At 49.2% G+C, this 274,506-nt stretch overlaps 17 protein-coding genes and 2 long non-coding RNA genes across 28 annotated transcripts; 11 read left to right on the forward strand and 8 right to left on the reverse strand.

Moving 5' to 3' along the window:
• Positions 1-15,315: 15,315 nt before the first annotated feature.
• On the forward strand, positions 15,316-21,023 carry rho (rhomboid). Its single transcript, XM_001354203.4, has 4 exons — positions 15,316-15,868; positions 18,188-18,571; positions 19,168-19,585; positions 19,696-21,023. The coding sequence occupies exons 2-4, from the start codon at positions 18,215-18,217 to the stop codon at positions 20,034-20,036; spliced, it is 1,116 nt and encodes a 371-aa protein (XP_001354239.4). The 5' UTR covers positions 15,316-15,868; positions 18,188-18,214; the 3' UTR covers positions 20,037-21,023.
• A 3,059-nt stretch (positions 21,024-24,082) lies between these two features.
• Positions 24,083-24,879, reverse strand: Naa30B (N(alpha)-acetyltransferase 30 B). Its single transcript, XM_033384341.1, has one exon. It carries the CDS (start codon positions 24,833-24,835, stop codon positions 24,155-24,157), a length of 681 nt encoding a protein of 226 aa, XP_033240232.1. The 5' UTR covers positions 24,836-24,879; the 3' UTR covers positions 24,083-24,154.
• A 4,169-nt stretch (positions 24,880-29,048) lies between these two features.
• Positions 29,049-40,993, reverse strand: stet (stem cell tumor). 2 transcript variants are annotated; one of them, XM_001354200.4, is made up of 7 exons: positions 40,729-40,993; positions 40,579-40,671; positions 40,482-40,505; positions 40,236-40,412; positions 30,598-30,828; positions 30,126-30,537; positions 29,049-30,059 (listed from the first exon to the last, which is right to left on the reverse strand). In XM_001354200.4, the coding sequence occupies exons 1-7, from the start codon at positions 40,906-40,908 to the stop codon at positions 29,707-29,709; spliced, it is 1,470 nt and encodes a 489-aa protein (XP_001354236.2). In that variant the 5' UTR covers positions 40,909-40,993; the 3' UTR covers positions 29,049-29,706. The 2 variants fall into 2 exon arrangements, with proteins under 2 accessions (XP_001354236.2, XP_015042432.1); XM_015186946.2 differs by lacking the exons at positions 40,236-40,412; positions 40,482-40,505; positions 40,579-40,671; positions 40,729-40,993 and adding an exon at positions 32,432-32,636 and having other exon boundaries at positions 29,162-30,059.
• On the forward strand, positions 30,890-31,804 carry robl62A. The gene has a single exon (XM_033383007.1). It carries the CDS (start codon positions 30,938-30,940, stop codon positions 31,250-31,252), a length of 315 nt encoding a protein of 104 aa, XP_033238898.1. The 5' UTR covers positions 30,890-30,937; the 3' UTR covers positions 31,253-31,804.
• LOC26533216 (uncharacterized) lies at positions 32,721-39,168 on the forward strand. 2 transcript variants are annotated; one of them, XR_004470019.1, is made up of 7 exons: positions 32,721-32,901; positions 33,002-33,188; positions 33,246-33,649; positions 33,726-33,850; positions 33,989-34,441; positions 34,569-38,472; positions 38,531-39,168. It is a non-coding gene; the product is annotated as an uncharacterized lncRNA (long non-coding RNA). The 2 variants fall into 2 exon arrangements; XR_001453033.2 differs by having other exon boundaries at positions 32,722-33,188; positions 33,989-34,338.
• A 2,519-nt stretch (positions 40,994-43,512) lies between the features above and the next one.
• On the reverse strand, positions 43,513-48,558 carry LOC4814071 (protein zer-1 homolog). 2 transcript variants are annotated; one of them, XM_015186944.2, is made up of 10 exons: positions 48,276-48,555; positions 47,121-47,472; positions 46,245-47,053; positions 46,046-46,170; positions 45,791-45,962; positions 45,550-45,711; positions 45,320-45,481; positions 45,101-45,250; positions 44,777-45,022; positions 44,533-44,700 (listed from the first exon to the last, which is right to left on the reverse strand). In XM_015186944.2, exons 2-10 carry the CDS (start codon positions 47,422-47,424, stop codon positions 44,533-44,535), a joined length of 2,298 nt encoding a protein of 765 aa, XP_015042430.1. In that variant the 5' UTR covers positions 47,425-47,472; positions 48,276-48,555. The 2 variants fall into 2 exon arrangements, with proteins under 2 accessions (XP_001354235.2, XP_015042430.1); XM_001354199.4 differs by having other exon boundaries at positions 43,513-44,700; positions 44,777-45,250; positions 48,276-48,558.
• A 572-nt stretch (positions 48,559-49,130) lies between these two features.
• Positions 49,131-55,736, reverse strand: hfp (Poly(U)-binding-splicing factor hfp). Of its 2 annotated transcripts, XM_001354198.4 has the most exons (5): positions 55,586-55,736; positions 55,034-55,127; positions 51,449-51,743; positions 50,684-51,187; positions 49,131-50,615 (listed from the first exon to the last, which is right to left on the reverse strand). In XM_001354198.4, exons 1-5 carry the CDS (start codon positions 55,586-55,588, stop codon positions 49,550-49,552), a joined length of 1,962 nt encoding a protein of 653 aa, XP_001354234.2. In that variant the 5' UTR covers positions 55,589-55,736; the 3' UTR covers positions 49,131-49,549. The 2 variants fall into 2 exon arrangements, with proteins under 2 accessions (XP_001354234.2, XP_033238482.1); XM_033382591.1 differs by lacking the exons at positions 55,034-55,127; positions 55,586-55,736 and adding an exon at positions 53,110-53,242.
• A 450-nt stretch (positions 55,737-56,186) lies between these two features.
• On the forward strand, positions 56,187-59,275 carry Cdc5 (cell division cycle protein 21). Of its 2 annotated transcripts, XM_001354197.4 has the most exons (5): positions 56,187-56,320; positions 56,397-56,624; positions 56,681-56,946; positions 57,010-58,448; positions 58,515-59,275. In XM_001354197.4, the coding sequence occupies exons 2-5, from the start codon at positions 56,580-56,582 to the stop codon at positions 59,219-59,221; spliced, it is 2,457 nt and encodes an 818-aa protein (XP_001354233.2). In that variant the 5' UTR covers positions 56,187-56,320; positions 56,397-56,579; the 3' UTR covers positions 59,222-59,275. The 2 variants fall into 2 exon arrangements, with proteins under 2 accessions (XP_001354233.2, XP_033238481.1); XM_033382590.1 differs by lacking the exon at positions 56,187-56,320 and having other exon boundaries at positions 56,395-56,624.
• Positions 59,214-59,861, reverse strand: Roc1b (Regulator of cullins 1b). The gene has a single exon (XM_001354196.4). It carries the CDS (start codon positions 59,727-59,729, stop codon positions 59,358-59,360), a length of 372 nt encoding a protein of 123 aa, XP_001354232.2. The 5' UTR covers positions 59,730-59,861; the 3' UTR covers positions 59,214-59,357.
• A 54-nt stretch (positions 59,862-59,915) lies between these two features.
• On the forward strand, positions 59,916-60,359 carry LOC117184516 (uncharacterized). The gene is made up of 2 exons (XR_004469918.1): positions 59,916-60,073; positions 60,130-60,359. It is a non-coding gene; the product is annotated as an uncharacterized lncRNA (long non-coding RNA).
• Positions 60,360-62,563: 2,204 nt separating this feature from the next.
• Positions 62,564-63,320, forward strand: LOC4814081 (uncharacterized). The gene has a single exon (XM_001354195.4). It carries the CDS (start codon positions 62,773-62,775, stop codon positions 63,193-63,195), a length of 423 nt encoding a protein of 140 aa, XP_001354231.2. The 5' UTR covers positions 62,564-62,772; the 3' UTR covers positions 63,196-63,320.
• A 1,783-nt stretch (positions 63,321-65,103) lies between these two features.
• Positions 65,104-129,597, reverse strand: sfl (N-deacetylase and N-sulfotransferase sfl). The gene is made up of 6 exons (XM_033382589.1): positions 128,673-129,597; positions 90,561-91,895; positions 81,447-81,656; positions 67,393-69,298; positions 66,563-66,915; positions 65,104-65,530 (listed from the first exon to the last, which is right to left on the reverse strand). The coding sequence occupies exons 2-6, from the start codon at positions 91,142-91,144 to the stop codon at positions 65,428-65,430; spliced, it is 3,156 nt and encodes a 1,051-aa protein (XP_033238480.1). The 5' UTR covers positions 91,145-91,895; positions 128,673-129,597; the 3' UTR covers positions 65,104-65,427.
• Positions 129,598-130,504: 907 nt separating this feature from the next.
• Vps8 (vacuolar protein sorting 8) lies at positions 130,505-134,626 on the forward strand. Its single transcript, XM_001354193.4, has 3 exons — positions 130,505-130,747; positions 130,821-132,989; positions 133,064-134,626. The coding sequence occupies exons 1-3, from the start codon at positions 130,646-130,648 to the stop codon at positions 134,510-134,512; spliced, it is 3,720 nt and encodes a 1,239-aa protein (XP_001354229.3). The 5' UTR covers positions 130,505-130,645; the 3' UTR covers positions 134,513-134,626.
• A 116-nt stretch (positions 134,627-134,742) lies between these two features.
• LOC117184515 (BTB/POZ domain-containing protein 9-like) lies at positions 134,743-143,637 on the forward strand. Its single transcript, XM_033382592.1, has 2 exons — positions 134,743-136,353; positions 143,603-143,637. The coding sequence occupies exon 1, from the start codon at positions 135,246-135,248 to the stop codon at positions 136,308-136,310; it is 1,065 nt and encodes a 354-aa protein (XP_033238483.1). The 5' UTR covers positions 134,743-135,245; the 3' UTR covers positions 136,311-136,353; positions 143,603-143,637.
• On the reverse strand, positions 136,852-139,478 carry Bulli (regulator of MON1-CCZ1 complex protein bulli). 2 transcript variants are annotated; one of them, XM_015186943.2, is made up of 7 exons: positions 139,180-139,478; positions 138,640-139,123; positions 138,189-138,578; positions 137,874-138,132; positions 137,416-137,815; positions 137,154-137,358; positions 136,852-137,088 (listed from the first exon to the last, which is right to left on the reverse strand). In XM_015186943.2, the coding sequence occupies exons 1-7, from the start codon at positions 139,285-139,287 to the stop codon at positions 137,009-137,011; spliced, it is 1,926 nt and encodes a 641-aa protein (XP_015042429.2). In that variant the 5' UTR covers positions 139,288-139,478; the 3' UTR covers positions 136,852-137,008. The 2 variants fall into 2 exon arrangements, with proteins under 2 accessions (XP_015042429.2, XP_001354228.3); XM_001354192.4 differs by having other exon boundaries at positions 138,189-138,581.
• Positions 139,594-142,240, forward strand: LOC6900963 (zinc finger protein 595). 3 transcript variants are annotated; one of them, XR_004469917.1, is made up of 4 exons: positions 139,594-140,211; positions 140,272-141,183; positions 141,728-141,878; positions 142,000-142,240. XR_004469917.1 is itself a non-coding variant. In XM_002134628.3 (2 exons), the coding sequence occupies exons 1-2, from the start codon at positions 139,717-139,719 to the stop codon at positions 141,130-141,132; spliced, it is 1,356 nt and encodes a 451-aa protein (XP_002134664.2). In that variant the 5' UTR covers positions 139,594-139,716; the 3' UTR covers positions 141,133-141,267. The 3 variants fall into 3 exon arrangements, 1 of the variants encoding a protein (XP_002134664.2); XR_001453031.2 differs by having other exon boundaries at positions 141,753-141,878; positions 142,000-142,238; XM_002134628.3 differs by lacking the exons at positions 141,728-141,878; positions 142,000-142,240 and having other exon boundaries at positions 140,272-141,267.
• Positions 143,638-144,267: 630 nt separating the features above from the next.
• Positions 144,268-146,085, forward strand: LOC6900961 (zinc finger protein 358-like). 2 transcript variants are annotated; one of them, XM_002134626.3, is made up of 2 exons: positions 144,268-144,903; positions 144,971-146,085. In XM_002134626.3, the coding sequence occupies exons 1-2, from the start codon at positions 144,331-144,333 to the stop codon at positions 145,967-145,969; spliced, it is 1,572 nt and encodes a 523-aa protein (XP_002134662.2). In that variant the 5' UTR covers positions 144,268-144,330; the 3' UTR covers positions 145,970-146,085. The 2 variants fall into 2 exon arrangements, with proteins under 2 accessions (XP_002134662.2, XP_015042428.1); XM_015186942.2 differs by having other exon boundaries at positions 144,270-144,903; positions 144,959-146,085.
• A 142-nt stretch (positions 146,086-146,227) lies between these two features.
• On the reverse strand, positions 146,228-217,380 carry LOC6900960 (uncharacterized). The gene is made up of 7 exons (XM_015186940.2): positions 216,521-217,380; positions 191,048-191,069; positions 174,367-174,925; positions 157,111-157,213; positions 152,257-152,279; positions 148,012-148,343; positions 146,228-147,719 (listed from the first exon to the last, which is right to left on the reverse strand). Exons 3-7 carry the CDS (start codon positions 174,845-174,847, stop codon positions 147,348-147,350), a joined length of 1,311 nt encoding a protein of 436 aa, XP_015042426.2. The 5' UTR covers positions 174,848-174,925; positions 191,048-191,069; positions 216,521-217,380; the 3' UTR covers positions 146,228-147,347.
• Positions 217,381-237,619: 20,239 nt separating this feature from the next.
• Positions 237,620-238,608, forward strand: LOC6900958 (ubiquitin-conjugating enzyme E2 D4-like). The gene has a single exon (XM_002134623.3). It carries the CDS (start codon positions 237,777-237,779, stop codon positions 238,446-238,448), a length of 672 nt encoding a protein of 223 aa, XP_002134659.3. The 5' UTR covers positions 237,620-237,776; the 3' UTR covers positions 238,449-238,608.
• The last annotated feature ends 35,898 nt before the right edge of the window (positions 238,609-274,506 follow it).

The raw sequence follows: 274,506 nt of genomic DNA on the forward strand, positions 1-274,506 counted from the left end.
CATTCCAAGTAGCGCATATGCTGCTGCAAATTGACTCTCCACCGGGAGGAGCAGGGGCTGGGGGCCGAGGGCCGGGGCTGAGGCCTCAGCGAGAGGAGCCTTCAAACCAAAACTAATTAAAATCGCCCCAAAACAAAACCCAAAACCGAGAGTCCAGAATCCAGAGCCAAAGATCACAGAGATCAGGGCTAGGAACGCGGAGCGATAGCCAGAAGCTGGGGATACTCTTTGAAAGATCGAGTCATGGCGAGGGGTCTCTGCTAAGCCACACTGGCAAAGAGGGAGCACTCTCCTTGACTGCTGCTAATCCACACTGGAAGAGAGGCAGCCCTCTCCATGCCATAGCCCATATGCCCCCCTTTTAGGCCCGCTAAAGAGTATGGCCAAAAGACCTAAACCAAACAGAAACCAAACAGAAAGCAAAACCTTTTCGAGTAGACGACGACTCGAGCCAAAAACCCGAGACAATTCTGAGACACATATTGTGGCAGTGGCAGCGGCAGCAACCTTTTGCCCATCTGCATGCCTTTTGGGCCCTCCGGGCGCTGCCGATCGGCAAGAGATCGGTGCAGAGGTGGCTCCCATTTTCTTAACCACTAAAATTAATAATAAGTGATCTGGATCTGGTTTCCCCACAGAGCGACGGAGGGGAAGAGGGGGAGAGGGGGAGAGAGAGCACACAAAAACAAAACGGAGTCTTCTAGAACGATGCGTCCGTCTCGGGCATAAATAAATGTTATGTGTTTTTTGCCACAGCCACCGAAGGAGCAGCAGCAGAAGGAACCAAGAGGCAAATCCATAATGCTCCCTCCACAGATCCCACTGCCAGTGCTCCCGATGCTCCTTCGGCTCCTTCTGCTCCACCACGCTCCTCCTTTGGCACCTTTGTGGCCTGCGGCGAGACAACAAAATCATTTTGCCGCCGCCAAAGATCTGCGGGGGAATGAATGGCGATGGCAATGGCCATAGCCATGGGGATGGGGATGAAACCAAAGCACAGCAAAGCCACAACTGGAGCAGCATAAGGGATCCTTGGTGTGCTCTCCGGCAGGGGTTGGGGCGCCCCATTATTGATTGGCTAATCAAATCATTTGGCCGGGGCTGGGGTGGGGCTCAGGACCAACGACAGCCGCAATTATCATTCCACAAAGTCGCGACGCAGCGCGAAGCGACACGGCTCTGACTAATTAATAATCCCAGCGATTAGCAGGGACCCCGCCACAGAAACAGAAACAGAAATCAAAGGCCAAGAGCCAACAGCCAACAGCCAACAGCCAAGAGCCCAGGCCCTGTGTGGCACTCTCTTCGAGTCTGGAGTCTGGACTCTGGAGTCCCTTCGTTCCCTGGAATCCCCGCCCTGCCCACAGCCCGCACTCCCTGGCATTCCTGGCTCTCCCTTTCGGTTATTTTATTAATTAAAAAGTCTCTCTCGTGGCTTTTCGCAGGAGGCTGTAACTTGGGGGCAAGGCTGCTCCACTCAACACCCAGCCAGAGAGCGCAAGCGTCCCAGAGACGATGCCCTATTCGAGTGCTTGGGGAGCCTTTCCTCAGAGAAGGAATATGTTTCTGCCCAGGAAAATGGGCACTTTTCCATCAAATCCTTGCAAAATCTCCAAATGTAACCAATGGTTCTATTGTAACTCAGCTTCCAGCGGAGTTTTTCCTATGAATCTTGGCTTGGTTATGCCTTAAGCGTATAGAATCCCATATGTCCTTCTATCGATAGGATATCCCAGTCGATAAGAAAGTTATGACATAATAACAATGATCTTTCTCATAGGAAACCAATTTTGTCATTGATTTTCCATCTATTCGGGGGTGTATGCCCTATAGTCGTGTAAATGCTCCAAGGGTTCTGTGGTAACTCGGTTTATAGTCGTGGAATATCTGTGAGACTCTCCACAAAGCAATTCCAGGCTTTGGTAATGGACACAATTCGAAATCAGCTGGATTCCACTGCAAGACATGAGTATTTATCGCTTGGGAAGTATCCCTCGTGCCATTGGATGGGATATCCTTGGTTGGTAGAGCATCCCCGGTGCCACAGCCTCCGCTGAGGATTTCCACATCTTGTTTTCATTTGTTTATTTCGCGCTTTTCGGTGTTTCGGCATTAATTAGTTCCCTTTCGCGTGCCCACTGGCACGGACAGTGCGGTAGGTGTTCCCTTAATGAGTCGCCGCAGACGCCTCCGTCCCGGAGTCCCGGAGTCCTGGAGGATGGAGGATGGAGGAGGTGCACTCGATGGGCTGTTCCCTCAAATGTTTGCTCAACTTAGTTCCCCGCAAATAAGTTTATTAGTAGTGCCAGCGATCGAGGGCGGGCATCGGAGAGAGAGAGAGGGACGCCCCCTTTATGCATTGTGCCATGCGGTGCGATGCGATGTGGCATGCCACTCCACGCTCCACGCTCCACAATAAACACATAAATATGTACGCCACTCGGGCGGCGACTGGGATGCGGGGGGGGCTCCTCCATTAGCGCCAAAAAGTGGAAAAGAATTTCAGTTTTTAATAAGCGAAGGCCGGGCCAGGGATTCGTTTCATTAAGCCCATTTAAATGCTGCGTGGCATGCCCCTGGCGGCGCGTAAGCGAGGCCTGACAGGACCCCAGGATTGCAGGCTGTAATGCCGGATTTATGTGCATACACGAGGGGTGGAGAGGGGGGGGGGGATGCATAATGGAGTCTCTTACATGTTGCAGATTGGAGCGATGCTTCATTGGCGATTCAAAAATGAATGCAAATCAAATATTAAAGAGAAGGACGATTAAAGGCCCTGCTTTGCCCGCATTTTTCGCTGTGTTTTTCCCCACCGTTGAATCCGCTTTCTGTGCCACAGCACAGCGGCATGCCACATGCGGCAGAAAGGGGGGCCACACGCTTTGGCGCCTCTGCTAATGAAATTAGTTTTTCATGAAAATCGCGCGGCGAGAAATTCAATTTTAGCTTTGGCCAAAAATTCCACCGAAAATTTCACGGGAGATTCTAGGGGGGGGCACGGGGACACGGGGACACCGGGGGGGGATTACATTACCATAATCGAAAGGGAATCGAAATCCCCAACGAATGAGCGAGCAATGGACATGTGGCATGCGGCATGCGGCATGCTGTGTGGCATTTAATGCCAATTAAATGGCCAAAAGGCGGAAATAGCAGCCAACGAGCTAATTGATGGATGCATCCGCACTGGCACTGCCACTCGCCATCGCCTCGCCATCGCATTCGCATTCGCATCCGATAGATGCATTCGTATCTCCGTTTGTCGGATTATGGGAGCCGCACACAGCCACGGACAGCCACACGGAACAGAGACACAAATCGCGTGCCATTATGATGGATAGATTGTGGGGCCACACAGCGGATTAGATGGCCAGGTCTCCCAGGGGGGGAGGGGGGGGCGTGGGGTGTTTCGCCAATTGAAAAGCCAATTGATTTTGCCATCAGTTATGTGCTCTGCTTTCGGTTGACAGATAATAGATACGCAGATACTCGTACGTGGACACATCTATGGATACGCCAGATAATTATGTGATTGATGCTGTCACTAATCTGCGGCTCAAAGCGAGGCATAATAATGAGGAAAGGATACAATAAAGCAACCAAATATCACTGAGAATCCTCCCTGACGATGGGCTGGCACCTTGAGAGGCCACTCTTTCCCCTCTTTCCCCTCCATGCAGCATTGAATGGTCTCTTCAGGGCCCAAAGATGCCTCCATCTCAGTCCTTTCAGCCCCGACAGGGTGTCGGCTAGGGTATCCGTCCAGCCCATGCGCTGCCTTAGGCCTCACCTGCGAGTCCATCCAGCCACTGGATCCTCTCCTGAGCCACTGGGCAGTCACTTCTGTGACTCCAAGTCCATCGAAGTCCGGGACGGCGGCACAGGAGCAGTCCTGCGCCAGTCGGATCACGGGTCACCTTTGTGGTCGCTGAGATCCCACTTCCCAAGACCCCAAGTTTTGCTCAACGATGAATTTTCCGAAGAAGAACGAGTTCTAGGCATGATTTGGCCCAAAAACAGCCATGGCTAAACGATCTCTGACGATATCTCTCATTATGATACGAAAACCTTCCAAAATGACGCTTTAAAAGGTTTCTTTAAGCGGGAAATTCCATAGAATTGGAGTTAAACGTAGAAAATACAAATTATTAATCAACGAAATTCGGATGGACTATATTTGTGGGCTGCTCTAATCTCAAATTCTCTGATAAATGATTCCCGAAAGGAAGGAAGGAAGGAAATCTCCTCTCATCTCTAAAGAACACAAAGAAATCAACTTCGATCGAAGGCCGAATCTCATGGCAGAAGATCACTCTGCTGTAAGGCCAGACTGTGGTATAAAATACTCTCCTTTCTATAAAGAACCTACAAGAGATCTCAAAAGGGAACCTCTCTCTGTCTCTCTCTGTCTCTGTCGATCATCGCTCCATATGTCGATTGATCCTCGAATGAGTTGCCGTTTTCCATTCCATTCGACTTTGCCTTCAACGAATAAACATAAACATTCGTGTTTATTGCAAATTATGGAATCAAATGAGGATCCGGGATGCAGCAGGATACAGCAGGGTACAACAGGACTTGTGTCACATGCTGTGGCAGGGCAACATATGGCAGGGCTCTCCTCTCCTCGGCTCGGCCGTGGTCTATGGTCTAGTCGTTGCGGTCCACAGCTGTTGCTGCAAGTCGCGTGGCACACACAAGAAAGTGGATGCCACAGAGAGACAGCAGGGAAAGTGTATTGAAAGGACGCCCCAAGGAGCAGCAGCGGCAGCACTAGGATTGCTTATCACGATGTCTGTTGTGATGGTGCAACACCACCTGAGACTCGGAGAGGAGAGACGAGAGACTCGTGTCAGTTGTCAGTCAGCGAAGAGTCGAGGAGGCAGGAGGCAGGAGGCAGCTCCTTTGCCGTAATGATGATGCTGTCAGATTTGGTGATGCTGCGGCTGCTGCTGCTGCTGCTGCCCCCGAGGCCGAGGCCGAGGCCGAGGCCGAGGAGACAACAGTTGGTTGAGTTGCCACAACAGGAGTGGCAAGAAGCAGTTTTCACTTTTCGAAAACGAAAACGAAAATGAAAAGTGTTTCTTCAATAATTTGTAAATTTAATTTGCTTGCCGCAGCAACAGATGCGCTCCTCCTGCCTCATGCCGCCTGCCTCCTGCCACCTTTGGGTCGATCCTCCATTCGATTTACCTTTCCTTTTCCTTTTTTCGGTTTCTTCCTTTCCCTTGTTTTGCTTTTCAAAAATGAAAATTAGTTTTGACGCGCTGTTATGACGTCTCGTCCTGCCGCTCCTGCCGCTCCTGCTGCTGCTGCATCCATTACGGGGCCTTGATTGAGGATCGGATCGGCTCCGCTTTTGACCAGCAACTGGACCCGCCATATGGTCGAGGATCCTTCGCTCCTTCGCGGATCCCTCGCTCCTGCACAGCGCGTGCCCAGCGCATGCCTTCCTGGAACCGCTGGACACCCACAACTAATCAGCATATATTTAGGCAGGACGACAGATCCGATCCGATCCGATCCGATGCCCAGGCGTGCCTCATTAGGAGTCTCTTTGGGTCGGTCTTGGCGGCGGAGGCGGGAAGGTCTTTTCTGCTTAATTTCCCATTTATCTCTCAGTTTCCCAGATATACGAGTACATGGGTACCATATCTTGTGGGTATGCTCAATAGTAGAGGTCGATGCTTCATTTGCTGTTTTCCAAATCGAAATATCTGCTTCATTCGATCCAATCTTCGCCTTCTGTTGTAGAATCCTTAAAGGACATTGATTGAATGGTTAGAGTCTGCCTTTGATCGTGGTTTAGCAGAGATTTCCACGTTGATTTCCCTGAAGATCTTCGTTGAGTAATGTTCCCCTTTAGAGACCCCCTTTAGTGGACTCTTTCATTCGATATCGTCTCTGAGTCTCTCGCTTTGGAGTCCGTGGAAGAGTGATCTTCCACGATCGTATCTAAACCTCGTCTTGAGCTCTCTTTGCGGAAAAGATCGGTGATATTTGCAGTCTTCCAGGTCTGTCCACATCTCCCTCCAAGTGTGGGTTATCTTTCGCTTGCAAAGATCCTCTTTAGTGGATTATTTTATTCGATTTCATCTCTGAATCTTTTACTTTGGGGTCCGCGGACGGGTGATCTTCCACGATCGTTCTGTCTGCTTTCCCTACCAAAATTGGTCCACATCGCCCTTCGATTGTGGGTGATCTTTCGGCTGATCGTATTCCTGGTAACTCTTCCCCTCTGCGATCCCCGTTCTTGCCCCGTGTGGTAGTCTTCGTGGGAGCTCCCTGCAGGACATCATTCGGTGTGCATCACGTACATCGTTTGCTGATGAATGAGTCTCCCTGTGCATACGCTTGAACGTGTCCTTTGGGCGGCACTGCTAATCCGTCGCTTGTTCGTGGGAATGGGAAGGGGGATAGGGGAGGGTGAGGGTTAAATGGAACCCAAATTCAATGCGAATAAACTCTCCTTCCCATTCCCATTTCCATTTTCCGCATTTCCCTAAAACGTGACTGACAAAATGTGTGTCACGGTCACGGGCCCGTGACGGATTGCAGGGCGCGTGAGGCAGCACGCAGCACACGGCAGTGGCAGTGGCAGACATCAGACCTTGCCACAAACTAAAACGAGAGTGTGTGTGTGTGTGTGTGTGTGTGTGTGTGTGCCGTAACGGACTGTGGCACTGATTCCTGATTCCTCTGATCTCCTGCCACACAAAACAAAACAATGACACAGCGTGAGGTCTCTCTGGTTTTTGTTTTTTCTGCGTCGGGGCATAAACCGATTGAAGGAAATTATTACGCAAAATAGAGTTTCGACAATTGCTGGCTCTGGGATTACGAGTCTGAGGCTTAAGGCCCGGGGATCGCCTGGCAGTGGATTCGATTCGATGGCCAGACAGACAGACAGACAGACAGACAGCCAGGAGCGGGGCCTCTGCAACCCCTTTGGATCCGTAGTGGCCCGTCCTCTCCGCGGATTCTCCGCAGGGAATTCAGGGGAAGCGTTGAAATGGAAATGGAAAATTATCAGCACGCGATTGAGGCAACGATCTGTCACTAATTACTGCCACTGGCAGGCTGCCACTTCGAGGCAGGTGCAACAACTTCAATTGCAACTGCAGCAACAACCGAAGGCAACTGCAGTTGATTGAGTCGCAGCAGATCGGAACGGAGAACAGGAGAAAGGCCCCCCCCCCACACCCAGGGGGAGGGGGAGGAGCGGTGCAGGGGGATCCGCGGCGCGGTTCGATGGTCGCGACTCGCGACACGGCGCGTGCTTTGCTCGACATCGCCATCGCCATCGCCATCTGAATCCGAGCCTACATTTGTATCTGTATCTGGCGCTGGCGCTGGCTCTTCGTGGTTTTTGGGTTTGTTTTTGGTTTGGTTTTTGGTTGATTTTTCCCTTGGTTTTTTCGGGATCCGTGAGCAGAGCAGAGCAGAGCGGAGCGGAGCGTCCGCCGCTTCCGTGCGCCAGCTGCAATTTGTGGCTCATTGCAGTTGGCCCACAAAAAGAAATAAGGGCCAGGCGGAACGACCAGAAGAGCGAGAGAGGGAGAGGGGTCGAGGGGGGAGGGGTAGAGAGATTAAAGAACGAATGTCCAATGCTCTATTTGCACCCAAAACAAGAGAAGGCGATATGCGGGGAATCAAAATAGGAATGGAAAATACACAATTTTCTTTTAATTTAATTTTGTTCGTATTTTTTTTAATTTTTTCCTTTTTTTTACAAGGAATCATCAAAGTCCCTGAAGATACAAAATATATCTTGTATCTTGAGTTCATGAATTCCATTCAATTTGTAGTCGGAATTCTTCAGATACCCTTTGAAAGGACACTAGATAATATCAAATTATGTTTGAAATTGATTTTCCTGCATAAAATTCATGGAATTAAAATTTAACGTACAATTTGAATGGAAATAAAAGTAATTTAATGAAATATTTGTATTTTCTTCGCTTTTCGATGGGTTTCAAGGATCCTTTCAGGGGATAACATTCGACTTCCATAAGAAATAAAGTCTATCGATGGATTCTTGATTTTGAAAGCTCTTGCACTGATCCCAGAGCAGATCCTGCCCAGATCTAGCCGTTTCCGAAGTTCAAAAACCTCCAAAAAGTCTCTATACCCTCCTTTAGCCAGGCACGAATTTCAACCAATTTCCATGAAACAAAAACAACAAAAGAAAAAGGGAAAAAATGGGAAAAAAAAACTGGGGAACGCGACAGAGACCGAGACACGGCATTTAAAAGGCCAAGCGAGGCGTTTTACCGGCAATTATCGCACTGGTCCGTGGCTATCGTATCGTATCGTATCGTATAGTATCGTATCGGTTCATGCAACACTCTGCAGGCAGCACACAGCCGTGCAACCAGCAGCCAACGAACGATTCAACGATTCAACGATTTGGAGGCTCATCATTAACCGCAAAAAAAACGAAAAAAAAACGAAAACCGAAAACCGAAAGCGCAAAAACCACGTTCGAAAAACGATTGCTCCGAATGCCAGGAAGGGGGATGGGGGGATGGGGGGATGGGGAGGATCCCTCCAATGGATGTCTCTTTTTCTTTCGGTTTTTTCGTTTCTTTGGATGGGTTTCAGTTTCGGTTTCAGCGGGGCAGAAGACTCCGTTCTCCTCCTCTTGGAGGCCCAAGAGGGAGCCCTGCCGTGCCCTGCCGTGCGGCCAACCTGTTGTCTGCCCCTGCCCCTTGCCCCTTGCCCCGTGCCCCTTGCCCCTTGCAACGCTCGCATTCGCATTCGCGTGTTGTAATTGCCGTCTGCCACAGCCAGCATCTGTTTTTCGGCCGGCGGTAGTTTATCGATGGTTCGATGCCCCATCCGCATGCCCCATGCCCCGTCGCTCCTGCCTCCTTGCGGCTCTCATAACCACCGCAGTGTCAATAATCGACAGCTGCCTCGCTTTTAATATACATCTCTCTTTTGTTGGTTGCTGTTCTTGTTTTTGGGGCAGTGGCAGTGGCAGGGGGGCAGGCGACCCCCCCGTCCCCATTTTACATAACTTTTCCAACGTGTGGCGGCAACAGCTGCCCCAAAAAACCCGCCACATTGCGTGGAGCGGCCCTGTGTCCAGGGGTTAAGTGCAGCTTTCAATTAGCCGCCTGCCTCCGTGTAATAAATGCCCCAGACTCTGCCGCAGCTTCAGCTTCAGCTTCTCAGCCCCCTCAGGCCCCAGGCCCGTCCTGCTCGATTCCCTTTTTCCTCTCTCGAGTGACGACTTGTCGAAGGGGAGGCACGTGCCAGCCATCGGCTGAGGGGCTTAAACTCCAGCTCCAGCGGTAATTTACTCAAGAGATTGACAGCATAATCCGTCAATGTGCCACACAGACCCCATCCCCCCCTCCCCCTCTGCAACAACAGGTGTGCGCCGTGCCGTGCCTCTCTCTGCGGTGGGGGGGTGGGGGGTTGAAAACCCCACTACCCCTCACTAGAGCAGGATGTTGAGCCCCTATTCGGACTATCGTTAACCCTCTATTTTCGGTGGAGAAACACAGTCATTAACCCTTTGTTTTCGGGCGTGTAATCATAATTATGGAAACCCCCCACCCCCACCCCTCACCCCCGGGGGGAACTCCATTCGAGCGAAGAGAGGGATTTCCTCCGCGTTGGCTCTCTTTTTGTCGATCAAATATTTGGGTGGAATGTTTGCTTCAATCCTTGATTAAAAATTCCGAGAACGCATGGATTTTCCGGGCTGCAGTTCATTAGCAAACAAGGTCAGAGGTCTCCCCCCCCCCCACTGGGGCAGGGGAGGGCTTCTCGGATAACACCCTCCATCAGAGTGCAGGGCGGCGCGGGGGGGGATATCCATTTCCCACTGACCAACACCGAGGAGGAGGAGGAGGAGGAGGGGCAGCGTGTGGCAGAGTTCACGCTGAAAGTGCAGCAAATTACAGAGCTCACTGGACGGGGCAGCGACGGGGCTACAGGGCTGTCCTGTCCGCAAAAAGGGGTTTTCTTGGGTTTCGATTACAGCGAGTGTCACGCGGTTCAGACGGGGAGGCAGGAGGGGCGACACAAGGGGAGACGGCGTGTCTGCCGATTCGCAGACATTCGCCAGACACCTTTTCCTCCTGTGGGGGGGGCGGAGGCAGGGGGGGGCGTTGCAGTGGAAGCCGCAAAAGTGCAAGTACTTTCAGGAGATCATTCCCTCGGGGGCTGCGCAACGGGGAGGCCTACGCGCCCCCTGCGCCCCCTCAAAAGCCATGCCCCTCGGAGCAATCGAAGCAAAGGGCTGTCCTCCCCCCCCACCCCTGTGGGGGGGGGAAAGCCTGCTCCTCCGACGCCAAGTTGCACGCTTAATGAAATGCAATAAAAAACAGCGAGAAAAAAACGCGAATCAAAGTCGTAGAGAACTTTTCTCCTCGTTCGGTAAGAGCAAACTTTTGTAATAAAATGTTCATTAGTGTTTGGGGCACCCGCAGAGTCCATGCAGCAGCAGCAGCCCTGGCCCTGCCCCTTCCACATGTGTCTGTGTGGCGCGCGGCTCTGCGGCTCGCGGCCCGCGGCTCTGCGGATGAATTGCACTTTTAATGTGTTGCAAGCACTTTAACTGACTGAGGAATCCAGAGCAGGAGCAGGAGCAGCAGCAGGGGCAGGGGCAGGGGCAGCGGCAGAAAAAACTCCATCCAGATTGCGGACACCACAGCGAGCGAGACAGAGGGGGGGGGCTTGGGGGGAGGTGCGGCCCTGCCCTGCCCCGACATGGGATCAAACTTTTGCCGCGTAATTAAAACCGTAAAGCATCGGGGCCCCCAAAGTGGGGACAAGCGCCCTTTAAACTGATTAGCGCCACGAGTTTCACGAGTGTTCCACGAGACTTTCGCGAGCTTCGAGTTGGAGCCGCAGTTCGAGGAGTTTCGCGAGTGTCCGGCGAGTGGCCCCCCCGTCCGTCCGTCCATCCGTCCATCCGTCGATGAATGCCATAAAAAACTAAACTAAATTTTCGTATTTCCAACAAAATTCGATTTTTGCTCTTCAACATTCGTTTTTCCAGGCATTTTCCAGCCAAGAATCAAAGGAAAATTTCGTTATTTGATGCCCATTTTTGGTGGAATATTTTATGTGGAAAAAGCATTCCGTTTCGAGTTGAAGAATCCACAGAAAATTTCCTATGCTTTTGATTGTACTTTTTAAGGAATTTCCACAAAGAAAAGCCTTCCATTTAGAGGGAAATTCCATCGAAGAATCGTTGAAAAATGTGTATGAAACATTTAGTATATTTCTAAACAAAAAGTATCTTTTTAATACTCCCATGTCGAATCTTTTAAGATATTTCTTTAGGTCTTCTTTAATTTGTGTTCATGAATCGTAGGAAAGCGTCCAAGGATGCAACATTTAGTACCTGTTTTTTTTTGTGGAATTTTTCATCGAATTTCGAGTCAAAGAATCCAAAGGATGGGAATGTTCATGGAATGCTTATGGTTTGCAGTCTTTTTCAAGGATTCTCATGGACTTTTTTAAATTTTATTTTGACTAATTTATCATTATTATTTTTTATTTTTTTTTTTATTTCTATTATTTTGTATCATTATTTCTTACAAATTATTATTTTCTGTTATATTTTATATTCATATTTTTTATAATTATTTTACATTATTATTTTTTATTTTACTTTATTAATATTTATAATTTATTTTTAATTTTTGTATATTTTTCTATGGTATTTTATTATTTTGAAAGAGTTTCCAGAACAAAAGCTCCATTTAGGGGAAAATTCCATCAAATTCCATCAAAGAATCGATGAAAAAGTTGTAATTTTTTCCTGCAGAATTTCTCTGTTGTATGCCTCAAAGAATCAAAGGGAAATGCTCTGAATACTTGATGGCCTTTAAACCTTTCCATATCCCCCCCGTACCCCCCGTACTGATTCCCTTCCTTCTGTCTTTGATTCCGATCCATGTTGATTCAGGATTCTGTTTCGGGACTCCTTCAGGCGGAGAGGAGATCTATCAATCTATCTGTTTATTTATTCATTCATTTCTGATGACTTACTTCTCTGCCACAAAAGTCAGAGCCAATTTGGATTTGTGGCCATTTCTGGCCATTTATCCATTTGGGATTCCTTCTGGCTTTTGTGTTGTTGCTTTTGCTTTTGCTTTTGCTCCTTTAATTGTCCTTTTGCTGCCTTGAAACAATGGTCCAGTCTCTCAGTCGAAAAGTGGTACATGGCCATGGGAACCAGGTCCAAGCCGAAGAATGTCCTTTTCGAGCGGAGTTTTTGTGTGGCAGCCACAGAATCGAATCCCACAGAATGCCGAATGTCCAATGTCCGAGATGGTTTTTCCGGGTTTTTCCGGGTTTTCCGGGTTTGTTGGGGGATTAGGATGCACAATAATTTCCACAATTTCAACAATTTCAACAATTACTACTTGAATGCAATGTTTATGTTCAATTATCGTCCCAGAAATGAATCCCCAGCCACAGAGTCCTGTCCTGTCCTGTCCTGTCCTGTACATCCAGGACTCCCTCCCCCTCCCTACCCCTCCCCTCCCGACGGTTCTCGTTGCAGTTCATTGATTGACATTTTTATTATGCATATTCGCTGGACTGTTATCCTTCCTTCAAGCACTACCACGCTGCCTTCCATCCTTCCTTCCTTCCTTCCGTCCTTCCCTCTCCCTTCCTTTTCCCTTTCAAATAACAATAAATTTCCAATTTGTCTTTGGCATTGGCCATAATGACCTCCGTCCACACACACACACACACACACACACACACACACACACTTACAGAGGGAGAGCGAAAAAAAGGACCCTAATCCAATAGATAAATTTCGACAAAATTCCTTGGCTTCTGCGGCGCAATGCCTCCCCACAATGTGGCCTCCTCCTCCCCCTGCCCCTCTGCGGCTTCTGTGGCGGACACTCTCATTACTTGTCCATTATTATTGGCCTTCCATCCAGTGGCATTCGGATTCGCCCTCGCCTTTGGTTGATTCCATTCTTCAATCAATTTTTCAATTTTCAATTTCCATCCACGCGACTCACAATTGGCCGTCAAAGTCCTGTCCTTGTCCCCTCTGTCCTGCCCTCCGCTGGCCTCTCAGCCATAAGGAAAATTTGCATTTTCACTTGAGCAGGGTGGAAGGGGGGGGCCAGGGGATCTCCCTTCCAGTGTGGCTTGGATTTCCTTCAAGTTTCATCTCAAGTTTCGGTCTTCGGGCGGTCTTTCCACCGAAGAAACTCTCGGGAGACCTTCCATCCAGGGGTTTCCTCCGTTCCAGGAAGCTGCTCTAGAGACGCGCCCCTAACGAAACAGATCCCAGATCGCGCAGATCCCTGGACTGGGAAAACACACCACACACACACTACGAGGCTTGGCGTAGCTTGCGGACAAGTGCAGGACACTTTTGGACAGGGCAGAGCAGGGCAGAGCAGAGCCGAGCCGAGCGGACAAAAAGTCACACAAATGAAACTCTGGGAAAAGCGGAAAAGACGCGGACGCGGCTGAGGATGTGGCAGTGAGGCAGTGGCAGGGGCACCTTGCTGTGTGGGAAACACAAGTGGCGGAAATTCCTGGCCAGAAACGACCGTGTCCGTCCCGACCCGACCCGTCGCGGCCCACATGTGTTTCGCACATGTTGATGGAGGAATTTCCCGCGAGTGCGCGCGGTTTTAAGGCAAAGGAATCATCGAGTGTCCTCCCACGCCCACAGCGGCCCACAGCGGCCCACGAAGGCCCACAAAGGCAGGCAGTACCTGTGATTGACCTTGACAGGGAGATGGCAATAGAAGGAGGGACAGTGACGCAGGGAGAGCCCTGCCTTGGGTCCACTGTTTTTTGTGTGATGCGTGCTTGCCACAATGAACGGGGCACAAGAAGACCAGAAGAACGTGTGAGGAAACGTGGGAAAAAAGGATTTACGATGGGGAGGGAGCAAGGGAGAGAGCGAGAGCGAGAGCGGGAGAGAGGAACGGAATCTAGAGTCTGATGTCTGATGTCTGATGATGTGCCTGGTCATGGTAGCAGCGTGTATCTGTGTATCTCTGTATCTGTGTCTTACCTGTTGCATGTTGCACATGTTAAAAAGTCATCATAAATCTCAGTGCTTCGCTGTGTGTGTGCGCGGGAGAGAACTATCCATCCCAAAGGAGGTCGTGGGTCGTAGGTCGTAGGTCGTAGGTCGTGGGTCGTGGGTCGAAGGATGATGACTGGCATCCTAGATGTGTGCGTGGCCGTGTGTTTGTATTATCTATCAAAATCTGTGTAAATTCCCCGATTAACATGCAAAACACGTAACCACGTAGCCCGGCTAGAGATCCTGCCCCGCAGGGCACCGCAGAGCCCCGTACTCCTTTTGTGCAACATTCCGTGACCTTTCCCGCGAATGGACTTAGTCTCTCTCTCCCTTTCTCTCCCTCTCGCTCTGCCCCAGGGATCATGCCACAGAGAGAGGTGCCTAATAATTTGTATAAATATTTATTTTTGCTACCGATTTTTATCTCTCTCTCCCTCTCTCTCCCTCTCTCTTTCTCTCTCAAAAAAAGGTGTGAAATTTCAAACCCCTTGGAAGGCAATGATCTGTTACCGGGAATCACAAGAGAACGAATCGAGGATCGAGAATCGAGGATTTGGTTTCGGATTCGGGGACATGTTCTGCATTGCTAAAGATTATTCTGGTTTTGCATTTCGAACCCTCCATGCGCCCCCTTCCCCTCCCTCCGCCTATTGCTGCTGTGGCACGTTCCAGGGGTAGAGGGTCATGATTCGACTGGGAATTATTCGCTTACTCGATTCTACAGTAGATTTCTTAGACCATTTCCACCCGTAGAACGGACACAAAAACAATCCCCCCCGAAATCAGTTTTAATGAGCATTCATCAGCGTTCCCCCTAGGGAGGGGGTATTCCTCATCGGCCTCTCCCAAATCAGCCCAGTTTCGATCATCATCACTCCACTCGCCCAACGGCCTTGGACTCGTGCTTTCGCAAGCGATCGCCCAAGAAGTGGGGCTCCGGTCTGGATACAAAGCACAAAGAGAGAATCAGGCATTGGCAATACGGGAATGAGTCAATCATTGATTGTCAATTCGGATTGACTAATCCATCCATTCGCTGCGGGCCATTCCTGCCTGCAGGCCATCGGTAGAACCGTCGTTCGAGCCCCCTCCCCCGCGGAGAGAGAGCGTGTTTGAGCTGCATCGAACGTGTTCGGGCCGGCAACTTATACGAAATGTTCGAAGGCCCGCCGAGCGAGCGACAAAGAGCGACAAAGAGAGAGCCCACTCTTATACGGCCAAACAAAAACACAACATGTTCGAGGGCTCGAGCGGCCGACGGGTCGGGCACTATATAAGGCCGGTGGCAGGCACTGAGGCCGTCATTCCGCCGCAAAAATCCAAACCCAAAAATAATAAACTAAAGAGTAAACGTGTGAGAGAAACGTAGCAAAGCGAAGGCTGCGTTGGCGTGAGATTTCGAGAAACCGAGCACCGAGCACCGAGCACCGAGCACCGATAGCCCCGAAAGCAGCAGCAAAATATTCAAATTGTCGACCGTTTGGATTCATATTTTTTTGTCGTTCGTTCTCTGTGTGTGTGGGTGTGTTCGAGTCACAACAAATTATTTGATATTCGCTCAATGCTCCGAAAATGAATTTTGTGAGCATTAAAACAAAGTTCAAGATATCAAAAATCGAACATCAAGTGAAAGACAACAACAATCAGCAGCATCGAGTAGTTGCAGCCGCAGCCGCAGCAGCAGCCAGCAAAAGTGCAAGAAACTAAAAAAAAACAGCAAGAACTAAGAACTAACATTTGGATTAAAAACGCATTTTGGATAAAAAAAAAAGAAGAGATCCAGAGCAGCAGCAGCAGCAGCAGCGGAAAAAAAAAACAAAACATAAGGTAAGCAAAAGGCCACGACCTTAATGACTGCAACAAAACAACAACAGGGGCAAAAACCCCCCAATAGAAATTGTCGCAAAAAGGGAATAACAGAGAGAGAGGGGGAGGGGGAGAGGGGGACAGGGCATGCCGCGTAATGAGTTTGTTCAACCCGGTTGCAAGTACCATTACTACGATGGTTTCCCAGTTGTTGTTGTTTTTTAGGGGTGCCAGTGGAATGCAAAATGCAAATTGCACTCGGCGACAGGCGGGCAAAAACTATGTGAAGTTCTTGGATGGACATTCCATTCGAGAGTTGGAATTAATTGTATCTTTCGAAATCCATAGACAGGCAGATAGACCGACAGACGGGCGGACGGACAGACAGATATCTTGTGCATTTCGGCTGCAGCACTCATGCATGCGGTTCATGTTCATTCATGCTCTCCTGGGCATTCAGTGCAGACAGCAGACAGCAGCAAGCAGCATGCCATCTTGCGCAAAATTGTAAAAATGCCATAATTAAAATTAATAAATAAATTAATTAATAAACAAGAGGCGCAGAGCGAAAGACTGCTGCGATTTCGTGTTTTATTGAAATTGCTAGGCAACGAAAACAAACGAACGAAGTCCGAAGCCGCGAAGCCCGAAGCCCAAGTCAAACCAAAAAGAACAAAACGAAACGAACCTCGGACTTGGCCGAAGGGGAGGGAAGCAGTAGCAGCGGTAGTAGGGGTTTTTTCGGTCAGTTGTTGGTGCTCCCACACACACACCACACCACACCACACACCACATGCCGTACTCCTCACTCCTTTCCGCCTGTGCAGGTGTGGGTCGAACTCAGACATAATTACAATAATACCAGACAACAGACAGCAGACAGCAGCCAAAGGCCATACCAATGCGTTCGACTGCAGGCAGGCGGCGTCACAGCAGACAGACCTCAGACGCAACTTCGAAGCGGAGAAAGAGAAAGAGAGCGAGAGCGTAGTAGTTGTACTTGGGATACCCTTCCACTCGACAGAAATATGACAATTATGAAAGGGAATAAGTGCGGATAAAGGAATTTGCGGCAAAACCCACGTTCCCCGATCCACGATCCACGATCCACATGGAGTCAGACCCCAGCAAAAGCCAGTCTTGAGTCCCATTTTTTGTTGGCGTAGGCGCCGCTGCCGCTGCCGCTGCAGAGGAAGTGCCAGCGCCAAAGACGCGTTGGCGCGACTGCGACTGCGACTGCGGCTTTTCATTGAGTGTTGTGCAAGGCAGAGGCAGAGGCAGCGGCAGCGGCAGAGGCAAAACCCAATGGAAATTGTTTAATATGACTTTTGATTCGCTTTCGATTCGAGTGTCTGTCTGCACAGCACAATTGTTGCTCACAAAAACAGAATTAAAGAAGCTTTTTTTTCCTTTTGTTGGTCGATCATTAGCGACACTGAATGTCGAATGTCGGCTCTGTCGCTGGCTCTGTCGCTGTCTCTGTCGCTGGCTCTGTCGCTGTCTCTGTCGCTGGCTCTGTCGCTGGCTCCGTGTGTAATTGAATCGAATGCGATTAACATAATTTTGTTTGAAAAATGTTGTCTTTTCGTTTCGTTGTCATTGCAAATTACTCCGTACAATAATGCGCCTAATGCCCCGACCATTAGCTGATTAGTTGGCCATTAGGCAACGGCGGAGCGATGCTGCAGAGGCCGAAGGCATCGCAGCAGAAAATGCAGTTAAAAACAACAGCAACAAAAACGTTACATAAATAGCGAAACGAAGGCCATGCCACACTCCCCAACAATCAGGCTGGGAAAAACTTTGACTATGCTTCATGGCTAATTTTAGAGGGAGACAGAGACAGAGAGAGTGAGGGAGAGCGAGAGAGGGAGAGACAAGCCCCCCAAAAGAAGAAAAAACCCCCCAAGAGACAAGAAAAGAAAAGAAAAACTTTTTTCTTTTCCAAAAGGCCCATCAAATTTTATGAGCAAGAAAGACAGAGAGGGGTAGAGAGAGGGAGGGGGAGAGAGAGGGAGAGAGATGTTACTGGTGACCCAGTTTTTCCGAGGGAAAACCAGGAAGTGGATAAAGTCTCAAAACCATAAAAAAAAAGCACAACGAAAATCTCCCCAAGGAAATTCTTGGGCCTCCCCCCCCCCCCCCCCCCCCCCCCCCCCCCCCCCCCCCCCCCAAAAGAGTGTTGCAACGCGAGAGAGAGACAGAGAGAGAGAGCGAGAGGGAGAGAATGAATAATTTATGCACTTAATTGATTTGTTTATTGTTTATTGTTTTCTGTGTGTTTCTGTGGTTCACGTTAATTAATTATAAACTTTATGTCGTGTTTTTTTCTTGTTGCAGAAGTGAAAAATCTTGGACTCCAGAAAAATGGAAAGCACAACAAAAACCAAAATGCAAGTGGCAGATGCCACAGCCACAGCCACTGCCACTGCCACAGGCACTGCCGCAAAGGTGGAGACCATCATTGACATTCCCAGTGGCGCTGCCTCGTCGACGTCGACGTCCTCCTCCTACGACACGGACTGCAGCACGGCCAGCAGCACCTGCTGCACGCGACAGGGCGAGCACATCTACATGCAGCGCGAGGCCCTCGCCATGTCCCTGCCCATGTCCTGCCCCGCCGCGGCCACGCCCCTGGAGGCGTCCGCGGACGAGATGGGGCTGCTGAAGTACGAGCACCGCAAGCACTGGCCCTGGTTCATCCTCATAATCTCCATCATTGAGGTGAGTACTCCACCCCCTTGGGTGTCCCCCCCGCCCCCTTGGGCATCCCCCCTTGGGTATTTATGATTATTACGAATCAATGCCCGACGAATAAAACTTTCGAAATAGCCCCAAACTTGCAACGAAATGGCAATAGGAAATGTTTCAAAAAGAGCCAGCCAAAAGAGAGAGCGGAAGTTTTCCCCCACCCCCGCCGCCGCGCCCCCTCCGGCCTGTCTGTGTGTCTGACTTTGTGGCGCCTCCCCCGAAAATCGATTGTAAACAACTCGAACAACAAACAACAGAGAGAGAGAGACAGAGAGAAGGGAAATTGTGGAAATTATTTGGCTAGAAACTAAAGCCAAAGAGGGAGAAGGAGAGGGAGAGGGAGAGTCCTGCCCCATGGGGCGTATGATATGTTGTTGCTTGAACAAATGCCAAAAAGTACGAGGCATTCGTTGGGTTTTCGGTTTTCGGCTTTCGGGGGACACCATCGCGTGCCAGACAGCGCCAAGAACCAATACATAAATCAGACCTCCCCACCGCACCCCCCCCTACTCTGTTGAAACCTACTTAACCCCCCCTTTTCGATTCCGTATCCTTTTTGCGTCCTGCAGATTGCCATCTTCGCCTACGATCGCTACACGATGCCCGCCCAGAACTTCGGGCTGCCCGTGCCGATACCGAGCGACTCGGTGCTGGTGTACCGGCCCGACCGGCGGCTCCAGGTGTGGCGCTTCTTCAGCTACATGTTCCTGCACGCCAACTGGTTCCACCTGGGCTTCAACATCATCATCCAGCTGTTCTTCGGCATTCCCCTGGAGGTGATGCACGGCACCGGGCGCATCGGCGTCATCTACCTGGCCGGCGTCTTCGCGGGCTCCCTCGGGACGAGCGTCGTCGACTCGGAGGTGTTCCTGGTGGGCGCCAGCGGCGGCGTCTACGCCCTCCTGGCCGCCCACTTGGCCAACATCACCCTCAACTACGCGCACATGAAGTCCGCGTCCACGCAGCTCGGCTCGGTGGTTATTTTCGGTAAGTTGAGAGAGCCCAAGCCCCCCTCAGCACCCCCCTGCAGCCCCCTCTGCACCGGCCTTGACTAACCGAGAAACCCTCTCTGTTCTCTCCTTGTGTGCCTCCTTTAGTGTCCTGCGACCTGGGCTACGCTCTCTACACGCAGTACTTCGACGGCGGCAGCGGCAGCGGGGAGGCCGCCTCCTCGGCCTTCGCCAAGGGGCCGCAGGTGTCGTACATCGCCCACCTGACGGGCGCCCTGGCGGGCCTCACCATCGGCTTCCTGGTGCTCAAGAACTTCGGGCACCGCGAGTACGAGCAGCTCATCTGGTGGCTGGCCCTCGGCGTCTACTGCGCCTTCACCGTCTTCGCGATCGTCTTCAACCTGATCAACACCGTCACCGCCCAGCTGATGGAGGAGCAGGGGGAGGTCATCACACAGCATCTGCTGCACGACTTGGGTGTGTCCTAAGCGCTCCTCACCGGCTCATTGGACTCCAGTTGGGGCCCATCGGCGGGTCCTTAGCAGAGAGATCTATAGACGAAACGAAAGAAAAGTAGGAGGTGGAGGAGAAGGAGAAGGAGAAGGAGAAGAGAGAGCAAAGAGAGAGCAAACGATTTTTTAGTTCAAAACTAAATCCGAAATTCGTTTGAATTTTGCAATTTTGCCGCGTTTCGTATTTGTTTTATTTCGTTTCGATTTGCTATCGATTCGCAGTTATCGTTAATCGTTATCGTTATCGTTTTCTAGTTACCGTTTTGCGCGTTTCATTTTCATACAAAAAGCAACAGAAAAACAGACAAAAAATGAACAACAAAAGAGAAATAAAAATCAAAAATCAAAAATAAAAATACAAGAAGTAAAAAGCCGAAAACCGAAAAACCGAAAGCCGAAAAACGTGTAAACAAAATGTTGTGATAGAACCAAAGACTGAATTTTTTTTTTTCGCGTGTAAAAAAATAACAAAAAACTAAAACAAAAGAAGGAGAAGGCGAAGAAGAAGGAGAAGCAGAAGAAAACCAGGAAAAACAAGAGGAAAATCCCAGCAGCGCGCTATAAAGCAATTATCAAAAAATAAATGGAATGAAATTGAATGGAATGGAAAATGTATTTCCATTTATATTTCCATTTGTTTTCGCTCTTGTTTTGTTCTTGTTTTGCTTTGTTTCTTCGCTTAAATGGTTGTTCTAAATTATGTATTTATTGGCCCTAACCTCCCCTCCCGCCCCCCAGCCACCCCCCAGGGCATACATTTAATTCTACTATAATTTAGGATTTTTTTTTCAATTAATGAAGCAGCAGCGAGGGGCCGTAGGGAGCTCTAGGAATATATAGAAAAGAAATCACGTAACAAATTGTAAATACTATTAAGTCCGCACACTAGTCAAAGCAGAAGATAGAAGATACAAGATACAAGATACCAGATACAAGATACAAGATAAAAGATAAACGATAAAAGATAAACGATAAAAGATAGATAGATACAAGATATGGTAGGGGAAAATTCAAGAAAATTCACAAAATATTTATCCCTAAGTAATCCCCCCTCCCCCCAGAGAGAGAGAGAGAGAGAGAGATACATACAATACACACACACACACACACACACAAAAAAGTATTACTAATTTATATATATATATATATTTATTTCCTTCATTTTTTTTGTCAATTTATTTATTTAATTATTTAATAATTTAGTGGAAAAAAGCACGAAAAAACACACACAACAAAAACAAAAACAAAAACAACAACAAAATGTAAAGAGAAAAACACACACAGACACAGACGACACGATGAAAAGCCAAAGAAAATACAACAATTATCAACAACAAAAACAACAACAAAATATATATGCAAATATATTGTTTTATTTTATTTAAATTTTTTGCATTTTGATTTCAGTTTGAAAAGGGTTTTGATCGAAGGATAAACACATAAAGATAGATAGATACACCTAAGGACACTCGCAAGATACTCGACATCGTACTCCATCGTACTCCCCGTGTATCCCGAATAGATATCCCGAATACAAGGATACACAGATAATCCCTGGCCTGGAAAAGTCAGCCAGCAGAAGCGTAAGCCAAAAACTATAGAAAGGGCGACCCCCCATAGACCCCCCTCCCCCCTAGCCATAGCCATAGCCATAGCCGTAGCATACTCTATATTCAATTTTCAATGTAATGGAAAACCCACAAAAATACACCCCTACCCCACGCCCCCCCTACCACCCCCCTTATAACCGATACGCCCCCAAAGGACACACGGACACGGAGAGAAATCAAATAGCAAATAGCGAATAGCGAATAGCAAATAGCAAATATGCAAAAATCCAAAAGAAAACATAAAGAGAACGTAACGAAACGAAAAATCATAAATAAATAAACGACTAAAATTGAACAAAAATAAATGTCTAAATTAGAAATGAAATTCCTCGATGGTCTCTCGCATTTTTCTCGCATTCCGGCAAGCAGACACATCTCCAGGGCGGAGACGAGCCCGGAGTCGGAGAGGGGGAGAGGGGGGAGTGCCAGGGGGAGTGGCACTCCACAGCAATCGATATTTGTTCCATTTTTGTTCTTGCTTTTGCCTTTGCCTTTGTTTTATATCAACAAAAATTGCATAAATGTGGGCACTTCTCCGGAGAACTTCTCTCGTGTCATTCGGCGAGTGAATAATTGCAACTAAAGCCCCCAAGAAAATCCTTAATTAAGACCCGTTGCCCCCCACCCGCCACCCCCCACCCACTGCGCACAGCTTTCCAGATACCCTGTAGGCGGTGCCAAAGGAGGTCGTATGGTGGCCCCCAAGAAGCCGTAGATACACCCCAGATCCATCCATCCATCCCGCGAAATGCATCCCAGTTTTCAGGCATCCAAAAATATTCCTCAGCCGAAGTATCTTTCAGTCTCAACAGCTTTTTCCATCGAAGCAGAAGGGTGGCTCTGGCTCTGGCTCTGATGAGGGGAGCCCTCCCCCTAAATCAATACTTGCCCCATATTACGGCTATTACTAATGGAATTCCGAAGAACAGAGGGGCACAGGGGGGGGGGGCACAGGGCGGGCAACAGTGGGGCGACAGCAGTCGATAAATATCACCTTAGAAAATATTAAGCACCAAAAAGAACGCATAATTCCAACTTCCCCGAGGATTGTGGCCCCTCCGCCCCCTCGGCATTCCACTTGAGGGAATCCTTGGACGGAAGGAAGCAAAAGGAAGTCCACAAACAACAAGCAACAAGCAAATAAATGCATAATTAATAATTGTGAATAATCAAAGAAGCGTATAACAAGGCACTCCCCTCCTCCCTGCCCCGAGATCCGAGAAGGAGACGCCGATGCCGCTCCCGCTGCCCCTGCCCCTGCCCCTGCCGCTGTGCTGCCTGATTGCATCTGCCAATTAATTTCACATTAAATTATACAATTATCAGAGGCACTCCCCCCCCCCTCCACCCCTCCACCCCTCGCCACGCCGAGTCAAGTGGCAGTGCCATTTTCGGGGGCGGAGTGCACTCCGACGATCTATGCCGCAAAGAGAGCAGCATCTGGGCGGCTGGGCTGCTGGCGAGATTTATGGTAGACACTCGCGGCCATCAAATTGAAATTCAGACGCTGTGGCAGCGAGCCACAATGTCAACCGATGCGATGTGCAACAGCCGATGGAGCGACGAGGTCAGACAGGCACCAGGCAGCCCCCTCGCTCCCTCCCTCCTGCTCCTCGTCTCCGCTGCGAAAGCTCCGAAAAATCCACATAAATAACGCGGCCATCGGGACAGCCTCCTCTGTATGTGTGTGCCCCGTGTGTGTGTGTGTGTGCTGCTTGCCACCGCAGACTCCTGCTTTTGCTGCTGCTGTGGCTGCTGCTTCTCGTTCGTTGAGCTTGTTTCTGCGAATGGCAGGTGCAACTCAATCAACGCCGCCAACAGGCCGGTGCTGCCGCCGCTTGTTGTGCCACAAACGTTGCATGTCATCTGGACACAAGCTGCAGTTGCAGCTCAGAGGAGAGGCTGGAGCTCTGCTGGCGTGCCACCTGCCCCAAAAGTTGTCTTTGGATCGTTTTTTGTTTACATTTGGCGCAAGAAGGCGAAGCGGCAGTGGCTGTGGCAGAGCCAGTGGCAGTGGCAGAGCCAGTGGCAACTGAGGAAGCTATAAGCATGCCTCGAGTGGGGATATCGCCAGAGATCAACGATCTTGGGGTTCAATGGTCCTTCAAGCAGGGTTTTTGTTGCAATCAAAGAACCTGAAAGTACAGAGAGTTCTCTTTGAGAGCCACGAGAGATCGAGAGCAGAGCAGAGACCACCGCCTAAGGGACCTTAACCCACCTTATCGCAGGGAGTACTCCTTCCTCCTTCCTTTTTTCGCTCCGATTCTGATGACCCTGAAAGGCACTTATCCCTGGCTATTGGTCGCTCCGCAGGACTCCTGTTGGGACTCCTGCCTCGATAAGGAAACTACCTGGGATTCGGGCTGCCCAAGAGGCGGAGGACCTCTCCCGAGTAAAGCGGGAGTTTTCCCATTCAGAAAACATTAATTTACAATATATATGTACATGGGGGGACATGGGAGGAGGGGGGCAGGAGGAGGATATTCAGCATTCCTCAGTGTGGTAGTCCGGCGACGGCGGCTCCATGACGTCGGCCTTGAGGCCCAGCTTGAGGCGAAAGGCGTCGCCCCCGTTCAGGTAGTACTTGAAGAGGCGCTGCTCCCGGATGAAGCCGAGGCTCTCGTAGAGGGCCAGGGCCGCCGCGTTCGAGCACTCCGTCTCGAGGATCACCACGTCGACGTCCTCGTCGACCATCGCCGCGACCGCCTTGCACACCAGCGTCCGGCCGATGTGCTGGTGGCGGTACTCCGGGTCCACCGCCAGCATGGCTATGTAGCCCTGGAACATCCCCATGTCGTAGGCCTCCACCTTGCCCACGACCACGCCCACGTAGCGCTCCTTGTGGCGTGCGAAGAAGCACAGCTCCGGCCAGTTGTAGACGAAGTAGCGGTACGTGTAGAGGGTGTACGGCTCGGAGAGGGTCCCGTCGATGAGGCGCTGCAGGTGCGCCAGCTCCGCTTCGTCGCGGAAGCGCGAGTACCTGATCACCGGCCGCGGGGCAGGCGTGGCAGGCGGGGCGGGAGGGGCCGCGACTCGTTTCCCCTTCGGGGCAGGCACTGAAGGCGAAGGATCCATCTTTGGGCCGTGCCGCGGAGCAGTCGCTGCCTTCTGTTCGGACAGCGGACTCCCGCCCGGTCCTTCAACGCCGATCGGAGCTGGAATCATTTTTTTTTTTTTTTTTTTTGAGTGATGAGACTTTCCAAAAATTTTGTAAAACAAAATCGGACGTCTCTGAGTTTTTGCCCCGAGAGAAATGTGAGAATCGTTCCCACAGAAGCGACCTTGAATCCCCGCAGCCCCTTCCCCTCCCGCGCCACAACAAAATCCCAGCAGGTGACAGACGGACGGAGGGACGGAGGGAGGGACAGCGCACTCGTCGACAGCGTCGTCTTCGTCATCGTTTGGCTGGCTTCTCCTTTAATAGCATTACCCCTGCCTCTGCCCCTGCCCGTGCCCCCGCCCCTGGTAGTCGTCGGGGCAATTAAGAGGCACGCCTTGCGGCAAGGACAGGGACTGGCTTTCCACACTCCTTTTTCCTTGAGGGATTTTCGAGCATGTGAAAATTATGGAAAACGTCTGAACGTCTGAATGTCTGAATGTCTGAATCCTTTGTTGTCTGTGACGGAAGCGAGGAGCGAGGAAACTGCCGGCAAGCACGCACAGGTGTCCTCCGGCCGATCCTTTTGGGGTCCTTTGCATACATGGGGATACGGGGGTGGGTGGGGCTAATTTCGTGTTTCGTGTCCGTCCATCCGGGAAGAGTGGCCTGCTCCCAGGCGCAGGGGGGCAGCGCCGCCACGAAGCCATGACCTCATGTGCCCACCAGATTAATGGCGAAGGGGCAGGCGAGTAGTTGAAGGGGGGAAAGGGGGAATGCATGGCAGGCAATTAACCTAAAAGGCCCATAAAGGACACGTAGGTAACCCAATATAGGACTAGGACTAGGACTAGGACTCAGGCTTTGGTTAGAATCTGATTATCCCTCGGAATATCCGCCGCTTTATTCCCTGCCTCCCTCCCCCCCTCTCTCTTGGCCCGCTTTTTGGTTTGTTTGTTGTCCTGTTTTGACTTTTGTCCTGGTTTCAGCATTAATTTGTTTGTCCAGAGTACACTCCTGCCCCTCCTGCCCCTCCTCCTCCTCCTGCTCCTCCTTTTAGTCCTTCTTTCCTTCTTTATAATTAGTCCTGCGACAGTTTCATATTCCGCTGCTTTTCTAAGCATTTGCCGCAGCCGCAGAAGCGGAATTGTAGCGCCAGGACATAAGGAGCACTTGGAGGAGCCCAGGAGCCGAGGAGCCCACACAGTGGGGCCCAGGCCAGGCCGCCAAGTGTTTAATGAAGCGGTTCAAGCGCGCAGCACAAAGGGCCGCCGAGAGCCGCCAAGAGCCTCCCACTCTGGGCCAACAAATTTCCATATTTGCCGTCGAGTGAGATAAATGGTCTGGCAGGACAGACGGCCCAGGTCCTGGGGCGCGCCACTCCTCTTCTCTGCCTCTCGCCGCCCTCCTTGGCCCTCCTTGGCCCTCTCTTTGTTCTCGTTTTTTGTTGGTCTGGAGTCCACCTGGAGTGGACTTTTGTGCAGTTTATTAAAAAAGAATTAACTGCAAAAGGCACCCAGAGAGGGGGGGGGGGGGGGGGCGAGGACTCGCACTTGTCCCCCGGTCTCTCTGTTTCGCTGCTTCTCGGATTCTCTGGTTTTTTCGGGGTCTCCTTTCTGTCGGCCACGCCAATATTTCAGTTGCTTTTATGACAGGTACAAGTGCGCCTTTTTGATAAGCATTCATTCCTGTGGCAGAGAGTCCGAGTCCGAGTCAGAGTCCAAGTCCAAGTCCGACTGCGAATCCCCATGTCCATGTTGCAGATAGAGCGACGACAACTGTGAGATGCGAGATTCCTCCGACCTCCTCCTCCAGCCTCCAGCCTCCTCCTCCTCCTCCTCCTCCTCCAGGCTCCTCCTCACCTTCTCAAAACAAAAGGCCCCGTCCTCTTGCAGGTTGATTTCTGCGTCGCGTGGGACGCACTGTCTGTCCGTCCCTCTCTCTGCTCTCTCATCCCGCTTGCTCTGCGGTACATGGTCGCGTGCTCCCTCCTCCCATCCTCATTGTTTCTGTGGAATGCCTCACGGATGGACCATCCGCGCGTGTGCGCGCGTGTGTGTGCCTGAATATGTCAATGTAATGATCTCCTTGTCTCGTTCGTTCATTCGCATCTGTTTGAATTACATAAATATTAACTTGTACTTTTTATAAACATGTTTGTTTGCTCACCGCATCGGATGGGGCAGCAGCAGCAGCAGCAGCAGCCCCAGCACCGGAGAGAGTGGGGAGTGGGGAGCGGGGAGCGGGGCCAGGAGGGGACTCAGAAGCGGACACAGGAATTTCCAGCAATGTTGAATTCCAAACTGCACTCGAAGCCGAAGCCGAAGCCTCGATTGGACGGGACCGGCTATTGATATGATTTATGTACTCCAGAGCCTGGTATTCGTTCCCCCCCAACCCCCATCCCGATCCCCATCCCCATTCCCATCCCCACTTTAGAAGACGCAGCTTAGTGGAGTCTTGGCGGTTAATCCAAGTATTAGCCACAGGCCAGAGAAAACTTAGTGGGACTTGAGGCGAAAGAAAAGACACGCTTCTTGATCCATTTATTGGATCTTTCTTCACTCGAACTTCCACGTGGAATAGATTCCACTCACTCTCTTCCATTCCATTCCACCTTTCCACCCACTCTTTTCCCGCTAAACATCGCTCTCTTCACCCCTGCCTTCTCTTAGTCTCCAGTCTCTCCACACCCACTCGCTTCCCCCCGAAGCAGCATTTGGTGGTTTGGAGAATTGAGACGCAGCCCACTCTCTCAGCCCTACCCCTCATTTCAAATGCATTCCACTCCTGGAATACATTCCAGCCACTGCCACAGCGCAGTGGACACTTCTCCACCTCCCACTTAGCACTGCTAATCCTCCTCCACCTACCTTTCGTTCTGTTCTGGCGTTGGCAGCATCAAATTATCACATTTCCAACATTAATCAGCGTCAGAGCAGAGCAGAGCAGCGGCAGCAGCGGCATCTTTTGTCCGAAAGGAAATCGGCGCGTGGACACAGTTGTTGCTTATTTTATTCCATCTTTTGCATTTGTTTTCTCATCACTTTTCCTTCCGCCTCCCTATCCGCTTCCTTTCCTTTGCCGTTGCTTATTTCCGTTAGGTGTGACAACGCTGACGAATGACTTAACGGTGAAATGTGTACGTATCCACAAATAAAACATAAATTCCATGTCCCTCCGCTGGGATTGGGATTTGTTAACTGCACTGCCGCTGAGGATGCGGGCGAGGGCGAGCGGTGGGGGGTGGGGGGTGATGTGAAGGAATCACCCTGGACGTAAATGTAGATGTCACAAACACGCAACACAGCAAAACGGAGCCTCGCAAAAAAGCCAAAGTTGTTTTGGAGAAGGGCGGAAGGGCGCTGTGTGGGTGCGGGCTCCTGTTGGCGACATTGTCGTGGCCCAGGTGCGCGTGTCAAGAGAAATTGTAGTTTTTTCACTGCTCCCCGTCAGGATATGTCATAACTCGTGAAATGATAAGGATGGATTGCCATTCTTTATCGTTAAATGCGCGAAAACCCGAAAGAAACGACCACGCGATACGCACTGCGACTTTTCCATTTGCTGGCAGAACACGAACTCTCCAACAATGTCGCCTGATCGTGGAGACGTTTGGACAACAGGAATTGTTGTTTTGTCACTGTTCCCCCGAAGGAATGTGCTTTCTTTTGCCATTCCTTATCTTTAAATACGCAAAAAAACAAAATCAAATGCCGCGACGCGATGTGCACTGCGATTTTCTCACTCCACCGATCGTGGAGACTTGTAGACAATATTCAATATTGTAGGCGGCTGCTCCTGGAGGCACACAGGGGACGTGTCGGGAGATATTGTTGTTTTTTCACTGCTGCCCGACAGGCTGTCACATCCCGTTAAATTATATGACTAAATTGCCGTTCTTTACCGGTTAATACGCGAAAACACAACAAAAAAACTGCGACGCGAAACGCACTGCGACTTTTCCGACGAACACGAACTCTCCAAAAATGGCCGCTGATCGTGGAGACTAGTGACAAGTGTCACCACACCTCGAACTTAGGTGTAACCACACCTTAAGCTCCTGTGCGAAGGCGCGCCATTCAAATTCAAATTCAAATTGAATTGATCAAACCAAATAATTCTCGACTTTATTCAATTTATTTACAAAGTACAACAAACATTGTAAATACAAAATGTGGTGTATATTTGATGCAAAATCGATTGATCCATAAAAGCTGGCTGGCAGTGACGATATTAAATGCACGGCGGCTATATGAAATTGAAACCGATCCAATCCAATCATAATATATTTTCTCTTTTATTTTGAGGTAGGAATTGTCATCATCTCAATGTGTGTGGTGTGTGTGTTTTAAGGCCCGTTCGAATTTCGATTAATTAGTGCATTGCCAATATCGGTTTCCATATAGCGCATAAAGCAATATATATATTTATTTTTTGTATTTTTTTTCTTTCAGCTTAAATTGTTTATCCCTAGAAAGTCTTGCATTTATATATATGTGTGTATATATATCGAATTCCTTGAGCATTATGTTACACCTAATCAGTTCGATTTGTTGTAAATATCTCTAATTCAATGATCTCTGATGATACTCTTTGCATCGGTGCTTTGTACTTAACTACCGAAAACAGAACAAAATATATAATGGATTAAACGACACACGATTTGTCCCCTAGATATATGTCGATATAGAATAGTGCTCGATATACCTGCCTGATTGTACAGATACGCACATTACAAAACAATGAAATTGGAAAACTAGAAACTAGAAACTAGAAAACTGCAAACTTAATCGTCTTCCGAAAAAACAATAAAAACTTCAACGGAACGGAACGAAAATGAACATAAACGATCCGAAAATGTAACCGAATACAAAAAAAAACAAAGCAGGATACTGCAGGATACAGCAGGAGGGTGTCCAGGATGTCTCTCCTCCTCTCACACCCGAAAGTCGTTGAAGTACGTCTCCGTGACGCGTACCTTCTCCATGCGCATATTGAACAACGTGAAGCCGTGCAGGATGTTGAAGGCAATGGCGAAGACCACCAGGGCCGAGTAGGTGCCGAGGGCGATCCACCAGAGGAGGTTCTCGTGCAGCTTCTGCTCGAAGCTCTTCAGCACCAGCAGTCCGATGGTGAGGCCCGCCACGGCGCCCGCCAGATGGGCCACAAACGAGACGGCGGCCTCCGTGGCGGCATGGTGCTGCTGCACATCCTCGGCGGCGCCACTCGACAGCAGCACATCCTCGCCAGCATAACGCGCGTAGATGGCGAAACCAAAATCAAACGAAACTGCAAGACGAGACAAGAGATTGTGGTGATTCGCCTTGTGGCTGCTTGGCGCTCTTCGTTTCTTACCGAAAACTAATATATGCAGCAGCCGTACGACGCCGTAGCGCATCTGGTGATAGTTGAGCAGGACATTCGCCAGGTGGGCGGCCAGCAGAGCGTAGACACCGCCACTGGCGCCCACCAGCAACACCTCCGGGTCGAAGATGCTGGTGCCCAGCGAGCCGGCCAGCACGCCCGAGAAGTAGATGCAGGCGATCCTCGTCGAGCCGTGGACCATCTCCAGCGGCAGCCCGAACAGCAGCTGCACGGCCACGTTGAAGCCCAAGTGCAGCCATCCGGCGTGCACCACCATGTAGCAGAGGAACCGCCAGATCTCGTGCCGCTTGTCCGGTCGGTAGATGAACATCGAGTCGGTGGGTATGGGCCCTCGCGGCGCGGCCTCTCCCGTGACCATCGTGTGATACACAAAGAAGCCCAGCTACGGAGAGAATCATTAGAGACGGAGCTTCGGCTCGGCGAGCAGGGGATTAGAGCGTACCTCAACGACTGTCACGAGGATAATGAAGAAGGGCGGCGGACAGCAGGTGTACCGATCCGCGTAGTACTTGCGATCCCGCTCCTCGGGGAGTATTTCCATCGCGACGGCATGGACCATCTTTCTGAAGAGCGGCGGCTCGTTCAGCACCAGCTGAAAGTCGTTCTCAGAGCAGACCTCGCGATCCCGATGATGGACTGCGCATTTGAAGCTGCGCGTACGCTTGCCGCTCATCTGGAAGAGATCCGGAAAGGTGGAAAGGATGAGAAGAGCGATCCCAGAAAGCTGTGCTCCCCAATTCAACATCAGCCCCGACAGTATATAGATATGTATATTTTCTACAATGAATAAGTCTAACTTCAAGAAACTGGTGGCTGTCGTCCAAAGCAATTCGGAGAATACGGCGCGCATCTCGGAGCAGACGAGTGGCTATGTGGTGTCTGAGAATGGTTCGGACACTGTGATGCAGACCTCCTTCGACAACAGCACGGCGGTTGGGATCGTTAAGCATTTGAATTCGAGTTTTGTGAAGTTGGCCCAGAGCTCCGTCCGGGACCTTGATCCCACCGACAAGCTGTGCTTCCTCCGGGTGGTAACCCGCAAGTTCGAGTACATGGTGGCCCCCGAGGACAGTTTTGTCGTAACAGTGGTATTGTAACTGTGAATGCATTGCATTGGAGTGGGACGGCCATAGTCACACACACGCACACACACACACACACGCGCTCAGGGGAGCCACCTTTGATGCAATGAAATGGGATGGAATGGGATGGACATAGCAGCACGCAGGGGAGAGACTTGCCGATCTTCGGAGGGGACGTAGCACTGTTGTTCCTATTCTCCACACTTGATGGAATGCGCTGCGTTGGAGTGAGATAAACACAGTCACACAAGGAAGCACAGCACCACGCACTCTCTCCGCTCGTTCCGTTGTTGTTGGTTTCTTTTTTGTTTTTGGAGAGCCTGAGGGTCTGGTCTGGGAATCTGCGAGTCTGCGAATCTACGAATCTGCGAGCATAAATCTTTAACCCCAAAACTAAACGAGCCATAAAATTATGAACACACAACTCTTTGGATTCGCATTTGGCTTACGCGCAGTGTGTGTGACTAGCGCAAAACTAAATAATTTTTATTATGTAATTAAGATGTTAACAAAGATGCGAAACGGGCCACGCAATTAAGGCGGCTCATAAAACAACAACAGAAACAAGACGAAAATCTGCAAAAGGCGGAAAATGTGTATTGTGTTTAATTAAAAGCGAGTGGAACTGCCACGGCGGAGGAGGGGAGGGGCTGAAGAGGAATCCAAATGAAGCCTACACGCAATTAAAATGCACGATTACGAAAGGAAAACAAGAAAAAACCGCCACAAATTAAGTTTTCAGAGCCGCAGGGCAAAAAAAAAGTCCGAAGAAAAAAAAAAGAGAACGCTCACAAAATAGTTACTTCCGCTATGCGGGGTGGGGGCGAGAGAGTGGGTGTGAGAGCGGGCCAGGCCAGTGTCACTACTACTTGTGGTTAATCAGCGCTAGTCTGCCGGCTTAATGCTAGTAATTATCAAATTTTATTTAATTGATAAATCACCAGCCAAAAAGCAGGAGGGGACGGGGACGGCCGGCATGCGGCTACCATTTACTCTCCACGTCTGTTTGTCCCGCTTCTACACACGCACACACACACACACGAACACACACAATATTTGCATAGTAAACAGCTAAAGGTGGCAGCACAGTACACATGTATCGATGTGTGGGTGTGCTTCCAATTACTGGAAATGCATGCTAAACTCTACACGAGCTTCCAGTACCGCACCGCAGCGCAGCGCAGATCCACTTACGCGGTGAAATCCTAGACCGGCTGGATTTTCTCTGCTTTCTGCTTTCCAATCAATTGGCCATGATGCTTGGCAAATTCAACACAATTTATAATTTAATCACAATTAACACTCAACACTTAACTAATAAATTATTGTGTTGAATGAAGGCGTCCCGTCAGACACGACATCGTTCCCGCCGGCGTGCGTAAGTTTCTTTTGCTCTCCCTCTCTCTCTTTCTCTTTCTCCCACCATTCTGCCACGTCCACTTGCTGGCTAGTGTTGAGTAACGTTCAATTATTTATAATTTTTCGCAACAACAAGAAAACAAGCCAAAAAGATCAAATGCTCCGATTTACTTCCGATAAAAATTCTTCGTATTGAATTGTTACAATTGCACAAACAATATGCCTTACGAATTTGTGTTGTCAACAATGGGAACACCCAGATGCATTGTGGCCAAGTGACAAATGGGGTTTGGTGTTTTTTTTCGGTAAGATCAAGCGATCAAAACACACACAACATGGGAAAAAGGGCCAAATGGAGGAGGGTTGGGCTGCCGAAAGAATTGCATTACATTATCGTTTGTTTAGTGACTCCTCTCCTCCGTGTGCACACTGCGCGCCATGGGTTGCCTATGCCGATGCCGATGCCGACTCCGACTCCGACGTGGCACCGAACAGTGTCCTTGCTGCGGCTGATAATGTCATTACCTGGGCAGACGCAGACGCAGACCAAGAGCAAATGGAAGCCTGCCTGGTCACCGCATGACGTCACCAGGTACGTGGACGGTGGACTGTGGACGCTGCTCCATTCACGTTCTGCTCCTTTCCGCAGGGCCTGTGTGTGTTTTCTTTTTTTTTTGGGTCGCGTCGCAAACATAAAGCGACAAATTGACGCAAAACATTTAACACACGGGCAGGACAGGACAGGACCAGAACCAGAACCAGGATCCCGGACATGGTCAAACATGGCCCATTGCCTTTTGGTGGAGGAGGAGGAGGGGAGCAACGACTACAACGTTGGCGGCGCTCCTCTATGAGGCATGGAAAAATTCTTTTGAATTACGTCCGTTGCAGCAGCAGCAGCACCACCACCACCACCACTACCACACACATGTGTGTGTGTGTGTCAGCCCATGGCTATGCGGAAAAAAGGACATCTCCGCCGTCGGCGGTGGTGCCGTGTTGGTGGCCAGGCAGCAGTGGCAGCGGCAGCGGCAGCAGCGTCGTCGGCCAGCGGTGAGCATTGTATACCACTCTATTATGCATTTCGTACCTCGTTCTGGCTCCGTGTTGACATTTTTATTCCAAGCAGTTGAGCAATATTTATAAACTGAAGTCGGGCAGGAGCAGGAGCAGCAGCAGCAGCAGCAGCAGCAGGAGGAGGAGGACAAGAGAGGTGTCCCCGCAAGGACACTGGACAAGTGGCAGTAGAAGTGGGTGGGTGGGATGTCCGCCTGCAGATGCAGCAGCAGATGCAGATGCTGCATACCCATCCATCTGGCTCTTGAGGGACATTCCTTTGGCAGCTCATAAAATCTTCCATTTGATTAGCATTTGTTTTTCTTGTGCTTTCAGGCCATGGCCAAGAGAGGAGACTGGAGGCTGGAGGAGCACAAGACTAAGCTCATTTAATGGGAATGGATTTGTTTGTTGTTTGTGGCACAGCACGAGCAAGCAGCCCCGCGCAACCACTGGCCAACGGATCATCTAATTGAATGACAATATTATGCCAAGGCCTAATTCAATTTGCATTCCGCTGGAGGGCAGGCAGGCCGCAACGCAACGCAACGCGTCACATCGCATCGCAGTCCCCCCTTCGAAAGCAGTTGTTTAAATCTTAAACAAACACAGCAATCAGCAATTACAGCAGAACGGATGCACTTGCTGCTGCTGCTGCTTCTGCTAAGGTGCCTGTGCCTCTGCTGGTGGGTTTTCGTCTAGCCAAATGACTCGGACTGGTACTGGGACTCCTCCCTGGCCCTGTAATTAGTCCTGGGATAAAACGAGATGAGAAACGAGAGGATGAGGGTGAGGGTGAGGATGAGGACGATACGCCTCGGCTCTGACCTTTGTCGGCCTCGTCGGGGGTCCGGTTATGTCCGCTAATTATCACATTTTTACTCATTAAATTCACATTTGCCTTTTTTTTTGGCAGGTTGCTGCCTAATTACAGGGTAATCAGGCTTTCAGCCGCTTTGGCTTTGGCGCTACCGTTTTTTTGGGGCAGCTAGATGATGATTGATTAGTGGCCATCGCCATCGCCATTGCCATCGCCATCCTTAAACCCTAAGCCCGAAGACGAATCTACCTTGCATCTGTGGATTGATGACATCTGCCTCCAAAGTGCAGGACGCGCGCGTGCCAGCGGCAGCAACAAAGGCAACAAAACGAATGGCAAAAAGGAAAAAGTGCAAACAAGCAGCTGAAAGCCAAAAAGAGCTCTGAAATGGATATGGAAAACAGCGACAGGCGACAAGCGGCAAGCGGCAAGAGGCAGCGGCAGCGGCAAGCGAGAGGGAAAAAGCAAATCGAAAACTGATTTGGAGCGGAAGTTCGTTTGCACCTTTCCCAGCAACAGCAGTTTCCTGTATTTGCGATGTCAAGAACAATAAGAACACGAGGAGACTCCGATCCAAATAAGAGCGAGAGCGAGGGAGAGGGAGTACGAGTACGAGTACGCACTGTCAAGACATTAAGAAATCCATGAATCAGTGGAAAATGTTCTACTACCTTGACGTTTTGGCCTTTGACGCCGTCTATTGTCTTGAGAATTGGAATGCACAACAGAGGAGAGCAGCGAAAAACAGCAGCACCGCCCGTTGGCTTTTGTATTGCAAATCAAAAGCTATATGCGACTCCATTCCATACCATACCATATATAGATTAAGGATATGCTTGCCCTGCGTATGTGTGTATGCAAAGGAGCAGGCACGGCACGGCACGGCACAGTCCCAAGGAGCAGCTGTCGTCGTCGCTTGCTCGCTCCATCTCCATCGCCGTCTCTGTATTTGATTTGCGATTTCTGAGGCAAGCGGAAATGGAATGACACGCGAGGCACTCCAGCAGCAGCAGCAGCAGCACAGCCACTCCTCACATTGTTTGGCAGCAGCAGATTGGCAAAAATGGAGGCAAAAACCAAACCTAAAAGAGTCCCAAACAGCGGCTTCCTTCCACTTGAGCCATACGCATTGTTTGACTGCTGTTCGAAACTAGGGCCAGTGCTTGCCTTTGAAGGGGCGTGCCGCCAATGGAGGAAGCATATGCCTGGAAATCGGATATCGCTCTAAACAATCCAAAAAAACCAACGAAAAAACAAAACACAAACATTTCTAGTCCCGAAAGCAGAGTTTTCCAACCCACTGAGCAGCCGCAATCTGACGATTCAGCTGCCGCTGCCACTGCCACTGCCACTGCCGTTGAGGGGAGAGTAGTAGGTGTAAACCTGAGCAACGCGTGTCCTAGGCCTAGACCCAGACCCAGGCCTAGGCCTAGGCCTAGAGGATGGCCACTGATGTCTAATTAGCGTATGGGTCGGGTCACAGGTTAATGATGTGCGCATTGCGCACCCCGTGCCTGCGCTTCCGCCTTGGACTGGATGGACACGACACTGCAGCAATTATACGAGGCACTTGAGCTTGAACGAGGAATGCAGCAGCAGCAGCAAAAGCAGAAGCAGCAGAAACAGAAGCAATGTAGCTTCTTCCCAATCATTGACCCCTCTGGAGTGGACGGGACTCGACTGGAATGGACTCTCTGTTTCGGGTTTTATGATGTTGTCGTAAATGTCAGGTGCTCTGTGCCCCATTTAAATTTATTTCAACATAATTAGTTCGTTTCGTTTCTATGTTTCTGTGTTTGTTGCAGGCAGGCGGGAAGGGTGGCAGGGCAGGGAACAAATGAAATTTAATTTGATTTCCAAACCCCAAACGCCCCCCTTCCCCCCACGAAAGAGTGTTCAAATAGAGCCGGATTACACACCCCCCGCCCCACCAAAAATGAAAGCAAAAATTCGATTTCCTGAAATGTTGCGATGATAAATATTCCGGTGGTGGTGTGGCCGGGGATTACATAAACTGGACTCGTATTCGGGACAAACACCTGCAGACGCAGCTTTGCTGAACGGAAGAACCACTGGGAGCCAGGACTGGACACTGGACACGGGACACGGGACACGGGACGTGCACAAATAAAATGCAAAAATGATCATTTCGAGATATGCGAAAAACGGGACCTGGACCTAGAGGACGACGCTGCAGGATACCAGACGGAGGAGGAGTAGGATATGGCACCATCTATGTGCATGGTCCTTCATCCTCCTCGCGTTCCGTGACGATAGCGCAGAGGCGGGAATGGGGCTCTGGTCCATGTCGTTTGCACGCCATTATCCTTGCCCCCGGATGCACAACAATCAAAATAAACGGCTGCCAAATTGACCATTGACCAAACATCGTCAGCAGGAGGAGGAGGAGCAGAGCACGAATGCTGCTCGATGGATGACCAGGAAGGAGGAGAACCAACCCCACCCCCACCCCGAAGGAGGACAAGCAATGCCCCCTATGTAGTAGCACAGAGAACCTCGATGCCGATTGGTGGTGGAGGTGGAGAGAGGAGAACTCAATGCCGAATGGTGAAGGATGTGTGGGAGTGGGAGTCAGAGTGGATGTTCGCGGGCGAATTGGACAAGCGACATCATCTTTTGGCACTGTCACGTCCACTCCATCCAGAACTCAAGGTTCAAGCATCCAGCCATCAGCAGAGAAAAAGGCGGAACAAACAGGGGACCCACTTGTTTTTGGCGTCCGTCAAAGAACAGAACAGAATCGAATCGAATCAAATTGGGGGAAACGTCAAAGCGATTAAATGGGAGGACAGTCGTATCCTCTGGATTATTTCGTTTGTTCAAGGACTTAAATGGAAGAGAACATTAAAGCCTGCAGGAATATGCGGATTGGAAAGTGAGCCGAGCATCTGTGTCCTCCAATCTAGATCCCATCCCCGCTCCCCGTTCTTTGGGTAACAGCTCTCTTTCATAATTAACCAGAAATGTTTGCCACTCGCGCGAGTGCCTCCAACCCCAGCATCGATTTGCGCGATATTATTGCAGAATAATGAAATCGCCAAGAGATTCCAATTCAATCTACGCGCCGCGTAGGCCATTTATGGATTGGCATTGATTTAATACCGCGTCGTCGTCGTCGTCGTCGCCGTCGCCATCTCTTGGCGATCGATCGCCTCCAGGTTTTCTGCCAGGCGTCCCCTGAGCCCAAGGCGCAAGGCATTTTGCACCTACCAGAAACAGAAACAAAATCAGAAGATGCAAGAGGAAGGAGAAGGAGCCAGGCACTCCAAGCAGCGGACTCCAAAGTCCGAATCTGATCTGATTCCCGCCGCCTATCGGAGCTGGAGATCAACAGAAGGAGCAGCAGCAGACGCCACCGCGGCGGAGGATGGAGCTGAAGCTGGAGCTCTACTCGCGAATGTTTATTCAATAAACTCGATCTTCGATGTAGAAGCAGCAGCTGGCTGGCTGACTGGCTGGCTGGCAGGCTGTGCATTCCAGCACAGAGGAGACCCACTCTCCACACGACAGTGGCCCCCATTCAAGACAAGCCGCTGGAATTTCTTGGTGCGTGCTCGGCACAGGTTCGGTCTCGGGTTCAGGTTCAGGTTCAGCTGGTTAGCGCTGTAGCTGTAGCTGGAGCTGGGAGCTGAAGCTGAGAGCTTTGGCGTCTGCCAGCTGCGTCTCCTGATTATGATAATGGGGAGAGACCAGGCCGTGCCACTGGTACGGGGCCGGGGCCCGGTTGCTATATGATCGAATGATCGAATGCTTGGCAGCTCCGTTGACTTTCTGATTAATGCAAGAATGCTCCTTGGCGGCGTTCTTGCTTTTTGCTGCCCTGCCCGATTCTTCTTTCCGACTGCAATTAAAAGTGCTTACCCTTTTCGCCAGGGACGGGGAGCCTCAAAGAAGGTCAAAGCGGGACTTAAGAAAGGAATTACCAACACCCGGATACCGGGATAGCCAGATAGCCGATGCCCGATGCCCGACACCCACGGTTTGTGGCCCTTTCAAGTCTTTGATAATAATATTCTACTAAATTCTACTCGTCCTAGGGCATCCCGTGTTCGTTGTGGTGGCCAGCGCACGCATCAGATTGATTCTTGACCGGCTGCCGGTAGTCTCCTGCTGTGTGCCTGATGCCAGATGCGGCCTCTTCTTCGCCGTTGCCGTCGCCGTCGCCGTCGTCGGAAGACAAACGACAGACCAGTCGCGGCAGCAGCCGCCTCGTGCCTACCAGTTGTCATAACGTTCAACACATATCTGCCCCTCGGTGGCGTCGTCGTCGTCGTCGCTACCATCACTGTGGTCATCATCGGTGGTGCCCCCACCATGTTCCATGTCCCATGTCCCATGTCCCAGGGCTCTCTGCGCTGCCATAAAAGGATTTGTCACGTGCGAGCTTTTGTTAAAAATTCAACAATCATCATCATCGGAGGGCAATCTCCATTGCAGCAGCAGCAGCAGCAGCGGCGGCAGCAGCGGCTCTCTGCATTATGCATGTCGCATTGCCAGAGCAGACATCGTTCGGAGCATTCCTTCGTTCGAAGGCAGGTCCTGCTCCTCACTGGCCCATATGGTATCCCCTCCATTCACCATTCACCATCCAGCATCCACACTGCCAGTTGCAGATCATTGAAATTTATAATTAAGTGGAAATATGTTGTCTACGAACGAAAGATTGCAACAAGGATCTCCAGATTGATGCTAAAGATATGAATGCCACAGACAAAAGGCAGCAACAGCAGCAGCAGCAACGGCAGCAGGGGCGGAGGCAGGACCCACAATTGGAATAACAAATGCATTAGGCAGTGACCAAACAAGGACCTAATAATGTCCTCACAGGGGATGTGCATTGTGCAAAGAAAAGGGCACCGCACCTCTGTAGGAGCGCTCATCCACAATTACCGTTAGACTAAAACACACATACAGAGAGAAGGAGAGAGGGAGAGCGATAGAGAGAGAGAGCGAGCGAGCAAAGGACACAAAGATAGAAGGCAAATAGAGACATTGTCCTGCTGCTGATGGCCATGGCTAATTCATGACTTTGAGGACACTTTGGGCAAACAATTGAAGTCGAAGTCGAAGAAAGAGGGTGGGGGTGGGGCACACACTCAGGAATTGATTATGCATAGAGTGTGTGTGTGTGTGTCTGTCTGTCTGTCCTCATGTGTGCATGCCAATCAACTGGGGAGAATCAATCAAAATGCAATAGTACGTAGTACGATTGCCAATCAAAGCTAAATCCAAAAGAAGTCAGTGCAGAGGTGGCAACAGCTGCAGCCGAGCTTAAAAGGGAAAGCCACGCCGACCTGGGCCCGGCCCTGCCCTGTACTGAGCTGGACACTCTTTTCGATCAATGTAAGTAAGCACCACATCAGGACAAACAGCAGCAGCACGACGACCAGGCAAACAATCAAATGTCCAGCCGGGCGTAACGCTCACTCGGCCCCAAAGGAGTCAGAGGGAAAGGACGGCGGTAGGAGGCAGGAGCCAGCGACAGCGTCTATTTGCCGAGCGTACTTTTTGCATTTGCCAAACAAGAGTGTGTGGTGTGGTGTGGTGTGGTGTGGTGCGGTGCGGTGTGTGGTGTCCTTCCTTTTGCACTCTGTTTGAACACGAGCCCAACCGGAGGATTGCGAGGATTCCGACGATTCCGAGGAATCCGAGGCGCACATACCTTGCACCTGTGTTTGCACTTAAATCGAGTTTGATGTTGTATTCGGTGCACATGGGCCGTAGCTGGAGCACAGCACTCACCACATTCACAAAGTCCTGGAACGTCACATAGCCGGGGCCAGTGGGCGTTTGGGCCTTCTTGGCCCGCTCCAGCAGCAGCTCTCGCTTATTCATAGGCACTTGGGAGAGGAACTCCGGCGATGTGAGGGCCAATAAGAATTCCGTGACGCATATTTCACCAAAACCTTCAGGATCGAACTGAAAACGAAAGAAAGACGGGTTCAGTCTTGGCTAGATCTTGGAGAGGGGAATCCCTGCCGTAATTACCATATCAAAGAGGAGTTTCCATTTCTGTGGAGGTAGAAACAAAACAAAGTACATGATTAGTGGGGTGCCTGCTGCATCAGAACTCATCAGAACTCACATCTCTCAGCAGTTCCCTGCGCAGTTCAGCCTCGTCGAAGTCCGAGTTTAGGGAGGTATGTTCCGTATCGTAGCCGGCATCGTTTGTACATTGCTGGGAAGTGCAAAGTATTAACAGATCTCCTTTCAGTTATCACATTGGAGGACTTACATATCTCATTTGCGTGTGCGATATGGACCCAATGGAGGCCAGCGATCCAGCTATGGTGGATATATGCTCGATATCGGCCAGCGTCTCCTGCTGACTACTACCTCCTGCATTCTGCTGACTCGTGGGGATGATCTCCAGGGCCCGCGAGCTGCCTCGCTCGGAGCCAGGCCACATGCTCATGCACTACGTTGCTATCCAGGTTTGATCTTTTTCCTTTTTTTCCTCTTTTTTTTGGGGTGGTCTTAGAGTAGTGATTGTAAAACAGTCTTGTTTCTGCGAATAAAAGAATACAATAAATGTACAATAAATAAAATGTTTACGAAAAGCTTCGCCGGCAAGCTTTTGGCTTAAAAGCTTTCGGGCTTCATGTGGCATTAAGAGCCCAAAAGAATTGCCATCGGTTTGGTCGAGTCCGCTGAGGCGCCGCGCGAGATTTTGTTCTTGTTCTGCTCTGTGCTCTACGCCGTGGTTCGAATCCCACCTAGAGACCGAGTCGAGAGAGAAATCTTTTTCTGTAGTTTGTTGTTGTGTGGCCTGTGAAATTATTTGTTACAATTTGTCGCTCGTTGGAATTGTTGCACTACTTTGCGGGCCCAGAAAGAACTTAGATTCCATTTTAATCATAGGCTAAAATTGGTAATCAATACCTTAGTCTATTTCATGCATGGAACACAGTTTTCTTTTTATACCCGATACTCAAAATGAGTATTGGGGTATATTAGATTTGTGGTGAAAGTGGATGTGTGTAACGTCCAGAAGGAATCGTATCCGACCCCATAAAGTATATATATTCTTGATCAGCATCAATAGCCGAGTCGATTGAGCCATGTCTGTCTGTCCGTCTGTCCGTCTGTCCGTCCGTCCGTCTGTCCGTCCCCTTCAGCGCCTAATGCTCAAAGACTATAAGAGCTAGAGCATCGATGTTTTGGATCCAGACTTCTGTGATATGTCACTGCTCCAAAAATATTTCAAAACTTTGCCCCGCCCACTTCCGCCCCCACAAAGGGCGAAAATCTGTGGCATCCACAATTTCGACGATACGAGAAAACTAAAAACGCAGAATCGTAGAAGATGACTATATCTTCTAGAGTGCAAAATCTGAACCAGATCGTATAATTATTACAGCCAGAATCACGAAAACAATTTCACTCTTTCTCGCTCTGTCTCACTCTAACACACAGGTTTCATGGTCGGTTTTGCCAATTGCAAAATATGAGTTCAAGGATCTCAGAACCTATAAAAGCCAGAGCAACCAAATTTGGTATCCACACTCCTGTGATATCGGACCTTGACCGTTTCATGTCCAAATTTCGCCACACCCCCTTCCGCCCCCGCAAAGGACGAAAATCTGAGGCAACCACAAATCTCAGAGACTATTAAGGCTAGAGTAACCAAATTTGGTACACACACTCCTTTAAGATGTCACTATAAAACGTATATCTCAGAATTTCGCCCCACCCCCATCCGCCCCCACAAAGGACGAAAATCTGTTGCCGGAGGAGAGCCATACTGACTTAGTATCGGGTATAACCGTAGAGTTGCGGTGTCCGCAGCAACTCACAACGTTCCCCCTCGTTTCTTTTTCCTTTTGTTGTTTGTCTCTCTTTTGTTTTGCTCTATTCTCCTCGCTCTATTTTCCTTGTGTATGTGTGTGTGTGTTTTTTCATTGCCATGGCAACCTTTTGCACTCTTCCTTCCCTCCCCTTCGCACTGCTGATAAGAGGAGAGGTTATTGATCTCACAAAAGGCAGCGGCGATTCCGACAAGGGTCCGGTTCCGGTTGCAGTTTCCTTGTTGATGTTATGCCTGCGACCCGCAACCCGCGACCCGCGACTGCGCAGAATCCAGCAAACAATTGTTTTGCATTTCGCTTGCTGCTTTCCGCTGCCGACTGCCAGCAATTGCCGGATTAATTATTGTTTACGATTTATTGAATAAAACGATTCGATTTCCATTGATTGAAAGATTGCTTGCTTGCTCTCGTATTGTGAATGAAATTCGCGCTGCGATTGTGAATGAAAACTTGTTTTTCTCTCTCTCCTCTCCTCTCTGCTCCCGAATGCCGTTGAATGGGTGCAACCATGGGAATAGGGGAACACGGAACACAGGGCCGGGCCGGGCCGGGCCTTTGCTTTGTTATTATTCGAACTTAATGCAGTTTTGACCGCTTCAGTGTTGCTCTCTACTTTAGTTCACTAATTGTCGACTTATTAATTATGTTTACCGTTGTTTTTCCCCGATTAAAGCACATTTACATGGACTCAACAATAAACAAACGAACGTCCTGTCCTCACCGGGCGGCAAAATGTGACAGAGAGCGTGCCGTCAACTTCATTGCGAAAAGAGAGAGTGGAAACTGGCGGGAGTGTGTGTGTGTGTGTGTGGCGAGAGCAGGTGAATGAGAGCGCTTAAGGGTTGGGTTATTTTTGGGGATGGACCGCGTTCGTGCCACTGCACATGCGCTTTGGCTGACATTTCCAACCCGTTGGCATTTCGTCATCGATGCCACCCACCCCCGCCATGACGCAACCCACCTCCCCTCCTTCGCTATCGCAGACTTCTTCGACTACCGCAATTTATGTGCACACACACAGTCACAGCAGCAGAGACACATGTGTGTGTGTATCTTTATTGAAATACAGGAAGAAGGTCTCGCCTCCACTTCACAGACGCAGACGTGGTCTCCGCTTCCCACGCGAAGGTGTAGAGTCTCCAGGTCCTCGTCTCTCCGCTTTGCACTCTGCTAGACGTCCGGTGCTCTGGCCCCAGAAGAAACGATTACAGTTTAAGGTGTAACTAATGATAACATACAATGTTATAAATATTATTTATGCCAAGGAGGGGGGGAAAAAAAAACTATAAAAAAAATTGTTACACGCAATTATTTACAGTCATTACTTATAGACTTATGTTCTAGGGATCTACTTAATATAGAAAACATATCAAATATCGTATTCCATGCAGAACGGATGCAATAACGAAATCAGGAAGGAAGCATCGGAATAAACGAAAATCTAGGAACAGAATCGAACAGATATACATATGTACCTATATAAGTATGTATGTTTTTGTTTTTGTTTTCCTTTAAATACAGCTTAAAGACAAAGAAAGACTCGGATTACAGTTTAAGGATTTTGTTTCTTTAATCTGGAGCTGCCTCATGCTTTTGCCTTTTCTTTTGCTACGTTTCGTACGTTCCTCCTACGATCCTCTTACGTTTTCTCGGTTTTTAACAATATGTACATTCCTCACGATGGGGCCTAAAATAATCTTGCTTGCCTTACAACAATTTATATATCAGATATATATATATATATATATGTTATGTTATGTGTATAGTAGTCTATGAATTGTATATGTATCGGGGGATATTATGCTTATTTGCTGTCGTCTTCCGGCTGCCCTTCATCGGGGCATCATTATCTTCTCTTCGCACTCGAATTATACATTAAAAGTCGGGGTAAGAATCTCTTGAACAATATAACACGTTTTCACTTAACTACGAAATACGAAGTACGAAACAGAGAGGGATAAGGAGAAAGGACAAAAGAGAAAGCCTATTCAAATTGTACAAAAATTGTACAACAAAAACTCAAAGTCCTACAGTTACAGTTACAGTTACAGACACAGATATAGATATAGATCAATCAATTAATCATATCATATCATATCGCGATGTATTCTTCTAATATTTAATTATTTAGATGGAGTTGCAGTTGTTGTTGCTGTTCTTGTTGTTGTTGTTGTTGTTGTTGTTGCTGTTGTTGTTGTTGGTGTTGTTGGTGTTGATGTTGGAGCGCTGGCTCAGCCCTCGACCATACGCTCTGATCCCGACCCCGAATCGCACTGTTCGATGACCAAACGGGCAATGCGCTTGATCTCACAGTAGGGGCTCTCATGCTCGATCAGCTCGTTCAGGATCTGTATGCCATTCTCCTGCTCCACCAGCTGGCAATATTTCTCGGGATAAACCTAAGGCAGGCAGAAGGCAGAAGGTAGAAGGCAGAAGTCAGGGGTGGTATAATCATCCTGTTTTCCAAACACTCACCTGTGTCAGATTTGCCAATGCCCAGACGGCCCAGTGCTGGCATTGCGGCGTCTCATAGCAGCGCACCAGACTGAGTATGGGCTCAAAGCTGCGATAGTTGATATTCCGTTCACTCTTGATATTCCATCGTTCAATGGCTGCCACCATGCGTTGCAGCACATGCTCCCGGCTGGGCGATTTGATGGTCCAGGCATTGGCCCCATCGGATGCAATGTGCGCGAGCACACCAGCCGCATTGTAGCTGACCTGGAAGCGCAGGTTAGCACGGTTAACATTACCATTCTCTAGTCGCCCTCGTCTCGCAATCGCATTCGCTCGACCCACCTCGATGCCATCACTCAAGGAGTCCAGCAGACGGGCGAACACCTCTATGAATTCCTGTGTCATCAGCTTGGGGCGCAGCCATTTGACCTCTGCCACATTGCCCAGCAGCCCCATCATGTTACGCAGCAGCTCATCGCGATCGGGAAAGGTCTGAGAGCGCAGAAGATGCAGGATTTAGGATTTCTCAATGCTTTGTGGATGGTGGATGGCTTTGCTCACGTGTAAACATTTAAGGAAATACTCCATGCCGCGTCCATCGAGGAATCTCTTACAATTAATAGCAGTCTCATCGGTTACATTCCACATGGTGGACCAGGCCACCTCCATGACATCATCGAATACGGAGCGAGTGAGGCGATCCTTGATCAGCGTCAGCATGGTCTATATGCAATATCAATGATTAATACAGTCTCTGCCTCCCTCCATCCATTGCGACTTCAAGAACTCACATTAACTACACCCAATTCGCCCAGGAAGAGCTTCTGTCGTCCATCCACCTGGCAGGCCAGAGTGTTCAGCAAATAGATGGCAATACGCTGAACGAATCCCTCCTGCTCTGTCTCCGACACCCCGTGCAGCAGTATCTTAATCAGACGTTCGTACTCAAACAGCTATTCAAACGAAAAAGCAGAGAACAATCAATCAATTGGCAGGGAAAGCAGCAAGATGTCTTTCGATTTCGGTTCTTACCACATCGGCTGGCATGTGGAACTGTGTAAGAGTCAGATATCCATTCCGCAGCATTGTATCGTCCGTGTGATGCATTTCCATGCCATTGAGCAGCGTGCGTATGATGTGGTTGCGCAGCAAAGTGCCAAACTTTGAGCGCTCCCTGCCCTTAACGATGTAGAATAGTGTGGCACTGCAATAGGAACAAGCAAAAAGAAAACGTTTCAATAGCCTCCCAATTGTGAAAGGCAAGGGCAAGGGCAAAGGCAATCTTACCTCCCAGAGATTTGCATGTGCTTGAACTTTAGATGCCGATCCATGGCTGAGAGCACAGCATCCAGTGCTGTGTGTATGTCCTTGCAGTTCTCAAATCGAAACAGATGGTACAGATCGTTGAGTACCTAAACAGAAAAGGAAACAAATCAATGAGGGATTCATGAGCTTCACAGAAACATGTCTCTTCGTCTGTTCGTACCCTTGTCAGGAGGACGGGTCTGTCGTGGTAGTAACGAGCTGCTGTTAGTATTTGCTGCTCATTGGTATCGCCAGCCACCTCGAGTGCGGGTATATCGTGGCGCTTGCATGCCCAGTGGGCCGTATGGTAGAGCCCGAGGAACTGCAGCGGTCGTTGGGTGCGGGACGCCAGGCCTGGTATGTCCGTGAGGGCAAAGTGCTGCTGTTCCATTTTCGTATTGGCATTGGCATTCGTGGACTCCTTGGTGGCCACCCCGTTGCCGGCTAAATTCGTGCCTGAGATATCCAGGTGTGTCAGATGGCGCAGATTATCCATTAGCATTTCCAGCGTCTGATCGGGCAGATCGTAAGTGCCGTGGCCATTACCCGAGCTGGATATGGAGATGTCGAGCGTGCACAGGCGCCGCAGGCAGCAGATGGCATGCAGTTGATTGGCGATCGGCCACACATTGAACAGGATCAGGGTGTGGAGGTTCGGTAGCATCACCAACGCCTCCAAGCTGAAGTTTGCCAGCACACAGGAGGTGAGGTCCAGATGCCCCAGGTCATGCAGATGGGCGAACTGCAGACGATGGTGCATCACCACGCCGTTGAGGACGAGACGCCGCAGATGCGGACATGTCAGCTGAAAGTCCACCGGCTCCTTCTCATTCGGCTCGGCATACTGCAGCAGATGGGAGCTAATGCCCAGCTCCAAGGAGCGCAAGCTGTCGCCATAGTGGGCCAGCAGGTGATGCGAGTTCACGGTGATCATGTCGCAATACCACATGGACAGGGCAAACAGTTTGTGGCGCATCAGAGTCTCCAATCCTACAATAAAAAACAAAACAAACAAATCATTTACGGAAAGGCGATGATCACCATTTAAAGTCTTTACCCCTGCTGCTGAGTGTGCTGTTGCGTAGATTAACAATCTTCAGCGATGTGCGCTGTGTGTCTTCGAATAGTTTTATGACATTATCGTCCAGGGGCCTGTTGAACCTCTGATAGTTCTCCAGAAAGCCATCGCATATCTCATTGGGCAGCACAATGCCGGCATTCAGCAGACGTTGATTGTTGTCCGGCCGACAGCTGCTGATGATGTCCAGATTGTTGCACAGCTTCTGGTAGGCAATCTCCTTCAGTGTCAGCGGCTCCTCGTCCAGTGAGCCGTCCTCCATCAATCGCACCTTACAGCTCATTTTGGGCACGATTTGTTTGCTATCCGCCAGTGACTCAATGGTGTGTGTCTAATGGTAAATGAAAGTATCTATGATTCATCAAAGAACGTTCTATTCTGTTCTTCCAAGGGGTAGATTGGGTTCGGTTGGGTTTCGCCATCGATGGAAATCGAGAATAGCATTCAATTCAAGTCAAGGCTTTCCCCCCGCTCCCAAATGGCACGACACGTGCGTGGGGGCGTGCGGGGTGTCCCCTAATCTGTGCTCAAATGTTCGGATGTCCGATAGCAACAACAATTACATAACAAACAATTAAAAGTCCACAAGTGTGAGTGCGGTGTGGTGCTGTCTTAGAGTGTGTTCTAATGCAGGACAAAGTCGGGACTCAATCCATTGATTATCTCGCCTTGTCTGGGGGCCTATGCCTCAACGGGGCTAAGCTTTGGGTTAAAGTCTGCTGCCGCAGCAGCCACAGAACCCGCGCCAAGTCAAGCGGAAGCAGGCGGAAAATCTGTATATATTTATGAGGCGAGCATTCGCTGATTCGAGCTTTACGGATCACCTCAAATGCCAACAAACTATTACTTGCGAGCGTCGTGTTGTGTCGTTTGTCGTGTGTCGTGGTGTCTCTGTGTAGGTGCGTAGTAGTTATTGAAAAAACGCTTGCAAGCGCCAGCGAGCGACAGACACTCTGTCTGGCCTTATCGCGTTTTTGTACAGGGACAGGGGGCGACAGTCCTCCTAGTAGCAGCAACAGCAGCAGTCACTAGTCAATCACTAGTCCCGTCCCCACAACAGCTGAGAGGGTCCGAGAATGTGCAGCATCGCAGCTTTTTGGGGGGGGATCAGATCATCATCACAACTTTATGTACCTTTTTCTTGTCAGCCAGCAAAATACCTCGCTCCTATTGCGATGCGCTCGAGTTTGTCTTTCGTTTTAATATTGGTTCCAACTGTCCTGCGTTGCATGCGTAGCACTAATTGCCTAGGCACAGCACTTAAGTTGCGCCAACAATTGTATTTGCTGCGTTTTTCGACGTCAAATCACTTCATTATTATTTTTTTGATTTCTATTTTCTTTGTACGAGTTCTAGGCAGTGTGACCGCGGGCTCCTCGATCAAATATACTTTCTGACCCTCAGAAATATACCGAAATATACTTTCACCTTTTCAAAATATTCCGAAAATATACTGACGAATTTGAGTTCTTTTAAACGTGTTCCTCGTTTTTCATATTCCGTCGAATATTACTAGCTAGATAGAAATCTGATAAATACATTTTCTACCAGATTAGCTACGTTTAAGAACCAATTTTTATTGTATTGTGGAATGTCACGTCATTGCTTACTTGTATCTTGTCAACCGTTTTCGGAAGTCCCGCCAAACTTGAGCGCCAAAGTCGAATCTTTTGAAAGTGAATGAGGGACTAGGGTTTATATGCTATCAAGTGGTGCTCGGAAACCCGATTTGTGATAGCGAAAATTCCACAAACCTGCGTATGGAAGTTTCTATACCATTTTTTCTTAAATATACCTTTTAAAATTAAGTTTAATAGATGAAATGGATCGAATATATCATTATATCGTAAAGATACCGTCGTCTCAAGTTTGACCTCGAAAAATACCGAAAAGTATTAAAAATAACGTAAGCTCAATCCGGTTCTGGGCAAGGTCACAAGGACTCCGTCGCGCCAACTTTACAACCATTGACATTTAAAAAAGCCATCGTTTAATGGGTAACTAGACTTTATTTTATTGTAAGTTAAGCGCTGAAATAATCAAATGTACACGCAAAAATTTGTTAGTTTTCCGCTTCAGTGTCTGTGTCAGTTTGTGTGTGTGTGTGTGTCTGTGTGCTGGAGGGGAAAGCATGCGCCTCGATAACACACAAAAAACGACTATTCCTATTGCTTTCTCTCGGGGGACTACTAATTCTTTAAATCTAAATCACTGCGTTGCAGAAACATCTCATTATATTCATAATCTGGGTGGTCCTGGCGCTAGGACAACGGCAACCAATTAACAACTCTCGTGCCGGGGCTCACATAATAAATAAACTTGCATTTAAGTTCTAAGTAAAAAAATGACAGAATTAAGGTCAGAAGAATGCTATAACCTAAATTAGAATCGAAGCGTCCCACTCAATCTCAGCCAGACAAATCGCCCTGGTCGAAGACACCCTGATCGTACAGCTCGGCGACAACCCGCCGTCCGCCAAAGAATCGTCCGTGCAGGGCCTCCTTGCCGCGTTGCGCCTCGGCTCCGGCAGAGAACTCGACGAAGATTTTCACTATGATCTCGGCCTCGTCGTCGTCCTCGTTCTCCGTCTGCTTCTCGTTGAAGATGATGACGCGGCTGACGGTGCCGAATTTGCTGCACTCCTCTTGGATCTCCTCCTGCAGGGTCTCGTCCACGTCCTCGGGGCCCACCATGTTGCGCAGGATTATGACACGCGAGTCCGTTGGCCTCATCAGCCGCTGCATGACCAGCTGGCGGGCACTCTGGCCCTTGATGGACATGTTCTCCTGCTGCTGCAGCGTCTGCACATCGCCCTCGTCCATCAGCTTCTTCTGCAGCTCCTCCTGCTGCTTCTCGTGGGCCTTCTTGATGTTCTCTGAGAGATTGGCGGCGGTGGCCGCTGCATTATTGGCAGCCGCCGACACGGCAATGGCCACCGATGCTCCGTTGGTGGCCTCGACGCTGGCCAAGGACGGGGCGGCCACCGTGGGAAGCACACCCACGCCCATGCCAACGCCCACTCCTCCCACACCCAGTCCGGTTCCCGGCAGAGGCAGTGTGGGCGTGGCCAGCAGAGCAGGCGGCGGCAGTGACGGAACGACGGCCTGCAGAGGCTGGAGTCCCGCGGGCACGCCCAGGAGACTGGGCGTCACTGGTGTCGGAGCCTGGAAGATTCCAGGAGGAAGCAGAGCCGCCACGGGAGCGGCTGGCATGGCCAAGCCCGGATTGAGGGCAGCCGCCGATGTGGCAGCATTCACCAAAGGCATGTTGCCCACCTTCGTGACCACTGCCCCGGCAGCCATTCCGAGGTTTGTTGGGTGCTGCGAGAGACCCAGCACGGCATTGCTGGCCACCGCATCCAAGGCCTGGATCTTGGCCGTTGCAGCGGCTGCCGCCACCGCCGCAGCCGTGGGCATGGTCGAATTTGTTGTGGGACAGGCCAGGGCATTGGGCGGTGTAATGGAGCGACCCACTCTGCAAGACGAAGATTGGAGATTAGAGATACATTTAAAACGGAGGCGCAACTGCAAGTGCGAACTCACCGGAGCAACTGTCCGCCCAAATCGAAAAGATTCATGCTGGCAATGGCCTCGTCCATGGCCTGTTTGTTGGCATACTCGATGAAGCCGTAGCCCTTGTGCGTGTGCAGCGACGTGCCCTGTGCCAGTTTGCAGTAGAGTATGGGTCCGAAGGCCTCGAACACGCTCTTGATATCCTCCTCGGACAGATCCGGATGGATGGAGGCCACGTAGATGCGGTTAAAGCTCTTTGCCTCCTCCTGCACCTCATCGATGACCTGTTGGGCCTGTGGCATGTTGCTCGGGCGCCCCACCTTGATGTTGCGGCCACCCATTAGGGCGCCATTCATCTGTTCGAGGGCCAGCTGTGCTCCCTCGGGTATTTCGTACTCTACGAACGCGAATCCCTTGTGCTTCTGTGTGATGGGATCCCAGGACATGTTGATCGACTTGATGGGACCGAAGGGGGTGAATGCCACGCGAATAGTGTCCTCTTTGAGCTCAAACGATATGCTGCCGACGTATACTCTGGAATAGAAAGGCATTTCGAGTTAATAGGTTTCTTGGCGGTGTCAAAGGGCAGGCACATCGGACTGCAATCAGATCTTATCAGCTAAGAGAGCGCACACTTAACGACTGCCGCCCGGGCGACTGCCTTCAGTAACTCGAAGCCACAGCCATGGGAAGAGACACCATTTCACAACTCATTTTCAAACGTTTTACATCACATTACAATTTGTATTTGGCGAGTAAGTGCCGTGGGATGCACGGATCTACTGAACTACTAACCTGCACATCAATGCCAGTGCCTGTTGCCGTTGGACCTGGGTGCGTTGCGTGGCCAATTGCTGCTGCTGGTGGGCCAGTGTCTGCTTCATGAGCACCATCTTGATGCTCTGCTCCATGGCATATTTCTTGGCCTTGCTGACCAGGTCATGCTGCTCCGACGTGAGCTTCGGCAGGGCCCCGCCCAGCAGACCCAGCAGGGCGGAGCGTGTCCCGGGCCCAAACTTCACATCGCCCGTCTGCTTCAGGTCATACAGAGGCTGCGAAAGGTAGGGAATTTTCGAATCCGTGGACTTGCCTAGAATTGGACAGACCGATTAGTGCATCTCATACAGAGAGGGGGGATGGGGTATGGGGGGGATTTTCAGTTCAGTTTTCAGTTTCATCATCATGGATCACATCATCTGCTATGCAATTTGTTCTTTTTAGTTTTAGTTTTAGCTTTAGTTTTCTTTTCTTTTTTGATTCTGTTCGGGGTTTTTGTCTGTTTTTTTTTTGTTTTTGTGTTTTTATTATTGTTTTTTGTTTTCCAAAGGCACAACTCGGTGGCAAACAACAGTTGGAACAACGAAAGTGCATTTTGTCAAGAGTTTGCGTTTGAAATTGTTTGGAAATAAAGACAAAAACTGCCTGCTGCCTGCAAGAAAGATGAAGACAAAAAAAGAAGAAAAAAAAATAAGAAAGAAAATTGTTAATAATTATAGAGAGAGAGAGACAGAGTGGATGTGGGCATGGCATGGCATGGCTGCTGGAGAGGATTTTTGTTTTGTTTTTTTTTTCTGATTTCTGAGGAGGCTGGAGATTCATTCAGCTTGAGCGGATTTTGAAGCCATATATGGGGCCATGCTTTCGATTCGATTGAACGACTGTAATCGGTGTGTGCTATCGTTATCGTTATCGTTGCTGAGTACAGTTACTTAGGGTACATTAAATGACATTTCGTGTGCACGGATCGATTCGATCCAGTGAGCGCAGCGTCACTTTTGCCTCACTTTCTCGCTTGGTTTGGAGATGTATGGAGTTTCGGTTCGATTTCATATCTTATCTATTTCATATCGATTTCGATTCTATCGCTTATCGCTTATCGGTTACCGGTAATCGTTTATCGGGCAGATGGGGGGCATGTGTTTTTGTCATTTATTTGTGTTAGGGCTGGAAAATGCAAGAATAAAAAAGAGAGAAAGCACCCGATCAAATAAAACATATTCGCTAGGCTTATCGATAGGCAGATAGGTAGGTATTCAGATTGATATACGTAATAGAAGTACAAGTAGTAGTAGTAGTGCTGGAGGGATAGATAGATTGTACGTGTGTGTGTGTGGGGGCGTGTGTACATTTACATCAAATAGATATACAATATGCATGTAGATATATCGATTATCAAGTCCACACACATCCGATTTTGCAATATATCCGATAGTTGTTCGATTGATTTCGATTGCTGTCAATCGATACAAATCGATACAAATATACCATAACAAGAGCTGGGCATACGGAACCAGCGAAAATCCCCATCCTCCCGCGATGATTAGAGCAAGGAAAATCACACACAAAACGGTAGGGAGCCGGCGCCAGGGGTATAGGGATTTTCGGCCCAAATTCACGTGTGCTCAGCTCTGGGTGGGAGGAAATATTTTTTATAAAAATTAGAAATTATAAGCGACCTTATGTGCGTTTTTTGCGATACGGTTTCCATGAGTTGGGGGGCGTGGTAATTGACTTGAAGAAGAGGGTCACACATTTATACATTGCTCATTTGTGATAAAAAAGAGAAAAATAAAAAAAGAAAACAAGACGCTGAAACGATAATAAGAGCAACAATATGTTTTTAAGTTGGTTAAGTTTTCTGCTCCGCCCTACCTCAAATAATCATCATTATAATCATCATCATTATCATCATCATCACCATCATCATCCTTATCATACTGTGTGCTTTGATTAATTCTTTAGTCTGATCTTTAGTTAATTGTTGTTCTAGGGATATGCTTTTATCTAGGGATAGGCTGCTGTGTGGCCCAAAAAAGGAGTCACTTTGTTTCAGGCGAATAAAGGACTTGTTATCGTGGATCGTGCGGATCATCGGGTGATGGATGAGGGGGGGTGTATGGAATCCAAACTGATTCCCATTCCCCCGAAGATACATATGATATGCATGTATAAAAGGATAACGACGGACAATGCTATGGTGTACTCCTCTTGCTCTAGCGTTCTATAAACAACTATCTATCTATCTCTATCGATATATATGACGAAACACACACAAAATACTTGGTACTTAATGTAAAATGTATATGGCACAGAGGACCAGGAGCAGTCAGAGTCCCTCGGCTGGCTGGCTGGCTGTCTAGCAGGGCAGCTGCTAACCACGACGACGGCTGGCTTGGCTTGTTGTTTTGTTAGAAGAAGCGGAGGATTCTTGGTTGAATACTTGAATTAATGCGTGGATCAATTGCGTATTGGTTCGCGCGTGATGATGTTTCTGGCTTGGGCTGTTTGTGGCTGATTTTTGGTGGTGGTGGTTGGTGGTAGTAGTAGTAGTAGTAGTAGTAGTAGTAGTAGTGGAGTTATCTAATTGGACATCTCTCTCTCGATCTCGTATACCCGGTTATATGGAACTTTTATATGTCTTATATATGGCGGAACACAAACTTAAAAAGAGATAAAAACGCTTACAGAAAATAAAAAAGAGAGATATAGAAGAAAGAGAAAGAGAGAGATATAGTTATATATGGTATGCTGCATATTTTGGAGTTTGATTTTATTTTTATTTTTTTTTTATTAGTTCTGGAGTTTCATTCTGCATTCACGGCGATGATATTCCCTATTCTGATATTCAGTTTCAGTTTCAGATTGCATATATCTACTGATCGATAGATATATATATACATAGTATATTTAGCATATACTCTTGGGTCGCTTGCAATTTGCTTTGGGGATCGGTTCGGTTCGGTTCGGATCGGATCGGATCGCATTGTCTGACACACACACTTGATTGATACGTTTTCGCTATAGTTTTTCGACTCTCACCTCACCTCACACCTCACTTGAGTGTTCGAGTTCATCGTGCGTTTATGAAGTCTGCAATTACTTAAGCAGAACAAAAGAAAAACCGATTATTTAGTGGCGTCAGGTGCTGCCCGTAAAGATGCGACGGAGTAGAAGTACAAGTAGTAGAGAAATATATATAGAGATGTGTGTTTTACAAAATATGTTTTTTGTTTTGTTTTATGCTTAGGAGAAACCAAAATACAATTACAATTTAGCCGCCTCTTCAGTTTCAGTCTTCTTTAACCCACGATTTACCAAATGAACTTATAGATTATTATCCATACACAAACATATGTAAATATATGTATATATAAGAGTACATACACACGCACAGAGAGAGAGCATATGCCTATATGCCTTAGGGGGAGGGGGGCGCTTTCTTTGCTTTGCTTTGATTTGATTTGATTTGTTTCCATTTCTAACATAGTACATGCTGAATATAATACATACGTGTACGTATACATATACATAGGAGAAGGCATACATATATATATCTCTGTTGTGGATCTGTTGTAGATCCATGCCGGACAAGACACTTACCCGAGTCGGAGCGCGTTCGCTTTGTGGCTGGCATCTCCGTAATTTCGCGCTGATCATCCGAACGTGGGGATCTGGAGGCTCTGTCGTTGCTGCCCTGTAATGTGAAAAATGGGATTGATGATGGGTTTAATAATGGTTAAATTGCTATATTGCTATATGCTCCTGCTACTCCCCGTGCCCATGCATGAGACGGGCCTTGCGGCCCATGAGGCGGTGCGGCGGCGGGTATGCGCGTGGCCTATGGATACACACACTGCCTGCCGTACGGTACTATGACGTCGGCGTCCCCTGTGCACCATACATGCCATTATTGGCAAGGTCATGCAGCTGCACATTCCACATATGATATGCCCCAACACACAAGATGTCCACCGGGTACATTATTTCATGCATACACCATTTCCATTTCACCCTACAACGCAAAAAAAAAAAATCGAGTCGGACCGAAAAAAAAATGCGCAAAATCTACAGCCTGCAAGGCACGCGACGCCAATAATTGCCCCAAAAAGTATTCCCTCACGTTTACTGCACTCGAAATTTTCCGGAGCTTACCATGCTTTCGATTTTTCGCTAATAATATTCGCAAGTTACGGTTTATTTGTTGATTTTTGTCGAAATAAAAATTGACTGCGAAAAAATTGTCAAGATGGATACGATCAGTGTGACCGCAGACTTATCGATAACGTATATGACCCTCTGGAATATACCAAGATATACCGTCTCATTTGAAAAATATACCATAAATATACTGACGAGCTAAAGTTATATTAGGCATATTCTTCGTTTTTGATATTCCGTGGAATATTACTAGATATATACAACATTTAGCTATGCCCACATAATCAATTTTCTACCTGACTGATTTCCGTTGGATATCCCGTTGAAAATGAAATTTATTAGAATGATGAAATTGACAAAATATACCTTTATATTCCGTAAATATACCATCAGTTCAATTTTGTCCTCAAAAAATACCACCTGGCGCCTGAAACGACCTGAAATGCTAATTTTGCCTGAAGCAACTGCGTTGTTACTGTGTGTTGCCATGTAACAAACATTTAATTTGCCAATCTTGTAGAAAATCGATTCATCAATCAATTTTATTTATGTCTTTCATTATCAGAATTGGGTTAGGTTAGGTTCGTTGTTTTCATCGGTATATTTACGGTATATTTCGCTCATAGTGCAACGAAAAAATTAGTCGTCATTTTGATTGGGCTATAAAAAAGGGTGTGGAAAACTGGCAAAAACAGCCAATGAATTGCAATGACAATATCCTTGCCCAAGGTATATTGAGCAAATATATACAGTCTTTTTTCCTTCCATTAGTAACGAGTAAAGTGTGGCCAATGTGTATTTGTAGATGTACATTTTGGATGGGAACTCGCTGGTGTTGCGGTGCGAAATGTCAATAACAAGTTTCTGGTAAATCATCTCGCTTCTCGCTGTGAATTCGACCGATTTTAGCCGCCGAAAAAGCCACCAGCCGCTAAAATTGGAGTAAAAATTAAACTTTTTTGTGCTAAGAATAACTTAAAACTGCAAGATGCCGCGTATTATGATCAAGGGCGGCGTGTGGCGCAACACGGAGGTAAGTTGGACGTGTTTCTTGGAATTCTTTTCACTGTTTTCCATGTGTTCTGGCAGGATGAGATTCTCAAGGCGGCTGTCATGAAATATGGCAAGAACCAATGGAGTCGTATTGCCTCGCTGCTGCATCGCAAGTCGGCCAAACAGTGCAAGGCCAGGTGGTATGAGTGGCTGGATCCCAGCATCAAGAAAACCGAATGGTCACGCGAGGAAGACGAAAAGCTGCTGCATCTGGCCAAGCTGATGCCCACACAGTGGCGCACCATTGCGCCCATTATTGGACGCACTGCGGCCCAGTGTCTGGAGCGCTACGAGTTTTTGCTGTAAGTCTACTTGTTGCTAAGTAAGTTCTGCTCCAGATTTATCTCATTATTTGGTTGATTTAGCGACCAAGCACAGCGAAAGGAGGATGGCGAGGACACCATGGACGATCCGCGCAAACTAAAGCCGGGCGAAATAGATCCCAATCCAGAGACAAAGCCGGCGCGGCCCGATCCCAAAGACATGGACGAGGACGAGCTGGAAATGCTGTCCGAAGCTCGGGCCCGTCTGGCTAACACCCAGGGCAAGAAGGCCAAGCGCAAGGCTCGCGAGAAGCAGCTGGAGGAGGCCCGCCGCCTCGCCACGCTCCAGAAGAGGCGCGAGCTGCGCGCCGCTGGCATCGGAAGTGGCAACCGAAAACGCATCAAGGGCATCGACTACAACGCAGAGATTCCCTTCGAGAAGCGACCGGCGCTTGGATTTTACGATACGGCAGAGGAGCATCTTCAGAAGAACGAGCCGGACTTCAACAAGATGCGGCAGCAGGACCTCGACGGAGAGCTGCGCTCGGAGAAGGAGGAGCGCGAGCGGAAGAAGGACAAATCGAAGCTAAAGCAGCGCAAGGAAAACGAGGTGCCCACCGCGATGCTGCAGAACATGGAGCCGGAGCGCAAGCGTTCCAAACTGGTGCTGCCCACTCCCCAGATCTCCGACATGGAGCTGCAGCAGGTGGTCAAGCTGGGCCGAGCCAGTGAGATGGCCAAGGAGATAGCGGGCGAGAGTGGCATCGAGACGACAGATGCCCTCCTGGCGGACTACTCCATCACACCACAGGTGGCGGCCACGCCCAGGACTCCGGCTCCCTACACCGACCGCATCATGCAGGAAGCCCAGAACATGATGGCTCTGACCCACACAGAAACCCCGCTCAAGGGTGGCCTAAACACGCCACTCCACGAATCGGACTTTTCCGGGGTCCTGCCCAAGGCTGCCTCCATAGCCACGCCCAACACGGTCATCGCCACGCCGTTTCGCACTCAACGCGAGGGCGGAGGAGCTGCCACACCAGGTAGCTTCCTCACCCCATCTTCGGGGGCCCTGGTGCCGGTGAAACCCGGTGTCCCGGGAGTCCCCACACCGGCCTATGTCCGGGACAAGCTGAGCATCAACCCCGAGGAGAGCATGGGCGTGACCGAGACGCCGGCTCTCTTCAAGAACTACCAGAAGCAACTGAAGTCCACCCTGCGGGAGGGACTCTCCACCCTGCCGACCCCGCGCAACGACTACGAGATTGTCGTCCCCGAGCAGGAGGACAGCGAGGCGATGGACACAAGCACAGAGCCCGCCATCGAGGACCAGGCCGATGTCGACGCCCGCCTCCTGGCCGAACAGGAGGCGAAGCGGAAGCGCGAGCTCGAGAAGCGCTCCCAGGTAATCCAGCGCAACCTGCCCCGACCAACGGAGGTCAACACCAAGATCCTGCGACCGCAGTCGGAGAAGCAGAACCTCACCGAGCAGCAGCAGGCCGAGGAACTGATCAAGCACGAGATGATCACCATGCAGCGTACGTGAAGAGCCTGCTGAGATTTATCCACAGACATTCTAATTCTCATCTTGTCTCTTTTTGCAGTGTACGACTCTGTCAAGGATCCTGTGCCGGGTCAGTCGCAGCACAAGCTGGAGCAGCTGCAGAGCTACTTCAAGGCGAACCCGTACGAGGAGATCTCCCAGCAGGAACTGGCAAGGGCCAAGAAAATGCTCTGCGACGAGATGGAGGTGGTCAAGGAGCGCATGTCACACGGCGAGCTGCCCCTGAATGTGTACGCCCAGGTGTGGCAGGAGTGCCTGGGACAGGTCCTCTACTTGCCCTCCCAGCACCGCTACACGCGTGCGAGTCTGGCGAGCAAGAAGGATCGCCTCGAGTCGGCGGAGAAGCGACTCGAACAGAACCGTCGCCACATGGGCAAGGAGGCCAAGCGCTGCGGCAAGATTGAGAAGAAGCTGAAGATCCTAACCGGCGGCTACCAGGCCCGCGCCCAGGTGCTCATCAAGCAGCTGCACGACACCTACTCCCAGATTGACCTAAACTCGATTTCACTGTCCACATTCCGCTTCCTCGGCGAGCAAGAGGCCATTGCCGTTCCGCGGCGCCTGGAATCGCTGCAGGACGATGTGCGACGACAAATGGACCGCGAGAAGGAGCTGCAGCAGAAGTACGCCAGCCTAATCGAGGAGCGGGACTCGCTCTACAACGAAATCGAGCAGATCACAGGAGTGAGGCCAACCGCACAACAGCTCCTGGGCCCCGAACATGAATTAGAGGGAGAAGCCCATTGAAAATCTTATTTAATTTTGTTTACAACTCTCAAATATACAACGTGTTTGACCCAACGCGAAAGAGTTCCAGTTCTTTTGCAGTGTGCAGTTTGCAGTTTGCAGTGCGCAGCTTGCAGCTTGCAGTTTGCAGCTTGGTTTAGTGGCCGTATTTCTGGTAGACCCACTTCTTGTTGTCCAGGGGGCAAACCAGACGCGTCTTCAGCCAGCGAGCGATGCAATGGTAGTGGAAGGCGTGGTTGCACTCGCCCCAGGCCACGGTGCACTCGTCCTTGTTGGCATTGGGATCCGCCTGACACTCGATGCACAGGTTCATGATGTGGTTGCGGCAGATCGCGCAGTTGTCCACGGTCACGTCCCAGGACCAGAGAGCATGAGCCACCCACTTGTTCACCACGAATCGGTCCTTCCTGTGCTGCTGCGTGCCGCTGCATGAGGGCACGTCGTCATTTAACTCTTCTAAGTCACGGAAGTCCGTAGATTCTTCTACGTCTTCCAGCTGATCGGTCATGTTTCAAATTTAATTTCGATTTAACTATTTTCAAAAAAGACAAATTTCAAATGTGTTTCGGTTTTTTTTTATTCCAGAAAATATGTGTTCAGTGTCGACAAAGACTCGGAAGTGAATGAGAATTGTGGACCGTATCGATTCAAGGGAAATGTTATGGAAAACATGGCCTACTTTTCAAGGCTTTTCAAGGCTTTTCAAGGCTGTCAGTCGCTTGCCAGCCTATCTGCTCTTTGTCGCAGCCTCCTAGGCCATACGGCGAAAAATTCTTTGGAGTCTTGGAAGGGCCCCACTTGTCGATGCTGTCCACATTCCACATAGCCTGCGCCTTCAGGATCTGCACGGATGTAAGCAATAATAATAATCGAACTGAAATAAGTAATCCATTAGTTTGTTCTTACAGGTCTCAGCATTTTCTCTGCCGGATGTTTTGGATGGTAAGCAAGGACCTATAAAAAGGATTCTCGGCGAGACAATCGTCCATCTGCTTGCGCAATTGTGACTGGAGAAAACGTTAAGAGGATCAGGCGGATCAGGTCCGGCCTCATACAGGATGTCATTGCATGTAATCTTATCCGTAATTCTGCTGGTGTCAAAAAGTCCTTTTGATCAAAATAAAAACTTTATCAACAATTTTTGCTTTGTTTCTTTCCTGGGAAATCTGGGAAAAAATATCCTTGATCCTTGAAAAAGGACTTCATGAAAGATCACAAGGGGGCCCCCAAATAGCCAATAAACCGAAATATTTGTGACTGGGAAAAATATCCTTGATCCTTGAAAAGGACTCCATCAAATCAAGGATGTTCCCCCGATCACAGTAAGACTTAGCACCCCCAGATCGGTCCACAAATAGCCGAGAAAACTAAATAAGTATAGCTGGGGATGACGAAGTCCTTATGCAAGGATCAAGGATATTTTTCCGATTGAAGGAAGCCATCGCACGTCCCGTTCTGGCCCCAAATAACGGAGAAAACAAGATATATATGACTGGAGGAGATATCCTTGATCCCTGATCCTTGATAAGGACTCCAGAAAATCAAGGATTTTGTTCCGGTCACAGGAAGCCATCGCTCGCCGGGATCGGTCCACAAATAAAGGAGCTGCGAGTACAACAACAACCCTCAAATTGCGTCCGCGGAAATGGCCAAAAACGAGAATTTCAGACCTGGGATACCAGGCGAACAGAAATCAGCAGAAGGTAGCTGGATTTTTTTGGAAAAATTTGCATGCCCCCAAAAGTATGCACCAGTTTTTTCCCATTCGCTAAAGTTGCTTTCTGCTGATTTATGTTCGCCTGGTACTTCGATTGAAATTTCTTTGTTTTCGCTCTTCACGTCGGCCTTAATTGTCATTTTTTCATTGGCTATATCTCGACTATTTATGGGCCGATCGGGGCGTGGCATGCCTTTTTGTGATCGGGAGAGTCCTGCCAATCGATTGGCATCAGAAAAAAGGACATCCATGTCCTCACGATTTTTGGCAAAAATCATTAAAATTGCCAAAAATCGGCCTCATTTTCGAGGCCGAGATTTTGATGCCGATCGACAGTCTGGATCCCCGCGATCCTGGAAGACTAGGTCCTTCGCCGATCTGGCCCTATTTGCCCGAGATATAGCCTTCCAAAGATTGGAATTTGCACATCGTGGAAATACTGGTTTCATCTGTGAGCTATATCTCGACTGTTTATGGGCCGATCGGGGCATGGCATGCCTTTTTGTGATCGGGAGAGTCCTGCCAATCGATTGGCATCAGAAAATAGGACATTCGTGTCCTCACGATTTTCGGCAAAAATCATGATGTAACCATCATTAAAATTGCCAAAAATCGGCCTCATTTTCGAGGTCGAGATTTTGATGCCGATCGACAGTCTGGATCCCCACGATACTGGGAGACTAGGTCCTTCGCCGATCTGGCCATATTTGCCCGAGATATAGCCTTCCAAAGATTGGGATTTGCACATCGTGGAAATACTGGTTTCATCTGTGAGCTATATCTCGACTGTTTATGGGACGATCTGGGCGTGGCATGCCTTTTTGTGATCGGAAGAGTCCTGCCAATCGATTGGCATTAGAAAGAAGGACATTCGTGTCCTCACGATTTTCGGCAAAAATCATGATGTAACCATCATTAAAATTGCCAAAAATCGGCCTCATTTTCGAGGTCGAGATTTTGATGCCGATCGACAGTCTGGATCCCCGCGATCCTGGAAGACTAGGTCCTTCACCGATCTGGCCCTATTTGCCCGAGATATAGCCTTCCAAAGATTGGAATTTGCACATCGTGGAAATACTGGTTTTTTCTGTGAGCAATATCTCGACTGTTTATGGGACGATCTGGGCGTGGCATGCCTTTATGTGATCGGGAGAGTCCTACCAATCGATTGGCAATTTTGGTATCGGAAAGATCTCCTTGATCGATCGTTGGTTGTACATGATCTCTGCAGAGCAGGTGACGGTGATGAAAAGCTAGAAAAGCACCCCAGATAAGTTCCCAAGTAAAGGCATGCAGTATATTTCCAGCATTTATTCGCACTAATTTACACATCTTTTTGGTTCTAAAACACTAGCGGATTTAACTTAAGATACTGTCTTAGCTTAGATATACATTCATCAGATGGTAGATTTTCCTCAGGCATTTGCACACAAAGAACAGTAGCTCTGAAATGGAATTGCTAGGATTAGGATTGCGAAGAGACGCTGTCTATGAACACACTTACCAGATTCTCGTTCTGGAGCATGCAGCGCTTGCAGGGGATCGCCAGGTGGCAGGGGACCTTCCTCCGTAAAAGCAAATGAATAAAAGGTAAAAAAATGTGAAAGATATACATTTATGTCTATGTCATGGCCTTTAACTTCAGTTCGATAAACATCCGTATTTGATTTCGTAGCCATTTGTGGCTCCACACAATGGCCTAAATATTTCGGAAAGCACCTTTCAAAATTCTTTGGTTTTTTTGTAATCTTGGGTGCATTCCTTGACTTTTCCCATCTTTAAGATGGACTAGGGGCTTTTGAAATTTAAGACCTCATTTTCTGAAGCTCAAAACATGGCCTTGAAACCCCAGAGATCCGCGACGTCTGTCAGCTTCGCCCAGCCGAAACAGGGACGACGAGCCTCTGCCGGTCCGGATGAGATCAACAACACTTACATCAAGCAGATCGTGAACGACTGGCGGAACTCCGTGCGGGAACGACGTTTTACTACGGACTTGGACGATTCGGCGACGTCCTCCGCGACGGAACTGCCCAGGGCCAACTCGAAGAAATCCATTACGACTACCAGTATCATTCGCCCGAGCATCCAGAGACCGCATCTGCTGCGCAATTACAGCAAACCTGTGGATATCGAGCACGGAAAGGGTTCCGCCGAGGCAGATCGTATAGTCGTCGCAGAGGGCATTGACCTATACATCCACCAACCCATCAAGGTCGGGTTCTCCAAGCCATTACAAGCCCCCAAAATTATTTGAAATGATTAAGGAATCACCTGCCATCCTCTGGATGCCAGAACTGAATAAAGATCTTCCAAAGGTGCCACCGAGTCCTCTTTCTGTAACTGTCTTCAAATATACGACTACTTTATAATTTGTCACTAGACAACCATCTTTTGGGCTCACATTTCTATATCTGTAACCTTTGTTATTAATCGAATTTAGTATATCCGTTTGATGTACTCGAGAAACTAGCGAAAGTTATACTGGCAGACTGTTCAATCGTCGGGAAAACACATGTGGGAGTAATTTTCTACTGGTGGACTGCTTATTCGAGAAGAGAAGCTTTTTGGATTCAATAAATCCAATCCCTTCCTCGATTTTGGTTTATTTTTAAATTCAAGATTATTACTTTAATGACAGTTGACTGACCATTGCCACCGATAGATGGCTCTGTAAAGTGTGACGACTGTGAGATGGCGCTACATATGTAGAATATCCGACTAAGTGATGGCGCCACACAGTGTAAATATCGATATCGATTGCAAGCCAAAACCAGCTGATTGAAGCCAGGGGTGCAGTGCACGATAGCCGCCGTTGAAAATTTAAAATGATAATTTCTTGCCAATAAAACTAGTTAAAAACATTAGTTAATATTCAGTTGCGGTGTGAATTCAAATGCCTCGTTTGAATTGGAGGTGGCTGAGTGCTCATCAGCATGTTGGCCGTGAGCAGGTAAGACCAACGGAAGCGATTCAGATAGTTCTCAACGCCATTACTGATGAATAGATCGGTGGAGATCGCAGAAAGAAGAACATCGGCACTCGTCGTAGTACTCCATTTTACACTTGCAATAATGTTCGCGTTTTATTATTGTCGCATTACCAATCTAAACTTGAACTAGTTAGTCATATACACTAAATACGCATATATCCAACTATACAATAGAGCTTTGCTTAGTGCTTAGGGACTTAGGGACTTAGGGTCTACAACTAGAGCTTTACAATTTAACTCGCACATTCATGCTGCATGCTGCATGCTGCAAGCGTTGGCATGACGATGCATGGCGTTACATGGCGCTGCAGGGTGGAGCTTAGGCTTAAAACATTTACAGATACACTTATGGGATAGAGCAGCCTTATCCTTATACTCGCACTATGTCCTAAACGTAGATAAGTATGTGTTTGCTTGTTGGTTGCTGTGTGTAGCACTCGTTGGCTCCTTTTGGGGGGGGGGGGGGGGGGGGGGGGGGGGGGTTAAGGATCCGTCACAGTTTTGGCATGGCTTTTACAGATACAGATACGGTTACAGTTACAGATACAGATACGGATACGGATACGCGTACGGATAGAGTAGAGTGTACATATGTTAGATAGAAGTAGAGAAGTGCTTTTGATTTGAGTCTTTAGGATGCATTGAAATGCGTAAAAATTGTGTGTGTGTGTGTGTGTGTGTGTGTGTGTGTGTGTCTCTGAGGTAACAACAAAGTACAAAAGTCATCAAAATATACACGATATTCATGGGTAAAAAACTAAATTAGGCGCTTAATTGGCGATTACCAACTAATAATAATTATAATCATAATAGTAGTAATAGTAATATTGAAATACATTCATACAGTAAACAACTAACAAAGAGCACTTGTGCACATTTATATTCATGATGATGCCACTCTCGCCTCTTGTTATGGATGTTATTTATGATAATTTATAATGCGCACACATTCGCTCACCACCACACACCCACGGGGGTCATATTTACATAACAGACACACGCGCACACATGCATGCGCTGGATAACTGTATTCATATATCGTATATCGTACAACTTCCAACTTCCAACTGACAACTGCAGTTGTGACATTAATTAGCTGCAATTGCAATTGCAATAGCAATGCAAAAAAAGCAAAAAACAAAAAAAAAAAAAAAAAAATAAAAGATTTATGCATTTCAAAAGCGCGACTAATTATGTTACTTTTTTTGTCATCTTATATTTAATGGTTGTTTTTGTTTGCCGTCAGTTGTGGCGTCGACGGCGCTGCCAGCTGGCGCCGCTGTCCTCGTGGCTGTGGCTGTTGCTGCTGCTGCTGCTGCTCTCTTGTGGTGCCGCCACCGCCGCTGCCGCAGCCGCCGCCGCCAGGTGCAGCCAATGCAACTGTTTCCTGAGTTTTGCCCGCATTTTGCGATACTTTATGCCTCCTGCGCCGCTGCCGACTCCATCAGCGCCTCCTCCGGCTCCGGCTCCGGCTCCTCCTCCGCCAAACAGCTGCTATCACGTGCCCGTCGACAAGTCCTCTTTGAGCCACTGAGGAATGGGCCTAGAGCCGAGCTTCTTCAGCAGCTTCACCAGCGCCGTATTGTGATTCAGATAGTATCTGCAAAAGGGAAAACGGAAAACGGGAAAACCATTGGCTGGATGAGTGGGGGGTAGCGTGCCAGGCGGAGAGAAGCTTTCAAACGAATTAGAATTTCAAATGGCGCGGCTTGTCTCTTACGCGAATATGCAGATCAGATCGGGCTCCCATCTCTTGTCAGAAGGGTTTTCTCGTATATTTTATTGGAGTTTCTTTTGCGGCAGATTGTGGCCGGAAACCATATTTGTCTGCATCAGAAGACTCCAGGGACAGGTCGTGGGAATCTCCCAACTTGAGGCATATCCTCTATTCATGGTCGTCGACTCGAACAGCTACTCCTGCGTCATGCAGCTGCGCCCCCCGGTCGCTCTCCCCACTGATACACCCTCCATAAGCCTTCCTAAGACTCTTCGCCCAGCTCCCATACAAATCGACCTCACATTTCATCCGCTTACGCGTTGAACTATTATTCCACTTCGACCAGCACCTCCTGCTGCTGCCGGGATGTACATATATATTCCCCCATTTAGTGGCGTTGAATGCCTCACAAAGTAGTTCATCTGTCCATCGCTTCCTCTGGCTGGCTGGCGGGCGGGCTGGCTGGCTGGCTGGCTGGCATGTTGTCGCCCCAGAAGTGTCCTTCTCCGTGTGCCTTCAGCAAATCGTTTCCCTTGTCAGCTGACAGCTGGCACACCGAAATCGCAGTACAGCAAAGTGCACTTTTAGCGGCCGCAAAGTGCCACATTTCACATCACCCAAAACCATCCTCACACGAACAGGATAAAAAAAGGACGGAGCCAGAGCCAGGGCCAGATCCAGAGCCCGAGCCACCCATATATGTTCATTAATCCTTCACTCAAAGCAGCAGCATCGCAGCAGCATCCTTCGCCATTCTGCTGTCTGCCCCAAATCACTCCTCACACCAACTACCTAAAGGAAAAAGGACGCCCACAGCCCAAAGCCCACAGCCCACACCTTTTGTGCCGTGACTTTTTTCTTCTCCTGTCGAATGGGGCGGAGGGAGGTGGGGGTTTTTTTTGCCATTTTACTCACCGCTGCAACAGCTTGCCGCTGCGCTCATCCATCGTCGGGTACTGGCGTCCCTTCGATTTGCCGAGGCATTTATTGCGCTTCTCGTTGAGCGCCTGGCAGTAGAAGCCCTTCTTCACGTCGTAGCGCAGGTGATTTGAATAATCGAGCAGCGGCTGGACTTTGAGGAACCGCTGCAGCTCGTTCATCACGTCGATGGGGTTGAGCCGGAGCTGGTCCCCGTCGATGATGTGCACCTGCTGGGCGGGGTAGTAGGCCAGCCAGTGCTCCAAGTGCTGGGCGTACTTCCCGGGATTGAGGCAGCGATTCCGCAGATCCTTGAGGGCCCTCGGTGCCGAGTCGCTTGCCGTTATGACCTATCGAATCGGAACGAAACGAGACGAAAGTGGGAGAAAGAAGAATCAGAATCAGTTAGAGCTAGGAGAACACAACACATGTGGAATGTGGCATGTGGCATGTGCCTCCAATGTGTCAGTGTTTTTGTGGGTGCAAATAGAAATGCAATCCGCAATCCGCAATTGGAATTCAAATGAAATGTACTCGAACTTGCAGCACCCCACCAGGGGCATGCAGCACCAGAACACCATCACTCCAGCAGGGGCATGCAGCTTGTTGTTTGCCTTCGAAGCTCGAAATTAAAACCGAAAATTTCATTCATTTTCCTTGTGTCGATTTGTTGTGTTTTCCTTTTTGAGGTCAACCCGGAATGCATGTCTGGGTGGGTGTTTGCTCTGGGGATTTGCTGATGGATTTCCAATCACTTCATGAGGCTGGTGGGGGCGGTGTCCCAGGGTCCCAGGAGGGACAAGGACAAGGACAAGGACTTGGCTTACCTGATAGAAACTATAATTATTGGCTATCACATCGCCATGCGCCCGCTGGTGCTGGTACCAGGAGTAGGCCCGCTTGGCCGGCGATATCAGGATCGTCACGATCTTCGCGTGCGGCAGGAGGGCGTGCGTCCGCTTGGGCACCGCCTCGCCGTCGAAGTACGTGGCGCTCTTCTCGAACATGTAGCGCGGGCTGCCCGCCTGCGTGGGCATCGGGGAGGGGGAGCTGCTGTTGCCGGGCGGCAGCGAAAGGGCCTCGCCGGAGGGGAAGAAGTCCATGTACCAGTCGAGGCCGCGGTAGTAGTTGTTGCCGTTGAAGAACTGCACCTCCTCGAAGGTGTCCGGGGAGGCGATGTTGCTCGCGATGCTGCCGTGCATCGAGAGGAATGTGTAGAGGGCGGTGGTGCCCGTCTTCTGGGGCCCGATCACCAGGAACTTCGGCAGCGAGTCGCAGTTCTTGGTCTTCGACCAGATCTTCTTGTGGCGCGCGTCGTCGCAGGGATTGCCCCAGACGGGGTCCACCTCCTCGGGGTGCAGCTGGAAGTACATCTCCGCCAGCTGGATGGGCGGCGCGGAGGCCAGCTTGAGGTTCGTCCAGCACTGCAGGAACTTGATCACCGATTGGAATGTGTAGAGGGCCAGCCGATCCGAGCCGTAGTTCGACATGTGCGTCATGAAGATGTTGATCGGGTTGTAGACGATCGTCTGGAAGAGCTCTCCGCCCTGGATCGACTCGTCCAGCTTGTCCCTGCCGCCCGGGTACCGGTCGATGTACATCGTGTGGGTGAACAGGCCGCACGTCTGCCGCGGCAGCACCATTATGTTCCTGTGGATGAAGCCGCGCCGCAGTCGCGCCGGCCGCAGGTGGGGGTACTCCTCGGTGGAGGTGACCTTCACGTTCCACACCTTCTTCCAGGCCACGTAGAGCAGCTCGTGGGCGGGGTACACGCCCGAGTGGTGCGGCGAGATCGAGTACCCCGAGCTGGTGGGTATGTTGTGGTCCACCGCGAAGGCGTAGTTCAGGTGCATCTCGGCCATCAGCAGCGTGAGGTTGTCGTACAGGTGCGGCTGCTGGTGCTTCCACATGTGCGAGAACCAGTTGAACTCCTGGACGTTCTGCAGCAGGAAGTCGTCGCCGAGGTTCTCCTCGCGCGTCCCGTGGTGGTAGTACTTCCCGGAGAAGCCCAGGTTGAACTTGAAGCCCGGCACCATGGCCGCGATGTTCTTCTGCGTGGCCACCAGGGCGCGCACGTCGTCGGGCCGCAGGCGCGTGCCCTTCTCCCCCACGAAGATGTCGTCGATGTCCACGAGGATCATCCGCTCCAGGTTGAGGCTCAGCTGGCCGTGGCTCAGGTAGCTGAGCGAGTCGAGGAACACCAGGCGGTGCAGCCAGAAGCGCAGGCTGCTGCCGAAGAGCACCCTCTGGATGCCGTCCAGGTGGCCGCGGTCCTGCAGCACCGTCGTGAGTGGCAGCTGCACCTGCCCCACACTGTCCGCCGGGTACTCGTTCGTGTTGCGCTGGGCCCACTCGACGGGCTCGTAGGTACTGTGGTTGTGCTGGAACACCGCCCAGTCGTCGCCGGGCAGGGCTCCCCAGGCGGTCTCGCCCGCGCGCGTCAGCCGCAGGACCGAGGATCCCGGGTTCAGGCTCGCGTCCCGCAGCCGCAGGTTCGTGTTCACGAACAGCGGGAAGTCCCGCAGCTGGGCCCCCACCAAGGTCTCCTCGCTGGGACTGAGGAAGCCCACTATCCCCACGTCGTACTCGCGGCAGTACTTGTCCAGCAGCTCCCGATTCCACTTGTCCATGTTGAGGTACTTGTCCAGGTTCTCGAACACAATCACGCCGTAGCGTCCTTTGTCGAGGTTCGTGAGCACCGGCAGGCTCTTGCCGGCCACCTCGATTTTGTATCTGCAGAAGAGAGAGAGGAAGGATGCGAGTTTAGCAATCGTTCGATGGGTGTATCTATCTGTGGGAGCCCAAGCCCAATTCCCAAGGCTCGCAAGAAGCGCAAAGTCCCTCCTTACAAGCTTCTCATTTTGCATTCATTCACGTCTTCTCTTTCTCCTTTCCCCTCCCACGCTTTGACTGCCGAACGACAGCCTCCTCTTCAAAGGGTCTTTGCAAGAGAGAGCTGTGCTCGTGTGTTCGCTCGCCGATCAGCAAGAAACAGAGAGCACGAGAGCAAGATGAACGACGTCGTCCCCACATCGTCTCTCTTGCGAGGACCATCCGAACGTTTGCTGTCTCTTTCCAGCGCTTGTACGAGAGAGCGTGGATGGTCCTCAGCACCGCGGACTACGTCACCTCATTACTTATTCACCTTTCGGTGAGCAGATAGCAAGGAGAAATTGGTTGAGCATATTTTTCGAGCCCTGCTAAGGCCCTCATTGCTTCCAATGACATCCAATTGCTCTCACATGCATTCCCAACGGTAACAAATCTACGCTCAATAACTGTCAAAACCGCACAAAACAGAAAGAGAGAAGGTGAAAGGAGAGAGAGTGAGATGGCAAGAGAATGAAGCTGTCAAACGTGTGACATTCATTGAGAGTGCGGGCAAATGAGACGCCGCATATCCTCTCTCCCACTCCCTTTCGCTTTGAGAACATTGCACAGAGCTGCATCTGACATCTGGCTGTCAGAAGCTGTTTGCCATGACACACACGCACATCGCACGTCCCCCCCCAGGGGGGTAGGGTGGAGTGGGGAGTGGGGGGGTGCTTTGTCGTGTTTGTTTTTCTTTCAAGAATAGATTGTTCTGTCACAAACGGAGAATGAATGGGAGCATCCGATACGCTCATTCATTCGTCCATTCATGCACTCATTCATGCATTCATTCATTCATTCATTCAATATAGTTTAAATCCCAGTGCCGTGGCTGACTTTAACAGCTGCCATGATTTACAGCGAAACGAACCATTTCGGGCATTCATTAATATTCATATTTCACTCACCTATGCCGCCACACACACACACACACACACAGACACACAGGTAGCATGCCACGCTTTGTGGCATATTCATTTGCAATTTGCAAGTGGCCCTCAGCGGAAAAAACCTCGGCAATAATTACATTGAGCGAGAGAGAATGCTGCATAAATTTTCGATGGAATGGAATGGCCTTATAAATAAAATCAATTTCAATTTCAATATTATTATTATTATTTTCTGTTTCTGTTTCTCTTTCTCCAGCGAGTGCTTCCCGTGCCCCTAAAATGTAGCCTCCCCCCCCTTGTTGCCCCTGAATGCTTTGGCTCGTGCGTAAATATTTTGCATAAATATTAAAATATTTCCACTGATATGGAATTTCCAATTGATTGAATTTCATGTCTGACCCCAGCCCACTCCCCCCCTGCCCCTGTCCCTGTCCCTGTCCAGCCTGTTGTGTCTATGGATACATTGCACACACACACACACACACACACACACACACACACACAGGATGCTGTGTAGACCATGTTGTGCACACGAGTGTGTGTGTGCCAAATGTCGGTTTCTGGCTTTGGGTTTTTGCCCACCGCCAACATCCTGCCATGCAGCCTGCATCCTGCATCCTGCATCCTCTGCATCCTGTATACCCGCCATTTAGCGGACTTTAAAGCTAAACAAAAACCGAAACCCAAAACCCAAAACTGATGCCAAAAACCAAAATTCAGCAATCAGAATCGGGACCCCCCCCCCACCACCCTCTCCTCCCCATCCAACCAAACAACAAAAAACAGCATTCAATATGCCAAACGGCGATTCATCCGCGTGCCCCCCCCCCCTGTGGCCCCCCCTCTCCACCGCGCTTAACCGAATCGAAGCGGAATGCTAAAAAATAAATAGCGGAAGGGGAGGTTACCTATACGCTTACGATACGCAACGCAACGTAAGCGTAACGTAACGTAGTATAGCCGCTGGCATTGTAAGCATTTTTTGCCGCTGCCGCGCGAAGCATATTAAAAATATTTGCAGCATGCCCCCCCCCACACCCTCACACCCACACACACCCGCACTCCATCGGATCCTGCAGCTGCAGCTGCATATAAAAGTCATAAAGCAAAACAGTTTATATGTGTCCGACTGCAGCAGCGGCAGCAACAGCTCCTGGGTGCCCCCTGGATGCCCCCTGGACGGGTTACGGGATGTGGCGGGTGGGGGGGTGGCATATTATTGATAGTTTTGTGCGATGGGCCTGACAAAAAACGAAATGACTTTTGGCCTTCCACCAAAGCCCCTCCCCTCCCCGTCTTTTCCCGAGTTATGAGAGCTGACTGGCAGGACTGGAGGAGGCAGGGGGCGGGAGGCAGGCAGGGAGGCAGAGAGGCAACGAAAAAGGTGAGGCTGCTGGGTGGTTGGGGGGGGCATTGGGGGTAAAACGCTGACATACTGCATGCATTGCATATTTTATGGCGCGTCAACACGAGACCATGTGTCACCCCTTGGCGTGGAGGCAGGCAGGGGGGAATGTGGGCGGAGGGGCGGGGGTCATGCCAGAAAGCCCCATCAAAAATGGTCATTTATGTTGCGCGCCAGGATATTGAAAAATCGCACGCTCAACGACAGCTTCTGGACAATGTATAAGAACAACAAAAGGCAGGCAGCAGCCAGCAGCCAGCAGCAGGAGGCAAATACTATAAAGGACATGGACAGGCATGTTCATGCATGGCAAAGAGACGGACGGAGAGCGAGAGAGAGTCGACGGGGGCGATACCCTGGGCAGAGGAGATCCATGGGGCCAGCTATAGGGATTGGGGGTGATTGAGGGGACTAGGGGGGGATATATTTGGGTACCTTTCACTTCCATTGAAGGCTGAAATATTCGGAATGGCATTAATGGTGTTTTATACCTTGGAAGCCCCTCCCAAAACCGTTTCCTTTCTCAATTGTCCCTCTTTGACGTAGGATCCCCAGCACCAGTTATTTCCACAAATGGTTATTCGTCTTCATTTGTGCAAATATGATATGAAAATACGTATTTTTTTAAAAGAAATATTTATATCCCTGAAATGTGCTGCATTTTCGTGAATTGCTTTCATCCTTTCGATTGAATATTGCATCCAAACACACAGTTCCATGGCAACGGCAAAGCCACTGCCCAGTCCATCAAGCCCAACCACCCACTCCCTGCCCTCCACCCGCTCCACCCCCTCCACCCACACCCTTCCATGCAAATGATCCGCAGAGCAGCGTGACGAATTTTCATTGCATACTTTTCAGGTGTTCAAGAAGGACAGCCCTGTGGGAGGAGGGCAGGGGAGGGGGAAAGGGAGGGCTGAGCTGCGAAAGAGCTTTAAAGTGAAGTCTCGACTAAGAGCATTAATTAAAGCGTTTTATCTGCACAAAATGTTTGTTTAATTAACTATATAATGACACTCTTTGCCTTTGCCTTCCCTTCCCTTCCCGTTTCTTCACTCTCCGATTACACTTACACATGTGCGTGTGTGCGTGTGTGTGTTGTTATTTGAAATTTAATTGCCAGAGAAAGACCCAGAGAAAGGCGGCGACACAGCGGGCGGCGCGACGTAGGTCGGAAGTTCATTTACAGGCCCGCAGAGGATTTGTTTTAAAAACCCATTACCGGGTATTACTTGCAAGTAAATAAATGTTTGGTTTTTTCTCACACGTCGTACAGCCGTACAGCCGTACACGCCGTACATTCGTACACCCCGTACACTCGTACGTAGACTTATGCCAGTGAGTGTCGGAGTGTCGGAGTCTCGGAGTCCCGGAGTGTCGGGCGCTCATTTGTTTGCATTTGTATGGGGTGTTAAATTATCCCCGGGATAAACGTAAAACGCAAAACTGCAAATGCCGGCGTTAGCGACTGAGCCAGCGACTGGGCTTGTTGCTCCTTTCTCCATTCTCCTTTCCCCAGTCCCCTTCCCCATCTCTTGGTTTGCTGTTCGGAATACCCTTTTCCGGCGGGTTTGAGGAGCTGTCGGTTAGGCAGGGAGCAACGGACTTCCGACACTCAAGAGCAATGAAAACGCTCAGAGAATATCGCGTGTCCGATTCCCCCATATTTCCCATTCAAATACCGCTTTACATGTCCATCCATCCATCCATCTAAAATGGGAACAAAGTCTTCGTTTACAGCTACAAATATTAATTACAGCAGCATAATATGCCTTAGGGAGAATAGGCGTATAGCTAGTTTCGGTTTGCCAGGCTCCGGTTTCCACTTTCGCACTTCTCCGCTTTGCGATTTCCTTTTGTAAACGCCAGAACTGGTGCTCCCGATATCGCAAAACGCAGAAGTTAAGAGCAAAACGACCATCAAGTGGCTGGCATGCGCGAATCCCAGCCAGGAACGTAGAAACGACCGAGGGGCGCTGCCGCATGACGTGCGGTGTTGCAGTAACACCAAAAAGAAACTTAATTGCAATAATAACAAAGAAACAGATGACTCTTGGATGCACTAACGTGGAATAGTTCTTTGTTTAAGCCCACCTCAAACTCTGCTTTGAAATAATTGGTTCAATGCAGCAGCACTTTGCGTTTTCGTGCCAACAGCTGACGCAGCCCGCTTCGGTTATCTGTACATCGCAAGTTGCTCATTGCAGGGGATTTTGTGCGCCTAACAGCACCGAATCGTGCGCCTAACAGGAGCGAAAACGGGAGCACCTAGCGGCGAAAACGGAACGTTTGATTGCTTGATTGAAACTCCGAAGGGGATATTTTTTTGGGAAGAACTTCTTTCGGAATTGTCTTGGCTGAATATGATCCAAAGTTAAGCCGAATTGGATGACTGCACCACATAGATGCCGTTATAATAATCGTGCTTAATACTACACACGTCCTTCAGGGTATCCTCCAGGGTCTCCTGGGACTATGGACCACATCTCACAGGATCTATGTTTTTCCTTGCTAGTTCCTGCTGTAGTTGTAGCATGTTTCCTGCTACTTTCTCTCTGTCTGTCTGTCTGTCTGTCTGCCTGTCCGTCTGTCTGTTTGTTTGTTTGCTTGCAGGATTCCCCGTGTCGTCGTGGGAGGGGGGGGGGGAGGAGGTGCAGAGTGCGGAGGGCAAAGGTGCTACTCCGCTTGTCGCTTATGCAACGCATTAAATGAGCTTAGTTTTAGTTGACTTTCCACTGGCACTTTGGCTTACACGGGGTCTCGTGTCTCCACTGCGCTCCCGCAGGCTCCGCTCCGCTCCGCTCCCACCCCGCCCTCCACTCCGCCGGAACACACAACCAGCCCGGCCCCGTGTGTTGTAATTTCATTAGAGCGCTTTGGGGGCGACTCCACCCTGTGTTGCGGCATCTAGCCCTCGTTCCCTGTTGATATTTGCGCCAGGAAATTAAGCTGTAGGGCGCTGTGTGTTTGCCACAAAGAGAGCGACAGCCAGACAGCCAGACAGCCAGACAGACGCACAGACGCACAGATACGATGCTGAGTCCCTGCAGGGCAGAGACACCTCTGCCTAATCGAAGAGCTCCCCCCACAAGGTACTCATTTTTGGCCATGTCTTGGCTCCGGATAATGTGTCTTTGCGCCTTTTCGGAGGCCCCTTTCGAGGGGCCGGGTCTTCTATCTTTGTGGGTCCTGTCTGAGGCCCTGTCCTGCTCCTCCGTTCGGCTCCTGCCCGGCGGCGCTGTGATCCCTGGCCATAAAGAGCATCAAGCCAGGCATCTCCTTGTCCTGTCTGCCTTTTTCCTTACTTTTCCACTTGTTCGCTGTGTGTGTGTGTGTGTCTGTGTGTGTGAATAATGATGCAATTAGCAGGGGAGGCCCAAGGGGCAAGCGCCAAGCGCCAAGAGCCGGGCTCTGATTAGTTGATTAGATGCGCATGCAGCAGCCAACACACACGTGCCCCAATTAGTCCTTCCTTGACCAAGCGATTGATTTCCATCAGAGAGAGAGAGAGAGGGAGAGAGAGCACCTCCTGCAATCAGCTCTCGCCGCAAGGCAGCTCTCCCGCGCACGCAATCTCCGATTAAACAGCCGCCACGAATGAAGCCATCATTTTCGCCCCGTGGCCTATAATTTTCAAGTGTAATTAACACACGCCCCCCCGTCTACCGCCCCCTGCAGATACTCGAGTGCCCCCCCTCCCACACACGACACATATATCAGAAATAAGAGACCCTCGAAGGAGGCTCCCTCCTCCCACGCCTCGGCACTAAACACAATGTGAAAATTATACAACAAATGGCCATTATAGAGGGTATCGTCTCGTATCGTATCCCTCTTATCCCCTGCCCGTTCCCCTACCCTTTCCCCTTCCATTTCCTGCTGGCAATTCGTTCTTTCATCCTTAGTCGCCCGGGCAATAAATGAGTTTAAACTAGAAAATTTATTATACGCGGCGAAACTACTTAAGTCACTGCGAAAAATATACTCGCTCCACGGGAGGAGGCACCAGAGAGAGGGGGGTGGGGGGCAGGGAACACGCAACGGCAATGTCCTTAAAGTCGCTGAACGCGACTTGCACCAGCCACCAGCCACCAGGCAGCAGGCAGCAGCCACCAGCCATCGCCTGTTTAGGCCAATATAATCACGCAACCCCAGACGATAGACGACAGACGACAAATGGGGGGCAGGGGGCAGAGGCAGGGGGCACACACACACACACCACTAGAGGCAGAGGCAGAGGCAGAGGCGTAGGTGGCATTGGCTGCCTCCTGCTGCTTGAGTAATTCAATAAAATAACCAATTTGTTGGCAACAAAACAAAAAAAAAGGAACGAAAGAAAGGAGCAAAATATTCGTCTAACAACAAGCGACACACAACATCGCGGGAGGGCACGGGGGGCGGGAGGGCGCGAGAGGCAGGCAAAAAGCCAACTTGTCACAAGAAAACATGAGAGGGGGAGGAGGAGCAGCCAGGAGGTTGCAAGGTGGCAGCAGTAGCAATCTCTGTGTGGCAGCAACGGCAACGACAACCAGCCAGCCAGCCAGCCAGCCAACTGCTGCGTCACGTGCCACAAGCGCTAGAGCACAAATATTTTGCTCCTTCTTTCCTTCCTTTTTTTTTTTGCCTTCATATTTACACACAAAACAGCGTTCACTGGGGGCCAGGGGGGGCCCAGGGGCAGGGGGAGAGGGGTTAATATAAAGACTATACACATATGTGGGGGGGGGGGGGGGCATAGTGGTATTTATATACATATATTCAGGGACTATATCGTATGGCCATTGTGTCGCAGAACAGTGGAGAGAATGGAGAGAATGGAGAGAGTGGAGAATGTAGGAAAATGGAGATTTCAATGAACAATTTTTGCATTTTTTTGTACCCGAATTGCATTCTGATTGCGAGGAATTTCTAATTGTTGAAAGGAATCGAAGATGGCTGTGGAATGGCTGGCGGCGTATCTAAGGGTTGTATTCGATACCTTTTCGGGGGTGAGCGGGGGGTGCAAAAAGGCACGCAAATTGCTGAGACTTCTGTGTGGAAATTCAATAAATGCTCGAGAAAATGTACACAAAAATACTCTCTGCGGTGCATGTAAAATATCAGCAGAATTTGGACAAGAAATTCGAGTGTTTTCCTTGCCCTTTTGTTTGGCCAAGCAAGGCTTTTGTTGTTGATTGGAAAACAAGGGGTTTTCAGGGGCTTCAAAGCGTGTTTCCTTGCACCTGAAATGTATCGAAAAGCCTCTCCAGAGTCTCCCTTTTGTTGCTGTTTCCTTTTGGTTCAAGCAGCAAATCTGTGATCAGTGATCTGTGGAATTTTCGAGGGCATTCTGGCATCTTTGGCCCCACAGTGCCAGTGTGGATCTCCTCTGGCAGCCCGGCCTCGTGGCTCCATTGACTTGTGCGACGAAATTGAAAATGGGAATTTTCCGCGACATTATTAAAGTAAACATTGGGGCGAATAAGGGCCAAAAAGGGTGTGATTATGATGAGAAAAGCGATGGCAGCACAGGGACAGACAGGAGTCCCATCCCCACCCCCACTCCCCACCCCACTTCCATTCGATGGCCAAAAACCAGGCAGGTCCTGGCTCGATGGCTCCCTGCCTGGCTGCCATGGCAGTCTTCCAATTGTGGTGGCTGTTTATGGCGTTTGCCATGTGCCTGTCAGTGGAAGGGAAGGGTGCCTGCCTGGTGCCCCCCCCCCCCCCCCCCCCCCCTTCGTTTGTCGCCTTTTCGCGTTTTAAAAAGTTCGCCGGCTCCCAGTGGCGCAATCAGCGCTTGGAATAGGCGAAAGGATGAGCGCCGTTTTCGGGGCCTGGGCTGAGCCACAAAGCATGCTACATTATTCAGGCGCACAGCCACAGCCCCAGCCACACCCACACACATGAGGGGGGGGGATGGAGATGGATCCTGCCACAGCAGGGAGGCAGGGGGGAGGCAGCGGGGGTGGGGGGAGGGCAATGCCATGCCGTGCCACGATAACAAGGCTGCTGATGACTTCCGTGTCCTGCCTCGCTGCCTGCCGCCTGCTGCCTGCCGCTTGACTTCATGCCGCGCCACTGACTAATGCTGATGCCACCGATGCCACCGATGCCGCTGCCACTGACTGATGCCACAGCGATTGGCGGCGGGGCACAAAAAGCCGAATCAAAAATTGAAAATAAGGTTAAGTAGCTATTACGCGCATAATGCACGCGAGGGGCGTGGCATGCCCCCCTCCCCCTTCCCCCCCATTGCACAATATAAATGGCGATTTAATAAACGACTTGCGTGTGTGTGTGGGGGGGGGAGGGGGGGCCAGGGGAGGCTAGGGGAGGCCGCTTTGGGGCCGCGTAATTACCTAAGAAAATTTCATTAGAATTTCACGGCGCATTAGATGGCACTGCCACTGTGCCACTGCCACTGCCGCCAAAAGTGGCAGAACAAGTTTTTGGTTGTGTTAATGCTTGTTCCGCCTCTGCCCCCCCCCCCCTGCCCCTCCCCCTTTGGAGGCTGGCCAGGACACAAATGGCGGCCAATTCGGCCGGAAAAACTTTGGCCAAAAACTTTGCATACTTCCTGGCGGCGGCAGCGGCGGCGACTCTTGGCAGTCGATTTGTATGTGCAACGTTTGGCACCCCCCGCTCCCCCGCCATTCGTCCACTTGGGGGGCACTGGGCCCCTCGTAAGCTGGCAATCAATCAATTGGCCGAAAGCATGAACTGGCGGCTAATTGGAGCGTCTAAACGAGCAAAGAAGCGGCCAAAAGGAGCGCCAGAAGGGGCGAAAACGTGGCTGCTGTCCCTGGGAAGCCCCCCTCCCCCCCGAAAAGCTGGGAGGATGTCTTCCAACAACCAAAAGAAGGAAAACTCCGGATAATCTCTCGATTATTCGTCTGCTCGAAGGAATCTCTTGGATGCCATCAGAATCGTGTGTGCCACATGGGCTGCCAGCCCACAGACATTACGCATACGCCACGTGTGACAGTGCAAAAAGTCGATGGAGTCGAGCATATTTCATGGCTAATTGAGTGGCAACTTGGGAGCAATGAGGAGGAGGAGGAGGGGGAGGTCTCTTCGGCTCATAAATAATTGATAATGGGCGCCTGGCAAAGCTCGAGAGCTGCAGATGGGAGACCCAGAGACTCCTGTGGAAAGTAGCGATTCATGAAAAAGTTATAAAGGGAAATGCACCTGCCACACACGCCCGCACACACGGATACAGCTACAGATACAGATACAGATACAGATACAGATACAAATGGTCCTATGGAAACGCTTAACATTATTTGGTTGGTGGTGCTGCTGCTGCTGCCATGGCAGCCCACGCCCTTGATGTCTGTCTGTGTTTTCAGCGACAACTTTGATTGCCCCCCGCCCTCTGGCACATGTGGCCGCTGCATGGGGTGCGGGGGTGGAGGGGGGGTCGGAGTGCATGGCAGATACCTCCAGGCTTGTGTTGCAGCGAAACTTCAACTAAATTTCTCTCGCACACACACACAGACACAGAGGTAATGAGATGGTAATGTTAATGAAATTTGTTGCCACGCCAAAGGATCGCATCGGTTCGGGGGTCGAAGGGTGCGCCCCAGTGAAGAAGGAGTCTCCCTGCTGCCACTAATGAAGTCATTGATAAGCACACAACAACAGCAGCAGCAGAAACAGCAGCAGCAGCAGAAACAGAAGGCAGGCATTCATGTAAAGGGAAAGCATTCATCAGGACACACACAGCCGATGCTCCTGCCACACGGCCAGAGAGAGAGGCATCTATAACCAAGAGTTGATTAGGTCATAAGAGTCATTCGCCTGCATATTTGGGCGGCTGCTGCTGCTGCGCGAGAGAGACAATGTCCTGGCATTACTCAGCAGCAGGAAGGAGGACTCCAGGAGGAAGCTAAGGGGGGGGGATGGAGTGAAGTGGGGGACAATCTGCTACGACTGACTGAATGCCATTGCTGTGTGCTGCCGCTGCCGCTGCTGCTATTTGTACTTGAAATCTCATTAAAGTTGAAGCACTTGTCTGCTGCTGAAGGAGAGGGCGCTCCAGCGATAGGGGTTTGGGGGGGGGGGGCTGTCATTGCTAGTTTGTGCCCCGCCCTCCTGCCCCTTTGCCATAACGACAAAATTTAATTATACAACACAAAAGCCGAAAACGAGGCAAAAGGACGAGCCACCAGCAGAAGGACACGAGAGGAGAGCAGAGGGGAGGAGAGGGAAGGGGGGGGGGGGGGGGGGGTTAGAGGGGCAGGTAGCAAACAACATCAACAAAAGCTGCGGCAAATTGAAATTTTTGCCTTTTCGACTTCTTCTCCGTTCGTCAGGGATCGTCCTTGTGGCATGCCCCCCCCCCCCTCGAGACTATTTTCTTGCCTCTGCCACAGGATTCCACATGCATGTCCTTCATTTTTGTGCCTTTTTTTATTAAAGCAGAAATTAAGAAGAAAAAAAACCCAAAAGAAAAACCAAAAAAAGTGTGAAGCAAAAAAGTTTTAGCCACACGTTTCGCCCCCCCGGCCCCCCCCCCCCCCGTCCTGGCCGGTCGTCTCTTGTGGCGGCATGCCCCACCCCCCGGCCGACACGCCCCCGCAGAGAGCTGCAAAGTGCAGCTGGCATAATAATTGCGGTTATTTGTGCAGGCGGGGGGGCGGCGGAGGGGGCGGGGCCGGAAACGGAGGCTGCATGAACATCCTGCGGTCATCCTGCGGTTAACCAATTGGGCGGGGTCGAAGCAGGAGGAGGCTCACACCTCCACAGAGCCACAGAGAGGGAGAGGGAGAGGGGGAGAGACACATCTCCAGAGCGGAATCACAAAGGCATATCCTCCCCCGGATGGCAGGACAGCAGGGCAGCCAGGGCTCTCTTTATGTGTGTGAGGGCAGGAAGGCAGGCTCGAAGGCAGGAAGGAAGACGGATCCCTCTTCAAAAGATACGAGGAATTTCTAATACCCTTCAAGAATGGCGGGGGCCACAGCCAGGCGCCCTCCCTCCCGACAGACGGATTACATTCAGTGCCTCCGAGGACGGGGACTTTGTTGCCAGATGGAAAAACTGCTGACTTGGCCAGAAGTGAGGCAGTGAGGCAGTCAGGCAGCCAGCCAGGAAATGGGGGCCAGCAGCAGGTGAGCAGCCAGAGAAAACGAGACTTCCGCCTGAGCTGGCATGGGGCTGGCATTGGAGATGGATATGCCAGGAGGGAGAGAGGAGCGGGGAGGGACAGACAGACGAGGCACTCGACCACAAAAGCATAAGTTGCCAATTAAACTGGAATGCTTTGCTGCCCCGCTGCAGCAGCAGCAGCACCACAATCTCTCCTCTGTATCTGCCTCCCTGCGGCACTCGGCACTCGGCCTCCCCTGCCCTCCGCTCCCCTCTCGCTCGCAGACACAGGACGACGGCAGAATGGATAGAATGGAGTCCCATCTAGGGCCTGGCATTAATTTCATAACCTGCCTTTTTATGGCCAACTAACCAAATTGGGTCAACATTGACAATGGCCAGGCGCCAGTCAGTGCTCTCCTGGCAGAGGCAGGGGGAGGGGCAGGGGGGCCAGCCACTTGCCATTCATTTTGTGGGGCAGTCTGCCACCTCCACTGGCACTTGCACTGCCATTTCCCCGGAAGTGTAGCAATAATTATCGTCGGAGTCGCTGCATCGCCGCCTCTTTGCCGCCTCTTTGCCAATTATGCAACCATTTTGAGGGGCAAGAAGCACTTGCAGCCCCACAAGTTCCACTCACTTGATCCGATTGTAGACCAGCAGCTCGGCTATGTCCCGGCCGAGGCCCGAGTAGGTGGTCTCCACGAAGACCAGGACCTTGGGATCGATGCGGAGCCGCGCCTCCGAGCGGTGGTCGGGCGCCGGCGAGGCGTCCCGCACGTGCTTCCCCGCGGCGCTCAGCATGCGGCAGTGGATGATCGGCGCCGGGTGGGTGTCCCGCTGGATGAGGCTGCAAAGGAACAAGCAAAACGGGAGGATTAGACACGTTATGGGCATTGGAGGGCGGTGGGGGGGAAGTAGATCCTCGGCTATCCCGCATCCCGCTTTCAAATGCATGAATAGAGTGGGGGGTGGTGCAATATTTAGGGGCTACAAAGGAGTTTCCGCCAGAGCTCCTTCGTTTGGCGGAGGAGGAACGAGGAGGAGCCACAGCCAGAGGCATTCAGAGGGCGCAGAGGGGAGTGCCGCACACGGCCAAAAATGAAGTAGCAAAGAGCGAGGAGCGGGGAGCGGGGAGCGTGGAGCGGGGAGGTTGCCACAAATTGAGATACGCGACAACACGTTGCGTATGCGTAATATGCCACATGCCACACCACAATGTAACGGCTGCCGCGCGCTGTCGTTAGCGAAGTGGCAGCTCCTGCTGCTCCTGCTGTTGCTCCTGCCACTGTTTGCCGCAAGATAAAAGCCAAGACCATCTGCTGTTCAACCAAGACGCAGGCTACAGGATACAGGATACAGGATACACCGCGCACACACACACACACACACACACACACACAGACGCCCCGTCTCACATGTATCTTCATTTGGGTGTCCTTTAAAGGACAACAGCCAGGCGGCCTCGTCTCTCATTAACGAACCAACGAAACGACCTGCAAAACGTGCCACACCTCCCACTCCCCACCCACTTTGCCCCCCTATCCCCCCCCTCTCCGTCTCTAATGTGAATTTGTGTGTCCTGCCCCTCTGCCCCGCCTTCACTAGTGGAAATGTTTCACAAGAGAGAGACAGAGACAGAGAGAGGGAGAGGGAGACAGAGAGACACCTTTGACCTGGGCAAGTTTTTGTGTTTCGATTTTATCATAGTTTCACCTGCAACTTCCACTGCCACTGCTGCCCCTTCCCCTGCCCTTGCTTGCCGCTCCTTTCTTATCCTTTCTGCTGCTCCTTGCTGGCAAGGAGCAAAGCATTTTATTATAAAGCTTATGCAATTTCCACATATCCTTGCAACTTCCTGCCGTCCGACCTTTGGGCCGACCTTTCGGGGCCAGTACATTAGATTGCAGCAGGGGCGGCGGCAGGGGCGGCGGCAGGGGCAGAGAGTCCTTGAATCAAGCAGCAACATCCTGCCTGGCTGTGTGCTGGAACCCTTTTTGCAGCGCCTTTCAAGGCGAAATCCCTAAAATTAACAAAAACCTATTAGGCCAAGCCCCGAAATCCCGAAGCAAAGCGCAGAGAAAGCAGAGAAAGCGCCAGCCAGTCCGTGCAGGACATCCAGGCCATGCATGCCGCCAGGACTCTCTCCTTCTCCTGCTCCCAGTGCTCTTTGGGCAAATGTAAATACTTTTTGCATTACAAAATCGTGCGCGGGAGGGGCTCCGGCAAGGACCTGCCCTGCTCTGCTCTGCTCAGCTCTGCGGCAGGCAAAGGGAAAAACGGACTCTGGCAAAACTTTTGCACTGCCAAAACAAAATATTTAGATAGCAGCAACACACACACACACACACACACACACTCGTACCTCCTCCAAAGGCAGAGACGGAGACGGAGACGGACATACACTCGTGGCGCACACTGTAACAAATCCAAATAGAAATGGAAATGGAAAAAGGAAAGAGGAAAGAAGAGCCCCCAAGACCAGGTCCCAAAAAGTTTATTCTCTCCTCTTTTTTCGGCCCTGAATGAATGCCCCATAAACACGAGAGAGGGGCAGGGCAGGAGGGGGGGTGGGAGGGGGCAAAGTGCAGGATATAATGTGGGAGAATGCCCGCTGCAAAATCAAAAAAACATAAGCCATAAATAAGGAGCGTATAAGTTCTTGCCTCAGCGACGGAATTGCCCCCCGAAAAAGGGTCCACGAGGCAGGGCCGAAGGACGCGATTTTTGGGGCCAGAAGGAGGCATCTATTTGGGGCATGGACAAGTATTACCCACCAAAAGGTAGCTTGGAATGCGAACCCAACCGAGGGGCGCTGCCGCAAGACGCGTGGCACCTCTTGCCTTGTCGGTATCGATTCGAGGTGGAATCTTTGATGGAAAACAACGATTTTTGCTTTTCTTTGCTCTGACCTCCTCTTCCTCTTTGGCTCCACGGAATCCCCAAGGATTCTCTGCCAAGAAAGGCTTCACCGTTTCTAATTTTTGCCACAAACTGCAGGACATTTTCCTGGCCCATCAGCAAACGGAGAAAAGTTCTGATGCCACGCGTGCCGTGCCCCTTGCTGCAAGGATGATGAAGAAATTTTGTTGAGCTGCTCCTCCGCCTTCTCCTGCTCCTCCTCCTCCTTCCCCTCCTCCGCTGTGTCTTGTTTGCATTTCGTGCAACATTTGCGGGGCGGCAACTCTCGGGCAAACAGGCAGGCAGTCAGGCAGTGAGCCAGTGAGGCATGCAACCTGGCCGGGGCCTCAGTTCGCTGATTTATTTGTGCACAGCACAAAATTTCCGTTTCCGTTCTGCAGCGAAGGAGAAGCGGAGTCAAGCAGCCAGGATGGAGGCAGGAGGCAGGAGGCAGGGGCAAGGACTACAAGCGAAGGCTTCTCTCGGTTCGGAAAAGTTTCGTCTTTTGTTGCTGCATAAATTAGGCAACAAAAAGTCAGTTTATGCATTTGCGACGTGTTATTTATGCGGGCGTGCAACAAACTTGGCCAACAGCTCACTCTCTCCCCGTCTCTCTCACTCTCTCTCTCTCGCAGAGTGGCAGGGGCAGCCAAGTGGGGCACGGCCATGAGCGTGGTGGCATGGCCAAGGCTTATTAGTCAGCGCTGAAGACATGACACGCGGGAGGCGGTTTTATTGAATCCGTGAGCGCATAAAGTCGCCGCAACGCGACTCAAGAGCCCGGGAGGCGGGGCGCCCGGAGGCGGGGATTTCCCTAGATTTTCCTTCTCCGGGAAGAGCCGCCCGTCGCCCGTCGCCCCCCGCCCATCGCCCACTAGGCAGGCCGCTGCTGCCTTGCACGCGCTCAGACAATAAATCGTATGTAAAAATTTGTAATAAATTTGCAAAGTAGCAAATGCATGCAGCCAGCCACCAGAGGCGGCAGCCGCTTGCCACAAAACGGGGCGCATACGTAATGCAGGGCCCCTCCACCCCTCCTCCACCATCGCCCAAAAAAAGCATAAAAAGAGAGCCAGCCCAGGGAAGGGCATAATAAAATGCGAATCTAGCACAAGGATATGGCATATAGAAAAATATGATATCTAAGGACGAAAAAAAAAAAAATAATTTTCTTGCCCCAAAAAAAGGAATAAAACAAATACCAAAAAAAAGCGAGAGACTGTACTATTTCTGGGGGGGGGAAAACCTACTTTTTCCAAGGGGGGGGGGGGGGGAAATCCATGCATTTCGGGGTAGGGTGGGCGTGGCCCACTTCGGTCCTTTCTGGGGTGCAAAATGCAAATACAAAAAGCAAACGAAACGAAGACAAAGCGGCGGCCACTTAAACATTTGCGGAGCCGGAAAATGCTGGAAAATGAGAGGAGCAAAGGGAGGAGAAGGGGGAGCGGCAGAGGGGGAGAACTAAGCAAAGAGAGAGAGCTTTAGGGAGGGGGGGAAGCAACTAAGCCACGAAATTCAGTGGAAAACTGCAGCAGCCCCGAATCGCTTGTCAATGTGTCAGTGGCATGCCACAGCCGCCACAGCCGCAGAACCAGAAGCCGCATTTCCTTTGGTTTTTGGCATTAAAAACTTTAATAAGAACTGATGCCGTGCCGATGCCGCGCCGATGCCACAATATTGCTTCAATCCGCAATCCTTTTGTTCCTTCGTTCGGCAGCGGCGCATATTTCCACTCGACAGAAGAGAGGAATTTCCCGGGCAACGGCCACTTAAGAACAATGAAAACTGCAGAGAGCGGGGCATGGGGCACGGGGGGGGCGAGGGAAAACACTTGAAATAAAGACTCCCCGACAAGCGACTCAACGACTCCAAAAGGATCCGCCGATTGCGGTGGTCGTCAGGGAAATGCAGCAACAAAAGTGGCAGCGGCGGCCGAGGGGGCAGAGGGGGCAGAGGCGGCCGAGGCGGCGACTCGACGGCAACAAAACGAGGGAAAAAACTTAATTAAATAAATCAAGCCAAGTTCAATTGAATTGCAGCCGGGAAATGAGTGGGAAAATGTCAGAGGAAAGGCCAGCGACAGGGGCAGGACGCCAGAGTGTCTGCCAGGAGCAGGACTCGGGACTGGGGACTCGGGACTCGGGACTCTGGCAAATGAACTGTGAAAGGGAGGGGAGTGAGGAGTGGCGAGGGAGCATGGCAGAGGAGGCCTCTCCCAGCGACTGTCGTGTCTGTCCCTCTGTCTGTCCCTCTGTTTGTCCCTCTGTTTGTTTGTTTGTTTGTTTGTAATTGCATTTAAAGCAAATAAATGTAATTATTTATTGCATTTCGCAGCACTCGCCGACAGGCGGAACAGCATGGAGCACGCGGCCAGCGACCAACGGCCAGCAGTGGCAGGACATCGCAGAGTCCTTGAGTGGGATCCACAGAGCAACAGAGCCTTATGGCCAGAATGGATTTGTGTGCAAATACTCGCGTACGCATATGTAATCACATTTCAAAAGAAGGGAAAAATATTAAAATAAAAGCACACACGCACAGAGGACACAGGGGATGCACAGGACACTCGGGGCACGGGGGGCACGGAGGACACGGGGGACAGGGGGGACACGGGACAGGCCATCGCTCATTTATAATCGCATTTTCAATTAAAAATATTTAGTCAATTAATGCACGCGAGCATCAGTGAGTACGTACGTGCCACATGCCACATGCCACATGCCACGCGCCTGGCAGCGATTTCTGTGTTGATTATCGCCCGGTGGCGCCCGGTGGCGGCGTTTTGGATTTAGTTTCGGTTTTAGTTTCTGTTTATTACCACCTCCCCGCCCCGCTTCCCGCCCCTCCCCCCTCCCCCTCCCGCGGAAACATCAAATTGCATTTATCGCACTCCTCACGCAAAGCAAATAATGTCCTGCCCCACCCCCAAAGCCGCCAAAAAAGAAAGGAGGAGAGAGCAGTCCCAGCTCCAAAAGTGACAGCGGAGTGGATTTTCGTGTGTGTGTGCCCCCTCCCTCCCCCCACATTGCCCCCCTCCCCTAGGCCGGTGACAGGCGACAAGATAGTCGGAAGCGTTGTTGTCCTGCAAATCGAATAAACTGTCGCTGGCAATTAGCGTATAAATAAGGATAAAGGACACACGATAGTCCGCCTTAAAAAAAGCACGGGGAGAAAATCACTTTATCCGTAATTGTTTTTCGTATGTTTCCCCCCTCCCCCTCCCCCTAAAAGCTCACTCGTTGCATACACTCTGACATAATCTGACACTCAATTAAAATGCAGAATTAGAGAATTACAAGCTACTGAAAAATGCATACAAATTGCCGCACACTGCTCGTTCTGTGTGTGTGTGTGTGTGTGTATCTGTGTGTGTGTGTTCTGTTTTGTCAGGTTTTTGCATTACAAATCAATTATTGCACTCGTCCCAAGCGACAGGCGACAGGCGAGAGGGCCAAAAAGGGTTTGTGGTGCGATGCGAGCGTGTTGTTTCTGTCAGTTTATCCGTCCATCTCTTTCCTGTCAGCTCTCCCTCTCTCTCTCTTTCCTTCTCTGTCTATGCATCTTGATTTGCATACCCTGGAGTCCCTGGATGTATGACGATGATGAACCAAAGGAGAGTTTACCAAAAATATTAAGTTTTTAAGCTAATCACAGACCTCTTTTTATCTTCTGTATGACATGAGACAAGATCGTATCCCTGTGTCGGGTCTAGGGTCCGCCACTTTACTCTAAGGGCCACTCGATCGGGGCTCAACTCTCAAAGGCAACTGCCCTCTCGAGGCGTTGCCAGTGCCATAGCTCCAGGAGAATCATTCTCTGCGACGCTTTTCCCATTTATCTGTCACTCTCGACTTGCCCACACTCGCCTCGCCGTTACACAGGAGCACGCTCTCGTTGTACTCGTTTCTTGCGATCCTCTCTGAGCGAGTCTCCCGCTCTCTCTCTTAAGCGAGTACAGCAATGGGATAGACAGACGCTAGGAACAAGCAGGAACTGACCAAGGAGACGAGACACTGAACAACCATCGTACAGGATACATCTTTCAGAGGAGGAATCGATTCAAGACACCAGACGCTAGAGCCGCGACTCCATACCCAGCGAGTATGGCTCTTCTACGCCAGAGGGCGCACACTGCACCAGGAAGAGCGTGTGAAAGAGAGAGGGAGCTATGTTGGTTCTGGCTTCATTCGGCAATCTGCCAGACGCTACTCTGCAACTGTGGATGCCACGTTAGAGGGAGTCCAGATTAGTTTAGTTTATCGATATCCACCGTGTATCCACCCTGTATGCACCCTGTATGTTCTAGGGTATTCAAACAAGCGATCCACCTAGTTATCCTTTCAAATAATGTGCTCCTTTTGCCTCTCTCCCTGCCTCCCTGCCCGTCCGTCTCCCCGTCTGTCCATCTGTCAGTCACTCTGCATGCAAATCACGTACGTTTGCATTTTGTCAAAATGCGTTTTGCACCTACAAAAGCAGGAGAGGAGGGGGAGAGGGAGGGGAGGGGGAGGGAGGGGAAACAGCAGCACCAGAAATACCAGCAACAACAACAACAACAACAACAAATGCATTTACGGTTATGCATATGCGTGTGTGTGCAATTACTCCGAGCAGTGGAGTGTGTGTGTGTGCGAGTGTGTGTGTGTGTGTGTGTGTGTGTGTGAGTGCCAGTGTGTGCGTTCAAATAATGACAGACGACATAAACAAACACGCAGCACATCAGAGCCCCTCCCTCCCGCTCCCTCCCCCTCTCTGGCTGGCATATTTGGCCACAGGGGCAACCACAGCCAGGGGAGGGGCAGAGCACGGCCAGGAGAAGCGTCAGCCGTACAGCCGTAGAGCCGTAGAGCCGTACAGCCCAAAGGTAAAACACTCCAAAAAGAGGAGTGGCACGTCACTTGCTTCCGCCTTTTCCTACATAACGGACGGATGGCCACAAGGAGCACCGGAAACACAGACACTCAGCCGCACACACACACACACACGCATCATGCAGTGCGGGCGGCAGTCCGGCCAGTGGCATGCAACAATCATTCTCGAGTCCTGGGGCCGTCTCTGAATTCATTAAAACTCACCATATTTTGAGAGCCATAAGGATACGCTTATAAGGATATACGTATGCCTTGATTGATGGACCGTCGGTTGGTCTGTCCGTCGGTCCGTCGGTCGGTCAACCACTTAGCCTCCAAACTAATGAACTTTGCCACAGTTCTCGGAGTCCGTAAATTAAATTCCAAAGTGCTGGCCGAAGCCGAATCCAAAGCCGAAGCCAAAGCCAAAGCCCAAACATAAATATTTAATAATCAGCTCGGAGGGAATGCCGAGTGAAGTGCAAGGAAGGAACATTTCGGAACCTTGGATCGTTGGGGGGGAGGGGGCAGCCCTGTGTTGCGTGTGGCAGGACGAAAACAAAGGACTGCTGCACCTCCAGGCACCTGCCCCCCCCAAAGCAGTTCTCCGCTCCTCCCTGGATGCCGCTTCTGCTGATGAAAAAGAAAACGAGAGAAAAAAGAAAGGAGGGAGGGAGGGGGGGGGGGGGAGAACTTTCGCCCCCGTTGTTTGTGCAACTGCAGCCGGAAACCGTTTGCTCGCTGGCGAAATGTGTTTGTAAACCATAATTGCGCGGCAGAAGTAGCCGAGAGCAAAAGGTGGGGCACCTGCCCCTGCCCCAGCCTCCGCCCCAGCCACTGGCCTCTCGTTTGCTGGCAAAAATTTCATGCGAAAAATTTAATGTATAAAAGAAAATTCCAGCAACTCGCACAATAATCACCGAAAAGAGCACCCACACACACACACACACACACACACACGTGGCAGGGAAAACTACGAGGAAAAGCGCTCACAATTATGAGCAATATTTCCCCCCCCCATCCACCCCCCTATTCGCCCCGTTCGAGTGCCACTTCAGCGCCGAAGGAAATGCCATGGCGCCACACCGAAATGAGTTTTATTTTCGAGTATGTCATGAAGCAGCACCAAAAGGGGGGCCAAAGGGGGGCAACAGAGGGGGCAAACCCCACCCGAGACCAGGGGCAAAGCCAGAGCCAGAGCCAGCGCCAGGAGTTCTCCTGTGAGCCACAGAAAAAGGTGTTGAAGCAAAGCAAAAGTGTGGCGTGTGGCGTGTGGCACACGATGTCGTCGATAGAAGTGGCTGTGGCACTGTGCTGTGGCACTGTGCTGCGGCTGTGGCTGCAACTTGTCGAACGATAGCGGAAAATTGTGTCCTTTCTTTTGGTGGCAAGCCGTAGAGAAATCTGTTGATGATTTCGCAGGCCACGCCGATTTTCGCAGGCGAAAAACTTTCCGCTTTCCGAGGCGCCGCCGAAAACATTGAAAAACTTTCAAGAGAAAAACCCATTGAAAAAAGTCGCTGCCGGGGGGGAGAGGGGGGTTTCCTCTTGGATTCGAGAATGAGCTTTTCCATCATTAGGCAACGAATTTCCCGATTAATGCTCGCTGGCACCTGATTTTCCGCCCGAATTTGATTCAATTTCCAGCATATTTTCCATGCCCCATGCCGCGTGCCTCGTGCCTGCCCCCTGGCAAAACCAACAGAAGAGGAGGGAGAATAGGGATCCAATCAAACAGGGAACAAAACGCTGTCGCTGCTGCTGGCCCTCGCCACAGATTTCGCACAGCAAACAATGGGGCAAGCAGCAAGAGGCGGGATCGAGGGGTGGAGGGGCAGGGAGGAGCAGACATCAAGTGCATTTTCACCACTTGAGCACACAATGAAAATACCGCTGGAAATAGCCCCCGAAAAAGGGGAGGGGGAAAAAAAGAAGAGCGGAGGGAACAAGGCAGAGGCATGCCCCCGCTCTCCACCGCCCTCCCTGTGGCCTGTTGTACTCACCCATTAAATACGTCCGTATCGACGTAATGCGTGTAGTAGAATATCGTAACCATTGTGATGGCGAGCAGGGCCAAAACACACCGCCGCACGTTGATGCCGAAGCAGCGCCGTGCAATTAAATTGCAACAATGGCACGTCCATCCCATGGAATAGGAAGAGCCTGCCCCTAGGTGGCTGCCACCGCTGCTGCTGATGCCAATTGACGTCGATGACGAGGTGCTGCCGCTGCCGCTGCTGCTGCTGTTGATGTGCCCATTGCCATGCCCACTCGCACTCCCACTGGCACTCCCATTCGATTTCTGTTTGTACGTGACAATGCCGGCGGCGCCGTTTGTGTCCTCCAAAGGCAATAGCATTGTGCGATCTGTAGTGGCTCCAATGGGAGCGGGAGTGGCGGTGGCACTTCCATTGGTTTCCGTTTCCGCGTTTGCATCCTGCGACCGCGGCTTGGTAATGAGTTTTTCATATTTGTTGCGATTTATGGCTGTTGCATGATGTATATTCGTGGTGGCGCCTCTCGCCGTGGCTGTAGCTCTCGCTGTCGCTGTGGCTGTGGCTGTTGTCTCTCCAGATGATATTGTCATATTGTTGCTGGGGGGAGGAGGCAGGGATATATAGCTATTGCTGCTGTCAATCGGTGGTTCTATCTGCGTGTAAATCTCTCTCTCTCTCTCTAGCTCTCTCTCTCTCTCTCTCTCTCTTTGTATATCGCTATAATTGGCAGCGTTTTCTTCCTTTTTTCAGGGGATATGTCTCGTGTGTGTCTCGTGTCTCGTGTCTCTTGTCTCTTGTCTCTTGTGTTTATTTCAATAACTATCAAAATAGAAGTTCCCGTTTATGGCACAGGCTTTTCTTAGCTTTTCCTCTTTCCGGAACAAAAAAAATTGGTATTTTCCTATGTATTCTATATATATATATTGCTCTCTCTCTCTCTCGCTCTCTCTCTCTCTCCAGTATCTGCTGGATCTGCTGCTATTTCTGTGCTTTCTTCACTTTCGCCATTTGATATGTTTCCTGATTTTCAAATACTCATTTTGTGGCATGGCCATTGTGTGGCACGTGGCATGTGGGGGCAGCTCTTCTTCCTGTTGTTGTTGTTGTTGTTGTCGTGGCAGCTCTCTTCTGGCGGGCAGTCGTTGCAGTATTCGAATGGCATCATTATCAGTCATAGAGGCGAGACGACACCCAGTTCTCCGCCCAGTTTTCACACACAATCAGACATTGACTGCCGCTGCCGCTGGGCCCTTCTTCCAGTCTTCCAGTCGGGGCTGCAGTCGGGGTTCCAGTCGGGGTTCCAGTCGGGGCTCCAGGGGGCTCCAGTGGGTCGCGTCTTATCTGCAAGACCGCAAAGAAAAGGAAAAACATTATAAATAAATAATTGTCTATCGGTTGTGTCAACATTCAGCCACAAATGCCCCAACAATAGCCCATGGAACGGGCCTTTTCCCTGTTGACTTTTCATTAGTGGGCCAAAACAGATATAGAAATAGATATAGAATAGATTCTAGGGGTAGTACGTGTACATAGGGGGGCGGGGGAATCGAATCGAACTTCTGTTTGGGCAGGCAGACACTCAATTCTGTCCATCCAGAGACTCCCTACCATTCCAATCCCAGTTCCAAGGTGTTTTTTCATTTATTCTTCGTCTCTGACCGCTGACCCCTGGCCACTGAATCCCTGCCTACAAATACAACCTTCGATCCGGGCACTCGCTGACCTCCGCGCACTCGCAAAGGGTTCAAAACCAACAAATTGCATGTCTTGGGCATGACAGGGCCGAGCAGGCCGAGAGTGGGCGACGGATAGCCCGAAAGAGGGTTGAAGAAGCGTCGAGCTTCACATTCTACTCAGGGGAATGCCGGAATGGAACATGGAGCACACGTGCCTCGACCCACAGATGCCTCTACGACTGCCGGATGGAAACACTCGTCTGCCACTAAAATGCAGAGATATTCCGCTGGTCAAACCCTCGTGCAGATCCATTTCATTGGCTTTTTGGGTCAAAAATTACAAAACTCCCAACGAAAATCGCATAAATTGGAACTCGCAGTGGACGTCGCCCATTACGATGCCTATAAATTCTGTTTGCTTCTCCAATTTCAATTTGCAACATAAATTCCCGGTTGCACCTCTGGCGGCATGTGGCACCTTTGCTTATCAGCACTTTTTGCGATGCGGAGGGGGAGTGGGCGGGGCGGGGCGGGGCGCATGGAACACGAATCGATAATCGCTATCACAACTAATTGATGATGACATTTGTTTGTGCTCGTATTTCGCCGCTCGAGTTTGGAGTTGGAATTGAAATTGAAATTGCTTCCAAAGGACATTAAGAAATGTTGATTTCTTGGATGTTTATCTTCGAGATGCACTGAGCGAGAGCCCACTGGAGGCCAGAGCCCAGAGGCAGAGCCAAAGATGGACGGAAGGACAGAAGGACAGACATTTCGTCAATTTGTTTGTCCGAACATCTCGAATGGAATGCAAACAAACAAACAAACAGAGCTGCTGCTCTGCAAATAAAGCGACAAATTGTCAAAAGCCGCAAATGGCAAATGGGAAATCATACACACGACATGCGACGCACGACGCACGCCGCACGGCTCTCAAGATACAAATGTATCTGAGGAGGGGCGGTCTGTATATCTATCTATCCATCTGTGTGCTTGTGTGTGTGTGCGTGTGTGTGTTTAGCCATTAACTGCATATGCCTGCCGCAGTTTACAGAGGTCTTAATGGCCCCAAACGCACACACACACACACACACGCACACAGAGAGATGGCAGATACAAATCCTCACGTATTTGGGGGGCTCGGGGGGTTCTGGCTCCGGGGCTTAATTGGAAATGCCTGGCTGTTGCGGCTGTCAACCGAAAAAAATAAAGACAACATACTTCTGGGCGCTTTATGGGCCGACAAAATGAGTCAATAATGAGTTTTAGATGGCCAATGTTTGCCATGATGTTCTATCCACGATAAACAGGCACTGCGCCACGGCACATGTGTTCGAGATAACAGAAGCGAGCGCCGGAATGGGACTTTGAATGGCTGGCACTTCTGGGGGAAGGGAGACGCTCAGAGTATAGAGGTAAGAGATGGTTTCGGAGTGTGAGAGGATCCTTCCACCCACAGATCTTGACTGTAGGAGGGCGGATCGTTGAGGAGTCACCAGTTGCAAAGAGGTAGTCCGCGCCAAGATCACATCTGCTCTCTTTCGAGGGTCCATCCGTCTGTCGGTATGCGTGGAAGCGTGCAGAACGTAAGAGAGCCGAGCGAGAGGGGATGGTCCTCGGCTCAGCGCACGACGTCGCCTGATTACTCAATACATCTTGAGGCCGCCCGAGAGCCAAGTGGATCGTGAAAGCGAGACGGGATAGAACGGAGAGCGATAGCAGGGTGGCTGTTAGCGCTCTGTTGTGCTAACAGCGCTCTGTTGTTTCTCTGTTACTGATGTTCGAGCCATTCCGTGGATTGATATACTGAATGGTTACAGAATCCGAAAAACCAAAGATACAACGAAATTTAGTTACATTTGATGCTGAAAATGTGCTGAAAACTTCCCCGTTATCCTCCAGAGTGGATATTCCAACACTAAAGAGTGAAATCTCCAACAAATAACTTTTAAAAGTACAAATATTCCCATTCATTGATCAATTTCACGTCCTTAAACATTCAACAAATCACAGAGACAGAGAGAGAAGAGAGAGAGAGAGCGGGAGAGTGGGAGAGAGAGAGAGAAAGTGTGTGAAAAGTCACATAAATCGAAGTTGCTTTCACTTCCAAACATACTTTTATCAATTTTCGAACCCCTTCTTCAGCTTCAGCACCAGCACGCTCCCCTCTCCTCCCCTCGCCAGCCCTCGCCCCCTCTCTTCGTGAGCTCGAACTTCATTTCAGTCCAAAGTCACTTCATGAGCAACTCTCGCCGCAGCCCCCCTCTCCACGCCCCCCCTCGCTCGGCCACCCCTTTCGAATCTTGAGAAACACTTGGAGCAATTTATAAACTGAATCCTCCATCAGTCCATCAGAGAGCGGGAGAGGGGGAGGGGGAGCCACCACTAGCAGCAAGGGGAAGGCATAACAATGGAGGAGAGGCAGGGTGGTGGAGGGGGCGGGGGTGTCCTTCTGCCCTTGTTTTTCTCTGCATGTTACAAATTTATCATTAAAATGTCAAAACTTAAATTGATTCAAAAAGTTTAGCAGCAGAAGCAGAAGCAGCAGCAGTGACAATGCCGCCCCTCCGCTCCGCCCCCTCCACCACCGCGCGGCGTGTGACCCCTCCCCCTCCCCCGCAGCAGTGGCAGCGGCAGATTCCGGCTTCTGCAGAAAGAAACAAAAAATATAATAAAAGAAAAGAAAAGTTTACTGTTCTTGGAAAAGCTTTTCCCGCTGCCGCCCCTCGTGCCCGTGCCGCCCCCCACCCCCCCTCCTTCCGCTGCATACTTTAAGGCGCGCTTCTTGGAAAAAACTTTGTGCGTTTTCTTCGTTAGGCAAACTTGTTTAATTTCCTCTTCAATTGCCCAAGAAACCAAGCGAGACACAATCCAAAAGTTGGTTGCTTCGACTTGGAGACGCCTCCGCCCCAACACACCACCCCCATCCGCCTGCTGCCTCAGATTGTGGCTTGCAAAGGAAGCTTCATTCGTTCTCTTCGGATTTTGTTATTTGTGCTCATTGCAGATACAAGATAGATAGATCGAGGGAAGAAAGATACGTAGACAGGCAGCTGGGAGAAGGATCGATAGAAGAGCACTGATATCTCTCTGTGTCTTTCTCTCCGCAGAGCTTTCCATTAGCCCCTGAGGAGCCCCGAGAAAAGACAATTCCCTGGCACATCCAAAGCCGTAGCTTCAATCCATTTTTGTCCCCCGAAGAGTGTCTTCAGCCTCTACCCAACGAATGCCGCCTTCCAGTGCCGTCCTCCTTCGCGGTTTTCCCCCACATTTCCACTCAATTGTTTGATGTTTGCCTCAAGCATCCATCCGTCCATCCATCCACAATGTTCTTATAATTTACTTAGGGAATCATCATTTCCCATCCATTTCCCGTGTCCCCATGTCGCCAAGCAGTTTATTCGAATTAAAAAGGAGCTCTCGAAAGTTCTCTTCTGTTTACTTGAAATTCTTTTCTCTGGTTTTGGATAGGTGGGGCTGGGGGTGGGGGGTAGGGGGTGTGGGGTGGTTGAAAACTTTTCACACTTTTTCCTCAAATGCATTTGTTCTGCGGGGGGGTGGAGTGGGGTGTGGGCTGGGGTTTGGGGGGGAGAATGGTTTTAAAAACTATTTATTCTACGATACATTTTGTTTACATTCCCAGCGCCCCCCTTCCCCCTTCTATCTCTCACTAAATTGCAGGGGGGATGGGTTAATGGGGGGAGGGGAGGGGCATCGCGTTGAAGGGCACCCCTGAGATGCCTGCCACACTCTGCTGCTGCTGCTGCGGCTGCTGCATGCAACGCCCCTGCTGTTTGGCGCTCTTTTGCCTGCCTTTTGTGTGTGTCTGTGTCTGTGTGTGTGTGTGTTTGTGTGTGTGTTGGCCATTTATCAGTCAGCCCCCAATGTTTGTTGTTGCTTTGCCGGGCATACCCTGTGATCCGAAGGAGGGGGACAGATCGCTTAGCATCGCCAGAGTTTCGAAGGAATCGAAAATAAATCTATAAATAAATCTAGAAAATTCTGTAGTATTCGCTTTTAATAAACTCCAGAGCTTTGCTGCTCTTTGCAGGGACCCATCGAGGCTGCTTCCTCTCTGGGATTCATCCTGGAGACACATTCTATCTCCATCTACCAAAGTGCCTTGCAATCGTGTGGATTGCACCTTCATTTGAGGCTGCATTTTGGCCAAAACCCTGCACAGAAATCCCACTCCGCTGGCTATTCGAGGGGCTATTCCCCCCTGGCTCTTGGTCTGCCCAACATAGAGGGTATCCCCACAGTCGTCTCTCGTTTGGAGGCTCTGCTCTGGCTGGCTTTTTTCTGTGGCTGCCACAGCCGCTGCCACTGCCGCTGCGACCACTGCCCCGTATGTTCTGTTTTTGTCTTTTGTTTTTCTATTTCTCTGCTTTTTTTGTATTGTTTTTTGTTAGTTTTTCGCGCATTCACACAACACCGCCCCCTCCCGTGGCACCGTGCCCCCTGCTGCCCCCTGCTGCCGCCTGCCTGTCAGCGTGCAACATATTGATAATCGTTTTCAATTTGTGCAACAACAGCAACAACAAACAATCAATTGTCTTTAGTAAATTGAATGCAGCAGCAGGCAACAAAAGCAAAAGCAAAAGCAAAGGCAAAGGCAAAAGCAAACAAGAGAAAACCAAAATAAACTTTTGGACAAATGAGTGTGGCTTTAACCCCCCCCTGCCCCCACTGACAGCTACAGCACAGTTGCTTTTAACCCACTGACAGCGGCGGGCCAGCGAATGCCAAAGACTGACTCATTCATCGGCCATTGGGGCCATTGGGGACTTTGGGGCCTTTGGGGACTTGACTCCAGAGACGCCATTCTTCAGTCTCCGATTTCAGTTTCAGTTTCAGTTTTCTTGGCTTCTTGGTTTCTGTATCTGTATCTTTGTATCTGTAGCTGTCGTGTCTCTCGCGATGATTATTTTGACTGATGAATGCGAGACTTTGGCTTTCCATTACACACAGAGAGAGAGAGAGAGAGAGAGAGAGAAAGGGGGACTGGCATGGCTGATTGCTTTTTATATCCCCCCCGCCCCTTTTTGGGGGCTCGATGCGTGGGAGGCATCTATGGAACTGTATATACGGTGCGAGTATCTTCGAGATAAACAAATTTCACGTATCTTAATGAGTTTTTCACACTTTAGCGCCTTCTGTTCCGCCCGCCCGCCCGTCTGTCCCCCCGTCTGTTCCCCCCTTCTGTTTCTCTTGGATTTTCCCCATTTTCTAGTGCTTTCTTCTTCATTATTTATGTGGCCATAAATCAGTTTGTCTGACAATTAAATTGACACCCATTTTCGATAGATATACACGTGTGTTTTGGGGTCTCTTCTCGGGGATTCTGCCCCTGGGAGACGCCTCGGCAAATGAATTGTGCTGCCCGAATCGGGAACTAATGAAGTGCCGCCTTTGTTTGTGGTCTTTATTCGATTTTACTCGAATTCACATTTGTATCTTTTTGTATCTTTTTCCTTGGACAACTCGGACCGTCCATTATTTATGGATGGCTCCGAAGGAGTTCCCTTCCCTTCCGCTCCCCTTCTCCCGGATGCTTTTCCATAATTTCCCCTATTCCCAGTGCCCCCGCCCCTCCGTCAAGTGTCGCTTCGAAGCGTCTCTTAAGTGTTTTTTTGCCCCAACAATAATTGTGGGGACATTCGCTGCTCCTCCCCCCCCCCCTGCCTTCTTCTGTCAATTATCCCCCGAAACATTTGCCTAATGGTTTTTATATTTGTTTTTCCCTTGTCCCTAGGCCCTCGGCCCCTCGGCCCCTGGCCCTTGGCCCTTAACTTTTCCTCGAGCCCGGTTTTCTTTTAGCCTGGCATTTCCATTTGCAAAATAACACAAAAACAAGGAGAGAGGGGGAGGGGGTAGGGAGGAAACCTCTCAGGCAGAAAGAGATGAAGGAGGACCCTCTCTCCCGCAGTGGGGTGGAGGGCGAGGGGGAAGCTCTCAAGTGGTTTTTTGGAGGGGGCGGGGGGCGGTGGCGGGGGGTTCTACCAGCAATAGACAGTCATAAAACATTCAGTGAGTGAGAGATTTTCCGATTTTCCCTGCCTCGGCATCTGCCTCTCTCTCTCTGCGGCTGCGGCTGTCTTATCTTTGGTTCTTTTATTGGTTAATTAAGGAAAAATTAGCAAGCATTGAAATGCACTTTGCACACACACACACACACGCACACACACACACACACACACACAGAGAGAGAGAGAGAGAGAGAGACACAGAGTTTTTCCTCTTGCCACAAATCGAACACAAAAGTGTGAATGGGAAAATAGGAAAATGCAGTGGCAGCAGTGCCCGTGTGCCCGTGTGGCAGGGTGCACGTGTGGCAGGGTGCCCGTGTGGCAGGGTGCAAGTGGCAAGTGGCAAGCAGACGACACTTTCAATGTGTTCATTTGCAGATATTTCAAAAACGAATACGAAAGCGGCGCGCAGCGGGAAGGGGGCCATGGCGGAAGGGGGCCTTGGTGGCAGGTGTGGCAGCACTGTGTGCCACCGTGTGGCAGGTGGCCAGAACAGGGCCTGCTCCAACCGATACTGACCTACTTGTTTGTCTCTAAAAATACTTCAGAGGCCCCAATCCTCAATCTTCTCCCTCCCCATTACCCCCCTCCCCCTCCCGCTCTCCCTCCCCTTCACCCAATAAAAATGCCAGTCTATAAAGTGTTTCAATGTAGTATTTTACATCACTTTGATTTTGATTTGGATTCGGGTTCGGATTCCGATTTGGATTTTTATTTCAATTTGCTGCAACTTCAGCGGCAAATGGGGCCTGGGGCCTGGGGCCTGGGGCCTGGGGTTTGGGGCACGGGGCACGGGCCCGAGGCGCCTCAATTGGATGGTCTGAAGTGCCCCTCCGACACTCGAGCAGGCGGCTCTGGGCTTCGGTGGAGAGCTGGAGCTGGGGCTGGAGCAATTTGCACAATTGGAAAACTGTTTGCCCCAGCACTCTGTCTGCCGCACTGTGCCTCTTGCACTAATGAGGATTCGGTGGCAGCCAGAAACACACAAAGCACGCAGAGCACACAAAAGGAGGCCAAGGAAGCACTGGAGAGTGGATTGGCAGCCACAGGAACTCGCTCCAGCGGCAGATACATTTATTCTATGTGGGGCAGAGGCTGATCAGGTGGATGCACCCGCCGCCGGAGCTCCCTCCGTCTTGGAAATCGCAGCAAAGGCAGTCACAGGAGCTGGGGACAAACACCCGTCTGATATAGATACATTTCGAAAGGTAGAATAGTATCTGAGGCTTCTCTCTGTCGCTCTGAAGAGATATCTCTGGGATTCATTCGAAACTATTGCTCCATCTATTGCGATCTTCCAATCCACACTTCGGGCTTCCTTCCTTCTTTCTCTGTGGCTCCTTTTGGGGCCCCATTTAGCCGCAGAATCACTTTTTGTGGGTCAGATATGAAGGCACTCGAGGGGGGCCCCCGCACGGAGGGCAGCTTTCCACATAATTCAGCGCCAGAAACCAGTTACAACACAGCGATCCCATCCCAATCCCCATCCCCATCCCCATCCCAGGGAAGGAAAGGCCTTCCGGGGTCGCCGTCGCAGATACTCTAACAGATACAACCAGGCAAAGATAATCCCAGAGATGCAGGCATTTCCTAGGCATCAGATGTGTCCGATGCAGAGCGATGGTTCTTGGGGATTTCGGTGGATATTTCCCATGGAAAGCCATAGCTTTACACACGTATCGTGTATTCCATTCCATTCACTGCATTCCAATAATCGGAATACCCTCTCTCTCCCTCTCTCTTTCTGCCACACCAACGCAGCTTTGAGCCGCTTATGACTTGCACTTCCATGACACTGCCCCCTCCCCCTCTCCCTGAGCGGCTCGAAAACCCGCTCTCTCGTGCTCTTTCGCTCCGCTTGTCCGCCATTTGAGGCTCTACTGTCACTCACTTTGTCTGCGGCAGACAAACGCGTGGGCCGTCAGCCTCAGCCCACGACAAAATCTTGGCCAAAATTGCTGGCTGCACTTGCAACACCACAAGGGGGTCTGGGGCAGGGACAGGGGCAGGGGCAGGGGCAGGGACAGAGTCGGGGCTTAGGCCACAGAGCGGCAGGCGTTCGCTTCGATGGATTTTCCGCTGGCTTTTGTGGTTTCGAGAGGCAGAAGAATCCAAGAATCAAAACCAGCTAAACCCCCCCTCCCACCTCCCCCAGGCCCGCGCAGCACCAGGCGTGGGCGTCAAGCTCAATGCTGCCACAAGGCGGGGAGTACGTATCTCTCGCTGCATCCGAAAGGGTATTTATATTTACTTTGTATTCTTTCCCTCGATAATTATGAACATTTTACGAGCCATTGCGGGTGTCTGCCGCTGGGGTGCTGTCTGTGCAATCAATCGGAACGCGATAATGCGGCAAATGAAGCTTTAGAAGTGATTTCAGTGCCCCCCCCCACACACACACACACTCACACACACAGAGAAGCAGGGCAGACCTTGGATCTATCGCACGGCAAATGCTCGTCACCCTCCCCCCTGCCCCACCCACTGTCCCCTTTACGAGTTAATTCAATTAATGGTCGATTACACTGAAAGAAACGCTAAAGATAGTGCGGAGGTAATGCCAGTGGGCGGAGGGGTGCGCGGAGGGGGGGGAGGGGCGATTAACAAGGCATAACACGATGACGGGCAGGTTTTTCCGAATGAATCGCAAATCGAATGATTCAAGCCATTCATTACGCGATAATTACAATAATAATGATCGGGATTACTTGAGCGACTCTCCGCTTACACTAGGCCCGCTTTAGTACGAGTACTAACTTTAGTACAGGGCCATCCAATCGATCGATTCGAAGGTCGATTTCCCCCCACCGCAAAAAGAAGAACAAAAACCGGCCACAGCCCAAATTATTTTTCACTTAATGAATTTCCATAGTTTTCATAGTCCCGTGGCCCAAAGCCTATGCAAATATGGGCCTAATTTTGGCTACCCCCCTCCCCTCCCACCCTCTTGGCCCCCCTCTTGGGGCAGGCCCATTTCCCATTCCATCAATTTATTATGCTATTTGTGTGCGCTAAAATTAGCTAATGAACCCAGAGACTGGAATGTAATAATGGAAGGCCAGCCAGGCCCCCCCCCCACCCTCGGTGGGGGCTCTTCTGCGAGTGTGTGGCGTCTCCATCCGTCCATCAGTGGCCCCCGCACTCGTCCTGGGCTCGCCACAAACGGGGTGTCCCTCCCCGCACCGTCCTCCCGTGCCTCCCCTGCGCCCTTTAGTGCCCATCCTTCTGTACTCTTCCCGTTGTTCCGCAGTCTCCCTTCGTTCCGTACTGCAGGTCATTCCGTAGACCCCGTAAACGGTGACCCTATCCGATGTCCCTGCCTTTCGTTCTCCCATCGTTCCCTAATGCTGTGCCAGTGAATGCCAATCGTTCCGCATCGTTCCCTAGTTTCCATCGTTCTGTACGTTCTATGTTCCATTCAATTGTTCCAATAAGGGTATTGACCATTCCAGTTGGTGCCATTGTTCCATACTATCCATCGTCCCGTACTCCTGCCCGCCCGTTCCTCCGTCGCACTCCCCGTAAGCGTATTCCCCCTGCTTCACGATCCTGGGGTTGTGATTGAACATCCCTGCAGGCTCGTGGCCCATGTCCTGCTGTTGTTTGTTGTTGCTGTTGTTCTCCGTAATTCCCCAGGTTAACTGCAGGAGTAACGTTTTATAATTAAGCCACCAGCTGCATAATTATGAGAAGGCACAAACAAACACCACACCACACACACACACACGTACATGTACATGCAACATTGTGCGGTGCAATATATGCGGAATGTGTGTGTGTGTGTGTGTGTGTGAGTGTGTGTCCACTCTCCTGCTCGCTGGCTATGGAGAGGCAAGGATACACGCAATTGGCGACATTTAAGCACGCAACGTTAACCCCTCCCCCCCAACAGCCCCCCGCCCACAGCCCACAGCCCACAGCCCCCCCAGCCACCGGCGGACCACGAAAACAGACTTATTATCATAATGAACCATCCAACGGGGAGGGGAAGGGGGGAGTGGAAAGGCCAGGGAAAGCGGAGAAAGCAGAGAGCGGGAGAGCTGGAGAGTGATGTGTCCAGGACATGGTTAAGTGGTTTGCCGCATAATCGACGCGAATCGTGTTGAGGGGCACGGCCCGGAGGCGAGCTCCCTCCGTGGGATCGGGAATGCAGCTGGAAATGTTCATTAATATACAAAAGGCTGGCGGGTTCATCCGCAAAGTGTCGTCCATCCATCCATCCAGGGGGCTCCCTTCCTCTCCCTTCCTCTCCCTTCCTCCCTCTCTTTGTCTCTCCTTTCATTCATTCTCTGGGAGCTTCATTCTCTTTGTGGTTGTGGGAGCCCATCAAAAAGTCAGCCTGCCACCCACCCAGCCACCCCTCCACCCATCCACCCCTCCAGCGAGTCGGCGGCCTCTTTTGGCCTTCGTTTTGGCCATGTAAAAAGCAATAAATAATGGCCCCATTTTACGGGTTAACGATGGTTCGGGCTTTAGGGTTTGGGCTGCCCAAAGGGTGGGGGGCTGTAGGGTGGTGGGGGGCGGAGCTTTGGACACGCCTTGAAAGTGAAGTCTCATAAAAATATTTTATCCATTAGACCGTTGTCTCGTCTCTCGTCTCTCGTTTTGTGGAACGGAATTGTGGCTTCACTTGCCACAGTTTCCACACACACACACACACCCGTACACACACACAGACAGTCCGTTTAATGGCCATTAATAATTGTTGAATTTATGTCAGATACAGATACGGATACAGATACAGATACATGCATTCCCATATGCACATAAGCACTTGCTAATTGAGTCTCAAGAGCTGCCCCGCCCCCCTGCCATGCCCCACCCCGCCCTGCCCCCAAGTGGTGGAAACTGCTGCCCCTGCTGCCCCCCACTGCTGCCCCCGCTCGAACGCTCCACTCCACTGTGCTTCTGCTTTTCTGCATCGATCTGTATCTGCAATCAATCTTTATCTTTTGAAAATACAAACAAAAATCGTCTGCGCCTCCGCCTCTGCCGCCTGCCGCCTCCCGCCCCCCTCCCGCCTCTGGGTTTTCCCCACAGAGTTTTCCTCCGTTTGCTTACAAATCAACAAAAAATCAACGTCGGCAAATAAACAAAAAACACAAAAAGCAGAGCAAAAAACAGAGGAAAAAAGCAGTCAAAAAAAAAATTGAGAAATAAATCATTAAATAAATATTATTCAGGGGCATCATCATCGTCTGCTCCTTCCCCCCCTCTCTCCCTCTCTCTCTCTTTTTTGTCTATTCCCCATTCGGCATTTTCCTGGGTAATTTTTCATTTTTCACCAAAACAAAGCAAAAGCAGAGCAGAGGAGGCCACAGGCAAGCGGCAAAAGAGGTATGCAAGGGGGGGAAGGGGGTCAGAGGGGGGAGGGGTGGTGTACTGCAGTTCAATGACATAATTTGTCGCAGCAAACATCAATCGAGTGGACAGGAGAGTGATGCCAGAGAGCACACACAAAGAGACAGAGGGAGGGAGGGAGAGAGATGGAAGGGGGGAAGTGGTGTGGCAACAATGGGGCACCAGAGCAACCGGGGCATTGTCTACCGAAAGAGTCTCAACGTCAGACGTCAGAGCAACGTCCCACCACAGCAACAACAACAGCAACAACAGCAACGATGATGATGTTGTCGTCGTCATCGCGGACTCGCGTCATCGTTATCGTTATCGCCATTCGCCATTCGCCACTCACCACTCGCCACTCGCCCGTAATCATAATCAACGCTGTGTCGCTGTGTCGTCATTGTTTTCGCTTGAACTTTATTGTTTTGATTTATGCGCGTCCACTGACGGGGGAGTGCGAGGGAGATGGCTAGATGGGTGGCGGGAGAACAAAGAGTGGAGCAGCGGAAGAGCGCAAGCAGAGAGGGAGAGGGAGAGCGAGAAGGGGGGGAAAATGCATGCTAAGCGAAAACTTTGCCGGTTTCCAACTGTCGTGTGGCAGGCACCCTTCTGCAGTGCCCCCTAGCCCCCCACCCCCCTTCATCCCGGGCTCCCACTCATTTTCTCTGTCCTCTGCAGTGGACACGACCGTCGCGCGTTGTTTATTCCGCCAAACGCCAAACAATCGCAATGCCCCACTGCCCCTGCCACTGGCCCCATTCCACCCCTTGGAAGGGCTTCCTCCCTTCAAGGGGGAGGGTGGAGGGGAAGGGGGGAGGGCTTGCTGGTTGGTTGCAAATGAAAATGATGTTGTAGCTGTCGCGATGTTGCTGCCACTGCCACTGGCATCGTCAAACCATCACGAGGCACAGCTCTGAAACGGAACCATTTTCCACGGTCCCCACCAGCTCCCCCACCAGCCCCTCTCCTCCTCCTCCCTGGCCCATCGCTCGCCCGATTATGTTAATGCGGCCAGAGATTTCTACCATTATGATGTTGTTTCGCTCGCCAGACGAGCCACCACTCTGCATATTCGAGGCATGCCACCACACCTCCCCCCCCCCCTCTCCCTCCCCCCTCTCCCACCCCCGCCAGAGTGCAACAATTTCCTTAGACTTGACACAAAGTTTGCGACTCGCGCCGCCCCAGCGTTGCTTTTTATGATGATGATGGAAACAGGCACTAAACAATTTGAAGATTGTCGTCGCTTTGGCCACTGGCTGTGGAAATTATGCCACGGCCAGAGGAGAGAACTTCCATCCTTCGGACGAAGCAGGGACCGAAGTTTGCTTTTGACTTTGGAGAAGAGTCTTCCCCCCTACCCCCTGCCCCCTGGCCCTGCCCCAGCACCTACTCGGATGTTGAGGAAAGGCAGGGTATCATTGGGGGTCTATCATCTCTGAGAAAGAATTGAACGCACGTACCTCCAATGATCTAGCTCTGAGAAGGGCTCTGTCTCTGTGGGTATTCGCAGCCGAGGACCATCTCTGAGGGACCGAAAAACAGTCCGAGAACGAAAAATGATTCCGTCAAGGGCCGTCTGCCGGCTAAGAGTTTTCGGCCACAAAACACAGCCCAAACAGCTGATTCCATCATCAAAGCAACCCTGTTTGTTTGCGCTTAACAGCACTCCGTTATTCCTTTTCGATCCGACAAATTACCGGCCCTACGACGAGTTTTTCTGGTCGAAAACAGTTGGCGAAACGACACCTTGATTCGAAGTCGAGAGACCGGCCCTGAGAAGTGCATAGATTGGCCTTTTTGTGAGGGGAAACACCAAGAATGATGGCTCAAGTTTGACCCTTGAGCAGAGCAGAGGGAGAGCCTAGGTTCTGATCCTGAGAAAAGCATAGAAACGCTTTGATTTTGGGCTTTGAAAAAGGCCAACTCCTTGCGAGTTTCCAGCGAACAGAAATTCTTCCTCTAAAAGTGTGAAAATTGTATCCTTTTCCAACACACAAATTACATTATCCTCATATATTTAGGCGCCCAGAATGGAGTCCAGCGTCGATCCACCTTCTCTGCTGGGATCCCGACAGCAAATTTGGAATTTCGACAGAAATGAAATCAAATAACGAACAAATAACAAACAACAAATTAAATGAAATTTGTGTGCATTTTCCCATTTCCCAGTCTCCATTTCCCAAGAGCATTTATCATTGCAAATAAATATATGCAACAAAAACTTAATTTATGTTGATTTAGTGGCATATTCTCACACATTCCATTCCTGTCCATTCCTGTCCACACACACACCGACACACCGACACACCGACACACGGGCCATGACCCATGACCCCTGCTGGCGATGGCTTTATTAAAATAAAACATTAATTTTCCCTCGTTATTGTTGGGGAAATTGCAAAGGAAAAACAATTTACATGAAAAGTTTTGCACATGAAAAGGCAACAAACAAACCAACAAACAAACAACAAACAACAATTATTATAAATAATTTTCATTCTAATGCCTGAAAATGCGGCTCCCACTTATAATTAAGCTGCCCCAAACCCCACCCCCTCCGCCCCACTCTTTGCTCTCCCCCCACTGCAATATTTTGCAATATTGAAACGCATTTTTCTCTTGGGGTTTTCCTCACTCTTTTTCCATCGTTTTTTGTCATCAAAATCGTGAAAAATTGTTGCAAAACTTTGACAGGGCCAAAATTATGATAGCTGCTTCCACAGACAGGGGGGGGGGGGGACACCGGGGGCGGGGCATGGGGGACACAGAGATGGCAAAAGTTGCAGGGTAATAATTTTATGTCATAAATAAATCGCATGAAAAGTTGGCAGAAACGAAATTCCTCCCCCTCCCCCTCCCCCTCCCCCTCCCCCCCCTTACCCCTCCCTCCTTCCATTTGTTATTGAATTTAAGCTTCAGAAATGGGGTGCAGGGGGGGTGAAGTGGGGTTGGGGAAATTGGAAAATGTTTGGCGAATTGATAAGCAAAATAAAGGGGGGGCTGAGGGGGAGGGGGGAGAAACATGGAACAATATTGAACAATTTTCGCTGAAATTGCAAATTTTTCAAACGATAACAAGCGAGAGATTCAGATTTCCATCAAATTAGCGGCGAAAACGTTTTACACACATTCAAAAAAGACCAAAGAAAAAAAAGAAGAGCATAAACACACACACACACACACACACACACACACATATAAGCATATAAACACATAAATGAACATCTCTCACAGAAGTCCTGCAAATTATAAATGACAGAAAAGTTGTACGTATTTTAAACGCTGTGGAAACGCTGTTTGGAAATGTGGAAATGTGGAAAAATGTCCACGAAATTCCACAAGGTTTTTATGAGATTTTGTTTTTGTGGTTTTTTACGATCTGTTGAATGAGCTGAAAAAATTATGGCTGCAGCTGACAGATTTTTATGACTTCATAAACGAGAGTTCACTCAAAAACGAGACAAAAACTCCATTTACGTGGGGATTGTACGCGGGGGTGGGGATGGGGATGGGATGTACAGGTAAAAACTTCCATGGAACATCCGATTTAAGTAGGGCGTCTTAAGTAGCGTAAATATACAGAATGGAATCTTCCGGCTTCTTGCTCTATTTATGATCCTGTGAGGAGAAGAAGCGACTGCAACATTGAGTAGAGGATGTTGCTAAACATCAGAGAGAGATAAGCGATGTAAAGCTGCTTGGAAACGCTGCATCAGCAGCACGTGGAGCTTTTGTGACTGTGAGGATGGACGCTTTGTTTACAAGCTGCTGCATTCAATTATCAGTGCTGCCATCTCGCTTGTGCGTGAGTCATGGCACTAGTCCAGAGAGAGCGCTCAAAGAGAGAACAAAAGCTCAGACGTCATTACTTAGCGATATGTATGAGAGTGCTGTACACATGCTGCCATGCTGCTGATGCCTCCTTTGCAACACAATGCTGCTAAGCACCTGATCGTCGGCAATGTTGGTGAGCGTGTTCCCAGGCAACAGAGAGTGTTGACTGCAACATTTGCTCTTTTTTTGGAGGTTTGGACGTTAACGTTTGCTCTCTCTGAGAGCGAATTGGAAAAAGTGGATGGGCCCTCCACCATATCGGACGACATAGTCTTATTAGTAAATTCTCCTTGGCGCAAGGTCGTCTTTCTTGAAGAATGTTGCCAAGCATCAGATCTTGCATTGTCAACAATGCTGCTAGAGTGCTCCTCTCTTGTGCAGCTAAAGTGAGAGGACGAGAGAGTGGGGATGTACATCCATATGTGCGTATATACATAAGTGTGTATGTTTTCAAAGGTAAAAACTTGCAGCGAAAGATAATATCCACAGAGTTACTTAGCCCCCACCACCTCTCTCTCTCGCTCTTTCTCTCTCTCGGACAGTCTTTAGCAAACTTTAAATTTCCCCTTTTCCCAGAGTGTTATTTACCCGAGAGAAGAACGGGAACGGGAAGGGGTTGGGGTTGGAAGGGAAAACTTTTCCTCTTTCGCACTGGCACTCGCATTCGCACACAAAAGTTAATCGAAGCCAGAGAATCAGAGACCCAGAGACCCGGAGAGGGAGAGAGAGAGACGGGGAGAGAACTTCCAACAAATTGACCGGAAAATGTTTGCGAATTGCTAGAGTCCCGAAAAACTCCGCCGAGATTTTTGGCCAGAAAGGGCTATCGATGGCCGAAGGACAGGGCAGGACAGGACAGGACAGGACACATATAGACACCCGCATCGGGCATCGGACTTTGGACTTTGGACTTCGGACAACGGACTTCGGACAGCAAATTAAACAGACAGCAGAAGCCCCAAAAAGTTAAGTACGAAAATTTGTTTTATAACAAAAGTTTTGTGCCCCACAAAATACGGACATCTATTGATAAAAATATCCTGGACTTTTCATCCGTCCGTTCTGTGGAGTGTCGAAGGCACCGCAAAGTTTTCCCTGGAATTAGGGGCTGCTCAAACTGTAATGAAATTTATGAAATTGTATTTCGGAGAGTGGGAGAGAGATTCTACAGGGAGAAAGTTGTTTACGCCAATTTGGGTCAATATAAAAGTTGCCACCGCTTCAAAATCAATTGCATTTTGATAAAGTTTGGCTCCAGTTTCGTATCGTATCGTTTCGTTTCAGAATCCTGCAAGTGTCACTCTTTTTCCGGGGCAAAATGAGAGGAAAATCCCATGGAAAGTAGCAATAAAATCTGCTCTAAATGGCAACAGGAAAGGGGTAAGGGGGTGACGGAGGATTTCGACACTTTTCAGCTATTTCGACAGGAGCCAAAAGGGGGGTGGAGGCCACAACCAAGAAATGTGAATGGAAATGGCACAAGCCGGAATGGGATGGGAATGGGAATGGGAACGGGATGGGAATGGGAACGGGAACGGGAATATGCTAACCACAACAGACGGCCGCCAACTATTTTAGGATGCCAAAAAGCCAACAGCCACAGCATCAGCGAGTGCTAGAGAGAGAGAGAGACGGGGAGGGGGTTGGAGTGGCATGGGGGGAGATAGGGGAACGTGGGGAACCTTTTCCAACATTTGCAACAACACATTTGCATGTTGATATCGCGCCACGCCACCGCCTGTGAAAACAATGCCAAAGGCCATGTGTAAATATGCCATGGAAACTATGCTTTTCCTTTTTCTTTTTTATTCGAGACAACACACACACACACACACACACACACACATGCAACACGATTATATGCATGTTTGTTCGACGCGGGGATCAGACGTCAGAGGGGCACAAACGTCGATGTCGATGTCGTGGCTCAGCGGTGCGGTGCCCCAGCGGTGGCAACACTAGTGGCGACGGCATGGTGGGAGGGGGGGATGAAAATTAACCTCCTCTTCTTCTTCGAGGGGGAAAACTTTGTGCCCGACCATTGAAATGGGAGTTTTCCACTCTCTGCAAGGATATTTACACTCTCGCAAGTTTTACTCCTTGATTGAATTTAATTTATTTGGCATTTTCTTGGGGCCTCCAACGGGGCCACACACGGGCGTGTATATTTTTAAATTGTTTTCAATTGTTTTAAATGTGCGGCAAATATTTGTCCACAAAGTTTATCCCTGGGCGGCCCAGGCGTGGCCCCTCCCCTCCCCGCCCCGGCCGAGACATTCTTTAATATTTTCTCCATTGTTTGAGTGGAGTTTTTTGTGTCTGTCTGTCATTTCCATGCAGGGTATTCGTGGGGTATGCTGATAGCTTCCACCCATCCGACCATTTTCCTGGCCATCGGATGGGTTTCAGAAGAAAAGCTGCATGCTATATGGCTAAGCCTCGCTGGGAGAGAGAGAATTGGCGATACAAAGAGAGGGCCCGAGACTTGTGGGAGCTTTTGGGCACTTGAGACACGATTTATGAATATCTCCACTGCTAAGCCACACTGGGAGAGGGCACAAAGGAGATGGAGAGAGCGAGACGCAAGGTATTCTTGATTATTTGATCATTAAAGATGGAGTTCCCCAATAGCCTGCGTAGAAAGAACCCAAAACCGCCTGAAAAAGTCTCAAAGATGATCTCTGAACTTCTAGATCTCTAGATTTCAGCCATTGAGGTGCACTTTTGTTTTCCCTAAGTACATACGAGTAAGACCCCGTGGAGTCCATTGTTTTCCCAGTCATGTCTCTTGGGTCTATGGATCTTTCATCTGAGGTTTATTGAGGCAAAAGTGATCCCAAAAGTATGGCTTAATGGCTCCCCATTACAGGGTATCCCCTAGGCCGTATTCGAGCTAAAACCTTTCTGAATTTTTGTTTCTTCTATTTTTCTAATGAAAAGTTGTTGCTGTCGCTGTCGCCGTTGCCTGCTGTCGTTGCCTATGCGCACATTTTAGCCATGTTAGCAGGGCAGTCAACCAAAAACAGATTTTTTTGTCACAACCAACGCCGCAGGCCACAACACAACAACGACGACGAGCGACGACAACTACAACGGGCAAAAAAAGGAGAGCGAAGAGTAGAAAAATGCGAAAGAAATCAACTTGCAACATGCAACAAAAGCCGCGTTTCGTTGCCTGCCAGCCAGCCGGCCTGCCTCTCGCTTTTGGGGGCATGTCAGTGACCGAGAAATGCTTGGCATGAAAGTTGCAAAAATCCAAAGCAGCAACAGCAACAGCAAGGAGGAGGCGCACAGGACGACACAGGAAAAAAAAAAACGGCAACGGCAACGGCAGCAACGACAACGAGGACTACGATGGCGGTGTAGGTTTTTATTGCCAGTGGCAGGATAATAGCAAGAGCAAGAGCAAGAGCAAGGGAGAGCTGCTGGTGTTGCAACAATGGCAAGGAGGCAAGGGGGCAAGGGGGCGAGGGGGCAAGGGGGCAAGGAGGCAAGGCGGCCAGGCGGCCAGGCGGCTTCCTCCAGCGGATGGAAGGCTGCAGCAGTCGCATCCTCGTTTCGTTGTCATTTCTAGCGTGGCCTCGCAGTGGCATTCCCGTTCTCATTTCCGAATCCCCCAATCTAGAATTCCCCCCGCAATCCCCAATCCCCCACCCACTCCCATTCCCTCCCCATTGCAATGCTTTCTTTTTATTTCGCTATCAAAAGTGAAGTTCATTTTGTTGTTTCAACACTCGATGGAAGGCTGTGGACACTGGGATCCACCGCTGGTGCCACTGCCGCTGCTTCTTGATTGTTGGGCAAAGGCTTTTTCCTGTTGTCCCCCCCCCCCCCTTTTTTTTGGGGCAGGGGCGACAAGTTTTTTACGAGTTTGAGATTCTCCTGGTTTACTGCTGGTTCGTTTTGTGATTTGCCAAATTGAATTTCCAACTCAATTTGCTGGCCAACAAAAGGGAGCCATCTCTCGGCTCCACTCCGCTCCCCGCTCCCCACTCCCCCCTGCCTGCCCAGCAATCTCCTTTCGACAATGACTAATTAGCCTTCTTCTCGTCTGTCGCTGTTGCTGTTTCTGTTGCTGAAAAGTATGCTACGGATTCTGGCAGCAAAAGTACAAGCCACACACACAGCCAGAGGAGGCGGGGGGATTTTCTCTCGTTTTCTTGGGGAAAATGCAAGCATATTTCGAGAGCAGAAGAAGAGGTCCCCCCCCCCTTGGCCAATGCATAAAATGAATATCAATTAAGGCCAAAATGAGTGCCAAAAGGCAGACAACGAGACAGAGAGAGAGGGAGAGACAGAGAGAGGGAGAGACAGAGAGAGGGAGAGACAGGAAGAGAGAGAGAGAGGGAGAGACATTGAAGTGGCGTGTGGAGAGGCTTCGGCTTCGATTTCAAAGATAAACCCGAAGGATACAATGGGGATGAAGGATCTGTGGGTCTGTGGGGGAGTGGGGCAGTGGGGGGGGAGTGGCATTCTGTAAAAGAAAGCGAGTATCTTCCATGGTCGAGCCATTTCCATTTCCATTTCATTTATCAACCAACAAAAACAAATACAAGAAATGGAATTTTATTCGCAACAAATGAGGGGGCGTTGGGGCAGAGGGGGGGCGGTGGGGGGGTGCGGGACGATGAGGTGGCGATTTCTCATTTTGATTTCGGTTTCTTTCTACTGATTTCTATTTGTATCCTGTAGCTGCCGAAGATGTATTTGTATCTATGGCCCGACTTTATCTATAGAATGCGTGTGTGTGTGTGTGTGTGTGTGTGGGAGTGTGTGTGTGTGTGTGTGTGGGGCGTCTTTCATGCTTCGATAAATAAAATGAATTGAAAAGGCAAAAACCAACAAAGAACAAAGAACAAGAGGCCAGGCGGCGGCGGTGGCGGCGGTTACTATCCCTGTGGCAAAGGACTACAAAAAAAAAGGGACTACGGGAGCCCCAAGGGCGGCAGGGGAGACAGGGGGAGCAGCGGCAGGGACGGCAAGGATAACAGATTAGTTGGACGCTGACTAGCGGCGTCCTGTATGCTGTGTCCTGTATGCTGTCCTCTCTCCCATGGAAATCAAAACATTTTGTTAAAAGGAAACGAACACACACACAGACACACCCACACCCACACCCACACAGACAGCTAAGAGGCGAGGCCTCTATTCACACAGATACGGTGCGCGTTTATCTGCGGAAACGGAGATACGCTGTACGTGTCCAGGACATGGCAGGCAGCAGAAGCCAGCAGCCAGGAGCCAGCAGCCAGCAGCCACCAGCCAGCAGCCACCAGCCAGGACATGGCCCATGACAGGACTCTCAAAAAACAAAATAAACTCCTGCTTCAATGGTTTGTATCTATCAATGGGGTCTCTGTGTGGGCGTGTGTGTGGGCGTGTGTGTGTGTTATGTGGCTGGTATCTGTGTGACTGGGGCGATGTCTCTGTGGCCGTGTCCCTGTCCGTGTCCGTGTGTCCGTGTATGTGTTAACGCATTTTGTAGCCAACTTATGCGCCATAAAATGTAATAAAATAAAACTCTCGTATTAGAAATGTTGTTGTTGCTTTTCTGCGAGGTATTTCAAGGAGCACAAAGGGTATATTCCTCAGCTGGAAATTGTGGATTGGATTGAAGTCCTCGAGTATTTAGATTTCATTCGTTTATCCACAGATCAACCGAAAGTCATCCCAATCCTAGAACTAATCGGAAAAAGGAGACGATCCCCTTTCAGATCCCATTCCAAGTGTTTGCAGCCGAAGAATCCCTCTAGAAACTATCGAAAGCGACCCGCATTCATCGCTCTGTTTTTGGCTGCAAAGGTTACGCTTCTTGTGAGCCTTTAGTCTCTGGCTTTTAGCCACATTTCCCCAGATGTTCGGGTCCTTTGGTAGTCGCTTGTTATTTGTTCGCTAAAAGCGAGCCTTGGGCGGGACTTCTCCACTGGGAATAGCCAGGTCTTCGTTATGTTCGAGCAACTCCCATCCCTAGATCACGATGATCCCATCCCAAGACAACGAGGAGCCACGCTGATCCCATCCCTAGAGCGACGACGCGTCGGCAAAGCGAAGTAAAACAAAAACCATGGACTAAAGACACGAAGAAGTACTGAAAATCAACATTCAATGAACATTAAACTACTAAACACTAGAATACAAATAGAATACATTTGAATAGAATGTTTTTAATTGGTTTTTGAGGAGGCAGTCATCCCCCAGCTCCCTCGTTCGAGCCTTGCATCGTACCCCCTGTATCCTTGGTCCTTAATTTAGGGGCTATGGAGATCCCTTTCGACCGGGGGTCCCCTTTCAATGGGTATCCTCCCAGTGTCGACTATCGCCTTTTGTGTCCCCTCTAGTGTGGTTTTTTGTTCTCTTGCTCCATAAAAAAGCACACCAAGTGCTGGAGATAGTTTTTTATGGTGTCTGGCCGTCTGTCTGTCCGTCCGTCAAGCACCATTCGTATTAGCCGTATGGCAGCCAGCACACACGAGTATTAGCCACAGAAGTCCGCCGCACATTATGGTAATAATCGTCACAGCAATCGCCTCCAAGTGTCTGTCTCCGTGTCTCTGGGACGAAGGAAACAACAGCCATAACAGCCACATAACAAGGCTTGTTAGGATTTGGGCCACAAAGAGGGACAAAACGAGGTCGCAAATGGCTTCAGAGAAGAGTGATGGCCGCTGTCGGGGTAGCTCCGATTCCACTGTTCCACTGGGAATGGTGGGAATTACTTTGTTGCTCCACTGGTTGTGGTGCCTACAACTTGCCCATAAGCGAAAGGACACAAAACACAGAAGGGCGTGCACCTTATCAAAGTGCCCTAGGCCCTCGGAACGGACTTCAACTCCAGGAGATCCTTCGTTCCCGCCAGGATCGAGAGGCGTTTAGGCTGAAAATGCAACCAGGAATACCATTGGCTACTCCCGAAGGAGGCCCGGCGGCCATATGCCCAATAGCTAGTCGCGAATGCCCACCCAAGGAGTGTGGAGGGACTCGAGGCACCATGCCACGAGGCCTCGCAGAACTTTGGCACCGACGAAGAGTGTCCCGAATTTGGGAGGCTTCTGTTGGGGCAATTGCCTGACTCTGAAGGTATTAATGAATATCCTGAAGCTGGGAGAGAGATCAGATCGGAGTTCTACTGGAAATACCCGACAAGCACCTATACAACCTATATGTATTTTCCCTCCATCAAAGGCCCCTCCACGCTTTCATTCGGCTCAAAAGGGCATTCAATTTAAAAGGAAATAAAAGCAAAAACAAAAGCAATTAAAATAAATCAAAAAGTTATATATTCCGTCTGTCATTTATGGCTTCGCTCCGGCAAAAAGTGGGGCTAGCAAAAAGGACTCTTTCAAAAGTTTTTTATGGGGGACGACATTTCATCTCATTAGCCGTCAGCTGGTACTGCCCCCCGCCCCCCTGCTCCTTTGATTGCCCCGATGGCCAAAAGGCAGCGCAAAACCCTGGGCCCCGAACGAAACCATTAATTACATTTGGCTTCCGCACGACAAATTGAATTAAGTTGTGTGTCAAAGTGCAGCGGCGTATTGATTTTCTAATTGGTGGCATGCCCCCCCCCCCCCCCCTCACCCCCCCATCGGCCCACAGCCGCAGCCACAGCCACAGCCACAGCGAGTGCCACTGCCACAGACCGCACAAAAGGCGGCAGGCAAATGGGGCGGGGCCTGGAGAGGCCTGGAGACTCCTGGAGAGTCCTGGAGCGGGGGAGATGCCATTAAAAAACCATTTTAAATGAGCAGAAAATTAATAATTTTTTAAATGAGTTTCTTTTTCTCTGCAAACAAACAAAATGGCGAATGACAGAAGAAGGGAGAAAGCAGCGAAAGGGCGAGCGAGAGGAAAAAGCTGACCATTAAGTTAATGAGGGTCCCAGGGTCAGTCGGGGGCAGGCAGCAGGCGGCAGGCGGCAGGCGGCGGCAGTAACATGTTGGCTCTTCACACCTTGCAACAGATGAGAGAGTGCGAGAGTGCTCGAGTGCTCGCTGTTGTTTGGCCAAAGGACAGCCTCTTCTGCCTCCTCCATCGCTCCTTAAGGCGGCGGAAGAGCAGAAGGGCGTGGCCTTGGGGCGTGCCAGGGGGGCAGGGGTTCAACGGAACCCAAAAGACTTTTTAATGTGGCAACTTCCGACGACGACGGCGACGGCGACGGCGGCTGCTGCTGTGGCGGAAACGGAAGCCAAACAAATATGGCCGACGCACGACCCCTCGACGGACGGACGGACGGACGAACGGACAGAAGGACGGAAGGACGGGACACAAAAAGCACAACAATAAAACTTTTTTAATGCACTTTTAGATGGTGGAACAGTGGCCGCCCCGTGGGATGGGGCTGGTGGGGCACCGGGGGGCACAGTGGGGCGCAGGAATCTGTTGAATATAATCTGATGTGATTTACGATTGAAGCAACATTTGATGAAGATTGATAAGAATACTATCCTGATGCCAGCTGCCAGATGGCTAGAGGTTCAAAGATCGCCTGTGCAAAATATTTGCAATTATTTCCGACCCAACAAAAATAGGGATAAATGTTTCAAAATCATAAAAAACCTGTACTCTCACAGTTCAGGCACTCGCAAAGATCCTCCAACTATTTTCACAGGTTACAAAAGAGCTATAATCTATAGCCGATAGTTTAAGAACATATACCCACCCCCCCTTTAAGGTGGAATCCTTCATGAAAAATGGCGATTGTCGACAATAAGAGCCTTAAGCTCTATCAAAGATTGTAGAACCCATGGGTGACGTATCTAGATCAAGCACAAAACACAACCCGTAGAACCATCTCGTTAGCACCCTCTCCTCAGATTCCTCTCGTTAGATCCCTCTCGTTAGCACCCTCTTGTGAGAAACCTTTCGTTAGATTCCTCTCGTCAGATTCCTCCCTTTGGAGTCCTCTCTTTAGATCCCTCTCGTTAGAAGAGTCTCGTAAGCACCCTCTCGTCAGATCCCTCCCTTTAGAACCCTTTCGTTAGATCCCTCTCGTGAGATCCCTCCCATAAATCCCTCTCGTTAGTAACCTCTCGTAAGAACCCACTCGTCAGATCAGTCTCGTTAGATCCCTCCCTTTGGATGCCTCTCGTTAGTAACTTCCCTCCCGACGAGGATCAACGACACTTTGCTCACGCTCTCTTTCTCCTCGCTAGATTTTGTTCCATTCCCACGTGTCCCTCCGTTAAGCAATTAAAAATCACTTTTCGCTCACTTCTCGGTTCCACATGGCTATAGCCCATCCATCAGTCGTATTCCACGTTTGCTCCTGCCTCTCCTCTCCTCTCCTCTCGTCTCGTCTCGTCTCATCTTTCATAATTTTACATCCGCGCTTTTCCAGTGAAAACTCCATTTCGCTTTTAATGAAAATAAACTGCGATTTATTCATAAGCCCCAATCCCATTAGCAGCGGCTCATCCCTTAATTTCCAAGGCATTAATTACAAGTTCTGCTCCGAAAATTTAATTTTCGCACAACTTCTCGCCGGCCCCGAGCCCACTGTGGCACCTCTTTATCTCCCTACCCCTCTCTGGGGCCCAGGGTCAAATCAGATGCCAGCCCCACGCCCCCGCCCCCACCCCCGCAGTCTCCCGGGGGGCAGTGTCTTTTACAAATTTTTGATTTGCCGCAGAACAACACAAATACCGAGTACATTTGTAGCCACATTTTCCTGTGTTTCCCGTGTGTTTTTTGCCCGTGTGCTTCTTGTTGTTTTTCCTGGCATATCATCATGTATAATTTACGCCAATTTATTGTTCTGTCGCTCTTAATGCTCATCGTTTTTCAGTCCGCCGAAAAAAGGAGGGATCTGTGTGCGGTTTGGGTCCGTCGAGAGTCCGGCGAGAGTCCGTAAAAAACTGAAAGTTTTTCCCCGTCACTCGCATGACGTGGATATGGACTTTGATGATGATGATGATGAGCGGAACGGAATGGAACGGAATGGAATGGAGACCTCGAGGAAGCCCCAAACAAAATGCCAAATGCCAATACAATGGATGGCCCCTATAGATGGGGGGAGGGGAGGGGGAGGCTCTCGGTTTCCTGGGTCTCCGCTTGAGGGACACATGCCACACAGAGACGGAGAAAAAGAGACAGAGAGACACAGAACGGGACGGCGACAGTAAACACGACATAACGACAATTTAAATGACATTTTTAGTTGGCATTTTATGGTCGAAAGCGTCTCCTTCCTTCACTCCCGCACCGCACCGCCCCCCGCCCCGCCCCCCACGGACATGCGATATTTGATCAATAAACTTTGCCCCGCGATGGGGGAGGGTGGGGGTGCTGGGGGAGCAGCCGTGTGTGGCACAGGATATGCCTTAGATGTGATGTGTGTATCGTGTATCCCGCACCCCGTACTCCGTACTCCGTGCCCCGCACACCGTACTCCGTATCCCGTATCCTGTGTGCTGTCTCTCACTTTTTCCTTGGCTTATTTTTTCCTTCTTTTGATTCAAGCCGCATTCATTATGAAAAGCAAACAAGGTGGGACTCCAGGACTCCGGGACTCCAGGACTCCGCCGCCAACCCCGTCCCCATCTCCATCTCCGTCTCCGCCACTAGACGCCACATCAATCTCGGGGCGAAAGTTCTTAGCCAGGTTAAAACGTTTTCGCACGTTCTCGCAAGGATCAAAGGACCTCGTCGTCATTCTCGGCTGCGGCCCACTCGAGGGAGCGCACAAAACCCCTCGACGGCTCGAGGGGGTTGGCGGTGGGGGGGTGGAAGGGTGGAAGGGGCGCTGTCTCAAGCGTTATTTATTGTTAACGAAAAACGCCTACAGGACGGGACGGGACAGGACACCCCGCAATCCACCCCCAACAGTACGATACAACCCCCGTTCGGGGGCCAGGACCTTTGGCAGGACCAAAAAGGCCCCTCATTATCATTATCCGCACAGCGAGGGCCAAGGAGCCAGGAGCCGGAGAGCCAGGAGCCAAGCCGTCGTCTGGCAATTAATCAAAGAAATAAAAGCATTTTGCGGCAGATTTAAGCAGCAAATGAAAAGCAAATTACAGCGAAAGCCTTTCCCCGACGATTGCCTCCAGTCATTAAAGGGATATTAGGGGGCGTGCACTGTGCAAGGGGCACTGTAGCACTGTAGCCGGTGTTCACTGTGGCTCCTCTGTGTCCTGTGTCCTCGGTATTGTTTCAATTGTTTTTGCCAGAGGAAGGGCCTCCGTCCTCCCTCCTCCCTCCTCCGTCCAGTCTGTCCCTCTCGATGACAACAAAACTAAATTAACGCAGGACACGCACACACACACAGGCACACACAGGCACACACAATATCCACACTGGTGGCTGTTGCCTCTCCTCCTGCCTGCCCCATCATTTTCGCACTATCCTCCTCGTGTTGGGGCGGTTACGGGGGGGGGGTCCCTCTCTCTCTCCCTTCGAATCGAACAACACACAAAGCCAATTGACAGTTTGGATGCTGCTGCTGCTGCTGTCTGCCGCCTCGGGGGCATGCCTCCTGTGCCCCAAGGGGAGCGCAGCAGGATGCAGTTGGAGCCAATTGAAAGCTCCATGCAAGGATTACAATCTATCAGCTCTGTCTTCCCCTCCCCACCCCCCTCTCTCCTCTCTCCACGCTCCACTCTATACAAATTTTCGAGGAACTTGTCAAGGACTCAAAGTTCAAACGTTTTTCGGACCGGATCTCTATAGGCTTCCCCGCTCACCCCCCTCCCCGCCCCTCCAATCTGCCTCTGCTGCTAATTCCAGCCCTCTCTTTTGCTCTAGTTATGGGTTCTCTTTCCCTCTCCCCCGTCGCTCCCCCCCCCCCTCTCATCCCCTTGTCGCATTGCAGTTGCAGTTGGGGTTTTGCCAGGGGGCGGCAGGAGGCAGAGGGAGCGGCAGAGGGAGCGGCTTTGTGTTGTATTTTTGGGGGCTAAAGCGCTTCTTATTGTTGTACATTTTTGCAGTGGGCGGATGGCCCGGGGGGGAGGGGGTCGGGTAGTTGTTGGCTTTTGCCCTTTTCCCCAATGATGGCCATAGGTTTTCCTTTTGTTGCTTTTGGCTGGCTTTCATTTGCATTTGCCAATAGTTTGGGCGTATCTGTATCTGTATCTGTATCTATAGCTTTAGATGTAGCTGTATCTGCATCTGTGAGTGTATCTGTGGATCTGTGCATCAGTGTGTGTGTGTGTGGCCGACAGGCAACTCTATTACACTTAAAACGAGTCAATGCGTTTTAAAACTGAAAGAAGGAGAACAAAAACCAATTGCACCCCCATCCCACACCCCCCACAACCACCCGATGGATGTGCGGATGTGTGTGGGTGTATCTGTGCGTTTGATTGTGGATTGGCAATGGAAATGGAAGGGCAGAAGGGAGAGCAGGAGAGGGCTGGAGAGTGGCAGTGCACCTTGGGGAATTTGTAATTGAGGCACGTGGCATGGCTAAATGATTGTGATCTTTTGGGGGCATTTCGAATATGCAATTAACGGGAAACAGTAATGAGTGGCGTACACAAAGGAGACCAGAGAGAGAGCGGGGGAGGGGGCCATGTGGTGTGGGGGGAAAGGGAAAGGACAAGCGCATCTAAAAAGGGAATTGCATTAATTGGTAATCATTGCAGGGGATTTGCAGGCGAGTGGAGCCTTTGGAGTGCACGAAAGCGGCACAAAAGCCACGGAAATATCCTCCCAAATTCCAGTACGGGTACGGGGCTCCACTAGGATACATCGAAAATGGTCCAAAAGGGGAAAGGGTGCAGACTTTTAACGAAATCATTTGCCACAAATCACGTTTCGGAGCTAGAAATAAATATAAAAATAAAAAAAACCCAAAACTGCCGAAAATCAGTCTCCGCAAATCCGGCGGATAATCGAATATCTCTTTTTCTGTCCGGCTGTCCATGAATCCGGGTGCGAGGACGAGGAGGACGAGGAGGAGGCGGAAGCTTTCCACTCCATTGATGGCCAACCCGAAAACTGACGCACCATTTTACAAATTGACTTTTATGTGAGCCATTTCGATATTTCCCTCCCCCTCCCCCACTCCCCCCATCTCCATTCCCATTTGAAATCTGGACCGAATCCCATTTCCATCCAATCCAATCTCTTCCCATCAATTCACACACAAAACGGCAGCTTAGAGAGCGGGAGAGCGGAAGAGCGGGAGAGCGGAGGCGCGGAAGAGCGGGAGGCAAAGTTTTAGAGCAACTAAAAACGGCGACACATAAATGAACAGCGTTCCAGGAAAGGGCCAGCCAGCCCACGCATGGACATGTCGCGCTTCCTTTTATCCCCTATCCCCCTAACCCCTTATCCCTTATCGTTTTTGCTGGCCGTCCATCGCGGTTTCTGGCTGGCGGGCAAACATTTCATTTTCCGCTCCTGTCAAAGGTGCACACAAAACAAAAAAGTTTCAAACTGTCCACAAAAACGGAACGGAACGGAATGGTGTAGGGGGAAGGGGGAAGGGGGGCGACGACAGCTAAATGCGCGAAAATTTCAGACACCTCCTCCACTCTCGGCGGCAACATTTCACGAGGACTGTGTGTGTGTACCCGTACATGCACACCCCAACATGCAATTAAAATGTCATTTGATATTGTTGTAATTTGATTTTTGGTTTTTGGTTGTGGCTCTGTGCCAATTTTTGCTTTACATCAAATTTGCAGAGTAGCAAATTTTTATAGTTTTACAGCCACTTGAAGGAAGTACTAAACTGGCAGTTTGACAGCCACTGAATAACGATCAATACATTACATCCATACACATATGTACGTGTGCATGTACATACATACATGTGTATGTAGAGTGGCCGACTGCACCTTCCGTTATTCCTTGCTTATCGCCACTCACCATCGCGCTGCAGCGGCGAGCGAACGCAGCGAAGAATGTCGCTCTCTGATCGATTTCTTTGAGCAACTAGACCTTGCGCTCTCGCGCTCTCTCCCTCTCTCTCTCTCCGCGGCTTGAATTGTTGTTGAGAGCTGCCAGACGGCACTCAAAAGAGAGCTCTCGACGCCTGGCCACAGCTACAGTTAGCGCTGGGGTTTTGCAGCGTTCAAAATTGCGTGTGGGGTTTGACACCAACTGGATCTCGAACGGCGCCTAATTTGATGGTTTGACATGCCCGGCACTGCAAAACTGTGCACTAATTTGACAGCTAAAACACTAACAGCAGCACCTATGTATGTATGTGTGGAAACAACAACAAAATAGTGCTGGTATTATGGCGTTATAAATAAATGCGAAATTTGCTTTGGCTGTGCATAAAAAATGTTGTACTACAATATCGCATAATGCCCCTCGTAAAAAGCATTACAAAGTCTTCACAGAGCGAGAGAGGAGGGAGAGAGAGAGAGAAGCACGAGGAGTGGTACGCTTAAGCGCCGGAACAAAGCAATCAGCAGAAACCATGCGTGTGCGTGTGTGTGTGTGTGGTGCAGAGGAGGAACAACGCATAAAACATAACAAAAAAAAGAAGAAAAAAATTATATGCATGCAAAAAATAAAAGAAATAATAAATGAGGAAGAGGCTGGGCCAAGAGGCAGGGTACATTCAAGCGGACGGTAAGGCAGCCCCGCCACGGGTGACCTATTTCCGGCTCTTTCTCGCCCCCTCACCCCACCCTCTCAATATACCTTGTCTCGAACGATGGCCAGCGGGTATAAAGTTTTGCCCCTACCACCGCACCACGCCCCCACCCGCCCATTAACAAAAGGCGGCTTTACAGCTAGCTTTGCTTAAAATTTATTATATTTTTTATTTTATTCCGCTTTTCCTTCCGCTCTCATCTTTTTATTCCTTATGTTTTCTTTTCCCCCTTTTTTTGTTGGTTTTTGTTGTTTTTTTGGCGCAGTGTAGTACAAATTTTTGTTTAACAAAAAAATAGGACAAAAGACGGCACATGCACATCATACTTTTAGGAGGGGGGGGGGGGGGGGGGGGGGGGGGGGCACCCAGAGGGGGGGGGCAGCCGCAGCAGCGGAAAAGCTGCAGCGCGCAAGAAAAACCTTTCAAGTTTTTGGGGTTGGGGCTGGGGCTGCGAGGGGGGGAAAATGTGTGTGAAAAACGGCCAAAAGCCGCTGCCGCTGCCGCATTGTTTGGCCAGCAGTGCGTCAGTGTGGAATGTGGGGCGTGTGTGTGTGCGTGTGTGTGTTTTGGCCAAATAAAAAACTGCAGGAATAGCAAAAAGACAAATATAAAAAAAGTGGAATAGCACACAGCTGTGGCAAAGCCGTCAAATTGTTGCAACAAAACATTCGAAACGTTTTAAAATACAGGAGCAAAAAAACGAAACGAATAAAATAGAGGCAACGAAATGGCAGATTCGGCAACAGAAGGTCCTCCCAAGGAGCCCGCGCAGGACTCCCCGATGGAGCAGATCAAGAGCAAGTTCCTGGTGGAGAACGTACGCCGGATGATCGCCAGGATATCGGACAGGTGCTTCCGCAGCTGCGTGGACAGCATCTCCACCTCGCTGGCGCCCGAGCAGCGGCTCTGCATCGGGGCCTGCGTCGACAACTATCTGGACTCCTACAACCTGGTCAGCCACGCCTACCTCAAGCGCTGGCAGAAGGAGTTCGACCAGAGGGCCAGGGGCAGCGGCAGGGGCAGGGGCAGCGGCAGGGGAACGACAGCAGCCCCTTCGTTCAAGAAATGATAATAAAGTTTTCCCGGGAGGCATTCCCTCGGCAGCAGCTCAGCAAAATGTCCTTCGCACTGAGGATCTACCTTGAAAGTTTTCTTCTGTGAATTGCAAACATCTGTTCGGAGTCGTAATACCCTGGCAGCAAGCAGCATCGCCTCCTAATGGAGGGACTAATAACTTACGAGGGTTTTCACACTCCAAGGACTCGGAGGCAACGTTTTGCAACACTTTGAGGGGGGGGCAGCAGCTGCAGCAATGAAAGACCTCACTGACAGAAACATTTACTACACAAAATACGAGAAAGGAGAAGAAAAAGAACCAGAAAGAGAGATGGAGAGAGGGAGAGGGGAGCGGCAGGGAAGCAAAGCAGCTTACGGCGTGCACAGAACTGCAGTAAATGAGGCAGCAGCAGTGGCAGTGGCAGCAGCAGTGCCAGTGGCAGTGGCAATTTTGGCAGTTGGAAAAATCTATTAGTTCATGGGGAAACATTATTCCCGAGACGCATGGAAGAGGAGGTGGGGCGCCACAAGGGCATCAAAAGGGGATTAGGGAGGGGGGAAGACGGGTTCTCATTCGATCGTGCACACAATTGGGGATCACTTCCCAAAGAGAGTTTAGGCATTCGAGAGCCAAGGAGCGACTTCTGGGGGAACTCCCCTGTCCGTCCTACTTTTGGGGGCACAAACATCGATTCATCCAATCATTGGCCCTTCCGTTGAGTGGATAAATTCTAGAAAACACTATTCACGAGGGGAATTCCGATGAAATGAGATCCACACCGAAAACTGCAGACTGCCCGGAGAAACGGAGGGCATTCGCGCGCTTTTGCTGCTTTTATTGGGAATCCTCAAACAAAAGAGGACGGACGGAGGGGCAGACGGACGGACGGACAGTGGCAGCTGTGGCAGCCACATCATCAGCACTAGGAGTGCCAGTGCCAGTGCCAGTGGCAGTGGCAGTTTCAGGCGGCGATACCACCGAAACAAAAGCAATTATTAGCATAGTCATTAGCACAGCGGCGGTGGCAGAGGCGGTGGCAGAGGCGGCGGCAGCGGTGGCGGCAGCAGCGGGAATCCGCGTTGAACAAATCTCATAGAACAGAAAATTCTACAGAATCTGTGCTGCTGCTAATTAGCGCTGGGAACCCACACAAAAACCAAAAAATAATAATAAAAAAGAGAAGAGCAAAAGCACAAAACACAAAACATTCGCAGATTCCAAAAACTGTTGGATGGTGGAAATCAATCCCAATGCGGGCTTAGAAATAAATCGATAGACATAATCCTGTTATATGCATCAGCACTGGCGCGGGGCAATAGAGGCACTAGAGGGTTAATGAGGGCGCAGGGAAGGCGGCTGTGGAGGGCCAGAAGAGCGACAAATGAGAGAGAGAGAGAGATCCCCTGGAATGGAGCAGGATGGATGTCTGTCCCACACTAGCCATGGGCAGCGGGGATGGAACGGAATGGAACGATCACGCGACGGACGGCTTGGAGGAGAGCCACGAGAGGAACGATGGAAGTGGGAGACTGAGACAGAGGAACAGGGAAGATAGAAAAGTGGCAGATTATTTATAAATTCAGTTAACGAAACGAACCCCAAAACGAGACCCAAATGGGGTCGCCACTGGGCGGGGCGGGTCGACCTTTTCTGCTCTCCTGCGAGCGGATTATTTGGCATTATTTTTCCTTTGTCTCTTCGGCGAAATCATAATCACAGTGGGGATAAAAAGAAACACAAATAAGGAGCTTCTATGGAGGAGCCTGCCGCTGCTGCAGCAGCAAATCATTTATTAAACACAAGACGGGACCTGACCTCCTTCATCCTTCATCCGGGAGCGGGGAGATGACGGGGCAGCACTCTTTTCTAGGACTTGAGCGAGCGAGCTCCTCCGTTGGGCCCCCACTTTCGATGGCGTGCACGCGGGGGCACACAAAATAATGACTAAGCCGCATCCATCCATGAGTGGGGACCACGAGACCTCGAGACCCGCTGCTGCATGAAAGAAACGCGAATGAATGAACGAATGGATGGGGCCCACAACTGGGGCACTCAATGCATCATCATCTTAAGCCGCATCAAACGAGATTTGTCAGAGCTGCCTGCCACAGCCACTGCCACAGCCACTGGCAGGGAGAGGAGGGCCGATGTGGCATGAAGAATGGACTCCAGGCTCTCGACTTCCAGGATCAGAGCTCAACCGAAGGGGGATGCGGTAAGAGGGGTTCCTAGACGAAGTATTAGGAGACCCTCGGAATCTGCTTAAGATCTACCTTGAATGATGCCCCATAGTTGCCCCACGGCTATCCCCACCAGCTGATCTCTCCATCCATCAATGCAGCAGCACAGGAATCCTCAGAGGCCGCTATTCCAGTTCCATCCACTAATCAGAGCGTCTAATTATGAGAGTATTCCATCAGAGAGCCACTCCGCCCCCCTTGAGCGCCACGAGGGCATGGCATGAGATGCAAAAAAAACGAAAATTGGACAACTGGTTGGGGCTGGAGGATGTTTGCCTCCAGCTCCAAAAAATCAAACAAAAACGTAGCATATATCAAGTGGCAGAAGTGGCAGGAGCATGTTGCAAGCACACAATATGTTGCCAGCTGTACAATGGGCCACTTAAGCGACAACAATAAAAAATTATTAGAATGCCGCAAAGGCAGCAGAGGCACGAAGCTCGAAGCAGGATACAGGAGAGGCAGCAGGGGCAACAGGGACTGCAGGGGCAGGAGCTTCAGCAGTAAAGGACTCTGCCTCCTCTCCGCCAGGCGACTGGGCGCACTTCATAAATCTACCGAAAGGCATATGAAATACGAGTGTATCCTGCGCTGCCGCTGCTGCCGCTGCTGAGTGCAGAGAGCCAATCATGTGGCATGCATCCCCAGGCAGGAAGCAAACGGTACACCGAGAAAAGCGAGCGGCAAATAAAGAAGACAATGGGCCCTCGAGGTCCTCGCGATCGAAATACCTCCAATAGCCGCCCATTTGATTTTCCTTGGGAAAGGCAAGGCAGGGAAAGGCAGGGAAAGCCAGGGCAGCGCTCTCTTGGCGGGAAATTGTTTTTCTGGAGCGACTTTGGGAGCCATCGATGAATGTTTCGGGGTGGAAGATTGAAAATAGGCTTTCTTTCAGTGTATAATAGAAAGAGACTAAGAGAAAGACTTTCAACAACTTTTTCCACTTTCTGCACACACACAGACACACGCACACACACACACGCATGGAATTTTCCATTTGATTTATTAACAAGCCATCGTTTATCATCGTGGGCAACAAAGGGTTAAGGGTCTGCAGAGGGAAGGCCTTCTTCGGGGTCCCGCCAGAGGCAGATCCAGAGGCAGAGCCAGAGGCAAAGGCAGCGGCAAAGGCAGCTGCAACGCTTTTCGGAGTTGGATGCTGTTGGAGTCGTCCATTCCACAGCAATTGCCAATTTGTTGGATGCGAATGCCACTGCCACTGCCACAAGAGAGCAGAGCAGACCAGAGTGGGGGAGTGGGGGGCAGCCAGGCACAAGCACCGAAAAAATATTGTATCTGTGAGGCGGCGGCGGCGGCGGCACGGCACCAAAGATAAACAATCCGCCGCACGATAAACGGAGGCAGAAAGTCACGTAAAGTATGCGCCCAGAAATGCCGGAAAACAACAACAAAAAACCGCGTAAAACACACACACACACACACACACACACGGGAAAAGCGGATGGCATTCCATTCCATTCCATTCCACCATTCCATTCCTCACCGATAATTTATGGGGTTTATGCTGCCATGAGTCCACGAGGTCTATAAAAATTAAGATATTTCCCATAAACTTTTCATACGCAAAGGGAGCGCAAAAAATGCCCATAACTTATGTTGAAAATATTTGTGTGTGTGTTTCAAAATGCCCCATTCCCACTGCCCCCTGTCACATGCCCCCTGCCCCCTGTCCCATGCCACACCGTTTTCCCTAATATGTACTCCAATGGATGTTGATTTCGGTGGAAAATCTGTGGCGTGTTGAAGCGTTAAGTTTCTCTTCTCCCATATGTGTGTGTGTGTGGGCGTGTGTTCCCCCAAGAAAGAGAGCGAGAGAGAGAGAAGCAAACAAGTTGCACGATGGGAAAGGAGTCGCTAGAATCTAGAGCTCTGCTCTACGTGGGTGCCGCCGGTTGCCGGTTGCCGGCTGCCCCTCCGACGGGGGTCCGGTCCGGTCCGGTCTGGGGGCCAAAGATAAAATGTTGACCAATAAATTTTCTGACCATGAACGACAAGCACAGAGCAAAGGAGAGACGGAGACGGAGATGGAAAGGGAGGGAGGGGAACAAAGAGAATGGGGGGGGACAATAATAAACAAGAATGATTAGGGGGAAAGGGGGAAAGGGGAAAGGCACAACAAATATGGAATGCTCTCTCTGTTGATTGCTTGGGAAAAGAGTCAAAACAACAAATAAATAATGCTGAATGGAATACCAGAAAGTTGTATTCAAAGACTTCATCGAAAGAATGAACAAAATTTGGTCTTGAAACTATGCGAGGGGGACCAGGAAAGAGGAGAACCTATGGGAATATCGTATATCATATCGTATTTAGAGGGATGTGGAGGGAGTACCTAATGGACAGCCTTTGCCCCTGCGACTCTTCCTATCTCTGTCTCGCTCTCTCTCTCTCTCTCTCTCTCGGAAAGGGTATCTCCGACAAATGTGGAAAAACTAGCGCGGCAAGCAACTGACGTCCGAAGTCCAGTCCAGCCAGCCCCATGTCCCCGCCGTCGCTGCTGCTGGACCAAGTTCCAAGACAAGTTAGGGGCCACGACGACAGACGCCCGAAGACAGACGCCCGACGCTCGCCGACCGACGCCAGCGTAACGTGTGACGAACGGAGAACTAAGAAGGAAGGTAAGAATAAGAGCGAGGCAAGCTTTGGGCTAGCCGAAGCATGACATACCCTTGCAGATCAATCACTCCCGTGGGAAGTGAACGATCGTTCATTTGTCGGGTACAAATGGGGGATAAAGGTGGCACGAGAGAGGGAGATATAGGAGAGAGGGGGCTCCGAAACTGCCTCTTTACGAGCCATTGCGAATAAAGAATACAAGAAGGAGAAAGGTTTCCCCATACCCTCCTCCCCCACTTGCCCACTTGCTCGTAGACGCACGTGTTCGGAGCTAGGGAAATGCCCTCGCCACAGGGATCGCATCGCTTCACTGCAGAAATTCCTGCCCAAGAAATCACTCTAATTACAGAAATCACTTCCACAGAATCCCACTGGCAGTCGAAAACAAAAGAATCGATGCCCTGGCTGCGGTGCGGTGCGGTGCGGCACGGTGCAGAGTCTGTGCTGCGTGTGGAAAATTACCTGCTGTCGTTACCGACGCCCGCCGCCCGCCGCCCGACGACCGTCGCCGGCCACTAATTGATAAGCTTCATATCTACAATATGTATCTCCATATTTTCGTATTCGTATTCGTATCTTCGGAATTATTCAGAGCACATTGACAGTTACAGTTACAGTTACAGACTCAAATTTGGAGCACTCGTGTTGGGTAAGTAATTAACTATGTAAATTTCAAGGGGAAATAGAAGGGTGAAGGGGGAAGGGGAAATTGGGCAAGCCTTTGCTGGCTGCTGCCTCTTCTTTTTACCTGTCGCATCTGTGACGCACGGACGCTGTCGACGCCGACGTCAACGCTGGCTTCGCTTACGCAGCAGCACAAACACAAACGTGTTGCGCGCACACACATGTACGGGGGCAGGCACACCACTACCACTGCAGATTCGCACAGCTGGTAAATGCAACGAATGTGAGGCCCAAAACAGAGGCGCAGAGAACACAATGCGAAAAATAAAGAGTTATGTCAATTTCCCTGCTTCCGCTGCTGCTGCCAAACACTGGAATTACGGTTGTTTCTTGTTGCTGCGGCTGCTGCTGCTTCTTCCACTTTCGATGCTGTTGTTTTTGTTTTTGTTTTTGCTTTTGTTGCTATTTGGCACGTGAATCGACAAGCGCATTTTTCGAATTCTTGCACACACTCATTCGCTTTTTGCATTTGTTTACGTCACCCACACACACGCACAAACACACAAACGTTCTCGTGAATGAAAGGCGCGTAACATGCCAGCGAGAAACAAAAAAAAAAAAAACTTAGAGAAATTGGCAATCAATCGCCCGCCGCCGCCGCCGCTTCCGCTGCCATGAACCGCACGGAAATAAACAAAATTTATTTATACATTTTTAATCGCGCACAATTCTTGAGGAATATTGTAATGGTATTTCGAACATTGCGCGGTAATTGGGGTAATTTTGCAACAAAAAACCAGCAGCGTCGCAGGCAAAAATCGAAATTTCCACGCTCGTTGCCCCCTTGATCCGCGAGCTGACTCTTTGTTGATAAGGCTGGCCGATTAGCGCATCTATCCGCCTACCGCCTAGCAGCGAATTGTTTTAGCAGCACGCTGTGTTTCGCGTTCGTTTATTGGAATTGTTGTTTACAACGACGCGCTGCGACCGCTCGCCTCAAAAAAATTGGAAGTTTTGATAACATTTGCGAACAGTGTGACCGCGCATTTATCGTTTCGTTCGAGCTTAGCCCACTTAACCCCCTCTATTTAAACATTTGAACAGCTTGAGTAACAACGCGGAAAAGAACACTGTTTTTATATTGATCTATATTCATCATTGCTAAATAAGCAAATACCACGATATCTTTTACCTGAACACTGCTAAACTTTCTTCAAGTTTTTTAGTTTTCGTGGAGAGTATTTTAATACCCACTGGTCGACAATGGGTTAATCGTTCGCTGTCCTTGATAGGAATTCGTATTCCTTTATTTTGATATTCGGTTTAATATTACTAGCTAGATAGAACTCTCGGCACTGAGCACATAGCTTAAACATATCAATAAATACATTTTCTATAAGACTGGCTAATTTTAAAGACTCGTTGCCGTTGATAGTGTCCAAAACACGGTTTAAACAAAAAAGACCAAAGAATAAAACGTAAGCGAGGATGAAATGAAATGTAAGGGAGCATGAAATGTTACGTCATTTGAACACTTGTTGCTTGTCAACCGGCGATATGGACTTTTGTACACCCTATTTTTTTTGTAATTTGAATTACAATTTTATTTGCCAAGCTGATTTGAAACATTAGTAATGATTTGTTATGAGACTGACATGTCTTAGACCTACTTATGCATATGATGCACAATTTTTCGTTGCATGTATGAGCTTCAGGTTCGGATGGAAGTTGGGTTCATGAACTAAAACGTTCTTTACAGTAAACAGTGAAAGAACTCAGCCAATTTAACCCACAATTAAAAATCATTATTGAAATTAACATATAAATGTAATAAACGTTACGTAGTTTCATAAAGTAATGAATTGACGCCAGGTAGCGAGCTGGTGGTTCATTGTTATGAGCACTGGAACTTGAATAATTCGTCAGTATATATTTTGAAAGTGAGACGGTATATTTTGGTATATTTCTGATAAATTTATCGGTAAATCCGCGGTCCACACTGGTGGGGTGGGCGTAAAAATTATTTCATTCAGTAAAACATTATCGCACTAATTCATAAATAATTAATCAATTACGCCACGTAGCGGAGGGTGCAGCATGTCCGAGTTGAAGGCACCGTCACTGCAGTCGCTGCTGGAGTCGGATCGCGGCTCCACCGACAGCCTGCTGGCCGAATCTTTACAGCTCGACTTTGAGGACGTGAGTGTTTTTCCATTGAAAAGAGCAAAGAAAAATCGTTATTCACTTGAAAATTTATTAATGACACAAACAGCTGGACGATGCAGAGTTTGCCATTCCGCCCACCGACGTCCTGCCCACCCTGGAGGCGGTGCTCAGCGAATTTGAGGCCGATTCGGACGTTGCCTCAGAGCTGGGGATGCCGGTGCCCCATGCCACTCCCACCCCCTCGATAGGGGAGGATAGCGCTCTCCGTGGCGACGGCCGCAGCGGCGGAGGCTCCATCATGCGATACACCCTCCTCCATGGCATATCAGCCCAACTGTCGTCCGCGGGGGAGCGAGTGAACGCTGGAGCGGCCAGCGCCTGTGCCGTGGCCGCCTACATAGCCGTGGGCACCTCACACGGCCACATCCTGAACTTCGATGTGACCCAGACGCTGCGGTGGGCCCACCAGGACAAGCACGGCCACGGAGCCGTCTCCAGCCTCGCATTCAACGCGGATTCCACGCGTCTACTGGCTGGCTATGCCCGCGGCTTGGTCGCCATGCTGGACACGCACACAGGGGATGTTCTGCGAGAGCTCTTCGATGTGATTACCCCAAATACTGGAGTCCTGCACGTAAAGTGGACATCGCGCTCATCCCTGGCGCTCTGCGCGGATGCGGGAGGATCTGTTTGGTCGCTGAGTTTCACTCGAAAGCTGGGGATCCGCGGCTGCAGCTCCCGGTGCCTCTTCTCTGGAGCCCGTGGTGAGGTCTGTGCCGTGGAGCCTCTCATCATGGACTCCCAGGGGCGGCATGACCTCGATCAGTATTGCATCGTGGCTCTGGCGACGCTCTCCAAGTACTTTATCGTCACAGTCCGACCGCGTCTTCGTGTGATCAAATATCATGTCCTGCAGGGGCCTCCCGACTGCCTGCCACTCCTCGCCTGGCACCTGGTGCTCATCCAAGCGGCGGACACCTCTCGCTCGGTGGATCCCGTCATCGTTGTGGGTCGCGGAAATCAGCTCTTCTTCCACCAGCTCTTCGTGTCGAATGGGCGGATCACGCTGCTCTACCTACGACACGTACAGCTCCACGGAAGCCTTCTCTCCGCCCATTGGCTCGGACCCAAGTGCGTGGCATCGCTGGACACCTCGGAGATTCTGCATCTGGTGGATGTGCGCTCCAGCAAGGAGCTCGAGTGCATGGATATGGCCAATGCAGGACTCGTTTACGGCTCGGCGCAGTTCAAGGGACTGGCCACGGGGGGAAATGTCTCTCCTGCGTTCGCCCTGGCCGGCAGCAATGCCTGCTACAATTCCGTAGTGTCGCGCGGCACGCAGCTGTATGTCCTGGGCGCCCGTTCCCTGCACATCATTGGCGTGCGGACGTGGTCGGAGAGGATTAGCTACTTGGTGAAGCACCATCGATGGCAGGAGGCCTGCCAGTTGGCCCTCGATGGCTACGTTGCCTCCGTGGATCGTCCCCGAAAGCGGGCCCAAGCCAAAGAGCGCATCATAATGCTGTTCAGGGAATACATAGCCAACTCGGCGCGGGCCCCCGACTATTGCCTGGGATCCATAGTCAATTGTATGATCACCATCGGGGAACTGGAGCTCCTGTGGACACAGCTCTGGGAGAAGCTGCAGGGCAACAGCACGGAGCTCTTTCTGCAGCACATCTCGGAGCACATCGAAAAGGAGACCATACACAGCATTAATCCGGTGATATCGCAGGCCCTGGTCGATTACTGGCTGGAGCGCTCCCCCGCGAAGCTGGAGAAGCTCATCCTAAAGCTGGACTGGATGTGCCTGGACCTCAATCAGGTGCTGAAGGCAGTGAAGCGGCACCGCTTGTACCGCGCACAGATCTACCTCAACACGCAGGCCCTCAATGACTACACTGCAGCGCTGACGGAGCTCCTGCCACTGGTCACGTCCCAGGAGACGGATTTGGGGAACTGTCTGTTGGTCTACGTTTCCAGCTGCCTCGCTGGCAGGGGCTATCCCACCGGGGACATTCCCGTGGAGCAGGTGCATCAGGTGAAGAACGACGTCCTGAGGTGTCTTACCTCGCAGCATTCCAAAGCGGGTCACGAGGAAGAGGAGCCGCCGTATCCCTATCTGCGGGCTCTCTTGAAGTTCGACACGCGGGAGACCCTAAATGTCATTTCGCTGGCCTTTCAGGAGCGGGAGTTCAGCAACGAGCTGGGCTTCTCCCACCGCAAGAGGATCATTTATTTGCTGCTGGAGATCATGACGCCCGAAAATGCCACAGTGAGAACAGCACAGAACAACCTCATGGAAGGATCTCCTTTTGTAATGTTTTTGTAATTCTCCCTCTTTTCTAGTGGGCGGAAATTGGCTGCCTTCTGAACTTCATTGCCCAACAAATCTCCATGCAATGCTTGCCGCGAGACAGGCATCTCTTGCAGCGCGTCCTCAGCCACTTGGCCCAGGAGCATATCGACAATGAGAGCAGTCGCCAGCACTCGGAGCGGGAGAGTGCCTGGCATGAGCTCCTGTCGAGCAACTGCCTGGCGGACATCAGCACCGACGAGGAGCAGCTGGCTCTGGCAGAGCGTGCCCGATGCTACTATGTGGTGGAGTATCTCCTGGAGAAGCTGCAGCGGTACGACAACATCCTCGATTGCTACATCCAGAATGAGTCCAGGCACGAGACGATGTTCGCGTATATGGAACGACATGTGTCTGTCCCAGAGAGATGCATTTATCCGCAATTGAAGCGACATCTTCGACAGCTGCTGGCGATCAATGCCAAGGAAACAACGCGGCTGCTAGCCCTGCACTACCCGGAGAGGATTATGGAGCTGCTGGAGAACCTCCTGAAGGAGGAAGCTCTGCTTTTCTGCTTCTTAAAGTGCCTCAATGAGCGTCAGTGTGAGCTGGATGCCGAACAGATGGAGTTGCTCCTGGAACTCTTTTGCAAACTGGAAACACCCGCGGCCGTGACGGAATTTCTAGCCAACAACTCCGGCTATCGCCTGGAGCAAGCCATTGCCATTGCACAGCGCCATCGACTTAATAGAGCTGTGATCTACCTCTACGAGAAGCAGGAGAGCTATGCGAAAGCCTTTGAGCTCTCCATGGATCTGCTGAGGGATGCGGTCGGCGAGCAGGCGGTGGAGGAGGCGCGGCAGATCTGCGCTCTGCTCGCCCGATCCGTTGGAACGCTGCCCCCGCAGGAGCTGGAGCGCTGCTGGTTCTCGCTGTTGCAATACATTCTGCCCCACCAGCAGCTACAGGCCATCACGAAATCCATGCTGCACGAGGCCTCGCAGCACATCGATCTGCACAATCTCGTGCAGCTGATCATGAACACGCCCCACAACGTGAACAGCAGCTTTGGGGACATCAAGGATCTGCTGATGGGAATGCTGGACAGTTCGCGGCATCAAACGGAGGCACTTCGCACTGGTGCAGAGGTTCTGTGCCAGGACTTGCATATGGAGTTTGTGAAGCAGCAGCGCTTGGCACGGCGTGGCTTGTGGATAACCAGCACCAAATGCTGCATCTGCCGTCAGCGGCTGTCCAACCATACGCAGATCCTCGTGATGGGCGGCTGTGGTCACGCCTTGCACGAGGAATGCCTGGAGGAGTGCCCCCAAGTGCCAGTGGAAGAGTGTCCGCGTTGCTTTGCGCAGATTCCAGTAGGAGACGATGGACAAACGAGCAGCTGCCTGCGGCTGCCACGAACCAATCGCCGGCTGTTTTCCCCATCTTCGGCCATGGAGATGGGTGCTCTGCAGCTGAAGGCCCCGCCCAGACGTTTCTGTTAGCACTACTAAATATTCTGTATATTCCACGTCCGTACCCATGCCCTCTATTTATTTATTGTTTTTCAATATTATTCCCATATTTCGATGTGTACGTAAATAAATTTGCATGATAAACGGAGGCTTTTTCGGGAATACTCCGCGTTAGCGCGGGTCGCATTCCACTACACTTCGCTCGAGGAATAAATGTATATGTATTTATATAATTTCTTTGATATTTCTCTAAGAATATATATAACTCATGAATTGTTTGTTCGGAAGGTAGTTCAACATCTTGAGCTGCGACTTTTAGAGTACCCCTATTGTCACTATCGATACAGCTTGTGACTACGGCTGCCAGCCAGCAAAAGCTCAACATTTAACCATATAAGCCTTATACGGATCCGTCTCCCAAACATCGACCAAGGGAGCTTACGAAGCAACCCTACAGCCCCTCACAGCAGGCCGTGGACTAAGCAGAAGCGAAAGAAATATATACATAACCTTTACAGCAGTCTCTAATCTTCGTTCGGTATCGTCGGTTAATAATATTCTACCACTGTCTTATGCGTAGAGTGTGGTGATCGGTAATAAGAATTAAAACTACCAAGAGCTGCAATCAATGATATACATATGTAAATTGGCTTGGTTACAAAGTATCGATAGGTCGCTATAGGAGCCAATCGTTGTATTCAAGCGCTGCCAACTTCACCTGCGAGAGACAAGACAAGCTGTGCGCGACGCCTTCATTGCGGACATGGCCAGTCTCCACATGAGCTCGGACGTAGAGTTCCTGGTGGAGGGTCAGCGCTTGCCGGGCCACCGCCAAGTTCTGGCGAAGCGCAGCGAGTACTTTCGCGCCCTTCTCTGTGGCAGCATGCTTGAGTCGAGGCAACGAGAAGTTCGGCTTGAGGTGCCGCTTGAGCCTTTCAAGGTAATCCTCGAGTACCTTTACACGGGCAAGCTACCTTTTTCCTCACTAGACGTGGATATGTTAATCGATGTACGCGATTTGGCACATTTTTACTGCTTGGTCTACGTAGAGACCCTTATAACCGGATACCTCCAGCAGAAGATGTCCGTCAGCAACGTGTGCGCGATCCTAAATGCGGCCAAGCGCTGCGATCGGAAGCAGAGCATCGAAGAATGCCAGACGTTCATGGATCAAAATGCGTACGACGTACTCAAACATGACTCCTTCCAAATGCTCACCAGGCAATCCCTTGAGGAATTCCTGCGACGTGACTTTTGGTATGTCCCCGAAGTAGACATCTTTCGAGCAGTATCGAAATGGAGCGACAAAAATCCCAGCGAGGACATCAAGACAGTGGTCTCGCTCGTACGTCTCCCCCTCATGAGTATCGATGATCTGCTGCATGTGGTGCGTCCTTCTGGCATAATCGAGTCGGACAAATTGCTCGACGCCATTGATCAAGTGAACACCGGAACGAATCTGCCCCACCGGACCGTCGCATTGCCATGTGAGGATGTGGCATCCGAAAAGCACCATGCGCTCCGTTTTACGGACAACCCGAATGAGCTAGTCATCCAGCTGCGCGCGGTGTTTCTAATAAACCAGATAAGTATTTGGAACTACAACTGCAGCCATTCAGAAATCCGCTTGGAGGTCTCATGCGACCAGACTCACTGGGATCATGTGAATATGATCAGCGCCGTCTGCCATATTTTGAGAGTTGGCATTACGAAGCGTGCCGTTCGGTACATTCGGGTTAAAAGTTGTACAAGGTTGAATCTCGGTGTGATGGCCAGGTTGATCAGAGCCCCTGAATGCAGTTCACTTCTGACAACTCTTCAAATATAGTTTCCAATGTTTAAAGAACAACAATTTGGGCACCAGCTAATAGGTGTACATATATGCTGATACGAATATCAGCGATCGCTCCATATTGTGACTGTGGTTGTTGACCTTTGTGACGTCTCTTACTCTTAGTTTTTGCTGATAGAAGAATACAAAAACCCTACTCAAAGAAAGCCAATACCGATCTTAGCTGGATTCCTTGATCGCAATGAAACAAAACGAGAGGGAACGCTGCGAGCCGCGACAAGCCGCGAGATGCGTCAAACATAGAGAGAAAGCGAGGAACCATGGCATTCGAACATTAGAACATAACTAGCTCTAGTGCAAATTGTGCATTCTGCAATGGTTGTGTCTATCTCTCTCTTACGCTTCACACAACACCAAGCGTTTTATCTCGCTCCCTTCCGACAGGGGGCACACATTGCACGATGAAGAGAGAGATATAGAGAGAGAGAGAGAGAGAGCAATCAACTCTCCCACCTCGCTCTTCCTCCTCTTTTTACCAACGTGCCTCGATTAATACGTTGCGAATGCTATCTGATCCTCAGGGAAATATATCCTTAAAGGTTATTTATAGACTATACATATATGTGTATAATACAATATCAAATTATATTCTATATTGCACTCCGATTGTGGAAATGATTTTGGGATTTTCTCCTCTGAAAATTCCCATTTAATCACATTTCTCATAGAGTTCCTCAACTTATTTGAGGTTTCAGGGAGTTATCCACAGGAAAGGTGCTATTATAATGCTGTATAAACTCCGTGCACTGTTCAGCTGTTTAAAAAGAAAATATATTCAATGATGCATCTTGAAAATTGGATATAGTTTCCTCCACTTACCTTTGGGAAAAGCCAGGGTCTCGTATAATTTTAGATTTCTCATCTGAAAGAACCTGAAAACACTGTGAAATATCAAATCATCGTTGGTTTTATGGGCAGCCTCCAGGAATTTGCGAGCAGGGACTTTATCAAGGCCCAAAGAATTCTTGGCCAAACGCAGAGCATCAATCACTTTGCCTTGCCCCAACATCACCTCAATGATGATCTGCAATGAAGGAACACATTTTACACAATCCAGTCATCAAGGAAGATAGTGGCTTACCTCATGTGCCTGAATCTTCCCCAGCATATCGATGGCCACCTGTGATATGGCCGTATCCACATCCGAATGGGAGAGCAGAAAGCAGGCCACCGCCTTTGATTCCAGCACCATGGAATAGCTAACGAGACGACGCAGTGTATCGAAGCTATGATTGTGAATCAGCTCGCTGATGATCATCTTCGAGAGCTCCTCCTGGGCGGCAATGTTGAATTTATTCAACGATTGGAGGTACAGCATCAAAATAGTTTCGGTGTGGGGCCTCCTGGCTATCCTCTGGAATATCTGAACCATATCCAACTGCTCTATGAGTACAATGGGGGGAGAGGTGTGCTTCACCGTTGATGTCTTTACGTTCGAGGGCTGTGCCGTTTGATTCTGCAGCTCCAACTGCACCCAGGAGCTGAAGAGAGACAAGGGTTATAAGGGTTTCCCAAACTTTCGGAAGAACTTTGACATACGCATAGATCTTGTTAATCCTGCTGAAAATGGTCTCTAGGACGGGCAGCAGCGTGCCCTTGTATTGATCATCCACCAGCTGTCCGAGGACCTTCAGCAGAACCTGCTTGCCACTGCTTCGCTGCAGCAGGAACTCTGTGAGACGTATGCGATCGGAAATCAGATTACAAATCGGATCAATGCACAGATTCAAGTACCACATGCATCCCAGCTTTGCGTCGATCACAATGTTCGGCTGGAACAGCACCCAATGTGTGGAATCTGTAAGGCACTTTTGGCATCAGATTATATAGAAAACGGCCCTCGAATCTACCTACACAGCTCGCATTGGAGGATTTGTCCATCGGGCGATAGAGAGGGCAGCTTCAAGCCAAAGGGTTTGATGGAACGACCCGTTGTAATGGGGGCATGGTACGTGATATCCTGAATGACCTCTCCGGTAAGGGATATGTCGAAGAGCAGCGATGTCCCAGTGGCCTGATGATGCACCACAATCAGATTGTCTACCGTATTGATGGCAAAGCGTCCTACGAGACTGAGGCGCAGAACATGGCACTTTCGGGGAGCCAACCCTGGACCGTTTAGCAGATGAACTTCCACTTCCATCATGCCTGAGCTGCTGTTCGACTGGAGTATGAGAACCGCCAGGACGCCATACACTTGTCCGAGAGTGACTTTGCTTTCCTGAACCTCGCGACTGGGACTGGCTACTGATAGAAATGGCATTAAAGAAGACTTGTAAATAGAGTACAGCCGAGCATCACTCACAATCCACCTTTGGTAGCTTGGTGATGACCTTCTGCTTGACCAGCACGGGCACCAGGCTGTTGCCCTCGGTGGTGCAGAGCAGGGCGACATTGGCATCGCAGCACCACGCGAACCACTTGATGCTGATGCTCAGGGACTTGACAGAACGCACTTGACGCTTCTCCGGCAGTACAGTGTAGACTTCTACGCCAGTGTTGGATATCAGGGCCACCTCCCTGTTGTGGATCCACACGAAGCCATGGATCATCGTCTTCACCTGATGCGTGATGATGTCCTGCAGCATAGGCTGCTCCCCCTGGAAGCAGACGAACTCCACTGCATTCTCTTTCCGCTGCACAGCCAATATTTGATTATCCGGCGAGAATTTAATCGAACGAATGGCTCCGCCTCTATCGTTCATGCAGAAGGATATAACCGTGTCCTCGTTGGGGACAGGGCCCTTTACCACGACGCCTGTGGCACCGCCCGAACGTACAGCAAAGATCTGCAAGACAGATAGTGACTTTAATATTCCTTTCAAGTGTGTGTGGCCGTTCTTGCCTGCTTGTTGGAGTCATCGAAGAAGACATTCGTTAGCTGGCTGACGGCATCGAAGCGTATGGGATTCCGCGACAGCTCAATGTAATGGATACCATTCGCGTTGTCCATCGTTTTTGAAAGAAAAAACAAAATATAAACCTTGTTTTCATCCGCCCACCATTAGAGATGAGTTTCAGTAGTCCCCCGTGAGTCACAGTATTGTCAGAGGTCACATTTACATGAAGATCGCCTCATTTTATTTTCACATGTACGTGTGAAAATTGCATAGCCACATATAATAGTTTTCCTATATCCAGTGGATGGTGACGCAACAATTGAACTATTTTCAATTTTAATTTTTTCAATGTTTTACAGTCACAGTGGATATGCTGACAAGTATGCTCATCTCTATCCACTTTGCCTATCGACAATCAGCTGGGGCGAACAGCTGATCTGATTGCAGTGCTGTGAAGGATAAAACATATACAAATAAGATTACAAATCAGAGAAATTGTTGAAGTCAGAGTTTCCTGATGTTTACAAAGAAAAGCCCTTGAGATGGACGATCAGGACAAGTGCCGCATCTGTTCCGGCTGCATTGAGTGCAAGGAGGAGGCATACAACTTGCTGCAACTGCCCGAAGTGGCCGCAATGTTCACCGCCTGCACAGATTTGGTAGTGGACCCCCAAGAGGAGGACTTCTTGCCAAGCGAGCTGTGCAGCGGCTGCTACGGGGAGCTGGAGAAGTACCATTCGTTCCGCAAACTCTGCATAGAGGCCGACAATAAATGGCGCTTGCAGAAGGAAAGCGCTTGCACACTGGGGGAATTGGAGTTTACACTTGTGGAATCAGAGGACGGGTTTGACGATGTGGACGACATGCCGCTCAGCACATTGGAAACGAAAAGCCCTGGGCCCCCCCTTGAAGCCACCGAGGTGGTGCTGGTCGATGGCGAATTCCAAGAGAAAAAACCATGCCAAAGAATAAAAAGAGGAAATAAGGAAAAGGTAGAGAAAAAGGCAGGGAAACGGACGAAGACAAATCCTAAAGAGGTGAGTGGGAGTCCATTAAATAACCTCTGATTTACATGCAAGAATTCCCCGATCGTGTAGGTTCCGCCAACGGAAGAGCCGGGTGCGAGCTACAAGTGCGACACCTGCTCGAAAGAGTTTGTCGATGACAGTCGCCTGCAGGCGCATATGCGAGAGCACGATGGCCACCTGCTCTTTCCCTGCACAGAGCCTGGCTGTGACAAGAGCTTCAGTCGGCTGCAGGACCTTAATGTACACCTGCGGGAGCATGAGGGCACGGGTACGTGGTACACCTGCAACCAGGAGGGCTGCAGCAAGAGCTACCGCCACAAGGGCACTCTGGTGATGCACAAACGCCAGAGCCATGGAATCGGACCGAAGCTCAAGTTGCACGTGTGTGAGTTCTGCGGCAGGGTCTTGAACAGCCTGGCTGCCCTCAACCACCATCGGTTCACGCACAAGGACAAGCTGGTGAAGCCGTATGCCTGCGAGGAGCCGGGCTGCTCTGTACGCTTCCTCAGCGAGGAGAAGCTCAAGGTGCACATGATGCGGCACAGGGGCATCAAGAACTTCACGTGTCCCCACTGCGGCGCCAAGAAAACAACAAAGAATGAGCTGAAGCTGCACATCAACTATCACACGCTGGAGCGCACCTGGCCCTGTCCGCATTGCTCCAAGGTGTGCAACAGCTCCACCAGCAGGAAAATGCACATTCGCACGAATCACGAGAAGACCAAGAGCTATGCCTGCAGCATCTGTGACAAGAGATTCACCAAGCCGGACACGCGGAAGTACCACGAGCTGACGCACACGGGGGAGCGGAACTACGGGTGCGCAGTGTGTGGCAAGCGGTTCGTCCAGCCTGCGGCCCTGCGCACCCACCGAAAGATCCATGAGCGGGATCAGGCAAAGCCTCCTGTTGTTAAGGTTGTGGAATCCTAATTGAGAGGCAGATCCCAGGAGTTATAGTATTTGAATTCTTTCAAGCCATAGGTTAGATCATTGACAAACTATATTTTTTGATACATTTGTTGTTTTTTAGCCACGTTGAATATTAGTTTGCGGTCTCTGCTTGGATTTAAACTGTTTTTTATATCTGGTGCTCGAAGAGTTTGGGAATGTATTAGTTTTCTGTTGGAAGTTGACGTGTGTAACACCCAGAAGGAAGTGTTTCCAACCCCATAAAGGGTATATATTCTTGATCAGCATCAGTAGCCGAGTCGATATTGGCATGTCTGTCCGTCTTGAATGAAGCCTTGATTTCAGATCTTGCATCCTGACTCCTTTGATATCACACTGTTACCTTACTCATTCTCTCTCTCTGTCTCTATCTCTTGCTCTCTCTTCATCGTGCAATGTGCGCCCCCTGTCGGAAGAGAGCGAGATAAAAAGGTGGCTGTTGTTGTGAGAAGCGTGAGAGAGAGAGAGAGAGAGAACCATTGCAGAATGCTAAATTTCGATGTGCATTCTCAGTAGCAGTGATTTATGTATTTATTTTGTTTTCCTGTGCGAATTTTTATATTAACATAAATAGTAGTATATTCCTTTCCTTTCAATGACAGATTCATCGAGTTGGCTTCATAACTGTGAGACTACATAGAAACTCTTATGTACTCTTTTTAAGGACTTACAAGGGTATATTCTGATCATAGCGCCGTTATTCGAGAAAAAACGCTTCAATTCACAAGGTATGTTGTGAAAACAAAGAAAGGGAATCCCCTCAAATCTATACTTTAATCATCACACATACAGATAACATACACATACTGCACCACGCTTTTACTGACTTCTCACTTCTTATTTTCTCAGATCCAAAGCCGCGGACTAAGCACAATCTAAAAAAGTATATATGTACATGACCTTTAAAGCAGTCTCTAATCTTCGTTCGGTATCGTCGGTTAATAACATTCTACCATGCGCAGATTGTGGTGATCGGTAATAAGAATTAAAATTACCCAGAGCTGTAATCGATGAAGCTCCCAAAAACATAGATATAACAACAATTATTGCGGAATTGATTTAAACAAATTAAAGAAGCTATTGATATACATATGTATGTAAATTGGCTTGGCATCAAAGTATCGATAGGTCGCTAAAGGAGCCAATCGTTGTATTCAAGCGCTGCCAACTTCACCTGCGAGAGACAAGACAAGCTGTGCGCGTAAATTATTTAAGAAAACGAAATGAAGTAAGTTTAAATAACACAAGGAGTACAAATATTGACATCCTCTATTTCACGCCCAGAAAACAGGAAATGAGCACCCAGAAAACAACTGCCGACAATTCGACGCCTTCATTGCGGACATGGCCAGTCTCCAGATAAGCTCGGACGTAGAGTTCCTGGTGGAGGGTCAGCGCTTGCCGGGCCACCGCCAAGTTCTGGCGAAGCGCAGCGAGTACTTCCGCGCCCTTCTCTGTGGCAGCATGCTTGAGTCGAGGCAACGAGAAGTTCGGCTTGAGGTGCCGCTTGAGCCTTTCAAGGCAATCCTCGAGTACCTTTACACGGGCAAGCTACCTCTTTCCTCACTAGACGTGGATATGTTAATCGATGTACGCGATTTGGCACATTTTTACTGCTTGGGCTACCCTGAGACCCTTATAACCGGATACCTCCAGCAGAAGATGTCCGTCAGCAACGTGTGCGCGATCCTAAATGCGGCCAAGCGCTGCGATCTGGAGCAAAGCATCGAAGAATGCCAGACGTTCATGGATCAAAATGCGTACGACGTACTCAAACATGACTCCTTCCAAATGCTCACCAAGCAATCCCTTGAGGAATTTCTGTGACGTGACTTTTAGTATGTCCCCGAAGTAGACATCTTTCGAGCAGTATGGAAATGGAGCGACAAAAATCCCAGCGAGGACATCAAGACAGTGGTCTCGCTCGTACGTCTCCCCCTCATGAGTATCGATGATCTGCTGCATGTGGTGCGTCCTTCTGGCATAATCGAATCGGACAAATTGCTCGACGCCATTGATCAAGTGAACACCGGAACGAATCTGCCCCACCGGACCGTCGTATTGCCATGTGAGGATGTGGCATCCGAAAAGCACCATGCGCTCCGTTTTACGGACAACCCGAATGAGCTAGTCATCCAACTGTGCGCGGTGTTTCTAATAAACCAGATAAGTATTTGGAACTACAACTGCAGCCATTCAGAAATCCGCTTGGAGGTCTCATGCGACCAGACTCACTGGGATCATGTGAATATGATCAGCGCCGTCTGCCATATTTTGAGAGTTGGCATTACGAAGCGTGCCGTTCGGTACATTCGGGTTGAAAGTTGTACAAGGTTGAATCTCGGTGTGATGGCCAGGTTGATCAGAGCCCCAGAATGCAGTTCACTTCTGACAACTCTTCAAATATAGTTTCCAATGTTTAAAGAACAACAATTTGGGCACCAGCTAATAGGTGTATATGCTGATACGAATAAAATCCACTTAATTCAAAGCTTTTCTCACTTTCCTGTTTTTTATACCCAATGATCGAGTTGTAAAGATCCGCATGGAATCCTCTTAAAAAATTATGAAGTTCTTTTTAGTTTATTAAAAACACACAAAAGTCCTGGCCATTTCTGGTATACATTGGGACAAATAAAAGATTTCAACAATGAAATAAAATATGAAACGATTTCAAAATTTTCACAAGTACTGCTTATATTGCCAGTTTCGAATGCATCATGGGAAAGAATTTTCTCCGAAGTGAACTTAATAAAAACAAATAGAAGAAATATTTTAAGAATATAAATGTTTCAAATCTTTTATATGTGAGACAATGTCTAAGGAAGAACAACGGTTGCGAGAATTTCGAACCGAACACTGAAATGCTGTTAAAAAATCCCAGCGACATCGTTAGTGACGATAGTGATGTTAGTGATTAGTATATTATTAAATGAAATGAATGAAACAATTATTTCGAAAAGGCCAATCAAGTAGGAAATAGATTCACCAATCGTATAAAATTATGTGGGCATGGCTAAATCTTCCATATAGCTAGTAATATTCGACGGAATATCAAAAACGAGGAATATGTAAAATATAAATTGAATTGGTCGGTATATTTACGGTATATTTTGAAAATGAGGTATATTTTATCGATAAATCCGCGGTCACACTGGTCTTGGGGAAAAATCCTTGTAAATGGTTAAACTGGACAAATGCCGTGTCTGCTGTTGCAGAGTCAAACGGGAGGACGAGGCATACAACTTGTTGGAAATCCCCAAGGCGGCAGCAATGTTCACCGCTTGCACAAATTTGATGGTGGACCCTCGGCAGGATTTTCTTCTGCCCAGTGTATTGTGCTGTGGATGCTACGAGGAGCTGGAAAAGTTCTACGCATTCCGCACTCTCTGTATAGAGACGGACACTAAATGGCGCGCACTAAAAGAAGACACGGCAAGGGAGATACACGTTGAGGACACCGAGGATGAGGATGACATCATTGAATCCATTCAGCTAAGTCCTGAACCGCCCATGGAACCCATACAGCTATGCCCTGTCGCACCGATGGAATCCATACATCCAAATCCTATCCTTATTGAATCCATACAGGTAATTTCTGTTTCATCCATTGAACACGCACCAGGGAAAAGTCCTGTTCCAGCCAAAGAATCCACACAACTGGAGCTGGTGGAGTGCACAGATGCCGAAAAGAGTCCTCAAAGTTCAAGGAAGGACAAGGAACAAAATGCAAAGAATCCAACTCCACAAAAGGTGAGTGGAAGACCACAAGCGAGGACCAATTTACGGATATTACACGATCTTCTAGGTTCCTTTAAAGCTTCGAGAGATTCTCTACCGTTCCACTGGCGATATCGAGCGCACGGATCCACATGCAGTAGAGCTTATTGGACAAACCTCCAATCTGGATTTCCTCAGCCGTTTCACGTGCAACATCTGCTCAAAGGAATTTGCCACCGAAAGACGCTGCCAGATCCACAAGCAGCAGCATGATGGACATTTGCTCTTTCCCTGCACAGAGCCTGGGTGTGCGGAGAGCTTCAATAGACGGGAGCAGCGCACGGAGCACATGAAGACACATACGGTTCATTGGTTCTCCTGCGAGCAGGAGGGATGCAACAAGAAATACCGCCACAAGGGCACGCTGGTGGCGCACCAGCGAAAAGCCCACGACATAGGCTCCAAGTCCAAGTCGCACGTTTGCGAGTTCTGCGGCAAGGTCTTTCACACTCCGGCCACGCTCAACCACCATCGGTACACACACAAGGACAAGATTCAAATGCCGTTTGCCTGCGAGGAGTCGGGCTGCTCCTTGCGCTTCCGGAAACGGCATCACCTACAGGACCACACGATGCGACACAAGGGCATCAAGAACTACGCGTGTCCCCACTGCGGCGAGAAGAAGATAACCCTCAACGAGCTCAAAGTCCACATCAATCACCACACCCTGGAGCGCACTTGGTCCTGCCCGCACTGCTCGAAGGTGTGCAACAGCTCGACCAATCTGGGAGCGCACGTTCGAGCGGTCCATGAGGCTGTCAGGAAATTTCCCTGCGGCTTTTGCAACATGACCTTCGTGAGGTCCCACACGAGGCGATATCACGAGATGACCCACACGGGCGAGAGGAACTACAAGTGCAAGCAGTGTGGCAAGGGTTTCACCCAGCCCGCCACTCTGCGCGTTCACCGAAAGATCCACGAGAGATCCAGGCCGAGACCGCCAACGCCTGTGGTCTGTGTGGTCCCCGTGGTCTCAGTGGTGCCTGTGGTTTCGGTAGTGCCCATGGGCATATCCGTACTGGGTGGAGAACTGCTCTAAAGTCAACTTTCTGTGGAATTTAGTAGGAATAAGTAGGAGCACTAGTCATCCATTGAATGGTTTAAATTTGTGGAAAATACTGATACTACGAATTTAAAATATGCTATATGGTGTAATTGTTATCCCGTTCTTCTGAAATGAGCTACATCCAACACATAGGTTAATCCTTAGGCAAAATATTAGAACATATATGAGACCCAACACTCTACCGCCTTTTCTCTCTGGCACACCTTTGCCCTCGAACTCCATTAGTACGAGTATCATAAAAACAACTCCATTTTTTATTTGGGATTCAGAATGTAAATAGCATTAATATGTTTAATTATATTTTCAACTAAAAAAAAAAAAATGTACAGGAAATGCGTGTGTTTTATTTTGTTTTTAAATTAGAGGAGAGCTACTATTCGTAAAAACTAAAATACAATACGTCGCGACCTCTGCTAAAGGTGAGTCTGTGATTCGTGATCTGTGTGTATATCGGTATATAGATAGCTATTTAGTATATTGAATATTGTGGTAAATGATATGATGTGTGTGCCACTGTGCTGCTGCTGCTGCTGCCACATTTCCCCCACGACTGCGTAAATATTGTGAAATCTGTTGCATTAAAATCGTTGTAAATATGTTTCTTTATAGATAGATAGGTAGATAGATATATCTGCATCTGCATCTGCATCTGGATCTGTATCTGCTTTTTGCTGTGAGCTAAATGGTTGTATTTCTTGCTGTAAATATGTTGTGTGTGTGTGTGTATATAAATATTGTTGTATTCGTATTTGTATTCGTATATGGTATATATCGTTTATATATATGTATATATATATATATGTTGTTTTGTTTTTGGGGGGAAATACGGTTCGCTTCTGTCTTCTATTTTCGCTTCATTGTTCGTCCTTAAGGCTATTGAAAAAATGTTGACATTTTTAGAAAATGCTTTAAAGTACATATAGAACATAAGAATATAGCATATTATAGGCTAAATATCACCCACGATTAAATCGTTGCTTATAGACTATATAAACACTAGATATATAATACATTCTTGCCTTGTATATTCATATAAATATATCCCCTATATCATATCATATCATATCATATATCGTATCATATCATATCATATCATATCATATATAAACCAAAAGACACAAGTCGTCGTCTCCTAAGCACTAAGTGGTAAATGGTAAATGGTAGATGATAGATGGTATCGTATCCATAGATAAATCTTATATAAATCGTATATACTCTTACAAGCTATGGGGTGTGTATAACGGTATTCCTATATGCTATTAACATTTTTAAGCTCGCTGAACAATTTCACATTCATTTCCCTCACATCCTCCGCATCCTCCACATCCTCCAATCTCTTCTCTATCTTCTCTTAGACATAATCCGAGGGCACTGTACTGGTGCTCGTCTCGTTGATGGCCGCCAATCGTGGCGCTCGGCGCTGTGTCATGGCCGCTGCCACCGCCGCCGCTGCTACCGCATCTCCTGGCATCAATCCCGTGGTGGCAATGCCACCTCCTCCGCCCGCATTCGCCCCACCGCCATGGTGATCCCAATTCGGCAGCGGCTGTGACATCACGTTCAGTCCAACGATTTCGTAGGCCCCCTGATTGCTGCCACTTGGCCCGCCACCGCCACCGCCGCCGGGCATGGCCGTCACCGACAGATCCGAGTAGTAGGCACTGCTCGGTGCCGATGAGACGACCATGGGAATGTCCTGTTCGTGTCCCTGGAAATTGTACTTCTGTGGGGAGGATAGCAGAGATATTTCGGTATTAGTTTTGGGCGATTTTGCTGAGCACAGATGGGGGAACTGAGAAAACTATGAAACAGTCTCGTACGGGGGGAGATCAATGATATATCAATGATTCGGAATTTCTGCTCAATTTTCCGTCCGATTCAGGACAACCGTTTCACGAGACGGTTTTCGAGGGTTTCTGCAGTATATCCGTCTCAAGTCTGTGTCTGCTCAAACGATTCTCTTGGTCTTCTATATCTTCGGTAATCGATAGTTAGGCCTACTTTTCAATACTGACCTCACCACACTGACTGTAGGCGGTATTCTGGTACGAGGGATTTGCGGAGCGCACCGACTCCCGGTCGAGCTCCGCGTAGAGGGCCTCGCTGACGCCCACCGGACTGTAGGCATCATCCATGTGGGTATAGTGGTTCTCCGCCGGGGATGTGGATGGCGGGCCGATCTGGTCGGGGCCGGCGGAAGAGCGTCGACTGCCGCCGAGCCAGGTCCAGACGCCAGAGTTGCTTGTGGGCCGCCGGATGCTGTCCGCCGAGTGCTTTATGGAGATGGGCGATCGATTCTGGCCGCCATTCCGGTTGTTGCGACACCACCAGGGCTGCGGGCGGCCACCTGTGGAAGGGATTGGGAGGGATGGATGGAGTGCAATGAGTCGACGGCTTGGAATCCGAACGCAGCGGCAGCACAACAAAATCTATCTGACATTTTCGGTTTATAATCGGGCGATAAATCAAACATTCACCACACACCACACACTGCTGCTGAGGGATAAAAAAAAACGCAAACAAAAGACAGCAAACAAACAGATAGACAAACCAACAAACCAACAAACAAACAAAGCGTAAATTAAATGCCTGTCAACTGGCATTGGGAATCGGCATCGGCATCGGCATCGGCTGCGGCTGCGGCATTGGGAATCGGAATCGAGGTGGCAAAATGTTGCAGTTGCAGTTGCAGTTGCACCACCAGTTGGCCGAAAATGCCAAATGTTTCTCCTTCCTGCTGCTTTTGCTGCTGTTGCTGCTATCAACACATGTGATCTTAAGGCCTGGGAGTTTAATGGAGCTCCTGCTTCGCCAGCCCCCATCTCCCCCGAAAGATGTGACTCAGAGGATAACCATAGAAAAGCACTCAAATATATGGTTTGCCACTCATTAAACTCATAATTTATAGACATCTCTCGCATAATTGGTAGCCATAAAACGCTCTCTCTCGCTCTTTCTCTCTCTCTCTCCCTGGGGAAGACCTGTTCTCAACATCCGCTTTGGGGCTCGGGTTTACTCATTTGCCTAGCAGTTTGCGCAAAATCTATATAAATGTTGCTGTATATTATATTTTATATATATATTTCTATATTTTTAAGTCGCCTTTCACTCTCATTAACTCTGGAAAATGATGGAGCCACTCGAGAGCCACTCGCGAGAGCCACTTGCGAAAGCCACTTGGGCCGATTCAACTAATTAGCCTGGTGCATACGCAACGGCAACAGCAGCAACAGCAACAGCAACAGCAACAGCAGCAACAGAATGGATGGACAGACGGACACAGCTTCCCAAGTTATGTACATGCATAATGCAGGCAGAGAGGCCCCAGTGCCAGTTGCGACTCCAAGTCGAAGTCGGAGTCGGAGTCGAAGTCTGTTTTATGCTTATGATTTACGTACTCCGCTAAGCGAATGTCCAGCTCTGGCTCTGGCTGGGGCTCTGACTGGGGCTCTGGCTATGACTCTGTGGCTTTAGCTGTGGCGATTATTACCCCCAAACTGCAAAAAGTTATCGTATGTAGGTGCTCATATACATGCATTTTGTGCATGTCACCAATGCCACAAAACAACACACACACGTTACCCGCTCCCCCTGCTCCCCCGCTCTCCCCCCCGTTCCCCGTTCCCCGAGACTCCCAACTCCAAGTGCAACTCCGATTTAATGGCTGTTTTTGCGCTGTGTTAACGATGTTGCCGCAGCTACTGGCTGCATGGCCATTGCGAGTCGAGGCGAGTCGATTCGAGTCGAGTCGAGTCGAGAGCTGTGCTTTAGAGGTAACTGCATTGCACTTTTGGTTTTTTCCGATTTTTTCCACCTTTTTTTTTTTGGGTTTCCCAATGCTGTGGCACAGTGGTAGAAAAAGGGTTAGAACCCCCGCGGGAGCTTCAGGAAATTATAGGAAATATTTGGGGATATTGGGGATTCGTATGCCATAACAATCTTGGCTCCAGAAAAGTGTAAGCAAAGTGCCAGCTTCCTGCATGCAGCAGCGCCCATCGGCTGCTCCCTAAAAGCCGCTTCAAAGAAAGAGTTTCCGAAGCATTTCGGTGCCACTGTGCCACCCGGCTGCTGCTGCTGTTCTGTGGCACAGCTACCGCTTGTCTCTTATCTGTGGCTGCTTATCGCGGGGCAGCAGCAGCGGCAGCAGCCGCCAAAAACCAGCAAACGGCAAATTGTTGTTAACAAAATATTTCACAGTCAAAGAAAAAAAGGAGAAAAAACAAAGAGAATTTCCAAATAAAAATAAAATATTAACGAGCATTTTTGTGATTTGGAATTTAATTTGTGTGTGTTTGAGGGGTGGAAGGGGGGGGCGGAGGGGGGTTTTCTGTGGGGGTTTCCTTTGCTGAGTTTCGCTTGGGGTTCCACGGCAAATGGCAAATATGACATGTGTAATGAAGTCTTAATAGTTGGATATTTTGGCCAGAGATAATGCCAATCGCTGTGCAGCCGAGCAGCCGAGCAGCCGGTGTCATGCCCGTTTAATGGCCAACAAATGTCACATGGCATTCGGTGTTTTTTGTCGGTTTTGCTGCCCGATTATCGTGCATTCTTTTTTGAATGCATAATTAAAACGAATCAATGTTACGCATACGCCACCGACACCGACACCGACACCGACACCGACACTACGTTGGCTGCTGTTCAGAAAGATAATTGCAATTACAAGGAATTTCCAATGGGGAAACACAGACAGACAGGCAGCAGAATGTGGCAATTGTTGAGAGAAGATTGCTGCTTAAATATGGAAATTAGTCGAGGGGGGGAGGGGGCGTTTGTAATAGGTTTTCCAAAAGGTTTTTCCATAGTCTCAATGGAAAATGTGTGCCACAGTTGAATGAACAGCTTGAACAGTTTTCTCCACGGACAAAAAGGAGAAAGAGACACAGCAACAACAGCAACAACAGCAACAGAGATCTGTGGCAACTGTGGCAACTGCTGTGGCGCTTGTCTCTCAACTCCGCCGACATTCAACATTCAACATTCAGCATTCAACATTCGGAGACATAATCACGCGCTTTAAAAGCCTGCTGACAGCTTAACGATTTGTGGCGATTGTTTTGTTGTCTCTCTGGCTTTTGTCTCCAGTTGTTTTTCCCTGCCACATGCAGTCCGTGCGTACCACCGAAAACGAAATGCCACTTTTGCCAAAATAAAATCCAAACAGCGAAACATTCGACGGGGGGACAACTAATTGGCTGCTGTGACATTAAATGCCGTCAACAATTTGTCCTGCATGTCGATTGTCAGTCCTCCCCAAACAAAAACAGAAACAAACAAAAAAACCAGAGAGACGACGAATGCGACAGTGAAATTGGCGCCAAAAAGCTCCACAGAGAATTGCACAAAAGAGAGGGAGAGATTGAGAGAGAGAGAGCGAGAGAGGGGAGGGGTGGAACGGGAGAAAGAGTGGGGAGAGGTGGTCTCTTGTGGCCTTTGGGGCTTGGGTTGGGTCCAGGTATCGTTTGTCAATAATTCGCCTACTGCCGAGAGCCACAGAGCCGCAACTACAGAATCCCGCGATTCGAGCAACTAAATCAAAAACAAAAACAAACACAAATGCAACAACAGAAAAAGAGCTTTTCCTGCACGATTTTCAAACGTGTTTGACGACCATGACAATTGTTTTGGGTTTTTGCCTTAATTTGTCTACAAATTTTCTCTTCCTTTTCTTGGTTTCAATTTCAGCTGCCGCAGGAGGAGACAGCAACGGCAGCAGCAACGGCAGCATCTTAGATTTGTGGCACGAACGTGAAGTTCATGCATTGTCGTCAAAAAATTTGTCTTCATTTTCTTGAACAAATTAAAATGTTTTTGCCACTTGTCTGAGGGAACAGAATGAAGGATTTCCTCCTTGAATCGCATGCAACGCCAGAATTATGCAATTAAAAATGGAAATGGAAATTCCGAGTAAAAGGCCGACCCTTCCCTCCCCGCAAGGCCCCTCCCTTGATGCTTGCTGGTTGCTAATTAATCAGGCATGGCAAAAAGGCCAACAGAGTGATGATCATCAGGGAAGTCACGAAAGGGCAGCCAGCCAGCAGCAGCAAAAAAGATACATAATGAAAGGGCAATAAGTTCGATGACAGCGACGATCATTCACTGAGGAAAAACGATGGGAGAAGGGACGGGGCTTTCGCTTGAAGAACCATTAATTGGTGAAAGAAGGCCACAAGACCTGGACGAATTATTCCAGTTCAATTCAGGGCAATTCCCTCGCCGGAGACTCGCATTAAATGTGTAATACTTCATTCACTTACCATTGGCATTCGCTGATTTAATTCTGCAACGAGATAAGAATGGACAATGAAAAATGTGTACAAATGTTGTAACAATTAATAAAAACATGCAGTATTTAATAGAGTGGCGCATAAATTAGCTCTTAAGTAAACTTATTCTAAATGTCAAATTTGTTGCACCACAAAACGAATGACTCAAGACACAAACTGGAGGAGGTGGCACGCTCTCGCTCGTTGCGTGCGTGCGACGGGCAGCAGATACAAAGTATCTGGCTATCGGAATATCTTCGGATCTTAGGACAACAGAAATGCATTAGCATTCGTTTGGGCCACAATACGAGGCGTTTAGAGCCAGGCAAAATCATGGCCGCGAGAAAGATGTTTTGGCATTTGAAAGGCCCAGTCCCAGTCCGGGGCTCACTCGTGAGTGATTTGTGGCAGGTGTGCGCGAGAGGCACACACACACACACACAGAGAGAGGGGTTTCTGGAACAGTTTTTTGTTGTTGTTCTTCAATCAAGTGTTTGCACTCTGGTTTTCTGGGTCAACGGGCGAACCTGATACCTCCAATGCCCATACACGTACACGTACACCCCTCTCCCTCCCCCTCCCCCCTCCCTCCCTCTCTCTGTATCTTTATAGAGATATATACACCGATCTGTGCGTATCAATTAACCGACTGTCTGTCTGTCTGTCTGTCCAATCGGTCCAATTTGATTGAGTGCAGTGCGGCATGCCTCATGCCTCCTGCCTCATGCCTCCTGCCTCATGCGGCCGTGTCGATCCACAATTTTCCCCTCGCTTTGCCTTGATCGATTATAATGTTAAACCGCAACGCGACTTGCGACTTGCAATTCGATTTTTCCGTTTTCCTTTTAGCCTTTTTGTTCTCCTCAATTCAATTAAATTGAACAAGCGGCCAGACTCCGCTCCACACCGACCGGTGGGGGGGGGGGGAGGGGGGCCTTGGCTCTGCGCTAATTTTCCCCCAAACTGTGCTTTTCTCTTCTCTCCCCGTGTTTTCCACTGATTTTCCTTTTGCCTTTGCGTTATGTTCAATTTTCTGCGCTTGTAGTTGGCATTTTTCTCTTTTTCCAAGAGTTTGATCGGGTTTCTTTGGCTTTGTTGGTTTTGTTGGTTTTGTTGGTTTCGTTTTTTGGTTGCATGCTAATTGAACACGCCTTTTTGTGTCTTAAATGCATTAAGCGGTCTCTAAACTTGACTTTTAGTTGTGCAACCAACGAATGAAACCAACAAAAAGCGGGCTCCGAGCGGACTAGGAGGACCTTGATTCAAATGTTTATTGAAATCAAATCGATATAGAAACAAAAAAGCAGTCAAATCGAGGGCACTTTCAGTTAAAAGAGAAGGGCCAGAACTTTGAATGAAGGCAATACCTAAAAGAACTGCATTCCCCATCCAAAAAAGAAGAACCCTGTAGACAGAGAGAGAGAGAGGGAGAGAGAGAGCGCATGGGTTCCTTTATCTAACCTTAAATCAAATAATGAAGGACTTTTGGGAATCTATTAGTTAAACGCCAAGGGAATGACAGGGGAATGATATCCCCTCCAGCAAAGCCCTCAGATTCGATGGAAGTCTTTCTCTTGCAGTGTTTTTTCACCCAAAACTCCTTTCCAAAAACCCCTTCAGCACTGCCCCTTCGATTGCCAATTGCCAATTGCCAATTACAAAATTCAATTCCAGTGGCACTTTGAGATTTTCCCGACAAGCCTGTCGCGCTCTGAGAGCATTTCAAAGACATTACCATGTCTAGACATTGGGCAAACATTGTCAAAAAAATATCCAAAAAATACACATGGACCCATGGATATGTATAAGCGGACAAAATCCGAATGGCAGGTGCCACTTAAGACTTAAGCTCAATAAGGTGGCCCACAAAGCGAGGCAAATCAGAGACTTTTCCGAATTCGATTCAGAGACAAAACCAAACTCGGGGGGACATGTGCCAAGCAAATTTATAGCACCATTAGAGCGGGGAGCGGGGAGTAGGGAGCGGGGAGCGAGTGGGGCCGAGAACTGCATCAATATGCAAATAAGTGTAACCGATATTACATGTAATTGCTGCTAATTTGGCAGCCAACACGTCCAACCACGACGTGACATGCTCCACACACACACACACACACACACACAGCCACACACACACACACACACACACACAGCGAGGCTATGCGACAGCGACAGAGATATACCGCCGGAGCCAGAGGTTGTTCAGATCCGAATAAAAGTAGTCGCGAATAAAACAAGTCTCCCCCCAAAATGAGTGACTAAGGCTGACGGCAAGGTAAACAGCGTGACAATCCACCGAGTCCGCCCGGGAAGGGGGGGCCGTACGAAGGGTACGGGTTGCAGGTATTATAGGTGATTAATGCAAAATCAAATTTGGTCCAAAAACCGTGAGAATGGCGGACCAATTGCCATTGATTGAGACAACTCTACATGGACTACACGGGAGTGAATTAATTGTGCTGCAAATGTGGTCAGAGTTTCGGGCGGAATATGGGCGGATGGAGCTGGAACCAGCCCCGAACGACATGCTGGTCAAGTGAGCTCAGAGACTGCGGTAGTCTAAGGTTGATTGGGGTTGAAGAGGAGCAGAGGCACAGCATGGAATAGAAGAGGCCCTTGGCTTCAGGCCAGAGAGAAGAAAGTGGGAAAAAGACGAATCCATCAATGAGAGGAGAAATTAGAGAAATTCCAGCATGGATGCATGGGAAGAGCGAGCACCCAAGCCCCTTCCCCTCCCACAAGACCTCCAAAAATATTGCCCAAGTGCCAGTGCCAGTGCCGGACCACGGATATGTGAAAAGAGCAGCCGTATCATACATTTGCTTAGTTCTTCTGCCAGACCGTGGCCACAGAAGGGATCAATAACGGTCAAGACTGCCGGAAAAAGGTAAGAGAGAGAGTGTGTGGAACATACTCCTCTGTCTCAGCTTAGATCTTGCAGCTTCCCATCTTTCGCTCCTCCTCCGAAGGCCGTAGGAATCCCTATTTCTTCGGTAGAGCTAATCATCTCCCATCGAGTTATGAAAGATTCCCCCGTTTTAAGCCCCTCTCACACCATTCGACTCCAAAAACAACTCCATTCAATTCTCTCATTCGCTTCGCATTTCGCATTTCAAATTTGTTTGTTTGTTTATTTGTTTGTTTTGTTGGCTTGGGCGAATAATTTGCAGAAATTAATTTTATGCAAACATGCCGCCAAATAAGACGACATGACAATTTAATTGGACGCGACATGTGGCCAGCGTTTCCACTTCAAATTGGAAGCCAACGGCAGTGGCGGTGGCAGTGGCGGTGGCGGTGGCAACAAGCGCGGCGCCTGCGCCTGCGCAACTGCCAATCGATGGAGAAACCGCACCGCACCGCCCCGCACCGCCCCGCACCACACCAGAAACCAAGCAAGAAAAATTTCTGTTAATTTGGCACTCGCGTGAGTTGTTCTGTACCGTACCGTACCGCCCTCGCACCCGTTAGAGCCATTCCACGCCATTCCATCGACAGATCGAATACCCATTTGAATGGACCTGTACTTGTGTCTCGATTCGATTCGATTCGATTCGTATTGATTCGAGTAAGTATGTGACCCACTCTGTATGTGGCATTTTGATAGACTCCCCGTCTGTACTGTAGTAGGCATGGGTATGATTTCCATCCCCCCCACACACATGTAGGCAGGCGCAGAGTATCTCGGTTTTTTATGGAAACGCCTGTGGCAGAACTGCTGTTTCGGCTTGTGTTTCTTTTAAAGAGCAATTAAGTAATAAAGCAATTTCATGTTCCTTTGTTTTGCGGTCTTCGATTATTTTGCGGCCTGGGCCGTCGCCGCCACCGCCACCGCCACCGCCACCGCGCGCTGTTCTTTGACTCACTTAAGAGGTTTTATATTTATTTACTTTTTTGGTGGGCGTTTAATTGAATTGCTGGCATGGTATGGCATGGTATGGTTTGGTATGGCATAGTACCGCTTGGTCTCTCATGGTGTTGCCTGTGTGGGCAATGCAATGCATTGTAAATCTCAATAGTTACACAGATCCCACCGCTCAGATACTCAGACACTCAGTACTCAGATACAGTATATATTCGCGCGCATATCTGCGGCGGGGAGACTCTTACGGGTATGTATATTTTTGTTGTTGTTTTTGTTGCTGTTTTTTTTTCAATTTGTCTGGCTCTTGTAAATGTCGCCGTCGCCGTCGCCGCTGCCTGTCGCCTGCCTCTGAGCATGACGGATCGTTGGGGTCGTCAAAGGGGTTAACAGTTGAATGTCCCTCCAGAGGAGCCATACATACATACATAGGTACACGTGTGTGTGTGTGTGTGTGTGTGTGTTTTTTTGCCATCATACGAGTACATTATCGTGACTAATTGTGGCATTTTTCTAGCTAAATGCCAAAATGTGTTCGTTTATTCATAATTTTTCTAATTTCGGCTATTTCGATATTTTGCTATTTGTTTTTGTTGGCCAATTAATTTTGAGTGGTTTATTTATGGGTTTATTTATGGGGTCTGGGGGAGGAAGAGTCAAATATATTATCGCAGCAATTGATTATGTTCGAAGCAATTCAAATATTCAAATATTTATACGTGTTCAATGTTTTAACGAATATCTTTTGAACTTTCTTGGTATTTTATCAGGATTTTATTAGGATCTACTTTTTACTCTAAGGTAAGGCGAAAATGTATCACAACCCACCGATGGGCACGGCTGCATGACGCGGGACAGACGTGTTTTTGGGAATATAATTTCTGGATCTACATGGAATGTTATCTATAGTTTTCCATCTTTTTTGATCGAATACCTGTTGAGTTTTTCTACATTTCTTATGGTATTCTTTTGATTGGACTTACCTTCTACATCTTAGAACTATGACCATTACAATAGCACCTATAAGAGCCGATATGATTGAAACTATGATTAGGGTGAATGCCCATCCAAGTTCGCCAGCTTTATCTGCAAAGAAATAAACGTAGAATTATATACTAGAACATGTATCTTGTATCCGTATGTAGGTTGTTGCTTGCGTAATAAAAAATACGAAAAAAAAACTGGATGATCAGATGGGGGCCCCAACAGTGGATGTAATTTTTTTATGATTATGCATTATTTTATGGCGCGATGGCGATAAAGATGATGAATTCATAAAAAGTTATGAATATGAATGGGAGCATTGGTGTGCGTGTGTGTGTGTGTGTGTGTGTGTGTGTGTGTGTGTGTTTATGTGTGTGTGTATTATTGAGGATAAACAGAGAACCGAAAGACGAAAGTCTAGGGGCAACTGTTCGAAATTCGTGAGCAAAGTCAATTAGGCCATCTCATATAGTACCCATAAAACTATGGATCCATGGATATGGAGACTTCGAGACTTCGAGGCTTCGGATTCGAGCTAGAAAGCGGTTCTTCTTCGGTTCTACTCTGAAGAGTCCGTAGACACTGACTCTGTACACCGGCAGCGGTAAGTACGTGTACGACGTGTACGTGTATCTGCACTCGTATCTACGATTATATGGTGCCTGCTGGAACATTTAACGATGCAAAATTAATTACAAACTTTATTATCTTAACAACTTGCGGCTGTCGCTGTCGCTGTCTGCCCCCGTTGCTGGTGATTTCGAATATTTATGGCGGCAGTTAAATGAGGCAAGCGCAACGGGAGCAGCAGAGGGTTAAGGATGACTATGGGGCCAGAGGTGGCGGCGCTACAAGGTCTTTCACATGCGGCCTGCCATGGCGGCTGCGTATTTGACCCTTTTTTTTGCGCCTAGCAACAGAGAGAGAGAGAGAAGACCGTTATCTACAAGTGGGGATCTCCTCTCTTTGAGTCCGAGCGGGCGTATGGGGCGGTAGGTGGGTGAAAGGTTAAATTCAGCAAACAGAAATCAACACGCATATAAATATTTCAGTCACCCTTTGGCCTTTCCACGCCTCTTCCTTTTAGCCATCCTTTACATCCTTTTGATGGAAGCCGAAAGAGGCGTAATTTAAGACAGGAATAGAGCTGCAATTGGAGGTAAACGACGATCAGATGCCCTTCCTTTCGAAATAGTTTGATTTGGCTTGATTTCATGCGATATCAGTGTTGGTAAACGCATGAATAGTTGATTTTTGGGCTTGTATTCTGTAGTATTTCTTAAGTATTTTGCGGTATTTTAGTTTAGTATTTCTCTACATGCTGTAGGTATTTTTTATGCAATCGTTTTTAGGCATTTCTTCATATTTTTGTAGTATTTCCAAACATATTTCTATCAAATTTCTAATGGAATTCCTTAAGCCAAGGAATCTCTCGAAGAGCATCACAATGGCATCCAGCAAAATGAATGTAATTTACTCGACGCCACCAACTGATGAATGGACTGCCCCCGACTCCTTCGCCCTCCTACTACCACCTCCTTTGACCCCATTAACGGTGCCATCCCAACGCACACTCCCCCCCGCCTTTAGCGTTTGTTATCTCATTGTCAGTTGCTTAAATATTTATGCTGCTCGGTGCTGCTGCTGTCGGTGCTATAATGAAAGCAAACGCCATTATGTTATGGCCCCCTCTCCCTCGCCAAATTCCTCTTCCAATCCCAATCCCCATTACTCTTTCCTTTCACTTCTGCCAGCTTCTTCGCTTCTTTCGGTATTTCAGTATTTCGGGGCTTCCTCCCCCCTATTACCCCTCCCTTTCATTGTCTTTGGAGTAATAATTCAATTGGGCAAAAAAAAGAAGCACGCAGCCACGAGGCAAACTCCGAAAACTGGAAACTGCGTAAAGTCTTTGGAAACTGTGTAATTAATAACCCCTCCCCGCCCCACTCCACAACTCCACAACTCCTTAACCCCCTCAAGCCACCACCCAACACTCCAGAACATGGGAGCGAGTGAAAAGCAATTTTCGCTTGAATTGAGGATGTGGGCGTGGCCAGCAGGAAACGCGTTAATAAGCGGCGCCTCACAAAGTGTTAAACAAAAAAAGAAAAAAACACAAGATGAAATGAGAAATAACGAGGGCTCTCTCGCTCCAGTTGTTAATTGCAGTAACAAGAGGGAAAACAACAGACAAGCGTTCGAAGAGAGACAGAGAGAGCGAGAGAGAGAGATCTCTGACACGAAGAGACACGCAGCAAAGCACAAGAAAAAAGAGAGGCTAGAGCAGCGCTGTGGTCCGTGGAGTTCTATTCGTGTGTGTCCCTCTCTCTCACTCTCTGTGTGATCTAGCTGCATAGCAGGCACCTTTTGATTGCCGCCAATCAATTATAAGAGACGCCGTTTAAGAGTAGGAGTTCATTTCAAGAGTAATTAAAAGGCGAAAAGCTCATCAGATTGCAGTTCAAGAATCAATATTCAGCTAAAAACGAAATTCGTCCGGCTTTTGGGGCAAGTTATGGCCATGTTCGGTTGCATGCAACATCTGCATTCCAGCCATACGGCCATACGGAGCGAATTCCCTTCTGTTTTCTGTCCTGTCCTGTCCTGTCGGATGCTGTCAGTGTCTTGCGGATCTGTGAATGTAATTCCCTAAAAGACTCGTAAATATAGCTGAAAACAGCATCGGACATCAGGAGGAGACAGGGGTGAGGGGTGAGAGGTGGACAGGGGGCAGGGGCAACAGAGGGACATCTCAGAGTTTCCTGCGCCACTCGATTGGGGGCTGCTGCTTCATTCGGCGGCGGCGGCGGCGACTCTTCAAGTATTCATGCAACAGGTGTGCACTGGCGCTGCGCTCTCTACGCAATCCGAGGGGCGATCCAGGGATCCAGCGGTCCAGCGAGCCACTCATTCAGGTATTTATTAGCAGACTCTCCAATGACTGATCTATTTGAAGCGGGCCCACGGCCCACGGCCTTACGGCTTACAGCTTACGGCTTACGGCCCTAATTGGCAACTCATTAAAATAATTTTCGTGCAACGTGCAACGTGCAACTGCAACACTGGACAATGGACAAGCCGTTCCAAAGTTGTAATGCTTCAGCTTCAGCCTTTTATTTTTTTGTTTTTGTTTTTTGGCACAGAACATGGCGTTTTTTATGGGGCCGGTGGACGGTGGCCGGGGGACGGGGGACGGGGGACGGGGGCTTGGGGTCTTTTTTTGTGGGTTTTTCCTGGAACTTTTAGGACTTGACACGGAGCAGAACTATTCTTCAGCTGTGCAGCTGTTTTCCATGGAACTGCAGCATGTTGCACCTCCTGCTGTTCGGCTGTTCGGCTCTTCGGCTGCTCGGCTGCCGAAAGATACATCCATCAGATACAAATGAGGGGGCCGCCAGACCGCAGATGGATGCTCTCTGTGTCCGTGGCTGCTCTGTGGCTGTCAGCAATTGTAATAATCGATCTGCATGGCAGAGAGATGATTGATGATGCCCCCGCCTCATAACCCCCATACCGCCATTCCGCCATCCCCCCACCATGGGGTGCCACGTATCTGTTGGGTTAACAGGCTTGTATCTTTGTATCTGGAATGCCGAAAGCCACGGCGACATAATTCCAAGCACATTACATTATCGGATAATGCATTCGTTTTCTACGATATTTATATGCAAATTTCGACACCACCTGCCGCCGTCTAATGTGGCCCCCGCCCCCCCTCCGCTCCCCCGTGCTGTGCCACACACAGTTTTCGCCTGCTTTGCTGTAAATCATTAAAATTGGCTGGCAACAGCCCACGTTCGGAGGCGGCTCCGGCACCTCCTGGCACTGCAGCTGCACTGCCGCCAAAAAAACTGTCGCAGAGTTTTCCCATTTTGCATTTTGCATTTAGCATTTTCCATTTTTCCTGTTTTAATTGCCTGCCCCCGTGAAACATTCCGCTCAAACGAAAACCGAAACAGAAACCGAAACCGAAACAGAAACAGGCGGCTGTAACATTATCTAACATCGCGAATCGGGCATCGCGTATCGCGGATTTTGTGAATGGAGCGAGAAGGGAGGCGTGGCACTGGCGGCTCGGGGGCTCGGGGCTCGGGGGGGCTGGCAGCTGGGGGGCTGTGCCGCAGTGCCGCATTTCGTGCCGAAATAAAAAGCCAACGGACTGCCCAAAGTACGACTCAATTAACGGTCCACACAATTAAATTAAATGGCGACTGCCTTTGTGTGCGTGTCTGTGTCTGTGTCTGTGTGTGTGTGTGTGTGTGTGTGTCTCCAAATTGAGCAATTAAGAAATGATTTAGCGACAGTTTTGGGCGGCATTAACCGGTGGCCTATCGCCCGGATTTTAATTGAATTTCAGATAAAAGCCACACAAAAGTTGGCCAAAGAAATTTGGCAGGCAAAGGCAAGGTCTTTGGCAAAAAAAAGTCCCACTTTCGGAGTATTATATTTTAGTGAAACACCAACTTTTCTGGTCACCTGTGAGTGCTTTGGCTCCTTCTCTTGTTTGGTTTTCCTATCGCTTCTCTTCGTTTCCAAGCAATCAGCAAACCACCCTCTACTTTTTTTTTTGGGGAGACATTCTCTATGCATTTTCCCAAATTACCCAACAATTGTTTTTGGGTTTTTGTGCGGTGAAATTAAGTCATTAACTGAATGAAAACTGGGAATAAACAAACGGCTAATGACAGCCAATGGTCTGGTCTGGTCTGGTCTGTGTCGTGGCAATGGGGGCATTGGTGGCATTGGTGGCAACAGTAGCAGGTTTCTCTCACCTGCCAAAAAGGTAACAAAAAACAAAACACAAAATCCCCGCCCCAGGGAAGGTAATTTTCCGACAAGAGCGACGTCAAATAACGTGTGGTATTGACCACAAATTAACAGTTGTAACAATCCCCCTCCCCCTAGACAAGGCGGCAGTGGCAGTGGCAGTGGCAGCGGCAGTGGCAGCAGAGGTCTGCTGCAGTGCGTAATTACGGTGCACATTACACAGACGGAGCTACAGAGCTACAGAGCTACATATACTCCGAGAGCCGCATTTGCACTTAATTGTGGCGCTTAATTAGACCAAAAAGGTGCACAGCAGAGAACGGGAGAGCCACAGGAGCGAGCCATGGCCCAAAAGCCAGACCCCGCATCCCGGACCCCGGACCCCAGACCCCAGACAAATGCCCCCCAAGGCAAATGCTTCTGCCTGAAGAGGCGACTCTCTGGTGCGTGTGCTGCAACATGCAACATACGAGTATTTTACATGATATCCCACTCTGCTCTGCTCTGCTCTGCTCTGCGCCTCTCATTCCGCATTTGACAACTCAATTTTGCGTTTAATTGTTTTTTGTTTGTTTGTAATTGTTGTTTAACAAAAAGGATTTCGCATTTCGCATTTGGCCCGCTAATGATGCCACCCCCCCCTCCCAGCTGCGATGCCCCACAGAGCGTTGCACCTCTCTTCCCCCCCCCCCCCCATTAAGTGGAGGTCTCTCTGGAAAAAAACAAACCTGAAAATTTGCCAAAAACCTCCAGAAATTTCATGTGAAATTCCTTTCGAGAAGTGAACTTCTGTTGAAAATTTTCGGCATATGTCGCATCTTTTTGCGCGCATTCTCCCCCTACCCGCTACCCGCTACCCCCCAAGCCACCAAGCCACAATGCCACATTTCTGTATCTGTATCTTGTATCTGGTGGCGCCGCCGCTGGGGGTCCTGCTCCTCACTGATGCTGTCGCTGTCCCTGCGGCTGCGCCTGCGCCTTTGGCTTTGCCTTCAATTTAATTTTTATTTCAATTTTGCAGCCGTTGACCAAACAACAAAAAACAAAACAAAAAACACCCATTAAAAATGGAAAGACCGAAGCTTTAGATACTCTTCGAAATGGTAGATGGATGGATAAAGTCCCCACGATCTGGGATTTTCTTGGAAAACCATAGGTTTTTGTTGGATGTTTCTTTGGGATATATAGGACATGTCCACATACCATATATAACCATCTTTATTCACTCACTCCACTCATTTCTGGGAAAAGAAAATGTTTCTTTGATTAAAATTTGTTTTTCCCATCGATTTCTTCAACGAAATCTATATAATATAGTGCTACGATCCTTGCACTTGGAAATCCTCAAAACAGAGAGAAAATGATCGAGAATATACTTTATTTCGATTCGTTCTCTCGATCCATGGATCTACCCTCCTCCAGAGGGTATTCACATTTTTCTCAGTGCGTTTTTGTTAACGACTTTCGGAGACCTGAACTTCGGACGCATGTTGCACATTGTTGTTGTTGTTGTTGCTGTTGTTCATTTGATTATCGCCACTGTCGGCATGTAATTTATTATATTGGCTTGAAGACCCGATGGAGTGCCGACCGATCTGTCGCTGGGGCCTGGCCTGAGCTGGCCCTCTTTTTTATGGCTTTAACCTTTTGCCAGCCGCCGCGTTGCTGACATTATTTAATTTGTCATTTAATTTTTGTGCGTTTCTTTTCTTTTGCTGAACGAACATGCGACTGCTTTCTTTCTCTTTCTCTTTCCCTTTGTCTTCCTCTTCTTTCTGTTTGGATGTGCCTCCTGTTGACTGTTTTTTTTTTTGTTCTTTGACGGCCATATGTTGTCCTCGCGAAAATTTGTACGAAACTTTTGTAATGGAATATTTGCCATACGAGCATGGGGGGATTCCTCTGTTGACGGTTTGACTTTTGGCCCACATCTGCTGCCACTTCCTTATAAGACGACAGGGAGGGGCCGGGGAGGGGACGGGGAGGGGACGGGGTTATCCAGTTCACCCAAGGGTTACCCGTTGCCCCTGGTATCGATAACGGACTGCGCAGAACTTTCACCGAAAGCAGGCGATAAGAAAGGAGCTCCGATGATCTTTGAGATCCGTTGGATGGCGATGCCAAATGCCTTACGCAAATCCCGCAAATCGCAAATCTGCGGTTCAGCAATGTGACACTTTGTTGCAGATCTAAGGACGGGGGAGTACTGGGATCAATTCCTTAATCAACTTTAGTCCTAGCTTTAAGTCGGATCTCCTGTGGACTCTTTGCACTTACAAAAATCTGCCAAGTTGGCGGAGTGTTTGCCAAGTTTTCCTTTCCTTTCCGCCTGCGACTTTGATTACTTCACGTTTTCTCTGCTGCTGTTGCAAATGGGAGCTGCCTCCAGCCCTGTGCCCCTGCCCCCTGCCGCCTGCCTCCTGCTGTTGTGGCTGGCTGTCTGGCTGTTTGGCAGCAATCGCAGATACAGCAGATACATATTGGCATAATGCCATTAAATGACGTTGACTTCTTGGCAAAGTAAAAGCCAAAATCTGTTGAGTGTCAGGAGAGGCGGCGGAATAAATTCAATTATGCAAAAGAGCAAGAAAATTCAATTTACCAAGCAGTAGTCCCCCCCTCTCTCTCTCCCTCTTCCACTCTGTATCTGTCTCTGTCTCTGGCCTAGACAGTGCGTAGAATTAATGTAATGTCAACTGAAATTATTATTTATTTGTTTGCGACACGAGAGAGAGGGAATTAAAGAAATAAAGACATAAAGAAATAACGAAATATAGAAAGTTTTTCTCGCGCTCCCACAATGGAAACATTGATTAATTGCTGAAAACAATTAGTGGAGTAACACGCTTCGCGCTCTGCGCTTTGATGGATGGCGACTACCCTGGGCAGGAGCGACCAGGGTTACCACATAAATTAGGCATAAGCCGAAAGACCAGATAGCCATCGCAGAAGCCGCCAGAGTGGGAATCCTCTTCGAATTTCGAACAAATAAATAAACAAATGAAAGAACAAAAATGTATCTCCATAAGAGTTATCATTTTTAATAGGAAGCCGCTCCGCACCGCACCGCAGCGTTTTTAATTCTCATTTAATATGCAAAAACAGTCTGCGGCAGAATGTGGTGATGAGATTTCCATACCAATAGAATCGGACATGCCGTGCCCCATCCAGCGGCAAATGTCTCAATTATGGGGCCACAAAACAGCTGCAGCTCTGCTCTCGGAATTTGCATAACAATGCCAGCAAATTATCTACTAAACATTCGAGTAATTATATCTGTGGGAATTATGCATATTTCCGAGATACTCGTATTTCATGCCACAGAAGAGTGGCAATCTCTCCGCGTCGGTGTCGGCGTCAGCGTCGGCATCCACGTCCACGTCCGCGGCTCATTTAATGTTTGAAAAACGTCTTAATTGAATTTCGGAATTTCGGCATTTGGGAATTTCTTCGGAAAGCAGCACCAGAACCAGATAGAAACCTTTTAGCCATTCAATTCAGGGCCTATTCTCTTCCACAAATTGAAATATTTAAATGTCATGTGTGGCAGTGGCAGTGGCAGGGGCAGCGGGACAGAAGGTGACAACAGTCTTTTATATGCCACATGGCACACGATTTTTCAGGTCAGAGTCTGAGGCAGAGTCGGAGTCGGAGTCAGATCCCCGCGTCGCTACGTTTTCTTGATCTTTATCTACGGGAATATGGGTTCCGTTCGGTTCGTTTGCTCCCCAAAATGTTGCCCTTTTGCTCATTAGGTTTATCACACAACAGAAACATTTCACCTTCACTTCGGGAAAAGGACTTCAGGGCGGGGCACGGGGCAGGGGGCAGGGGGCAGGGCGTAGATACTCGGGTATCTGTGTATCTATGGCCGCGCGGCAGGTAAATAAAGTTTCAGTTTCAGTTCCTGTTTTCGAGTTTTTTTCTCTCTTTTAGTGCCACATGATAAATGTTGTCGCCCTGTCGTTTATTCTCGTAATTCTCAGGTGTTTTTGTGTTGTCGCTTCTTGAAAAGAATTTCAATTTCCTCGGGGGCAAGGGGCAAGGGGCATGTGGCAAGGGTCTAGCGGCTAGGGGCTAGGGGCATGCATTTCAATGATTTCTCCTCTCTATTCAAATGCGTTTCACAATTAATCAAAAGCTAATTCTCCCCCAAGGGATTTGCCCATTAGTTTCTGCTGAAAAGTTGCTCTCTGATTAATTGGGGCTTTTCTTTGGAGTCAAAATTTCATTAAGTTTTCCTTGAAGACTTGCCAGTTTTGCAACTTTCAAGCGGAGTGGAACGGAACCACTCGATGGGAACAAAAAACTTTGGCACTCGAATGACAAATGGAAACCGCAGGAAAATGGCAGCAGGGAAACCCGTAGGAATGCGTGCGCCATTTCCCAGGAATAAAGGACCCCCACTGGGTGTGGGTGTGGGCGTGGGTGTGGGCGTGGGCGTGTCACAGTACATATTTTACAATATTTATTGCTTAGGCGAAGCGGCAACTTTCTGTTTTTGCCTCAAAAGTTGAATTTTAATTAGTTTTTGTTGATTTGCCGCATTTCGCATTTCGCATTTCCATGGAAAAACTTCGGAGCCGCAAGCATAGATCTTGTTGTGTGTGTGTGTGCGTGTGTGTGTGCCACGCCCACTGCTGCCGCCTTCACGCTAATTTGTATGTCGCGAACTTTATGGCCTGAAAGTCAATTAGGCTGAAAACTTGGCCTCTTCTGATTTTGAGGATTTAATGAAGCGCAAATCAAAATTTGAATGCCCCATACAGAAAACAGATACATAGATACATATGTATCTATGGGATGCCCTGTTAATTGGTGCAGAAAGCTGTGTGTTTTCTTTATTGTTTGGAAAAGATATTTTTTTTATGAGGCATCCAAAAAAACAGCTTATGCCCCCTAGAAATCGGAATGTTTTATTTATGAGCCCCAGAATTGAAGAATATTTTTGGATTGCCATTTGGGAAATGTATAAAATTCTTGTTCCAGCGGACACGCCCACTCGAGCCCCCGAGCCCCCGAAATGGAAAATGTTTGTTTCCCTTCGTTGATTATTTATATGGGACATTAGGTTAATCTGATGGATACACCAGGCGGGGTAGTACGTACGAGTATCTGTGGAAATACATTCTGGAAATTCTTTTAATAGTTTTCGATGAAGGGATTTGGGACTGCCATTGAGGTGTGGCATCGTTTCGTTTCGTTTTGATATTTAAATTATAATTTTCCGATAATAAAAAGTATATTCTATCCACAGTCAAGCGCGGGCTATCGCAAACCGCACAAAGTGCGTGCTCCGCAAATCGCAAGATTCTTACAATTACGTATTCTTACGTATAAACCGGTTGTTTTTTGTATTTACAAATTTAAAAATCAACTTTCACATGTCTTTATGCATTTAATGAACTTATTTCTCATCGTATCTCAGATTTGACTTCAAACCAACAACAAATAGCACAGCACCGATTGCTATCGATTATCGATATCACGGGCTACAGACCTCCTTTGTTGCCTAATTTACGAATTTTTTGTTTTCTCTTGATTTTAAACAATACTATTCCCAAAACGATGCCATAGATAATTCTTTGACTAACTTTTCCCCCACTCCCCTCCCCCGTCGAATGCTCCAATCAGCTGTATCTAGGGCTAGGAGAGGAGTTCTTCTTCCCTGTATCATATCTCCTTTCTCGTAAAATAGAAAAAACAGAACTGTTGACACACACGGAAATAAAAAGAACAAATAAAAGTCCGTAAACCGAAAGTCAAGTCAAAGGCAAATGCCTAAATGCCATACATAGTAAAAGACAATTAAACAAACAAGAGCCCGTGCGCCGTCGTCTCCGTCGCTCCGTCGCTCTATCGTAAAAAGTGTAGAAAGAGAGGGAGAAAAGGAGAAAAGACATAGACATTTTACTGTTTTACCGTTGATCCATATCTCCCGACGACCGACGACCGACGACGCGACGGCCGACGATGCGACGACCGACGACGCGACGACCGACGTCCGAATGCACTGCCCTATGCAAATGCAAAACGTAACCAAAGGACAGCGTGAGAATGAGGGAATGCGGGAGAGAGCCGATATCAGGGCACGATCGAGGCAGGGCAACAGTTACACACGAGTCTTATCTGCGTTCGTCATCTCTTAATCAAAATTTAAACAGTAGAAACAGGCGACAATGTCTCATAAAATAGAAGCAACGAAAACAAATAAAAAAATAAATAAACTAGAAATGCAGTGTGGAGCGAGTGCTGGAGGGCTGACCAGGTAGGGGCGTCGTAAAAACATATTTGAAATGAAATTAGTTAAACATTTAGGTGTCAAGAGTAAACAGTGCGACGGCCAGGCAGTGCCCAAGGGGCGGATGGCAGAGGGGCGGAGGGGCAGACGGGTGGACGGGCGGTGTGAGGACACAGGAGCGGAATCGCTGTCGGCAGTCGGCTGTCATTGCTGTCGTTTTCAGTTCATAAAATGTCTGTGTTTTTATGATCTTTGACCAGAAAGAGGAAAATACAATCTACTGCCACACCCCCACTCGCCCACCCCTCTAGAATGAAGTCTTAATGAATAGGAGTCGACTGCCGCCCCCGACCTCCTGCCACCTGCCACCTGCCACCTGCCACCTGCCACCTACCGCCTGCCGCCTACCACCTGTTGGCAGGAGTTTGGGAAAATTGTTTTACCCCACGACTCGGACGACTCAGGCCACGATTCTTGGGGGAGAAATGGCCTTCTCCGGAGTGCATTTTATTGTAATTTATAATTTGATTGCCCGATCTTTGGGTTTTACGAATGGAAATTACGGGGGGGGGGAATGGCTTTAATGATCGTGTGGTCGAATGGCAGCTCGATTTCACCTACATTTTAATTTAATTTGCTTTCCACTTGAATGGCAGTCCGAGTGCGGGAGTGCGGGAGTGCCGGTAGTTGGCGGAGTACTAGTTAGAGCCATTAAATGGATAGTTTAGGACCTGCATTCGGATGCCTAATGGAGGCCTGTTAGATGGCTGGATGGATGCCATGATCCAGGCATTAAAATTGCAAGCTAATTAAATTTACCTCGAATTTGAGGTATAAAGACTCGGAGCCTTGGAGCCTTGGAGCCCTGGTGCCCTGGTGCTTTGGGGCTAGAATGTGCCTATAAAATAGAGAAATACATTTCTCCCTAATTTCATATTCGGCCACCCACTCAAATCGTTCCATTCGAGAGCATTTCTCCACTCCACTCCCCCGAGACGGCCGCACAGCGCACTTTCCCAGGGAAAATTTAATGCCAACTGGCGCTCATAATTATCCGCTGGCATGGATTTTCAATTAGGCGAAATTTATATGCGTTTCGTCCCGTTAGTAAATTTCAAAATTTTCACTTGATTTTCACACTATAAATACTTGTACGCCCCCGTACCCGCCTCAGCCCCCGCCCCCCACCACGAAGCAGTATCGTTTGCCGCCTTCTCGATGCGAAATTTCACAAGTTTTTCATTTATGTGTGTGTGTGTGTGTAGTTTTCCCCCGTCGGCCCCACCCCCACTGCCCCCACTGTCACTTGCTAATGAGGCGAAAAAATTGATTTTTGAACAAAATAGGGGAATGGCAATGGAATGGCAGTGGAATGGTGTGCTGTGGCGGCTGTTTATGGTTTGTGGCATGAAAACTGAGTCTAAAATTTCCTTTGATGTCTCCCCCAAAAGAAGAGACAATGTTTGTCTGCCGCTGACGTTTGCTGCCTCCTCCTTTGATCTTCTTGTGGCAGTCGGCAGGCGGCATGCAGCAGGCAGAGCCCCAAAGGCAGACGCAGACACAAGACACAGACTCTGAGTCGGCGCGGAGTCGAATATCGTTTCGAAAAAATAATTAGTAAACGAATGAAGCGAAATTAAACAACATAAATCGTGATTAAAAGAGTGCCAACTATTTTAATCAGCATTCCCATTAGTTCTTCCCCACCCCGACCCCCCCAACCCATCCCACTCTGAAACGGGGGAGGCCCGCATCTTGTGAAGAGCCTCTGTGTGTGGTCTTCCCCCCAGGCCAGGGATCGGCTTGCCTTAATTGATTAAAACAAAAAAAAACGAGAGGGGGGGAGGGCCCGAGAATCCATCGAGAAGGAGGAACGACGAGCGATGCTGCTGCCACAATAAAAATGCAAGCAAAATGTAAACAAAAAAGTGAAAAATATTATGGAAACACACACAGACACACACACACACACACAGAAAGAAATCATAGGAGGAGGAGGGGAAGGAGGCGAGGGCTGTGTGTTTTGTTTGCCTTTTTATGGGCTGCTTCAGGCCACAGTGCGTTTTCCTGCAACAATTATACGAGTCAGAGAGCAGCAAAAACCGAGGAAAGCCAGAAGGAAAACCTAGAAAAATCCATCTACTCATTTCCGCTTACAGATTTGAATATTTCTGAATGCGAAAAAAAACACACACAAGAAAACAAAAAACAAAAAACCGAATCACATTGCTTGCGGTTTTAGCATAAATTTCATAATCATAATCTTCAGATTAGTCATGTATTTGCATGGGCCCCTGCCCCTGCCCCGCGTCCCCCCCGCCACCCTCCAAAGGGGAAGCGCTAACGAGCCATGGGTTCTTCTCCATGGAATCCCTCATGGAAGCCCATGAGTCAATGGTCAGGGAAGGCGATGATAAACGAAGCGGAAAATGTAGGAAAATTCGCTCGGAGGAAGATGAAGATTGATCGTACACCATAAGATCTCTTACCCGAGACTCTGATGGAGTGCTGAAGAGCATTCCGGGCAGTAGAAAACTATTTCCCAATTCACAGAGATTTTTTCTATGATTTTAAAAGAAATTTATATTATATAAGCTCCTCCTACTCCTTTCAAATGGCATTTAGCGTAGCATAAATCAGGCCATAAATAATTTCGTCTACGATTGTGAAAGTATTTGTGGCGTGGCAAGGACAATGCCAGAGGAGTCCCCGAAGAAGCGGCAACTTAAATAAATTTATTTGGAATTTATTCCGCCACAGCAATAAAAAATATCGAAAAGTAGGCAGCAGAAAGGAAGGAAGTAGCCCCTGCCTCAGCCCCTGCCCCTGCACCAGCCCCGGCCACAGCAGCTGCTTTTGTGTGGCACCGACTGCCCCTCTCCCTCTCCTGATTGTTCCCCTGGACATACTCGTATTTGTTGTTGCCATAAAACATTCATTCAACAGCCGCACAGCCGCACAAAAGTCAGACACGAGTCCTTTTTTTGTTGGGTCTTCAAGACCTTTCCTTTTTATTTTTTATTGCGAGCATTGTGTGTGCCACAAATTGTTGTAAATATTGGCAGAAAATAGGAACTGTTACCCTTTATATTCCGTTATTATGGGGTGTCATAGAGGAGCATAAATTGTACAGAATATGCTGTGGAAATTATCAGGCGGTTAACTTAATCCCACGGCCATAAAGCATAAAAGTAATATATGCGGGCGCTACGTGTCGAGTGGCCAAACGGGGGCTTTGGGGACTACCCCAGGCGCAGGGGCATCCAAAGCGAGGGGGGAGTATGGTCCCATAACTTGGGAAGAGTTTCCCCGATAGTGCAATGATACGATTACGAGGAGCTCCTTGCTCTGATTCATTCGTAAATGTCTCTATTCGTACACCTTCCCCAATCACCCAATAGGCCAGGGCCCAACCCTTAACGAGCTGTGGGACACCGATTCATAATAAAGACATTTAGGCGGTGGGGCGGGGCGGGGGTTTGGGGGGGTTTGGTGGGTCGAAAATGGTATGCATTGTATTTTTGTGTGAGTTTTGTTTGAGAATGGGAATGGGAATGGGAATTGGCAGAGAGCGTGGGGAATATTTATATTTTCCCAGAAATATGTGTCGCTTGAAACCTCTCTTGCCCCTGCCCCTGCCCCTGCTGTTGCCCCTGCCCCTGCTCCCGCTCTGGCCTGGCATTTTGTGTGTTGTCGAATTTTGCATGCCATTTGATTAATTGCCATGCAAATTATGGTGTAAATATAATAACATTTTATTCAGCTGTCAATTGTGTGGCAGAGAGCGAGACAAACGAAACAAAGCAAGGCCTAGACATGGGCACGACATGCAAAAACTCAATTTAGAGCCACAGACAGAATCAGAGGTAGAGCCCCCAGAGCCCCCAGAGCCCCCAGAGACCGAGAGCCCCAGAGACCCAGACCGAGGTAGAGACCCCACCAAACCCCTGAGATGAAGCGAAGTGAATGGCAATTCGCTGCAGTCTCCAGGAGGCACGACTTTTTCCTGCCTGCCCCATTCTGCGGCACGGCTGCGCATTCGAGGGTATCTCCAGAGCCGAAACGAAAGCACGGCACGGCAAAACAAAGCAACAAAGCGGCTCGACTCGGCTCGGCTCGGCTCCGCTGCTAAGCTCCACCAAAATTAAGACATTAGTCAAATTTTTTTGTTTTTGTTTTCTCAGAGCCGGGGCCGGCCCCTGCTAATCCCTTGGCCGAAAGGCAGCCCGCAGGTACTTCCATGGAAGAGAGTCCATGGGAGTCCCTTGGCCAGTTCCCTGTCCAGTGGAGTGGCGAGTGTTGCAAATTAGTTGACACGTCGTTTTGGGGCACACACACACACACACACACACACACACACACACCACACACAGGAAACAACCACAGCAGACATTTGGCGCGACAAAGAGACGCCTCTCGCTCTCTCTCGCTCTGTGGACGCGGATAGAGTCGGCATGAATAAAGTCATTTCCATTCCATTCCTGGATTCCATATGATGCATGCCGCATGCCGCACTATGCCCTCCGTCCCCCCTCTCGTCTGCGCTGCTCCGCTCTCTGCTCTATAATTAGCCTCTAATAACGCAAGGGGCACCCATCGCCAGGCCTGAACCGAGCAGAACCTGGGGCTTCGTTTTGGCCCGCAGTTGGGTATTTTTCATGTTTTTTTTTTCTTCGTTTTTTTCGGACTGCTTCCACTACGACTATAATGACTTCCAATTTGCCCTGAAAAGCGATTCCTGGAAATCAAATACTCGCAAACGGCTAAATGCCATGCCATATTCCATATCCCACATCCCCCCGTCACCCTCACCCCCTCACCCTCCTATACCATGTGGAGTCCATGTATGCCGCCCGATGCTCATGTGGATGGATGGATGGAGGGATGGATGGAGGGATGGATGGTGGCTCCATGCGGTCATTTGGCATTCACTTTGTGTTTTATGATTACTTGATTTTGGATATGGATTAAGGGGCGGGGGCGGGGAGGGGGTTGCCCTATGCAGAGACATTCTCGAGGGTGTTTTTGCTTGGGAAAGTTGGGGGGAAATTTGCATTTAAGGAAATTAAATGAAGCAAGTTTTTAATGAGAGACGGTTTTCCCTTGAATTTGCTTGCGTTTTCCTCGTGATTTCAAGGATCTAATGAAAGGGTTCTATGGAAAGTCCTTCTCTGAATTCCGTTTCCCCTGAGCAGCAATGGGGAATGGGTTCTGGCTTCATTTTCCTGCGAATCCCCTTCGCTTTTCCGCTATTATTTCTGCTCTTTCTCTGCAATGTCTTGCTATTTTCTTAATTAACAAATCAAAGTGATCTTTTTTAAAATCTTTCAGGCAATCAGTTTCCAACAAGAGAGGATTTCCCTTTGTTTTTCTCCTTTTTCCTCCCTTAATCCGATCTTCCTATTATAATAAATTCAATTGAATCGAAGACTTTGGTTTTCTTGGATTTTCTCTGTACATTTCACGAATCAAATGGAAGATTTCTTGGGCAAAAATCAATTCCTAATGACAGGGCCTGGCTTTTTAATATACATATTTCCTTCCGTTTTCCTTGCTTCCTTTCCTGCGAGTGGGTACTCCCTGGGTTCTCGGATTAAATTAAAGAGTTCTCTGATTCTCCGACTCTCTCTCTCTCCCTCTCTTTCTCTCTCTGTGGCAGAGCATCCTCTATCGTATCTGGCATCGCTTCTGCTTGCAGCACGCCCACTGCTTTATATTTTCATAAACTTTTCCTCATCTAAGGAGACGCCTCCGCCTCGGCGACTCCTCAGCGACTCCTCAGCGAGTGGGGGACTGGCGGGGTTTCCTTTTACAAGCGCAGAGACAAATGACTGGCGATGTGGCAGGGCGATAGTGCAGCAGCAGCAGCAGCAGCCGCAGAAGGAGGAGGAGGTTGCATCTGGAAGGGGAACCAACGCCTAAGAGCTGCCACAAAGAGTTATGTGCAGAAATTAAATTTGCAAATGCTGCAAAGGGAACGGGGGAAACGGGGAATGGGGAAGGGCGCTCCCTGCTCTGCCGAAAAGCAATCGCGAGGCATGCAACACACGCCCCAAACATCAGTTTGATAAATTGATATCAGCGATCGATGCACACACACACACACAGGGATGGGGACGAGGACGAAGACGAGGCTGTTGTGCGCCCCCAAAGATTATTGTCTTTTTTAATTGAAAAAAACGTTTCAGGGGGTATCTAGAGAGGGGATCTGTTGCACCCCTCCCCCCCCATCGTCGCTTCCACTTACCGATCGAACCATCCAGTGAGTAGGCATTCCGCTGCCATGCCCACGTGCATAGATCACAGGTGGTCAAGCCATCAGCGGCTACGCTTTCATCCAGAAACGGAGGACGCGGCGGTGGCGGCACAAAGTGTCCATTCCACAGGCCATTCTCGCTGGCATCGAACGCCAGCGGCGAGTCGAAGGTGTCCACCTCGATGGCGTTGGCCCACCAGTCGTCGTCTAAGGGATTGTATCCACCAGCCCCGGCCCCGGCCCCAGCCCCGGCCCCGCCAGCGAGGGATCCGACTCCATCTGGCTGGGGCGTTGGCGGCATTGGTGGCGGCGCCGGCAGCTGGCTCTCCGCCAGCGAGTCCAAGCGGGAATTGGGGAACACGGAGCGCATCGTGGTGGTGCCGGCAGCGGCGGCGGCGGCGGCGGCGGCGGCGGCGGCGGCAGCATCCTGGTAAATGTCCGCGCCGCCAGCAGCGGGCAGACGTTGAAACATTTTATATGTACGCCTCAGGCGGAGAGAAGACGTGGCCTCAGACGGATCTCCTCATGGAGCGGCTCTCTGCTGCACAGTCTGCAAGGGAGGGGAGCGGAAAATCAAACCAAAAAATTATTAATAAATATTGGCAAATATTGTCAAATTTGTTGGCCCCAAAAAGTGAAACCTGCTGCAGTGGCGGGGCTGGTGGGACTGGGGCAACTTTGACTCTTTTTTGAAAGTTGTTTTGCCTGCCACATTGCTGCTGGTGGAATATCCTTATACGTACTCCATACACCCGACCTCATAAGCCATGGACACCCCCGACCAAAAGACCTACCTATGTATAAATGATACGGGTTCCACCCCAATTAATAATTCCACAATAAAGACTTTAAATTGCCTCGCGATCAACATTGTTTGGGGCGTGGCAGATGGCTATGGCTGTGGCTGTGGCTGTGGCTGTGGCTGTGACTATGCAAACAGCGTCGCCTTTGGGTGGAGACAGGTTTTCACCCAAAAATTAGCCTCCCCCTGGCCACGCCCCGCGTCGACACACATTAATCAGCCAAAAAAAGAAAAGCCACAAGGCGGGTGCACGGCTGACACTAATGAAGTTTCCCAACAAGATTACAGAAATATGATAAACACAAAATGGCAAAAAATAACAAAAAATAACAAAAAATAGCATGAAATAAATCAGCATTAAAAGAGCTGCTTCTGGCTTCTGTGCTGGCATTTTTTTGTTTACACTACGCCTCGAATGCGCGATAAGCGGTGCAATGAATGCACAGAAAAAGCGACGATATTTCGCACGACAAGTCGCAATTTGCTGTTCTCTTTCGCGCGCTCTCTCTCTCTCTCTCTGTGCATTTCGATCGTGTCACCTACGCTCCTCGCACTGCAATCCACACACTCGCAATTCCTTCAGTTCGTTTGCTCCTCTCTCTCTTCAACTTTTCAGTAGCAACAACAACAACAACAAGCCGACGACAATCGGCTCTTGCCTACGAACTACGGGAGCTTTATTTGTTATATTTATTGAGATAAGCTTTGTGCTTGTTGTTGTTGTTGTTGTTGCATTGCTTTCGCGAAATTCATTTTTGAGAAGCTTTTGTTTGCCAGGTGCCGGTGCGACTCCTTATCTGCTATCGTACGAATGAACTAACTAACGGGACTCTGACTTTGCTGCGTTGATTCTTTGGTTTTATTTTGTTTCATTTACCTCTTGCTCTACCTCTGGCACAGTTCAACTATTACTTAGCAAACTCCCACAAATAAATCAACATTAAACGAGTACTGACCAGAACACTCGCATTTGTAGTTCAATGGGTCAGCGTTACACCGCTGGAAACAAAAAAAAACAAAAAAAACCAAAAAAAAAGTGAAACTCCAGCGGCAGACAAATGTGCTAATCAAAGTTTCGGCCATCGGCAGCAGACCCACAGATCATCTGAACAGAAATTATATATCTTTTCACTGTGATTTATAAGCCGGCAATTACAACCTCTGATCGTCTGATCGCCCATTATGCAAAAAAAAAAAACACACACACAAACACAAAACAGAAAACAGAGAAGAAAAAACCCATTCAAACAATGGAAACTTTGAAAGAAAATAGTGAATAAATACGAGAAAAAAAAGAGAAATACCGAAATACTGAAATACCAAAATCATTTATCATAATCATTGTGATTGATTCGTTGAGGAAAAAAATCAAAAATATCACAAGTGAATGAAGAACAACAACAACAATTTTTATGATATACGAGTACCAGTACTGAGTACTGAGTACTGAGTACCGAGTGCCGAGTGCCGAGAGTATCGTTTCAAAAGGCCGACGGGCTGGATTGGACCGCTGCCGCTGCCACAGATTCCGATTCAGATTCAGATTCGCGCTCATCAGGCGTATAAACGGGGCAACAATTGTTTGGGGGTTTTGTTGTTGTATCACGTCTTTAGCTCACGTTTTGCTCCATTGAATCACTCACTCATTCGGCGGCCTTTCGGCCACCAGCATGATCAAGAAATTGTTTTATTCGGCCACTGACCGACGGGAGTAGCAATTGAGCAGCCCACGGACCAGACCCCACACCGCAGCGAATCGTAGGAGGGGCAAAAGGGTCTCCAGGGGTCGGATATCGCAAATATACATACATATGTACATATACAGTATTCGGACTGTGGGTCTCTGTTGCGGTCAATGCGTTTGAAACTTTCGAATATTATCAATCATGCAGACATTTTTACGCCCGATTTGTTGTCATGAGACCTTTAAGCAGTTCGCCTTTTTTTTGTTTTTTTTTTGTTTTACATTTTTATGATTTAATGCACGAATTGTGTTCCAGATGTTGTTGTTCTTTTTTTTATTTTTTAGGCAGCAAAACTCTAAAATTAGAAACAACATCAAAGCAAATTGTTTTCAAGAACTCCCCAAAGAGACGGAAAGACGGAAAGAGAGAGTGGGTTATGGGAGAGCACTTTCGGGGAATACTACTGTTTATTGGGCGAGTCGGAGTCCCTGGAGGAGATGATGAATCTTTATGAAGCACATCTTTACGATAGGTGTAATTTGTGGGGGAGAAGTAATTATACGCTTATACGCTTTGTCTTCTATTGAATTTGAAACTACATATATGATTTCTATTTGTTCTAGTATGTTTAGGGAATTTTTCATTGTTTTTCATTGTATCCATTATGGATTCTGGTACTTTTCTTAAGTACTTTCCGTGGTATTTATGTACATATGTAGAAATGATTCTTGTTCGTAGTAACTGCGGTATTTGTTCTGGTATTATTCTGGGATCCGTATTTAGAAATCTCCATAATGAAGTATTCCAAACAATCTTCAAGCGGACTATCTATCATACCTTCTCCGATTCCAATTCCATTTCCATTTCCCACTCTCTAAGCCAATAATCTCTGTAACATTTCCTTGATTAAGTTGTTTCCTTTTCGTTTATAAATAACTATTGCTCAAAGCATATTTATTTTTATCACATGTGTTTTTTGGCCACCTTCGATATTAATCACGCCGCATGAGCCATGCTTTCAGCAGACAATGGAGCCATATGCTGCTGCTGGCCCATCATCTTGGGGATCTTGAGGCCATCTCCTCGACCTGCGGCAATAAAAAAAGAGATTTTGCTCGTTCTTTTTTGTTCGTGTTGAACGGTTGACCAAGTTTTCACTTTTTTTTCGTAACGCGTTGGTTGTGCGTTAGTCAAGTGGCTTAATTTATATTTATACGAGTACGAGGCACACATTCGCACAGAGCCAGCCGCAGAGACACGAACATTAAGCGTACGAAACTGGCGAACTTGTGGAAGAGTTATGACTCTGACCCACAACAGGCCGCAGAAACTGTGCCTCAAGACTGTGCCACAGACAGTCTGTGGAATGAGACTGCAGACAGCGGACTGGCGGACTGCTGGACTGTCGGAATGGAAACTGGAACTTGGACTCTGGCCATAATAACAATTTAGGCTTGTTTCCCGTCTCGGGCGGCAATTTTTCACATTAATTACAAATTACAGATTTATTAGGTATGAGACTCGCACAGCCCCTGGGCCACGCCCTCTCTTCTGGGGTATCTCAGTGTGTTCTGTGGGTCCATGAACAAGTCAACATGTTGCACAGCCTCCCCTGAACCTGTCTGCAAATGAAATTCCAGACAACTCTACGCAACAGCAGCTCTGGTCTCTGGGCTCTGGGCTCTCAGGTCTCGGTTCTCGGTTCTCGACTGTCGGGACAAAAAGGAACTAAAAACGTTGGCTAAAATATTAATGAGTGTTGTAATTTGTTGCATTGTAATAAATTAATTTTATGCGCCGCCGCTGCAGTGCCGCTGCAGCACACTCGTGAGAGTGCACCCATTTGCATACACTCGTACTCGTACTCGCAGTCGTACTCGTACTCGTACTCGTATGTGAGTGCCACAAAGCACTTGCAACTGTGCCGACGAAGCTGCAGCCAAGCTCTTCTGGCCACACGCTACACACACAGGAGTGTTTGCTGCATGCAGCAGACACTTGAAACGTACTTGCCACTCGGACTGATTATAGTCAATTCGTTGAATTGGACCACCAAGTGGCTAGTCGTTCGTTGGTTCCTTCCTTCGTTCGGCCTGTCGGTCTGTCGGTCCGTCAGTCGGCCGGTCCGCTGATTCGCTTGAATCCATCGTCCGTCCAGCTACAACTCGAAGTCATCATCAGCCCGCTCTGAGCCGCTCTGAGCCTCGCCCCTGAGCCCCTGAGCCCATGAGCCGCTCTTAGCCGCCGGAGTCAGTGAGCTGTTGCGGCAAGCGGCCAGTCATCGTCCAGCGGTGTCTCGGGCCGGCATCAGATGCAACGAGGCACAGTGGTTTAAGCGTGGAATATTTTCCGGCAAGAGGAGTCGCCGCTTAAAGACTTTCATCAACTATTTCGGCTAATCATCGCCCAAGATGATTGCTTATAATATTCCAGGGATGACATATGGACATTAAAATCAGCAGATCCTGGATGGAAGCGAAGAGGGGAGAATCTTAGTGGTAGTGCCAGTAAACCTTCTCTTTATAGAGAAGGAAGTCCCTTACAAGAACCATCGTGCGACGCAAAGAATCGTTGATGATCTACCCTGATCGTCCCTGAGGATCAGCATGCAGCCCATAACTGGGGATCAATTGGGACCTTAGGATTCCAGGCCTACTGATGAACTCCAGAAGGGATCTATGGCATCGGCACCCCTGACATTTTGGGGTTCAATTTAGTAGTATTTCCTAGTATTTGTCTTGTTTCTTATGGTTTTATTCTGAAATTTGTCTAGTATATGTATGGTATTTTTAATTTCTTTCTTTATTATATGTAGTATTTTATGTGGTATTTTATATAGTAATTATCTGGGTTTTTTATAATAATTTCTTGTGTATTTATAGTATTTTTTGCGGTATTTTTGTGGTATTTTTGTGGTATTTTTGTGGTATTATTTCTAGTATTTTCTTGATCTCATCGACACTAACTGCCCCTACAAACGTCACGCAAACATGCGTCTATCCAGCATGCATAATGCAGTATTTTTGTGCTTATACTATCATGACACATGCCCCATAACATTCCCTACTAATCCCCGTCTATTATATTGCACGCCCAGTGTCGTATGGAACCACTGTTTCTCTGAGCAATTGAGCGACAATCCAAACTTGAATGGCGCATCGCATGATTGTGAGGCGCGTCTGGTGGCTCTAGTGGTGCCACTACCACTACCACTGCCACTACCACTACCACTACCACTCGTAAACCCACCCTATGGACTATGACTCTCACCTATAGATGGCCTTACACCCATTACGAGTCCCAACAACAGCAACCACTTCAAAGATGGCCACAAGAGTAGCATCTTACTTATTTTGTGCTTCGATGGCGGGCCCGTTGCTTGATTTTACCCTACAAGGGGCACCTGGAGGCGGAGGGAGGCGGAGGGAGGAGGGCTGCGGGCTGCGGGCTGCGGGCCGCGGAGTAGGGGCCACAGCAATGAAGAGCCACATAATGAAAAGAGTGTGTGAAGAATTTTAAATTCAAAATTGCATGAAAAGTCGTGAGTCGCAAATAGCTTGTTGCTGTTGCTGTTGCTGTTGCCTGTTGCTGTTGCCTGTCGCTGCTGCCTTGGCAGACAGATATCCTACTCATCACTTGAGAAAATGAAAAAACAATCATAAACAGCAGGCAGCAACCGAACCGAACCGAGCCGAACCGAACCGCCAACATCTACAGCTCCACAGCTCTACAGCTCTACAACAATGCCTCTTCGAGTGTGTACAAAGTAAAATCCACTTGAAAACCAACAAAAAAGCCACAGAGAAAAGGCTATTTTTAATGATTGGAGGCTTTGGATACCCTTCAATCGATTGTGGCTATGGAATATATTAATTTGATTGAAACGGATGATTGGATCGTCTATGGAAATGGGAGTTTCTTAATTGTTATTTCCACGAAAACTATGTGATTTGGGGATTCCATTCTCAAGGGCCAAGGCCGTAGATAGATCAGCTGTTTCGATGGCAGATTTCCGATCCGTTCGTTCCATTCGGACCACCTTTTAGGCGACTATCCCTTCGAATGATTCTCTTTATGGTATTCCATTACCATAATCATTTCGTTCTGCCGGAAGTGCCCTCTTCCTAGTGTCCCCAAGCCGCGTCCATAGCCGTAAAGCCCCCTCTGGAAAGGGTATCGAAAAGACATGAAATAATAAAAGCAGCGTCCGAACAGCAGACAATCCGCTGGGTTGCCGTTGCCGTTGCCGTTGCCCCTTTTGTACCTTTCTCTTTCTTTGCTGCCACTACACCTGTTCCCAGATCGCATATTCTAGGGAAAAAGGGTGGCGGCACCCATGGGGAGGAGGGCCCTAGGGGCGGGGGGATGGGGCCTAGAGGAGGGGGCCTAGGAGGCAGAGACTTAATAAAGTTATTATAATTTAAGCGTTTTGATTATGTGCTTGGGTTTAGTGTTTAAAATACCAATGCAGAAAGGCGCCTTTGGGGGCATGTTTTGCTGCTCCCCTTCCCTCTCTCCCCTCCCCCCGTGCCGCCCTTCCTCCTCTCCCACTGTGTGCCACCATTTTGTACCCTTCAGAGTGCGGGGGAGTGTGCTGTGTGTGTGGGGGAGGGGGAGGGTAATCTTTGTGATTGGTTGCGATTTGCCTTTAATTTTGTTGCTTTGGTAAGTGTTGCATGCACCACGACGATGCTGTGTTGTTGTTGGTGTTGTTGCTGCTGCTGCCGCTCTCATGTTGCATGCATCTCCCGTTGGCAAAATGTGCAGCCATGTTAACTTGCAACAAGCAAATCCATTTCCCTGCCGCATGCCTCACTGAATCACTCGAGTGAGTGGTGGAGTCGACTCCAAGTGCTAGAGGAGTCATAGATGCAGCCGTAGATGGAGCACTTCTTTGCGGGGGTGCCTCTGAGGTCTTTATTAGAGAGTGGAGTGGAGCGGAGTGGAGTGGAGCCGAGTCGAGTAGATTGGTTGCTTGCAACAAACTGGAATTGCAATTTGACTTCGATTTATAAACACACACATGCTGCATGCTGCATGCCACATCATAGCCGTAGTACGATTGTGGCACACTATGAAGCACTCCACAGATGATGATTTTGGTTTGCATGAGGCATCAGGAAATTAATTGGTTGTGTCATGTACTCGTACGTTGCACGTTGCTCGTTGCTCGGAGCTCGGAGCTGGGCGTTGGGAGATTCTAAACAACAATTGCTGATTATTCATGGGAGATGCCATCCCGAGATGCAAGATGGAAGCCAACTGATTGCAGGGACCCGAAATGAAGTCATTAAAGGCAAGGATTCATCATTAAATGCTCTATGTGCAGTGGCTTTAACTCATTTTGTGGCATTTTCAGACCCACTCCTTAGGGCTTAGAACTTTGTCTAGCTTTAAATCATTGCAATGATACTTGTCATCATCGTAATGGACTCTTTGTTCATCAGAAACTGGCTTTTGATACCAAAACCTTACGTTTCTTCGCACTTTTCACTTCCTTCAACCAGAGCACCCTTTTGTATCAACTTTTTCATGTTTTAATCACACGAAACTTTAGTTTTTTGATCATATTTCATTACTAATCAATGTAACCTCACTTTTGATCATCCAAACTTCACTTTGGATTGAACGAAACGCCATTTATGGTTCTATCTTCGACATAGGCCCTTCAAAGGCCTTCTCATTTTGATTTCAATAGCATTTTCCTTCCACAAAACCTTCACTTTCCCTCCACGAACTTCACTTTCAAACGAACATCTCTCTGAGCCGAATCGAAGCACATTCTTCCATCCTTCGTCTCTCGAAGATAAAGGCACACTTTCGATGCCACTAGAAACCCACAAAAAGACGGGGAAAAGCGAAATGAAAATGTGCACCAAAAGGTGACAATTACTTTCAATTTTCCGCCACGAAAAAAAAGTGAAGAAAATGTTCATCTCGAATCTCGGTTTCGGTTTCGGTTTCGCTGTCGCTGTCGATGCAAAGCAGCTTCACTGGCGGAGGCATGCCTCCTGCTGCATCTTCTGCTGCCGCTGCTGCTGCCACATCGGCTACAGTTTCTCCTGTGTGGAGAATAGCGAAAATATTTCTTGCCACAGTCACAATTTTCTGAACTCTTGCCCTTTATGTCGAGCATTTTGCCGTTGTGCCGCAGGCAGCACACTCCGCCACACTCCAGAGACTCTGCCACACGATTGCACCGTGGAGAGCACCATGCAGCACCATGCAGCAGCCTCGGCAGCCAGAAAGTGCAACTTGAAACCTGCAACTTGATCGGCGAGCGGTGCGGTGCGGTGCAGTCGTCGTCGATGATCGCCTCGCTTCGATTTGTATCGCTTTTGCATTGCTTTGGCCCCAAATCTCCCGCTCTCTTGCTGTGCTCCTTTCTTCTCGCTTTCATTGTGGTCCGTGCCGCATTGCCGCATTGTAGCTGCTTTATAGATTTGTTGCAAGTCCAATGCTGCACTGGCATCGGCATCGGCATCGGCTTACCCTGGACGCGGTGCCTATCGAATATTTCATAATACGACGGCGAAGACGAAGACGACGACGACCTACAGCAGAGCCAGTGCCTCGTAGCCGCCGCTGGCCATTAAAAGCGAGAGTCGTAAAAGCCAGTCAGTGCCACATCCCCATTGCCTCCACCTCCTCCTCCTCTTCTGCTCCTCTTCTGCTCTTCTCATATGCAAAATCAACAAATTTATCCAACTCTATGCGAATAAGCTGCTCAAATTTACTCACTCTTTGAGGCATTTGAAACAATGGAGGGGCTCTCACACACACACACACACACACACACACACACACACACAGACAGGCAGAAGAAACCCCATAAAACATAAAACAAAACCCCATTTTATGGCATCTTCCAATCACACGCAAAAGTAAAATACGCGCTGAAATCTTTATGACGGACGGATTCAAGTTTCTATAATAATACCTACGATATGTGCCACATTATAATCTTTTAGCATAGAAAAAGTTTCTAAATTGCCAACGAAATACAAAGCTTTGGCGTTTTTATTGTCTATGCCCCCTGCCCCCTCCCCCTGCCCATACCCCTGCCCATCCAATTTTATGCCCCCATTTAGTGATGGTCTTTATGGGGGCCCTCTGATGTGTGTTGATTGCCAAAATTGGTATCTTGTTTCATGAATTTCACGAATTTCGAATGGCAGTTGATTTAGGAATCGATTTTTATGATCTATATCCACATAATGAACGAAGGTTTACATCATCATCAGCGAGGGAAGGCATTTCGTAGGTATTCTATTAGTATTCATCTGTTTTCGGAAGTCAATAACTGAAGCAAAATGGGACTGGGAGGGAGCTACAGGTGGATAGATATTCACCCTTAACTGTCAAGCCACACTGGAAGAGAGAGAGAAGGACAAGTCTCACTGGGAGAGAGAGGGAGAGAGACACCCTTAAGTGCTAAGCCACACTGTGAAATACAGAGAAGTTTCTTCATTCTGGGCATTATATTCGCGAAAATTCTATTGGACCCCCCCGATAAGGTCTGCCTATAGTTTTCGATATACGACTTTTATGTTCTTTGGTGATTCTTTTGACTGAAACATCACTTGAATGAAGACCACTCAAATGTTCTATGAAATGCAAATATCTTTAAGTGAATTCCAGGCAAGTCGTAAACACACCCTTGAAATCATCAATATATACTCTGTAAGACCAATAAATATGTAAATCCCCCCCATTCATAAAACCCATGGAATACACAATTTATGGTCATCTCTGGCGACAAGTCTTTGCAGAGCATCCTCATCCATACCACAGACAAGAGACCAGAGACCAGACTGAAGGTAGATACAACTTTTACTGCCACTGCGACGGCGACTGCGACTGCGACTGCCACTAACAATGTTGCAAAGTTGTAGCAAGTTCCGTTCCCTCCCTCGCACTTTGGGAGGCATGCCGCACCACATTCCCGACAATTGTCCCCGAACAAAATCGTGCTTTAAGGATCGCGAATCTAATCGGGGGATTGGAAAAACAATATCTATGCTAATCTCGTTACAAGATCATTCCGACAATAAAATGGTACTCCCCCGCCAGCCGCAACCAAACAAAAACCCAAACAGAAACAGAAAACACACAAGAACCTGTACAGGGTACACTGTTGCATGCAACAAGAAAACAAACAAGAAAACAACAAATAATGAGCCGTAATGAGCAATGGATCGCCACACAATTAGCCAAAAGTTTTCGTCGTCGTTGATTTTCTTTTTTTTGTTTTGTTTTGGCTACAAATTAAAACAAAATAAAAAAAAGGCTGCACAGAAAAAAACCACACGAAATTAAACAAACAAAACATTCGAGGATTTATATGGCCACGGCACTTGGTTTTTCGGGAAATTGCGCGGAAAATTACAAGAAAATCGTGCAAGCTCTTGTTTGCCCACAGAAAAGCCATGAAAAGCCACAGCCGCCGCCGCTGCCACAGCCGCTGCCACAGCCGCCGCCGCTGCCACTGCCACAGCCGCTGCCACTGCCACAGCCACAGCCTCTCCGTCGCGCTCGTATCTTTTGGACTTTCCAACAAATTTAAACGTTACATGCGAGTAGATTTCAACGCGATCCGATCCATCGATCGATCCATGGGTTGCTCGTGCACCCACACACACAGATGCAGCACTGTGGGGCACATGATGCAATGCAACAGCAGCAGCAGCAACTCCTTGCCCTCAGGTGCCTGCTTTTCACTTTCCTGCCTGCCTGCCGAATGTCGAATGCCGTCCTGCCGTCCTGCCTTCCTGCCTCCCCAATTGGCCCCAAAACAAAGTCAGTCACTCAGTCAGCGGCCAAAGAGGCAAAAGTCAGTCATTTTTAGTGACTCGACGACTGGCTTTTGTTGGCTTTTGTTGATTTCTACGATTGGCGTACAAAATAACTGCGACTGTCATTTTCCACCAATCGCCGAATTTTCGACTGCGGCGACCTGCTGGGCCTTGCCTTCTTCCAGCGAAATTTGCCTCAAAATCGTAAGCCGAAGCACTGCATACGCTTGTAGAAGCTGGATCCTTAAAGGCTAAGCCATACTGGGAGAGAGAGAAGCGTCTTTGGGGCAATCATTTGTATAGAAACGATGGAGGGAGAGAGAGAGAGAGAGAGCAGGTAGGGCATCAAACAGTTCTAGCTTTACTAAGACACACTGGAAGAGAGATGCATACGAAAGTGAGTGAAAGAGTGAGATTTTGCTGTGCTTTTGGTCACTTGAAATCAGACTTCCCAATTAATTTGCTTAAAAACAAAGGAAAACTATTGCTATACTGCTAAGACCCACTGGGAGAGAGCAGAAAAGAGATGGACAGAGAGATGCAAGGTATTTTTGATTACTTGATCATCAAGGACTAAATTTCTCAATAACCCTGTGGGAAAAACTCTTGGAAAAACCCCTTGCCTTGCCTAGTTTCAAAGATGATCTCTAAAAATCTGTAAAAACCCCCTAGGCCCATAATACCCCTCTCCGAAAGAGTATCTCGAAAGAAACGAAACATTTTTTTCGTTCGGTTGCCTGTCTGTCGAGTGAAGCAAAATGTCAATTTTATCCGCTGTTTGCTTTTCTGTTTTGGCGGAAAAATAAAAAGGAAAAAAAACCGAAGAAAAACCTTTAATTTCAGCTTTTGGATTGCATTCAAACATTGCGCCTGTCTCTGCCCCTGCCCCTGCCCCTGCCCCTCGTCTGTGCCTCTTGCCTCTGCCACTGCCTCTCGCCTTCCAATTGCCTTGCAGTTTACGTTGAAAATTCGCTTTAGGCGCGCCATTGAGTGTTAATTAAGCATTTATTCAGGCATTGGGTGTCAAAGATTTCCGACTCTAAAGAGACCCGAAAATTAATGCCAGTTTTTCTTTGTTATCAACATTTTTTTCTTTTTTTTTCTGATTTTTATTTGATTTCTCGACTGATTTTTCGGAGTTAAAGTCCAAGGCGCAACTTCATCGATCATTGTCGGTTGGTGGCACTGTGGCATTGTCAAAAATCTACACAAAAATACACACAAAATGCCAGAGGGCCCCCACAAATGTTGATGAGACAGCCCAGCAGCCCTCCACTTGAGAGGCTCCAGAGACTCGCGTGAGAGAGAGACTTAGATGAATCATTTCTTCCGCCACACAAGCGCTTTTAATTGGTCAATAAAAAGCGGTATAATCATAGAGGAAATGCCTTAATTTGCATATTTGTTGGCCATATTTTGGCTAGATTTTGGCCATACATTTGGCCCATTTGCATGACAGATGAATGACACGTTAAATGTGGCATATTGCTGTGTCAAATTCTCAAATTAAAGTCAAATCAAATGCCGAAAACCTGTGCGGAAATGTTTCTGAGACTCTGAAGAGGTTTTAGTAGTAGAAGGTTTTCGGGGCTTCAGCCTTTAAAGGGGTTTTTCTCGGAGTAAAGGCCTGGCAAAGGAACGCGAAGGGCTTTCGAGGAGAGGTACGACCTTTTTCCACCAGAAGGTGGGATCTCTTTCGTACTTCCACTGGGACTTTTCCTCCACAAAATTCCATATTTTTCCACAACATTTCCCCGGCGCTTTCCCCGTACTTCTTGCATGTTAATTGAACTTTGGACACCATCCAGCGACACTTCGCTCTCCACTCACCCTGGAGTGTCGCTCGTCTCAAGCGGAGGAGCAACCTTAATCGGGCATAGGAAATGCAACGGTAAACATTATCAGCGGAGAGGCCCACGCCTCCCCCCGGGATCTGGAGGAGGCCAGAGCCCAGCGGAGAGGAGCAGCAGGCGGCTGCTGCTGATAAGCATCGCACCGCCCCAGTAGTACAATGCCGCACAGACATTGCTTGCCCTCTCTTTCTCTTCCTCGTTGTGTGGCAGCTGCTGCACTTCCTAGCTGGTGTTGCACGTTGCACGCTGCAGTGGCAAGCAGTGGATGCAGTCAATGTGCCAGTTAGGCACTCAACTATGCGTATCTGTGCATGTGTGTTGCATGTGCAACACTTGCAAACAACTTTATCACGCCACGAATCTCCACTCGTCTCGACGCACAACACAACTGAATGACTGACTGACTGACTGACGGACTGACGGACTGACTGACGGCTGACGTGGTCTTGATTGAAATGCGTCGACATGCCACTGCCGCCACCGAGTGGGTGGCAAGCTGCGACTGGGACTGGCACTTGGGGGCTCGGGCGGCAGGGAAGGGAAGCCCAGGTTTCCCCAGGTCGGTGCGTATGTATTAATTAGTGTCAAGTGTTGTCGCTTTGAGTTACGCGCCCGAGGGACTACTGCCACAGTGCCTGCCCCTGCCCCTGCCACAGCGTCACAGAACGATAACACAAAGCGATAGTAACAGGCAGCCGCCACTTGTTTGCCTCTGCCTCTGCCTCTGTCAGTGCCTCTGTCACTGGCTCTGTCGCTGCCTCTGCCACTGCCACTGCAACACGTTCTTCATAGACTCTGCGTAATCGATGATGACACGTTTTGCCCGGGATATTCCGCCTCAAGATCCTCCACAGATGAGGCTCTCTGGGAAGCAGCTGCCGCCTGAAAATTGCAGAGTAGAACAGCAGCAGCAGCAGACGGCGGCTCCTCTAAACATAGAGGAGAGCTCCAGCTCCAGCTCCAGCTCCAGCTGCAGCTTCTGCTGCCTCTGGACTCCTCTTTTCCATACACTCGCATGAAAGATACTCCTGTAATATTTTTCGCGCATCCAATTACATTTATGTGCTCGTAAACTAAAAATTCTCCCCACAGCCTGGCTGGCTGTCCGCCTGTCCGCCTGCCCGCCCGCCTGAATGCCTCACAATAATTACATATGTGTAAGCCATAAGCCCATGGGTAACGTCCCTCCCCATGTGTGTAAGCCCGAGATTCGCTCGGTCGGTGGGAGCGGCCGTTTAGGGGAGTCTCATGAGACTTTTTTCTCCTGATTTATGGCAAACGGTGGGGGGAGGCGGGAGGGCGGAGAGGAAAATATTGTTAAAATTTAAATGAAAGCTGCGAGAAAAACTAATCTCAAATTAATTTCCACAAACCATAAAAGAAACTATCTTTGAATCTGGAAAGAAACCAAACGAAACGAAACGAAGTATCTTTCAATCTGCAGCTCAAGGAAACTAAAGGAAGTATCTTTTAATCTGCAGCTCAAGGAAACGAAACTTTCAGTCGGCAAAAGAGAAGAATCATCTTTCAATATTCCATAGAAAATATGTATCTTCCAATCTGCCATGCCAGACAAGTATCTTTCAATCTGAAGCTTAAGAAAAACCAAAGAAAAGAACTCTTTTCCTGAAGTCACGTAGGTGATTTGATTGCAAATCCACGGCACTTTCCTTTTGGGAGAAACTTCGTTGGCAACTTGTTCAAAAAAAAAAGACGAGCCCACATATGAGGACGAGTGGAAAACTGGGGAAACTCTCTCAAACTAGAACTACGCCTACAAAAACCACTAAAAACTCAAGAGAAGTCCGGCTTCGGCGTCGAAGTTCTAGATACTCTCTGCGGATCGATCTATTTGATACGAGATCGTATGAAAGATACTTGAAGAAGGTGGAAGTGATTGAAGTAGGGCTCTGTAAAAATGGCATGAAAATGCTGGAATATGGCCAGTGCCATGTTGTGGAATGTTTCAGAAGTATTCCACAGATAGATGGAGTCCTCTTCGAGAGTCTTCCATCAAGAATACGTTCTATATTGTGTCGAAGATGCCTTCAAATCGTTGGAAGAGAATCTCCCAATAGTTTCCTGGCTTTTTCAACTGCTAATCTGAAAAGGTAATACCTTCTGGAAGAGTACAACAACAGCAAAAAAAGGCATTAACCGCATTGGGGGTAAATTGCAGAAGGCATTGATTGGATTTCCATTTTAGTTGCCCCCCAAAAAAAAAAAGATGCTCCAAGGAGATGCACTCTCGAAGGAGAAGAAGTTCAAGAAGTGCCACACGGATCTCTGGTGTGGTGTGAAAATTGTTTTGGCCCGAGGCATGCGGCATGCAGCACTGCGGCAGTGGGAGAGCAGTAGAAAGAGAATTATGTGGCACTTTCATATGGCCATAACCGAGCAGCATGCAGCATTCAGCATGCAGCATGCAGCAAGCGGCATGCACCATGTGAATGTCGATTGCCGTTTTCTCAGCTCTACGGATCTCCTCCACTTTTATTTTCTAGTTCATGTTTTGAAGCGATGCCAAGGCTACAGCTACTGCTACTGCTGCCACTACCTCCACCAGTGCCACTGTTACTGCCACTTGTGGCAATTAAAATTCTTGCGAGGCATGAAATTCAAGAACATGTTTTCTTAATGAAAATTTTCGCTTCGAACCATGTTTAATAATCAATTATGGCTCGAGTGTGTGTTTGTGTTGTCATTGACCTTCAATCTGGGTCTTAAGATCTCCACAGATCTTATTTCTTATAGGGTCGTCCACACCCCACCCCGCACCCATCAGAGGGCCTAATAGATCAGGCAATTACCGAATTTTGAAAGCCTCTTAGCTTCTTTTGATGTGAATTTTCGGTTTATAATTTGATATTTCAACATAGTTGTCAATCATGGAAGCTGTCTCCGGCCTCCGGTCTCCCCGTCTCCCCGTCTCCCCGTCCCTCCGTCTCTGGCTTGTTGTTTGGGGCGTGGCATGGGCCACAGATACATCTACATCTACCTGTAGATCTCTCCCGCTCTCCCTCGTCATCTTTTGTGTGGCGTTTATTAATTTGATCGTTTGGGTTTTCTTGTCTGCTGCCGTTTGACATGATGATGGGTGCCCCATCCACCGTCCACCGTTCAGCATTCATTTTCGACAGCCCAGGCAGCCCCCGTATTCTGCCACTGCCACTGCCACTGCCTCTGCCACTGCCACACAGGGCTTTTGTTCCGTACAAATACTTCAGCACAGAGCCTTCAGAGCCAGAGCCAGAGCCAGAGCCCCCACGCACTTGTCATAATAGATTCGTTTATAATTTTTATTTCGTTTTTTTCATTCGGTTTTTTTGTTTCCTTTTCTTTCGGCTTTTTATAGTACCTACATTATTTTTGTTGTTCCTGCATGCAGGTTGATTTTTTGTCCAGTTTTTGGGGCTTGCCGCACATTAAACGTAATCGTAAGCGGCTTTTGTTGTGCCCCATGAGCAGATTTAAATACCAATACCCATACCCGTACCCGTACGTTTACTTATGGTGGCGACTGTTTGATCTACGTACCTCATAAATCCATGGACAGGTTCTGAAATATATAAGAAATAAATATTGAATATTTATTGCATTTAAAGTGGATAACAATTTCAATTAGTCTTGGGTATTATATATTTCCACAAGAATTTCCATAAAAATACTAGCAACAAAATGAAAAAACAGGTAAGATATGTGGAAACTTTTCTGCTTTAGTTTCAAAAGGGATTAAACAATTCTCTAAAAATAGTATTTATTTGATATTTAATCTATAATCTCCTCAATTTTCCATTTGCGTAAGCATTTTCCCCATACAGATTTCTTACAGAAATTCGTATCAAAAATCAAGGAAAATGGTTTGAAAAAATCCCCAAAAATTCTACTCATGTGCTCTATATTTTTTACAATTCTGGAGTCTTTTCTCGAAATGTAATGCAAATTTCATCAATTTATCTCTGGTGGACTTCCCTCTATATTTGTCATGCTGTAGAGACCTCTAATAGTTTTTTTTGCCGTAGTTTTCATATGAATTTTGCACACAAATTAAATTCTTTAGTACTCTCTTCCAGTGTGTCTTAGCCGTAAAGTGTGGTTGAGCATTTAACAACCTTTTCTGCTGTAGCTTTCATATGAATTGTTCAAGAAATTCTCATCACAAATTCAGTTCTTTTTTCATGCGTTTTTCACGCACAACTGTACCTGCATCGTTTTTTGCATGCGTCAAAAGAAGTGCAATGCCTGCCTGCCAGAAAAGTGTTGCCTACTTCAGGGCATTCAAGCATCCTGCCCCATCCTTCGTCCTGCCCCATCCCCCATCCTCATGCAGAACCGTTCTAATGAACATATACAAAAATTTCAAGTGCCAGACGCGACGATGACGCGACGCTTTTCTGCCACCTACTGCCCCATGCCTCCCTCTCCAGCCTCTCCTGGCTCTCCTTGTACGCCCCTGGGGAGATGCCTCTGATTCCACAGTCTGGAAGCCCAGTCTGGTGGCCTGTCTGTCTGTCTGTCTGTCTAGACCATGGCTAAGACCTGCGTTTAAAATGCAGCCCATTGTTGGTGTCGTTTCGGGTCCCCATTCTGCTGCTCCTCCTGGCGGCTGCCGCTGCCGCTGCTGCTGCTGCAAGTCTCCCCAAAGGCTCAAGACAATTGAGTCTGAGAGCGTAATTTGCAACTGCCTGAGACGCAAAACCTGGTGCCCAGGATGCAGTATGCAACCTGCCACTGGCCCCCAACCCTGGCAGGATACGGGGCAGACACTCGGGGGAGAGAGGTGGGGGCCTAATGAGTGGGGGGATCTGCGATGCCAGTCATGACTTTGGCTTCCAGCCTACTCCCAACTCCTCCATTCCCTGGATTCAGCCTCCTTCTGCCTCCTGCCCCCTGCCTCCATCCACAGCTCCATCTCCTCTCCTCTCCTGCCTCCTGTGACATGTTGTTGCTGTGCTGCTGCTTCGGCTGTGGCGGTGGCGGTGGCTGTTGTTTTGGCCCCCGCTTGCTGCATTTTGCATCCAAAGGCTGCTGCAGGCGAATGCACCAAAAAAAAAAAAGAAAAAACACCAAGAACAACATGACGAAAACTGTTTGTACAGTAGCCCCCTCCTGCCCCTGCCCCTGCCCACTGTCCCCTGGAGGAGCGGGGGCAAGTGGTGGGAGAAGTCGGGAGCCAGAGGTAGGAATCAGAGTTGGAGCTGCAGTCGGCGGCAGTCGGTGGCAGACATCGTCCTGTGGCATACCCAACAGGCGTTAATAATCATTCTTGTTTTTTTCCTTCTTTTTTTTGTGTTTGCAAAAAAATGCAACGAGTGTTTTGTTGTGTTTTTTTTTCAACTTTTTTTTGTGTGTGTTGTTTTGTTGGTTGTTGGAATTGCTGTTCTTGATACCCTGTAAAACTATGAAAGAGGGAGGGGTGGCATCGAACAAAGATGCATCTTATCGGTGGGGGTATTCTCGAGGAGATTGAGGGGATTCTCTCCCGCAGAAAAGTGCAGGGAGAAGAGAAGAGTGGAGATATCTGGACGTCGAGGTACGTGTGCCTCGATCTTATGGGTGGGAGTATTCTGGAGGAGATTGAGGAGATTCTCTCCTTTACTCTCCCTCATAAAAGTGCAGGGAGAAGAGTAGAATGGAGATATCTGGATGTCGAGGTACGTGTGCCTCGATCTTATGGGTGGGAGTATTCTGGAGGAGATTGAGGAGATTCTCTCTGTTACTCTCCCTCAGAAAAGCGCAGGGAGAAGAGTAGAGTGGAGATATCTGGATGTCAAGGTCCGTGTGCCTCGATGGAATTCAGTTTCCTGTGGCCTAGACGCCCTCTTCCACAGTGGCTTAGCAGTACCGATTGGGTAGGGTGTCTTGCTGCCTGTACTCTTCCCTTCTGGAGTGTTTCTGCATGCATTTTTAGCTTGCAAGTTTTTTCCTTTTGGGCCTGGGATTTCATTACTTTTTTTTTTTTGTGCGAAACTTTTTCATTTTGTGCAGTCAGACGACGACGACGTCGACGACGACGACGTCATAGAGAGTGCATTGACTGAAGTCTGGGAAACGAAACGAAACGAAAAAAAAAACACGAGTGGAAACCGAAAAAAAAGAGGAGAGAAAAAAAAGAAAAGCAACCGCCAAAACAAGCGGCAAGTGGTGCATGTGGAGGAGGTGGTGCATGGAGATGTGGTGCCGGCTGCTGATGCTGCTGCTGCATCTTTTGTTGCAATGTAGCAACGACAACATGCTGCAGCAGGAGAGTGCAACGTTGCAGCAGCGGCAGCTCCTCTGTGGAGTGCATCTCTGGAGTTCAGTAGCTGGCAGCTTTTTGTCTTTGCTTCTCGCAGGAAGCGTTTTAGCTGCGAACCAAAACAAAAAGTTGTTCCAGCCATAATTAAGACTTGGCTTAGACCCCGGCAAGCCCTGACGGAGTAAGCGTAAGAGAGAGAGAGAGAGACAGTCGCTGGCTCTAAAGTGTTATTAGTTTTTTATTTTCTTTTTTTTTCGGCCATTGTTTCTCTTTTGCCAAAGGAAGTGCCACCGAAGGAAGGAAGTTGCCAGGGAAATGGTGGATTAGGAGCAGGAGCGGGAGCAGGAGTGGCAGTACATGGACCCCCGATCGAGTCCGTTGCACTTGCCACTTGCCACCCGCCAAAAGAGACGCCACGCCGCGCCACGCCGCGCCACGCACTCCGGCCAAAAGCCAAAGTCAAAGTCGAAGACCACCTGCCTCTCGTATTTGTTTTTTTTTGGCCAGGGAATCGGCCGGAATTGCCACGAATTGTTTTTGGCCCGAAAATTTCAGGCATCACTGAAGCCTGAAACAACAGAAATACTTCGTATATTTAATAGGAGCATTTCCTCTGTTTTTTTTATGCTTGAAAAACTTCCTCGAGAGGCAGGAGGCAGCAGGCAGGAGGCAGGAGGCAGTCGTGGCAGGAAGGAAACTTGCAGCAGGCGACGACTGGTTTGTGTTGCTGTTGTTGTTGTTGCTGTTTTTGTTGCCCCTGCCACCGATTGACGCGACTTTGGCTTTGGCTTTGGCGGTTATTAGTCGCGCGACTGCGGCTGCACGCGAATGTTTTGCTTTTGGCGCTGCCGCTGCCGCTGCCAAAGCAAAAATCCAATTAGCTGCTCAAAAACTTTTGCAAATTCGCGCAGGGAAATTTAATTAATGTTGACACAAAAGTTAAGGCCAAAACTGAATTGAAATTGGATTTGCTGCGGGTAGATCGAGAGAGAGGGATGGAGAGGGGGTACAAAGGGTAGTGGTGGAGGAGGGGGGGGGGGATATGCTATTGAGACTGCGAATAAATGGCGTGCACCATTGAATGGTTGACCTTTCGGCACTTGAACTTTTCAATGGAAATATTGTACATTTATTGCTCCACACTTTTCACCATTTTCCATTTGGTATTTGGCATTTTCCCCTGTATTTGTGCTTCCCCCGCCTCCTGCCGCTGGCCTGCTGCCACAGTCACCTGTCATTTCTCCCATGTGGCATCTACAGCAGGCCATGGAAATGGAAACCCAACAACAATCCGCCATTAAGCGACCAGGCGACGCGGAGACCGCAGCCGAATGGATGACCAGAGACCGCATTTCCAAATGTTGGCCACAGAACGCCCCGCTGTCTAAAAAACGGAGAGCCCCCCCCCCCACACCTGGTGTAGAGCGGATATTGAGACTAGCAGATACCCTGCAAAGGGGGGCATTCCGTTTCGTTCAAAAACGATCCTTTCTCAAGGTTTTGTGGATACAATTTGTATCCATTATCCACTCGGGGCAGTTCCACATCCCATAAGTACTTGAATTGAAGGAGATACCCCCCAGTACATCACCTTGATCACCGTTCCCTTCATTCTAGATACAATTATCATCCATATTCTATATTCTGCCCTTCTGTTACATGTCATCGCTGAATCGCCGTGTACTCTGTGCAATTCTAGGGCGCATTTCAACACCGAAAATAGAGCAGTGCCAGGTGCCCCAGAGTGCTGCCCCCCCCTCTCCAGCAGCACCCCCCACCCAAGGGGCCAAAAATGGACTCTACGACGGCGGCGGTCGGAGCCCCAGCCGCAGCGTTTTTCAAGCGTTAAAACATAAAAATGTCATTAACACTCAACAGATTTCGCAGTGCGCCGCGGCGGTCGAAAGCGGCCAGCCAACAGGGCCAACAGCAAACGGTTTAAATGGCCAATAACAAATTGTTGCAAATGTTCGTTTCGTTCCCCGCCAAAAAGAACAACAACAACAACGTCTACACACAGCACAAAGTATTTTTTCTTTTTGGTTTTTTCCTTTTAGTTTTTCCGTCCAGTTTTCGTTTTTTCCTCGTTTTTTGTTGTTGTATTTTTCGCATTTTGCTGTAGACGCGAATTTATTTGACGCTTAAAACCGAGCTGCAGACAAGAAAATGACACAGAAACCGAGCTTAAGCCGCGGCTTAGAGAGCCCCAGAGCGTGGCTTAGAGCTGGAGGCAGTCACCTCCCCCTCCCCCCCAGGAGCAGGTGGGGATAGGCAGCGGCGCGGCAGCGGCAGAGGCAGAGGGTATCATTTACGCCATAATTTTTAGCTGGCTCTGAATATTTTCCTTAATGGTTTTTAATGAGCGGCTTGGCGCGTAAAAGTGTTGGGGTGTTGAGAAATATGGCTCTGATTTATAGGAATCCGTAGTCTATATTTAAGGCCACACCGAAAACGAGGCAACGAGAGCTAGTTGCAACCTACGATAGCACTCCAAGTATCTGTATCTGTATCTGTATCTGTAGCCGTGGCCGTATCTGTTGTTAATAGTATTGGCATTTGCTGATGGATCAGATCCCTGGATTGGCGACAGCCTAATGGGGGTTCGATTTGCTCGTTCGTTTCTCTTTTGCTTTGTTTTTTGGGGGTGCAACGAAAAAGGTGATTAAGATGACGGCGCAATGATGGAAAGTAGGCAATTTTTCAAACAAGAAATCATGTGGATTAAGGGACTATACTGTATTGATTGGCTAAAACGAAAATAAAAGTAAGAGAGGCAAAAAATATGTTAATTCCAGGGAAGTTCCATTCGTTTCAAGGCAATCCACCGGTGGGATTATCCCCCATTTATCTGTGCACCTGTTTCCATTGTCCCCTCAAAGGCATTCTCGAAAAAGCCACTCCCAGGCTCCATGAAACCTTTCCCATGATTACCTCCCAGAGCCTTCCGTTCCGCCCTCCATGGGCCATTACAGACACTTCCTCTGTGGGGATGCTCTCTGCTCTCTGCTCTCAATTACCCTGCGAGATTGCCTGCTAACTGGTTAACTGTTCACATCCTTATATGACTACGTGTTGACAACAAAATTAATTCAAATTAGCAAAGAATTAATAAAAAGAGAGAGCAAAAACCACACAGCCAGAGCCAAAGACGGAGCCAAAGACAGAGCCAGAGCCAGAGCCAGAGCCACAGCCAAGGTTAACAGACAGTGGCTTTGGCTTTGCGTGTTGCAAAAGCCTTTTCTTTTTTGTTGCAGCTGCTACCCCACACATCCCCTTCCCCCCACCGCCACCAAATAACCGAAGAACAACTTGTGGTAATTGGATTTTGACTGAAAAACACCGATACCCTGGATAATAAGAGACATAATTGCCATGCATTTTCGATGCATAATCTCTTTGTGCATGACTCTCGATATCCCATTACCCCTCCGCCCTCCCGCCTCCCCCCTCGCGTGGCAGTGTGATGATTGGGTCTCCAAACAGAAGCCATGGAGGCTCTGGCATCTATGTATCTATCGCCACTGTCTTTGCATCTGAAGTGAGACATTAATCTCAGTTAGGGTTTATCTTTGATGCATAACAAATGAGGCGCTTTTGCTGCGGACTAAAAGCAGCTATTTATTAAACGCTGCTCCACCAGCCCCACCAGCTCCACCACCAACAACAACAACACCAACAACAACAACACAGACACAGACACGATACAGAGGCGCCGGCTCCCCCAGCGATCTTATTAACCCAGTTCTTTCCTTTTTGTTTTTTGTCCTTTTCTTACCTACCAAAATCAACAAAAATCTCCTTAAAACATTTTGAATACGTCTTTGCATTCTGTAGCCTTCCTTCTTCCCAAAAAAAAAACGACAAAAAAGAGTAAATCTGCTCTCATGCACAAAAGTAAACACAAAACAGGGGGAAAAAAAAGGAAAATTAAAAGAGAAAAATACACCGAAGGAATTGCAATCACTTTTATGGAGGTCCACGTGCAGGTCCGAGGGGAGGGACCCCGAGACCACCCACCCCCCTCCCCCTCACCCTCCCCCTCCCCCTCTGCTCATCGTCTGTGCAAACAGCCGCCAGCATCAATCTTCTAATGCGTTCAACAATTTTTTTTTTCTTTTTTTTTTTTGCGCTGTTTTAGCAGTTCCCCTTTCTTTGTACACCAAAATATTCATTTTTTTGCATATTTTTTGGTGTTTACTTTTAATGTAGGGAATACCCTTTTTTATCTCAGGCCGAAGGCTGAAGGATGTGATGGTTTTTTGCCAAGAGTTGGCTGTGTAATTCCACAAGATATTCCCTTCTAATCTTTTAAAATATTTCAACATTTCTAAGGGAATATTTTGTGCTTATTTTTAATTTCTTCTTTTTAATTTGTTGCATTTTTAATCGATTTTATGTTGGAAAAATCATAAGTTTTGTTGGAATATTTCCCGAAAATGTATCTCACATATTTCCAAGGTATAGCACACACCCTTTATAGGGCAGGGCAGGGCAGGGTAGGGCATCCCGCACTTCGTTACTCCTCGCTGGCTGGTGCCTTGTCTTGCCAGTTAAAGATATTTTCTCAGTTTGCCGAAAAAAAAGATTTCTGTGCTACATTTTTGGTTTTTTTCTTGGTTTTTTTTTTTCGGGGGGCCTACAACTGAGAGAGCCCGAATTGACTTGTTGTCACGCCCCCTCATAACCTGCCCCCTCCGTCATCCGTTCGCCGTCCTACCCCCCGCCCCCGCCCCCGCCCCCGGGGGCTGTGTGACAGCGACATGCAAATTTATGAAAGGCCCCTTGTACGGAGTATACAATATTCCTTTAGTTTTGCGAGGAGGCGGAGTGCACTGCCGCTCGCTGCTCGCTGCTCGTGTATTAATTTTTACCGCCACGCCGCCGCCGCCGCTGCTGTTGTTGTTTATTGATGCCGTTGGCGGCGGGACGACGACGACTACACGGGACACGCCACTTGATCTGGAAGCAGGGACTGAAGATGGAGTTGTATCTCAAGCTGCAAGAGAGACGGAGACTGCGACTGCGACTGAAGATGTAGCTGGAGCCGGAGCTGGAGCTGGAGCTGGAGCTGGAGCCGGGGGTTGAGGCCTTGTTTTCGTGCGGCGGGAACGTTGTTAATAATTCGCTCGCATTACGCGCCGCGATCTCGAAGGAAGATGTCGTCTTAATGACTTCATTAATATTGAGTAAGACACAGAGCTTGCACCGGGCCGGGGCTTGCAGCGCGGAGGCAGGCCGAAGCAGGCCAAAGGAAATGCAACGCAAAAACAAAAAAAAAAAGAGTCAAGTGAATGAGCAACGAAATTCGCGCTCAATTGCCAAAACCAAAACCGAGGCCCCCATCCCCCCATTCCCGCCCCAACATTAAACCCACGAACGAAATGCTTCACTTGCTTCGATTCAAGTTCCACTTCACGTTGCACGCTCCTCTCGTGGCCGGGGAATGGGGATGTTGTTGCTGTTGCTGTTGCTGTTGCCGTTTCCGCTGGCGACTCACAATTGATGAGGCAGCAACAATAGCTATTGCCCCTCCCCCACTCAGCGAGTATATACGGTATCTGTATCTGTATCTGCACACTGTACACTGTATCTGTATCTGTGGTGTAATTAAAATTAATGCGAAACTTAAGCGGCGAATTTAATAAGAATGCATAAGGCAGTCGCAATCGTTGGGATCTGATTTAACGAGTGTGTACACCTGATCTCAGGGTTAATGCCTGAGAAATGCATTTAATGTTAGATTCATGTCATGTTAGATTTATAGCAGATTTATGTTAGATCTTATTCAATAGATAAATTGCCTGTGAGGCCAAGTGTGGTGCCCCCAGGCTTGGGATACATTCTTGACCAGCAGCTCCCTTCTGGAGTGTTGGGGATTTTCCATCAAAATCTGTTTTTTTTAAGTGGTATTAAGTTGGATAGGAATTTATCCATCTGTTTATTAACGATATTTTAACGATATCCAGCTGTTCGATGGGATTTTCTATGGAAAAAGAAGGTTCTGCGATCGCAGTTTTTCCTCAGAAACATGCACAGAAATTCGATCAACAGTTGTGTCGAAGATTATCAACATGGTATAATGACTTTTTGGAATATTTCCTGATCCCTTAAAGACTCGAGGTTTTAACAAATTCCCTTTGCATACAGAAAAAAAGAAGCTTAAACTTGAGTTTCCTTAACTTTTGGCCAACTTTTGTAGCCTCTCTCCGTGCCATGCCCCTTGTGAGTTGCCTTCAATGGAAAGACTTGAGGTCTTGCCGCAATCTCCCTTTCAACTCTGTTGCATTTTCTTGGTATCAAAGCCATAAAAGATATAAATGCTTGATGGCAATATACACATCATCATCATCATCATCTGCTGTAGTTGTAGCTGCAGCTGCAACTGAATCAGCACTGGAGGCAGCAGAGTGTGGGGCAGGAGCCGGGAGCGGGGAGCCGGGAGCCGGGAGCTGGGAGCTGGGAGCAGCTTCATGTCACATCCGCGTGACGACATCAAGGCGAAATTAAAATAGCGACATTTTATTGAGTTGTCAGTTGCATGGAATGGAACACATGATGCAAATGCAACAGGCAACAGGCCACGCCTCCACCAGCCTCAATCCGGCCCACTCCCAAGTCCACACCCAAAAAGCAAAAAATACTAGGGGGAAAAGCCAAATAAAAATTGTATGCAAAAGGAGTCGAGACGACACGAGACGTGCGACACATGTGGAAGGATGAGGTGCTGATATTGCAACGCCCCACAGAACAGCCCCCCCGCCATAAAGATTACACTGCACTACACCACCGCTCCATCCATATTCCAATAGAATATATTGTAAACGACAATCTTTTAATTTTTCACAAATTTACTCAACATTTTGTGGGCGTTTTCTTCTCGCTGCCTCCTCAATGCGTGTGCGTGTGTGTGTCCGTGTGCGTGTGTGGGTGTGGGTGCTTGTGTGGGTGTGGGTGGCAGCCTTTATTTATAGACCTCGTATGTGAAGCATATCATTTCTCGCAGTGTAGGGGCGAGCGAGGGAGAGAAGTTCATTTGTTAACCCCTTGATGATGACGATGACGATGATGACGACGATGGTAGGAGGGCAAGCGAGAACATTTTGCATAATTTGGCAGAAATTAAAAACGAGGGTAATATCCATACTCGTACATGCATAATGATGTATGCACATGTATGCACATGTATGTATGTATATGTGCATGGCATATAATATCCATATACTCTTATGAATACTTATACTCGTTTGTATATTCGTTTCCCTGGCGAACAAAAGAAGGGCGTTGAAATTGACACCTCGAGTGCAAAAGAACAGAAAGGAAAAAAAGGAAAAAAACAAATAAAGGCAGGAGTAATAATATATAAACCCTTTTTCGACAGCCAGCCAGCACAGAAAGGAACTTCGGGCTGGCCTGCTGGCCTGCTGTCCTGCTGGCTTTCCAAATGTTCGACGAAAATAATATTCACACTCCGCATGGACTAACGGACGAGCGCTAGAGCGGAGAGCGTGAAACGAGACGTGATCGTGAGTTCTGATATTGGAATTTTTTGCTGCCCCCCCCCTGCCCACTACCTTCCCAACCCATCCCATCCCATCACGCTCTCTTTGCATCTCGCACACCTCTAGAAGTTCGCTCGCTCTCTCTCTAGGCAAATCTGGGCTATTCGTCATTTCGATTCCTCTCTCAGCAACAACAACAATACGACGACACTCGGCTGCGACGACGCATTAAGGGAGCTTTTCGTTGTTTTCGTCTCTCGCTCTTTGGCTTTCACGAAATAGAGTTTTGCTGCATTTTTGTCGGGAAGGTGCCGATTGTGCGACTCTCCCCTCCCCCTTCGACAAAGCTGATCAAAAAATACTAGGCGAGGCGCGGCGACGTGAGGCGAAGCGAAGCCCTTCCTTCCGCGAAGAATAAGAAATAACTAACTGGATATTACTTCACTGCGTGGATTCTGCATTTTATATCCACTTCCTTATTGCCGTACACTTTCTAGGCTCTATCGACACTGCTAATACCCTTTATACATGTGTCAAACAAAAAGCACAGCTGAAGGAGAGTTTGCAGACGGGGAGAGAGGAGACTTCTTTGAGATATTCCTTCAAATGTCGCTGTTTAAATGATTATACCTAATATACTCGAACTTAATTTCCTCCTGTCGTATGCAAAAAAACATCTCCCATCCCTAAATTTGCACTCACCGAGGACCGAGAGCGAGGACCGGGACCGGGGCAGGGACCCGGACGAACGACGAACGACGCACGTCTGTTGCGGACACACTTTGGCAATTCATTTAATTATTATATTATAAGGCAGCACACAGGGACAGGCACACAGGGACAGGGACACAGGCACACAGGCAGCACTGGCACTGACGCACAGAGATCTCTCACACACAGCTGCAGCCATAATAAAGAGGAAAACGGCCATAAAACGCTCGCACACAAAAGTGCCAGGAAACTTGTGTAATTCATATCGCATAAAGCGAAAGCCAACGAGAGAGGGGGGAGGGCGGGTGCGTGGAGAGAGAGAAAAGACAGCTCGTCGCAGCAGGCAGCGCGGGACTCAAAGAGGATGAGAAGAGGTGGTAAAAGAGTGGTCTGGAGAGGATACGAGTATGCCTGACAACCGCAAGGCAACTGCCACACACAGATACGCACACCCATACCCATGTCCATGTCCCTGTCCATGTCCATACCCAAAGCCAATGTTACATGGCCAATACCCCCCTCCTCCTCCTCCTCCTCCTCCTCCTCCTCCTCCTCCTCCTCCTCCTCCTCCTCCTCCTCGATGCCACACAATTGGCTTTGACAATCGAATACGAATCCGCTTCAGCGCTCCAGCGCTCCAGCGCTCGTCCCTTTGGCCATAGTATCAATTGCAGCACCTCAACCCAAAAGGCCAAGCACCCCCCTCTTCACCTCATCACCTCTGCCCCTCTGCCACTCTGCACCGCTTTTTCCGCTTCTTTTTTAGCCACAAAATTACATGCGCTGCTGCTGCTGCCGCTGCTGCCCCAAAGCCAACAACCAACAGCCAAAAGCCTCGAGGCCCAATCCCCAATCTCAACTTATCGCCGGCTTTTGGTCATGTTAATTTTTAACCTCAGGCTTCGAGCTTCGGGCTTCGGGCTTCAGCCAAATCGAAAGCTGATCGTATAAAATTACGCCTGACAGCGGACGCTGAACGCGGGACGGGAGGAGTGGGGAGAGGAGAAGTGGGGAAGAGGGGTAGAGGATACGATCAAGACCGCAAAAGGTGACACTCCCCTGTGGCTGTCACTATATATAGATTACATACAGCAGATATTGTACAGTTGCTGATCTCTGAAATGACTCTTTGGCATACTGCAGTGCTGCTCTGCTGCCGCTCTGCTGCTGCTCTGCTGCCGCTCTGCTCTGCTGCTGCTCTGCTCTGCTGCTGATCCTCGAACGGAAAGTAAAAGTATGGACAGCAGCTGCTGCTTTTTGGTGGTGCGAGGGAGGAGGGAGGGATTTCGTTCTCATTGGAATGCTATAGATCTCTGAAAGCTTTTCCACAAGCCCGAAAGCTTGGCCTCTTGAAAAGGAGTCTGGCGTTTATCTGATGCGTTTACCCGGCGAAGATTTTGTCGCTCTCTAATTAACTGTAACTTCTTTGGCCGTAGACAAATGGGAAATCTCTTCATCAGTCCATCGCACGCAACTCTCTGCCAAAAACGGCATTGACGTGGTATCTCTTTCCCTGTCTGCCGCTGCGTAGGGGCCTTAATTCCCATGGATATTCCGGACTATAAAACGAAACCAGTGGTCGGCCAATGGGCCAATGATTGAGCAATGCGTGGGAGAGACACAAGAGCACAACAGCTTGTGGCCGTTAAAGGGATAACATGTTTTTGGCCAGACCTGGGGAGACCTGGGGGGAGCTGGGGGGACCGCCTGTTGATTTGCCAGCGATCTAATACCACATTAATTTGGTAATAAAAATAGATTCTGTTGCCCATAAACACACACAAAATGTGACACAATCAAAAACGGCAAGCGGCGGCTCATTTATTGATAACACAGTTGGAGACCCGGCCCAGTCCCAGCCGCAGCCCCAGTCCCAGTCCCAGCCCCAGTCCCTCCCCAGAGCCATTGGCCACGAACCGGTTGGCGCGGCTGTGGCTTAAAGACCGGGGCGTGTTTTAGCATTTGTGTTGTGTGTGTATTAGCGTTAGCGTTAGCGTTTTATGGGCGCCAAAGAGTCACCGAGTCACAGAGTTACAGAGTCGGATCCAAAGTGGTTTTAATAAGCAATAAATAGAATATTTAATTGAGAAATCAAATGCAATTTTCGATAAATAAATGAATGCTGAAAAGTGGAGTGCATGCAAAGCGAAAGGAATGCACGGATAGGGATAGAGGATAGGGTCTCTCCCTCTCTCTCCCTCTCTCTGTCTGTCTGTCTTTTTGCTTGAAATAAAAGTCACTTTGACTAATGAATCAATTTGCCAGCGGCGGCAGAAGCCTAATGATGAAGTTGCTGGCAGGGGCAGAGGCAGATGCAGGGGCATGGTGGCATGACTGTCTATATAGCTGTATATCTGTAGATCCCTCTCTGTGTCGGAACTAAGTTGAGTTGATTAGGGGAGTCGAAGGAGGAGAGTCCCATTAATGGACAAGCTCACAGGATATGCTGCATACAAAGTGTGCGTGTGTGTGTGTTTAGTATGTGTGTGTGTGTGTGTCCCTCGCCAGACAGTTCACATGACGTCTCTGTTTGTTTTGTGTCTCTACCTCCCTCCCTCCACCACCCCCCTCTCTCCATGCACCACTCTTGTTCTCACAAACTCTTATTTTTAGTCGTCGTTCCTCAATTAATTGCAAACAACGCAACACAAAAAAAAAACAAGAAAGAGAAAAAGAAGAGAAGTAAAACCAAATGAAATCAACGAACCCCCTTCGGCCCGCCCCCCGCCCCCGACCGTCGGCTGCAGCCGATCCCCGTAGCCCATTGCCGAAGCAACAACAAAAGCAAAAGCAAGCAAAAGCTTGAGCTAAAGTTGAAAATATACCGTTTAATGCCCAATGGCCACGCCTACTTTTCCCACACTATGCTCGTCCGGCACACACACACACACACCGACACAGACACAGACGGCAGACAGAGGGAGTGTGTGTGTGTGTGCATTACGGGTGTGTGGGGTGTGGGGGGAGGGGGGTGTGGGGGCGATGCCCAGGCGAGGAGGAGAGCGCTTAAAAATGCGTAAAAGAGTCAACTTTGACTGCAAACTGCAATGAGAGGATGTTTGTTTGAGTTGTTGTCGATACCCTGTGGTGCCCTGGCACTGGCACAGGCATATACGGACTGCCGTTCGTTTTGGACACGGAATATAAGAATTGAAGCAAGTATGGATACCTGTGTCTCTTTTGTAACAAATAGTTTTGGGGGATCGTCGCCCGCTCTTTTGCAGCCAGCCTCCAGCGAGTGAGCCGGGGGTTGGTCTTTAGAGCACTCTACCATATAAGAAAGTATCTATTGGAAGAGAGAGTGTAATGATAGACAGCACTCTAGCTCTATCTTTATCTCTATCAATCTGTTTATCCATCTCTCTATCTATCTATCTTTCATATATGTATCTATCTTTCAATTATCTATCTATCCATCTATCTATCTATCTATCTGTCTATCTATCTATCTATCCATCCATAGATAGATCTATCTATCTACCATCTATATATCCATCCATCCATCTGTCTTTTATCTATCTATCTATCTATGTATCTATATAGCTATTTATCTATCTTTCATCTATCTATCTTGCTATCTTTCATCTATCTATATATCTATCCATCTGTCTACCTATCTATCCATCCGTAGATAGATCTATCTATCCATGTATCTACATATATACCATCTAGCTATCCATCTATCCATCTATCTATCTATCTCTCCATCTATCTATCCATCTATCTATCCATCTATCTATCCATCTATCTATCTATCTATCCATCCCCCTATCTGGGTATCACTCTACAGCGTATCTCCTGGTCGTCTCCTTTGACTCGAATCCTTCGGCTCTGGTTCCTATGCAGTTTTAGCTTCACTTTTAGCATTTTGCATTTTGTTTGCGCTGTGTCTGTGTCTCCGAGTTGATTGCACCAACGACTACCGCCCCCCTCCCCCTTCCACTACCCACCCACTTTAACTGCACTCCCCCCCTCGCCTCCCCACCCCTCTCTCTCTCTTTATCTTGTTGCTTCATTTTCACTGATTAATAAGTGAAAAGTTTTAGCAAAGTCGACGGGGAAATTTCTTGCTGACTCTCGGCCTGCACTCTTCTGCATTGAACTTCAAGTTTCTTGCTTCTGATTCTGCTTGTGCTTCTGCTTTTGGCAATGGCACTTTTTTGCCATTCCGGTGGAGCATTTTAGCATTGATTTTTAATTATAGTTTGTGCCGAGTATTTCATAGATGGGGCCATGGACGCGTGTGTCGGATGCGGATGCGGATCTGTTTCAATTTCAATTCCCAAAAGTCGCCGCCGAGGCCTCACCTACGTGAGTTATGTGGCGGCACGTGCCAGGGGCGTGGCAGGAGGGGATCGCACGCACACACACACACACACACACACACCTAACTGCTGGCCATCTAATAAACAAGTTTACTGCTGAAAGGAATGGCAAACGGCGAATGGCGAATGGCGGGGATAAGCGTGCTGCTGGTTGCCGGTTGCTGGCCACTGGCTGCCCCATCTTTCGCGCTCGCTCTTTGGGGCCGCATTTTCCAGCTGCCTGGCTAATCGGTTGCGTAATCTTAAACGCCAAGCAACGCCAAGCGGCAATTGAAATGGATTGCAGGCACTGGCCTTCTAGGAGAGCGCAGCTGCCTGGCTGCCCGGCTTCCCGGCCGACTCGTGGGGAGCCCAGCTGTTTTGGGGGCTCTGGTTGTCAATGGGTATCTTTTGACCCACAATCGATGCTCAAATTTCATTCGATTTCTCATGTGAAATATCATTTTTACTCATGGCAGAGCCGTAATGCCAACTAGTCTGCCACTGGAGTCCCATAATTCCTGCCCTCTGTATGTGTCTGTGTGTGTGTGTGTGTGGGGCATGCAGCACTGCAGCTAATTGCAGTGGCAGTTGCAAAAATAAAGACAACTCTTGGGATTAAGGCCAGAGGGTGAGAGCAGAGAGCAGAGAGCAGAGAGGGGCACAAGATGTTTCTTGGAGAGAGAATGTTGCGCCCGTGGGTCATCATAAAAACATTATGGGGAGGCGCGCAGAAAGCAAACAAAAGATGCACTCAGAGAAACGGGGATATGCTCGTGCTGTCACATCAAATATGACACTCTGCAGCATCTGTGCAGTGCCACAACTGGTGGCAACTGGTGGCAAGTGGTGGAATTTTTTCTAAGGAATTGCAGTTGCAGCACCAGAGGCGGCAGCTGCAGATGGCGTTGCCCCAACGAAGCAGCAGTCTGATGCGTGTGTTGCATCTCTTAGCTGCACAGTTTGACAGTGCAACATGCGAGAATTTGATGAACAGTCGCCCTTCCTTTTCGGGGGAGGCGCAGGGGCACGACGAATCGGGCATTGGCGTCTCTGTCTCCTGGGAGTGGGTGTGTTCCGCACTGTGTTTCCCCCGTATAGTAGAAAAGGTCAGGCTCGTTGTCTCTCCCTCTGTCCCTCTCTCCCTCTCCCCCCTACCTCTCTCTATCTCTCTGTCTCTCTTTGCCTATTGTTGGCGTCACGCCGACCGATTGACGGTTCTCGCCAGCAGCGTGCGAACACGTTTCGCTCTCGCCAGCAGAGATTGGAGCGCACAGGTGTCTCGGCCCATGGACTCCACCACTGCAGTGGTCTGATCTGGCCACGAACTCCACTCCACTCCAAGCCAACCCAAGCCAAGCCAACCCAAGCCATGCCATGCCGTTGATTGGCTTTTAGCCATCGCTGCTGCCTGCTGCCTGCCTGTCGCTGTTGTCGCTGCCTGTCAAGCGGCGGGTTTGGCGTTTCGTTTTTCGGATTTATTTTTAATAAAACTGATGTCATTTATTGGGTTTACCTTTATTTTATAGCTTATTGTTGCTAAACGGTTGTACGAGAGGCGACGGCAGCGGCAGCGGCAGCGGCAGAGGCAGCGTGTCTGCCGTGTGATGTGGCGTGGCATGTGGTATGGTGTGTGGGCTGTTGGGGCGTGAGATTGTTTGCCGTGGGGCACACAGTGTAAACAATAGCTGCGTGATGTTGAAACCCGATGCCAAGGACAAATCTATTGGACATATCGCTATATTCCAACAGATAAATGCAAACCCCCTCCTAATGGAATCTATTTCCATAGGAAACCAAGCCGAAACCCTTCAGAGCCAAGGGGTTTCTGCTTCTGGGAAAGTATTTCTGTGGTTTCTCTGGCTCCTTGGAGCACTCCATCTCTCAGATCCCCCCCTGTAGCCCTCTAGCCCTGTGCCGAGTGCCTCCAAAGTAAAAGGAACGCGCTCCCAGACTGCACTTCAACCTGGCAATGTGGCATTCGCATTCGCACTCGCAGATTTGGCTCAAACGTCTCTTCGGATGGATGGATGGTGTGTCACCACTTGAGGCAGTATCCCAAAAGATGAAGATGTGTTGCACGAGGGCTCTGTTCCACAATTATGAGATATGTGTAACAGCCGTCGACTTTTGATGGTGGATGCCGCCTGACAGAAGCTCCCGTCACCCTTCGCCCGCCTCCCGACTCAAGCGGTCTTCGGCTTCGGCTGGCAATGTGGCACAGCTGTCAAAAAGTGCAACAGAGTGCCGCAGTGCCACATCTATCGATGATGATAATGATGATTATGATGTTTAGCGGCTTGTAATGCAGTTTTAATAGCCCTGACCTTGTTTTTTCCCATTTTGGGGGCAACATTGACTCTCGCTTTTGCTGCTGCCGTTGCCGGTGTTGCCGTTGCCGGTGTTGCGTGTGCGTCTGCCATAATTAAAAATGTTTTTGTGGCGAATATTTAATGAAAACAGATAAAGTTTTTCGCTCAGAAATTATGCTCCAACGGAGCAGCGGAGCAGCGGAGCAGCGGAGAGACTCAAGTGCCACTCGCAGCAGCTGTGGATCGACCGACCCCTGGGGGGCGGCCACTCCGACTACGTATTCAACTTCAACTTTTTGGTTAATTATCGCGATAACGCAACTTGTGGCAGCCGATGTGACTATCTGTCTCTCCCTCTCTCCCTCTCCCTGTCAGCTGCTGCCTCTGTCTTGCGGCCTTTGAAGCTGCCGTTCGCTGCCCCAATCGGTGGCTAATTGAAATGCATAGAGATGATTGATGACTGGAATCCATAAAGATGTTCGGGCATTGCTTTCGCTTTCAACTTTCGACCTTTTGTTGTCGCTGCCGCTGCTGTATGTCTTGCCACTTAATTGAAATGTGGCATCAGAAATATGAAAATCTTCTAATTGGCTGTAGATTGTTGTGGCACGTTGTTTGGCATGCAACAGTACCTCCAGCATCCCATTGGCATGCACTTCCTTTTTGGGGGGCTATGCAGCGAACGCATAGGAAATTTTCTGTATAAATCAGTTGTTGCAATGTTGCCTGTTGCCTGTTGGCTGTTGCCCGTTGCCCGTTTGCCCGTTGCCCGCTGCCTGTGCCGCACTGTTGCAATGTTGTTGCAACAGCCAGTACAAGGCAGCCACAAGTACAAAAGCAAGTTGTTAAAATTCCTGTTTAAAGTTTTGTACGCACATGCAACAGGCCTCCTCCTCCATGCCGCAGTCCTCCCGTCCTCCTTGCCAGTGCTGCTGCTGCTTCCTCTTGCCCTCAGCTGCAGCTCCACTCGCTGCCCCTCGCTGCCCCTCTCCCTCTGCTTGCAACGTGCAACTTCAAAGGAAGCTGCTGCCTGCTGCTGCATGTTTGCATTAAAGACGCATTTTGTTTGCCCAGCAGATCCCCAGATCCCCATCCCATCCCATTCCTATCCCATCCCATCCCAGCCGAAGACGACGATGACGATGACGATGATGATGAGGACGTCCGCAGCGTGTTAGAATACACAACATGTAAGCCAACAAAACAGTTGGGGCCAGTCATAATCAGGTTTTAGCCACGAAGAGCAGAAAGCCGCAAAGACAAGAGCCAACAGAGGCCCAGGCCCAGGCCCAGGCCCAGGCCCAGGCCCAGGCCCAGGCCGAGGCCGAGGCGCAGAGCCCAGAGCCCAGAGCTAGAGCCAAAGACAGGGCCTCCATGCATAAAGGGAGTAACTTGCTCCACGGCTCCACGGCTCCACGGCCCCATCGTCGGCGGCTCCAGCGCTTATTGCCTGCTGCCTGCACATGATTGCCCACAAAAGAGCAGTCCGGCCAACAGGCAGCCACAGTGGGCTGCAAGAGGCGAAAACATGCCACAGAATATTTGGGATCAAGGAAAAGCCTGAAGGATCCAACATTCAGCAAGGAAAATTATACGAATTTTCATTGGAAAACCAAGGAATTCTTCGCGATGTTTTTCCCGATGAAATTTGTGTCCCAGAGAAGCTACCCCTTTGGATCGGGCTTTTTTTTTTGCTGTTTTTTCGGATGCAGGCACCACAGTGCCGTTGCATGGCCGATAGCATTGCCTCTCAGGTGGGCCAAGGCTAGGGCGGGGACGATGCTTTTGGGCCGCTTAAACAATTATGGCAACGGCTATGCGATCGCCCAACGACAACGACAACGCAGACGACGACGAAGACTGAGGATGAGGATGGAGAGAGAGAGAGAGAGAGAGAGAGGGACATGGCAGCACATCCTTCCTTCATCTAACTATCCTTCGTATCTATGCATCTATAGTTATTTGTATTATTATTTTTGCTTTGTTTTTTGCTTTGTTTTTGTGTTTTGTAGATGCGTTCGCTTTTTCAGCTGCTGCTGCAATGTTTGTTGCTTGTATCTCGTGCTTTGTATCTGTATCTGTGTGTGTGTGTGTGTATCTCTGTGTGTGTGATGTGGATGTTACTTCCTCCCATCGTCTGTGGCTTGAAGTTTTTTTCCACCCATCGTGTGGTTTCTTATTTTGTTATGTTTTTTTCCTCTGCTGCTGCTATTGTTGGCTTTTGGTTTTATTTATAGTTAGTTTGGTTTTAACGCTCTCCCCCCCCCCCCCCCCCTACCTCCCCCTCTCCCTCCCTCTCTCTTTCTCCTGTTGGTTGGCATTACCTCAAGCGCATACGTTGCAGCATTGCGTTGCATTGCTGCATGATTATGATGCTGCTCAGATCTCGTCATAAATGCAGAGTTATACATAGATACACGCACTAAGGGATGCATAGACACAGCGAGGGGAGGGGCAGAAGGGGAGAGGATGCGGACCACAAGCGAGGGTAATTCTCATTGCAGAGGGTCGTATGACATATTATTGTTATTGGGAGACCTGAAATTTCTTTGGCATATCCATATTTAAGGAAGAAATCAACCAAAAAACCCTCCAAATATATTCCATATCAAAAAACATCCTCCATCCTCCTGTAAAAATGCTTTAAATATTTTCGCGAAAATTCAGTTAATTACATCAAAAATAATCGTTTAACATCCCATCGTGAATATCCCATTTTCCGCTCCCTAATCCCCCTGGAAATCTTCGCTCCACCCTCGTCCCCGTCCCCGTCCCCGCCCTCGCACCTCCCTTCCCCTCATTGCAGCAGCATTTGGCGCACATTTGTTGTTGCAACTTGTCTGTGTGTGTGTGTGTGCTTTAGTTTTTATTTTCGTCATATTCCAAGTGTGGTGTGGTTTTATCCGTTGTTTTTTCTTCTTCATTTGTTTTGTTTTTGCTATTTTTTTTTTTTTTGGTCCGTTTCCATCTTCTTGTTGATTTAGTTTTTTCCATTCTTTTCTTTTTTGTTTTGTTTTGCTTTGTTTTGTTGTGTGTTTTGCTGTGGCAGGTTTTTCGCTTGCGGTTTTCACGTGTTGCTATTTCTGCCAGCTCTCTTTTTTTTCAGATTTCTTTCGTTTGGCATTTGTTCTTGTTTTTATAGTGCACCGGCAGTGGCAGAGGGTGGTGGGTGGCAGGGTGGAGTGCGGGGGAGCTATAGCCATGAATAAGCAGCCTCAACGAAAATAAAACTAAAAACAAAAAAGATTCAGTCCCCGCCACTGACCCTAGAACCCAGAGCCCAGATCCAAGAGCGGAGCAAGGGCGGAGGAGGGTGGACGGTGGAGGAGGAGGAGTCTCCCACTAGTTCTGTTTTTCGCTCTTCCTCTGCTGCTAGATCTGCCGCTGCCGCTGCCTCTTCTACTGCTTCTAGCTCTGCCGCTGCCGCTGCCACCTCCTCTGCCTGCAGTTCTGCCGCTGCCGCTGCCGCCGCCTCTGCTGCCGGCGATTTGTGTGCTAATAATTCAGCATTTCAGCATTTGTTTCAATATTTTTTGTATTCTCTTCTTTTTTTCGTTTTGTTTCTGTTTGGAAGCGACTTTTTATACCCTGCCTTGGGGGCACGGGGTACGACGATTACAAACAGATGTTTGCAAATGCACAAAACGATGTCCTATAAATCTATCCTATCGGTGTAACAATCTCTGAATTCTCTGTTGTTTCTGAAGATATTCCAAAAAGCGCTAGGTTAAAGTATCTTCGATCTATAAGCCCTCCATATCCCATGGCTTTCATCGAAACAATGGCTTTCCAAGAGTATCTTCAACTTCGTTTTACCAAAATTCTAAACTTTCTTTTTTTATTTATTTTTTTTTTGTTTGCTTTTTTGTTTGCTTTTTTGTGTGTTTGCATTTGTTGCGCTTGTTTTTAGCCACTTCTTTTTGTGTGTTTGTTTCATGTTATTTTTTTGTATTCTACGTTCTACAAGCTTTTTGGCCTTGCCACCGAATTTTAGTTTTTTTGTCGTGGAGTTGCAAACATTGTAAATTATTTGCAGCAACGGCGGCACACAGTATCATAAATATAGATACAATTTATCAACTCCATGGATGAGTTTGGAGCTTAGTTCGGGGCTTTGTTTGAGTATCTTTTATCTGGTGTTGGTTTTTATTTACAGCATTGGCTCGTTTATCAAAAGCCTGTGCCCCTGCCCCTGCACCTGCCTGTGCCCATCGTTTGTGTGGAGCAGATAGCGGGGGGCTGCTGGAGGGGGAGGGGGGGGGGGGACATCATCACTTAATAATATTGACACTTCTTTTCATCTAAAGCATCGTAATGCCATACCAAAAGATACAGAAAGACACACACAATCGCAGGAAATTAAGTGATTATGTTAACCGGTTTCCTGCCCTTCCGCTCTTCTGTTGTGTTCTGCCACAGAATCGAATCTCTGGCTGTGAAGTCTGTGAAAATTTACATCAAAATTAACTTGTTATGGGGCCTCAAAGGCAACAAAAGCAACAGGCGACGGGGCAACGGGCAACCGCCAGAGGAACGCAGGAAAGCAGCCGCAGAGGGAGAGACAATTTCAAGTTTGGAAACCGAAACTGAGCTTCAAAACTGACATCCACTTCAGAGCAAGAGAGAGAGGGATTCAGAGCTCCAGTTCTGCTTCTCTTTCACACAAAAGCAATTTTGTATAATTTCGAAATTAGAGCTCATCATCGGACCGATTCGGCCCCATATCAAAGTCGTTTCGGGCATCGGGCATCGGGCATTGGCTGTATCTTTTTCAGGGCTCTTCCATGCCGTAGGTACATCGTATTTTGCTGTATCTAGAAGATACGATTCATCGCAGAATTAGCGAAATTTGCATTATCTGCTGATTAGATCTGAATGAACCAAGTAGCACCACACTAATACCCGATTGAATTATGGGTATCTTTCGGATACACAGACACACGAATAATATTCCGTCGATTGCCGAGGGACCCCAGACTGGAACCCGTTCAATGGGAAACCCTTGGGCGAAACTTTTCCACGTCTTCGAAGGAACTTGTCTGCGTCTCATTATTCCATCAAAACTTTCGGCCTTGGGGCCCTATCGTGTCGCAGTGATAATATAATTTGGCCATAAATATGTGTAATTAGCCTTTGTGCGAGTCTGTGTGCGGCTTGGGCCACAAGTTAGTTCAAGTGACTAACTTTTTGGCATCCATATTGCGTATACGCAGGGTAGGTTCAGCCAGGCTGCTGCAGGGAGGCGGAAGATGTAGGCGTGTGCTGAAAGTTTCAATTAAGTGGCAAAGTTCAACTGCCTCTCCCCCTCTCTTTCTCTCTCTCTCGAGTACGAGTGGGGCTGTCTCTCCCCGTAAATCATAATATAAATGAGCAGAGTCAGCATGGAATCTATCAGCATAATCGTGTGGCATCGCAATGGAAATCTCTAATTAAAGCCTTGACAATAGTTGACAGCGGCAACAGGAGTAGGCAGGGGAGTCGAGAGAGGCGGGAGGCATGGCCACTAAGCGGCTCACTTCTTGCCCCAGACATCAAGATCTGGGGGAAAACAAAAGGTGTCTGAGGCATGGCAGGGGCTTAGGAGTGGGCTCTGTGGCATGTCAGAGGCCTGGCCTGGTCGGGTCTGCTCTGCTTGGCTGTCTGGTGTGCGGTCTAGCCATGGGAGAACACACACACAGACACACACACAGACACACAGACACAATCACAGACAAACAGTTGCCGTCCGTCTGCTGCTTATCACCCTCGTTGCAGGTCCAGGGCTTATTTCATTCATGGAGCCTTGTGGCATGTATTTTTTATATTTCTGCTTTGGAGGGTAAGAAATATATGGTATGCAAAAAGGGTTGCGAACCCACACACACAGAATCCCAGAGACCAGAGACCAGAGAGTTCGAGGGCGAGGGCGATGGCGATGGCGGGGGCGATGGAGATGGAGAATGAGAAGGAGTTTGCATATAGAGAAGGGTCTGGTCTCAAGTTCAAGTGCAGGTCTTGGGCTTCCTTCCGCTGATGCGTCTCTCTGTCTAGACACAAGGGGCAGATAGCAGAAGGGGCAGACAGTTGAGGCAGACAGAAACTGAAGAAAGAGCTCAGACACAGAGCCAGAGCCAGAGCCAGAGCTGCTGCTGCTGCTGCTGTTTCTTTTTCCAAGACAATCAAGACTCTCGATGGCGGAATATGTCGCATATTTGAATAAACATTAGAGGCCAGGCCAAAAGATACAAAACGAAACATGAAAGGCACATTTCGTATACGCTATGCCGGGCAAAACAGTGAGAATCCTAATGAAGAATATCCCATAAATTAAACGCCGACAAACGATGGAGACATCAACGAAAGAAGCGGCCCCAGAATCTCATTTGAATTCAGATTTCCATCGACGCCACCAAAAGACCAAAAAGATAGACCCATAAGCCAGAGCCAGAGCCAGAGCCAGAGCCATTCGATTGGCTAGAACGTGTTGCAAATATGCTTTCAAAATCTCTAAGAATTTCTGGCGACACGTAAACCGCACAAAATGTTCGTGAGATTCGGGGCTTAGGGCCAGTTTCAGGGCCCGCTGCCAGCAGCTGCTTATCGAGCCACCGCCTGACCTTGGGGCTGGGGCTGTGGCTGGGGCTTGGTTTTTCCTCTATACATTTTCTTTATTTTCTCGATGTTTACTTTTATGCTTGTTGCACACCGCACACCGCACTCTCCGAGGCAATAGACTGGCATGTTGCATGACTGAAAAATTTGTTCGGGTTTCTTTTTGTTTGCGGAAAAGCAAAAGTTTGCCAAAGAAAAAGTTTGTGTCACTTTTTGTTGTGTGTTTTTTTTTTTGTATTTGGGGGTCACGTTCAAGTTAAGGGAACGTCCCTTCCCCCATCAAAAAAACGATAAACGCTGGTCTTTTGGCTAAACAATTACGAGGTTGTTTTTCGGTTTTTCGGGTTGATAGATGGCCGCTTTATGGGGCAAACAGAGAGAGGACTCTTCGCAGGAAGGTGTAGATTGCGGGCACCCTTTCGATTTCTGAATGATTACTAGGAATCCTTTTATTGTCTAAATCTCTCCATAAAGATTGCTTCTATCCAACTTTTATTGGAACTCAATCAAGGCCTCAATTTATGATTGAAATGAAAGGATTTCTCTGCTAGATCTATTCAGAATCTAAAGATATCTCTCCCATTCACCTGTAACCCTTAAAGTTAGTTTGACGGCCAATGGCTCAATCTCTCGCTAAACAGACCTCCAAAAATGTTAATGATATCGTGATTGCGTTCACAAATAGACCATTTAGAGAGCCCTTAATGTCGCTGTAAATCACCTGCTAAGTTTTTCCGCTCATTTGTGATGATTCCGCCCTTCGAAAAACAAAAAACGAACAAAAAAAACTCGAAAGAAAATAAACATTTCGGCCCATTAAATCCACGCCCATTGTGTGTGTGTGTGCCCAATGTGTGTCTTGTGGCCTGTCATTGCTCTAGTTAATAAAACATTAGGCCAACAAGCACACTCTCATCATTGGGTCAATGCCAATCTGTCTGCTGAATTTACACACGGGCCTGGCGACATGTAAAACGCCAGTTGAATTGTCAATTTAAACGAAATTTGTGGCACAATTAACCGGCAACACAGGCGACACAGGCGACAGAGCAGTGGAGGAGGAAAATGGAGCGATTCGAGGCACTCAGATAAGGCGGCAAAATGTTGTCAACTGTCAAATTTAATCATGGCTATAAAAAGCGCCAGATACAAGATACAAAAGATCCAAACAGCACACACACAGACACACAGGCACACGTGCAGAATGACGGACACTATTTTGTCAGCATTATGGCACGATACTTTTGTATTTGTACTTTGTGGCACTAAAAGATAGATTATCTCCTGCTCGAATGGCTAATTATCCATCTGTATCGAGTTGGGCGAGTGTATGTATCTGTATCGCAAGCACTTACCTTGGCCAAGTGGCTCTGCAAATGGCAGCCAACTTCCGTTTCCTGTCCTGTGTGTCCGTTTTGGTATCCAATTAGAATTATTTCACTCCGGGCCGACTCTGGCTGCTTGCCACTTGCCGCTTGCCACTTGCTGCTTGCTGCGCAGGCGTCACAGCGAGAATCCACACAGAGAGTGAGTGCCACAGAGCACAGGAAAAGATACGGATACGGCTACGGATACGGCTACGGCTGCGATGCTCACCGAGAACAAATGCACACAACTTTTCGGTTGTTAATGTATTCTATTCGATTTTCATTTAGTTGTGCATTTTTGAATACCAATCAAAATTTGAATATTCTATTATTAAACCTATGGATTTTCCCTTTTTTTTCTTGTTGTTTTTCCTCTTTTTTTTGTGTTTTACTTGGTTATATATTTATTTAGATTTTGTTGTGTGAAAAAGGTTTTCTCTTTGGCACTAGATAGAATTTTAGATGCGTTTTACGAGCATAAATATTTGTATTTCATTTGTATCTCAGTTGCAGGCACTTTTGTTGTTGTTGCACAAATAAAAAATCTCAATGACACGCCACACACACACACAGACACACACACAATACATACAGAAAAATACAATTAAAAAAAATTCGGACTTATTTCTTTTTAGAATGTTTTAGATGTTGCTAAGATTTTCCTTTTGCGAACAAATTCGACGAAAATTCGAAAGATTCGACGAAACTTTTTGCGAGATGCGACAAAATTTCAGCAAGCTTCGGTGTCGTCGCGCGGAAATGCGTTGCGAACGTCGAAAGCGCTCAACTTGGACTCAGAGTATCTTGAACCTCGACGAAACGTATCTGAATCTGTGGCCAGCATAACAGCGCCGCCAGCAGCGCAGTCAGCATGGGCGCAGGCCGAGGCAGCAGCGCCGATGGTTGTTCCATTCCCGCGTGGAATCGGAACGCTCGTCTCGGCTCGCGCTTCGTCCGCCCTCGGCTGGCTTCGTCCGGCGTCGGCAGCGTTCCATTGCCGTTCCGTAGCCGAAACCTGATTGCTCGCCGCTCGAGTGCTTTGCGGGCCCCGAGTGAAATGCAAAACAGGTTCCGTTTCTGAGTGACTTTCGGAGTTAATTACTCAATTATGCTGCCACCTAAACCCAAAAATAGGCACAGATCGGTCGGGGTTGAGGATTTTTCAGTTTTCAGTTTTCAGTTTTGAGGATTGAGATTTATTTCATTTCTGGTGTGTGCTGTGCTGTGCTCTGCTGTGCCGTGTTTGGGGCATGCAATTTTCACAAATTTATTGTTTTTTATCGGCCAGAGTTCACAGGTAGATGGCAATTGAGATTTTTCATCTACACAGCAGTGGCAAGAGGGGAAGGGGGACGGAGAAGGGAATTTATGGTTTTTGATGAGCGTGTGAAATGCTGTTCAAGGCATCCCATGGATACCCTCATCGAAGCAGGTGGACTCTAATTAGATGCGAGATATGTTTATATGTATATGACCCCCCCTCCCCCGATGAGTGGGGGGTGCGGGGGAAACGCCGTGAAAAGCAGTTCCCTTTGGCCACAGGTTGGTTTCCCCCCCCCTCCCCCTGTTTTGAGCCGCATTAACATTCATAAATATTAATGTGACGAACAGCCATTCCGGGAACACATCTCTCCTCTCTCTCTCTCTCTCTCTCTCGCCATTTTGCTAATTTAGTGCCTTTGCTGCTCCTCGAAATTCTTTCACTTTTGCAAATTTGTTACGGTACTTTTTACCATGAACAAAACTGGCCAAAAGCCCAAGAGCCAAAGCCAGAGCCACAGCCAGAGCCACAGTCAGAGCCAAAACTCTAAAACTCCCAGAGCAAACATATTTATGCGAGTCAACGTTGCCGTTGTTGCCGCTGTTGCCGTTGCCTCCGTCGCACTTCAAGAAGATATGCCGCAAGGCATAGAGGGGATAGAGGGGCGGGGGCCAGGAGAGGCATGTGTGGATCTCTGTGACAAGTGTCTTTCATTAGCATAAGTAAATCTTCTCGAAAATCCTCAAATTTATTTGTCAACACTTGACAATTTCATTGTTGACGTCGTCGACGTCTCCGTCTCCGGGTCCGCCTCCGCCCCGTGCCCCTCCATCGCCGTGCCGCCGAAGGCGCGCAGAAAGAGTTGGGAACAACTACAAATCATGATTTGTGTCTGGGGGCTGTCAAGGCAGTTTGGGGGCATGCCACACCATGCACTCGTACTATTGGTAGAAAACAACAGGCGAAAAGCAGATCTCCCAGAGCCAAGATGCAGATGCAGGAGTGTCGCTTAAATCAAAGACAAATATTTACAAAACCCAATGGACAGTGGACACTGGACAGTGGACAGCGGACAACGGACACAGCCACTTGCCACTTGCCACACACACTTAACCCTCACTAACACTCTCTCTCTCTCTCTCTCTGTCTCTCTGTCTCTCTGTCTCCTTCTGTGATTTGTGAATGTCGGACTTCGGCTGAAGCTTCTTTAACTTTGGCAAGTTCCTTCGATTTTTTACAGCCCAAACAAAAACATTGCACTTTTTCCTGGAAGATTTTCCTGCGAGCCGCACGTCTGCCGTCGAGCTTTATGGCCGAGTAGTAAAATAATTTACGTCATATTTTATATCCATATCAAAGTTTTCCATTAGTATAAGAAATATATAATTTATGCACTTCGCCGCCGAGGAAAAAGATGCATTCGTTAGGCGCGTTTTGTACGCGTAATGCCCCAAGGAAGTTGGCAAAATTGTTGGCTGGAATTCTTTATGGACGGAGGCTGCTTTGCAATAAAAATCTTGGATACTTTGGACCAACTAATTAAGCTCCTGCTACTCCTGCCGCTGCTGCTGCTGCTCTTTGAAGCGCGTAGTCGAGTAATTGGGAAATTGGACAGAGAAATAGATATAGCGACAGACAGAGAGAGACAGGGAGAGAGAGAGAGCATTCCTTTCCTGCCCAAGCTGTTCTTTGTAGATCTGTGTCCTCTAATCGTTGTTCTGGTATCTACAAGATAGTAGATAGATTAAAGCTTCGCTCGTGCGCCAGCCCTCGGCTCACTCGCCTTGCCCGACGACGACCCAAGACTTTGTTTCTGTAAAAGAAAGATGAGGTTCTTCAAGGATGAGGTTCCGTCATGCATTTAAATGTATCTTCCATCCTTCGGATTGCTTGCTCCCATCAGAAGGTGACATCTTTTTTGGGTAAGTAAATCTTCTACTTGATATTTTCGATGGGCAATCCATCTTCCATCTCCTCTCGGTATATCTATCTTTAATACTACCTTTGTCCTGCTCCAATTTATGGCTAATTTCATGCGTATTTTCCTTTGTTTTCATTCACTTTCCGCATTGGTTGCTGCGGGCAAGGATTTTCCTAAGCAAAAGGCAAACCAAAAGCTAAACCAATTTAAAGGCAGAGCTAAACCTCGTGACTAAGCGAGGACTCTTCTTATCTGAGGCTTATCACGCCTGTGTGTCAATGTCGTCGTCGTCGTCGTCTTCGTCGTCGTCATCATCGGACACCTCCCCTGCATTGGCTCTCTTTGTCTTGTGGGCCACTTCTGCTGCTGCTGCTGCCGCTGCTGCTGCTGGTGGCGGTTGTCGTCATCGTCATCGTGGCATTATGGCCAACACTTCATTACCAACAAAGCCATTGCCATTCATTAACAGCTGCGGCTTTTGTGGCAGACACTGGACTTCGTCTTCGACTGCGACTGCGACTTTCAGACTCTTTTGAGTTTCTGCTGTCGCCGCAGTAAAAGTTGCCGCAACGCGTTGGACGAGGGGGGGGGCCCCCGCCCCCCTCCTCAGCCTTAAAAGTCTCGCAGAGGGTCTCTGCTCTTCTCTGGTCTGGCCAGGGCTCTGGGCTCTGGGCTCTGGGCCCTGTCGGACCATAATGCCAACGTAATCTCAAATTACTGCAAATTTTCGCTGCTCACCTTTTTATGCGCTTATTTATTTTATTGTGCATTTTCATTGCACTTTTTTGTGGCATCCACCATCCAGCATCCAGCATCTACCATCGCGCATCGCGCATGGCGCATCTTCATTTTTTGTCTTGTGTTGTGTTGTGCTGTAAATCTTGTATTATTTTGATTGTTGTGCATCTTTATTGTTGTGTCAATAATCTGCGGCTGCTACCCACCAAACGGAACCCAAGCCCAAGCCCAAGCCCAAACCCAAAGCCCAAACCCGAACCATTGACCGTTCCATTGCTGAGGCAGAAGCCGTGGCATTTCCGCAATTTCCAAAGGCGCCTCTGGGCCGCCAGGTGAAGACAGGTGCTCCACTGAATAGGCGTTTGATAGGAGACGGGGAGCGGAGGGGGTCCCTCCGCGTCTCCAGAGAAGATGCATTTAATGATTTGTTTTTCCCTCCCGAAGAAAGGCGAGGGGAAAATGCCGAGCAGCTCCGGGCTGCGCGAATGCCGTTGAAGCGGTTTTATCACTGCGATAAGCACATATAAATAATGAAGGTTTTCTTCTTCTTCTTCTTTTTCTGTTTGTGCGATTCATAAACAAATTGAATGAGTCGGCAAACTGGAGTTCTTCCTGTGGCATGATGGATGGATGGATGGATGGATAGTGGAAGATGCGTGGATTGCAGTTGCATCTATTCGAAGTCGAAGTGGTTGAGGACTCTTGGGGAAAGTCTGGGTACAGATTAAAGTCTCCTTCCCCCACAAATAATCTTCGAAATCCAAGGAATAATCAATGGAAATTTATTTGAGCATTGAACTCGCTGAAATCGATTAATTACCGATAAGTAATCGGCAATCATCGATCAATATTGATGTATTATCGATAAATAATCGATGAGTAATCGAAAAATGATCATCGTTAATCGATAGATACTTAGCTTCGACTAAAACTTGCAGTGTTACTATTTGTAGTACCCACAAATGAGACAACTGATGGTTAAAATTCAACTTTCTGGATTGCTATACATACTACTGGAATGATTGATGAATAATCGATACCAATCGGTATCGGAACACCTTCCGATAGCCCGAAGCCCGATAATCATGGGAGAAGTACAACCTTCTAATACTTTCAGTGAAAGTATCTAAAGGTAAGGTATCTCCTTATGACTTGTGTGTTATCCAACTATTCCCCAATCGAATGGAGCTCTGTGTGCCACCTGGTGCCACCTGATCGTGTCACCTGCTGTTCCAATGAATTTGGCTCAGCAAACCCTCAACCAAATTAGGACTTGTGACAATCATCCATACATACATCATCTCATCCATAGAGCGATTTAATTGTGCCTGGCACTCAATCTTTCAATCACGCCAGCCACAGCCCCACGGCGGGGAAGGGGAACGGCGCGCTGCAAGGTATGTGGCATACACATGTGGCACTGAGGGATGGGCTGGAGGCAGGCAATATAATCTATATAATCATAAGAGTGTAGCATGTTGTAACATTGCCTCTACTCCACTCCACCCCACTCCACCTCACGCATTTGCGACATGTTGTCAACTCGAATTGCGTTCGACTGATTGAAGGCAGAGCCAGAGAGCCAGGGACCGAGACCAGAGACCCGAGACCAGAGACCAGACTCATCCTCAATCCCATACCGGACCCAAGCCCCCATCTTCATCGCTCAGCGGACAAGTTGATGGCCAAAGCCGCGAACCAAAGGCAAAGCCAGTGCCAAAGCCAACAGTCGGCCTACAAAGTAGGCAAGTGGCCAAGCATCAAGCATCCGAAAGAACTCCTCTTTAACCAGACAGGTTTGTCGCCTGTCGCCAACGAAGAAGAGGCCACAAGACCACGGGAACACGGGACCACGGGATGGTGGATGGCAGGAGGCGCAGGGGCTGCAGTTGCGGTGCATCTTTGCGGCTGGAAGACCACTAAGCCGCTCTTTGCTTTTTGGGTAGGCGTCGCAGATTGATCAACAGACGACCAGGGCCCCCCGAACTCATACCCAAGCCATAGCCATAGCCATAGCCATAGCCAGACACAGACAACCGACGCGACGTTTGTCTAAGACGCTGCCTGTTGCCTTGTTTACGTTTTAGGGTTTGCACTGTCATGGATGAGGCGATCCAACAGATACGGGAACGGAATATCTAAGAAAGAAGCCCATGAGAAGAGTCCACGGACTCAGGTCCTAGAGAAGTCTATGGGAAGCGTCGTGGACTTCGAAGTGCTTCCCCCGAGAGTTCTATATTTTTGGGAATCTTCTTTGGAATGGTTTTCTGATTGAAATTTCCCTATGGCTTTCCAGCTCCCTTTTGGGCCCCATGCCGTAAGCCTTAATCCGCTCCTGTTCGCTGTTCAATGCCGCTGATGCCGCTGCACCTTCCTCCGCCTGTGGCATCCACACACACACACACACACACACGCAAACATTTCAAGTAATTTCGCCATCAATCTTTCACTTTTGCACTCGTTTCGGACAGAGGAGTCGCCTTTGCCATTGCCTTTTGGTCATCTGCCTGAGTCACTTAGTTTGAGGAATTGCTACGTTCCCCATTGCCCCATCCCCCCCGCTCTCGCCACCCATTGCCCTGCGTGCTGCAGAGGATGACCTTGTCCATGTTGTTGGATGTGCGTTCTGCCCACTCACCTGAGGAGTACCCTCTTCGGAGTGGGAGGAGCAGCAGGAGCAGGAGGAGTACCTCTGCAGAGATGCAGATGCGTAAAGTTTATTTTGATCTTGGTGTCTCCACGATTTGCATAACTTGTCATCTTCCAAAGAGCGTGGGGAGGGGGAGAAAGAGTGGCACCACAACCGGTGCCGGTGCCGGTGCAGCACCCAGTGCTCCACGAAGGAGGCAAGAAGAGACGGCAGAGAAGGCGGACTCCATTGTCAGTATCAATAAATATCAACGCGCCGCAGCGACAACTTCTTTCCATGCCATGCCATGCCATGCCATGCCATCAGCATCAGCATCATCATCATCATCATCATCCGAAGGGGTCTCCTCTGATTCCATTTGGCATTGATGAGAGTCTCCGCGAGAGTCGCGTCCCCGTCGTACGTCAGCGGCAGCCTCAACATTTTGCTATTTTATGAACACCGATATAAATGATCTTTTAATTAATATCACTTTAGATAGTGCACAAATTGATGGAGCATTCTTATTATGCAAAGTGATGTTTACGATTATAGAGGAACCCGACGAGGATCCGAGGATCCCAGAGAGAGAGAGAGAGAGAGCGGCTAAAGGCAGACGTCAACAGCTTGTCCTAGTGCCAGTTCCAGCAGTTCCAGTTTCTGCTCCCCAGGTCCAGCTCCAGCTCCAGGTCCAGCTCCAGCTCCAGTTCCTGTTTTACTCCTTTTTCAGTTCCATTTTCAGATGGGTTTTAAATATTTTTAATGACATTTTTGCCCATGGATTAGGGTCTGTCTAGGGAGGAGGGTCTGATCCGACGTGGAGAGTGGTGGGGCCTGGGGCATGGGGCATGGGGCATGGGCTAATGTGTGCCCAGCGAATGATAATCGGATCAGATTACCCTATAGATAATACTAAAAGCTTTTTGCAATTTGCACAAACAAATTGTGGCCCAGAACCCGATTCGGGGCTTAGAGTTATTTTGCACTTAGATCCATTTCCAGAACAGAAAGCTTCTTCTTCTTCTGCTTCGTCTGCTTCTGCTTCTCAAAGAGAGAGATAGACCCCGATGGAACTCATAGAACTACCGATGTTACATTTCTCCATTGATTCCTCTCGCGTTGGAGAGGGAAATATTCGGTTTTCCCACAAACAGAAAGCTTTTCCATAAATGTTGTGCGATAAGAATCGCCAAATGGAATGCCAGACGGTGCCGGGCCGCTGCTATACGCTATACGTATATTTCGGGCGCAATGAAGTCATTAAATGGTATTACAAAGCGTAATTGTTCACAAATTATGGAGGAAGAGCACAGCCGGGCAGGCCGTCGCTTCCTATATGGCCGACTCGTATGTATATGCACCTACCCCTTTTCGCTGCGGCAATGCCGAAACAATGTGCATATTACACCACTTTGGTATCTTAATTATAGGTGGCACACACCTCCAGAGAGGCACAGGCAACAGGAAGCAGGGAGAGTGGATAGTGGATGGTGGATAGTGGAGAGCGGATTGCGGAGAGTGCTTTGTGCACCTGTCATATCTGATGCCGCGAAATGAGTGACACTCCTCGCCGGAGACTTGCATTCCTTGACAGGAATTAACATACACACTCGGGCCCCCTCTGGGCCGCCCTCTGTGTGGCTTTTGTGGCTCCGAAATGCTGGTTAATATTCAATTTATTACAAATCATCATCATCATTGTTATTTAGGGCTGCTACTTAGAGGGGAGTCGGTGTCTCTTCGCTTCATCTTTGAACTCTCAACTGTGACGCGGACGCGGGCGGGGGCAGGGGCGCGCGACTCGGCGAGTGTGTATTGTAATGCTCCCATTTACAAGTGCTTTCTGCCAACTCATTGGGCCACAGAACAGACCGGACCTCTGAGAAGTGCAAAAGTCATGTGTCTGGGGCTCTGGGGCTCTGGGCGAGCGAGAGAACTTCCTGAGGCTGAGGAAACGCGGGCGACGCGACCCCTGGTGCAGGGGCACCCCAGATATGTACTTCGGTACTCTTCGGCGCAGGAAATTGTGTCATGATTATAGACTAAAGCGCCTATTTAGTTACGCCTTATTATTTCCAATTCCTCTTTCGGTTTGGATTTGTTCCCTAATTGAAGTTCTCTCTGCCTCTGCCTCAGTCGCTGCCTCTGCCTCAGTCGCTGTCTCTGCCGCTGTCCCTATGGGGAAATGACTTGTACCTTTTGTGGCTCTTTCTCTCTCTAATCTCTTCATTATGTTGGGTCTTTCTTTGGGGGCTGTAATTAGAGAGACACTTAAATGGGCTGCTTAATTAACTAAACTTTTGCTTAAACTCTGAACGGACATCGGGGGCTCTTCCGTGCAGAGATCAATGGGGATCGTCTGCCCTGTCCATTTGTTAGCCATCACAGAAGGGGGTTGGCTAATCAATAGGCGTTGCATGCCCCGTTAAGACAAGAAATTAATCAAAGTATTCACATTCACATTCACAGTACGGTGGCACGGTGGCATGGTGGCAGGGTGGCATGCCACTCCTGTCTTTCCAGTCTCTCCTATCAATTAAATGCTTAAGCTACCGTCGTTCCGAGACCAAGAATCTTTCACATGGAACGGCACATTGTTTTTTTGGGCCAAATTAAAGTCTGTTTTTCAGCTGCAGCTGCTTTTGGCCGCACCGTCGACGGTCGACACCTGAGTTTTGTTTTTTTTTTTTTTTTTGCGCATGCGGAAGCGTTTTTCGCGTCATTTTTCATCGCTGAAATTTAATAAAGAAAATTAATTTGTGGACATTTGACTCGAGGCGACACACACACACACACACACACACAGAAACTCATCTTCAAGGCTTCCACATGCCTCTTTCAGGCAGGCAGCAGGCAGGCAGCAGGCAGGAGTCGTCTCCCTCTCAAATGCAGACTTTGATCGATGGCACTCATGATGCTGCAGGCAGAACGAGAGAGAGACAGAGAGAGAGAGAGAGAGAGATACGAGATAGAGGCTTCCTTCAAGCCTCAGCTCACATCTTGAGTGTCCAATCTTCCAGTTCCGACGACAAATTCAATGCACGGGGCATGCCTCCACCTTCTTTGGGGCCTTGGCCTAGTAGGAGGCACGGCACGCAGGACTGCGCTGCGATGCAGTGCCGCATGAGTTGCAAGTTAGCGCAATTAATTTATTTCAACACGAATTTAACTCTCATGCCGCTTGAGTGCCTCTCTGCCTGCATCTGCATCTGCATTCCCATTCCCATTGCCATTTTCCATTCCCATTTTCCATTCCCAATGCGTTTTACATCATTCTTACGGCTGCAAAAGGGGGGGACCACGGACCAGGGGACTTTTGCATTTATATTGTAAAAATTTGTGTCGTTACCTTATCTAAATATGGCCATTGCCTTGGCCATCCATCCATCCATCCAACCATCCATCCATCCGCCCTGGCCATCCGTTGCAGCAATGAGTCGCCGTCGCCGTCGCCGTCGCCACTTCATTGGAGTCGCGTCTCCAACTCCAACTCAAACTCCAGCTCCAGCTCCATCTTCGTCTTCGTCTTCCTCTGGATGCTCTGATGCTGCGTCACTCATTTTTGCACAGTCCATTAGTTCGTGGCTGCAACCGCGCGTTCGTGGATTCAGTCATCGGTTGAAGGTTGTACTTCTTCTACCGGTTTGACAGTCGCTCAGGCATCCCAACAGGCTCCGGGTTTCCAGTTTGCCAGCTCCATTAGTTGTTGTCCCCCTCCCCACCTCCCCGCCCTGCCTCCTTACCCGCCTGCTGCAAACATCGTTTTATTTTAAGCTCTTTGGGGCGCGGTCCTAGTCCAAGGGACTAGGCCTCAGTCCCAGCCCCAGCCTCAGAGCAGTGCTCCTCCGTTCCCTGGCCCTTCATTTCGTATGTAATTTTCGGTTATGCGAAGTAATTTGAGATCGCGCCACACGCGCGGCTTTTAATGACTTCATTAAATGCTACGAAAACTAGTTTACCAGTCGTTGTAGCATGCCTCCATGCCTCCATGCCTCCACTCTGTGCCTCCTGTCTCCTGTCTCCTGCCTCCTGCCTGCTCTGTGGCTCCTTTGGGTTCCACAACTTCCGATGATGTCTATAAAATGATTCCTTTAGGGCATTCTTCTGCTGTTACTCTTGGCACTTGGACAGTCGTTGTTTTCGCGGTGTTTTTTGCAGACCACCTTCGATGGACAGCAGCAGCAGCAGCAGCTCCCCTCTCTCTCTCTGTTGAACTGGTGTCCTTACCCACACATTATTTACCCTGTGAGGGTCCTAAATCTTCCACCTCGCACTGGGGGATGGACGTCGGAGGATGCTGCTTAATGACTTGAACCGCTCGTCGGAAGGGCAGGATGTTCGTCACTCTCGTAAAATGTAAATTTTCAGTTAGTCGAAGGTCCGAAAGATATGTGGCATGAGCTGAAGCCCCACCCCCCCCTTCCTTACGCCCCGTTTCTAGGATGAATCGCTGGGTGCCACAGAAGTTTCGTGGAGTTGTCGTTTTGGAGAGTCGTTACCGTCTCGCAGTCGTTACTCATTTTCTCAGGGACGAGAAAAGCGACTCCCGAGGACAAGTACCAGGGGGAGTACCAGAACCACGAGTATGTGGTACTGTGTCTGGGATAATTATGACGTTGCAACAATTCCAAACGTGGCAGCAGCAGCAGCAGCAGCAAACCACACGACAGTGGAGCTTAGGTGACCGTCTACTGGGATTCTGCCATTGCGATTGTGCTGTGTGTGTGTGTGCGTGTGTGTGTGTGTCGACTTCAGGGGCTACTACAAGTGACAGTGCAACATGATTGCTCTCGGGGCTCGCCACATGCCACATTTATCATTCGTCGAAAACGTTGAAAAATTAGTCATTCCTTTATTTTACACCCAAATGCCGAGAGCACTCTTCTGGCCGCCGCAGCAGCAAACCAGTTGGAGAGAGGGGAATAGGGAGAGGGAGAGGCCACACGGCCACACGACTATGCAACACACAGCAAATCCTTCTTGCATTACGAGCTCCATACAGTGGCCATTCGATAGAGGGACAAAACGTATCTTTGGCTTCGAACTCTGTAGACTGGCGGCTCGAAAGAGGACTTTTGAAGGATAAATATGCACAAAAGTATCTCTGAGATATCGGAATATGAGTATCTTTAGATATCTAGAGCTTTAAAGTATTAATGCTATTAAGTATAGTACATGGGAAAGTCGTATGGTCCAAGCAACAGCACGCAAAGGCTTCTAGCGACCGATGGGCGCTGCTGCATGACACGTGACGCCTACCGAATGGAGGCCACAAGTATTTCTAAGCCACTATTCACGTGTATAGATATAGATGATTCCTTCAAATGAAAATTCCTCCAATTTATAATCGAAATTTCCTTTTAGGGGGCGGACACTGTATTCAGATCGCCGCAGCCATCGCAGAGAGCTCTCGGACTAGCAGCAACAACATGCAAATGACTCTTTTAATTTTTATGAATTTCTCTGATTACGAAAATTGCTTCTGGGCTTTTGACTCCACGCTCCACACACTCTTGTGGCAGTGGCCGTGGCCGAGGCAGTGGAAGGTGCATCATGATGCATCGCGCATCTTCATTAGTTGACGCTGCTCCAATGTCAACCTCAAGCGCGGCAGGAGAGAGACGACGGACGCACGGAGACGAGACTCCTCCTAGGCCATCATCAAGGCTTTGGGCCATGGCCTGGGCCTGGGCCTGGGCCTGGGCCTGTACTGCTGCTTCGACTGCTGCTGTGCGATCAGTGTCCATGTTTGCCTTTTCCTGTCGCATGTTCAATGTCTATGTCTATGTGGAGCAGCCAGATCCAGAGCCAGAGCCATTGCCAGAGCCATTGCCAAATCCCGAGCCAGGGCAGGGCTCATTGGTGTTCAAGGCTCGTGGGCCTCGAATGGAAATTACAAACCAATAAATCATTGAATGCCCGGCAACCGAGGCAGCGGAGGCATCCGAGAGTCTCTGCCACATGGATCTGCCCACATGGCACATGGCACATGGCTGTAGCATCCTTCACCTGCTTTTTCCTTGCCTGGCTGCCCGCCTGCTTGCCAGTTTCCACTCCTCACAGTTACCACTGTAATTAGTTGAAATTGTAATTCATGGCACTGGGATTAGATAAAAATCTGCTGCCAATTAGTAATGCACTTGGCCGTGAATAACTTTATGTGGCAAACGGCAAACGATGCCCGGGATGGAGAGGGAGGGGGAGAGGGAGAGGGAGATGGAGCCTCTAATATGCTTATGACTCTATTCGCGTATAGCCTTTAAGCCCTCCAGGCGATTGTCGTGGAATGCAGAAGTATCTCAGGCGAAGACCCTCCGTCGAGAGCAGAATCTTAAGAAGTTTTGGCTTTAATTCCACTTCGTTCGCCTCTCGATTATATGCCAACGATCTGTCAGCGGAGAACTTTATGAGCTTCAGGAGATTGTATCTGCCGGCTGTTCTGACCAACCGAATTCGCAGTCTCAAGACCTCATTGCAATGGTTTAAGATCGGAGTACACCACAGTATTGACCCCGCACGACCCTCAGCCGCAGCCTCAGCCCCAGTTGTAGCCTTCTATCGAGTACGTGGCGACCAATTAGATCCTTTAAGATCCAATCAAGCAGCCGGAACCCCCCTTTAGCCGCCACTTCCCTGTGGCTGAGGCTTGATTTCAATAAAAATCCATTTAATTCGACATTTTGTGGCCCCAAAAAATAACACAAGCCAAGAGAGAAAATCGATCCTTGAGGTCGAATCATAAGATACGCTAGGATACGCGGCAGCATCCGCCCAGACGCAGCAGAGTACCGCGACCGAGGGGCGGCGCTGCACGTAAGAGGGAAAAGTATCTTTTAGCAAGGAAACGGAAATGAGAACTCTTATTATTTATACTCCAAGGCTCCTTCGATTGCTCCTTGTAGATTGCTAGCATCTCTGGAGCAGGCATTGTACCCTCTTCGAGAGGGTATACCAAAACAAGGGAAACACTTGGCGATTAGTTTGGATCGTTTTTGGGGGGGCTGCCTGCCCGCCTGCCTGCCTGCCTGCCTGCCGGCTGCGTTTCGTTTGAACTCCATGCGGGTGTTTGCCACTCACCTCTGCGGAGTCGCTCCTGCCTCCAGCAGTCCCCCGCACCTCCGTTGCACCCTCCATCCCCATATATAAATCTCTCGTTGTAATTGCCACGATAAGCTGCAAGCAGCCAAAGAGCAGCGCCGGCTGTGGCTGCCACTGCCACTGCCACCGTGGCTTAAAACCGGTGGCCAAATAGCCGGCCACTTCGATCCAGCTTCCAATATATATCGTACTTGGTATATATATTGAGTTTTTGTTGCTTTTTTTCGGGGGTTTTCGGAGGGTGAAGGAGGAGACCCACAAAACTACATAAATTTCGCGTGAAATGCATTTGCGGGCGATAAATTCGGCAACGCGGGCCGCCGCCACCGCCGCCGCCGCTTCGGACAGCGATAATCAACGCAATTGCAATCGATTTTGGCGTAATTTAGGTTCGGCTTAAGTGCCACGCGGCCACCGCGACTAACAAGGCACCGCAGAGCAACAAAAACAACAACAAAAGTTGGCTTGCAAATGGAACAGCCAGCACTTTGATTGAGCCACGAGTACGCAAACGATTGAAAAACGGGGGGGCCCAGAACTGGACTAAGAAATACCCCGCAGCGCGCCGGAGAGTAGGCAATGGGAGGGCCAGAACAGAAGGAACAGAAAGCGGTCCTTCCACCAGGGCACTGCTGGCACAGGGAGCCACTGGGGAGCCCCGAACGGCAGTTGGAAAGCGATTGATTCCATTGATTCCTGCCCCAGCAATACGGCGATCCACTATGGGCACATTTGAGGCGCCCTGGAATCCTCGTGTGAGTCCGAGAAAGGGTATGAAGAGTGCCAAAAGATCCATGCAGGCCCGAAACGAGTGCTTAAGGGCTTTAGAAGCACCGGTAGAGAATAGAGCGCCCTACTTCCTGGAGGCGCGTTAAAGGCTGTAGTTCCGTCCCTTCTGCAGAATATTCGATGGTCCCCTGAAAGGTCTTTGAGCTGTTCCAAAAGAGATCTTCTAGATCAAACACCGAATTGATTCTTGACCCAAGGCCAGGCAACACCCTCCGCCAAGAGTACAGGGTACTAGACCCATATTAAAAGCATTTCCACTCTGTGGAGCGCTCTCGAGCGGCGCGGGGCGGTGTGTGTGTGGCCCAAAAGACTCGACCGAAAAGTAATGGGCCAACAATAGCCAACAATTTAAATCAAACAGCGTCGATGTCGATGGAGTCGCAATCGAATTGTTAGACGGCAGCGGAAACTACCGTTAAACTCACTTTCGCAGCGGGTTGCCGGTCGGCGGCCGCAGTCGATGCCACAAAAAGTTACTCATACGCATTGTGGCATGACCCGCAAACGTTGCACAGCCACTGTCTGGAAAGGCAGCACTACCTGGGATGCTCGCTGCTCGCTGCTGGCTGCTTGTTGCCGCCTCTGCTGCTGACACTCGACCTCGCCCCGTTTCACGCCGCAGCAGCCGCTGCCACGCTGCCACGCTCCACGCTCCACCCTCCACACACCCCTCGTGCCGCCATGTGCCGCTGATTAATTACACCGCCCGCTGTGCGAATTCTTCAATAAAAATCATAATTTCATGTTTGCGGCCAACGAAAAACAAAATAAAACTTTAAAGAGGAAAGAGGAACAAAAAAAAAAGAGACAAAAAACGGGGAACCCAAAAAATAAATGATGATTATTGCCGCATTGCTGTAAGCCGGGGCTTATTAGCTGCACGAGTTGGCATCTCCATCGGCCAGCAACCAGCCAGCCCCCTGCCAGCCCCCTCTCTCCCCATCCCTCCAGCCATGCCCCATCTCTGTGGCATGCAAAGTGTAACGAATTTTTGATTGAAACTTAAAAAATACTCGTTAGGAGCAGGGTTTCTACGTCCCTCCACGTCGACGTCGATGCCGATGCCGACGTCGATGTCGATGCGCGTGAGTTTATCTTTTGATTAGATTCGTTAGACTTTGTATTGCTGGTCGCTTTTGTAGCGCTCAGAAATTGTGCAGCTCGCGGATACAGCCTCTCGGATACCGCTTCAGCCTCAGCTTCAGCTTCAGCTCCAGCGCTGGTTCGTTGGGGGCTCCACTGCTTGGATCGCTGCTTCGATGGAGTCATTATTCACAATTTAGTAACACTTGATTTGCGTTTGGCGTTTTCTATAAATTTTCATAAATTGTTTCTTTTTTTGTGGTTCCCTGGCGCTGGGTTTTGGATTTTGGGTTTTATATATATGCTTTTCGATCTGTTGATTGCACAAAAAGTTTTTGCCCGGAGTGTAAATAACTCGTAAGTGACCCAGTTTCAATAGTTAATTGGGTTTCTATACTCCCATATTTCACAGGGGCTAATAAACCCAAAAAACCACTAAAAAGAGTTCCTTTGGTGCCGATTCTTTGAAGGAATATCTTCAACAGATTTCTGAATTGTTGCAGATAATTTTGGAATAATATTGAAGATTTGTTTGCCCCGCAGGTCTCTCCAAACAGAGAGCTTTACAATTATATTTCCGATAATATTCAAATACTTTGAATATATTCGAGTACCACTCAACGGAGTGGCTCTTAAAAAGAACACCTTTTGGGTTAATTTCGTGATTTATAAGCTTCCCAAAGCCATCAGCTCTTTAGGAATAAATGTTAATAATAATGCATATTCCCCAGCAGTTTAATGGTGTTTTTAAATATATATATATTTCACGATTAATAACCACCAAAAAGGGAAGCAGAACAAACCCGAAAAAAGGAAAGTTTAAGTACACAATATATAATCTTTTGGGTCGTTTGCTGTCGCTGTCTGTTGTCTGGTGGCACATCTAATTAAGACACACTCCAAAGGATTTACATGCAACACGCCAAAATATATACACTCGTATCGTACGGAAATGTATCTGAGAAGGAGAAGAACCTGACAAGATGCCAAGTGTAAAACTTCCCAAACAAAATTAAGGCAAAAGAACGCGAAATATGCGAATACAAGCGAGTGTATATGGGTGTATGGGTGTGCGAGTTTGTGAGTGTTTGAGTGTTAAAATGAACGCAGCATGATGTATTCAAAAATCATTAACGGGCCTCAAGACACGCGGTGAAAGGAAGTTCCAGGTCCCATGCCACCAGCCCGGTCGGCCGGGCCCTCTCTTTCTGATCCACATATCGCTGCAAAGTGAAGCGGGAAATTGCTTTGACGTTGCGTCAAAATTTCACACTTTTTCGCAAGATAAAAAAAAAACCCAAAAGGGGCACAGCCGCAGCCGCAGCCACATCACTGCATTCCCCAAATATTTGCCACCATCTCCGGACAGCGGACAGCGGACTTCAGCTCCAAAGATCATTAAAATGAAGGAGTGTGAAGCGATGGGGTTGGGACCGGGGGCCGGGGGGGGGCTTAAATTAGCATACAAGTCGCGCTTTTGCCATAATTTGCATATAAAATTAGCGCAACACGTTGCACCAGCAGCCGCAGCCGCAGCTGCAGCCCCCCTCCTCTTGGCGGCGATCCCTCCCCCTCAAACTCTTAGTGACACATCCATGCGCCACCATACATTCTCTCAGATGCTCATTTGCTGTTTGGTGGACTTGCAGCGACTCTGCTGCTGATTGGTTGTACACACAATCCAAATCGCAGACCCCTCGCCTCCCCTGCCCTCCCCTACCCCCTGCCCCCAGCCCCCTGCACACTGCATCCCATCCTCTCATCCAGCCCCTGTGCGCTATGATAATTAAGCTGAAATCTCTCGCTTTCGGCCAACACTCTCGCAGTCGAGTGTGTGCTGCACTTGTTGCCGCAATTTGCATGCGGCTGGCTCCGCGCTGCGGAGGAGTCGCGGAAGGGTTGCCAGCTGCCCGGCTTGGTAGCGGCGCCTTCACGGCAATTAGCAGCAGAAACGGCAGAAAAACTTTCCGTACCCGTACCCTGAGAATGAGAATGAGAATCAGAATATGGGACTGCCTCACTGCCTCACAGCCTGCCTGCCTCACTGCCTCACTGCCTGATTAGTCACGGCTGCCTGCGCATCTCCACTGACAAATAGATACTCATAAATAATACAAAAAAAGTATCTTTAAATATTCCCCGTTTTTTCTCGCCTGATTTTTGAAATATTTTTCTCGTTTCGTGTTTCCCATAAAGCTTCAAGCGTGAAAATGCTAAAGGTTAATAATTATGAGAGAGTGTGTGTCCGTGTGTCCGTGTGTCCGTGTTTTCGAGGTGTGTAAAAAATCGATAAAAAATTGACGAATATTTTAATACCAAGCTGGAAATGAGGCTGTGAATGTTTTTTTCTTCTTTTATTTTGTTTTTTTTTTGGGTGAATGTTGGCTAATTGAGTCTTGGCAGCAAATGCTTGTCTCTCTTTCGTTTCTTGATTGGAAAGTTGTACCAGAAGCTGGGAAATATGTGAATGAAGCGAATGCCTAATGAGGGAGTGGACTGTGAGGATAGAGAATGCTGGCATTCTAAGAAAGGTGGAGAAGGGGAGAGAGAGAGGGAGAGAGAGTCGATCCAATCCATTCCAATCCAATCCATAATAATTTTATTAACAAGAGAGTAACTGCAGAGAGTAAATCATGGCCATAAAGAGCATACTATAAATAAATAAGCATTTAAATAAAAATATTTATTTACATATAATTGCATGTCGTCGGACGTCGGTCGTCGGACGTAGGACGTAGGACGGAGAGGGAAATGAATACGATTGCAGTTTATGACAAGCGATTAAAGGGCCATAATGAATGACAGAGAGGATAGGAGAGGGGACTAGGGACTGGGAGCTGGGAGCTGGGAACTGGGGACTGTGGAATAGGGATGGAAAGGGTGGCATGGCGGGGCATGGCCCGGCCCGGCCTGGCGTGGCTCTTTAACTATGCTAAATACCATTCGGCTGGGTTCGTTTAAGAGTATTTAAGTGCCACATTTAAGTAGCACAGATGCCAGATGCCAGATTGGCAGATAGCTTATCGGAGAGTGGAAAGTGGCATGGGAGACAGCTACCGCAGACAGCAGTCGACACTCCACGCTCCACACTCTCAATGAAGCAGCTGGCAGCCTCCAATCCCGTCTCCATCTAGCAGTTCATTAGTCAAACGTTAGGTGACAATCAGATGGGTCATGGAAGATAGTTGGGAGGTCCCTTTCCACTTCCCAAAAACGCGGGGACGACCTGCAACCCGAAACCAGCAACCTGCAACCTGCAACCTGCAACCCGCAAGGTAAGAGAAGCGCATTCCCCATGTCAAGTGCCGCTGATAGATTCGATAGAGAGATTTGGCTGGAGAAAGTTTGGGAGCTCTCCATCTGAAGGGTCTCCCTCTCTTTCTTTCTCTCTATCTCTCTTTGTCTGCAGCGACAATCTTGTGGATATCCCGCGGTGCGGCATGAATTACACACAAAAAGCCAAGTGTCAATAAAATTGCGTAGATTATTGCAAGCGAGCTCGTAAAATTGTTTACAATCGTTCGATGGGGATCCATGGGATGCCCAATGCCCAATGCCCAATGCCCCGATGCCCAATGCCGCGATGGAAGACGATGATGATGGTACAGTACGTCCGTCCCGTCCTCTAGGGTGCGGTGCGGTGTGGCATGGTGTGCTGTGTGCTCGTTCGGCCTCTCAATGGATGAACAGAACCATTCAAGTGCCACTTTCTGTGTGCGTGATGTGAACGCCATCCAATGGCCGTGGGTCGTCTCTCTTTCTCGCATGCTGCCCCCATTGGCGTTGTGCGGAATTTCCTATATGAATTTATTAAATAAATGCATTAAACTATAAAGAAAAAGGACGCCACGGGGCCAACCGGAGTCAACAGGAGGTGGTGGCAGAGCAAATGCTCTTGCGGTATCCAGAATCAGCGAAATGATAAATGCAATTTGAAAGATGGCCAGCTACGAGTGACCAGAGGCTCATATTCTGCAATCTATTTGAATGAGGGAAGAATTTAAAGCAAAATGAAAAAGGCCTTGCAGCCGCTCACACGAGCTCCAGAGAGAATTCAGATCTAGAAGCATCCCGATTTCCAGCCCAAAAATGTATGAGAATCGTGTCTGTCAGGTATGTAACCTTTCTCATATATGGAACGAGGCATCGGCTGGCTCATGATGCAATTATACGAGGTGGTCTCGTCGGCAAAAGTCAGTCCCTTAACGTATGCGAATGACAACGAATGATAACGAATGAAAGGCACATAGGATAGTGAGTGTGAGTGAGACGGCATTCGTTGATGTTGGTTAACCCTTAACAGGCCCGTGGCGTTTAAAATTTTAAAATAAAATGATTTTACTGATAAAATATTTAATATTTATTTAATATTGAAATTTTATGCAGCCATTAAAAATTTGTCTTCAACATTTTTAGTTATATTACAATTTTCTTTATATGCTATTTATATAATATGCAATATGTTATTTTTTTTGCAGTCGGGACATAAGGGTTAAGAATATATCAAAAAAGTCGTCCGTGAACAACGTTCATAATCAACCAGCAAGCATTCACTGACGATAAGGGACAACACGAACAAACTTCGGCTCCCGACGAGACCACCTTGTATAATTGCATCATGGGCTGGCTCTTCAGCGCTCTTCCTCTATGGCCCTGGAGCCAGCCCTGGAGCCAGCCCTGGAGCCAGCCCTGGACCTTGGAGTGCAAACAATTTTACTATTGGGATTGTCTTTGGTAGAAGACAAGAGACAGACATATAAACACCAAAATTCTTGTAAGCATTCACGAAGCACTCCAGACGAGCTTCCCGGCTTTCAGTCCAAGAACTGAGGCTCTCTCGCTTTCGCTCTCACAGCCCGCTTTTCCATTAGGAAAGGAATAAGTGTTGGAAAGCAAGTCAAAGGAAGCTCTGCCACACGGCTGTCATATGCCGTGACTCGCATTTTCAGATCAAGTGCTAGTGTGTTTCAGTTCAAGAACTGAGGCTCTCTCGCTTTCGCTCTCACAGCCCGCTTTTCCATTAGGAAAGGAATAAGTGTTGGAAAGCAAGTCAAAGGAAGCTCTGCCACACGGCTGTCATATGCCGTGACTCGCATTTTCAGATCAAGTGCTAGTGTGTTTCAGTTCAAGAACTGAGGCTCTCTCGCTCTCGCTCTCACAGCCCGCTTTTCCAATAGGAAAGGAATAAGTGTTGGAAAGCAAGTCAAAGGAAGCTCTGTCACACGGCTGTCATATGCTTTCAGTCCAAGAACTGAGGCTCTCTCGCTCTCGCTCTCACAGCCCGCTTTTCCAATAGGAAAGGAATAAGTGTTGGAAAGCAAGTCAAAGGAAGCTCTGTCACACGGCTGTCATATGCCGTGACTCGCATTTTCAGATCAAGTGCTAGTGTGTTTCAGTCCAAGAACTGAGGCTCTCGCTCTCGCTCTCACAGCCCGCTTTTCCAATAGGAGAGGAATAAGTGTTGGAAAGCGAGTCAAAGGAAGATCTGTCACACGGCTGTCATATGCTTTCAGTCCAAGAACTGAGGCTCTCTCGCTCTCACAGCCCGCTTTTGCAATAGGAAAGGAATAAGTGTTAGAAAGCGGGTCAAAGGAAGCTCTGCCACACGGCTGTCATATGCCGTGACTCGCATTTTCAGATCAAGTGCTAGTGTGCTAAGTGTAAGAGCGTTCGCAAGCAGTAATTTTTTTCAATTGAAATTCATCTGAAAAGACTGTTTGCCGTCATGCCGAGGGTGCCCCGAGTGCTAATAAGAAGAATGAGACTCGATGCTAACGGCCGTCCGCGCGCTGCCACCCAGCGCCCCGACAGAGCTGTGCGCGATGCCGTGGCCCCAAACCGCAGCGACGCCGCGGAGCCTGCAGACGCTGGCCCTGGAGATGCGACTCAAGCAACTGGACACGAGGATAATGTATGCGCCCGCCGCATCCGCAAGGAGATTGCCATGATGACGAGCAACCCGACGGAGGGCTGCACAGTGACGCTGGTGGACGACTCCATCTACACCTGGAGCGCCGTAATTCTAGGCCCCTCGAACACGCCCTATGAGGGAGGGCATTTCCCGCTGGAAATCAAATTTCCGACCGGCTACCCGTTCAAACCACCGCTTTTGAAGTTCCTAACTAAAATCTATCATTGCAACATTGCCAACGGCAACATATGTGTGGACATTTTGAGCACAGCCTGGTCGCCGTCCCTGACCGTCGACAAGGTTTTGCTGTCCATCCAGTCGTTGCTGTCGGACCCCAATTCCGACAGCCCGATGAACTCCGCCGCCGCCGCAATGTTCAAGAAGGACCGCGTGGAATACGACCGGTTGGCTCGCGAGTGGACCGCTCGCTACGCCAAGCCTGTCGCCCCCACTGCCCCCACTGCCCCACCAACACCTCCACAATAGATGGACCACATTTTCAAATCGATTGGCTGGCAGTAACCAACACCTACCACACCCCATACCAAACATAAGCAAACGACCAAAAACATAAGAACATAATACAAATACATAACCGCGAATAAAGACCAGAGATGATAATTGTTGCATCACACATCCCACAAGACCTGCAAAGTGTTTGATTTACTATTTTAGGCCCGGAATGCGCTCTGCGCGCTTCCGAGACGTGGACAGTGTTGTACACCTCCGTCTGAAGCACTCTGCGCAGACGCCGCGGCGCCTCACGTGGCAGTTCGGCAGTGCGTACAGGTGCATAGGAATCTTCTGCAAGTGCTTTGCAGTGCGGCTCTCTTTTTGGTGTGCCATCTGCATCCCTTCCCCTGCTTCCCTGCTGTAGGCCTGGACAAGGCTACTTGCCACAGCCTCGTGCCGCTATTCCGCACTCACTTTGCGTGCAAAATAGAGCATTTTGTGACGTTTTGTGACGTTGGGAGTCCGGCCCGGGGCCTGGGCCTGCGTCTCGGGCGATGACCTGTGCCTGTGCTCGCTGCCATCTGCTAGGGGATATATGTACTAAATTAATATAATTTCGTTTTAAAAACATCCATGGACTTGCTGTGCTCTTTGTTCGCTTTCCCTGCGATATCTATCGATGTATATCGATTGTGTGGTCTCCATATGAATATCATCCCTAAATTTCTGCCTCTCTCTCTCTAACTGCATGCTTCACCCATAAGGCTGTCTCTTTTTTTTCCCCCTAACTCGAATGTCATTTGGAAGTCAACCAAACGATGGAAATCGCAACGAAAATTGATTTTTGACGATGCGGAAGTTCTTTCATCCTAGCCCTGGTCTAAATAGGATATACAGTTTTACAGTTAAGAACCACTGAATAGGTCATCAATGGCTGTGGCAAACTGCACAACAAAGTGAATACGCTCTTACTCTCGTTCAGGATCGAAAATGGACCCATGCAAATGTGAGTTTCTTGCTTTCTTCTTTTGTTGTTGTTGTTGTTCCACCACCTAGAGCTCTCCCGCCGCCCCATGGGGGGGAAACAGACAGAGAGACATGCAGCGTGAGACAGATAGATAGGAAGTGTCCCCCCCCCCCCCCCCTTTTGTGACCGTGTGTCGTCGTGTTGTGCAGCCCTCCGGCAACTGCTGGCTGCAATATTATTGTTAATTTCATCGTAAATTTGAAATTCTTATGCTTATTGAATTTTCATGTTTGCCAGCGACAATTCTCTTGCTCTTTCCCCGTTCCCTGGCAGCCTGGCAACCCTGGCACCCCCGGGGATCCCCATCCGATCCTTGTTTTGCATGCAAATGATTTTAGTTATGATAAGACAGTGTCAATAAAAGCAAATTCAGATTCAGATATGCAGAGATGCCGATACGGAGATGCCGCTAGAGCCGAGTGGCGTCTCCTCCCCTCCTTCTGCGGGAGGGGCGGGCGGGAGGGGTGGCCCATGTGAAATTAACTTTATTGCAATTTTATCAATTTGCTGGCCAACAATTTACCCACTCGCACGAGTGTATCTCTGCATCTGCATCTCTGTGCGTGCGTGTGCGTGTGTGTGTGTGGATTCTGCATGTTGCATGAATATTGTACATATTGGAAAATAATAATGGCAATCAAATGTTTATTGCTGCTGCTTTAATTGCTATTTTATTGTTTGCTCTCTAAGTTCTGCCCCGCCCCACCCTGCTCCGCTCTGGGAAAATTCTGCAATAATAATATTGTTGACTGCAGCTGTCGTTTATCACAATTAAATTAGTTCTGATTGCTGTGGGAAATTTCTCTGATTCCAAAGGAGGGACCACCGACCCACCCAATGCTAATGACATACACACACAGACACACACACACACACACACACACACACACACACACACATGCAAACAAAAGGCCCTTGTCGTCCATGGAAATTTGATGTCATTAAGTGCCCAGGAAAATGGCAATTCTATTGCCAGATTTCGACAGATGGTGGCCCTTCGAGTGTAAACTAATTTCCGCTTTAAAGGCTTTAAAGGTAAATCGAGGGAAAGCCATCAAACAAAGCCAAAATAGAGGCGATTGTGTGGGATAATTGCCCAGAAGTTACTCCTTCTATAACATTGGAAAGGCTGACTCTGAAAACTTCCAAAACTCGTGATCTTTTCTAGCTCCCAACCGATCTCCCTCTGAACATTATACTTCAGTTATTCTTCTTCGGCTTTTCCTTTATTCTTGCATTCTGGAGTCCTTGAAAGGAAGACCAAAGGGGCGGCTCCCATCTATGATTTATACAAAGATTTTTCACATTTTATGTACTGCGGAATGAAGTGCGACAATCTTTATCGTTGCGATCGATTCTCGTTGGGGCAAAAAGTATCGCCTTACAATAACAAAACAACCGCATTTTCTGCACACGTCCCATCCCCAAGGCGCTCTCCCCGCCTCCAGAGAGAAGGTAAAAACATGTGGGGCTGGGGCTGGGGCTGGGGCTGGGCTCTGGGCAAGCAAATAACTCAATCCTTAACAGAAATGACAGAAACCTTATAAATACAAGAATATGCGAGAGTGTAGACAGAGCAGGCAGTCAGTAGAGAGAGAGAGAGGATGGTCGGTGGCCGACGATCATCCGATCTACCCGATCCGATCCGATCATCTTGTGGTTACAAAACGCGACATGGGAATGCGGCTCTGTGGCAAATTGGGAAGGTCTCTCTTCAGGCTCTCTCTAAGAACAAGTTTCACTTACTTAGAAGTTCATTCCCCCCCCACAACCCATCTGCTGTCCCTCCTCTGGTGTTTGTTGTTTCTGGTTTGTATTGAAAATTGAAAATAACAGATTTAATTTGTCTAACAAACTGTTTTGCCCCACCTCCACCTCCGCCGCCACTCCAGTCCACACCACGCAACCATTCTCATTCTCCCTGGAGAGAGATACGGATTGGACAGCCGTCATATTGAGATCTCATCAAAAGACCGCACAACGAGTCCGTCCCCATAAAAAAAGGCAACAAAGGGGGGGGGGGAAAAAACACACAGATTCAGAATCAGAATCAGAGCGGATTGGATTGGATTGGAGAGAGAGTAAGAGCAGGGGGCAGGGGGGGAGGGAGCAGAACCCATTGAAATATTTTGACAGCGGCATGGCAGGCGTTGAAGTTCAAGAGAAATGTCTCAAGTGCATTCGAAGTATTTCCCCCGCGACTGTGGATGCGTCTCCGACTGACAGCAGCTGTGCCACAGATGAGGCATCCACTGCTGCCGCGGCTGCCGCGGCTGCCCCGTCTGCCCCGTTTGCTGCTCCTCTCGATGGATGGCCTTATCACATTGATAATGACAATCGATGGTGGGCTTTGGGGCTTGGTCTTCAAACCTCAATTTGTTACACATCCAAAAGTACTGGAAAAAAACTGAACAACTCAAGAGCTGAAGATCTATTTTCTTAACATATATTTCCCCGGCACTCAGAGACCACAGTTTTTTTTTTGTGGGGAGCCAAGAGCGAAACCCACCGAAAAACGTGACGCGCTTTCGAGTCGATTCGAATCGAGTCGAGTGTTTGTTTTAGAGCTTTTTTTATCACTGGATCTAAAGTACAAGTGGGGGATCATCGGAAAGGGGGCCAGGGCAGGGCAGGCCACATTATTGGAAGCAATTCTGGGGCCTCGAATTTGGAAATTAACATAAATTTTGGTTTCTTTTTTTGGGAGGTTCGCTCGAAGGTTTTATGGTAATGCAAGTGCTTTCGAAAGATACAAGAAAACATTTCATAAATTGTATTCTATATATAAATCTTCATTTCCTGCGCACAGATCGTAGATCGCAGATCGGAGAGCACTTTTCAATTTGTTATTTTGTTATTTCAGCAAATTAATTTGGACATGCGGGCTGATTGCAAAACAGATCTCTGGCAATTGGCATTTACGGAGAAACCTACGCCTAAACAGCAGGCCGGCAAGGCTCTCCAGGAGATGGCTTCCATTGTCAGCCGTCATCCAGGGGGCGAGGGGAAGCCCCCTCTACCCCATTTCGGGGTTGACAGCTGGCCAAATGCGAAACAGATCAAAGCAAATTATGTGCAACGCCTCTTAGCTGCTTAAGAATGAACACGAGCGCCCAACAGAGCCACAGTCACATCCATAAACCCATCCAGCATCCACTATCCAGCATCCAGTATCCACTATCCAAGAGAACGCGTGCCCTGGTCATGGCCATGGCCATGGCTATGGCCCTAGCCCTGGCTCTGGCTCTGCCGCGGTCCCATGAAATTGGACGATGGGCAATGGATTTTCATTTGGCGCGAATGCGGCGCAAAATATTTCATAAATCAACAAACAGAGCTCCACGGAGACGATGGCAAGCGGAATGATGGCTCGATTAAATGGATTTCAATGGGTCTCGGGGCCTGGGCTGTGGCTCAGAGTCTGTGCAGATCTGTTCACTGGGTCTTTTGCATTTCCATTTCATCAACAGGCCTCATAAAGACAGCCACAGAGATACAGAGATACATAGGGGGAGAGTGGCAGCAGGGGGAGGGGGGGGGGGGATAACAAATTTGCGCGCTTTTATGGCCACAAATTGCCATGTCTTCAGCCAAGTGACAGTGCAATTATCGAGGGCCTAGCAGAACCTGCGTATCGTAGAAGAGGAAATCAGGCAGCGGAGACGCCTCAAGAGGGGAATGCTTGAACGAGACTAGGAACTGCAGTTGACAGTTTGAATGAGGGCTTGAAGGGGGCAGGGGACAGGGGGCCTGCTTTGGGGGCACACAGAATTTGATGAATTGTCTATTATGGTAAATATCCCCAGGCGTTGGGCGTTGGGCGATGAACGACGAGCGATGGGCGCCAGCTCCACTAATTAATGGGGCACATCGGCAATCGATTCGGCAACGACCCCTGGCAGCATCTCACTCCCCCCCGCCCCCCGCCTCTTTGTGTGTCTCCTGTGGCGGCATGAAAGATTTTCTGTGCAACATTTCGCTTAACATTTCTGCAACATCAATGAGATACCAATCCCCATCCGATAGGTTGGAAATTATCATACCAGAGTCTACAATTATGCGCTAGGCGCGGGAATGCCCCTGCCCCAGCCCCCTGACTCTGCCCCTGATTCCACATTCAATAAAACGCAGGCAACAGAAGCAGCCGCTGGCAGAAGAACATTCGAATGGAACAATGGACACACCATAGGATGCGGATGCATTTGTGCATTTCAGAGTGCAGTGCAGCAGTGCAGCGGAGTTCAGAGTGTGGCAAGCAGTGCGGCGGCAAGGAGTGTGCCACGGCAGCGGACTGGCGGTGTGTGTGAGTGCCATTTGTCCAAACTGCCGGCTAGATGCTATTGTAACCATTCGCAGTCGCATTCGCATTTGTTGGCCACAGCATCGAAATGCCGAAAAGAACAATTATGGCCCCGCCGATCGCTACACGATCTTCAAAGAGAAGATTGCCACAGGAATCTTTGGGCTAAACGAAGTTTTGGATACACTAATCGCGGATGGATGCAGGGATCTCTGCGGTGTTCTCCAATTCGGCACAAAAGATGGGACTACCGGCAGGATATTCGACCCAAAGCGAGTGAGCCGGGGGTACGCAGGAGCTTTTAGCTCTCAAGGATGGATGGATGTTCCAGGAGGGCTCTACTATTCCTCACTGAATGCAGCAAGCCTTCTAGTATTCATGCCCGATTCCATCGAGGGTATTTCCAAACGAAAACAAAGACAATGGAAAGCAAATCAAGGAGAGCACCAGCGATCAGCGGTACTGTAATCGTCGGGGCATTCCAGGCAATAGAGGCAGCCGCCCCTCTGCCACGCTGCCCCTCTGCCACTCTGCCTCTCTGCCTCTCTGCCCCTCTGCCCCTCTGCTCCTCTGGTCTTGGGTAGGCATAGCATAGCATAGCTCATTCTAATGCAAACACTGGCTGGAAAACACCTTTAGCCGCTTTCGGCTTTTAGGCCAATTGATGGTTATTGCCAATTTGTATTGCGGCATTGGGATGGGAATAGGAATGGGGGAATGGGAGTGGGGGAATGGGAGAATGGGAGAGCCCCAAAGACACTGCTGCCAGCATATCATTTTCAAACGTAGGAAGCATCCGCACAGACCCCAAACGCAAACCCAAACCCAAACCAGACCCCAAAAAAAACAGATGCTGGCGATAATGGCGATAATAATTGTCTTTATCTTTTTAGCTCAAAAGTTAGCCAGAAGGCTGACCGTTTGGTTTCGTTCCGTTTAACAGCCAACAGCCAAAAGCCAACAATGAAAGCAGCCCGGTGCGGCGCGGCACGGCCCATAGAATTGCCACAAGTCGAGTGCCGTGCCACACTTTCCCAAGAGCTGAGCTGAGCTGAGCTGAGCTGACCCGCACAATGGGCACAAGCCAACAATTTTGGACACAAAAGAAGCAGAGAGCGGGGAGCGGAGAGTGGAGAGTGGAGAGTGGAGAGGCCATAACGACCACTTCCAAATGGTGTCCAGAGTTTGCATTAATTTTCTCTGTGTGTGAAAAGCGTGAGGCCATAAAGTGTTCAAAAATATGGTGTTGAAAACACACAGAAATTCAGTTATTTGCATATCGTATCTCGTGGCAGCAAATGGGCCAAAAGCAGCAATAAGAAACACCAGCAACCTCCAACAGCCAGCAGCAACAGCCAACAATCCACTAAACAGAATAGAGCCATAAAAATTGATAAATGCTCCACTTTTTGTGTGGAACTTTTTTGGGAATTTAAATTGATCACATTACTTGGCAGCACTGAAGCAGAGGGGCAGAGGGGCAGAGGGGCAAGAGGTGCAGAGGGAGGGACAGGGCGAATCATACTCGTAATCATAAAAGTGTTTTCAAGTTTAATTTGTTGGAAACGGTTAGAAATTTGTTGTTCCGAAAAGTGGGATGCCCTTTGGGCTTGGGATTGGGATTGGGATTGGGATTGGGGCTGGGGTTTGAAGAGAGAAAGAGTTGTACGAATAGTGGAGATTGTATACGCCTCGATGTATGGTAGTTTCAACCATTGATGCCAAAACCCTTTACTTATTATCGATCATTTAGCAATGAAAGTCTAGGTAGGGGTAGGCCTCCTTCCTTCCTTCGATTATCGACGGTGGGTCGATGAAGTTTTAAGGTTTAATAGATACCAGAGCTGGAGGTAGCTGTGAGATATGTATTCTGTATCTTCCTGATCGATCTTCCCTCCCGGATCGATCATTTATCGATAAAAGTCGATTCTGTCATGAAAACTATGTATCTGGAAGATTATCTATTATTATAGATAGCCAGAGGACCATTTATTTACCGATATTATTCGGTATTCGGAAGTGTGTCTCTAGCTGTGACGTATTTATTCCAGTCCGAATCTTTCCAAGCTTTCATCATCGACTATTTATCGACGCAAGTGGAAGCTGCTTTGGTACCGCTCGCCGCTCTTTCTGTTTGTGCGCAAATTATCGATAATTTATCGAAGAAAGTTGAGCTCCTGGCAGAAACATCTGCATCTTCATCTGCCAGGGTATCTGTGTGAATGTTCTACCCCAATTTCGGGGACTGGGAGTGGGAAAACTTTTGGAAAACTTTGGTAGTGATTCGTTTGGCCCATTCTTAACCTCTGGGTCGTCTGGCATCTGCCCCAGCATCTGGCCCACCGTCTGCGGCGATACTTAAACAGTTATGACGTCTCTGTCAAAGTCAAACTACTTTACAATATTTGTTATTCGCTTGATGAAGCCTCCTCCTCCTCCTCCGTCGCCTCCTCTGTCTCCTCTGTCTCAGACTCCGTCTCCGCTGAAGCGCTCGTGGAACGTCACTCACAGATACACATAACTAACGCACACACACACACACACAGACACATAGATACACATAGATACACATGCAGTGGCAGTGGCAGTGGCAGCGACAGCGACAGCGACTCATACTCGTAGATTTTATGTCTTTTTTAATTGAAAACTTAAATTTGAAGCGACATGGAAAGGCTTTTATCTGCGCCGTACTCGAATGTTACGGGAGCAGCAGCAGAGCACTCCCTATATTCCCTACCACACAGCCTAGCTGCCACACTGCCACTGCTGCCACACTGCTGCTCCTCTTCCCCATTTGGGAAGAGGTAGTTGCAGCAGCTACTGACTGCCGGCCTGTCAGCGTTGGGGCTTGAAATGATGTTGATGATAAATAAAATAACGAGTCGGCATTAAAATGATGACAGCAGCCAGCCAGCCAGCCACCAGGGGTCGGGGGGACGGGTGTACGGGTGTACGGGGGTACGGGGGGGTTCCCTCTGACAATGACATCCACCGCGTTGGCGCTTATTAATAATTAGGGCCTGACTTTTCCGAAACATTGATGTGAGCGAGTGGGGGGTGGGGAAGTGTGGGAAGTGGGAAGCAATTAACATGTGCCCCTGCCTCTGGGCCTCCGTGCCTCTCTTCCTCCGTGCCTCTCTGCCTCCGTGCCTCTCTGCCTCTGCCGTTGGCTTGTTGTAATTAGAAAACTTTCGAAACTGGCAGCGAATTAACCTCATCTCTCGCCATCTAATGGAGCAGCCCCTTTTCCGGGGAGTCGAGGAGGGAGTCGTAAAACCGTGCCACAGAACTCCATATTCATCAACTTAAACGGCAGTCAAGTGTAGTCGCCGGCAGAGCCCTCCCTTCGGGGTCTGGGGTGCCTCATGTACGAAATAATTACCCCCTCGTTCGAGTGTGTTCTTCTTTCTTTCTGTTTTTGGCACAATCTTGACCACCTCGTAAATTCGATGGATGGGAAGGCAGCAGCAGCAGCAGAAGCCGAGGCAGATGGAAATGGAGATGCGCCGAGCGGTGGCTTTCAAAAGGAAATTACAGGGCTGCTCTCCAGCCCGCTCTCTTTGTCTCTCTCTCTCTCTCTGGATCGAAAACGAGTTCATTTAGACCACAATTCGATGGTTGGCTCATTTCAATAAAGTGGCTTTTTTCTGCTCCACTCTCTACTCATATTACAACGGCTTTCAATGGCGGACCCTGTACGCGGACGTGGTCATAACCATTACCGGAAGGCGATTCCTTTTTTGTGGCTTCCTCTCTGTGGCAGTGGCAGTGGCAGCGGCAGCGGCAGCGGCAGTGGCAGGCTTGTTATTGAAATGATCATCATGCAGCGAACCGGGGAACGCAACGGCAGGGACAGGGGCAAGGGGCAGAGGGGGGGGGGGCTTTTTATTGAAATGTTTCACGGTAAATCTTTTGCGAAATTGTTGTGGTGCTTACGCAGCCGTGAAGCAATGCTCACAGGGAGGGAAATCGCTTCAAGAGATTGTGTGAGAAAATATACAAATCAAATCCAAGCACGAACCGATACGAACCGAAAACAGGAAGGATATTGTGATACTTGAGGCCCACTCCACACTCCACAGTCCACAGTCGCTAGTCCACAGTCGCCAGTCCAATCCATTCCATGCCTGTCCTCGTTCACCCATTGATGGACGGCAAATAACTCTTTTGCATGACATGGAGACGGACAGGCACAGGCCCATGACCAGGCCCAGGCCCATGCCCAGGCACTCCTCGCAGCAGCTGTCCAATTTCTTAAATGTCCCACACATCGCAGAGCCCGAGAGTGGAAGAGAGTCCTAGACTAGAGGCCGCCTGCCGCCGTCAATGTCAGTGGATCAAAAGTTGTCAAATATCAGTTATCAGCAGAAAGGCAAAAAGTAACATGCTGCAAAACACTGCGAACATGGGCCAAAAGGCAAAGAAAACACAGCCGAGGGGAGAGCAGGGACAGCGGGCTGAGTGGCACATAGTCACATATTGATGTTCCACAGAGGACCATCTCGGCGGAGTAGCAGGGGAGCGGAGGAGCGGAGGAGCAGCACTAGCACTGACTGACAGTTGACAGTTCAGCGAGGGACAGGACCGAGCAGGGCAGGGCAGGAGGGCTCTCTGGGTTCCAGAGAGGGGAAGAGGAACGGCAGTGAGACCTCGACTCGGACCTCGCCTGAAACACTCTGGGGTCTGTCGCAGCCAGGCTGTCTGCCAAGGCTGCCAAGGCTAGCCTGCCATAAAGATAAACGGCCAAACGGTTTGACAATTAAACCAAAACAAAGTGTGGCACCTTATCGCCATTGAGCTGCCAATGAAATGTGGCATGATTGAGAAGGGACACAGAAGGGCCGCAAAGGCAGCAAAGGCAGCGAAGGCAGCGAAAACTTTTATCAGCAATTTTCGCCTGACTTATTGTCGGACGATGATTGACCCAGGTCAAGGGCTGTTTATCTCCCTTAATGTTCCCCAAACAATAAACACATTCAAAGGAAATGAGTTCCAGAGACACTCGGAGAGAGCCAAGGCGTTGGCGACGACGGAGAGTCCTTCGCAGCCAGGACAGATCCCGCTCTGAGGCACTGTGGATACATTCATCGATTAGTCATCGATGGGAATTAGTTTTGGTCATTGCTAAACCCTTTCTCCTTTCGGTAGTCCCCTCCACATCTGGTGGGTATACGGGGGGGGGGGCAGGGTACATAGTGTATTCGCGGAGTGTGTTTTCCCACTCTATTGACAATTTACGAGGCCCTGCCCAAGACATTCATTAGGGGCTTCCTATGTTTGGGTGGCTTGCCGCATTCCAAGCCACGGACATGGCCACAACTCACACGGCGGCCATCCTCCTCTATCGCATAGACCCGCCGTCCCACCGTCCCTCCGTCGCACTATCCTGCTGCTAGCAGGTATTCATTTCAACGCTAGTTCGAGCTCGTAAAACTGTCAAAATGCACCGGCTACCGGACGGGTCTCCGTCCCCAAGCCATCCCAAGCCATTCCATGCCATCCCATGGCATCCCATGCCGTACCATCTGGCGGGGTCCCACTGTCTGTCTGTCTGTCCGCTGACTGCTTGTAAATGCAATCTACGCCACACATGCAACAATTAGCAAAACAAACGCGATATCATAAAATAATATTAATTTGTAAAACAATCGCTGGCGTAAACAACAACGACAACTGAAACTGGCTTTCCCCGGTGGAAGCTCCTCAGTTCGGGCGGCTGTGGCGGCTCTAGCGATAGCTGCCACAATCCTCCACGTTGCTGGTTGCTGTGGTGGCACCCCACAATTATAAGCAGCGTCCATTGGAGGCCGCGTTGCGCATGCGTAATAAGCACTTTTCCGTCTGACAACACAATAAAATGTCATGATATGCCCCACGCTCTGTGGGGACCCCGAAGGAGGTAGGTTCAGGATCCCATTGAATGCCACAGCAGCAACAAGCCACCAGTTGGTGCCTCCCCGCCTCTCCACTGCTCTCCTCTGCACTCTTCTTCACTCTTTTTGCCATTTGTATTTGTATTTGTATTTGTTTTCAACTTGTCCAAAACTATGGCCACTGTCATGGCTATGGCTACGGCTATGGCTTCGGCTGCCTGCCTGCCTGCCTGCCTTCGTGGCCTTTCGGGGCGCATTCTTCTTATTGCAAATAAACGTCTCGGGTTGCAATTAAAATCAATAAATCGGTAACTAGCCTGCCAGCTGGTTTATAACCCCGTTCAAGAGCACAGCAAGAGAGCGCACCCCTCAGATGGCAGGGGGGGTAATGGGGATCTTGATCGGGATCTTGATCGTTGCGGCTATAGTGCTGACTGGTTTACTGGGTACTGGATACTGGCCTGTTGCATGCCCCTGCTGCCCCTACTGCCCCTGCTGGCGTTTTATGTGATACGCTTTTAAAATTTAAACGGTAACAATTTTACAATTTTTATTGTGGATTTAACGAACCAGAAAACAGAGCATTTTTATTGTGGAGCAGAAGCTGCTTTTAGCGGGGAGCGGGTGGCGGGTAGCGGGGATCCATTCATTCACTGTGATCCCTTAAGTATTTTGTATGCCTAATATTGCCCCTGCTTGCCCCCTTCCCCCCTCCCATTCCCTGCTGTTTATGGCTCTTATGGCTCTCTTACGACCTACCCCAATCCCTCTAGATATTTGGCCTGATTATTGCCGCTGACAGGTGAACCATTGTGTGTCCTACGTTTGGCTGCATCGATAGACAGCGATCGAGAACGATCGAATGACCACCAGGTGACAGGCAGGCAGGCCAGACAGCCGGCCAGACAGCCGGCCAGCCCGCCAGCAGCTCCTTAAAAAGTGTGTGTGTGCACCTTTTAATCGCCTCGCAATGACGTCTTGAATGATGCCTCACTTATGTGTGAACCTACCGGGCTGCTGTCAAGAGCTGCCGCTGCCTGTTTGTAACGATCGATAAAGATGATCTCCGTCTGCCATAGCCATAGCCATAGCCGCAGTGCCGCAGTGCCTCCTTGCCTCCTGCCTCCTTGCCTCTCTCTCAGAAGATGCCTTCCTCCTGTCGCCTGCCTGCCTGCCTGCCAATAGAAATGTTTGACCGAGGGACATGGCCATCTCCAGCAGCTACCTCTCTGCTTGCAACATTTTGTTGATCATGATTTTTGAGTTGACAAGATGTCACCGCCGGCGATCGCCAGACGACGACGACGACGACGACGACGACTACGACGATCGTCCAAGAAGACATCCACGATGGAGACGACTACGACGACCAAGGAGTCGCTGCGAGGCGGAGCGGCTTTGCTAGAATGTTGCCTGGCATGTTGCGTCCTTGTTGAGCAACATTTTCCCCCGCTCAAATGCTGGCCGCTTGCTTTTTGTGTGTCTTTTTGTCCCATCACTTTCTTTGCTGGAACGTTTGCTTCGTTTAAGGTTAGATAGATCGATCGATCGATCGATCGATGGGCCGTCGATTGCTGATCGTAGATCTCCTTTTCCTTTTGCTTTTCCTCTCCCAGTGCCAGTCGCAGTCGCAGTCCCAGTCCCAGTCGTTTGGCAATTGGGAGCACATTACATAGATTGCAATGCTGCAAGGCTGATAAGCGCGAGGCACCGCATGAGAGAGCCCGTTGGATCGTGGCCCCAGACACGGACGGACGAGGATGGTGCCACAGGTGCCACAGGTGCCACAGCCCCCAGTCTGTTGCCTGTTTGGCTCTTGATCGTGGCCACATTTTGGACATGCCTCGAATTCCTCCTTATAGTTACAACAAAACCCCTTTCCCGCCCCCCCAACCGATTTTCCAGTGGAATTTTAATCAGCCTTCTGCTGTTCTTAAATTCAATTACATGCCACGCTTGAGTTGCAAGGTTAAGCGGAGTGTTTCGGTTTTTCTGTTCTCTTTTTTTTGGTTTTTTTGGGGGTTGCGTGGGTCTCCCCTCAATCAGAGCGTAAAGAGCGGCGGCGGCAATCGCTTGCCTATTGATTGATTCCGATAAAAGTCGGCCGCACTCTGCTGACAGCCGTTTGTAAATGGCTTCCGGCAACACTTTTGATTGCAATTAAAAACGAAAACTAGCAGAAAAAGGGCACACAAGACAGACGGACAGGCGGACAGACCAGACGATCGCCGCATCGACTGCAGTCCACCTTAAAAACAGAGAGAGAGAGGGAGAGAGGCCCCTGCCGTTGCCTTCCTTCGTTCCATCTATCGCTGCCATGTATCTGTATCTGTATCTGTTAGCTGCCGAACTGTTGGAACTGTTGGAACGTTTGCCCATTGGCGCACAATTGTGCGATTAATCATTGCGCGCTCAGTGAGTTGTCAGCTGTGACTGTGACTCTGTGACTCTCTGTGACTCTCTGTGCCGACCGACGCCGCCTCAGAGATCGCATCGTTCGTCACAAGCGATTGGACACCCGTTCCCAAGTCCCAGTCGCTGCACTCTGCTCCATTCCCATTCCCCCATCACCCATTCCCCCATTACCCATTCCCCAAGTCCCAGTCCTGGCAGCCAAACGGGCGGCGACAGCTCAGAGAATGGCTTGAGCTTGGGCCAGGGCCTGTGACTGCATTTCAAATGCCTTGTCCAACACTTTTTCTTTTTTGTTTTTCCTCCGAATACTCTAACGAGGCATGGAGTCTAATTTTAGCCCAAAAGCAGGCCGAGGGAACACCAGAACTCAACCCAAAATACAACGATCGAGAATTCCCATTCTGTCACGAATGGCCGCGCGTCATGCGGCAGCACTCCTCGGTCTATGCAATCCTCACGTCACAGGCTTCGATTAGGTAGGTTTCTATGGGTATTCGAGGGGTATTCGATTCTCATATTATTCTGCAAAGGGTATTCCCTCTTCGGTTTCTATATACTCCCCTCGATATTCCCTTCTGCCGCTGTTGTTTCTATTTCTATTTTGTATTTTCTATGGGCCGGACTTTTGCCATTCATGCGTTAAGAATCGCCAGTGACTTTTGTCGATTTGCAGCGCCGTCAATTTGCTGTCTCACCTCCCAGCCGCCAGCCGCCACTCCCTTCCCAAGGAACCCCCTCCCCTCCGCCACTGTCGTCCCCCTGTTGGCCATGCCCTTAGCGCTGCTGCTTCTGGCCCTTCTCTCTCGTTTGGGGTCTGGCTTTGTTTGCTCTTGGTCTTCGCTCATCGCCTTATGGTGGCTCTGCTGTTGGCTGCTGGCTGCCGGCTGCCGGCTTCTGGCTGAAGTTTTGTGTGTTTTGCTCCATTTGATCTGGAAACGCATCGAACTGCCGCGGAACTTCCGCCACAGAAAAGCCAGGGGGAAAAGCAGACGAAGAAGGGGGTGCGGTACGGTGCGAGAGGGGGAAAAACCAGAGGAAAAGGTTAGTGAAGCGCGCAGCACCGCTGCCACTGGCACTGGGGATGTGGATGAGTTGACTTCTTTCTTTGGATGCGGACTGGGGACTGGGGACTGGGGTCTGGTCTCGTCTGTGGACATGGCTGGACGGCGGGGAAGGCGGGGACGGCGGGGCACTGCCTGCGTGTTGCTGGGCAATTCCATAAAGTGTTTTATTTAATGGAAAATCTTTCAATTGTGGAAAATGGTGTTAATTAGCCGCCATTAAGATCATAAATTAGTCGCTACAAACGATTATGACGCGATTGTTCAGCTGCGTGGCTGCCTCAGCCTCTGCCGCTGCCTCTGCCCTCTCCGCATAGGGTGGGGGCTGGGGGGGACGGGAGCTTCGCTGTTGTCGGAATTTGTACAAAGCGTTTTGGCTTATATGGCATATGGCTGAAACATGTTTGCTTTACGGTACATTTGCTGTTATGACTTAACATCCACGATATGCGAACGGGCAAGGGGAGAGGGGAGAGGGGCAAGGGGAATGCAAGAGGTGGAGGCAGAGGTAGCCGTAGAGGTTGTAGGTTCGGGGGTGGAGATACTTTGGCTGAAAGGGAGAGTTCTGCTTGAGGCGTGGGTGGGCGTGGGTGGGAGATGGAGACATGCAGATCTTTGGGTGGGAGAGTGAGAGAGAGGGAACTCCATCTCTGTATCTATCCGGAGTGCATTCCTTAAACCCAATCAGTGATCCACTCCCCTAGGATCTGCACTAATTAAAGCACCCACCCATCCATCCATCCGTCCATCCTTCCATCCATCCTTCCATCCTCTAAAGGAGAGCAATATCTTCCACCTACAGATATCCGCACTTCGTCCTGCGTTTCAGTCGCATTTGTCGAGTCAATCGCTCATTATCAGTTGTTTGTTGCACCAGCGATTGTTAATCAGCGTGGGCGTAGCAGATTTGTCAGGCCAAGAAGCGACCACAGTCCAGTCCGGTCCGCAGAGTCCTCAGAGTCCGCAGAGTCCACAGAATCCAGCATTATATGTAGGTTAATTCCGCGCACAACTCAAGATATGGCCCCATGCTCTTGGCCAGCTCCAGCTCCGGCCTGTGGTGGCTCAGAGACTTGCTTTGATTAGCATTACAAATGATGCGAGTAATGTGCACTTAAGCGACGCTCCAGAGCTCCAGAGCTCCAAGCTCCACTGCTGGGTCCTGTGTGTGTGTGTGTGTGTGCAACATCGCTCTTGGCTTTATCCTAGACAGAGTGACGTGTGTTCTGGATATGGCACACCACACAGCACACCACACAGCAGTGCAGTCTCTCCGAATGACTTGCAATTCATTTTCGGAGGTCCATCGTTGGAGTCGTCTCCGTCGTCTCCCTCCCTCTCTCTGTGGATGATGTCTGGTCGTCTGTTGTGCGGCGGATGTGTGGGCACACACAGGCTGAAGAGTCGCTGGCGCCGAAAAAAAAGGCACCCAAACAGAGAGGGACACCAAGGGGGAGGCACACACTCTCGAGATGCAGCCCCTCCGTATGCAGATTCACACTTGCCGCCGCCTTCAACGTTTCTGTGGATGGATCCTCCTTCTCCTCCTCCCTCTGCTCTTCCCCCCTCCCCCCTTTGGCCGTGTCCCCCTCTTTTCGGCCATAAAATATCGGCATTTTATTAGCGCGTGCATCCCATTTGCCGCTTTTCATTGCGATTTTAAAAGTGTTCCCGTGTTTTGATAGCCGCACTATCAGTGACCCATGGAAATAAATGTGGCCTATAGAGATTATGCCATCCTGTGTGATGGGACATGGACGTGGACGTGGACGTGGACGGGCCTGTGGCGATGGTGGCTTCAGCCTTCAGGCAGTCTCCAAAGGTCCAGCGTACCTCGTTTCGGGCCGAGACTTTGTTTCGCGGCCTTAATGAAATATGGCGCAATAATCCAGTATAACGGCTATTTAGGGCCACTCATCGGTGCTGCCTACCCCCACTCCCCACTCCCCACTCCCTACCCCCCGCAGGGCTCCTTGTCCTCCTTTGAGGCCTTCTTCCTCCTCTAATGCGTTGTCTGGTTCGCACTTCTGTCGCCTCAATTCCAACGATTCGGTTCGATTCGGACTCGGACTCGTATTCGGAGTCGGAGTGGGATTCGGAGTCGGATGCAATGCAAAAACCACAAATTAACTGCACATCAAGCATAATCATTTGTGAAAGCTGCTCTCGTGGCGTCGTCGCTGTGGCAAGTAACAATAGCAACAACAACAACAACAACAACACCTCGTTTGTGCGTGTGTGTGTGTGTGTGTGTGTGCCACATCTCATCCTCACTCTCTGTGGCAAATTACTTAAACACACGGCACTCTGGACGGGATCTGGATGGGATCCGAAATCAACGAACATTTCCACAACAAAAGTCGAAGAAGTCGACTAGGAGATGCTCTACGGGGGACAGGGGCAGGGACAGGGACGGAGATGGGTATTGCATATCTACTCCCAGGCTTTGCTTGAGCTTATTTCGAATAAAGACACAAGTTTTGGCTCCTCGTTGCACATTTCGAGGCGAGTGAGCCGGGGGTAGGCGACTTGCGACAGGGGACTTGCTTCCTCAAGGAAAATCGTATATTTCTCGTTATAGCATCCTCCGATTACTTGGGAAAGTCTTTCTTTTAATAAGAAGTGGATTCGATGGGGAAAGAGTGTCCAGGACTGCATATAAGTATCTTTTTTCTTCTTCTTTTACAAATATCTCAAGATCCTTGATCCTCCGTCACCGATTCCTTGCGATTCCTTGGTTTCTAGGAAGAATCTGCAAGCCGCGCTCGTATGCTCGCTCTTCCATGGACCCCTTGGACCCCTAGTATACCCTTTCCTTATCCTTTCCTGGCACTCCGGCACTCCGACACTCTGGCACTCCGGCACTGCTTCGTTAATAAACTCCCGACCACTGTCCGACCTTGCCAGCGTGTCTGGAGGAAGCCTCAGCTCACACTCCCTCGATCCCCCACCCCCATCCCCCCTCGATCCGTCGATCCCCCCCAGTCCCTTCCTGCATACGGAGCCGGCCAATTGGCGAAGTTGACAACAAAATTTTTGGTGGACCGCCCGCCACAAGCGATAATTCTTCCAGTGCTATGACAACTAAATTGCCATGGCCGTATTTGACCAGACAGGGAACCAGGCCAGGCCCACAGCCGTGGCCCAGAGACGAGACGAGGCGAGACCGAGGGCCCAGGCCATGCCCAGTCATGCCATGCCACAGCCATGAAGCCATGAAGCCATGAAGCCAATCCTATTGCCGAAAAAAAGAACCCTTTGCCTTCGCCATTGCCTTGGATGGCCCGGACTCTGGATAATTCGCATGATGATGAATTCCAGCGAAAAAAAAGCCCAAGTAAATGGCCAAAACAGAGCAGGGGAGCGGGTGTGTGTGTGTGTGTGCGGTTTTTTAGGGTTTTCGACTTGGCTCTTGGTTTGGTTTTCGTTTATTCACTTGACTGTAATTGCTGGCCCGCTGTCGGAGGAGTCGAAAACGAAGTCCAAGTCCAAGTCGAAGTCGAAGTCTGGGTCGCGGGTCCCACACAAAACACACAGCTCTGTGAGGACAGGGCACGGTGGGGCCGGGCGGGGCTCCAAGGAGGGGGAGTTTCCACAGTTAAGTTCTCACTTTGTTTGTTACCCAAGTTTTTGGCTTCGTTTATTTGAAAATTTCTTCATTTTTGGGAATTTCGGTAATTGCCGGCTCTCGCAAGTCCAAGCTTCCATGGACTTCAGAGTCAGAGTCAGAGTCAGAGTCAGAGTCGGAGTCAGAGTCAGCGTCGAGGCTGCAGTCCAAGTCCAACTCCAACTCCAAGTCCAAGTCCAAGTTTTGTTTGCTGATCTTTCACTGATTTTTTGGCATTGCTCTGTGGCTCTGCGGCTCTGTGGTACCTTCTGGTTTTGCCTCCTTTTTCGGGTCTGTCGTCTGTTATCATGGCTGCCGGCGAGTTGGTGCCAGTGATTGCCACTTAAAACCGTTAAGCAAACGCCGTTGCAGCCGCACAGCACAGGCACAGAGAGAGAGAGAATCGCAAATGACTCTCCTCTTGGTTTCGGTTTTTAAATGAACTTTGGTTATGGGATTCGGGGTATTCTGTTGGCATTCCATTGCACTTAACGCATTCCCCCCAGAATCAGCAGCAGCACCGCAGATAAGTTTCAATTACAAATTGTGTTGAATGTTTCCTTTGTTTTAATTGACAATCCGGCAAAAGCCAGGACCACGGCCAGGGCCAGGGCCAGAGCCGGGGCCAGGAGTGGAGCGGAGATATGAATCGGTTTTGTGTGATTTCTTATCCGCCGAAAGGAAAGGAAAGTACAGTGCTCAGTCCTATTTTGGCTATAATTCCCAAGGGGCTCCGCGCCCCCCCCCCCCCCCCTTCCCGCGCCTCCACCGCAGGCACCTCAAATATGCCAAAAGCTGTTGTTCTGCTCGCTGTAGTTGACAATTTTCTTGGGCCTCCTCCGACAAACAGCGATTCGAAAGCCATAGAAATGCCAGAGTACGCCTGTCCCTGGTCGCGGGGACGGGACTCGGGAGCTCTCCTGGCCACAATCTATGGCCAACAAGCCCTTAATCAGACGGCAGTCGAGGAATCTCAGGCAGCGGAGTTCGATGGCGGAGGCAAAACTAAAACAACTGCAAAGATTTAATTGCCTTTTGGCGGCGACTGGGGCTGGAGCTGGGGCTGGGGGTGGGGCCGGGGCTGGGGCTGCTGCTTAGCTACTGTATCTGCTGGATGCGCTAAATAGTTGGCATCATTCTTATGCCTTACTTTGCTTCCTCTCCCCGTTCGGAGTGTTGCCTGAATGGAGCTGCAGGGAGGACTCGCAGGCAGGGGAGGGGAGTGGAGGGGAGTGGAGCCTGTAGCTGTGGCAGCGGCAGCGCATGCCAATTGGCAAGTAGCTAAAGAATTGTCATTTAATTGCGTCGCGTACGTGATCGAAGCGTTTGGTTTTGCCCCAGCAAGCGGCAAGCAGCAACTCGGGAGGATCCAGGGCCCAGGCCTAGACCTGGTGCTAGGGCATAAATTTTATGCGTCTCCACAGTCGGTCGTCGGAGGCTTGCAAATGCCTTTGGCTTTCAGGCTTTCAGGCTTTCTGTTGCTGTTTCTGTTGCTGTTGCGGCAAACAAACAATTCGTTAATAATCCAAATTCCCACATTTGCAGCGCCTCCTCTGCCTGTCAATTATTATTATTTTTCATTGGAAAAATCCAAAGCCAAAGCCAATGGCCAGAGCCCGGGAGAGCCCGGGGAGAGTCCGAGAGAGTCTGGAAGCGGGGAATGCAGTTTTCTAGTAGCCGGGAAAAATGCTTTTTCTTTTTGTCTTTTTCTTTGTTTTCCGTGTGTGTGTGTGTGTGTGTGTGTGTGCTTCTTATGCGTTTTACCCACACACACACACGCTTAACCCATTGTTGCCTGGGCTGGCAGCTAGCGCGTGATTAAATCTACTTGGAAATTGGCCTTTGTTTTCGGGAGCTACCGAAAAACCGAAACAAACGAACCGAACGAGAAAAAAAACAACAACCAAAACTTAAAGGAGGCCTCCGCTTCGATCCGCACACACGCATCGGACATTGGGATTGGGATTGGGATTGGAATTGGGATTGGGACAACGTTCGATCGACCAACTTACCATAAAGCACCGTTACATTCTTCTACAACAAGCAGCCAGAAAGAGAGAGAGAGAGAGAGGGAGAGAGGAGACAATGTGCTTTGGGCCAAAAACATTCAAGGCAAGAACAGAAGCCGGAGGAGCAGCAGAAAGCAGGCGCATGCGTAACAGCCACCGAGAAGCTTTTGTTGTTAGTAGGCCCCTCACCCCATCCCCTCGTCCACTCCCTTGGCCAACACTAGACAGCAGGAGCAGCAGCACCTTGGCAGCATAGAGAGTCTCCTTCCCCATCGCTGTCTTCGATTCGCGTGCCTTGTGGGCCAGTGTAGGGAGCTAGACCACAGCCCGACTTCAAGGCGTCTCAAAGAGCATATCTCACTTAATAGAGAGAGCGAAAAGTTCTCTCCCTCCCCCCCTCTCCCTTCCTCTCTTTTGGAAATTCCTTCCCGGGTCGTTTTTGGGCTTTTGGCGGAAATTAGCCGCAAACTGAAAAGGAAAAGAAGGCCCGTTCCCACTCCCCGTTCCCATTCCCACTCCCATTCCACCATTCCACCATTCCACCTCTATTTCCACTCCCAATTCCAATTGCAATGCAACCCTGATTCCGATTCTAAACTCGAAATGCATTTTGGTTAATTAAGCGCGTTCCGGCGGCGATTTCCCGCTGCTTGGCAACCAATTAAGTTGGCTCCCAGAGACCCATTTGGCAGCCCAAGAGCCAAGAGCCAAGAGCCAAGACTTTGGGCCCAGGATATTTCCTGTCACTTGTGTGCGTGTGTGCGTGTGCGCCTGCGTGTGTGCGTGTGCGTGTATCTGTGCGAGTGTTGGGCATGTCGACGGATATAAATTTACACAGGCAGCTGTGCATTCGGTGTGCCCAAGATACTCGAGTGCCAGTGCCAGTGCCAGTTCCAGTGCCAGTGTGCCTGCCCACGGCTTTCTGTTACTTCTCTGGTGGAGGCTCTCTCCTACAGGGACTAGGAGTAGGTGTCATATTTATAATTTACAACATTAGCTCGCCATGGGGTAGCTTCGCAATCTTGCTGAATTTATGCATAAAGTAGTTGATGTTATATATATTCCAGAGACAGAGACAGAGAGAGAGACAGAGAGAGACAGAGACAGAGAGAGAGAGAGAGAGAGCGGTATCCTACCTACCCCCTTTGGAGCACCAGAGGAGGCCCCCCCCGGCGTGCCTGTGCGTCGGCCCTCTCCTCCATGGGCATATGTAACACACGTTTACGAGCATGTAAAATGCGTGTATTTTATTTCGCCTTTATTCGCCCCTCCCCCCCTACCCACTACCACCTCCCCCCTCCTCACACAGCACTGTGCTCAACGAGTCCACCGCCTGGATAGTTAAATTGCCCATCGGCTGCTAACGAGCCCGTTCTGATTTGCTAATGTTCCTCGGGAATGAAAGATAATGATTGAGGAATATCCAGGAATACCCAGGAACTCCATCTCCCCACCCCCACAGCTTACAAGGAGGCCCAGGGCAGAAGACAGAAGGTCTTCCGAAGGTACCCCCGAGTACCCCGATGCTTCGAAAGAAAGAAACGAAAACACCTCAAAGAAAGTGAGAGAAAAGTAGTCCCTGCTTGCAGAAAATAGAAAATACCTGCGCTTCGATAGTTCCCTCCATCCCAGGAGCCTTTGAGCCTACAGATCGGAGGATTCTACGGCATCAGAGGACGGAAAATGCAGAGTCTCGTTGGAGCAGAAGATACCAAGGTCTTTTCTTTCGGGGATATATATCGATGATGTATCTAACGAATCTGGAAAATCAATATTCTACGGCTTTAGAAGCGCACGCCCAAGTGATTCGGATTTTGGATTCATTTGGAGCTGGAATCCGACTTCTGTGGAATCAGCAACAATCAATTTATATATTTGGTAAATATCTGTGGGTTTTTCCAAAGGTTTTTGTACTAAATTGGATCGTCCTTTACGATCCCTATGGACCACCGACCCTGCGACCTGCACTCTGCCCCAAATGCAATGATATGCCTGGAATTTCCACCTTTTTTTACCACGGTATACCGTTCAAAGGTTAATCCAAAGGACTCTCACGTGTGTTTCTGTTCCTGGAACCCTCTAGCACTCATCATCGCAGGCAGTTCCTGCCATCCTGGAGCCCAAAAGACTCCCCCATTTGTGCTTTCGGAGTATACCCTGGCATTCCAATTTCCTGCATCGCCCAATCTCTCGATTGTCAGTCGTTGATCCATCACTTTCCCATACATGAGTCGCCAGCCAGCCATGCAGCCAGCCAGCCAGCCAGCCGGCAGTCCCTTGGGTCAGACCTGGAGACTACTTCCTACTTCTCTAATCAGCAAAGTTTTCCACACACGAAACACACGAAAAAAAATGGAGAAAAACGGAGCGGGAAAATGGAAAAAATGGAAAGGCAGAAAGGTAGAAAGAAAGAGACTTTTGCCGGCAGAAGCGTAAACCCCCAAATATGGAAATGTTTACAAATTGCACGAGAGACGGACGGAGGCAGGCAGCAGGCAGAAGCAGCGTTGCGTTGCGTTGTCTGTGGGCATCAGAGTGGGCTCCAGGTCCAGCTCCAGCAGTTTTGGTGGTCAACTGGTCAACTGGTCAACTGGTCAGCGGATTTGCCTAGAGAGGAGCAGCCTCTCTACTCGGCAGCCTGCTGCTGCTCCAAAAATGAACAAAATCAGCGTATGCAGAGGAGACAGAGACAGAGAGAGAGAGAACCCCATAGCCATGCCACTGCCACATGGCATAGGCATAGGCAGAGGCAGAGACAGAGACAGAGGCAGAGGCTCATCATCATCATCATCTGGCCCGGACTGGCCTCTGCCGTCCGTCTGCTGAGGCGGCAGCGGTGGTGGCAGCGGCGGCGGCGGCGGCGGCGCATCCTTTGGATTGCCTATTTTGTAAATTCGTTAGTGCTGCTGAAATATGTTGATTGAATTTTTCGGGAGCAACTACTGCATTTGATTAGAAACAAGAAACAAGCGGCCAGCAGAGAGTGTGGTCAACAGAAGCAGATGGTCGGCGGCAGAATGGGCCAAAAATGGTCAAGAGACCAAAAACGGGCGACCGAAAAACCCAAACGAAATGCGATTGTTATCAGGAGGTGAGGCAAAACACTTACTCATTCACCCCCCGCCCTTCCCCTTACCCTTTCGTACCCTTTCGTACCCTTTCCTTCCCTAGAGGTCAAAGTTCAAGCTCCCCCTCCCCCCTCCGCCCCGACCTGGCTTCTAATGTTCGAAAAAACGTAACGAAATGAAACAAATTAACAAGATTTATTAATTAAGCAACAATTTACAAGTGATTTACACTTAATTAGTGGCACCCGTGGGGGGAAAGCCATTGGAAAGCCCCCAGAGAAGAGACAGAGAAGCGACAGAGAGCGACAGAGAGCGATAGAGAGAGCGTGGGCCCGTCGCTGTCGCCGTCCCTGTCGTCGTCCCAGCTTCCGGTGTACTCCTCCTCCAAGACGATGCGACCAAAGCACAGTTTCGACGGAAATTAATTGTTTAAACTTGTAATTTATTGAACCCGAAATACGAAAAAGAGCTTAAAAGCGGGTCTCTTGTGGTCTGGTCTCTGGCCTTTCTGTTGCGTATCGGCTTTCGGGGCGTGGGCGTTCAGGAAACCATCCAGACGATAGCCGCCGCATTCTCGTATTGTTTTTAGGGGAATTATTGATATTAGAATCTAAGAGTTTAAGCTCTCCATGGGCCACTCCACTGGCCCTCGATGCCTTCGATGTGGTGGGCCGCAGCTATCGTAAGTCCCTGCCCGAAAGGCTGGCTTTAATCTCGGCTCAATTTCTCTCAGTGTGCGGCGTGCGGCGGCGGCGGCGTGTAGGTGCCCCCTCGGGCACTGATTTTCGTAAATCATCAGGGCAGAATTTATATGGATTTCTTATACGAGTTTTTTTCCGAGTGGGCGAAGGTGGAGGTGGCGCTGGAGGTGGAGGTGGAGGCAATCTGCGGGTCGCACAGCTAAGCCGCAAAATGACTTCATTAACAAATATTTCATATTTCTTTTTTCTTTTAGTCCGAGGGCCCTCTTGGCGGTTGGGTTTTCTGCGAAGAAATTAAGCTGAAATGCACCACATGAGGCAGCGGCAGAGGCAGTGGCAGAGGCAGAGGCAGCGGCAACCAAGCGACCACAAAATGAATGTTTCAGACATTTTTTATAATATTCGGTTATGTGGCGGCGGCTCTGACTGTGGCAGTGGCAGTCAGCCGATAAAAGCCCTGCTAAAAACTTCATTAAGGCTGTCATAAGAGGCTGCCATTTAAATGTGACACATTTTTCGGCTCGGCTGCAAGATGTGGGTCACGACACGGCAAGCGGAATCGCGGCGATATAATGAGCTAACAAATGACACATAAGTCGCGTGTAAGCCCCCAGTGCCACGGTCCTCCATATGGGAAAATATCCGAAATGAGCGAGCGTTGAATTCCGAAAAGCCGTGAAGAGCCGTGAAGAGCCGTTTTGGGGCTTTAAATCGGTGCAATCCTTTTTTCGGGTCGTGTGCCTGTGGTTGCGCTCCCCCCACCCCCCCTTGAGCATCCAATCACAGATTCACAAATGAAATATAAACAGAACCCTGAACAGAACTCCCCTCTCCCCTCCTCTCACCCCAAAAAGAGTTAACGAGAGAGCTTTTTGTCTATGCAATTTTAACCCCCGCATTCGCAGAGCGACCCCAGGAGGCTGCCACGAGAGGCAGGGGGCGGGGAGCGGGGGGGGATCTCTGTGTTTTTGGAGGAGGGTCAAACTACTTGAAATGTAATCGACAGTGCGGCACTTGAATGACCAACTGCTGCTGCTGCTGCTGCTGGTCCACATCCACATCCACATCCTCATCGACAACGACAACGACGACCCTTTCAATTATTTGCCAAAAACAAAAACAAAACAAAATGCAAACATTCGGCCAGGAACAGGACTTGGACCTGGACCTGGAGTCAGAGCCAGAGCCAGGGACAGGGACCGGGCCAGGGCTAGAGCTTGCCTCTCTCTCTCTCTGTCGCTCTCTGTCTCTGTCTCTCTCTGGGCTGCATTGTCCCAATGTCTGTTCCAAGGTCCCAAAGGATTTCCTTGTTATGCGTGCGATGTTCGTTTAACCCCCGAGAGTGAGAGAGAGTCTGGGTCTGGGTCTGGGTCTGGCCACAGCCACACACTACCTCGGCTTTGGCTACTGCTGCCCTTTGTCCAAGGTTCAGGCTCAACCTCCAGGTCGTTTGTTTGTCCACCGTCTCCGACTCCGACTCCGTTCCGTTGCGTTCCGTTCAGGTCGGTCTCTCGGTACCGTATCTGGACGTAGCTTTGTCTCTGCCTCCCCTTTCGCTTTCCCTGTGCCTTCCTCCCTTCTGCCGGCGAATGCACTCGAATGGTTTCGTTTACATTTAACGTGCGAATGTTGCTGTTTTTTGAATTATGGCGACAGGAACAGAACAGAACAGTACAGAGAGTCAGGAGGCAGGAGGCAGGAGGCAGGGGCACAGAGTCACAGCCACAGCCACAGTCGCAGTCGCAGAGAGCGAAACCCCTTTTTCCGTCTGCGGTTTTGTGACTCCTTCATCGCGCGCACAGTGGTTCAAAGTGTGCGAAAAGCCATCGTATGCTGGCATACCATATCCAGTCTGAGTGCACAGCCTGCTGCCACTGTCCTGTAGGGCTGTGGGGCTGTGGGGCTCTTCCTTCCTGCGAGGCAGAGGCTGAGGCTGAGGCAGAGGCCTTCAAACCGCAGCCGAAAGTGTTGTGTTTCAGCGACGTGTTGCGACGTACCCCGTATTTTATTCAAAATGCAGCCCCACGTAATAGAATTTTTGATGCCAGCATGTCTGTGCCCCATAAAGATGCCACACCACACACAGCACACAGCACACACACCGCCGCCACGATGATGATAACGGTCAACGCCCGTTCGAGGTCCAGGACCAGGTCCAGGTCCAGGTCCAGCCCCTCCCATGTCCACTGCGGAGTCCTTCCCTCATTTCGGAGTCCAGTTCTTCTAAATCAAGAGGTAGGGGCTGGGGGCAGGGACTGGAGGCAGGGACTGGAGGCAGGGGCTGGGGGCAGGGGCTGGAGGCTGAAAGCTGGAGTAGGCTCTCAGAAATTTTTGGTGACTTTCCATTTGAATTGCATTCTGGAGCTACGGGGCTACTGGGCAAAATCTCATCATAAATTCATTAGTTGCAACTGCAGCTCATCGTTGCAACGAGTTGCACGCAAAATATATGCGAGTGGAGAGGGGGATTCGGATGAGCATCTGGTAGCTGTCTGTTTGGAGGTGGAGCCTCCGTCTCTCCGATGATTTATGCAGCAAGTTGTTTAGAAAATATGCCAAGTGGACGTACAGTCAGAGGCTGCCATGGGGGCAGGACCATGTCCAGGTTCCATCCCATCCCATCCCATCCCGTCGCGTTTCTTTCTGTCTGGAGTCCAGTCCGGGCCAGTCCACTCCACTCCAATCCAAGACAGCCCAGGCCAGAGCAGGCCAGGCCAGGCCGGTGCAATGCTGAAGCCCAGAAGGGATTTCTCGGCTCGACTCCTCCATGTTTGATTAAGCGAGGGACTAGCAGCACTGGCACTGAGAGAACACTCTCCTCCGCCCTGTTCTGCAGCTAAACGCAAATCAACGACGGCGTTGATAATCGCCAACGGGGCTCCACAGCTCGACTGAGTTCTCTGACCACTGCCCAAGGGCCTGGGGGCCAAAGCCAAAGCCAAAGCCAATGCCATGTTCCATGTTCAGGGCCGACACATCCCCACTCATGTCAGAAGTTGTGAAAATATACACCTCGCTCTTGTTTTTAGTTGGGGGTTTGGGTTTAAGGTTTTCGGTTTTCGGCTTAGGGTCTCTGCCTCTGTCTGTGTCTGGAGTGGCTCCCCGATGATCAAAAGCTGCGACAGGTGTTGCCTTTTTCTAATCAGAGGCGTGTCTGCTGTGGCTGCTGCTGCTGGAGTCTCTCTCTCTCTCTCTCGCTCTCTCTCCGTTCTGCCATAATCGTTGTCTCCCGCAGACAGTTAAATGGTTGTTCCACTTAGATCCCCAAGCAGCAGACATTCAAATGGGCGCCAGGTGAATACCGAAAAGGTGTGTGTTATTTATGGAGATCATTCCTCCAGCAGCGGCAGCAGCAGCAGCAGCTTTCCTCTCTTGCCAGAGGCTTTCGAGATCCAAACAGACTTGGGTGAAAGTTCTTCCAGGGGTTATCCTTTCTCTGGGTAGTCCGATAGTCTAAATCGATTTTCTGTGAGCGTGATAACTCCATTAGTGGAACTTCCTACCACTCGTAAACGTCTCAATCATCCCATGAATGTGGGGCCCCTGCCAGGCCCCTGACCAGGCCCACCTTCATGATCGGATCGGCAGTAACTCAGCAAACAAATTAAGTGGAGAGAGGTCGATCGCTTAAGTACCATATCTGCCGCTTCCTCCACTCTGCACTCTCCACTCTCCACCCTTTTGGTTCGCTTTCATTTGATATTTATTATAATTTTTGGATCCAATCGAGTAGGGGGGAAATCAATGCATCGCATGGTATGGCATCGCATGGCATGTATGTGGGCATTCGGTATGCATTTTTCAATCGTTATCGTCAATTTAGTAAAACCTTTTGTTTTTTTTTTGTCGCCAACAGTTTTTCGAGAGACGCGCTGCAGTCCCCCTGCCTGTAGACTGTAGATTGGAGTCTGGAGGAGCCGCCACACGGCCCCACGGCCCCACAGCCACACAGCCACACAGCCACAATTTTGTTGTGGCTTTCAGCTTTCAGTTTTCAGTTTTTCAGTAAACGCTCTCGATGCTTATGACCATAAATTGCCCAGCAAACCGTGACCATAAATTGGAGCTAACAAAGAAATTATGAAATTCAAATGAAGTGCGTTCCCGGTCCCGGTCCCGTTCCCGGGCCCTCAGTTTCAGTTTCAGTCGAGGGCGAAGTCGAAGTCTGAGGCCAGAGCCCATCGTCCTCTCGGGCCCAGGTCCAGGCCCAGGCCCAGGCCCAGCCCCAAGAGCACAGGGCCAGGAACTGGAATCGAAATCGCAGCTGAAGTTGGAGTCTGTGCTTTTTGCTGCTGCTGCGGTGCACCTGAGGCCTCAAACGAGGCAAGGTCTTGTGCCTCAGATTAATCCCCACTGACAACCACCACAAGGCGGCCTGAGAGGAGGCCACGGCCACGGCGGCGGCGGTGGCGGCGGCGGTGGCGGCGGAGTGGAGGCCACTTTTATAGAGCAACAATTGCTACATCCTCATCCTGCAGCAGCAGTTGCAGTTGCAGTTGCAGTTTACATGGTAAATTGTGCAACTTGTTCACTTTTTGCATAAAAATTGTTCATTGAAAATGCATAAATGTGCAATCTGCACAAAGGAAATGCGGCGGGTACTAAGAAGGAGACCCTCCCGACTCCGTCTCCGACTCCGACTCCGATCTGAAGCCCTGGGACTCGGACTTGGACTTGCACTCGGAATCGGAATCGGACTGCAGACCATTGAAAGAATTATTATGGATAGGAAAACATTGAACCCCGAGAGTTCGATATCGATGCAATTGCTGATTGCTATTGGCTTTGGAATGCCACAGAGCCACTGAGCCACTGAGCCGCAGAGCCACAGCCGGATGGCTGTTGTTACTACTCGTATTTTTTTGTTGTTTAACTATGAATTGTCTTTAAATACGAATACATGGCATTAAATAGCATTTGTGTAATATATTCATGAGCGATGATACGCTACGCTACGCTGAGGCTGAGGCTGCTGCTATGGCTGCTGCTTCCCGGTATTGCTCGAAATCTAATGCCCCTCCGAACCCCAGACCGGGACCCAGAGCGAGACCCAAACGACTTTTGGCCATCCATATCGCCTCTCCGACTATCTGCTGCTTCTGCTTCTGCTCCATCGCTTCCATCGCTTCCTCCTCCTGCCAGCAGCAGCAGCAGCGTCCACACCACAAAAGGCTTTTAACCGTAAGAGCATTTTGGGACCCCAGACAGTTGCATGGCCCATTTTGTGCGCCCCGGGCCCCAAGTCAAAGTTTGTGGAGAAACACGAAGAGACACCAGGGAGAAACATAAGGAAACATAAGGAAACATCCAGGGAAAAGGCCCAGCAACGAATGTGGGATGCTCTTCTCGGGAACATCTTTGGCTCTTCTGTAGGGAATGTACTTACTCTGGCAATCGATGGCAGAGGTACCTTCAGAAGTGATCACAGCTGGAAAAGAACAGAGAACGGAGACAGATTAGGGGCTATATTCCATAAACAGTACATTAATCGATTAATAATCGATAGTGTAATCGATGGCACAGCTTCCTGGGTGATTACAGCAGATAAAAGAGATGGATCAGGGGCTATAGCTATCATTCATTCATTATTTGAGCTCCGCTTTCGATCTATTCCATGAGGGACATTGGAGTACAAGGCAGGCCTCTCTTGGCGTTCCTTAAAGTCGAACCCCATCAAAATAGGTTCCATAAACCTCCCCAATAGCTGGAATATGCCAGGCATCGTTCCAAAAGATAGAGTATGCAGCATTTTCAGACTGCGACTCTCCCATTTATTGACCCGTTTTGGCTAAGACCCCAAGTTCGAGCCAGAGTCCAAGCCATCGCCAAGGCCTGAGAATTGTGCGTATGCTCGGCGCAGTATTGTCTATTGTCTATTCCGGGGGCCACGCAGCAGTTGTGTTTCTATATTTGGCCACGCGGCGACCACGCACCGTTCAACATTCGCTTCGGCCCAGGCCCAGACCCAGGTCCAGGTCCACCCCAGGTCCAGGTCCAGGCCCAGGCCCACCTCCTTACATTCGACAGAGAATTCCGCGTGCCGCCGAGATTTGCCTTTTGGAGTTTCGATTTTGGATTTGGGGGCTTGGGGGCTTGGGTGGCTGCTCGCACTCCTCCATCACAGAAATTCAATTCAATTATTTTGTGCCGAGCTCTGCGAAGGGTGGCAGGGTGGCAGGGGTGGGGCGGGGGGGCCATTGTCTTTATGCAATGCGTGAAATTTATAGTTATGACCAAGGCGGCGGCATTATGACCTCGCCTACTGACATTTGATTGCTCTCGGGGTGACAGAAGTCGCCTGCTGCCCCGTAAGCCCCGTAGGCCGGCCCAAAAATCACAAATTATGGCCAGGAATGTGGTGTCCATTCACCCGATTGTCGATTCGATTGGCAACATATTGATGTGTGGTGTGCTGTGGTGCGGTGTGGGGGTAGGGCCCCGATCAGAGATCCGATTTGCGGTTACTTTATTAGAGCCGTTGAGCGCGCAGTTTAAGACATTGTCAGGTGTCCGAAAAGATCTCCGCTCCTGCAGGGGCTGCTCTCCCCCGATCGATCTTCCCTGAGGATCCGATCAGGGAATTCAAATAACCCGCAGAGAGAGCGAGAGAGAGAGAGAGACGGAACAAGAAAGGAACACAAATCACCGCCTGAAATCGGGGCAGACAAAGGCCTAAAAATCGGCATTTCATTAAGCGGCAGCAGCGGCTGAAGCGGCAGCCCCGAGTGCAATTCAAAATTGAATTCGAAATCTGCAAACACACATCTTGATGAGATCATTATCGGCAGCAACAACGACAGGCCAATTACATTAATTAATTATTAAGGGAACGCAGAGGAGCTCCTCGAGGAGCACGAGGAGCAGGGGGAGCAGGGGGAGCAGGGGGAGCAGGAGGAGCATGAAGGAGTTGGTTAGAGAGCCAGGATTGCAGCAGTCGTACTGGCAGTGGCAGTGGCAATGGCAGTGGCAGTGGCAGCCAATGAGTGTCACGTACAAACGCAGTGTTCCCAGGCCCAGATTCAGATTCAGTCCAGGAGCAGGTCGGATCGGATACTCGTATCATGGAATGCAATCAGCGATCGGAGCGAAATCGAACAAGCTCCAAGCTCCAAGCTTAGGTTCAGCTCCAGCTCCAGCCTCATTCTGTGGCGCATCTCTCTCCCTCTCTCTCTCTGACTGGGGGCGTTTTTCGGCTGGCCAAGGCTGTGTGACTAAGCAACCGAGGCTGCGGCTCTCTCGACGTGGACGTACCTGTGTGTGTACCTGTGCCAAGATCGATCGCTTCGTTCATCCATCCGCTTTATGATTTGCAGATTTTCAAATATGCATCTCCTGCTGTTGCCACAGCCACAGCCAGTGCTGCTGCTGCTCCTCTTGCCACTTGCTTGCGTTAGGCGTGCGATGATTAATTGCTGCCGGCTCACGCAAACCGCTCGCCGGGCGCTCAACCCTCCTTCTCCTTCTCCTTCTGCTTCCCCTTGGTCTCCTCTGGAGGCGGCTTGCGTGCCGCTGCTCTGCTGAATCTCCGTTCTGTTCTGGTCCGGGCCAGAGCAGGCCAGAGCAGGCCAGGCCGGGCCGTTGCTGCCGTTGAATAATGATCTCTAGAATGTCTTGTTTCAAAAAAGCTAATAAGATCATTTATAACACAGTTAGTTCAGGTTCTGGCCTGGTCCGGACCGGCCTGGCTCTGGCTCTGTTCTGGTTTATGGGGTCTGTCCGCCCGTCTGTATTGGCAATTTCCTGCACCAGCTCTCGATTAGGGGCCCAAGGGTGTAGGCAGGAGGGGTTTCCACACGCTCCAGCGATGACTCCAGCGAGTCTCTGTACTTGGGTATTCCTCAAAATAGACGCAAGATTGTCTCAGAATTTACTCCGAAATAGCTAGGAATTTAGTCCGAATTAATATTTTCGGTTTAAGCATCTGAAAGAAGCTAACACAAAGAAATGTACTCCGAAATTACTCCGAAAATACTCCGAAATCACTCCGAAATTACTCCGAAAATACTCGTAAATAAAAATATTTAAATATTTTACACATTATAGGCCTAGAAATAGGGTAAATTCCAGCCCGAGAGCAGTCTGCAGTCTTAAGTGGCTGGATCACACCGCCCCCCTTCCGTCTACGCCACTGTTTCTGAGAGGCTGGCGTTGCCCCAATGAAAATACCTCTATGCCGCAATTAATCGACAGCTCTGCGTGGATCCATTCATTTCGTGTGCTACGAATACGATGCTCTCCAGTGATCCGTGTGATTAGCCCCCACTGGGTGTGACGTCACAAATTCACAGTTGTCTACGATTGGGTGAAATTAACGCCCCTGCGTATAGGTACACGTCCGCACGTCCACACGTCCACGTACACGGCAGCAGGAAGTGGGACACACAGTACTGTGTGTGGAAACAGGAGACAGGACTGAGGACTGAGGACTGTGGACTGAGGACTGAGGACTGAGGAGACATGCGTGTGCCTAAGTAGGACACTTTGAGGCAGCCGCTGACAGCTGATTGCCATTTGTTCTGCAGAAGCAGCAGCAGCACCAGCACCAGCAGCAGGATGTGGCCATGGTTAAGAGTCCCTTTTTGGCCGGCCATCTCTCTCGCTCTCTGACTCACTCTCACTCTGTTTTGCAGTTGGTTTCGGAGTCAATTAAACTGCCAACACTTGTTAACAAGCTGCAATCACAAACACGCCCCGAGCGGACACTCCATCCTCCATCCCAATCCCCAATCCCCCCTCCCCCCATCGCCCCCATCGCCCATCCATGACTGACCAGCGAATTATCACCGAAGCTCTGTTCCTGTTCAACAAAATTGAGGGAAATATGTATATATATACAAGCGAGTGTAAGAATAAAATATATTTTTGGGTCCTGGCGCAAAGGGGCGTGGATGGTGGAGGGGTGGCGCGGTGGAGGGGGGGTGGCAGTTATGTGTAGTTTTTGAAAGCGCCTCTTTGCCGCTCGCTTCATCGGTCTCTGGTTTCTCACACGCTCGCTGGATGGCTGCCTGAATGGCTGGCAATTTTTTATTTATTTGCAAAAGGCAATTTAAAAGCCAGAAGAGCCGCAAAACTTTTGCCTCGCATTGAATTTCAATTTGTGTTTCCGCATAAAAATGCGCCTCGTATTTATTTTTGTGGGTTATTTGTGCCTTGTCTCTGGGCCCAGATCTTTTATCGCTGATAAAATGCTGCCGCAGCCGCAGCCGCTGCGACCCTTTGGCTGCAGAGCGAGAGCGAGAGAGAGAGAGAGAGGGGGCGTGCAACGCCAGCCACGCCCTGATGCCCCGATGTTCGATGTTGCTCTGTTGCTCTGTTGCTGTTTTACAATTGTTTGTTTTGGGCTGTTTGTTAAACACCTTCCGCTACACGTCCAGGCGTCCAGTCCAGTGCAGGCCAGTCCAGTGCAGTCCAGGGGCCTTGGCCAGTCCAGTCCAGGCCTTGGCCAAATCGCCTCCGTTTCACACAGATACTCGTACACTCCTGCATAGAGGGACACTCTTGCACGGCGAGGCTGGGAGGCTGGGAGGCGGCAGGCGGGAGGGCACACATCCTTTGTCATGTTTTGGGCATGGCTAAAGATTTAAGGCCCCCACCACTTGAGTGCCTTCGCCCCTGGGCGCTCGCTGGTTCCTGCAAACATCCCTCTATATAGGGTTTTGGGGCCTGTGCCCTTTGATGTTGCTCCTCCTCGTGTTCCTCGAGCATCGGTGTCGGGGTCGGGGTCGGTGTTGGGGTCGGGGCAGGGGCATCTTCGTCTTTTGGCTCGCCTCGCATAACTTTGCTTGTTAACAATTGCATTGTACAACAGCAGCAACGATCCAACGATCGAGCAGCGGCAGCAGCAGCGGCAGCACCGGCAGCAATCCAACAATCCTCTCTCAATCTGAACCTGGAGCAGGCTCCCGTCTCCCGTCTCCTGGCTCCCGGCTCCCGGCTCCCGTCTCCCTGCTTTTGCCATTTTTAGGTATCAGAGACGATTGCGTCGGCACCACCACACAGATCCCAGGACACAATGGACACTCTTTTTCGAAAATAGGTGGCTTGATTTATTTGTCTGCAAATTCGCTTTCTCAAAAGGCATTTGCTGTGGCGGGAGATCCCGAACTGCTGACCCAACTACTTATCCGAGCGATGCCCGGTTTGAATATGACTATGAATATGAGTGCGAGTGCGAGTGTGAGTGCGAGTCTGAGTATGTGATTCAGTGGGTATTGAGATACAGATTGGATTTCGCTGCGTAAACATGAGGCATGGCTAATGGTGATTCTGGATCAGCATCTGACATTTATCGCTGCCATTTGCTGAAATCGATCCCCCCCACCCCACCGACCGGCACCACCTGGACTTGGAGAGGTCTCCTTTGGAGAATGTCTTTCCTGGTTTTTATTGACAAGCCCCCAGGCCATGTATCGACATCGACGAAGCGTTCAACTACTAAATCTGTGCACTCAGAGCAATGCCACGTAAATGTCGCAGCACCACAGAAAAACAGAACAGAGCAGAACAGAGCAGAGCAGAGTCCCAAGAAGAGAAACAAATCCCTTACAAAACTAAAGCCAGAGACCCCGAGAGCAAGTGTGCAAATTCCATTAAAAGAACATTTACAAATTTGGCAAAGATCAGCGGCAAGAGCAACACCAGCCACAAGCAACAACAACAGCAACTGCCACACAAAAAAAGTCCTCTCTAAACTAGCGCGACACCTCCGAATGGGGGCTAAGATCGAAAGACCTTGAGCACTCCACATCTCAGAGGCTTTGCCTCTAAAAATAATGCCAGACAAACTACAACAAACAACCCACTGAGTGCTGCAACCACTGCCACCACTGCCACCACTGCCACCGCTGCAACAATGCGGTGCAACAGCAACAACAAGGAGAACTTTTGTCTCCAACAGCGTTTTCCCTAACAACCCGAAGGTGATAAATAAAATTCTTTATATGCAATCTTTTAATGCAATTTACAATAAAATCAACATGGAGTTTAGTTGCTGGCGGTTGCCGGTTGCCGGTTGCCGTCTGCCGTCTGGCGGTTCCGAGGTTCTTGCCACACGGCTCTCGGTTCTCCCAACTCCCGACTATCGGTTCTCGGTTCTCGGTTCTCTTTCGGACAGCAGCTTCTTCCTTTTGGGCCCTCGCTAAATAACAAGGGGGCACAGCTTGATTTGACATTAGCACAATCCCACAGATCACCTTCCCAAAATGGATTTTGCCGCCGTCGTTCGTCGTCGCCATCATTCCCGGCCGTAGCGTAGCCCTCGCTGCCTGAACTTTTGTGTGCAGAAAGCAGCATCAGGCAGCAGGCAGGCAGCAGGCAGCAAACGGAGAAACGGAAATGGAGGCCCAGAGAACGCGATGATCATTGCGACCGGGCAATAAATACAGCATAGAAATGATGTACGGAAAACGATCGCAGCTGAAGCAGCAGATTCAGCTTCGGCTTCAGCTTTAGCCACAGCTTCAGTTCCAGAAAGATCCTAGCTCTCTGCTGCCCAGACAGACTTGAGACCCGAGATCCAAGGCCCAAGACCCAAGGAGACCCCAGAGCCAGCACACACAACTCCTCCAGCCAGCAGCTCGACGGGGGTGCCTGGGTGCCGGCGATGACGCTGATGATGGCACAGTGGTACCATTACAATGAGTAATTGATAGAGGCATTAAGGCCCTTTACAGAAAACATCTATTCCTCAATGGGCAATTAGCTGGCGAAAGAATTGCATTCTTATTCCGAAAATAAACTCTGCCGACGTCGTCGCTGGATTCTAATTTTATGTGCGAATCTGTGCTGTATCTTTCGAGCCATAAAAAGTACTCCGAAAGTACCATAGAATCTATTTAAGACTCCTATATTCCGAAAAGTGGAATTTCACACCGAATTTAGTCCGAAAAATTCCGAAAGAACTCCGTTTGCAGCCAAAGACACCGAATTTAATCGAAAGTTACTCCGAATTTAGTCCGAATATAGTCCGAATCTAGTCCGAATCTAGTCCGAATCTAGTCCGAATTTAGTTCGAATCTAGTCCGAATTTAG

Source organism: Drosophila pseudoobscura, chromosome X (genome assembly GCF_009870125.1).
Source record: "Drosophila pseudoobscura strain MV-25-SWS-2005 chromosome X, UCI_Dpse_MV25, whole genome shotgun sequence".
Taxonomy (NCBI): domain Eukaryota; kingdom Metazoa; phylum Arthropoda; class Insecta; order Diptera; family Drosophilidae; genus Drosophila; species Drosophila pseudoobscura.

What these genes read in the sequence shown, in the direction of transcription:
- LOC117184515 (XM_033382592.1), top strand. Translation starts at nt 135,246, where the DNA reads ATGGCCAGTCTCCACATGAGCTCGGACGTAGAGTTCCTGGTGGAGGGT.
- Roc1b (XM_001354196.4), bottom strand. Translation starts at nt 59,729, where the DNA reads ATGACCGATCAGCTGGAAGACGTAGAAGAATCTACGGACTTCCGTGAC.
- LOC6900961 (XM_015186942.2), top strand. Translation starts at nt 144,331, where the DNA reads ATGGTTAAACTGGACAAATGCCGTGTCTGCTGTTGCAGAGTCAAACGG. An exon ending in AGAATCCAACTCCACAAAAG is followed by an intron (nt 144,904 to 144,958) that starts GTGAGTGGAAGA and finishes ACGATCTTCTAG; the next exon opens with GTTCCTTTAAAGCTTCGAGA.
- LOC6900960 (XM_015186940.2), bottom strand. Translation starts at nt 174,847, where the DNA reads ATGTTTCAACGTCTGCCCGCTGCTGGCGGCGCGGACATTTACCAGGAT. An exon ending in TAAATCAGCGAATGCCAATG is followed by an intron (nt 148,344 to 152,256) that starts GTAAGTGAATGA and finishes TCCCTTCCACAG; the next exon opens with GTGGCCGCCCGCAGCCCTGG. An exon ending in CCTACAGTCAGTGTGGTGAG is followed by an intron (nt 147,720 to 148,011) that starts GTCAGTATTGAA and finishes TCCTCCCCACAG; the next exon opens with AAGTACAATTTCCAGGGACA.
- Bulli (XM_001354192.4), bottom strand. Translation starts at nt 139,287, where the DNA reads ATGGACAACGCGAATGGTATCCATTACATTGAGCTGTCGCGGAATCCC. An exon ending in CAAGCTACCAAAGGTGGATT is followed by an intron (nt 138,582 to 138,639) that starts GTGAGTGATGCT and finishes CATTTCTATCAG; the next exon opens with TAGCCAGTCCCAGTCGCGAG. An exon ending in GGAAGATTCAGGCACATGAG is followed by an intron (nt 137,359 to 137,415) that starts GTAAGCCACTAT and finishes CCTTCATTGCAG; the next exon opens with ATCATCATTGAGGTGATGTT.
- LOC4814071 (XM_001354199.4), bottom strand. Translation starts at nt 47,424, where the DNA reads ATGAGCTGTAAGGTGCGATTGATGGAGGACGGCTCACTGGACGAGGAG. An exon ending in GACCCGTCCTCCTGACAAGG is followed by an intron (nt 46,171 to 46,244) that starts GTACGAACAGAC and finishes TTTTCTGTTTAG; the next exon opens with GTACTCAACGATCTGTACCA. An exon ending in GCGAATTGGGTGTAGTTAAT is followed by an intron (nt 45,482 to 45,549) that starts GTGAGTTCTTGA and finishes TATTGCATATAG; the next exon opens with ACCATGCTGACGCTGATCAA.
- Cdc5 (XM_001354197.4), top strand. Translation starts at nt 56,580, where the DNA reads ATGCCGCGTATTATGATCAAGGGCGGCGTGTGGCGCAACACGGAG. An exon ending in GAGCGCTACGAGTTTTTGCT is followed by an intron (nt 56,947 to 57,009) that starts GTAAGTCTACTT and finishes TGGTTGATTTAG; the next exon opens with CGACCAAGCACAGCGAAAGG. An exon ending in CGAGATGATCACCATGCAGC is followed by an intron (nt 58,449 to 58,514) that starts GTACGTGAAGAG and finishes CTCTTTTTGCAG; the next exon opens with TGTACGACTCTGTCAAGGAT.
- LOC6900963 (XM_002134628.3), top strand. Translation starts at nt 139,717, where the DNA reads ATGGACGATCAGGACAAGTGCCGCATCTGTTCCGGCTGCATTGAGTGC. An exon ending in CGAAGACAAATCCTAAAGAG is followed by an intron (nt 140,212 to 140,271) that starts GTGAGTGGGAGT and finishes CCGATCGTGTAG; the next exon opens with GTTCCGCCAACGGAAGAGCC.
- LOC4814081 (XM_001354195.4), top strand. Translation starts at nt 62,773, where the DNA reads ATGGCCTTGAAACCCCAGAGATCCGCGACGTCTGTCAGCTTCGCCCAG.
- hfp (XM_001354198.4), bottom strand. An exon ending in GCACTGGCATTGATGTGCAG is followed by an intron (nt 51,188 to 51,448) that starts GTTAGTAGTTCA and finishes TTTCTATTCCAG; the next exon opens with AGTATACGTCGGCAGCATAT. An exon ending in TTGGGCGGACAGTTGCTCCG is followed by an intron (nt 50,616 to 50,683) that starts GTGAGTTCGCAC and finishes TTCGTCTTGCAG; the next exon opens with AGTGGGTCGCTCCATTACAC.
- robl62A (XM_033383007.1), top strand. Translation starts at nt 30,938, where the DNA reads ATGAATAAGTCTAACTTCAAGAAACTGGTGGCTGTCGTCCAAAGCAAT.
- stet (XM_001354200.4), bottom strand. Translation starts at nt 40,908, where the DNA reads ATGAGCATGTGGCCTGGCTCCGAGCGAGGCAGCTCGCGGGCCCTGGAG. An exon ending in GCAGGGAACTGCTGAGAGAT is followed by an intron (nt 40,506 to 40,578) that starts GTGAGTTCTGAT and finishes CTACCTCCACAG; the next exon opens with AAATGGAAACTCCTCTTTGA. An exon ending in GCTGCATATATTAGTTTTCG is followed by an intron (nt 30,060 to 30,125) that starts GTAAGAAACGAA and finishes CTCGTCTTGCAG; the next exon opens with TTTCGTTTGATTTTGGTTTC.
- Naa30B (XM_033384341.1), bottom strand. Translation starts at nt 24,835, where the DNA reads ATGATTCCAGCTCCGATCGGCGTTGAAGGACCGGGCGGGAGTCCGCTG.
- rho (XM_001354203.4), top strand. Translation starts at nt 18,215, where the DNA reads ATGGAAAGCACAACAAAAACCAAAATGCAAGTGGCAGATGCCACAGCC. An exon ending in TCATAATCTCCATCATTGAG is followed by an intron (nt 18,572 to 19,167) that starts GTGAGTACTCCA and finishes TGCGTCCTGCAG; the next exon opens with ATTGCCATCTTCGCCTACGA. An exon ending in CGGCTCGGTGGTTATTTTCG is followed by an intron (nt 19,586 to 19,695) that starts GTAAGTTGAGAG and finishes TGCCTCCTTTAG; the next exon opens with TGTCCTGCGACCTGGGCTAC.
- LOC6900958 (XM_002134623.3), top strand. Translation starts at nt 237,777, where the DNA reads ATGCCGAGGGTGCCCCGAGTGCTAATAAGAAGAATGAGACTCGATGCT.
- sfl (XM_033382589.1), bottom strand. Translation starts at nt 91,144, where the DNA reads ATGACAATATCATCTGGAGAGACAACAGCCACAGCCACAGCGACAGCG. An exon ending in GATACGGACGTATTTAATGG is followed by an intron (nt 81,657 to 90,560) that starts GTGAGTACAACA and finishes GTTCCTTTGCAG; the next exon opens with CCTCATCCAGCGGGACACCC. An exon ending in ATAATTATAGTTTCTATCAG is followed by an intron (nt 66,916 to 67,392) that starts GTAAGCCAAGTC and finishes CCGATTCGATAG; the next exon opens with GTCATAACGGCAAGCGACTC.
- Vps8 (XM_001354193.4), top strand. Translation starts at nt 130,646, where the DNA reads ATGTCCGAGTTGAAGGCACCGTCACTGCAGTCGCTGCTGGAGTCGGAT. An exon ending in TACAGCTCGACTTTGAGGAC is followed by an intron (nt 130,748 to 130,820) that starts GTGAGTGTTTTT and finishes TGACACAAACAG; the next exon opens with CTGGACGATGCAGAGTTTGC. An exon ending in TGACGCCCGAAAATGCCACA is followed by an intron (nt 132,990 to 133,063) that starts GTGAGAACAGCA and finishes CCTCTTTTCTAG; the next exon opens with TGGGCGGAAATTGGCTGCCT.